This window comes from Bicyclus anynana, chromosome 2 (assembly GCF_947172395.1).
Source record: "Bicyclus anynana chromosome 2, ilBicAnyn1.1, whole genome shotgun sequence".
Classification (NCBI taxonomy): domain Eukaryota; kingdom Metazoa; phylum Arthropoda; class Insecta; order Lepidoptera; family Nymphalidae; genus Bicyclus; species Bicyclus anynana.
The window spans coordinates 15,998,597-16,239,105 of NC_069084.1; the positions used below are offsets into that span (position 1 = coordinate 15,998,597).

Sequence of the window (240,509 nt, forward strand, 5' to 3'; positions counted from 1 at the left end):
TACGTCATACGTGCTCTCCGAAGCACACCGCCAACTTACTAACTCCAGGCTGCTGTTAAGATTTTTCTTGTAAGAAAATTCCTATTTACGTATTTTTTCTTTGTTTTCCGTAGCCGAATTAGCTTGCTACGGTACCAATGAGGACCATGATTCAATACCACATGACTAACTCCACTAGACCAATGTAGTATTATTTGACAGTTACTAATAATATCTATATGGGGATGACTTATTCGATCAGATATTAAATTATTGAAACCATTCATACATTTTATCATTTTCTTGTGAGAACCTCTGCCTTCGATTCGGAGGGCGTAGGTTTAAATACGGTCCGGGGCATGCACCTCCAACTTTTCAGTTACGTGCATTTAAAAAAAACAAATATCACTTTGTTTTAACCGGTGAAGGAAAAACATCGTCAGGAAACCTGCATACCAGAGATTTTTTTTAATTCTCAGTGTGTATGAATTCTGCCAATCCGAAACGCGCCAGCGTGGTAGACTTACTCCTCTCATTCTGCGAGGAGACTCGTGCTCAATAATGAGCCGAATATGGGTTGGTAATGATGATATTCGTAATTTTTTAATAAATTCCAGAGATGCATCAAGTCATCAGATATCAGATCTATCCATAATATCTAATCTTATGTCCCTACATCGATAACGTAACGATGGCCAAGTAATAAATATTTGTAGCTCTGTACCTTTTTATACGTAATTGGTAGATAGTAGGTATTGCTATAATGAGTTTATTACATAAATATATATTTATTATGTCATTAAACACTTCCTCAATATATTTTTTTACTATTTAGGGTTCTCTTAACTAACAAGTAATTCTTATAGTTTCGCCATGCCCGTCTGTTCGCGGTTTAGTGCAGAGACTATTAGGTTACTATATAACATTTAAAATGTCGACAAAGTCGTAAAATAAAAACTTCAAAAATGATTTTTTTTGCTCTGCAAACACTATTTTTCGATTTTAGGGAACCATTTGTAAAATATTAACATTTTAATTGCAAATTTTTGTTAGAGTAAAAGTGTCTTGCCTTAAACATCTACAAACATATATAAATAACAACAGACGATACGAAGCGATGAAAGCGATATGGAACACTCAAAGCATAGTTTACTTAAAGTTTTCATATAAACAGAAGGATGGAAATCCAATTTTTAGCCCCAAAACTAAACTTAATTAAATAAGTAGGTAGGTACTACGAGTTGATTTCTAAAATAAAATAATTTTAATTTCTAAAAAATATCGATGTCCGCGATGTCCATAATTGGGCCTGTTACAATTTTATATACGTTTATAGATGTCACTGATATTATTTTCTGGAAACCATATGGGGCCTGTATGTGCTAGCGAAATTGGCACTGTGCGCGCACGGATTCACCTACGCTAGATTTTTACGCAACGCGTTATAGGCAGGTCAAAATCTAATCACCCAACTTTTTGTATCTATAATCTATATATAATGTATATCTACCTAACAAATATTTTATCTCTCAGGGTAACCAGCGGACTCGTGTTTATGATTTAACTAGGTATACCTTCGCCTTATCTGATAAACATGTTTACTGTTAATGGTTTTTATGACAACGAACGAAGGTTTTTAGGCCGCAGTTGGTTATGTACATTGTACATATAAAGTATATGATATTTTACTATAATATTTTCCTAAACATAGGGTTACCTGGAAGAGATCTAAAGCGATAAGGCAGCCTTTTTGTATCTTACTTCTTATTTATTTGTTTCCTTGTATTGTGGTATACAAATAAAGTGTACTAGTACCTGACTGGGTATGAAAAATAGATATTGGCTAATAGGGATGATAACAGTTTTTTAAATTGTGTATAAATTAGGAGTATGCTAATAGTAAAGCAATTTTGTAAAAGTAACAGGGTATCTGCGATCATTCCTTTCGGAGCTACAGGGATTTAAAGGGTCAGATTTGCGGCGTTGCCGCGGATCCCTGAAAAACGCCCCTTACAAAATGGTACGAATTAATGACGTCGTAGGTAAATAACGACCGCTAGATAGAAGGAAGGAAGAATAGAAGTTCATATATTAAAAAAATGTCACATTTAATTTAAGGAAGCTAAAACTGTATGAAGTTTCATCTAATTACAATAAAAGATTTTTAATGGATTTTGAAATATTATAATCTTATTTATTTTGCAAATATCCAGTGAATCTTTGCTTTTTATGTATAAATTAGTTGACATTGACCTTATTTACCCGAGTGTGTCATAAAAATCAATATATTCTAACCTAGTCATCATCCCCATTCTCAGTCCTCCCCAGATATGCAGACAAAATTTCATAAAAATCCTGCCATTTCGTTATAAGGTACCCATAAGTAAGGCTTCTTCCTAAAATGAGATCTGCTCAGTCCACAACAAAACTGCCCTAATTTCCGACACCGAGACAGCGTGGGAAGGCGCAGAGTTCAAGTCGCAGCCCTCAGCAGTAAACTCTCAAGAGCATGGGGTTAAGAGCGAGCGTTAATAGCAATTGTAAAGAGCAATTAGCCGCTAAGGTCAAGCGTCGTTAACTCTTTGTTAGCTGGACCGACGCCAAACGTTCCACGCTGTTAATCCACGACGTATAGTGGGAAATATTCAACCAGTTGAAAGCAGATGACCCAGCTGCTGAGTAATTCGCTAACTCGGTCACTTTTTTTATTCTTTACAAGTTAGTTAGTTACTATCTCACCTGATTCTCACCTCATTCTAACATAAAAGCGTGCTAACTTGTTAGGAGAAAGATGAAAATCCACACTCCTTTCGGTTTCTACACGATATCGTAACGGAACGCTAAAGCGCTTGGCGGGATGACTTTGTCGGTAGGGTGGTAACTAGCCGCGGCCGAAGCCTTCTACCAGCCAAATCTGGACCAATTATGTGCATACCACTGCGCCACGGAGGCCGTCAAAACTCGAACTTCACTTTTAACGAATAAGGCCTAGTTCGGACTACTTTAGTATTTTAGTCGAGTACGAACGATTTTTGTGCGGTAAATCCAAAAATTGTTCGTACTCAACTAAAATACTTACTACTTACTACCGAACTAGGCATGAGCTCCACCAGAGTCCAGAGGTCAGACTCTAGTAATTTAGTTCCTGGGTTGGGCTATGAAATATTCAGAATATTCTTAGCAGTATTCTCAGTATTTTAGGGTTTTTATTATTAATGCGAAGTCCGTCTATTAACTTTTCATTCCTAAACCGCTGAACCGATTCGGATGAAAAAATTTCATATAGAGAAATTGACTTTTGGAACAGAACATTGGATATTTTTTACCCCGAAGAAATCCGTAGTTTGCGCGTGATTTGTAAAAACAGACATTCACGTCAACGGAGTAATGTTTTTTTTATTCTTTACAAGTTAGCCCTTGTCTACAATCTTACCTGATGGTAAGTGATGGTGCAATCTAAGATGGAAGCGGGCTAACTTGTTAGGAGAAGGATGAAAATCCACACCCCTTTCAGTTTCTAGAGGACATCGTAACGGAACGCTAAAGCGTTTGGCGGTACGACATTGTCGGTAGGGTGGTAATTAGTCACGGCCACCCTCCCACCAGCCACGTGCGTCCGTGAAACGTGACTCAAGTAAATATGGATAACATTTTATACAATTTCTGACACATTACGATTATTATACGATACCAATCGATATCTAAGAGGGTCTGTGAATTAAATCACGATAACGTCGCTGATAAATGTATTGCAGCAATGCTGATAGCTCTCGAGGACTTGTGTACCAGTAAGTGGTAGATAGTCCTGTTTCGAGTATTATGTTATTTTAGTTTGAACAGTATAATCTTGCTATTTACCGGAAAACTTAACGTACCCGTGTAACGCTAGTTCGACGCAAACTTCCGGCATTGTACTGCAAGTTACGAGCCGTGATAGCCCAATTGATACGACCTCTGCCTCCGATTCCGGAGGGTGTGAGTTCGAATCCGGTCCGGGGCATGCACCTCCAACTTTTCAGTTGTGTGCATTTTAAAAAATTAAATATCACGTGCCTCAAACGGTGAAGGAAAACATCGTGAGGAAACCTGCACACCAGAGAATTTCTTAATTCTCTGCGTGTGTGAAGTCTGCCAATCCGCATTGGGCCAGCGTGGATTCACAAAACGGAGGTCCTGGGTTCGATCCCCGGCTGGGCAGATTGAGATTTTCTTAATTTGTTCAGGTCTGGCTGGTGCGAGGCTTCGGCCGTGGCTAGTTACCACCCTACCGGCAAAGACGTACCGCCAAGCGATTGAGCGTTCCGGTACGATGCCGTGTAGAAACCGAAAGGGGTGTGGATTTTCATCCTCCTCCTAACAAGTTAGCCCGCTTCCATCTTAGACTGCATCATCACTTACCATCAGGTCAGATTGTAGTCAAGGGCTAACTTGTAAAGAATAAAAAAAAACCCACTCATTCTGAGAGGAGACTCGAGCTCAGCAGTGAGCCATATATGGGTTGATAACGACGACTGCAAGTTAAGTGTCTAATACATATACACACAGCCAAAATGTGCATACCTATGTTTTCTGTGCCAAAAGTCTAAAACAATACATCATCATCATCATACTGAAGTTTGGCAGTCAATCTGTGAAAAACCTTCCTATTTAGATTCCGCACCACGAAACAAGTCCCGTAGACGTTATTTTTGCATAGACAAGTAATAAAAGAAATACACAGATTAAACAAAAATCTATATGGTCGTGGACAAAAAAGGTATCCACCTCAGCACGATGCCACAGCGAGCTGTGGCGCTGGTTTTCAGGTGAAACCTTCTGTGTTCACAGACGTGTCTACGACTATGGTTAGCTTAAAACAAATCTATTCCTAATGATAAAAATATTTATTCAACTAAAGTTGTAACATTTGTGTAAGCCGTTGTCAATTTTAGTTCAGGTGCTAGCCGCGGGACTTCTTTGTGGCGTAAAGTCTAGTCGCTTCTTTAAGCTAGTTAGTTAGCCTATACGATAGTTTGTCCCAGTCCACTTTCCATATAGCGTCCAACCATTGTCGTATTTGGTGTCCCAGTGATCTTTTGCCTAACATTTTCCTTTCCAATTATTTATAGGTTTTGGAACTGAAAATTGGACTCCCTCTCTGCATGTGGAAAACATGCATGGTGCAGAAACAATACATTTGTAATTAAATCACAAAAAACGGGTTTTTATGCAAAGAACGGCTTTTGAATTGAGTTATCCGTACCATGTGGGATCCGGATATCATACTACCCCTAGCGGAATTTTGTACCTTTAAGTAAAGGAAAAAAGGCTCATTAAGATGTACCTAAGTAGTTTTTAATTTATAAATAAAAATAAATAATTTATGACGAAATAATTATACGGAACCCTCGGTGGACGAGTCCGGATCGCACTTGTCCAGTTTTTTGTTATTTACACAAAATTATTAATATTTAATAGGCACGTCACTTTGGCTTGGTTTTTTATATTTTAAAAAAAGTAAAATAGGCGTTTATTGTTATTCGTTTCCCAGTGACAGTGCTTAAGTGCTTTTGTATCTACCTATAAGCCTACTTGATATTAATTAATTAATTAATATTTAATTAAGGTTTGTATTCAGCTGTTGCGTGGAATCCACTATGGACGAACGAGTCCGTCATATCATATTCCGCGCTTAATTTTCTTGTTTAATTCGATATACTTAATTAACGCTGCCTTATGAGCCTACTTAGCCTAGTTCCCAGACTAGGGATATGACATTTGGTTCGGAGGGCGGAGGTTCGAATCCGGTCCGGGGCATGCACCTCCAACTTTTCAGTTAACGGTCTTAAATAGTCAAGGAAAATCATCGTGAGGAAACTTGTTTACCTAAGAATTTTCTTAATTCTCATTTCTCTACGTGTTTAAAGTGTGCCAATCCGCATTGGACCAGCGTGGGTGGACTAACCCGTCTCATTTTGAGATTCGAATGCGGAATATGTGTTGTTAATGATAAGTTAATTAATTGTTTAATGAAATAGAGGAAAATATAAAACAATAAACAAGTATTTCCCTATCACCAGTTTGTTAGGTTTATCATATGCATATAAATTTATGGGGAAAATCCTTGTGAAACTCCCGAGTTTGTTTACTGCAGATACGTTAATGATGACTTGCATTCAGCCGGCCTATTCACTTACTTTGAGTAACTTTAGTTTACCATCTAGTTATTGTTAGTAATTCTCCAGTCACGTGTTCTCTACTTATATATTCCAACTGATATTTTGTGTTCTCTACCTACTTATTTATTCCAAGTGATATTTCGTGTTCTCTACTTATTTATTCCAAGAGATATTTCGTGTTCTCTACTTATTATTCCAACTGATATTTCGTGTTCTCTACATATTTATTCCAACTAATATGTCATGTTCTCTATTTATTTATTACAACTGATATTTCGTATTATCTACTTATTATTCCAACTAATATTTCGTGTTCTCTACTTATTTATTCCAACTGATCAAATATTAAATATTATTGACATTGCGGTTTTTGTTAACAATTGACTTAACGTAATACAAAAAATGCGGTTGTTATTGATTTGATGTTAATTATATAAGGTGGCAGATACAGTTAGTGAATAGCTAGATGTTCTGTTAGCAAGCAGGATATCCCCTAAGGGTGCCACACGGTCAATAATTTTGTCAACAAAAAGACAAAGTGTAGAGTAATTTGAGCTCGTCCAGCAGAATACCCTATTATATTGTCAATAATATTGGCAATATACCTACATACACTTTACACAAATACAATATGTGAAAGTAATGCGTGCATTTGTATAAATAATTTGCATGATGTAAAGTTTGAACGCTGCCTTCGAGCTGCCTTAATGTTGCCACAGTATAACAAGCAATCGTTGGGAAATAAATAAATGCAGGCATATGCTAGCGCATATTTATATAATGGTAAGTACCTACTTACTAAGCCTAGATATTTAAAAAAGGAATATGATCGATTTTTTTCATTTGTCCCAGGAAAAGTTTATTCTTCACGGTGAAACTTTTACCGTCGAGTTGGTTCTCCTGTTTAGAAGTAGTAGTGTATAAATGATGTTTTTTTACTTACAAATCGGATTTATGCATACTGAGTACCAAAACATTTTTATTATAAAATGAACAAGTTTATGTAACATCACAAAATTATAATATTTTTTTTTATTAAAAAAATACATTTGCCGATAAATTCGATTTTAATTTAACTTGACAAGTGTTGGTAATCATCCTGAGCGTAACAACAACAAAACAGTAATGTATTTTATTTGATTCAAAATGCTTAACGTAGCATGGTATTGATGTAGGTACATGTGCCTAATCTTGAGGTGAAAAATTATATTTTTATTTTCAAAGAAACTAGTAGTAAATTATCGAAATGAATAAACACAAAAAACCCAAGTCAAGTTTTTTATATCCGTAAAAACTTACGTACTTACTCGTAACATAGGTATTATGCCTTCACGTAGTATGATAATTATTATAATAGCAATATTTTAACCCACTGTTTATTTTTATGTTCTGATAGAGTAGAGGAATCTCATAAATTGATCCATTTAACAGTATTTCGGTTTTAACGTTCAATGTAGGTAACCTACTAAGTTAATCGCCTTTTAATAGACGACTCAATATTTTTTTAATTAATAGGAGTGAAGGTTAAAGTCATATGTATAGTCATGTGGTCAACGATTATTATTTATTGATAAGATATATTCAGCGCACTTAAAATGTACTTACCTTGGCAACATTTTCTTAATTACTCGTTAATACATAACGATTTACAAGTCCACCATAGAGCAAGAAAATATGGATATTAGTTGAAACTATTCTACAAAGTACCTACTGACCTTGAAATGGTAGTTTTTTCGCCTCTCGTAGGGTAGCGCTATCTTATTTGATTGTAAATCATTTCCGTCAATATCGACCTTAATATAATACTATTGGGTGAATGGTTTAGAAATGCATAGATACCTACCTACATCATTTCAGTGTAGTGTAGGTACTTGTAGGTACATATGTTTTCTGTGACTGTAGGTAGCGTAGGTAACTTCTACATTGATTGATAATAATTTATTAATTTATTTAAATATTGTGGTTATAGTCATAATAAAAGCACGAAGTTCGGTATGAAATCCTTTATTGATTTTTTGGTATTTTTTGAGACACTTTTCATTTTTTTTTAAATATACCCACTTGAATGTATATAAAACGAGAATTTCTTAGTGATCACAAAGGTTACGGTATAATTAACTGTAGTATAGAATACGTAAGTCAGAAATTAAATAACGATTGTCGACAGATTTTTTTTTACAAAAAGGATACAATTTATAATTATAATGTCATTTTTTAAGCATCTTAAATGATTTATTTCATAGCCAAAACGATTATTTTTAAACGTTAATTTTTAATTATGGTGCAACACTAATAAACTAAATAAATATAACTCTTTAGTGTTACATAAATAATTAAAATTAACGTACTCAATGTAACTACTATCAAATTATACAATATAATTGCAAAATATTGATGATATCACAAATCATATTAAGATATTGTAAAACGAATTATATTGTATTGGTCACTTAAAATTTTGCTTTTTAACCTACTTGTAACTTTGACAATCAATATAATTCTTTTTTAGTTTTCCTAGTATTTAAGTTAATTGGGTAAACCTGAACAGTTTTCTGAACAGTTTTCATTATAAAAAAAAACAATAATCCGAATTCTGTTGTCTCTCAAAGTCACTGAATTAAAAAGCATTATTTCTCCATTGAATTTATAATTATACTATTTTATGAATTTTGTAAGAACTATTGTCATATTCTCAAAATTTATAACATTTATTTCACCAAAATAAATTAAATACATTGTTTTTTATATGTATATACACGTATAACAGATATAATTCAGTACAAAATAATATTGCTAAAACCGTGATGCATCTTAAAAAATAAAATTCGCATCATTCTATGAAAATGATATATAAATAATAAGTGATATAAAGCCAGTACTGCGAGACGCATCAATATTCAATATCCTTATTTTATTGATTACATCATATTGTGGATAAAAGAATTTCAAAAAGACTTAAATAGAAACAATTGAAGTGTTATCACTCTGCGTATAGTATTTTAAACATATTACCGATAACTTATCGATATAGTCCTTTAATTTGAAACAGCTGTGTATCGCTTCTCAAAACACAGTGACATGATTATCTCTGATAACTCGAATCCCATTACAACAGTTTACAAATCATACAGATCGTTTACTACCAGTTCATTTGAAGATGATCGTCGATAACTAAAAGACTGATGTTGATAAAAATAATGAATAAACGAATTTTACTAGAACCTTTTTATAATTAAATAAAAACAATTTAAAATACTTTGTGATAATATATAATACTTACATACAGGGTGATTCGGACTTTAGTACCGATATTTTTTTTCGTGGTTCAGTATCATTAATAGAACATAAATCTACAAACAGTTCGATACATTTTATGTAATTTTTTTTTATCAATTTATGTCTCAGAAATAACAAAATAATGGACACATTACCAAACAAACTGCGCAAATGCTGGCGGCACTTTGTAAGACGCCGACAAAGAAATACCGGCCGTAGGCATATCGCTTCGGCTTCGACTGACGGGGGTGGCAGAGGTGAGGGGATCGAAAAAACCCCGAGGACGCCTACCGAATTGCCGATGGGCGACCAGTGACAGACAATCTGCCGTCGCTTGCGCATTTACTATGTCGGGATTTTCAAATCGCGACTATTACGAAATGGGGCGAGTGTAGTTGCTCAGCAATGAACGCCTTCGTGCAGCTTGCACAATGTACGAGTGAGTGTTCCTAGGCCACGAGCCCAAGGAATCCTGAACCCCGCAGTGCCTAATGTGAGGAACAAGTGTTTTAAATAAACTAAATGAAAATTTTATTAAAACGTGCTCGGTTGTGCCTTGAAAGGAATGGACTTCATTTCGAACAATTGTTAAAATACAGTGATTAAAATTTTCAAATTAACAAAAACAAACTTAGTAAGTAGATATCATTGATTAATGTAAATATGCTGATTACAATTTTTTAAATACGCCTTTAATGCAAAAGTTTGCGTAATAATAATCATCATTTGTATTTCATTATTTCAATCGAAAGTTCATAGTTTTTATTATTATTATTACGCATGCACTTCAGGCATTATTGATGGTCCTAAGCTCAATAAAGTATGAAAGGAATATCGGTACTCAGCTCAAAAGTGACGATCTTTAATTATTATAAAAATAATAGGTATCAAACAAAAATAAAATAAACGCACAAAGGTCAACGGCTCTCGGCGCTGGCGCTCGCTAACCTACCTACCAGCTGATTTTGTAGTTGCCTATTACCTAGTACAGCGATAGGGTGACCCTCAAATTCTGTTTAAACGTAAATAACTTTAGCTAACGATAACTTTGTTATTTTTGAGTTAAAAAAAAAAGAAAAAATACGTGTTCATTAAATTTTGTTTATGTACAAAATATAAAAATATCCGTACTAAAAAAAATTTCTTTCTGTATAATCGAATGTAATCGAATCGAATCGAATGGAATTCGAATCGGAATGGAACCCAGTCAGAGGTATGAGTTAAATTAAACAGGGAACAGATAATAAGATAACTGAGATCGCAGTCAAGATGCAAATTGTTGTTAAGTTATAAAAAAAAACTGAGTGGTCACTTCCGAACTGTAAGATACATAAACTGTCATGTGGAATTCTAATTATTCAGTATTAGCTGAAAAGTAAAATAATTGAGATAAGAATCGAATATTACAAATGTCTATCGAAAAACAATAGCATTGACAACGCCACAGTAAAGATATTACAACCAGTAGTTGGACTTCATACTAGAGGTCGAAACGCGAGCTATACGCACCTTGAACATGGGGTGATCGTAGGGTGAAGACAGTCGCGAATGTGCCGCGGTGACGAACGAACGCACGGTGTATTAACAGAGTAAAGTGTATTAATAGTATTTGATTTTTTTAATTATGACCAGTAGGAAATACTGTGCCGTTATTGGATGCATGAATTCAAAATTATCCCATCCAGAGATAACTTTTTTTAAGTTACCTGGAAACTCTGAAAGGTAAGACTAAAATAAATTTACTTATTAGTAGGTAGGTACATAATCTTGTATTTTTTAATATTTCCTTTTATCTCCAGAATAAAGGTAGGTATCTGGATTAGTAAATAAAATGAATAGAGTAAAGGAAAGTGATTGACACGATTGAAATAGGTAGTTATACGCGGTTCATGAATCACGATACAGTAGGTACGATAAGCTTGTGTTAAAACCTCGACTGCTTGTACAATGTTTTGTGTGACTGTGCTCGGATCATTTGTGTTTTGTTACCCGACTGCGGCGAAGCCCAATGGAGGAGTATGTGTTTGAATGTTATGACTTGTTGTTGTATGCGGGCGACGGGAGGAAAGGACTGCGCGGGTGTGAAGTCGTACGCGCTGGGCATCGTTACCCCCCTCCCGGACCGCGCCGACCTTCGGGAGTGTTACGAACAAATTTGCCAAGCACACATACTGATAAATGATATGTCATTAGACTCGCCTAGATAGGCCGAGTGTCACTGGGTAACTTAGTTCTTAAAAAATCAAAATGGCGGATTTTATGCGCTTTAATGTGCAAGCTCATAAAACTTTTGCTCAGCTTGGCATTGGTGACAAGAATTTTAACCGACTTCCAAAAAGGATCGTATCGTATTTACAGCGATATTTCCGTCATTTGTAAACCGTTTCTTTTTTGTTTGGATGAATATTCTTTCAGGTTAGTCCCATTTTTTTCATGTCAGGATCTGATAATGGCATCCTAGAGAAATCTAGGGGAACTATCGTATCGTAGGGACAATTAGTGCGTTTGTTCATTGTTTCATTATCTATTTTAAATCACTACAATTTCATGAAGGTATTTATCTTTTTTTTTTATTTGTTCACGTAGTGTGGAGGTAATACCTAGATGGCATCACCGAAATAAATATGTTTAAGAATACGACCAATCCTTCAAGATCATTGACGTAGTATCAGCCTTAATTAAATCAACCAATCAAAAAACACGCATTTTTATTTATCACTTCCCATTTTACTACAATTTACAAAGTATTTTATTTGTTTATATAAAAAAAGTTTATTTACAATCACAAAACTAAGTGGAAACACAAAGTTAGCAAATGTAATTAAATTGCTGGAGGCGGGCAGCCCTATGACATGTTTACGTACCGCGCGGCTGTAGGTATTTATTTCAAAAATACGGCCGAGTTATTATACTGCTTGTAATATCTTTACTGTGACAACGCAGTCTAGTTACGCAATTGCACTTTTGGTAGACAATCGTGTAACTTGATCGTACATATCCGTTTGACAGCAAATCCATCATTATCTTTGTCAGACAGTTTTCCTAAGAATTTGCCATTCATATGAATGCATTTTTCGCGCTTTCAAATAATATGTTATTGTTTTTCGTTATAATTGGCTAAATAATAATAATTATTATAAGTGCATCCTAAATCATATCATTTCATACATTCCGAAACAGAATTATTGCTACTGCACACAACGATCATTTTCATTTCTTTACTTAAGGTTATAGACTAAGAGTCAGTCTAACCAGACAATACCACATTTTAAGAACGCTAAAACCTCGTCAGCCTGTGTTCATACCATAGGAAAGTACGGTAGGTACTGGTAGGTACTGATAGTTTAGTTAACTTATATGAAATTGAATATAAACAATATTAATTTCGTATAATACATGGAATAAGGATCAGAAATATATCGATATTAATTAATGAAAGTTATGGATTTCATAGAAAACTCAATTGAAAATTCATGATTCTTTAAAATTTTTCCAAACGTCAAAAACGCCTATAACCATGTCTTCCTTTTTGTGACGTCACGATTTTACTTGATGACAGCAATTATTAGACGTCAAACTAATTATTGACTAATAATTTTGTCAATCACTAAATCGTTTGATTAGGGTTTAATATTTACGTGTCTTCCTGAAACACATAAAATATAGACCTGCATACACATATCTTGGCTCGTATTGTCAAAAAAAAAAATTTTTTTTTTTTATAATTCATGTTTCAAACAACATGATGAATTTTTTTCAATCTATTAGAACGTTATTGAACAATTTAAGACCCTTAAAAAAAGTGTCAACTACCCTATTATGTCGTCTGGACTCTTGGGCCCTTAACCGTAAAGCGTTTCTGCCTTCATAAAATGAGGCATTACTAGCTATGACTGGCTCTCATCCTATTAATTTGTTTATTCATAAATTATGTGATTTACACTTTGAATTTAGAATTTCCTTTTTTTATACCATAACGTCTTTATTTGATTTACACTTGATTTTTTCATGTTATGTTCATTGAAAAGCGGGTAGAAAAGAAGGAAGTAAGCACAGAAAAATTCAAAGCGGTTTCGTGCTGAACATACTCGTAGGCAGTATGCACTTCATATAAGCAAAAATGAACCGCCTAACCTGAGGATTCATTACAAGTTATTTTTTTTTTAAAAAGGAATTTTCTATTTTGAAAAATAGGAGTGATGAAAGTTTTTATGAATTGTATTATTTGTATATTAACAGTATGCTAATAATAGTAAAGTAATTTTGTAGAAGTAAGAGGGTATCTGCGATCATTACTTTCGGAGCTACTGGGATTTAATGAGCCAATGAATGTAAAGGAAGCTAAAAATGTATTGTGTGATTCTGAAATTTTATAATCTTATTTTTTATTTTACAAATATCCTTCTTCGTTCCAATCTTTGTTTTTGTATTTATTCGAATGTCTCAAAATCAATAAATTCAAACCTAGTCATCGTCCCCATTTGTACGTATAGTGCGTACCCTAGTTAAAGACCTTGTGCACGCTACTGCTTGGAATTACATTGAGAAAGCAATATGACTGCAGATCGTTTATCAGTTAGCCAGTATGGCACTTCCAAATATTGTCGAAAACAAAAAAAAACGCCCATGATAAAACACTTTAAAGATATGGATTAGAAACACGTGATGATGTCACACATTAAAATATTTTCTAATCTATTCAATGAAGAATTCTCCTTATCAGTGTGCGAGTATTTAAAAAAAAATGCATTTACAACAATGTTATTTATGCAAAAGGAAGTGTAAATCACATAAAATAATATAGATTATGCAAAATGATTAGCATTCAAACATAATAATAACAAATGGATTTTCAACAATTTTACAACAATATATCTAGCAATAAATTAAATATTGGCTATTTTACTTAAGGGGTTGTGCGTACAATATGTGTGGCGGGAACCTAACGTGGGCCCATAACCTAAAAATATGTCTGGTACGCTGGCAACTTTTCATCGCACATATTTCTTAAAACGACTATAATACGCCGTTTAATTTCACCTTTCGATAAAGCGAATTTCACTTTATTTTAACAGGCGTAACATTGAACGTTGAGGCTTTAAAATAATCAAATATACACTTTATATTACCGCTATACCAGACAATAGAAAGATTAGTAATCGATTCGTTAGGTGTTTTTTTTTAATTTTAAAACTAGACTAACGAAAATATTATAATTCTATAGATTTTAATGCCTAATCGTATTGTATAAACAATCCCTTAATTTATAATGTTTTTTAGTGGTACAATCTGGCAACACTTAATATCTGAAATGAGAAATATATACAGCCTTAAAAAAGTTATTTAATTACATTATGCTTCATGACTTTTTTATTTACTTAAAATAAACTAAAAAATAGTTATATATATACCGTTGTTGAGTGGGTCTCTTTACACGCTAATCATAATGTTTTTGTATCACTAAATGCATAATATAACACCGCTACATGTAATATACTTACTTTAGTTATATTATACGATTTTTATGCCAGCCTTTGTGTCAAATGTTGCTTTTTATTCAAAAAAATTGAGGGTAGTTACCCTAATTTTTGGATAAAACTTAAACAAGGACCACACCGACACAAACTTACGTCAATGTTGTAATCCACCAATCGGAAACAATTTCTCAAACTGACGAGTGTTGTGATTGGTCGAATACGTTAGACAAGATAGTTGGACGTCGGTGTGGCGTCCGTTTCATACAACTAACACGATAAGTTAACAATAAAAGTTGATACGCTATTTAACAGCTGTATAATGATTACAACACGACAAGCTGGACAAGAGTGCCACTTTCATTACATACTTTTATTGTTACACCCGTGTTAGTTGTATATTACATCCGATAGGAAGCTAAACGTTACGAGTTACAAAATGTTATATAACACTATAACATTCCAATTACTCATGTTACTTTGTATTCAAAATCCAAACATGGTTTGACTCGTATTTAATTTTATATAACAGTAATAATTTGTAACGTGTTATATAACGTTTCATAACATTCCATTTACTTTTTATAAAGCTTCCCTGATATGTTTACTATTTTTAGTTCTCATTACCCCATTAGTTGTTATATTAATTTAGTAGGCCGACATAATGAATACATACAAACAACGTTATGAATTAGATGATAAACCTGTGACGGTACAAGCCACAGAGAGACGAACATAAGCTAACTATCATTATAAAAATATCCTCATCTAATGTTTATACGGAAATTATCATATTATTTTTCGACTGTGCATTATGTGGAATGGATAAGGAAAAACGTTTGAAATCAAGTGGGCAGCCTTGTGATGGAGTCTACGGAACCAACAAGCTCAACACAGACTCCGCCACACTGATAGACTTCAGAAGCCAGCTGCCGTAACAGACTACCTCGAACTCATGAGTCACCTACACCAATTTAACACCTATACACTCCGTCACACATACATTTGCGCACCAAAGTCTATAGGATAGCTTGGAGGGGGCACCCATCATGACTCGCATCGTTTATAGTTTTGTCCGACTCATCATGGCTGTTACATGGTTTGAGCAGTGCGGTCATGAATGAGTATAGAATTTTATTTTCTGACACAAAAACTTTTAAAATAATTAATTCAAATTAACAATTGACATGTTTACTTAATTAATATAATGAAATGTTAATGTTTTTGTACATAATTGCAAATTATTTTTATTTTTTGCTTTTCAGCGTAAACTCTACTCCAATGGAATGATAAATAATGTTTGACTTCGTAACAATAACTATTAAAGTATTAAGTATTAACTATTAGATAAAAACCGAGACTGTCGGCTTTACGTGCTTTCCGAAGCACGTGGAAGTATATGGAACCAACAATTTTCCAATTCCGGGCTGCTATTGAAAATATTGTAGCAGGAATAACAGCTCAATAGTTTATAACTTGCCCCAGGGCTCATACCCCTCAGTAGCTCATGATTTTTAGCCGCATAACTATTTTACATTTTAGTTTTACACTGCACAATTTAACATTAATAAATGAGTATTTTTTAATATAATAACCTCCGTACAACAGCAGATAGAGGGCGCAGCTGTCGCTACCTTATAATTAATACTTTTTTTAATGTATTATTTGTCAATTTTTTCATTTTTTTTATGGCACCACAGCCACATGTATTCACAATCACACATTACTTGTGCATTAATTAAATTAATTGTTTATTTATGTGCTATGAAATACTTTTTGTACGTGAGCCTATAATATGTAAGACACAAATGACGAGACAACTACTACAGTTATTGGCTATTGCATGAAATAAATATTTATATAAATAAATAAAGCAATAAATAAAGCATTAAAAAAATCTATAATAGGATTCCAAAAATTAGTGACTTATTTATGATCGTCCGCAATTTTGAATGTAGTAAATTATCTAAAACCCATTTAAAGCGATTGAATTTACTTGAAATCCAGATGATCAGAAAATAATATCTAATCATTAGTCATTTTGTCACAACATCGCCGGCTATAAAGATAAGACAGATATAATATTAAATATCTTTATAGTATTAATTGTATTTATTAGGGTATTTAAATTGTAGTGTAAGTATTTTATTTTATTGCAACTTCCCGTCTCTCAAGCTGTTTTCGATTCGGTAATTACATAAAAGTTACATGGATGCTCCCTGGAAGAGTACCCTATTAGTGATAAGGTCGCCTTTCTCTTGTAGTTCATATAGTTTCCTTTTTTTAATAATAAATAAACATTGAACCTAAGAATAAGTGTAAATTGTTATTCAAAGCCATTAATATTTTATTATATGAAGGTACAAAATAAGAAGCTCTAAATTATGCCTCAAAATAAAACAAAGAATATTAGGGCTCGTTCCCACTTTGTCGTGAAAATTAATTTATCGTCTGCCGACCGACTGTTATCTCTAGTATAGTTCCTACTCGTATTGTAACGACAATTTGTCATAAGACGATTTTGCGTCTGGATTATTCATGACTAGCGGACGCCCGCGACTTCGTCCGCATAGAATTCAGTTTTTCACAAATCCCGCGGGAACCATGGATTTTTCCGGGATGAAAAGTAGCCTATGTGTTAAACCAGAGTGAAATCTATTTCGCTTCAGTAGCCGCAGCATAAAGTAGGAACAAACATACACACAAATCAACTTTTGCATTTATAATATAAAATATTAGTGTGATTATTTTTTTTCAATCAACCCTTTACATTCTAACAAAGCGTGAAAGTTGCGCTAGAAGTAGGTACAAATTACTACACTGGCTTATAGAGTATCAGATAAAATTAAAAAGTGCAAATCATTAAATTGATTTAGCTACTGTTGTCTTGATAGTGTCTACCTATCTACTATTATAGATAAAACGTCCGCCATCACGCCATATTTTAATCTTTTCCAAGTATAATAGAACTTTGCACTCCAGTCACGTAGAGCTGATGATAAACTTCAAATGTTGCTACTTATCTCATTTTTTACAGGTGAAAAATGATTAATTTATTGTATTTTTACCCGACTGCGTCAGAAGGAGGGTAATGTTTTTCGCGCGTATGTATGTATGTCCATTTTTACAAATATTTACGTTTGGCTAATAACTAAGAATACAAAATAATAAAATACATGCATAATAAAAATTAAATATATTTTAAAAAAACCGTTTAAATTATAGAAAAAAAAAACGGAAAAATAACAATAAAATCGGCAGTCCATCTAATCAAAATAGTGGATACAAATCTATTAAATTATGTATTTTATCATTTATAATAAGTAAATGGCAATCTATGTATAGACCAAATACTTATGTATGTGTAATATAATATTATAAAGCTGAAGAGTTTGTTTGGTTGTTTGGTGGAACTATGATCCGATTTGAAAAATTATTTCAGTGTTAGCCCATTTATCAAGGAAGGATATTATCACCATATTCCTATAGGAACGGGAACCACTTGGTCGAAACCGCGCGTCAGCTAGTATAAGATACATATATTTGTATGCAGATATGTCTTACATAAGGCTCAGTCCAAAAAGCATTTCAAAATTAGGTAAAATGAAGCAACATTACACCTTATGACCATAAACAAACCCACATATCGTATTGCCTTAACAGCGAAACTGTATAACATCACAACCAGCGCCAGACCAAGCGATGCTGTAAGCTCATTTCATTGAATTTTAGACTTCAAAGCCAAAAAAAACACTTAATAATTAAAAGCATATCATCATTTTTAAAGTAGCTTTTAAATACTAAATGGTTTATGGACCTTAGCTAGAAGTTGTGTTCTGCTGGGATGTCAAAATTTATTTAAAGGTGTCATAACTTCTATATACATCAAGTGTTTGTAATTTTCGATTCTCGTCAAATTTTCTATTGAAAAGAAACTTAATTATAAGATATGCATTAACCACATTCTTATAAATAAATGTATTACATATTCATTTTATTTAACGATTAAAACATTCAGTAGAGTTTAATTGTTTAACTTTCAAAATGAACATAAGTTCTCACTGAGTAAAGAACTGACTTTGTCTTTGGACTTTAACTTTCTTCATAAACCAATCTCAACATCTCGGCAGAACCAAACAAAATGGAGATTAAAATTTGCACGCACACTGGCACGATATACAAAATTGACTGAATAAAAATGAGGTACAGTTATATCTGTTAGTATAATATTTGACTATGATTTTGTAAAATATACATAAAAACTTAATACGAAATTGTAACCATAAAAATAAAATATAAAATATCTATTTCATTGATTCGATTATTGATTAAGGAACCAAAATAATAGGTAAAATACGAGTATAGTAATTGGGTAAATGACTCCCTTAATGTATCTATATTTCATTTAGTATGCAAATAAATAATATCATATTTTCAGGTTATTTTTATCCGAGTCTGAATAAGGGAGGAGCAAAAATAAAAAGTAGGTATGATCTTTTGCATTTATGCGCCCAGCACATAATATAGTAGGTATGTATCTATTTATGAGGCGTAGAATTAAGGTTAATATAAAGGATAAACCCAGTCTCCATACAATCTCGGGCCCAAATTATACAAATGATACAGAGCTGAAAATTGCCAATAAATTAGGACAATTAAGGAGAACTCATGAGGCCAAGTTTCAAAGAAATCTATATTTGTCTGATCAGTTAAATTACTTGTTACAGGTGGGCGATAATTCGTATCCCTTTGACATAAAATTCATCGCATTATCTGTGTCAACTGACAGGCGACAGTTTTAATAAAGATTTGACACTAACTTGTCATATGTATTTAATCAAATTAAGATATTTGACATTATCATCTCATTCATTGATTGATTTTGACATTGACAGCACACGTTTGCAAAGACAACTGACAATCAGTGAAATACGCATCAAAGAAGATATGTAAATCACTACGATTGGTGTGAAAATAATGAAATCAGATTATTTTCCCTTTTGGCGAATATTCTAATGTAATAATCTAGTAAAATATACAAGATTTTTAGTACATTTTTAATTTCTGTAACATTCTGAAACGTGGGCCCTATTTCAGACATCTCCTTTGCTTTGTTATTTCTTATGATTACCTTTACGCAGTGTATATAGATCATAGTCATGTACCCATTTCTAGTAAGTCGTGACATACTCGTAGTACGAAAACAAAAATTAAAAAGAAATTAAAATATTGCATTGAACTTAACTCATGAGTTAAGTCAGAATTGAACTACAATTTTTCTAGGTAAGTAAATAATCTTAGTTAAAAAAAATTAACCGCGTATATTTTATTTTGGTCTGATAGTGGTTTTCTATAAAACTCTCACACTTGAACGGGATCTTAAGATAATGATTTGTGAAAATTTGGTACACAATAAACAGTACTTTTTCCTTCATTTATGCATTTTAAATTCTAAAATAAACCAATTCATAGACCGATTAATTATACAATATTTCACCATACTAAACTTTATTAGTAAATACGTTAAACATTGCTATAGATAGAGGCAAAAATAAAAAATGAAAAAAAAAAAAAATTACAACATGATTCCATAGGTCAATGTGCATTAGTGTAGAGTGTAGGTACCCTTAATGTGACAAAATATATATAATTAACTAACTTCATAAACAAAGTCTTGTTAGTTACACCATTATAACTACTTATAAGAACTTTCATTGCATACCAATAGGGCCCAATAGTTGTGTAAAACATTTCACCGCGGCTAATAGGGTAGTTGACTCATAAACTTGTTATACATTAATTTAATATAATAATTTCGCATAGTACATGGAATAGGGGTCCGAAATATATCGATATTAATTAATAAAAGTTAATCATTTCTTATAAAACTAATTTTAAAACCATATATTTTTCAAACGTCAAAAACGCTGTCGTCCATTTTGTGACGTCACAATGTTACTTGATGTACTAAACGTCAATCGAATTGTTAACTAATATTTTTGTCAAACGCTCCGTTGGGATTTGTTATAGTGACGTCATGAAACGGTTAAATTTAGACCATCATGGCCGACAGACGTTTAGGCCCGTTTTGTCAAAAACATATTTAAAAACTAAAATTTTCATGTAGTCAAAATTTTCTCAAAGAAAATTTAGTTTTATTATAATAGTTTTAATAGGTTTTTTAATTTAGTTTTATTGTAATAAAATAAGTCAGCACTTTTTGTCACTAGTCGAGTGACAAAGACTTATTTTTTGCGCAAAGGATCAGCCTGACTGTCCTACGCGGAAATCCTGTGAAAAACCATTCTGATGGGCATGATTTGTATAGCTATTATGATAACTTAACCTTGTATTCATATAAAAAATATACGGTTTAATTGAAAATAACCTCCTCTTCTCTATTTAGAAGTCGGTTAAAAAAAATGTTAAAAAATACCTATAAAACAATAAGCTCGTCAGTTAAAGTGTCAGTGTGCTGCTATCTTAAGATCCCACTCAAATGTTCGAAGTGTAATTGTGACATTAATCTAACACACTCCATTCACACAAAACATCGCATTCTACACATTCCAAGCATCGAAGCCTATAACCCTAACCTACTTGCGCACGTCGTGAGCAAAGACAAATAAGTTGATTAAAAAGGGTTTAATTTTATTTAATTAAAAGTAATTATTATTATTAATTAATAAGTAAATCCACACCCATATATTCATTTGTAGCATTATTTTATAGCAGATAGATATTTTTATGAATCACATATTTCGTTTTATTACAAGCCCTAAGTTTTGAAAATAACTATTACCGATTTTGATTTTTTTTTCTGTATAAGCTGATTAAAAAAGTAAAAAGTATTTGCAAAGTTCAAGTAACAAATGAATGATATCAAATGTCAAAGAAGCCAATTCGTAGTAGTATTGCCAGTCCTAGTACACACATTTCAAATTACTATAATGCATACAAATGAATACATAGACCAGTTAAAACCCCACCACTTTTAATTAATAATGTGTAAAGGAGTCGAAAATTAACTAAAAATAACTAATTTGTCGACGTATTCGTGAATAAAATACAACAACGACGTGATATTCAAACACACACAGACAATAATTTCATATTAAGGATTGTGCTTTTGTAAAATTTATTGACACCTGTCAAATGAAGTTTTTATTACTACTGAGATTGATTTTTATCAATAATTTAAGTAAAATCGTATGTCCTACTTCTAAAGAAATGTGAACAAGGTGCACAGTTCCTACTATGAAAATATTAGCCTTTATATAGAATAATAATAATAATTGATTTGCGAAAACATCTTTGTCAAGTATAATTTATTTTTTTTAGATAAATTAAATAACTATATACTAATAAAAAGCCATCCATGGCAACATTGTGGTGCTATCGAGAAAAAAATATTTTTTGCACATTTTTTTTTTAGTAATTTTTATCACAATAACACACGCGCTAGCAAACGCTCAATTTAGAAAAAATACATTCGATTTATGACATTATATCGTACTCTCCAATCCAAAAATATTTACAACACCTTAGATCTACGTTTAATTTTTTTTTCCATGAAAAATTCAGATTTTTACAAGTTGTAAAACTTAAGAACACATTCGACTAATTCATTTTATTTATTATTTACCATTATTAAGGGAAACCTTGTCTATTAACTTACATACATACATGTTTAAAAAACAATATTATTTTTTTACTGTCCATTGCTGCTAAGGAATTAAATAAAACTTATTTAACACGCCTTGAGATCGGTCACTCACTTTTATTTTTTTTTTATAGTTTTTTTTTCACAGTTTTTATCACATTTTTTTTTAAATACTGTTACCTCTTAGGTTGCTTGTTTGCAGGATATGTTACACTTTGCCAGAGGGTTAGTGCGGGCCGTGCAGTGTTGCCACACTAGTGAAGTGGTTTTTGCGTTTACTGACAAACTGACTGCATTCAGGATGTGAACTTTTTACCTTTGCTTGGGGATACCTGGTGGGACAAGTTGAAATTACACTAATTAATAAAATATCGTACAATATCGAACTATATTTGGTTATTGTTGGAAATTAATATTTATTCTCTTCAAGGAGTGCAACCCGGAGTGTAATAGGGTAATAAATGCCGATCAATGCTCTCAATCTTTCCAAAATTGGTTTAGCTTTTTTGCCTTTACCAAGTTACGAGTATTTCGATATACCTTATTTAATTTTGAACAATTTACGATTTTGAAAAACCTCATGAATCCCCAAACAGTCATGAATTGAAAACGACTTTTTAGTCACAAATTCTTTTCCTGATTAACCCAATTCGCTAAATTAAGTAAATTAATCTCCATAACTACCCCCTACCCCCCTTCAAAGAACCAATTTAATACTTAATACACAATAAAAAAAGTCGGAGGTTATAATATGATCTGATATGCATAATTTTTTACACTATGTGCGCTGTATGACGTTGACATCTGTCAGTACTTAATATGTCTATGGCGTTACGTTTTGCCTTGTTAATTTGATTGCTTAATTTTTCTTTCAATTTAATTTTATTTGCAGACTAGAACATTCTGGTTGGGTTAAATTTAAGTTACTAAAGTTATTAATAATTTAATATATTACGAATGTGGTACAGCTGATATACTAAGTCATAAATTGTAATTCGCCGCAACTTTTAAGAGTGAAACGAAACGTCACTGAAACTGTCACCCGCACCATGCTACAGCGCACATGGTATAGTTTAAGTTGGAGTGTGACGTCACCTTGGTGTGTCACGCGATCGAGTTGACGGCGTAGTGCGGTCGCGCGCCCTCCGGCTGGTACAGAGTTATCGACGCTATGTAGTTGTTTGACATCACCTGCAATATTAGCATTCATTAATAAAATATACACTTGTATGAACGATTTAATATATGAATATGAAAATATCGTGGTTATTGACTAGACTCATCGTAAATAACTGAAAAAACAAAACAAATAAATACACTCGTGGAATATTTGTTATTCACAAGCATTCGCTGCATGCAGACGGCTCAGGATCGTGATGTTTGAAAGTCCCTAGAATGGGCCTGTGTTCTTTGACCTGAACTTGCTGTACCCGGTAATGCACACTTCATTGGCACTTCAACTTAATACGTCACCTCGAAGATCAAATTCAAATTTCATTTATTTTAATTAAGCTTAGTTTACAAGCACTTTTGAAAAGTCAAGTTATGTCATGATTGGTAATTAAAGTCGAAAACTTAAAAATAAAGTCACGAGGGTTCCAAACGTGCCTCGGTTCGAAAAGAGACCACAATAAACTTAGTAGTTCTCAGTCGATCATGACCTGGTAGCCGTAGCAGAAGGTGGAGGTAGCTGTTGATGGTAGAGGCACGGTTGAGTACAACAGGCTGCTGATACACGCAAAACGCTGTCGTAGTTGCTGTACCTGGTGATGCACACTTCATTGCCACTTAAACTTAACACGTCACCTCGAAGATCATGTCCTGGTAGCCGTAGCAGAAGGTGGAGCCGAAGGGGTTGGTGGTGTTGGTGGAGGAGGCGCGGTTGAGTACAACAGGCCGCTCGCACACGCGCAGCGCACGTGACACGCTCTCCCACTTGCTGTACGCGGTGATGCACACCGCGCCGCGGGACTCCACTAGTGCGTTTGATTCACACCTGGAAATGTCACGGTCAAAGAGAATGTTCTTTTAGTACTTTTAGGGATTTATGTATATAGGCTAACGCTTAACTGCAATCATGAAATGGTAAATGAAGAGCAGAAGTGGTTACTATGGTTACTAATGTAAACAGAGCTTAGAGCTTCTCTGAGAATTTGCCTACTACCGTCATCTAATTTTTGCATTACTGTAAGGTTTTTGTCAGTTATAGGCAAAAGGCTTACCACTTAAACTAAGATGGGACCGCTTATTCAGTCAACTATTACATGGTACAAAAAGACCATAATAATGCCATGAATATTCATAAGCAGTAGTACTCACTTGTCTGGTTGCACGTTGAGCTCGAACTCACATCTATGGTACATGTTGAAGTTGTAGTGTCCCGGGTAGTTGGTGTGTAGCACGAACTTCTTCACTTGATGCGTGCGCGCGTCGAATAGCACGTCCTAAAACGAATAGCACGTTGCATTTCTGTGTATCATTAGGTTTTGAAATGGTTGAGGGGTTTCACGAGGTTCTATGTTAGGTCCGTTTTTATTCCTGATTCACATAAATAATTAACGTTATAAAATTAACATAAATGTTGAACACGATACAGAGATGATATCCTTAATACAGTAAAGATACAGGAAACCTGCAATTCAAATGTATTTAAAGTTACTTATTCCGTATTAAACAAAATTGAATGAGATTGTTGTTTATCTATACTAATATTATAAAGAGGTAAAGTTTGTAAGTTTGTAAGTTTGTCACATTTTTTAAATGGGGTAATCTTCGGAACTACTGGTCCGATTTTAAAAATTCTTTCACCAGTAGAATGCTACATTATCGGGGAGTGCTATAGGCTATATATTATTGGTATTTATATTGGTATCATATATATTAGCCGAGTTATCACAGTTTTTGTCATACAGGTCGGACCGAAAATCCTCTTAGGCAGACTTATTCGCATGCGCTGCCTTAACCATTGTGTAAAATTGAAATTAATGTATGGAGGCTTTATGTATCTTTAAAAGTTCTACAAAAAAGTCCGCGACACCATGTACCTATCTTCTATACATTAGCAGATATAGTACCTTTTGTGTTTTAAAAATTATTAATTTTATATACTTAGGTTTGCGTCATTATTTATGCTACTTAACTTAAATCCTTATCAAAATAAATTATTTAATAATCACAAGGATGTTATGGAGATAAGATTTGCCCTTTATAGTATGTTAATTAGTTAAATAGTTTCGCAGATAATACAAAATTTCTAAAAGGCGGAATGCCGCTTATGTTTAAGCGCCAACCGCCAAATTAAGTTGAACCTTCCTCTATAGGTTTCTACGTATTTTATAGGGATCAGCATTTTTGGTTACTAAACTCTATGTAGGCGTTTTATCCATTTACCAATAGATGGCGTTGAGCAAAAACACCATATTTTTGTACTTCGCTAGGGGGATTTATGCCGACTACATGATGATCGAAATTGATTGTTCATACATTGGTGTTGGTGATGAAAAATTAACTTAGATTTTGGCAAGTCGATGTTAATTGTTAATGATTATGTTCTACTTCTAGGCACGTACCACGTAGGTAGTTAAAGTTAGCTAGGTACTGTTTGTCTGACTCTGTCTATTTACGTATTTGCTTTTTAGATTTAGAAATAGAGATTAGAGACATACTTTAAGTTTTAATTTTTAGTTTAGATACGTCGTACTTTCTTTGTTTAGGTTCAGGACCAGGTTCAGGTAATCAGGTTTAAACTTTAAATTCAAATAAATAATTTGTAATTTTATTTTATTCGTTTCGTTTCGACTTTCGACTTTCGTCATACGTATTTCGTGTAATTAGTTATTATTTCGTTTTATGGTATTATTTCGATTGTTGTGTATATAAATTAATTAAAACTTAGTAAGTGTAATTATAGTGTTTTGTGTTAACTTAATTTTGTAAAAGATATACATACGTAGTCTATACTAATATTATAAAGAGGTAAAGTTTGTAAGTTTGTAAGTTTGTCACATTTTTTAAATGGGGTAATCTTCGGAACTACTGGTCCGATTTTAAAAATTCTTTCACCAGTAGAATGCTACATTATCGGGGAGTGCTATAGGTTATATTTTATATTGGTATCATATATATTAGCCGAGTTATCACAGTTTTTGTCATACAGGTCGGACTGAAAATCCTCTTATACAGACTTATTCGCATGCGCTGCCTTAACTATTGTGTAAAATTGAAATTAATATATGGAGACTTTATGTATCTTTAAAAGTTCTACAAAAAAGTCCGCGACACCATATATCTATCTTCTATATATAAGCTGATATATAGAAGAAAAAAGGCCTTTTGTGTTGTAAAAATTATTAATTTTATATACTTAGGTTTACGTCATTATTTATACAACTAAACTTTAATCCTTATTAAAATAAATTATTTAATAATCACAAGGGTATTATGGAGATAAGATTTGCCATTTACAGTATGTTAATTACTTAAATAGTTTCGGAGATAATACAAAATTTCTAAAAGACGCAGAAATTCCACTATATGACGCCCGGCGCTTTCATTTACGTAGTTCCCGTTCCCGTGTGAATATGGGGATCAAACATAGCCTTGGACACTCGCAAATAACGTAGCTTTCTATTGGTAAAACAATTTTCCAAATCGGTCCAGTAGATCCAGAGATTACCTCCTACAACCACACGAACTTTACCTCTTTATATTATTAGCATAGAAGTCTCTATTTCTCTTGGTCATACCACCACTCTCGAAGGACTGGACCGATTTTGCTAAGGGTAGGAGTAAGATAGAGAAGTTACAGGGTAGGTTAGGGTACGGGTAGGGAAGCGTAGGGGTAGTGTAGGGGTAGGGTAGGTTTAGGGCCGGGTTTAGGGTAGTGGTAGGGTCGGGGTAGAGGTAGGGTAGTGGTAGGGTAGAGGTACGGGTAGGATAGGGAAGTGGCAGGGTAGGGGTAGGATAGGCGTGAGATAGGGGTACGGGTGGGATAGGGGTAGGAAAGGGATAGGGTACGGGGAGGGTACGGGTAGGATTGGGGTAGGGTATAGGTAAGGTAGGGGTAGGGTAGGGGTAGGGTCGGGGCAGTGGTAGGGTTGGGGTAGTGATAGGGTAGGGGTATGGTAGGGGTAGGGTAGGTTAGGTTAGGTTAGGGGGTAGTAGTAAAATTGACATCAAATTTTACGCAGACGAAGTCGCGGGCGTCCGCTAGTCCCATATATAGACATAGCTGACCACATGGCTGCTGGCTGCTGTGATCTTAGGCAATATATAAGTAAGTTCGTAACAGAGAAAGTAATACGCTTTCATTGCATCCGCCGCATTCTCTCAAAAAAGAGAACAACGTATGCATGGACTCTGTAAAGAAACAAGAAGGCGATTCAATATTCGGTGCTATGACGCGTGGTTATTTTTGTAGACCTTGAGATTGTCTGACAAGTTGATAGATAGTGTAGCGTGTTGTGATCACATCCAAACCAATGTAAAGAGGAAAGATTTGATTGTTTGTTTATTTGCATTGAATTTGCCACGAAATTACTGAATCGATTTGAAAAATTCTTTGACTGTTTGGAAGCTACACTATCACCGAGTGCTATAGGCTATATTTTATCCATTCATTCCTACGGCTACGGGCTGTACGCGGGTGAAACTCACCAGACCGAGAGTGAAGTAGTTGAAGAAGTAGTCGGAGGCGGGCGGCGGGCGGCGGCGCGCGGTGGGCCGGTGGATGCGCATCTTGTCGTCCGCCTTGTAGTACAGGCGCGCGGGCGCCGCCAGCGCGCGCGACACCGCCTGGCAGCTGTCGCCGAAGCGCACCACGCGCCGCCGCGACGACGCCGGCTCGCCCGAGCGGACACCTGAGGTAAGAGGTTATGTGCAGTGCCGGAGCCAGGAGGGCCTTGATTGATGCCTTAACACTTTAGCTGCGGCACTGAAATTTCTGTATTTTCCTCTGGTGCGGTACGAGGTTCTTTGAATTCATACTAAAACTTCATGTAGTGTGGTACGAGGTCCATCGACCTCGTAACTCTTGAACACGCTAGACGTACGAGGTCAATTGACCTCGTACCGCAGCGAACGTGTATAGCAATTTTCCCTTGCAACCGCTCCCCCCATCCTTAAGCGAACTATTAAGAACTAATAAAAAAAATGTGGCGCTAGCTACTAGTGGCGCAGGATAGAATTTTGATGAAGGTAAGCCGTCCCATCATCATCTTCATCATTATCAACCCATGTTCGGCTCACTGATGAGCTAGAGTCTCCTCTCAGAATGCGAGGGGTTACGTTACGGCGGCTACGGCGTCCCAAAGTAAAGGTAACCCATACCTCGTGATACAAACTCATTTAGTTTCTTATACATCCATACATAGATATTTATTACAATAATGAATATGTTTGTATGGATTTTTATAAGGTATCCCGGCGGGAATCCGCCTGTATGGACTGTCCGCCGCTGCTACCGTCGATGCGTGAAAGAGTAATAAACATTCATACCATGAAAATCATCAGTTTTCGCAAATCTCGAGAAACCATGGATTTTTCGGGATAAAAAGTAGCCTATGTGTTAATCCAGAGTAAAATCTATTTCCATTCCAAATTTCAGCCAAATCGTTTCAGTAGTAGCGGTGTTAAAGAGTAACAAGCATCCAAACATCCAAACGTCCATACAAACTGTCGCGTTTATAATATTAGTAGGATATTAAATTTGATTGATTTGATGAGAAAACTACCCCACTGTACAAATGCTCCCCGATACTGGTTTCGAGGCTGCAATAGTTACCTTCCGTGTAAATATGCAACCGCAGTCCGAGCGTGGCAGTGGGCGAGCGCAGCACGTCGCAGCGCCGCAGGTGCAGCTGGTGCTTGTAGCACGACAGCGGCAGGTCGGCCAGCGGCGCCGAGCATCTGCCGCCGCTTGCTGATCTTGTCAGCTGGAAACGTTCATTGACCTTGGGTTACGCCATCGTTCCCACATACTCCTTACCTGATCCTAAGCTATATACAAACCAGACGTCCCTAACCTATCTACAAATAAGGCACATAAGTAGCCACACTTGACATATTGCTTGTCGCGCGTGGACTTTTGGTGAAGACGCGGCCGCGGGTGCTACGGTGTAATACATTAATTGCGCATCTCTCCGTTCAAAGTTAACGCTTTATAAAACCACGATCCGTCCGATCTTGACCTTTTCCCACCGTCCCAAAGCGACCCTTAGGCCGCTTCAAACTTTACAAAATCGATTCCCGCGTCAAATCATAGGCGCACCGTAGTTTGTACGTAATACGACCTCCAGGTCCAGGTCTCTAACCTGGACCTACCAACATTAGCAAATTATATGAAACAGCCTTCGGGTCTTCTCAGGCGATGCTTCTCGCTCGCGTCCCGCGGCTAAAACCTGAACTAAAATAGACAGCGCCTTACTAAAATTACAATAAGACCGCCTTTCCAAATGACAGTGAGCGCCATTAAGACGTTAGCGCCGCGTCTACTGGACGGCGCGGAGTACAAGTATTCAATTCCATCGATAAATGTATAACATAAATAAATAATGAATATATATTCCTCACTTGGTGCTGTGAGCCGTAGTATATCGTCGTTCGGGAGACGACGGGCGAGCCGCCGTTCGGGAACTGGAGCGAGCCCAGGCCGTGCGCGTAGCCGGGCTGGAACAGTATATTACGGTTATAAACCATTGTAATTATGGGTTAAACAGCTTTAATGTAGAAAACTGCATCAAATACAGATTCCTTTATTTCATGTACTTTATAAGCACTTTTAAAACGTCAAGTTGGACAATTTGTAGAAACTCTACCACCGATTCTGAAGTTCCGCTGCGAAAATATCTCTTCAAAATATCATCATGATCAGCCTACATCTCATAGCCACAGGCTTCAGTTAAATATTGTCATCATTATCAGTCGATGAATGGTGATGGAGCGACTCTTAGCCTTAGTTAACTAAGACATCCTGAACGGATTTTTAAACACCACAGTATTGAGTCGCCTGCATTCGGCTCTTACACATACACTTTTCGTTGCGGGTTCGCCATTCCAGCAACCCAACTCCACGGCACGGACTCTTCGAATAATTTTCTCCGCTAATTACCACTACACATTTATAACTGATTGAGCATAAACAAGACTACAATAAAGGGCGATGCCTCATTAATTCTAACCTCAAATTTACTATCAACAGGAAAGTAGAAGGACAGCCCCCTGAAGTTGAGCGCGAACAGATGCCGCTGGCTGTCGTACAGGCCGGGGTGCGTCGCGCCGAAGCAGTGCTCCACCTGCTCGATCGACGGCGTGATCTCCGGGGAGTTGAAGCACATGCCACTGGAGACACGACACACAAATCTTTTAATGCACACACTCGCGATAATGTTCGTGACCGTATTTGGGAAGGCGAAACAAAGTGGTTCGTCTTCGTGACAACGGTTCGCGAAGGGGGAATCTAGTGCCTGTTTGTAAGCCCAAGGCTCTATGCCGAAGACTTTGGCCGCACAACTCGCGATTATGCGTATATTCGGATTTCAAATCATCGCGATGTTTGCGCCCAAAAAAGAAGAAAGAACGTTTAATCGTATTTTGACACCACACATTATATTGCCTTAGCACAATTTTAGACATACTGCCTCGATTACTTCAGCAATTCATGATCAAAACATGATATAGGCAAGGCTTGAAGAAAGAGCGCAATCCAAAGATTGCAAGATTGAAAGAGTTGCAGAGCAACTCTAGCGATTCGTGTCCAACTCCTTTGGTAGAATTTTTACTTCATAGCGCTTGTATCCAACGCCTGATTGTTCCCCATTACTACTAGATACAACCAAAGCAAAAACCTCAACATGAAATAGCTAAAGTACTTGTATAGTTTATGAGTTTGTAACGATGTTGGGGTAATCTCTAATATCTGTATTTACTGAACAGATTATTGTGAACGTTATAGGCACGGGAACGTAGGAGCTTTCTGCTTTTCCGATCGCGAAGAGATAGTAACACCTATCTCTTCGTGTTCTGGAAAGCCCCGAGCGAAAAATGCTCCTTTTGCGAAGAGGAAGACACTCTGAGGCACGCTATCTTTGAATGTGTCGCCAGCAGAGACTTGAGGCTACTCGCATAAGAAACGAGCAGTAATATAGATCATGAAATCAGGACGTGTGATCAGCCTGATCAGACGTCCTGTCTAGTGAGCAAGATTAGCAGAGATATGGGCAAATGCTAAGAGCGATTATATTGAGAATAAAAGAGAAAGGAAAACAGAAAAGAATATAATAAGTAGAGTTGGCATGAAGAAATGCGTCGCGGTTCAAAGTCAAGAGGAGGTCGTCTAGTATGTGCTAATCGGACACGCTATGCCCAAATCGTCATAAGTCCAGAAGGGATTCCTCCTCGCAAAAAAATGCACGGAAACGGGAACTACTCGTGTAAAACCGCTAGTAGTGTGCTAGTAGGACATACCAATAATGCTTTGTACCTTTACCTTTAGTTGAGAGTACATTGAACTGATTTAGAACAGCTTATTACAAAAGAAACTTGTCCCTGAGCACACGCCGCGCTCGGAGACAAACGTACAGAAAGGTCGGCAGGTCGACAGATACGGGATCGGAATATATAATTTTACACGCAATAAATCTTACCACTATGCCGAGCCGGGCGGGCGTGACTGATTTCTTAAATGTGCTGTGCTTGTTTTGTTAGTACATGGAAACCAAATTATAAATAGCAGACGCGCCTTAGTGTCCGCAAAATATATAGTAGGTATGACAAAAAAAATATAAAATGACATAATATACTCATAAATAACGTGGCTTTTTAAAAGAATTTCGAAAATCAGTTCAGTAGATCTAGATCTACAGTAGATCTAGAAAGTGATTACTCCTTACAACCTCTTTATAATATTAGTATATACAACGTGTCCCAAAATTCAACGATAAGCGGGCGCCAAAAGATTGACCTGCTCATGAGCACTTAAGGAAAAATAATAAAAAAAATATACCTAAATTTTTTTTTTAGTTACAAAATAAATTTTAAAATTCTTTGAAAATTTACACCTTGTATGATATTTTGAACTACCGCAGCTACAATTTCTTAAATATGCTTAAGATTTTTTTTGTATCGGAACCTAAGTAGTACTACTATTCACCACAACTCTTAAAAACACCACAATGCCCGCAGTTTTTACACAAAAAAAAATCAAAATATTTTTTTTCCCTCAAATTTTTAAAGATTTTTACTTTCAGTCTACTTTGACTCATGGTCTTGCAAAAAAAAGTATGAACACCGCTATGGCAAGTTATTTTCAAAGTTGACGCAACTAATCAAGATTTCAAAATAGTATAATACCCTAGGATAACTAGTCACAAAAAAAAATATGCGTACCATTTGTAAACAAGAACCAAATTTCTTAATTATTCTTGTTGTTAGTAATAAATTTTACTATGTTCCAAAAATGTGTTTGTTATTTTAATTACACAACATTAAAGTAAATGTTCGAATTGTTTTCCACCGGCATTAATACAGGCACGACATCGCCTTAAAAACGACCGTTTTATTTTTCGCGCATATCTTCTAGCATTGATATGTGCCGCAGCCTGAGTGATTTTTTGCCGAAGCTCGTCCAATGTCGTAATCGGTTTTGCGTAGATCCTGTCTTTGAGACAACCCCAATAAAAGAAATCCAGGGGGTTTAGGTCGGGTGATCGGGGTGGCCATAGGATAGGACCAAGTCGCCCGATCCAACGCCCCGGATACTCGTGGTCTAGGTATTGTCTCACAGGACGAGCGTAGTGAGCTGGGCAACCATCATTTTGATACCACATATTTTGAAGGTCGCTTAGGGGGACGTCTTCTAGTAATTCTTGCAAATCATTTTGTAAAAAGTTCAAATAACTGTCCCCATCTAAGTTTCCTTGTAATTCAAAAGGCCCAATCACTTTTCCATTTAAAATGCCCGTCCATAAGTTGACCTTAAATTGATATTGGGATTTGTCTTCTCTCATCAGGTGCGGATTCTCATTGCTCCAGCTGTGTAGGTTGTGAAGATTTAAATAGCCATCTTTCTTGCAGGTTGTTTCATCCGACCATAGTACTTTATCCAAGAACTGAGGATCTTCCCGATGCTTTTGAAGCATCACTCGGCAAAATGCGATCCGCAGTGGATAGTCCCGTGATAGTAACGTTTGTACACGTCTGTAATGATATGGGTGTAGCCGATGACGTTTTAGTATTCGATGTGCTGAACTTTTTGGGATTCCCGTAGCTGCTTCTATGGCACGCACTGAGGTAGTTGAATCAATGTTTATTTCATTGAGAACTTCTTCATCGCATTCCGATCTAGGTCTTCCAGCGTTTCTTCTAGCTGACGGCAAACGACCCTCCGAAAACGCTTGATGCACATTCATAAATACCCGATAATCTGGATATCTTTGAGCGTTTGGGTACCTTTCTCGATACAATCTGCTAGCAGCGTTAGCATTGCACCGACATTCTCCATAAATGAGATGCATGTTAGCGTATTCCATCGGCGTGTATGGTTGCGGCATGATAACGCTAAACAGTCCAAAATACACCAAAAGTCCAATTCACAAAACACAGGCACAGTCCAAAATAATGCCAGGTCAGTTCAGTTTGCAGATCACTTAAGTCCAGTCCAAAATGCAAAGCCAAAAGTCGTTAGTACGAGAGCCACGTCAATTGAATACGGAAAGTTGCGCAGTAAACAAAGGAGCAGAGCGTACTGACTTGCTGGGAACAGGATTTTCTTTACCTGCATCATTGTCATTCAACAAAGAACATCTGTCTATCCCTCTCTAACGTATACTTATCGCTATCTTTCTCTCTCTCTCTCTCTCTTATTTTTAAAAGTTATCGTTCGTTCCATTAAAATTCTAGGAAATTGCAACGTATGACTCACATCATTTTGTGCATAAAGTAAAAGTGATTTCTAGGAGCAAAAACATTTTAGAAATTTAGTTCTTGTTTACAAATGGTACGCATATTTTTTTTTTGCGACTAGTTATCCTAGGGTATTATACTATTTTGAAATCTTGATTAGTTGCGTCAACTTTGAAAATAACTTGCCATAGCGGTGTTCATACTTTTTTTTGCAAGACCATGAGTCAAAGTAGACTGAAAGTAAAAATCTTTAAAAATTTGAGGGAAAAAAAATATTTTGATATTTTTTTGTGTAAAAACTGCGGGCATTGTGGTGTTTTTAAGAGTTGTGGTGAATAGTAGTACTACTTAGGTTCCGATACAAAAAAAATCTTAAGCATATTTAAGAAATTGTAGCTGCGGTAGTTCAAAATATCATACAAGGTGTAAATTTTCAAAGAATTTTAAAATTTATTTTGTAACTAAAAAAAAAATTTAGGTATATTTTTTTTATTATTTTTCCTTAAGTGCTCATGAGCAGGTCAATCTTTTGGCGCCCGCTTATCGTTGAATTTTGGGACACGTTGTATAAGTATATACTTGTCTACTAGATATATACTCAGAGGCAAAATTGTCCGCCCACTTTAATATGACGCATGAATATTAAGGTGGGCCGAACTAAATATACAAAGCGAAAGGAGTAAGATGAAATTTTATTTAGTTTGGTAGGAGGCTTTATAGTTAGTAACATAATATATTATATACTCAGAGGCACGATTATCGGCCCACCTTAATATTCTAGCGTCATATTAAAGTGGGCGGATAATTTTGCCTCTGAGTATATATCTAGTAGATAGGTACAGATACAAGAATGCAGGTAGAGTTGTGGATGCATAGTTTTTAGAGAAGTTTCACTATTGAAAACATTACTTGCTATAAAAAATGTAAATTATCTTATTACTCACCTATACCTAAGCTTAACTAATTTCATATTGTATATCTCTATGATCTTGAGCCGCTGCGCGACCGGGTCGAATATTAACCGTATGCCGTCCTGCGGCATATTTATTACTAAGTCAACTGACAGGGGGTTCTGGAACAAACAATCACATTAAAATTTTAGAATTTAAACTATTGTGAGTGTTATTTCATCATCATCATTATCAACCCATGTTTGGCTCACTGCTGAGCTCGAATCTCCTCTCGGAATGAGAGGGGTTAGGCCAATAGTCCACCACGCTGGCCCAATGCGGATTGCCAGACTTCACACATGCAGAGAATTAAGAAAATTCTCTGGTATGCAGGTTTCCTCACGATGTTTTTCCTTCACCGTTTGAGACAAGTGAGTTTCTTAAAATGCACACAACTAAAAAGTTGGAGGTGCATGCCCGGACTGGATTTGAACCATACGCCCTCCGAATTGACTGCAGTGGTCATATCCACTATGCAATCACGTCTCTATGTAGAATATTTAATAAAATAAAATAAACAAATAAATATGTGTGTGGTTGTCTGTTTTTCCTGTCGCAACGAAAGAGAGAGTGATTATTTTCAACTAAGCCGCTATTGGTCGGTTTGTCTTCCATTCCAAATTTCAGCCAAATCGCTTCAGTAGTAGCGGCGTTAAAAAGTAACAAACATCCATACAAACTAATAATATTAGTTATAAGTAAATAAAAGTTTTTCAAAATTGAGCCGTGATAGCCCAGTGGATATGACCTCTGCCTCCGATTCCGGAGGGTGTGGGTTCGAATCCGGTCCGGGGCATGCACCTCCAACTTTTCAGTTGTGTGCATTTTAAGAAATTAAATATCACGTGTCTCAATCGGTGAAGGAAAACATCGTGAGGAAACCTGCATACCAGAGAATTATCTTAATTCTCTGCGTGTGTGAAGTCTGCCAATCCGCATTGGGCCAGCGTGGTGGACTATTGGCCTAACCCCTCTCATTCTGAGAGGAGACTCGAGCTCAGCAGTGAGCCGAATATGGGTTGATGACGTGAAATAAAAGTTTATAATATTAGTAGAATATTATTATTATTATTTGTATCTGAACGTTGTTGAGTCAACATCTCTTGAAAATGCACCGGTTTCGGGGTGAAAAGTGCGTAGAGGATTCCAAGGATACAGGTGACGTTGTCGCTTCTTTTCTTCGGGTTTTCGCGCTTATTATAAATCAATCAATTAGTCACTATATATCTCTTTTAGTTTGTTTGTAGGAGCAACTAAACATACAACAAATCATTCGGCTGTTTATCGTAATATAACCATCTGTTCTATAGTTGTCCTGTGTGACGCGATGATAAGCCAGTCGTTAAACAACAATAAAGTACAAGTGATTCATAAATCGTCAGCATAAAGAAACAACTTCACTTTTACTTTGTTGCAGGCACTGGCGTGCACAGGGTTTTCAACTAGGGTATGCACTATAGATACAAAATGGAAAATTACTATCGCAATACAGATTCGTAACGAGTTCTCAGGGTAGGCAGGGAATTTTTGCATCTATGGTGTGCACGCCACTGGGTGCAGGGGGTAGTGACCCTCCTTCTGTATCCAAGATCGTGGGTTCGAGTCCCACAACTGGAAAAATGATTGTGTGCTAAATGTGTTTATGGGGTGTAAATTTTCATCCTTTTCCTAACAAGTTATCCCGCTTCCATGTTAGATTGCATCATCACTTACCATCAGGTGAGATTATAGTCAAGGCTAACTTGTAAATAATATAAAAAAGTGTATGTCAGCTCCGTCGCACGAATGGAGTTTACTCTTTTAGATTGACTTTCTATAAATAGCTGTATGCTGCATACACTATGTACGTCTCAATACTTACGCCTGAAAAGTGAAAGGTGCGCAACCGCACGCCAACAACGTGCACGCTGTTGGCGGTGAAAGGTGCGCAGAATAGGTTGCGCACAAAAACGTTACGCTGTCGTTCGTTCATCGAATTTTACTGCCCATATTTTTTTCGTCGTTATTAACCCATCCAGCCGCTGTTGGCGGCTCGAGACCGATGTGCTCAGAAGTCCATGCAAGAGGCCTATGTCCAGCAGTGGACTATCTGCAGAGTCTATCGGCTTATAAGGTAAGGGTAAGGTATCAACCTATATTCGGCTAACTGCTGAGCTCGAGCCTCCTCTCATAATGAGGCCTAGGCCAATATAGTCCACCACGCTGGCCCAATGGGGATTGGCAGACTTCACACACGCAGAGAATTAAGAAAATTCTCTGGTAATAATTTTTATGGAGTAAACTCCATAAATGTTCCTTGTAAGTTGTATGCAAAGCGTTGCTCCATTAAACGTGCTGCCTCACTTCTTACCAGCAGGCGGACCATGTGATTGGCCTGGTAATAAATAAATAAATAAATAAATAATAATAAATATACTTAAACAATACACATCACTATCTAGCCCCAAAGTAAGCATACAGAGTAGCTTGTGTTATGGGTGCTAAGATAGTTGATATTATAATATTAATATACTATATTATACTATATTAATATACTATATATTATATATTATAATATTAATAATTATATACTACATATAAATACTTATATAATGTATAAATACACACAGACACTGGAAAACACCCATGCTCATCACACAAATATTTTCCAGTTGTGGGAATCGAACCCACGGCCGTGGATGCAGAAAGCAGGGTCACTACCCACTGCGCCACGCGGCCGTCAATATAATTAAAGAGTAATAATAATTAAAGAGTAAGAGAAATAGTACAAGAGCTGTCACCTGATCGCTGTAGAGGACTTGCACGCCCCGTATCGTGCCCACTTGACTCTGTATTATTGACACAGCCTGGGAGAAATGCATCCCTGGAAACAGATAAAAAAGAATCTTTTACAAAATTTTCGAAAAAAATATATGACTCGGTTACATTACGTAGGAACATTAATATCAGGTGCCTTTAAATATTTACGAAGCGCACGTAACTTTCTAGTACTTAGTTATTGTAACAGTAAACATTGACCCGCCTAAACCCGACAATTGACATTGAAGCAGCATTGTGGGTCAACTTATGCTACTCTCCTGTATAAGGAGGGGGATCTTGCTCTTTAATGGCATATATACAACATACTTCTCATTAAAAAATCGAAACAATCTGCAAATACTGTTTAGGCGGACTGTTTAATTTTTTTTTATGAGAAGTATATAATAAAAAGGCAAATAATGATGATGCTCATATAGTTATATACGAGTAAGTCGACATAGGTCGCGGTCAGGCTATCATCTGAAAATAAATTATTATTAATACGTTTTTTGTTTGCTCGTCGACTGCTATAGCTCTCACAAGAAAGCCACTCAGAGATGGAGCGAGTTATGCTCAGAACATCTCTGCTTTATAGAATCAGAAAAGAAGAGATCTGCAAAAGAAGCAAAGTCCAAAGAAACTGTCTTAACTCTAGCTAGCGAGGAAAAGAAGCTGCATACGTAAAGGCGGTGCATTACGTATGCATCCTCTTTCCTCGCTTTATTGATGTGCATGGAGAAGCTCATGCGGTTGTCAAAGGTTACGCCTAGCTACTTGGCAGTAACATTGCCAGGGGATGAGAGTTCCGTAAAGTGAGACTACTTTGGGCCCGGGTTTGTTTCGAGGTACCGATTTGCCAGTGAAAAGCACGGCTGCGTTTTTGTCTGGGTTGACTTCTATCCGCCAGAGGCGGAACCATTTGCCTATAATGTTAACTGCCTTCTGATTCTGGAGGCGGACTCTAATGGAACGCCGGTCTACGGCCGTTGTGTACAGTGCAGTGTCATCCGCGTACTGTGCGACGTGTACGTTCGGGTAGTCGGTGGGGATGTCGCTTGTGAAGAGCGAGTATAGAAGCGGGGAGAGCACGGAGCCCTGGGGGACTCCGACTAATCCGTCTGGGGGATGAGAGAGTGCCGTCTACCTACGGGTAGGTAACCGCACCTTTGGGTACCTACGGGTACCTAAAGGTGCGGTTGGACAGAAAGCTATGTAGCAAGCAGACCATTTTGATTTGCACGCCGAACCGGTTCAGTTTGACTATTAAGCCTTCGTGCCAGACCTGGTCAAACGCTTTAGCTACGTCAAAGAAAAGCGCCCCGGTGGCGATAGGTTTGTAGAATTTATTAAAGCCAGTTAGAAAACTGCTATGCATCCCAAGTCCCAATCAACTAGGTTCTGATGAAAATGTCTAGCCGCGTCACTGGGATTACACGACGAGCGAGCTATATAGGTTGTTATGTCTACGATAATTACATTTGTTTTGCTCGTAACGGCCGATAAGCGAAATGCTAATGACACTGGAGTTGTACACTCACGCTTTTCCGTTTACACTGTCTTTATTCATTTCCCGCTGGGAACCGAAGTGGGTTGACCTTTGTGTAGCTGATATAATATGCTAAACATATGACAATGTACAAGAGGTAACGATTACAAGCATGTGAGTTAGGTGTAGGTTTATTAAAGCCGCCGGGCACCTCCTGGCTAGCTAGAATTTAGCTAGATAGTATTCTGTCAAGGAAAGGTGGAGGGCACAAGAGCACGTGGCAGGTCACCAATGCGCTGGACTGATCAAGTAAAAACCGCTCTCCATGGATCGCTCCACGAATGTTCCAGGAGAGCCACACTGCGGGAGGAATGGCGACGGATAGTGAGGCTTGCCACCGCGCCCAAATGACGACCACGACCACTCTGTCAAGAGTGTAACGACGAAGAAGAAGTATTCTGTTAACCCCCGACGCAAAAAGAGGGGTGCTATAAGTTTGACGTGTCTGTCTGTCAGTTTGTCTGTGGCACCATAGCTCCCGAACGGATGAAGCGATTTTAATTTAGTTTTTTTTTATTTCATTATGAAATAAGGATAAACTTTCTATCTGCCAGAGGGAAATGGAAAGAAGTAAGAAACCTAACCATAAGGAAAAGAACACAACTGAAGGATATAATAAAAAGGATCCGATCCTTAAAGCGTTAATGGGCTGGGCATATCTGTAGATAGCAGAACGATAGATGGACCAAAAGGGTGACGGAATGGGTACCAAGGGGCGAAAAAAGAAAAAGAGGACGTCAGAAAAGTAAAATTGGTAAAATGACAATCTGGAAGTATACTATTCCAAACAAAAAAATAATTTTTAAAATTGGTTAAGAAATTACGAAGTTATGCGGTAACAAACATATAAAAAAAAACACGCGTCGTATGAGAACCTACTCCTTTTTTTGAAATCAAAAATACGATGAAAAACGATGTAGTGAATTATTATTTGAATGGTACACAAAGTTACATAATAAGCCTGCTGGACTAAGCTAGTTTAGAAAATATAAAATCCTAAACTGTTCCAGACTGGGAATTGCACCAAGGATCTCTATTAAAAACTACAGAATTACAAACCACGCTAGAGAGTCGTCTTAAATTGATATCAATAACAATTTGTGCTACATATTTGAAACATCGCTCATGAGTTATTGTTCATCGGAAATCAAAAACAATTCACATTCATTATCATTATATCGTCTGCCTTTGTTAACATGCCACGCTATTCGCTCTATAAAAAAACAATAAGCATTTATTAATTAGTTCATTATCTACTTCAATACATTTTAATTATTAATAATATCAATAGAGCAATTAGGAGTCCGCTAAACTGGGTCAACGTCGACGAATTCTGTTTGACTGGTAAATATTTCAATAGGGATGATGACAGTTTTTTAAATTGTATATAAATTAAAAGTATACTAATAGTAAAGCAATTTTGTAAAAGGAACAGGGTATCTGCGATCATTACTTTCGAAGCTACAGGGATTTAAAGAGTCAGATTTGCGGCGCTGCCGCGGATCCCTGAAAAACGCCCCATACAAAATGGCTTGAAATAATGACGTCATAGGCAATGTAGTGATCGTTAGATTTGTATGCGCGTTCAAACAAAATTACTAATATCTTTGTTATTTGTGCGTTTATGCTTATAGTTCATATATTAAAAAATGTCACATTTAATGTAAGGAAGCTAAAACTGTATGAATTTTCATCTAAATACGATAAAATATTTTTAATAGATTTTGAAATTTTATAATCTCATTTATTTTGCAAATATCCAGACAATCTTTGCTTTTTATGTATAAATTAGTTAACATTGACCCTATTTACCCGAATGTATCATAAAAATCAATATATTCAAACTTAGTCATCATCCCCATTCAGACAACTAAAATTATAAGGTCACTAGCGGACGCCCGCGATTTCGTCCGCATTAAATTTAGTTTATCACAAATCCCGCGGGAACTATTTTCCGGGATGAAAAGTAGCCTATGTGTTAATCTATCTTCGTTTTAAATTTCAGCCCAATCGGTCCAGTAGTTGCGGCGTTGAAGAGTAACAAACATCCATACAAACTTTCGCGTTTATAATATTAGTACGATAATGTGAATAGTAGTAGTGCTCTTTGTGACAGACGTCGTCCGTAGAAGAACTACCACAAAGCTTATTTTTAGTTTAAGTATAAGTAAAGTAAGTAATATGCGTTTTTAACAGACTTCTAAAAAAGAGGAGTTTCTACATTCGGCTGTATGTATGTTTTTTTTAAATGTTACGTTTGGTCCTTTCTTTTATATGTCTCTCAAACGTTCTGTAGGGTCCTGAAAAAGGACTGTTGTCGACGGTTGCAAGCACTTGGGATGTGGTGATTAAGGAAAACGCTTAAAATCTCACGGAATCAATTTGTCTCATATGCTGAAATGCTATAGCTTGGCAAATTCGTTCGTAACACTCCCGATGGTCCGCGCGAGCCGGGAGGGGCGTAGCGATGCCACCGCGCACACGACTTCACAACCGCGCAGTCCTTTCCCCCGTCGCCCGCATATCATGGGAGTGTCATCAACGAACTTGCCAAGCCAGCTAGAACCATTTTTCTTTAAATGTCATTTTAGCAACATACATCCGTAAAAATAATATAAGCCCCTATTAGGCAGTCGGGTAGAAAATTAGAAGACTTCTCCCAAAAACAACAAAAAAAACGACAATTCAAATCCAGCAAAAACTGCGTCGCCAATTGTTTCATAGAACGCATATTCAGTTAAAAACAATGTTCTGACGCGACGCGATACGTGAATTTCTACGTATTTGTACGAATACGCATTATTATGTTTACCTCTACGAATAAAATAAACGAAGGCCGACAAATATTATTGATAATGACGAAAACATTCTTTTCGACACGCCGATAAAAGGATCTACGCGAGCGTAGCAAAATAACAATTCGTAGAAAATATTATAAGATTAGTATTATGAATTATCAGACAGTTTCGCGGACTGTTGATAGTTGAAGACGAAATGCGGACTAGTTTTGTATCCTGACCGCTGTACTATTTTTTTAAAAGATTTTTATTATTTGCCAAGTATTTGCCATGACTTTTTTATATGTACAATATTCCTGTTCCCCTCCAGTTATTCGAAGATACTGTGTTAGGAGTGGGTACGACAATAGTCCTGCGAACCACCACCTCTTGGTGATGAGGACCCTTTACAACTGAGCTATTAAGGCTTGAAGATTACTAGGAATCTAATCTAAAAGAATTTATACTAATATTTTAAAGAGTTAAAGTTTGTGAGGTTACAGGAGGTTATCTCTGGATCATTATTTAAAGAAAATCTTAAAAAGTTTCTAATAGAAAAATGTTACTACTCCATAGAAGAGTACTTTGCTGATGCTTCAAAAAAATAGTATTAATTATATTTCTTTTAAACTTAATGTCATTAAATTTTAATTTAATTAATTAAACAATAAACATTTGTATACCTATTAATGGTGAAACATTGTCACCTAATACATAAGAACATCTTTGTATAACTAAATGTAATGTTTCTTGCAAATAAATGATTCTTATTCTTATTCTTATTCTTATCTAACCGATTTTAAAAATTCTTTTACCAGTAGAAAGCTACATTATTTGCGAGTATCATATGTTTAATCTCCATATTCCCACGGGATGAGGAACTACACGGGTAAAACCGCGGGGCGTTTGGCTAAAGTGTTTTTCAGATAGCATGGGTCGCCCGTATGACGTTCATAATACGTAATATGTATTATCGTAATTAATATCGTAAATCGCGGCAAACTTTCAAAAGTGAAACGAACTGTCACCCGCACCATCCTACATGAAACGAACTGTAGTCTACTGTTCTCTGAATTCCGTATTATTACAATTTTAATTTACTTTTCATGTTAATACTCGTATATGGGTATCTTAAATACTTTTGAGACGATTTTGTACCTACACTATAGAATATTACGAATATAAAGGCGAGGTTAAAGCCGAAAAGGAAAAAGTATCAAAATACTTGGACCGTGCTCACGAGATTACCGCCATGTGGAATGTTGAGGCTATTATTGTTCCGATAGTCGTTTCAGTCAATGGTCTTATAGCGAAAAGCTTCGACCAACACCCTAAGAAGCTTTCGCTTAACCACTGGATCAAGAGTCGGATACAAAAGGCAGTGATTCTTGAGACGGCGCGTATTGTGAGGAGATAAGATTCCTCACTCTGAAGCCCTGACCACCGTTTGCTTGGGCACTCAAATGTCCCGCAGTGTGGGAGTTGATTTTTTTTTATAAATTTTTAATAGTGTTTTGTTATAAAGGCGAAAGTTGTAAGCGTATGTTTGTTACTCCTTTGCGCTGCATCTACTAAAGCGATATGGCTGAAATTTGGAATGAAAATAGATTTTACTGTGCATTAACACATAGGCTACTTTTCAATCCACGGTTCCCGCGGGATTTTTGAAAAATTTGTGCGTCGCGTGCGTCCGCTAGTATCCCGTAAACCCCATCTCTTGTTTATGAGACAAGTGTCAGTCCAGCTGTGCCAGAGGTCGACGCACTCCGATGTTTATAGTAAACTTTATCAATATTAATCAAGTCATATGATAGCCAGCCTTTACCTTCACTACTTTAATATTACGTATTACGACTCGACATTTCGTCATATTTACGCAATAAAATATTTTTATCGCATAAAAGGTAAAGGCTAATTAAAAATTTGAAAAATAAATTATTTTTAATACTTTTGTATCAATGCGGTCCGCAATAAGGAAATTCTATAAAATTATAAAATAAAAGACTACTTGTTTATTCAATACTAGCGGACGCCCGCTGCTTCGTCCGCGTGGAATTCTGTTTTTCGCAAATCTCGTAACAAACATGGATTTTTCGGGATAAACCTATGTACCTCGGGGTAGCCTATGTATTAATCCCGGGTATTATCTATCTTCGTTTTTAAATTTCAACCAAATGGTGCAGTAGTTGGGACGTTAAAGAGTAACAAACATCCACACATACATCCATACAAACTTTCGCGTTTATAATATTAGATATTAGTAGGATTAATAGAATTGTAAAAGATAAATTAAAGAAATTTTTCTAATAAATATGTACCTAAATGTATTTCACATTTAAACTAAACTAAAAACGCCCCGCGGTTTCACCCGCGTAGACCTCGTTCCCGTGAGAATACGGAGATAAAATATAGTCTATGACACTCACAAATAACCTGGCTTTCTAGTGGTAAAAGAGTTTTCAAAATCATTTCAGTAGATCTAGAGATTACCCCTACAATACCACAAACTTCATAATATACTCAGAGACACAATTATCCGCCCACTTTAATACGATTCAAGTATATAAAAGTGGGCGGATAATTGTGCCTCTGAGTATATTAGTAGGTACCTAGTACCTATCGATATAGATTAAATTCTTCTTCTGAACTTATTCTTACAAAAAAAAAAACAGAAAGCCTTTAAATTATACACGAAATGAAAATCGAAAAATCAAGCAGACAAAAATTTTAAATGATTCAGTTTTGGATCATATGTCTAATTAAATATTCTACATATAAAAGGTAGAGTTAATTCCTGACTGGATCTAGTAAAAGTAACATTTTGAAGTAGCTCAACACTTTCTGTAGAGATTTGAGAGAACAAAGGGATTATAAATGCACATTTGGTATTTTTAGATTAGTATTTTAGTTGTGCTCAATATAAATGTGACTGCAAATAGTTGGAATTTTATAACTTACTTTTAGATTTAGATCATCAATAATTTTATTTAGTGATTTTACTTCCTATGAAAAAAGAAGGTTGTTATAAGTTTGACTGCTATGTATGTCTGTCTGTGACATTCTAGGGCCTAGAGTAGTATGAGCTACAGCCTAGAGTCTAGCCTGTAGCTCATAAGAGTGACCCAATTTGCATGCAGTTCTTTATTTGATAGTTAGTTTTATAGAGATGGTCCTCCAATATGTTTCATTATAATACCTGAGTGTGTTATCAAATGAAAGAGAATTATGTGTGCATTATAAAAATGTTGAAAATTGGAAAATGAAAATTGAAAGATGAACGCAACACAAGCACAAAAGGTGAGTGTTGAGATGTCATAAACTTTTTATACATACATCTGGTCAGAAGTAGCAATAGCTCAACGGTAACAGTGGTCTGACTCATCACTGAGGGGTGGTGGTTCGATCACCACCCCATTGGTATATTGTCATACCCACTAATATAATATACTAATACAGTCTTTCCCGACTAGTTGGAGGGGAACGGGAATATTGGTCATTGTATTCTTTTTAGAAAAAAAAGTCCCCGGCTCTTATCTGAGTTTTTCTCTTTACATAGCATCTGTGTGGTGATAGCATGGAATGTTTAGATATCAGTCTCCATCCTCCTTTCATATTCTTTGTAATTCTTGTAATACTGTTTTATCATGGTAATAAAAGTGATCACCACTACAGTCCTACATCATCATTAACAACCCATATTCAGCTCACTGTTGAGCATGAGTCTCCTCTCAGAATAAGAGGGGTTAGGCCTTAGTCCACCACGCTGGCCCAATGCAGATTGGAAGACTTCACACACTTAGACAATTAAAAAAATTCTCAAGTATGCAGGTTTCCTCACCATGTTTTCCTTCACCGTTTGAGACATGTGATATTTAATTTCTTAAAATGCACACATTGTTGGCGTTGGAAAAGTTGGAGGTGCATGCCCCGGGCTGGATTCAAACCTACCCCATCCAAATTGATGGCAGAGGTAATATCCACTGGATTATAATGTCTCTTACAAGTCTCTACAGTCCCACACAGGGATTTAACCCACAACTCAACACAACAACCACATAGTTCCCATTCTGGTAAGAAAATAGGGATAAAGTACAGCTTATAAAACTCACAAGTAATGTTGTTTTCTATTAGTAAAATATATTTCAAAATCAATTTAGTAAAAATATCCAGAGATTACCCCCTACAATACCACAAACTTTACCTCTTTATAATATTATAAATAAATAGTATAGACAATTTATCCTTTGATTGTGATTTCACTTGTTAGGTGACAATGTACTACTTGGAAAAAGTTCATTTGATGGCTGAAATTTGGCATAGACATAGACAATAGTCTGGAATTACACTTATGAAACTATTTATTTTAATTCTCCCAAAAGAACAGGATCTGAGGATAGAAAAGGGAAGCACAGCTAATGGCAATAAATAACAGATTTTATATTGAAATTAATATTGGAAATTAAATAATATTCACCAATCTAAGTAATCTCATTAAGAATAATGAAAATTATTGTTAATATTAAAAATCATCTAAATTTTACATTAAAGAATTTGCTATAAATGTTACTTGAGGTTTTTCAGAAGAGGATTACTATGTCAATGTGAAATGTGTTTTAGTGCATGTTAAAAGAGTGGCATAGTGTAGTACATCAGGCTTATCTATACTAATATTATAAAGAGGTAAAGTTTGTGTTGTTGTAGGGGCTAATCTCTGGATCTACTGATCTGACTGATCTATTTTACCACTAGAAAGCCACGTTATTTGTGAGTGTCATATATTTTATCCCTGTATTCTCACGGGACTTAGGAGTTACGCGGGTGAAACCGCGGGGCGTCCGCTAGTAGGCAATATACAAAAACAAGCTTGTTAGATACTGGAAATAATAACTGAATTTATGTAGAGAGACAACAGTAAACAGTCCTGCATCACAACAAACTCAGAAATCGGGTCATTAAGCCAACCAACAGTTAATAGAATATAAAACAATTGTAATAATAAAAACTATGAATAAACATCGCAAAGATTTCATGGTCAAGTGTAACGAAAAAAAAATAAACATTACCTCCACAGAAGTAACAAAGGAAGGCATACGATTGACATTTCGGGAAAAAAAATCAATGACGCCCGAATTCAGGGTGCAAATGCTGTAAAGAGTTTACAAATTGATAAAACATCTAAACCAAAGTTGCATAAGCAGCGTCCCATGGCAGTACAACGCAAATTCTTGACGTAATTTATAAACATAAGCAGAGGCTCACCTAGAACGAACTCCCAGGCCTCGCAGCCCAGGGAACGTTCAGGAACGATTTCTAAATCCAGCATTGTGCACAAAACACCTATCACACACTAAACTAACTAACTTTCACTCAATAAAATTGTTTTTTCAACACAAAATCCTCTTTTACGCTGCCTTTCTTTGTTTGCCAACTTTAGTTTTCAACCATTTTGTATTTGTCAGAAGAACTGTCATTACAAACAGCTGATTGTATTCCGCCAGGGCCGTATCGAAGTTGCGCTTTTAATAATTTAGTCACTTATCTGCGATATAATTATATTTTTAGTTTACCTATTGTTTAATCGTATTTTAAATGAAGGTTTTTATTTATTGATTTTAAGTAATCCTTGTTAACGTATATTTTTGAATTTGAAGTATTTGTATGACGTATGTTAGTGTTCCCTAAACTGCCTTAGATAAGTTGCTAAACGTAAATTACGAGGTGGCGTTACAAGCATCTCTCTGTATTACGTAGGTAGGTACGAGTATATAATCAAAAGTTTCCGAAAAATAAAATGTCTAATGAAACTCGCTCAGACTATTAGAATAGTATTAATAATATATTCATAATGAATACATTAATGGGGTTGGTAATTAATGAATACATTTACCTACATACGTAAGTTTCAGTACCAATTTCTATAAAATAAATAATCATTTTAATAGGATATTATAATTCACTCGCAAATACGGCCCTGCATTGTGTTATGACGCATGCGTCCAATCACGAAGGGAAAATCTGATGTTATTGTACTGTTTTCTAGAGGTCTCTTTCTAACACGTTATAAGTTTCCATATAAAACGTGCTCTATCTCACATAGTCTGACAGTTTGCAGCTATCTTTTTCTTTTATACACAGCCTTTCTATTATATTATCCTGCTCTAACATCAGTATTATAGACAACATGACGAAATACATACTTCATTGAAAACAATATCCATTGCTCGTTTTGAACCATTACGATAGTTGTATAGTCATTATTATTTGTAAATGTAAGTAAATGTTTTTAGGTATTTAGAATCTCTGCTTAGATACATTGTTAGCCGATATCACGTAGACAGCGCGTCTACTATTTTGAAACAAAGAATGCTTGATAATAAAAATGGGAAAATTATTTATTTTACTATCATCATGCTAGTTCGTTTTGATATGACTTGTGCACTCATAGCGCAGGATACATAGATAGTTTCCCGCCATCACGAATGTGTAACCTTGGAATGATCTCAACACCTACACTTTCGACGTATTGTGTAATTATTTCACCTATATTTATAACTACGCACGATTTGCGTGAAGCTTGTAAACACTTTTAATATGTGATTGCATGTCACTGATGTAATATTCGTTTGTAAACAATTTGGTGCGTAGGTGGATCTTTACGACTTATGTGGCCACCTTACTACGTTGCTTACTACAATGTGGGTATTATCTTGTTGGGCAGTGGGTTCTTAAGAGTATTTTCGGCTGTGCCTATTTATATTTTGATCGATATTGGTCAACTTTTAAAGTAAAAAAAGTAAAATTAACAGCAATGCCAAATAACAGGTGCAGTTTACAATGAGTACTTATTTTATACTGTTTGTGTTCTACGAGAAACAGCGGGTTTTTCAATGAATCAATATAGTCGCCATCTACCGGGCAATTTCGATTGCAACTTCAAATCATCTGGAGCCTTGAGCAGGGGCGTAGCTACCACTGTAACAGCCGAATCAACGATACGGACTACAAGAACCTCTTAATGTGTAAAAGCAAAAATGCTTCAAATGGTGCAAAATGGGGGTGCTTCATAAGTAAAAAAGCAATACTTCATGGTGAAAGAGTTTGGGTAGTTAGAGTAAATCAAAATTAAAGAATTTTTTCGAGATTTGATTTCGCTATTGGGCCCCACTAATAATTTTAAAATACAGGACCCCTCTAAGGCACGCTACGCCACTGACCTTGAGATTGGTTAGTTAAAAAATTTTAATAAAAAAAATTCAACCGACTTCCAACTCAAAAATTAACCTAAACTAAAAAGCAATAAATAACATCTTACCTATGTGCTATCTTCTGATCAGTTTGAAGGCGGTGCCAAGCCAGTGATGTTTTAATTTAAGCCGTTTAAATTACAAAGTTTCTGTGGTTCTTTCAGAGACGGCTTTATTTAAAACATTACACTGGATTGGCACCGCCTTCACACTGATCAGAAGGTAGCACATAGGTAAGATGTTATTTATTGCTTTTTAGTTTAGGTTAATTTTTGAGTTGGAAGTCGGTTGAATTTTTTTAATTAAAATTTTTATTTTTTAATTTTTAGTGTTAGCACACCTACTGAGTGTGAACAAAAATTAATAAGCAATTAGTTGAAATGTTTCTTATGATAAGTATCTAGTCCTACAATCCCAATTTTAAAAATACTACCTTAACTCATATACAAAATTTCACTCCCCCTTTATCCACTCGTAATATGAATATTCAGAAAAACGTGAAAGGTGACTGTCCTCCGTCTTCATCACCAGACCCCCTATGCAGTCACAATCCATATGGTTGGAAAGTTCTCATCCAATCAAGTCCAAACACAAGGTCAAGGAACCGTCGAGGAGTTCCCTTAACTATCCTTTGTCTTCATCACCAGACCCCTAATACAGTCACAACCAATCTAGGTGGAAAGTTCTCATCAATACAAATTTATCAAGTCGAAACACAAGGTAGCTACTGTGAACCGTTGAGGAGTTCTCTTAACTGTCTTTCGTCTTCATCATCAGACCCTTAATACAGTCACAACCCATCTAGGTGGAAAGTTCTCATCAATACAAATAAATCAAGCCCAAACAAAAGGTACCTGCTGTAAACCGTTGACGAGTTCCATCGTCTGTGTTTCGGCTCCATCATCAGACCAACTCCAGACCATCATAAAATTGTAGTGGTTTAAAATACCTTATGGAAACATTAACAAACGCACTAGCCGTCCCTACGATTTTCGAAAGTTTCCCTCGATTTCTCCAGGATGCCATCATCAGATCCTGACATGAAAAAAATGGGACCACCCTGGAATCAAACCCTTCGAGACAAAAAAAAAAATTTCAAAATCGGTCCACAAATGACGGAATTATCGCTGGACATACATAAAAAAAAAAAAAACATACATACAGCCGAACGTAGAACCTCCTCCTTTTTGGAAGTGGGTTAAAAAGAAAGAAAGGTGCAATCTTGAAACCTACCATGGATGAACACAAACGCTTTTTATCTTGTGAATTTCTTGAGTTGCAGGGTACGATAAATACGAAATAGTTTGTCTGAACAGTTCAAAAGAGAATATTTACTTGTATTTTTGGCCGGGTTTTTTAATGGAAGGCCAAACAATGTAAGTCAAACATCAAAAACATTACAATGTGGCACAAAATTTTTATTAACAACTCTCTTTACAAGTTTTACAAGATTAACTTAATAAATAAATAATACATAATATTTAAATACCCTTTTTCTTATCTACCCTAAAATTTTTTCTTGTGTTTCGATTTGCTTTTCTTGTGCTTCGATTTATGTTTCTTGCTTTTCTTTTTTTTGTCTTTCTTCGATTTAGTTTTAATTTCGACCCACGAGTCCGAACTGGACAGCGAATTATCATCGTCAGATTTGTTTTTCTTCGTAAAAATCGGTTTAAAATTATCTATTTCTATGATCGCTGCAGATTCTAATCGTTTTTTTAAGTTTTCTGGTATTTTTGGACCGTAAGTCTCCTCTTGTTCTACTTCTCCAGTCATTTCTTTTCCTCCATCATTTATACTATCTATAGTCTTTTCTTTTGTTTCTTCAGGTTTGGTTTGGATATTATTTTCCACAGTTTTATTATCACCGCTTTCATTTTCTGGTCTTCTCCAAGCGTTGATTTCATCAAAATCTATATTAGCAAATATACCTCTGGGTGGGGAGGTGTTACGTTCAATGTTTTTAGGCTTCACTATAAAATCATTATCATCTTTATCTTTAGCTGTCGTATCATCATCATTTATATCCTCATTTTCACTGTCACTAAGAAATATTGCTTTATAAAGATCTATTTTATCGAATTTTTCTATTGTTTCTGTAACTTCAGCACCTTGCTGCTTTGTCTGTAAATCTTTTTCAGATTCTTTTAGAAACAGATCTACTACTGTCATTCTTTTATTACCTTCTTGACTTGAATTCGTATTAGAAACAATAACTTGACTGGTCGTTGGTTTGTCTATACTAATATCAGAAACTTTATCTTTCTCTATATTTATAACTTCATTATGTTTTTCCTTGCTAGGAAGACTTGTATCTTTCTTATTTTCGAAATTCAATGATTTAGATCCACCGAATTTACTCTGTTCTTTAGTAAAACTCTCTTTGTCGTGTACAGAAGATTCCAAGTAAGAGAAAATGGAATACGAAACGTTTGGCTTGCCATCTTTTTTTGGTTCAACTCTGTAACAACAAAATACATATTTAAAACGTACAAAATACTTGAGAATAATTTAGTTCCTATAAATTTAGTTTTAAAAGGGTTTAAGACTATAATGGGTAAGTCTTATTAGTAAGCTGATTTGGTAAGAATATTATTAGCTATGTAAACAAGCATAAGACCCTGCTACCTTTAGTTAAAACTATAAGGTAACAGGGCTGGGAAATGCCACGAGCCCATGGCTCGAAGAGACCCCAGAACGCGACGATCACAGAAGTAATTGAACTTGAAAAAAATAGCATCAAAAAGTATTTTGTATCTTTGTGCATTTACGAATAGAATATTCACCTAGCTCCTCCAAGTTCGGGGACGTTGAATCGCTTACAAACGAGAGCTTCCGGCCGCCATGCTGATTCCTTCCTCGTTATAAGTCCATAGGCGCCTATCTTGGCCGCCTCTACCTGCTCCGGCGTGGCTAGACCGTAGTTGATGGAACTCTTGGCGACCGCGCAGAGGGGATTCAGCGCGTCGTCTGGTTCTGACGCGTGAGTAAATCTAGACAAAATACAACTTTCATTAATAAATCTACACATATATACAGTGATGAGATACATGAACCATTATATTAGAAAACCTTTTATACTAAAAAAACAAGCAACAAGAAATTATGATGATAACGATGACGATGGATGATGATGATGACGATGACGATGGTGATGACGACGACGACGACGACGACGACGATGATGATGATGCTGGTGATAGTGATGGTGATGGTGAAAAACAACTTTACCTATCTCCCATAGCTCCACTTAAAGGCCTATACAATATAGCCGCCTGCTCGAACTCTACCATCTCCCTGTTCCTCTCCCACTCGCTCAGTCTGTCTGCATCTCTCTCCCGCTCCAACATAACGCTGTCCTTGTCCCGCAAGTACATTTCGTATCTCGACTGCTTGAGCGGATCGCCTGCGAACGGCTTGAAGATGGGTGCCACTTGTTCCTTGCCGGAATCCTTCAATCAAAAATATTTTATTAAAAAACAATTGTTGTTTTTTTAATTTAAAAAAATTAACACATTCTACAGCACGCCTAACATGCAACAGACGACATATTTTGTGAAGAAAAATAGGCAAAGCAGATGGTCCATTTCAGGTCCACTCTTGTACCCCGTATCATTAAAATTTTAAAAATACAAGGAACTTATTAAAATTTATTAAAGTGAATAATTGTAACTAAATAAAAAAAATAAAATTAAATTAAAACCCAAGTTTTTAAATTATATCAAGATGGCGCCCATAGAGCAACTATGACATGACAATTGACGGCAAACGTCAAATCGATTACTGCATTGAAAACGTCGTCAATCCGCCATTATTACCCATAAAGAAAGAATTAAAGTAAATTCGTAGATTTGTATAATCAAAAATAGTTAAAAAAAATATTTTCTTTTATTTCCGCTAGGGTACAATGACTGGACCTGGGCTCCATACATTTTTGGACCATCTCCTTTCAATCAATAGCGGCGCACCTGCAAATTTCGCTCTCTTCCATTATTTGGGATGAAAGAGATTGGCAAGAACTACTTCGCCGATATTTTGTCTACAAATTTATCTACATTAGATAAGTCTTTGGTCGCATGTTAAGTCCATAAGCGTCTATTTTTCTCTGTCCACGCGAATATCAAAAGAAGAAGGAAAGAAAATCTTACCTTTATAGATATAAAGTCAGGTGTTGATTTAGCTTGTACAGTTTCTGTATTTGGCGAGATGAAGTTGATATTTTTTTGTAGGAATTTTGACATTTCCGTTTGTCTCGGCGTTTGCGAGGTTGTCTGTGGTGGATCGTGCGTGTCTATTGGTGTTTTGGGTACAGGGACTTCCCCTAATAAGGCACCCCGCGCTTCTGCGGTGAGCTCGTGCCGTCCTAGTCCTGTAAATAAATAAGTTATAGCTTGTTCGTTGATGACACTCCCATGATATGCGGGCGACGGGGGGAAAGGACTGCGCGGGTGTGAAGTCATGCAAGCGGGGCATCGCTACCCCCCTCCCGGCACGCGCGGACCATCGAGAGTGTTACGAACGAATTTGCCAAGCTATAGCTATATTATTAATTTCTCTCATTTATGTATTACTCGCACACGGTGATAATTTTATTTTTCATTTTTATTTATTTGGGACAAAACATTTACATATTAAAGGTTAGTTAATACTTAAATTGGCGTAAGGGGGTTAATAAATATGTAAACAACAACACTATCCACGAATTACACACATGAAGAATTAGGATAAGCGCGTTATCAAATGAGTCGTCAGGCAATAACATGGTAACCATTGTTGAAAGTTTGTATAGAAAGTCCTTCATTTTTAGAGTTGCAGTTTAATTTTTAATTACAGTTTAAAAATCTGTTAATAAATCATAAAAATTAAAGAAATAAAACGTGATTCTAGAATTATTAAAATTCAACCCCTAAAGTGGTGAAATAAGGGTTGAAAGTTTACATTGACTTCGACGCGGACTGCGTCGCGGGCGTCCGCTAGTTAGATATAAGACAATTACCCTATTCATGTTCGCTGAGCCAAGAACAGTTACTGGGCACTTTACCAACTTAAAAGTATATTAAGTAAGTAAGTAAAGAACAATCGATTTAAATGCGCAGAAGTCGATTAGTCGGTCTCTTTGGTGGGGCGAAGGGAAGGCGGGGAAATACAGAACGCGCGCGCGCCTGCTATTGGTCAATCAGTCCGCCTTGTCCATTGTCTTACAGTACATGCGCGAATTTTCCCCCACTACGCCGGTTTTTGTTCAAGATGTTTGCCGAGCGCCGTAGGTACTTACTCGTATAAAAACAAAACAAGTTAGCTCTCACCCTGGTCTCTGTGCAGAACAGCGGCCGTGGGTTCGAACCTGGACCGTCTGGTGCCGGCGGCGAGCGGCGTGTAGTCGCGCGGCAGCGCCGGCGGGGCGTACGCCGGCACCGACGGCATCGGCTGCGTGGCTTTCACGAAACCTTCTATCACCTTGTAAACAAACATATGTTTTTTTAGAATTTAAACTATCGTGAGTGTTAATTATATTAATTGATTATAAAACACGGCTAAAACTCACGTGATATTAGGTCGGAGTATGCCCGACTAGTTTCGAACCCATACGGGGCTCTGGTCATGAGCTGGTTCTTGCATCGCGGCACGATCCAAACTAGTCGGGCATACTCCGACCTAATATCACGTGAGTTTTAGCCGTGTTTCATAATCAACATATGTTTTATAACGTAAGCTTTCAACAGTGAAATTTTTCAAATCGTTTCAGTAGTTTCAGAGCCTATTCAATGTAAACAAACAAACTAACAATCAAATCTTTCCTCAACTCAAGTTTTGTTTTAAATTAATTGTATTATTTTGATAATTGTTGGAAGTCAGTTTTCAATTAAAGTTTTCATTGCTATTATTTGGCTTATATAATATGTCCTTTGCAGATATAAGAAAACCTTAAAAAAAATAATAGCAGTATCTTGGTCTGTCTGATCCTAGTCATGGTCATGTTTCATTGTTGTAAAACTACTCACATTGATTGCTTTGACATTTTTCTTTGACGTTTTCGCCTCAGCGGGATTTCCCAGAGCGAAATCGTAATGCGACATGTCTTGTGTGGCATAAATGTCCTCGTCATCCGCTTCGAAGGCACCCACGCCGAACGCTTGTCCGCGTATTGATACCTGACAAACATATTATTTATACCTGACAAACAAAATATACCAAAAGAATGTCGCAATTGCAAGTGGTAAGACAAAGTGAGGAAAACAAAATGACATATAGTCGACCAATAGCGATCTAGTAAAAATAGTTCTGGATTAAAAAGGCAAAGCACTATTACTAAATGAAAGTGAACTATTAAACGATTATAAAACACGGCTAAAACTCATTTCAATCATTTAATATGAATAACACTCACAATAGTTTAAATTCTAAAAAAGTATGTTACCGTTAACCAATAAACCCTAAAATGGCACAGAATAACCTTGAGTGACGTCCCGGACTTGTGACCGAAAGATATAGGGTTAAAGACATCTTTTAAAACTAGTTAACACTTTCCTTCTCCACTTAAGGAATTTCCTCGCCTATACCAAAATAATGCATAAAGGATTTGTAATAGAGTGAATCAGAACACAATGACAGCTTGTCAACTATTATTGTGTTCCAATTCTTGCGAATTTCTTCTCTTCTTCTTCTCTTCTTCCGAACTATTTTATAATAAATTTACCGTAACTGTCGGTTACGGTACCGTAACTGAATTATTATAAAATAGTTTAGCATTCGAATTACGCAGTTTATTTTCGAGCTTTTCCAAAATTACAGATCATTATTTTTTATAACTTAATTACAAAATGCTTGTGTACATTATTTCTTACCTTCTTGCCTTTTTCCTTCATAACTAAGTGGCTTCTTTCATCACCTCCCAAGTTGCCCAGCACCGAGTGTCGACTGAGTCCCTTATAGCCTAAACCGAAACGATCGCTCTTCTTCTGTAGTATATAAGGCTCATAATCGTCTGGCGCAAATAATGTTTCGTACTCAAATTCAGAATCCGAACTATCTGAAGACTGTGTTGGTTCCTAAAATAAAAGTAAAAATTATAAATTACAAATCTGTGAGTCAATGAGGTGGGAGGCTTCGGCCGTGGCTAGTTACCACCCTACCGACAAAGACGTACCGCCAAGTGATTTAGCGTTCCGGTATGTTACAAGTTAGTCCGCTTCCATCTTAGATTGCATCATCACTTACCATCAGGTGAGATTGTAGTCAACGGCTAATTTGTATAGAGTGAAAAAAAATTAATTGATTGATTTTCCATAGGTGATGCCAATTGGATTCTTCGGATTTCATGTATGACATCAAAAAAAAATTGTTAACTACATATTGAATTAATTTCACTTCAATTAATTTTACTTCAGAGCTACCTTGCGAAGGTAAGCCGCCCTAATAAAAGGAAATTCATACCCTATGATACAAGCTCTGGTATCTCATACATCAATACATATTCATTACATAATGAATATGTATGTATAGATTTTTAAAAGGTAAACCGGCTGGAATTGGCCTGTATGGACCCTTCGCCGCTGCTAAGTTTATATATTGGATTGCATATTGAAAATTCAAGGAACCTCTGTAAAGGTCCAACTCTAAAAAATAAAATACCTACTTGTCTCATCTCAGGTGGCATATAACATCCATACACCTTGTGCTGTTCTTTACTCTTCTTCTTCTCCCTGTGAGTGACTCTATCTCCCACTCCTTGGCCTTCCTTCCAGCCCATTCTCCTTAACATCTTCACTGCAGCAGTTTCATGCACGGCTCTGACCAATTGCTCTAGCACCGGTTCACCTGGATAAACCATCAAATTCAAATCCCTTCCCAGAAGGGGATAAATCTTCTGCTTGAATGATATTTACCGACTGTAGACACTCATCAATGGACTATATTTTTAACATAGATTGCCAGAATCCCAAACATGCGACTAAACAACGTATTTCGGGCAGAGCAATAGACAAAAGTCAACCAATTACGGCACTATCATAAATATCGCTATCTCTTTCATTGTGTTGGTATGAAAGAGGGACTGGGACTACTATGCCACTATTCATTGAATTTTCGTCTATTTCTCTTTGTCTATGGCCGCATGTTAGCGCTACAGGTTACTGAATACATATTTTTACTGATATTATTGTTATAATACTCAATACAATTGAAGTGTTTGTCTGAGAATACAAAATAACTGTGTTTTCTCAAGTGCCTTACAGTTATAAAACACAAACAATCTTGTTTAGAAAGAAACTCTGGAATGGCTGAACCAAATTTAACAGGACTTTTAATGTCAGATAGAAGAGGTTACTATATTATACAACTAGCTGACGCCGCGCGGTTTCACCCGCGTGGTACCCGTTTCCGTAGGAATATGGGGAAAATGTATAACCTATAGCCTTCCTCGATAAATGGGCTATTTAACACTGAAAGAATTTTCAAAATCAAATCGTACCAGTAGTTCCTGAGATTAGCGCGTTCAATCAAACAAACAAACAAACAAACTCTTCAGCTTTATAATATTAGTATAGATTTTCATGAGGATTAATCCACGATTTCCGTGAGGTTGTCAAATACTGAATTTCACAGGTGTCCACTATTTCTATTTTATAATATATATCCAAAGTCACTGATCAAAAACACAGCATTCGACTGGTGAAAGGCTATTTTTATGATATCAGTAGTTTTGGAGATTACATCCAACACACAAACACACTAATAAACGTTACATCTGTAATATTAGTATAGATAGAGGTACCTACCTGGTATAGGCCCATCATGAAACCGTGGTGCTCTTGGCCTCTTCCGCCCTGAAAACTCATGGTTAGTCTGCATGTGACGAGGTGCAATACCAAATTCTGAACGATCCTCCTCATCCATAAAGTCTTCAGGTTTTTGCTTCTGCTGAAGTTCAAAATATTCAAGGTTATTTTATTGTGTGCACAAATTAAAAATGTAGATAATAATCATTAAATTGTTTGTAATTAAACAGAAAATAGGCAAAGTTTGTGAGGTAGTGAGGTTGTAGGGCATATCTCTGGATGTACTGAACCAATTTTGAAAATTCTTTTACCAATTTAAAGCCACATTATTAGCAAGTGTAGGCTTTACTATACCCGTATACCCATAGGAACAGGAACTACAAGGATGATATATTGGGATATCTGCTTGTGTATATTTTCTTCAAAATAAAGTCCAATTTCAGTTACTGAAGGAACATATTGTTCCTTTTGAGTACATTTCCTATATTTTTGAATACAATTTTTTTTTGTCTGGGTTTATCTGCAATCAGTAAAAAACTATAAGCAGATGTGTTCTGCGATCTTCGCTTTTCTAGTGTATTCCCCAGTGAGAACATCCCCTCATTGTTTTTATAAATAATGTGCTTTCTTTTAAGCCTGCTCTGATATGACCTGTGATTCAGCTTTGAAACCAGAATTTGGTGACTCATAAGTCTTGTTTTATACTTTTGAGAGATGCTGTTTATATGTATAGAAACTGTAATCAAATTAAAAAAAAATGGTGATAAGCAAACTTAAAATTTATTATGCCTTAGTCTGAGATGAGGTCAAGATAAACTCTACCATATTAATATGATGTGCATCATCATCACTAGTATTAACATACTCACAGAAGCCTGCGCCTTCTCCAGCCGAGAACTTCTAAAACTACTAGGAGTCCATCCCTCCGGAGTGCCAACTGTGTTGCCAAATCCAGCTGAGAAGCCCCCAGTGAAGGCGCCATGGAACCTGCGCCGACCATGGTCATCCACAGCATACTGGTCGGCTGGCTGCTGGAACTTCCTCTTTGAGGGAACTTCATCTGTTAGTGCAAAGGAAAGTGTTAAGTAGTTATAGTGAAACTCAAATATAGTCAAAATCATACTAGTTAATACAGTACAGCAGAACCTTTCATTTTCACCGGCATAGTTTTCATTATCATAAGAATAAAAGGGTAAAATATAGCCTATAGCAGTCTGGGATAGTGTACCTAAATAATTATTCAAATTTGTTTAGTAGGTACAGAGCCTATTTAATGCAAACATTATTACTATAGATTACAATATTACTATAGAAAATAGTCTCACAAAGTCTGGTTTACTGATTTGTAATAAAAAACTCATTAGTAATTAATGAAATGTCAAGTATTTATTAAATAATAAATACTATACTACATAGGATTGTTTTTAATTAGTCTTATGTCTAGCTAGTAGTAGTATTATAATTTGCACCTTATCGTAGAAAAGACCTGACCTGGTGAGTTATAGTAAATGCCCAAAATAATAATTAAAATATGTATTTGATAACTTTTCAAATTTATAAAATTACATCTAATAGGGAGACAATTGTTAATTTATTTGCAGTGCAGGTATTAAGAGTGGATTCAATAAAATAAAAGTCTAACGTATACCGGTAAACTTCGATCATTGAAGAATCAGTTCATGAGTAGAAAATACTTGCCTTCTTCAAAAGGATCCAGTGGTGTGCCATATAGAATAAAATTTTCATCATCAGAATCTGAGTCGCTCATATTTTTTTAGCACTTGATTTGATCTTGTTAAAAATTATTTTTCAAATTTAATTTTTTTGTCATCCACCATCTCCATGCAATTTTTGTATTTGACAGTTGACACTGACAGATAGATTGACATGACAGTTGACATTTGATAGACAATAGCATTTAATTTGTAAGGCCCTGGATACCGGTCTTTATATGCCTCGATTTACTGCTATTTTTTTAGCTGAAGCGTCATTTGTCATTTTATTTAATTTACGTTTCGTCTTCTAACCCTTTTTAACTTAGTGTCAGAAATAAACAAATTAGTTTTAATTATTAACACATTAAAACAAGGATCTTAAGGTTTAACGTCATGGGTTTAAATGCATATTATCCCACACCTATAATAACTATGATAATGAGTATCGATTGCGGGAGATTGCGGGATATATAGAGCTCAGAAGAGTTAGAACTCCTACAACTACGTATATTGAATAATCTATATACATATATTAAATCTATGTAAAGTCTATGGTCTAATGCGAGCGAATTTTGAACTTGCTTACCATAAAAAAACAGATAACTGTCTAATATTAATATTATAAGGAGAGTTATTATTGAAATAAGACAAATATACGTTAAAAAATCTATTCACATGAAAATGATAGAAAAGTATAATCAAAATAAAGTAACATGATTGCAATAAAACTCATTAAAATTAATTTACAAACAAAATAATAAAATATCCATGTCACACAGATCAAAATATTATCACAGATAAAATAATTCAACAAGGCAGGGATTCAATAAAAAACACCGCTTATCATCTTACAGCACCAAATCTTACTATTTTATTATCTGACAGCATTTCTTCAATTACATGCTGTAGTTTGCTAACAGTACGAAATCGGTCTTCACCGTGCAAACATGTACTTAACAGTCTATCAAAGTGTGGCCGAGATGAATTAACTTCTTTAGGTATGGGATATAACAATGGATTCTCCTCTCCAGCTAAAATATAACATGCAGCCCAAAGGTTGTGGTCACTCAGGTGATGTCGACACATGTTTTCTATCGAGAATGTAAAACCGGATCCTAAGGCCTCTCTACTGTACCGTTCATACCAATCTGGCAGGTCTTTCTTTGGTGATATATGCTTATCGAGAACAATCAGGTCTTCTAAATCAACAAAAGTGATTTCATCCTTTTCATTGACAACAATGTTATCGAGTGACCAATCCATTAGATAGAAACGAAATCTGCAAAAGTCACAAGTAGAATAATATTCAAGTATACAATATTTTTTAACAATGTATTTTTGATTCAAATACCAGCATAAATTACTATTGTAAATGTTGTGTACTAATTTTGTTAATAACTAATAGGAAATAATTACATTTTCTATTAAAGTTTCTGTCAATTTAAATAAAAATAATTCAATTCAATTTTTGATTTTATGGCTTGCTAACTAAAGCGATAAGACCGCCTTTGCACATCTTACTTTTCTATTTTTTTTTTCTCTTCTCTTTTTTGTATCTTATTTGTGTGCAATAAAGAATTAAAATAAATAAATAAATAAATAATAAAAATAGCACAAAACTAGAAAATCTTAATAATAGGTATTAGGTACATACAAAAGTCATTAAGATATTTTTCATCACATTAACAGGATTTGTAAATTAAAATAATCTGAATGCAAAAAACAAAATCTATACTAATATTATAAAGCTGAAGAGATTGTTTGTTTGAGTGAACAAGCTAATCTCAGGAACTACTGGTCCAATTTGAAAAATTCTTTCAGTATTAGATAGCTTACTTATAGAGGAAGGCTATAGGCTATATATTATCCCCATATTCCTACGGGAACAGGAACCACGCTGGTGAAACCGCGCGGCGTCAGATAGTATATAATAATTCACAGTATTTTAGACCAAAGTTTTTAAAAATCAATTATACCTGTCATGTTTAAAGGTAAAATCCATTGCAGCATTTAAAATCTTCTGTGCATACTTTAATTTCCTGTGCCAAGCTACGTAAAGCAATGAAGATAGAGGTTCTCCCTCATGGCCAACCACTTCCAACCTGCCACATACACCTCCATATGGTGGAACTGGCCAACCCTTAGACTTTGGTATCACCTGAAAAATAAAACAATTTTTTTGTTAAAGATGAATTATTTAACAAAGCTATACTGTGCTGAATAATTAGTGTCAATGAGCAGAGAATGTTAAACGATTCATTATTATGTTGAATGTTAAACAATTCGTATTAACCTTAACCCTACGCCCACTGATCACAAGTCCGGAGCTCTATGCTGAGATCTTCTCTTTGCCACATAATGGACTCGGCCCCTGCATGGTGAATCCATGGAATGCTAAGATAATGTCTTTCTAGAATATTATATAATACAAAAGCGATAAATATTGAGAAGGATCAAGAATTAACATAAAGATTTACAGCCTTTACATAAACAAAATGCTAAAATTCTACTGGTAATTCTAAGGATACCTACATAATATTTATGTATTTATTTTTGGTTAACTCTAATGTTTGACTATTATACCAACTCTTAAACAGATCTGCCTAAATTTTAAAAAATATTAAACATAATTCAGTATGAAAAATGTGACACAATTTTACAAGTGACAAAGAAACTGATTGTTTTTAATGAATTTTTACATTCTTAGTTTTGAATGCTGAACAATAATAAATTAATATACATTAGCAAAATTTTATAACATACCTGTAAAATTATTGGTTCAGGATTAATACTCAGCATGGTCCAAACATTTATCATTTCAGATTTAAAGCCCTCTCGTTTGTTATTTAACAAGGGTTGAATGAAATCATACAAACTGTAAGCATATGGGCACATCACTAGCCCTTTCCTTGGCTCTGTGTCTGGCCATGTTAAATTATATTCAACAATTTTCAGAAGCTTTTCATCAACATTTGATATGTTTAGCAATTGTATGGCCTTACAATCTTGTTTTAAGCGCCACTTCTTGCATAGACTATCATCAAACTCTTTTAATTCCCAATCGTGAGCTAATTTTTTCAAGACTACCCTCCTGTTTGATTTAGTGTAACCATTATAGATGTTTTTTGCATTAAACATGTTCCATTGATTTGAATCTAATGTTATTTGATTGGAGTACAGCTCTGGACACACTGTCACGCCGTAGCAGGCCGGGCAACGGTTTAGATCTGTAAGCCTCATCACCTGAGGTCCATTGAAGCCTCCAAATAGAAAAACTGAAGCGTAAAATGAAACAGAAAATGCTATTAGCATAAGCAATACTCGTTTACAAAATCTACGCCGCAACAACATTCTGTTATAAAAGTCACTCATAACTCCAAAAAATTATAACTTTTTCATTATCTCTTGCCATACATACAAGTTCACGCTATAAATAGAACGAAAGTAATATTTTCAATTTCATTTTTGGTAAGATTTGCTTAAATATATATAGTGAAGATATTATATAAATAATGATAGAAATTGGATTAACATTTTATGAGAATAATCACAAAATTCACAATTACTCAGTCAAATATATATATATATGTCTAAGGTTTTAAATTTCTAATCAAATAGCGAAAATTTAAAATTTAAAATGATTGTATTTACAAATTAAAATAATAACAGACCATAGACTATAAAGAACATTGATTTTATGTCACTACTATAGAGTTTATAGAGTAATAGACTAAAGACAAGACAGATAATAAAGACTGCGAGCGAATGACAGTTTTTTTAGAACTGTTACGTCTTTGGGCTCTGCCTCTTTTGTGTGTGTTCTCTTCTCTAGGTAGATTGCACTTAGTTACCAAACCGTCCAAAAAACTTCTGCAGCTGTTCCACATGACCTGTCCACATGACCGCCTTATTAACTATAAATCTTAAAGGAGATCATTCACGCTCCATACATTATTGGGCTCTTTTTGAAAGTGCCGGCCAACAAAAAAAAATGGCACGACTCGCTAGAATTAGCTATTTGGAGCAATAGTTAATATGGCATAAAAGTTGTCAGGTGGCTCTGAACCAAGTTATACAGGTTCGACGATTCGTGATTTCCATACATTTTGTCAATTTTCAAAAGTGCCCGCTAAGAAAAAAAACTGATACGTATCGTTAGAACTGCCCATTTGGAACAATAGTTAGTATGGCACAAATGTTGTAAGATTGCTCTGAATCAAGTTATACAGGTTCAATGACTCGTCACGTCTATACATATTTTTTGAGTTTTGTAAGTGACCACCTACAATATAAATAATACGTATCGTTGTAACTAGCATTTGCAGCAATAGTTACTATGGCATAAACATTTTAGTATAGCTCTGTGTCCAGTTATGCAGTTTCGATGATTCGTCAAATCCATATGTTTTATTGATTTTCAAAGTGCCGTTTTACAAAAATATGCACTTATCACTGCACTTATCGTCAGAACTGCCCATTTGGAGTAATATTTAGTATGTCACGAATGCTGTAGGTTTGGTCTGAACCAAGTTATAAAGGTTCGATATCTCGTTACTAATGTTCCTTTTTATAAGTTTTGTAAGTGCCCACCGACAATATTCATGATACGTATCGTTTTAACTGGTCATTTGTGGCAATAGTTAGTATAACACGAATGTTGTAGGGTTGCTCTAAACCAAGTTATACAGGTTAAATGGCATGTCATCTCTATACATTTTATTAATTTTAAAAGCCAATAAAATTCTTACAGGTATCATTTTAACTGATCATTTAGACATACTTTGTCAGTTAGTATGGCAGACACGTTGTATAAATGCTCTGATCTAAGTTATACAGGTGTGACTATTTGTAATATCCATACATTTTCTTGATTTTTAAGTGCCAACCATTAAAATGGTACGTATCATTAGAACTGGCTGTAATAGGAACGGGCAGTAATAGTTAGTATAGTACAACAACCGTTGTAGGCCTGCTCTGAGCCATGTTATACAAGTTCAATGATTCTTAATTTCTATGCATTTTATCGATTTAAGCAATACAGTTAGTTGGTAGGTATGACAGAAACATTGTATGATTGCTCTGATCCAAGTTATTTGCGTTCGATGATTCGTCACTTATGATTTTGTTGATATCTGAATGTAATGGGGAACAATAAATAGGTAATAATGATGAATACTTAACTAATAATATGAAATAAATGTCATTATGGTGTAAGAGCTGTGTCATCATTATTTGTTATGTTCTTCCTTCTGGACCGTTTCTGCACTTGGCCATGTGATTCGCCGTTGTGCGTGTATTTGTTATGTTATTCAAGCTTGTAAACCGAAATTACCATTACTTGAAGAACTTAATAAAACGTTTTTATTTCTCTCAATGCACAATAACACAATTTTTAGTTACATTGCACCATAATGTTGAATTTGTGCAAATGCTTAGAATCATTATTTCTATATTTTATATTATTGCTTTTATGTTTTCCAACTTTTTTGGAAATCAATGAATGAAAGTTATATAACTTGTTTCAGTACTAGAATTTTTTTTAAGCGTGTGCAACGTGTTACTAACTATTGCTCCTAATGACTAGTTTTAACGTTAGGTACCATATTTTAGGTGAACGGTACTTTAAAAAATCAGTAAAATATATGGATGTGACAAATCATCTAAACAGTATAACTTGATTCGGATCTATACTACAACGTTTATGCCATAGTAACTATTACTGAAAATGGCTAGTTATAACGATAAATAGCATTTACTTTGTAACTTACAAAACTCCATCAAATACATTGAAGTGATGAGACATCGAACCTGTATAACTTGGTTCACAACAATCTTGCAACATTTGTGCCATACTAACTATTACTCAAAATGGGCAGTTTTAACCATGAGTACCATATTTTTGTTAAACGGTACTTTAAAAAATCAATAAAATAAATGGATTGGACGAATCATCGAAACTGTATAACTCGACACAAAGCTATACTACAATGTTTATGCCATAGTAACTATTGCTGCAAATGGCTAGTTATAACGATACGTATGATTTATTTTGTTTGCGGGCACTTACAAAACTCAGTAAAATGTATAGAAGTGACGAGTCATCGAACCTATATAACTTGGTTCAGTGCAGTCCTACAACATTTGAGCCGTAGTAACTATTGCTCCAAATGGACAGTTCTAACGATACGTACCAGTTTTTTTTCTTGGCGGGCACTTTTGAAAATTGACAAAATGTATGAAAATAACGAATCGTCGAACCTGTATAACTTGGTTCAGAGCCCTCCTACAACTTTCATGCCATATTAACTATTACTCCAAATGACTAGTTCTAACGATTCGTGCTATTTTTTTTCGTTGGCCGGCACTTTCAAAAAGGGCCCAAAATGAATGATCTCCTTTTACAAAGTCTAGAAATATTAAATTATTTTAATGGGAAATCGAAAAATGATTACATTATTACATGTTTTTATTTTTTGTGTCCAACCTGCCCTTTTTAGTTCCAGTCGAGCTTGCCTTCGCGTAACGTTTATCGGGTCCAGAAGGCGGGCCGATCTGGGGATCCTTACTTAGGATTCGAATAAAACATTGATGGCGTGCAATAATCTATATTGAATTAATAATAAACACAATCGTTTGCAATATTCTATATTTACCTACTCGTAATTCCTAATACTAATCTAGTCGCGTGCAGTCGTATGATACGACCCTCTCGCGGTGAAGGGGACTTCGAACGCACCGTGGACATCTGCCTCTAGATGCTAGATGGACTAACGAGGAGGATAGCCACCCGCCGTCTGTGCTGGCTCGCGTCCAGTGTCGAATGACGCCGTTCTGCTACTCAGTTCTTGTGGTCCGGGGGGAGACGCGATCAAGGCAGATGCCAGTCATGAAAATGTACTGAGTCCTTGGTTCAGCCATAGAGCCTTTGAAATTGAGCCCGAGTGACTCTGGAAGGAAAAGGGATTCTTTCAACACCTCCGCAGGGTTGAACCCGTTTGAGGGAAGCCCTGTGCAGGTGTGTGTAAGCTTAAAGCCACAGGTGGTAAGAAAAGGGAGGGAAAGATGTTCCGGGTTCTGTGAGCGTGATACTAACTATCACGGGTTGCAAGTGAGATGAGCGATGTTTCTTATGATGACCGATGTCAGGTCGCAGCCTTCCTGTACAGCCAGGAGGACGACTTGCAGCACCTCCAAGCACACCACATCCGTAAGTGGAACGTAGCCTCCTTCTGTCATATTAATAATCCGTAAAAAAAAGAATACTGTCAAGTGTCAGTGTCAAACTGTCAATGTCAAAGTTGTTGATTTCGTGATCAAATGGAATTTAGAATTTCGCAAAAAATCGCAAATATCGAAATATTTTTCGGTGGCTGATTCAAAATATTTACAAACTATGGTCGGCGTTTGTGTTTAAAGTGTAATCTAATCTTCTACAGCCCTTTACTATGTATTTTGAATGAACACTTAATATTTTTATGTTACTTGCATTTCTTTTGCCTTTGTTGTGGTCTTACGTGTGTACAAAATGGGCTTTATTTCGTATTTTTTCGATAACTACTCGGCGAGCTTATATGATATTATCGGTAAGTTATGTATTCATAATATTTAAGCACACTGAAATACTGTATAATTTAAAACAGTCTTACTAATGGCCTATAGTGTATACTATTTGTTATAGTTTAGTTTTGTCATGTTATGAAAGAAAAATAAGGAAAATCTGTATTATTATAGGTAAATATTACATCACCCAAGTTAATATAAACATATTGGTTTAAGATTTTTTAGCATATTTCATAGTAATAAGTTGTAATGTTAATTAAAAATATTTAAAACGAAACTAGGCATTTGGTCTTCCAGAAATCCAGTAAATAACCTATATTCATTATATCTTAACATAACTAATACATCTTCTGTATGTATTTGTCACCCAATTTCTCCTAAACGGCTTGTCCTTTTTGGATGAAGTTTTATGCATGTACTTGTTTCAATGGGTTCCTAGATTGCTTAAAACCAGTTAAACCTGGTAGATGGCGCTGCTATCTGTGTATCACCTATATATATGTACTTTAATTTGCTAATTCCAAGGTGGTGGTAACTTTGCCTGGTTAGCATTATAAACATACCTACAATATTCATTATTGTAGTACAAATAATTTATTCATGACCTTTCAGACAATGCAAATTAAACATGAGTAGCATATATGTATATGGGAACTAAAACTGAATTACATGAAATAAGAAAATTCTAACATGATTATATGATTATTATGTATCAAATATAATAATCCCGACAGACTTTGTCTGTCTGGAATCTTCATTTGATGGTATTCACAATACTGCAATGACAGTCCTAGAAATATTGTCCACAAATATGTTCCATACAAACTATGAGCAATTGTGTGCACAAGGTTTTTAAATATGGTACAAATGCACTAAAGGTACAAATTGCACAAAATGGAAAATTTCCCCTCCTTGTCTGGTACATAATGAATCCTGGGAGTATGCATTGCGTATATGCATCTATGAAGAAGTGCAACTGACTTTTTGACGTCCTCTGTGGCGCAGTGGTATGCGCGCGCGGTGGATTTACAAAACGGCGGTCCTGGGTTCGATTCCCGGCTGGGTCGATTGAGATTTTCTTAATTAGTCCAGGTCTGGCTGGTGGGAGGCTTCGGCCGTGGCTAGTTACCACCCTACTGACAAAGACGTACCGCAAAGCGATTTAGCGTTCCGGTACGATGTCGTGTAGAAACCAAAAAGGGGTGTGGATTCTCATCCTCCTAACAAGTTAGTCTGCTTCCATCTTAGACTGCATCATCACTTACCATCAGGTGAGATTGTAGTCAAGGGCTAACTTGTAAAGAATAAAAAAAAAACCTTCTTTATTCTGGGCCGTTTCCGCATTGGGCCATGTGACTGGCTGTTGTACGTGCCTAAACTATATAAAAAAATAAACTATGTATTAAATTTAAAGCCCTTAATGCATTGCTAGGCTACGATAAGTATGCCTTCGAGTGATGTTATAGCTTGGCAACTTCGTTCGTAACACTCCCGATGCGGGAGCGGGCCGGGGGGCGTGTAGCGATGAATGAAGTACCCAACGGCACCGGGAAACAAAGATTGCTTTTTATTGACTTTTATCATTTCTGAAGTGAAACTCTATAGGCAGTTTATTAATATAATTTTTTCCGGGCACAACCAGATCAAGTGGGATTGTGGATTACATTTTATATTTGCTTTCACACGTAAGGGGCCCCTGTAGTCTGGGGCCCCGTATCATTGATACGGCGGAAACAGGATTAGCTACGCCACGGGTTATTAGGTTTACGAGGTACTTTCCGACTGAGAGTGCTGATTCAGCAGCGCCCGCACAATCCATTGTGCTAGGTAGATGCGAAGGCAGAAGGGTGTCCACGCAAGTTGTGTCCCACATCAAAGGCCTACTCATCTTCCATGACATCATTGACATGGACTGGTGTCTTGCCACACGACGACGGATGATGTTATTGAGGCTAGCTAGCACTACAACTAAAAACAAATCGACTTCCGAAAATAGATTACCGAGGCCTTCAAAAATTAACAATCTATATCTACAGAAGTAAGGTATTTTTTATTTGTTTATAACGAATAGGCTCCAAATCTACTGGACCGATTAAAAAAATCATTTCACCAATGGAAAGCTACATTGTCAACGAGTAATATAGGCTATATTTTATCATACAGTGATAAAATATACCCTATTCCATCCATTCCATATTCCATGGGTTCCGAATACGCGAGTAAAACCACGGATGGTTTGCTAGGTTTAATATAAAATCCTACCTAATATTATAAACGCGAAAGTTTGTGTGGATATATGTTTGTTACTCTTTAACGCTGCAACTACTGAACCGATTTGGCTGAAATTTGGAACGGAAATAGATTTTACTCTGGATTAACATAAGCTACTTTTCATCCCGGAAAAAATCGTGGTTCCCGAGGGATTTGTAAATTCGGATGAAGTTTTAGGCGTCCGCTAATTACCTATAAGTTTTGAATTTTGGACTTCCTTTTTACGAAAGAGTTTCCTACGGAATTTTCCGTATTTTGTGTTTCTTAATTGCCCCTGTGTTAGATCATTAGATCACAACACAAGAAAACCATAATCGGTCAAGTCGTTTTTGAGTTCAAGTGAGACTTACCAGCAATATTCTTTACGTAAGTGTTAAAGAAGATTACGTCAATTAACAATTATTATTATTATTGCTTTATAGCATCACGTCAGACAACACCGAGTATAGTTTTTATAATGTGTTACCAAACACAGTATGATGTCGTATTGTTTCGTAGTGTCCGGTCAACTTCAAATTGAGTAGGATTTATTTGGAAGTTGCATTTATGGATTAATTTATGTCTTGGTGCACCAAAAAAATATTTTTGTGGTTGACAAATCAAAATCATTGAACAGTAGAGAAGGCGAAGAGGATTTTGAAATTTACTGCCTTGCATGTTGTTGAGTACCTCCACCAAGATGTAAGCCCTTGATATAGTTAAGACAACCTAAAAAAACCTAACTACAAAGTTACTCCACCAGCAACCATCATCATTAACAACCTATATTCGGCTCACTGTTGAGCATGAGTCTCCTCTCAGATTGGAAGACTTCACACACTTAGAGAATTAAGAATATTCTCAGGTATGTACTTTTCCACCACAGTTTGAGAGACGTGATATTTCCTAAAATACACACAACTGAAAAGTTGAAGGTGCTTGCCTCAAACCGGATTCGAACCTGCGACCTCCGAATCGAAGACAGGTCATATTCACTACGCTACCTCGGCTTGCTCAATAAGTACCTACTCGTGTACATACCATGTACACGCTGCGCGGTTTCACCCGCGTGGTTCCCGTTCTCGTAGGATACGGAGATAAAATATAGCCTATAGCCTTCCTCAATAAATGGGCTATGAATTACTGAAATGTTTTTTTTAAATCGGACCAGTTGTTCCTGAGATTAGCGCGTTCCAACAAATAAACAAATTCTTTATAATATTAGTATTGATTTCTCGCGACGCGCATGTAATGTCTGTTACGTTTTTCCTTGATAAAACCTACCTACCTAACCTACGAATACTGTTATTTTCTATAGGAACCCTGAAAACATGAATGCAAAATTTCACGATAATCGGTTGAGCAGTTTTGGCATGAGCGTAACAAACACACTAGCATTGAATAAAATTTTAATAAAAAAAATTCAACCGACTTCCAACTCAAAATTAACCTAAACTAAAAAGCAAGAAATAACTTCTTACCTATGTGCTACCTTCAGATCAGTTTGAAAGCGGTGCCAAGCCAGTGATGTTTTAATTCAAGCCGTTTAAATTACAAAATTTCTGTGGTTCAAACCTCCTCCTTTTTGGAAGTCGTTTAAAAATCACTGAAGATGACTTTGCTATACTGAATATGCTGTCTATTCTTCCACAATAATTACTATAATTACAAATATCATATCGATTTGTTCAGATACGATTATTCTTGTTACTAATGCTATTTAAATTTTTTATATACCCGTAAGTTATAACCAGTTATTGCTATTTTACTAAAAGTGACGATGCAGTTATAAGGCCGTTATTAATACTAATGACCTTAAACCATGTTTGCCTAAAGGAGATGGTCCATTTCAGGTCCAATCTTGTACCCCGTATCATTAAAATTTAAAAAATACAAGAATTTTAGTAAAATCTAAATAAGTGAATAAATCTAACTAAATAAAAAGAAATAAATAAAATTAAAACTCAAGTTTTTGAGTTAAAACAAGATGGCGCCCTCAAAGCAACTATGACATAACAATTGAGATTGACAGCAAACGTCAAATCGCCTACTGCGTTGAAAATATAATCAATCCACCAATAATAACCAATAGGTTGCATTTCTTGGGAGAAAATTTATAATATTTCGAAAGAATTAAAGTAAATTCGTAGATTTGTACAATCAAAAATAGTTAAAAAAAATATTATCTTTTATTTCCGCCAGGGTACAATGATTGATCCTGGGTTCCATACAATTTTGAACCATCTCTTTTTAAAGGAAATCGTAGAAAAAAAGGAAAAATATGGATATCTCGTGATCAAGGTATTCATATTTTCCCTTTAATATAGCTATTGTAATGTAAGTTATATGTATATTTTAAAAGAAAGTCGGGGCGGGTCAGGCACCTACCATGAAAGTTTACACCGTTGTTTTCGCGGACGAAGTCGCGGGCGTCCACTATAGCGTCATATAACACAGTTAGTTATGTTGAGGCTAGACCAGCCGTATGCAATACGTAGTTACCTAGAATTTTAAATGTAGACTTTGCCTGGTTACATTAAAAATGGAGGACGTTGTAATTTCTAGGAGCGTCCGAAGGCTATCATTATTGTCCCTTAGACGTAGGTTCCCAAAGTAGGAATATTTATTATTATGTTTCTGATAATAATGTACAGACGTCATAAGTATCCAAAGCTGCTTAGCAGGTTAGTAAGTAAGTTACCCATTAAAATAAAGAAAGAAAAGAATTACAGGGTTCATTCTTTTCTTTCTTTATTTTTATGGGTGCTAAGGACCTATCAATGCGTAAGTTCAAGCAACGTGTTAACATTTCTATATTTCTATGTGTTGATGTTTCTATTCTACGATTATTAATTCCAGGCAGTAAATTGAAGTGCAACTGTCACTGAAATATCATTTTAATAGATTTCTTACTGATACTTGGATGCCATTGGATCAGCTTCTTCCTCAGTGAAGTTTCACTGAGGAAGTAAATATAAAAAAAAATGTGATGATTTTAACTATTGTAAATTACCTACAATAATCTCACAGTTTTTAAAAGAGTGAATGTTGAATTTCTTGTCGGCTCTACTCAGCAGAATCTGCCATCTTGAATCTTGAAACATGACGTTTCAAAAGTTAAAACAACCGAACCTACCTACTTAAAATAACTGAATTCTGTTTTTTTTACTAGTAACATTAGGTAAAATCGCATTCGACGTATTAAACCTAGACCGATCCAGGATTAATTCGTCTTAATCAAAAGTTATATTCAAAGCCTTGTGCGATGCGCAATTTGTTATTTAGTTTTTTTTTTATTGAATCATTTTGCGTTTGACTACAATCACAAGCTATTATACGGTCGGTGGATTCAAGAAAATGTCCTGTTTATTCTCGGCTTTTGAAGGTTGCTATTTAGCTCATCATAAAACAATACGTTCTTTTTTCAAGTTTAATGATCTTTTGATGTGATTTATTATAGTTCGTCTGTACTTAATCTATACTTATATTATAAAGAGGTTTAGTGTGTATGTGAGTTTGTGTTTCTCTGCATGATCGAATCAGAAATGAGGAGATCCACAGAAGAACCAAAGTCACTGACATAGCTCAGCGAGTCGCTGTAGACTTCTTTTGTGATTGATTTTGAAAGCACAAAGAGCACAACATTTTAAATGGGAAGTCCTGGGTTCGATACCTATGTCAAAAAATTATGAAATGGGTTTTGTAATGTAATGGGAACCCAGGGCCTTATAATTTGAAGTCAAATAAGCTAATCACTGCACCAGCGAGACAGTCAGTAAAATTTATTAGACAAAAAGTTGATTTGTGGTCAAAACTTTGAGAATTACAGCGCATAGAGAGTTGATGAAGTACACCGTATAAGAAAATATATCTAAAAATATAATTACAGGTGGCTGAGCAAAAACTAGTCAATTGCTTCACCTGCCCTGCACTCGCAGACCGTGCTCGTCTGTCCGTTGGCATTTACGTTAATAATTAAAAAAAAAACTTTCGTGCAACGTTCAAAACAGCACTCATTCCTGTCAGGTTACGTTACTTCGATGGTTCTCATAACTCAGCAATTTCTAAACTTGGGATTATCATATTTTAAAAATCGAATTCGGTAACGAGAAACGAGAAGATAGAGCCGGATAGAATTTTAAAATTCGAATAAAAGCAGCTTCCATTTTTTTTATCTATCGACTCGGCCGTTGGAATTATCTGAACATAATAATTATAATTATATGCTGACCCTTGCCTAGTACAGCAATAATACTTTCGTTGACATTTTACCATCATTCTCGATCGCGACTTCGAGTGAATCATACGTATTGTATTATATATTTTTTTAATTTCATCGACGTTCGCCGATGCATAGGTAGACGCAATCGCTCGGCAGAATCGGTGAATTTTTAATCTGTGCCGGTCACCGGGTTATCGGTGCGTTTTTTTTTTCGTTTGGAAAATAAATAACTTTTTTTTTAATCATGGTGGAGAATCAGTGTAAGGCTAGGCCAGTGAAAGCTTATTACATAATGTGTGATTTGCTGAAAAAGTTAGATTCTGAAGCGACGAACGATGTCGTTAAGCTAGCGACGGCAGTTGCCGGCTTCTATATTGGCGTTTTTTATCGTAAGTATATTTATGTTTTTTTTTTTTTAATTTTAAAATGTGGTTCTTTGGAATAGTCTATAAACCGTTTGATATTATTAATACACGAGTATTTTAGGAAAGAAATGATCTATGGAAAATCGTTAGAATGGTAAAAAAATCACGAGTGGTAATTCAAAATCGATCGCGAACATTCTGAAAAAGAAGTATTGTTTTTTTTTAATAGGAATTTCTCAGATGAAAATTTCATTATTGCAAATTTAATAAAATAAAGGTATTATCATTTTGAGAATGAGCCAATTAAGCATTCTATGGATTCACCGTGCAGGTGACGGGTTTAAACCAAAGAAACGTAAAAATTAAAAAAGTTATGTTATAAACTGTTTTCATCATTGCAAGAATCTTGACTCCTAAAACTCTGCTTGTTCATTTTTAATAACTATACAATACATATTATAAAACAAACTCGTCCGCCGCATCTGTTTGTCTGTCTGCTCGTGATAAACTTGGAAACTAATTTTTATGCGGTATTCGCCAATAGAAAGAGGAAGTTTTAGGTATACAATTTGTCAAGGATCTGTGTAAATTGCTTATATTATGATGTTTTTATGAAAAAATTTATCTACCTAATAATTAGCTAATTGTTCTTTTCGACCAACACCTTAAGAAGCTTTCGCTTAACTGTTGGATCAAGAGTCGGATACAGAAGGCAGTGATTCTTGAGACGGCGCGTATTGTGAGGAGGTTCCTCACTCTGGAGCCCTGACCGCCTGTTGCTTGGACACTCAAATGTCCCGCAGCGGGAGGGTTGAATTTTTTTTTATAAATTTTTAATAGTGTTTTGTATTATATATTGTATTTGTAACATTGTTAAAAATTAAAAAAAAAGAACAAATAAATAAATGAGAGATAAAAAAGCTAACTGTTACAATTTACGAAAAAATAATGTTGGAAAAAGCTAAGCAACCTGGTAGCTTTTAATGAAAACGCTTGCTACGAAATGCATTTGGGATATTCCTCTGATATCTACAAAAAACCCACATAATATATCGCTAAAATTATCTTTTAATGATAGCTTAATAATGTAATTATTATAATTCTCAAAAAAAAAATCGTCACGTTAACAAAACTTTATACCGAATTTTTCGCGGACAAACTCGTGAGTATATTGAAAATTAGGATTCCAAAACAGTATGGCCGATTTAAGTGTTTTTTTGGTGTTACTGTTGTTGGTAACACCTACAGGGTGGTTTAAAAAAGAAAATTAAGATAAACTCAAAGAAACAGAGAAATCTAATTCAGCAAAACCTAAAATAATAAAAAGATTGAGTGAGTTATATTTTCAAACATTCTTCTTTAGTGTTGACCTATTTTCTAAAAAACAACCTTTATTTTTATAATTTTTATATATTTTTTTTTTTATACTAGAAGTAGCTCTACTTTTTATCTCATGGTATTAATTTTATTCCAATAACTTAAATTTAAAGAAAAAAAGTTCAAGTAATACATAATTTCCTGTAAAAATAAATTCAAATTAACCAAATTTGTTAAGCATAGTTTTATAAATTTTATTCAAACTAACTTGATTAAAATATAAAATTCGAAGTTGAACAATTTAAATATCTTCTTGAAGCTAGGCTAGTTGACTCTAGGGCGTAAAGAACTAGTTTTTCAAAATTTCATGAGCCTGAGCGGTTTTGATTAGGAAAGTTGCACACTGGTATCGTGTGGTATGTCGTAAGAAACCACAGCCGTCTTTCCCAGCCAACTAAACTCGATACTTCCTAAGAAAACTGTTTTCGAAATATCTAAGTTACCGCAACCCGCTGGTAAGTAACTTTGTAGCTTACCCCTAAATATCCCTCCTTTTGGTTGGTATGGTTTCGTAGTCAATAAAATACTCTTCTAGTTACGCGATGTCCGTCTGTTCGTTTATCCCGTCTTTAAATAGTTCTTTAAAAATACTAAAGTAATAAAATAATTTGTGGTTTATTAATACTGAATCAAGCTCAACGGTTATTTACGGATACGTGAAAAATCACAGAAATGATGAAATGAATAGGAAAATTATCACAGCTAAGTAGGCATTAAAGTTTTTGTAAACAAAAAAAGAGTTGAAAGTCGTTTACGAAAATTTTGTATTATATTAATAATAATCGAATCCGCAATCCGCAATAAATAATACAACAAAAATCTGATTTAAAATAACATAAAATTGAATATTTCAAAAAACAGCATGAAATTAATAGTTACACTCTTGATCAACTCATCAATATAGAGAATATTCCCTATTCAGTGCACTTTCATTTGAGACCCCACTCGAGTTATTCTTCCCCACTTTCACCCCCCCCCCCCCACAACTTTTAAACGGCTAAAGCGATTTTCATCAAACATACAAAACAAAAAACAAATTATTTATTAAACAATATATTTTAGCAGATATAGTACCTTTTGTACTTTATAAATTAATTAAATCATACACTAAGGTTTATGTCATTATTTACACAACTAAACTTAAATCCTTATCAAAATGAATTACTTAATAATTAAGAGGATATTATAGAGATAAGATTTGCCTTTTACAGGATGTTAATTAGTCATATAGTTTCGGAGATAATACAAAATTTATATAAGACGCAAAAAAGCCGCTAAAAGACCCTCCGCGGTTTCACCCACGTAATTCCTGTTCCCAAAAGAACACAGAGTATAAAAATTACCTATGACGAAGTCGCGGGCGTCCGCTAGTCTTTAATAAAATTCGTTCTAGATAATCATTTGATTCGTTATTTATGGGAGACCAATGGGACACCCTGTATGTGCACTGTGTGTTCTGCGCAAAACATTTAAATTAATCAATAATGTGCACTTGAGGTATCACCTTCACACCAAAATAAACATTTGCTCGTTCACAAAGAAATGCACCACAAAGGGAAATTTGCAAGAATTTGCATTGAATGTGTGAATTGATTTCGGTTTAGGTAGTTTTGGAGCGCAAGTAAATTGTGTCAGTAGAATGCACCGGTCAGCGTTACGCGCGGGCTCACGTAAATAATTTAACCACAGTATAACCAGTAGTTGGACTTCATACTAAAGGTCGAAACGCGAGCTATACCTACGCACCTCGTACGTGGGGTGATCGTGGGGTGAAGACCGTTGCGCCTGTGCCGCGGTGACGAACGCAGTGTATTGGATTTTTTAATTATGACGACTAGGAAAAAAGTTATTATTTTTATAAAGTTTGATTAATATTTTGTATTCTAAAGGCATAATTTAAAAAATATATATATAAATAAATGCTTAAATGATAAAATTGTGTAAATAGGTAAATGACGTAATCGGTAATTAATATTAAATAATTATTTATTAACTTGTGTCTACTGTGATTGAACGCTAGTGATACTGTGACGTAGTGACGTATGGAGTTTCTACTATCTTTAGAGAAACGAAGGCCAGTGGCGTGCAGTTCATAGATGCAAAAATGCACTGCCTACTCTAAGAACTCATTCCGAACCTATTTTGTTGGGGTAATTCGTTCGTTTTAGTACCTATTGTGCATAGCCTAGCTAAAAATCTAGTGCACGCTACTGACGAATTCTGCCATAATATGCACGATTAATAAGTTCTAATTTTATCACAGAAAGAAGATGTCCGAAATTGGGCCCACTACTTTTAAACAAATTTCGATACAGAAATGGAAAATCTCTCTACTATATAAAAATAAGTCGGGTTTTCCTTCCAGACGCTATAACTGCAGAACGCACAAACCGATTTCAACGGTTTTGCATTCGTTAGAAAGGTCTCGGGCTCCGTGAGGTTTATAGCAAAGAAAATTCAGGAAACATTTCAACGTAGGGTAGGGGTAGGGTAGGGTAGGGGTAGGGTAGAGATAGGGGAGGGGTAGGGTAGGGGTAGGGTAGAGGTAGTTGAAAGTTTACATCGAGTTAGTGTACTATAAATCTTTTAGTAGATTACTTAGCCGATATAATATTCGCCAGGAAAATAAGCAGATTTCACTATTTTCACCCAGATCCAGCTTTGCAAATGCATATCGTAGTGATTTATGTTCTTTTATACGTATTTCACTGATTTTCATTAGTTGTCTTTACAAACGTGTGCTGTCAATGTCAAAGTCAATTGACGAATGTGATTTTCATTGTCAAACATCATTATTGTCATTCGCTTTTCGTATTCTTTGTGTCTCTTTTTATTATGAAAAATGGCCTTATGAGGCCTTAATTGTTGTAATTTATGGCCAATTTTCAGCTGGAGAGGTTTTCTGTTTCAATTATCAGCAATTCAGGTAGTTATTTGAAGAACCAAAAGGCCTCAAATGCGACCCACGACATATCTCATGAGGGCATAAGAACCTAAAGGCCTAAAATGCGACCCACGACATATCTCATGAGGGTAAAATGAAAATCTCATTCGTTTTACCTAACCTATAGGATAGAGGATTACCCTCATTCTATAATTTTATTTGATTGTCTTAAAAGAAATTTCTAATACGAAAATTATTCTAGCTGAACTGCTATTGAGTTGCAAGTTAAAATTTTAATTTTTAAATTGTTTCACTAGTTTATTATTATTCAGTCGGGTCATAGGGGCATTGCCGCTATTAGTAGCTTACGCGTATTTTTTTTAAAGAATATTTGCCATGTCTTTTAAATATATGACAACGTTCCCATATCCCTACAAGTCGGAAAAGACTGTGTTAGGAGTGACGACAATAATCCAGCAACCGAACCATGAACTCTCAGTGACGAGTCCGACCCATTTGCCGTTGAGCTATTAAGGCGTTTTTGAGAAATCGAATTTTAAAAAATCATCATTGACAACTCATATTCGGCTCACTGAGCAGGAGTCTACTCTCAGAGTTAGAGCGATTACGCTAAAAGTCCACCACGCTGGTACGCGTGTTGGTAGACTCCACACACATAGAGAATTAAGAAATCCAAGGTATGACCTACCTAGGTTTCCTCACTATGTATTTCCTTCTCCGCTAACAAAGTTGGAGGTGTATGCTACGGACCGGATTCGAACCTACACCCTCCGAAATCGGAGGCAGGGCTATCGAATCGAAATGGGCTATCACGCTGACCCATTTGCCGTTGAGAAAATTATCCACATTGACAACTCGTATTCGCCTCACTCTTGAGTAGGAGTCTCGTCTCAAAGGGAGAGTGATTAGGCTAATAGGCTAAACCACGCTGGCCCAATGCGGATTGGTATACTAGTTGTCACGATGTTTTTCCTTCACCGTTTGAGACACATTAATTACGTCTTTTATTTCTTAAGAACGCACATAACTGGAAAGTCGGAGGTGCATGCCCCGGACCAGATTCGAACCTACGCCTTCTAGATCGAAGGCAGAGGTCAATTATCCACTAAAATTCAATAATATAATCATTGAATATTATTTTTCAATACACTTTCGCTCGCCCCTAACATCATCCCATCGGAGAACAATCAGAATTCGCGTGAACTTTGATAAGGCGCTCTCGAAACAAAACAATGGTACCTTGAACTTGGAGAGTTAATGCTCTCAATGTCACCGCTTATCGGTTACATATTATCATATATCAACAACAATGGCCATTGCCTACTGACATTGAGACCTACTCTATGTATAGAAGAGGTGTGACCATAGAAAACTTAACATATAGAGATGTCCCGTAAATAGCATGTCATACTTGTGATTAGTCACTAGAATTTTATTAAAAATTTTCAAGCCGACTTCCAACACAAAAATAACCTAAACTAAAAAGCAAATAATAAAATCGTATCTATGTGCTACCTTCTGATAAATTTGAAGGCGGTGCCAAGCCAATTAATTCAAGCTGTTTAAATTACAAAATTCCTGTGGTTCTTTCAGAAACGACTTTAATTAAAACACGACACTGGATTGGCACCGCCCATGGGACTACCCTGGAAGTATATCCTTCCAAACCTCTTTCCTTCTGTACCAGTCTTAAGCTGAATAAATGAGCTTTATTATTATTATTCAACAAAAAATAACTTTTAAAATCGGTCAGCAAATGACGGGAATATCGCTGATAATACATAAAAAATCATACATACACGTCGTACAGCCGACCGTAGAACCTCCTCCTTTTTGGTAGTCGGTTAGTTATACTAAAATAACAAAATATAATTATGTTAGTCGAAATTGAACTACCTTCAGTGATAGTGGGTCGTACCATGAGCTAAAAAATTACATATAGATTACATACATTTCCACAAGATATTACGTTGATTTTGCAGGGAGCCTCTGGATACTGGCAGACCAAGACCGTGTTGTTTAGAAGTCCATGCAGGAGGTCTATGTCCAGCAGTGGACGCCTATCGGCTGTTAATGATGAATTATTGTTTGAATAATTGCTTCATCAGTTAAAAAACGATCAATATAACTTAAAATCCGTAAAATTTCGGCTCAAATATATTTCGTTATTTTAGTAGGCCTTGATGTTAGCTTGTCTATTAAAGTACGTACTATTTACGGAACACCCTGTATGTGTAATGATTTCTAGGGTTCTATGTAACACAGTTTTTAAGTTTAGGTGTGATGTTCAGTGTTTCTTTTTCGCAGTTATAAAATAATAGATACTCCAAATAATGTCTTGGTTATGAAATTTGAATTAAATTATTTAATATCTTACTTAGATTGATTGGCTAAAAACAATCGCAACTGTTAATGTAGTTTTAAAAAATAAATATAGAAAAAACTACGGGGATTTAATTATGTTTTTTTTTTTAATTTTTTTCCAATAAAAAATTATGCTCCAGGTGAGGCTCGAACTCACAACCCCGGCATCGCTCACGGCCACTGCCTTATAAGTACCGTGCGCTAACCAATTGCGCCACTGGAGCTCGCGCTGTCCTTGGTGAAAATACTAGTTGCTACTTACCCATCACCGTGCGATGTATTACTATTACACGTATTATCAGTATCAAATTCGATTATTTCAAGACTTTATCTGTATATTGATACTGAAACGTAACGCGATGCGATAGTCCAGTGGATATGACCTCTGCCTCCAATTCCGGAAAGTGTGGATTCGATTCCGGTCCGGGGCAAGCACCTCCAATTTTTCAGTTGTGTGCATTTTAAGAAATTAAATACACGTGTCTCAAACGGTGAAGGAAAAATATCGTGAGGAACCAGACCTACCAGAGAATTTTCTTAATTCTCTGCGTGTATGAAGTCTGCTAATCCGCATTGGGCCAGCGTGGTGGACTTTTGGCCTAACCCCTTTCATTCTAAGAGGAGACTCGAGCTCAGCAGTGAGCCGAATATGGGTTGATAATGATGATGATGATTGATACTGCCGGCATAGAATACATAATAGTAGGTACAAGTAATTGTAACTTTTTGCTAAAACGCGTGTGTGTGTGACGTGAGGTAGATTCTACTGAGAAAGCTATTTACTTATTCATCATTTGCAGCCTCCGACCAATTTTTATATATTACGACCTATCTATTATACACTAGCGGACGCCCGCAACTTCGTCCGCCCTTAGACCTCTTTAATCCAGCCCTTACAGTAGTATCGCTGTAAAAACTTCTCCCGTTTTCCCAACATTTCCCTTCACAGTTCTGCTCCTATTGATATAGATTTATTATAAGTATAGATTAACATCCGATGGATGTCCACTTCTGGACATACGCCTCTTGCATGAACTTCCAAACACTTAAAAATTACCTGAATTTAAATAGTACTTGGTCTATCATAAATTTATGCCAATTCTGGGGTAAAAATGTTTAATGCAACTTGGCCCAACACCTTGCAACATTTTGGAAATTCAAGATTTTTGGGGATGAAAGACATATTATGGATAAGAACTTTTTCCTCGCGAATGCAGTCGCAATTTTTTTTTATTTCATGAGACAGATAATCAGTACTAATAGGTACTTGAGGTGAATCAGATTTTACGTCTTATCTCAGTTACTTATGCATGTAAGTCATGATGTTCTGGAGTTCGTAAACTTTGGCGGTGTCATGATAACCTCATGTGTGACAAATCGTTATAAATCATGTATTGCATGATATAGGGACGTGTTGGTTGGGGTAACTTGGCAATAACCCCACATTTCGCGTGTTGAGTAAAATCTCATGTCTTTTTACTGGACTGCAAGAAGGGTTATGTTTTTCGCGCGTATCTTGTATGTAAGTATGTATGTATGTTATTTTATTATCTCATATCTTTCAACAGCTAGACGGATTTACGTAATTAAGATGTCGTTAGATTTGTCTTAATAACCCAAGTGTTCTTAGATAGGTGAAATTAAAAAAAACAATACGACGACTGTGAGACGCTATAACCTCGAGGTGAAAAAAATTTTTTTTTTTAAATATCAAATTCAAGGGCTCATTAAAAGGATTTCAAAATGGTATATCATGGCCATATTAAAAAACGTACAATAGAAAAACGTTATTTATTAATCGGTATACAAAATACGCGAGGTAAGGCAGTCGGGTATTTTTTTTATTAACTCATCGACAAGACTTGACCACCACCTGCTGGTCTATTCACTATTTTGGTCTTTATTATCAACCTATTAAAATAAATAACAAATCAATTGACAAAATGTCATCTACACACTGTGACACAAAATACAAAAGTCATCCGGTGCTTACTGGTGGATATCATATAGTATGTATTGTATGTATGTATATGTTGTAGTTTCGTAAGGTTCGCAGGAAAGTGATTCTGGAAATATAAACAGAAGAAATAAAATTTTGAAAAGAAATATTCAACACATTTCAAAATCAAAAATCATTTATTTCAAGTAGGCTCAGTTTACAAGCACTTTTGAGTTTTGACACGTCAGTTGACTATTTGTTAAGATTCTACTACCGGTTCGAAAGGCAGGTATTCAAACATAACTCGTGTATTAAAAAACAAAATATAGCATAGTGTAATCACCGATGTGCTATCTATTGATCAGTTTGTAGTAGGCTCAAGTATTGAATGCAGATTTCGAGGTAGGTAGTAAGGTATTGTTATATTTATGTAATTGTTTGATAAACAGTGATAAGCCGATTCGGTCGGCTGCACCGGGTTAAATATATTAACCTTATTGTTGAAAAATATATTCCATCGTCTTTTGACCCTAATTTATATCTATTAATTAAAAATATTTGTATGTCTGTAATTTAAATAGTACTTCACAGTTGACCAGGTTTTCAAAATTTCGCTGTAATATTTCTCAAGGTTTGTTTCAAACAAATTAGAAATTTTCCAAAAGATTGATATATCATAGTCTCATAATAGGCTGTCTTTTTAATCGAAGGCAGAAATATCGTCTTCTTAATTAATGTCTGGCTAGTGGGAGGCTTCGGCCGTGGCCGTTATAACCGAAAGGGGTGTGGATTTTCATTCTAATACTCCTATCAAGTTAGTTACCATCAGGTGAGATGTAGCCAAAGGCTAGCCTGTAAAAAAAACAAGTTTAAGTATATTACGAAATTTCCACAGGAACGGTATTCACGCAGATGCAACCACGGGGCAAAGCTAGTTTAAAATAACTCATAATCATCGAAAGATCTAGAATTTACCGCTGACTTATTGATCTATTCAAGTGCAAGTTGTTTAATTTTTGATAACTTAATATATTTTTTATCTATAAACAAATGTCATGCTGCATTGCATAGTTAGTATCTTTCACTGAATCTGACTGTAAAATATGCCCTCCTCGGGGAAGTACCTACCGTGGTTTTATTTTCTGTTTGCTTGTTTGTTTTCATTTACCTCCCAACAGTGGAGCTACTATGGTTTCAATTGAATTTTCATTTTCATTACATCATGAAGAATTTCCGGTATAATGACAGGCAATGTGACACTTCTATCTCAGTTTGAAAAGCGCAGCAGGCTAATTCACTATCTTTGACGTATGAGCCGTGATAGCCCAGTGGATATGACTTCTGCCTCCAATTCCGGAGGGTGTGGGTTCGAATCCGGTCCGGGGCATGCAGCTCCAACTATTCAGTTGTGTGCATTTTAAGAAATTAAATATCACGTGTCTCAAACGGTGAAGGAAAATATGGGTTGATAATAATGATGATGATGACGTATGTTAGTAATATATTTATGTTATAATAGTATATATGAAAATTACCAACTTTAGATTATTGTTAGTAATTCTTAAGTCACGTGATTTCATATTCACTACTTATTTAATGCTAACTGATCAAAATTGAGATTCTATGTAAGAAATTTTATCCGTTGTCTACTGACTACAGAATAAAAAAATTCCACACATAAGAATATATAGAATAAACATTTTCCAGTGGACATTGTGATTTTCGTTAACAATAGGATTTACGGAATACGAAAAATGCGGTTGTTACTGATTTGATGTTAATTCTATTAGGTAGCTAACTTACGTCAATTAGTGAATTGAGCGGCTAGGCACGTATTCCCAGGTAACTGAATAAAAAATCAGCCAAGTGCTTGTCGGGCCACGCGCGGAGAAGGGTTCCGTAATAAGAATTTAATAAAGCTATCACCTTTAAAATACTACGGTTTTACAATCGTGTGGGTCATCTACCTGGCGTCAATTAAGTACCTATTATTAAGTATATGTAAGTACTTAATAATTATATAAAATTCTAATATAACCTGACGAACTGGGATACCTACTATAATACCAAATCTTACTACGTTACGAACCATGGTAATGAAGAGTTTTAATCTCTTATTTTTGAGCTTCTTATTTATAATTGTGTTGCCCATTAATTTAACTGTTTTGGAGATACCAAATCATATTTGTTCTGGCTCAACAATTTGTCTTTCCGGTGCATTGCCATTTACTAATCGGTCAAATGCTTACACTAATAACAGATCTATGGGCAAAAGTATTTTTTAATCAAATCTTTGGCCCAAACTAATGTTAATTTTATTCAATGTACAGACACTCGATTTCTACCTACTCTCTTGTTATAGTCGATGTCTACTCTCTTGTTACAGTACATATAGATTTATAGTGCAATACTAGCCTAGGTTACTGAATAACAACTTGCCGCCAGCACTTATCAATGTTATGATAAATTCGTACCTGACCAAGTCAACTCGGGTGCATGATCTAACCCGTCACCCGGCTGACGCGTGCATGCGCCGTGCGCGGGTCAACCGTCAGTGCCACAGACGGCGTGCAGACGATAAACGTCATGGTCTAGCGCCTGACGTTGCCTGACTTTCCTCATTTTCAACCGACGATAAAATGAGAGAAGGTTATCAATTAGACGTGTATATGAACACGCGTAACTTTTTACTGAGTGGTCCGATTTTTATTTTTTTGAATTTAAAAGCCGCTGCCAAGCCTGCGTGTTGGTGTTGTTACTGAAAAAAACACATGAAAGAAAAATTATGTCTAAAAAACAAAAATCTTAACTTTATTACTTGAATTAATAGGTCGCCGGTTTGCCACCTCCTTCAAAGTGATCAGTAGATAGAAAATATTATAATGTTACTTTCTTTAATTATAATGTTCCCTTTTTAGTTCTGGAATATCAAATTAAATCAAAAATTGAATTTCATTTATTTCAAGTAGGCTTAGTTTACAAGCACTTTTGAAACGTCAATATTGTCGATTCATACTCATATCATAGACTAGTAGACTATGGTGTGTGGACCACAGTGGCTTAAAGAGGTGGTAGGTAATAACGGTCCAAACTTTTAATCATTTGATTTATTACATTAGCAGGCCCTTGCGGTTTTATATTACTCGCTGATTATCTTGCTATCCATTGGTGAAAGAATTTTCTTAGCCTAGTAATTTCGGAGCCTATTCAATGCAAACAAACTACAGAGTTCCCGTTGCAGTGGGTATACAGGGATAAAATATAGGCATAAATGTTAACCTCTGATTACGTAGTTTTCTAAACAATTTTTAAAATTGGTTCAGAAGTTTCGTCGCGTATTCGCTATAAACGAACAACATATGAAATATGTTTGTTCTACTTAATAGTTGCCTGTCGTCTAACCTTTGTTAGGAATTTAGGTTTTAAGTTGTAATGCTTAGGTTTTTCAACTTTCATAATATAGCAAAGGTCTGACCATCTCAGGTTCGCTCTATCATGCCATCCGAAGTCCGAAGTAACGAACTACAATCAGCGGTATCAGTTTCCGACTAATTTATATTTTACCATACCAATATCCTGTTTGATAAATGGGATACGATAAACACAGATCCGGGAGTGATGTAAAAAAGAAATTGTGTTTCATAATTTTATATCATAACTGAAGAAGCTGGTCAAGCTTCGCTTTGACTTATGTGCACTTCTTTCCTACCATACCCCTAATTTAACCCTATCGTACCCTACCCTACCCCTATCATAACCCTACCATTCTCTTATTGTCTCATGACTTGGATAGTTAGACATAATATGCGACACTTTTTGTAAATAATGGTGTGTTTTGCAAAGTCGTCATTATTTTATTTTATTCTATCATACATAGTTTTTGCAGCGCTCGAGATGTAATCAATATTTTAGATATTTTTTTTACGCCTTAGGTTATACGTTATTGGAGTTTTATGAAGGATCCCTAATATTTTTTGAAAATGTATTTAAGCACTCGGGGATAGTGTAGCTTCCCAACAGTGAAAGAATTTCTCAAATCGGTTCAGTAATTTCGGAATATATTTAATGCAAACAATCAAATCTTTCCTTTTTAACCGACTTCCAAAAAGGAGGAGGTTCTACGTTCGGCTGTATGTATGTTTTTTTTTTTTTTTTTTTTTTTATGTATGTCCAGCGATAATTCCGTCAATTATGGACGATTTTGAAAATTCTTTTTTTGTTTTGTAGGGTTTACTTCGAGGGTGGTCCCATTTTTTTCATGTCAGGATCTGATGATGGCATCCTGGAGAAATTGAGGGGAACTTTCGAAAGTTGTAGAGACGGCTAGTACGTTTGTTAGTGTTTCCATAAGGTATTTTAAACCACTACAACTTTATGAAGGTTTGGAGTTGGTCTGATGATGGAGCCGAAACACAGACGATGGAACTCCTCAAGGATTTACAGCAGTCACCTTTTGTTTGGGCTTGATTAATTTGTATTGATGAGTACTTTCCACCTATATGGGTTGTGACTGTATTAAGGGTCTGGTGATGAAGACAAGGGACAGTGAAGAGAACTCCTCGACGGTTCACAGTAGCTACCTTGTGTTTGGACTTGATAAATTTGTATTGATGAGAACTTACCACCTAGATGGAATGTGACTGTACTAAGGGTCTGATGATGAAGACGAGGGACAGTGAAGAGAACTCCTCGACGGTTCACAGTAGCTACCGTGTGTTTGGACTTGATAAATTTGTATTGATGGGAACTTTCCACCTAGAAGGATTGTGACTGTATTAAGGGTCTGGTGATGAAGACGAGGGACAGTGAAGAGAACTCCTCGACGGTTCACAGTAGCTACCTTGTGTTTGGACTTGATAAATTTGTATTGATGAGAACTTTCCACCTAGATGGATTGCGACTGTATTAAGGGTCTGGTGATGCAGACGAAGCACAGTGAAGAGAACTCCTCGACGGCTCACAGTAGCTACCTTGTGTTTGGAGTTGATAATTTTGTATTGATAAGAACTTTCCACTTACATAGGTTGTGACTGTACACACGCAGTGGGTATGCTAACACTAAAAATAAAAAAATAAAAATTTTAATAAAAAAAATTCAACCGACTTCCAATTCAAAAAATAACTTTAACTAAAAAGCAAAAAATAACATCCTACCTATGTGCTACCTTCTGATCAGTTTGAAGGCGGTGCCAAGCCAGTGTCGTGTTTTAATTAAAGCTGTTTCTGGAACAACCACAGAAATTTTGTAGTTCAAACGTATTTAATTAAAACATCACTGGCTTGGCACCGCCTTCAAACTGATCAGAAGGTAGCACATAGGTAGGATGTTATTTTTTGCTTTTTAGTTAAAGTTATTTTTTTGAATTGGAAGTCGGTTGAATTTTTTTTATTAAAATTTTTTCTATTATTAGTTTAGTCAGACTAAGAGTTAATCATTATCAGCCGATTGATGTCCACTGCTGAATATAGACTTCTTTGAAAGACTTCCAAATAACACGGTTTTGAGTTGCCTGCATCCAGAGGCTTCTTACAACCCGCTCAACAACGTCGGTCCATCTAGTGGGGGGTCGACCAATACTACGCTTTCCGGTGTTTACCGTTCCAGTACTTTGGGAGTTCGTCGACTCTTACATCCATTGCTGCGTCCATTGCCAGATTTTTTTTTTTAAATAGTGACGTATTAAAATCTTAGCATTTGTTACAGTTGAATACGTGGACACGGAGTACAGCCTGTGGCTGACGTGGTTCCTGACGCCGGTGATGGTCACGTTCCTGCTGCCCGCCGTCATCATCGTGCTCATCTACGCCAGCAGCATCATATTCCATCTCTACAGGCTCTACAGGTACAGAGCTGGTACAGGAACACGTGGACACGGAGTACAGTCATTGCCAACTGCGCTAGAGTATAGTTGGACCCCCAAAGAAAGAAAGGGTCAAAGAAGTCTATAGTAGGACCCCCGCCCTATAGCCCGGGTGGACTATTGTAGCACCAACTGAACATAGATAAAGCGGTCGCACCCAACTAGGTGGTCGCACCCACTGCACAGTCTTTACTACTACTTGGAGTGGAAAAGAAATATTGGTCACTAACTTAAGCCGCGCGGTTTCAGCCGCGTGGTTCCCGTTCCCGTAGGAATACGGGGATAATATATAGCCTATAGCCTTCCTCGATAAATGGGCTATCTAACACTAAAAGAATTTTTCAAATCAGACCAGTAGTTCCTGAGATTAGCGCGTTCAAACAAACAAACAAAAAAACTCTTCAGCTTTAAATTAGAATAGATAATAGCCAGACATGTCTTATTTTAGGAAGGTTGATGTCAGCCTACGCTCATACCTAGTGTTGCCAGGTGTCCGGATAAAGCCGGACATAGTTAGGTTTTTCTATTCCGTGTCCGGTCAGAATAAACGGTGTCGGGCTTGTCCGGCTTTTGTTAGGCTTTAGCAAACGAGCGAACGACAAGTGTGTGGGAACTAAATTTACGGTAATAATCATGAATGCTTGAACATTTGCTTTGCTTGCTTTTACATGAAAAAAAATTGCCGTACCTATTAACAATGAAGTACACAAAATCCTCAATAATCTGGCTGGCCTTTTTACCCAAATGCTAGGCAAAACTGACTGGATTGTCCGGCTTTTAATTTCGGCGACCTGGCTACCCTACTTATATCTTAGGTAAATCTATACTAATATTATAAAGAGGAAAACTTTGTTTGTATGTTTGTTTGTTTGATTGTAATGAATAGGCTCAAAAACTACTGGACCGATTTTAAAAATTTTTTCACCATTCGAAAGCTAAATTATCCACAAATAACATAGGCTAAATTTCATTTTGGAAAAAAATAGGGTTCCGTAAGATATTTGTTTTTTTCGGACACAAGGTGTAAAAAATCAACCAGAAAAGTAGGGTAGGGGTAGGTAGGAGTAGGATAGTAGGGTAGGGGTAGGGGTAGGATAGGGGTAGTTGAAAGTTTACATCGAGATTCACGCGAACGAAGTCGCGGGCGTCGGCTAGTAATAAATATGTCTGACTATTGCAGGCAGTAGGCACTCGGTCTATAATATTTTATTAGTCTACAAAAAGCTTCCTTTCCCGGTTATACATTTCTTATGTGTAACACCAATATACCCAATTAAAACGAATATTTCTAGGATTAGCAAAAACAATTCTTTGATAATGATATAACATAATCATTATAGCGCTAATTAAAAATCTTATCAAAAGCGCCGAAGAAAACACGCTTCAGTGTCCTTAGATATTGTAGGCAACGTCCTATTAAAGTTGTTTGATGAGTATAGAGATTTAATGATGAAATTAAAGAATTATATTAATAAAAACCAGATAAGTGCGGAATCCGACTCGCCCACTGAGGGTTCCGTACAAATAATTCATTGTCGTAAATCTAAAACTATCAATACATATTAAAATAGCCGACGCCACCAGCGTAGTTTTTATTACCATAAGAATATGGGGATTAAATATAGCCACACACACCAATAACATGACTTTCAAGTGGTAAAGGAATTTTCAAAATCAATACAGTAAATCCAGAGATTACCCCTGCAATACCACAAACTTTGCCCCTTTAATATGTAACTGTATTGTATCAAGTGTTTATAGCTATTTAAACAGTATACTAAAACAATAACCAAACGTTTTTAAAATTTTTGTTTGTCTGTCTGTTTGTCTGGGCTAATCTCTCGGACGGCTGAACGGATTTTAACAGGAGATAGAGGAGGTTACTGAGCAATATAAATGCTACTTTTGTTAAAATGCATGGCTCTAGCGGGGTTTGTGAGAAACAGTCACGCAAAGACAAAGTGATCATACAAGTGTTCCGTTTATTGATGTGCGGAACCCTAAAACATCGTAATGAATCATGTTCTCACTGCATGAATAATCTTAATGACATTATTAAGAAATATAATTTACAGTCCAATTAAAATGTAAAAAAATGTATAAATTAATTAATTGATCCGGATCAGTCTGGAGCGGTGGGTTTGATAACTTTTTTCTGTAACCGAGTAGGTATAACATTTAGACATAACAAACAAGGTTTTTTTAGCATTCACTTAGTAGTTTATTAATAGGTTGTGATTATAGAATATTGAAAAAAATATATTTTCTACCTCAATGACAATGGCTATGTCGTAACCTTACGTACCAATACGGCAATAGGATATCCTTAGAGGCAACTTAACAGTACTTAAATTGGCAATATTTGTTATTACTGATTTGGGCACCCTAATGTGACGCGAGGTGTCTTATATTTTGTGTGCGTATATTTAAGAAATATGGAACTTTTAAACAAGTTGTTAGTATTCTGTGATATGTCGTTATTATAATGTTTTCTATTACTGTTGCTTATTAGATTTGTCTTTGATATATTATTGATAAAGTTATGTTTACGGAAAATTACAATTAGTTGTTTTGCAAATGTTATCAATGATATAAGTGCAGGGACATTTACCGTATCCGTATTGGTTTTCATTGAGCCGTGATAGCCCAGTGGCTATGACCTCTGTGTGAAGTGTGCCAATCCGCATTGGGCCAGCGTGGTGGATTTGGCCTAACCTCTCTCATTCTGAGAGGAGACTCGAGCTCAGCAGTTAGCCAAATATGAGTTGACAACGACGAGGTTATCTCATCCTGAGCGAGTCGGACGGGGGAACGTCCCTCGAAGCTTTCCTGAGTATCTAAGATTTGGGGAAGTTGCTCCCCCGGTGATATCTTCCAGCCCCTTTCTGAGGCATCTTGGTTTAGTCGAGTGTGCTTGTTCAGTGCCTCTGAGTGGACTGCGATTCCTTGTAATTATTGTTAGTGTTAAATTGATGAATTGTTTCAGGTTACGGATAGTAGATGGCGTGCACAGTGACTGGAGACACGCAGCGCGGCTCGCTGTGTGCGCGCTGTGGGACGCACACGGCTGGCTGTGGCACGGTAATGTAATGTTTATATTTCACCACTCTACATATAAAATGGCTAGATTATGAAATGCCTAAGGCAGGTGTCAGGTAGCATCGACACCGGCGCGAGAAATCTAGCTCTGCGCTGACCAACCCGCATGTCCGTGGTCAGCGCCGGCCCGAAGTAAATTTTAGAATGGAGCGAGATCCAATTATGGCGCCTCTCCTGTTTGTTCTTAACAAAGACCTCAACCATACTCTGGAGTGATCAATTGAAAATCAGACGACTGGGATTTTAGAAGTAAATGAATATCGATAACTTCTATAATCATATACTCCCGGACACCGGATGGCGAAGCGATGGCACCCGCGCACTCTACTCGCGTGCGCCTCGTTAATCACTTCGCTTAAAATTTAGACAATCGAAAAAAAGGATTTTCTTTTATTTTTCTTTGCCATTTAGGCGCCCTCTAGAATTTGGCGCCTGGAGCGACTGATCCGTTCGCCGTATGGACGGGCTGGCCCTGTCCATGGTCAGTACTGGGCAAAACTTTGTGATGGACCGTAAAAATATGTTTGGAAGTACCAATACCAGGCCTGTGACCTGCAGTGAACTTCCAACGGCTGATATGATGATGTTGATATATAAAATGACTGCTAGCCATCGCAGATATCTGCACTGATAAGTGTACAATATCCCTCGAACTCGTACTGATTAGTTTGATTCCTCATTCGCACGCAAATAGGCACTTTCTAGGCAGACGTTTGTGTTTCACCGTATCTTTGGTGTTCAGCAGACGAGCACGTATAAAAAATGTTCAATTTTATGTAGTTTGCCTACGTCTGCGGTGTCTTTGTTATCTCCCACAAAATACTGTCAAAATATGGTTGCCAGTATGACGGGCACAAGAGCTAATCCACTCTTGAGGGTGCGAGACAGCGTACCTATTCCAAGATGCGTCCCTAGTGTGGCCTGATGTTTGAAATGTTTCTATGTATAGCGGGTGGATTTCTTTGTTACAAGTGAGCCAAGTTTTGTTCCAGTAATTATTATGTACCATGAAAAGCGCAGGTGCAAATAGAAGCTTACCTATCTAACAAACATAAACAGCTGATTGTAACTGACAATTCCGACAAGCTAGTATTTCTCATTTTAACATTGTCGGGCAGGCTACGACATACGAGGCTTCGAGAACATACCGGACGGGCCGTTCCTGCTGATCTACTACCACGGCGCGCTGCCCATTGACATGTACTACTTCACGGCGCGCATGCTGCTCTTCAAGCGGCGGCTGATACACACGGTGGCGGACCGGTTCCTCTTCAAGATACCCGGTGAGTGGCACCACTGGGACGAAGGCTCCATAAATTATTTTGGGTTAGAGACCCCTTTTCTAAAATGCGCAGAAAAAAGAAGTTATTCTCGCTTAGAATAACGCACAGGCACTACAAGCGTTAGAAAGTTCTCTTCGAAAACTTCTCGTGCGTAGATAAATCGATGTAGCAGCTGCCGTAAAGATGCACACTAGTGGCATAACTGTTGGTTGGCAATGCTAAAAAAATGCCACGACTATGGCTCAAATATGGCCAGTTGTGAACCCAGAAGCAACCTAAAATTAAAATGTGACGATTTGTCTGGGGCTCATCCAAAGAATTCACTGCGGGGTTTGGATGGCATAGTTATGCCTGTATATCGCTTATTCGTAGCTATGGGATAAAATGAGAAAGCGTTAAGTAGACAAACTTACATGGATTTTTTTTTAAAAGAGCAACTGTTGAGGTTCTTGCCGGTTTCTTCTCAGCAGAACCTGCCTTCCGAACCGGTCGGTGATAAAATCTTTACAAATAGTCAACTGACGTATCAAAAGTGCTTGTAAACTGAGCCTACTTGAAATAAATGAATTTTGAATTTTGGAAGTCATGGCTTGTATGTCATTAAAATATAATATTACTGCAGGGTGGGCGGCGCTCCTGGAAGGGTTGTGCGTGATCCCGGGCACGGTGCAGACGTGCGCCGGGGTGCTCCGAGCGGGCAACCCGCTGGCCATCTCCCCCGGAGGCGTGTACGAGGCGCAGTTCGGAGACCACTACTACAGGCTCAACTGGAAGTCCAGGATTGGGTTCGCCAAAGTCGCTTTGGAAGCTAAAGTGGTGAGTCAACAGTCAGAAAGGAAATATTTCAGGATATATTTCAGAATGGGGATGATGACTAGGTTAGAATATATTGATTTTTATGATACATTCGGGTAAATAAGGTCATAGTCAACTAAGTAATATATAAAAAGCAAAGATTGTCTGGATATTTGCGAAATAAATAGGATTATAACATTTCAAAATCTATTAAAAATCTTTTATTGTAATTAGATGAAAATTCATACAGTTTTAGCTTCCTTACATTAAATGTGACACTTTTTAATATGTGAACTATAAACATAAACGCAGAAATAACAAAGATATTAGTAATTTTGTTTAAACGGCCATACAAATCTAACGATCACTACATTACCTACGTCATTAGTTCGTGCAATTTTGTTGTATGGGGCGTTTTTCAGGGATCCGCGGCAGCGCCGGAAATCTGACTTTTTAAATCCCTGTAGCTCCGAAAGTAATGATCGCAGATACCCTGTTCCTTTTACAAAACTATACTATTAGCATACTATTAATTTATATACAATTTAAAAAACTGTCATCATCCCTATTTATTTAGAAAACACGATTATATGGTATAATTGTTCTATTTTTTGTGTCCAACAGCCCATAGTGCCGATGTTCACGCAGAACGTTCGCGAAGCATTCCGCACGGTGGGCTGGTTGCGCGGCATATGTCTGCGCATCTACGCCGCCACGCGCGTGCCGCTCGCGCCCGTGTACGGGGGCTTCCCCGTCAAGCTCGTCACGCACCTGGGGCCCGCCATACCGTACGACCCCGCGCTGACGCCCGAGCTGTTGCAGAAGAAGGTAATACTGTACAATATGTCTGCGCATCTACGCCGCCACGCGCGTGCCGCTCGCGCCGGTGTACGGGGGCTTCCCCGTCAAGCTCGTCACGCACCTGGGGCCCGCCATACCGTACGACCCCGCGCTGACGCCCGAGCTGTTGCAGAAGAAGGTAAACACTGTACAATATGTCTGTTTGTGTCTCAATAATTCTAAAGGTGCGAAGAAAACTCTTTGAACTCTAAATATCATCATCAGTCGATGGACAACTACTGAACATAGGCCTCTTGTAAGGTTTCCAAACACAACATCCCTGAAGCAATATTCCAGCGGCTCCCTGCAACCCGCTTGATGTCTTTGGTCTACCTAGTGTGGGGGGGGGGGTTTAACCAACTCTGCATAACTTAATTACAATTCAGCTTGCCATACCTACTCATCATTAACATCCCATATTCGGCTCACTGCTGAGCATGAGTATCCTCTCAGAATGAAAGAGGTTAAGCCTTAATCCACCACGCTGGCCCAATGCGGATTGGCAAACTTCACACACGTAGGTAATTAAGAAAATTCTCAGATATGCAGGTTTCCTCACGATGTTTTTCCTTCACCGATTGAGACACATGATATTTAATTTCTTAAAATGCAGACAACTGAAAAGTTGGGAGGTGCATGCCCCGGACCGGATTCGAACCTTCACCCGAATCGACGGCAGAGGTCCTGTCTATTGGGCTGTCACGTTTCTTTGTTAGATTAATTTTCAACTTTATATAATTTTATACGAGTTATATCAATAATTTGATAGTAACAAACACTGTTTTAGGTCGCCATTGACAGTCAATTATTCTCACGTTTCTGAAAATTCAAACGGCAGTACCCACGCGGCATACTATACAAGTCATGTGCGTAGTGACCAACACACGATCAATTATAATCGTGCTACAGAAACGTGAGAATAATTGACCATTTGCCTAAAACAGCTCTTTTATGCTTACAGGTGGCGGATGCAATCGAAAACTTAGTAGAAGAACACCAAAGGGTACCCGGCAGTATACTCCTAGCTCTCATAGAGAGAATACACGAGATGCCCAAAAAATCTACCGCAAAATCCATAGCCCATACAAACGGCAGCTGCCAGAACGGCATCAAAAAGACTGACGATAGTTTAAGTGAAAAGTGCGAAAGTGACAAAGCGAAAGTGTCATAATGTAAAATCAAAATGACTTTTGTGATTTTATGAATTTATTGATATGTAATTTAAGGTACGTTCAAACACATCAAACACCGATCAACAAATATAACAACAAATCACTATAAATGTTGTAGTGTAAATTATATTAAATATTCGTTTGTCGCCAAAAATCTCGAATATGTACTGAATATATTTTTGTTATAGAATCAGATGTGGTACAAATTTGTTGCCAATATTAGAGGTAGCAATATTGACATAATAGTCTAACAGTAACAAATACAAACCAGAATTGGGGGCGTCACAACTGCTTTTTAGCAACATGTGCTTATAGCATAGGATCCGTGGAATATTTTTTACAATTGATTGCTATCGAGGTAATTTTTATTACCTGGTGACCCAGTTAGCTACCAGAATCAAGAATTTGTGAATAAAAAAGTTGAGCGTCTCATCAAGATGAAGCTACTCACGGAAAATTAACTTAACTTGAAAATCAATTGTAAAAATGTTCCCCAGATCCTGGACTATTAGTTTGGTAGTAGAAGAAATTAATTTCTTTTATATCCGCAACATGATGAAGTTTTTTTATTTTCATTCTGGTCAGTCTGTCTGTCTATACGCCATAAAAAGGACAAAAATCTTAGACGCTTAATTAAAATTGTTGTATGTATACCGAATAAATCTCGCTGCGTACATGTCCTTCATATTCATAAACATAGATTGACTTTTAAATCTCAATTTCCTTCAAAGTAAACTGGACCTTATCACTACTGTATAAGGTTCATTTTACTCTGAAAGAAAGAAAAACACATTTATATTAAAAATTGTGCGACACTTAATACCTTGAGGTTTAAACCCTAATCCATATTTATAAATAAGGCTGTGGCAGTTTTCATTTTTATTGTTTCAAGTGGGTTCCTTTAACCTAATTATATAAGTAAATTTAAGCGTCCCTCCGCTAACTGGACTATTGTCATACCCACCTATAACGTCTTTCCGACTAATTGGAGGGAAATGGGGTTGGTAATATCTAAAAAAAGGCAACTATTCTTTAAAAAAAAGACTACTCAATCGGTTTATAAACGCGGAAAATTTGCTAATACAAATAATTGAGCAGATAAAAAAATAATCTATCGATTTTGGATACATTAACAACATTAAGTTTATTGTCAATTTACCTGTAAAATACAATTGTATGTTATTTTTGTACAAATTAAGCATTTTTTTTTTTTAATAATTTTATTACAACTGGCATGTTTGTCGAATATTTATAATTTATCCATGCAGATAAATCACAATATCGATGAATTTTAATAATTTTATCGATGTACATTTTTAGGTTATGTATTTTTAAATTACATAGCTGGTTTAAAATACTTACTTAAGTTCTACAATAACTTAATGCATTTTTATCATATAATAACAATATTTTTATGTCAAAATCAGATTTACGATGCACAACTAGTTAGATACGCTTAAGGCATTTATGGCAGTGACTTGCATTAATAAATTCGACTTGATTAGGTATATATTAGGTAAATGAAATGGAAAATTTCCTGTCCAAGCTCATAATGAGACACAGGGTAAGCAGTGCATTGTGGCATCTATGGATTGTACGCATAGATGCGTTCTATGGATGCGCACGCAGAAAGAGAGAGTGAAAAACATGGTGGTGTATTAATAATTTAAATACATACACTTATGAGGAAGAAAGTCTGAAAGTGTTGCCAGCGACAGAAAAGTTGAGGAATAAAAGTCATCAGAAAAATGATAAAATTACAAGTGGATATACCCCTTCAATAAGATTTATTTTAATAAGATTAAGCCCAAAAAAGAGATGGTCGGAGTGTGTGAACTAGGTGCGTTAAAGCAGATGAAGGAATGAACTTAAGGGAATTAGGAAAAGGAAATGAGATGATGACATGTTTTACTTTGTGTCAAATACTAAAGCTTGCAATGGGGCCGGACTGATAGGTTCTGGGTTCGATCCCACTGCACTATTGTTGTTTAGTTTCTCTAACTAATTGGATGTTAATGGGAATATTGGTCATATTAAGAAAAATATGACCAATATTCTTAATTTAAAAAAAAAATCTTTTTACTGTCCTAAAGGACCTCAGACATGGCTTACTAGGTGTGCGTTACATAGCAATGTTAGATTATGGTAGTTTGATTCTGCTTAACCAACTTTAATGAACTTTATTATGTACTATGTAGATATCAATATTTTATTTTTTATATAAGTAGAAATTTATAAATTAATATAAAAATAAAACATTTTTGTATAAAGTATACTGTAGAAACGTGTTTGTAACAGTGTTTTTGGAAGTAGCTTTCGTCATAAAAATGTTTAATATCAGTGTATGCATTTATTTATTTAAGTATTTATTAGTGACTAGCGGACACCCGCGACTTCGTCCGCGTGACCCTACCACGCGACGGCGACGGAAGCTTAAAAAATGGAGTATCTTCTCCCATTTTCTCAACATTTCCCTTCACTGCTCTGCTGCTATTAGTCATAGCGTGATGAAAAGTATACTATAACCTGCCCATGAGTATAAAGAATAATTGTACCAAGTTTCGTTAAAATCCGTCGATTAGTTTTTGTTTCTATAAAGAACATAGAGACAGACAGACAGACAAAAATTTTACTGATTGCATTTTTGGCATCAGTATCGACCACTAATCACCCCCTGATAGTTATTTTGAAAATATATTTCATGTACAGAATTGACCTCTCTACAGATTTATTATAAGTATAGATTAAACGAATCTGTGGGTGAAGCTCTGTCATAGTTATGTGAGTCGCTTCATTGGAAGATTTAATTTCACAAAGTAGTCCCTTTAAACGGAGCTAAAAGTACAATAATAAAAATATAATATGTGTGCTTGTATATTTTTTAGGTCTTTCCAGTGTGTGAATACCTACTGAATAAAATTGATAGCGTCATATAATTCTCCAGGATTCCAACTACTAGTGAAATTAGTTTTAGTTTGTATTTAAAAGGTTTTAATTTATTTAAAATTAATCTACTGTCTACTTATCTACATCGTATACGTCTTTGACGAGTTGCAATTAAGTAATTCTAAGGAATTTTTCAAATGGATTATTGTTAAAAATAAAAAATAAATGTCTTACTCTGTTACAAAATAATGTTGCCATCAGTTAAAAGTGGAAATCTCGATGGAATTTGTTTGAATTTCGATACAAGTAGTAAAATACTATTCAAGTTTCGGATATCGAAATAACACTGCCATGTTGAGAAAGAGAATATTTAATTTTGCGAATTAGAATTTTGCTTAAATATTTCTGGCGCCTGCTGGAGCATTTCCTTAACAATGATAGATACATACGAGTATAATTCGCTATAAATCATGTATCATTTAATAATATTTAATATTAATCGTTTATTTTTAGTTAATTATAAGACGTACTTTTAAGACGCTGTGATCTATTTAAAAGATATTAAGTTATGTCCACTAACTTTCGTTAACATCATGACATGGAAATATATGATGATGTCAATGTCCACAAGTTTCTAATTAGGTCTTACCCATTCTGCAAACAGCCAAAATGTATTGCCATATTTTAATACATAGATATATACCGAATTACCTAAGTATATAATTTTAATTGCATTAAATGTTTCATGATAATATATGCCACATATCTTCTCGTGTATATTTTTGGAACATAGATATAGTGAGTTTCGCTTTAGGTGCTAGATTGATGATATTGTAGTTTTATATACTTGATATACTTAAATTAACAGATAATATATTGTAATATTATGAATTAAATTTTAAGGAAATATATAAATATATTTTTAAATTATTCTTTGGTTTCATTTTAATATCCTAAATTTCTTACATGCTAAGCATAGTTTTTAGAAATCGCATGAAAATATCTCATTACAAACAAACAGCAATCACACATATCTGTTTATCCACATTTATAAAATAGCAGAGTGCCTAGTTGCATTCAAATCCGTTCAGCCGTTTTTACATGATTGGGTAACAAGCATACAAACAAACTGTAATTTACGCCACGATAATTACAAATTATTTCGAACTGGCCCTATGAGACGTAAATACCTCGTTGACTTCACTACGGAACTATGGTCAAAATAACCTCCAAATGTTTGAGCATTTTGTATTTTAACATTTTATTGGTTTATGAGTATCAATTACATTATTAATTAATAATCTTAAAATGTAGTCTCGACTACAACAAATTATTTAGGTCCGATTCATGTGATAACGCGCTTACGTACGTATATGTGACTATATACTCTTTGGTTTATGCTCAAAAGGGCAAGAATCCAGAGCAACTGAGGTATAGTGCTACATACTCTCTCTACAGCCACAAACTTTTCTGTACCCGAGGCCAAAACCGGAACCATCTTCACGGGGCGGTCGCCATTTTGCAAGACATAATTATTCGTCCTCGACACCCTCACCGGGCCAGATAAGTTTGTGGTACTTGTAAAGGTTAAATAAAACACTTGTTTATGGTATTTTTGTATATTTTTTTATATAAAATCATAATTTGATACGTCGTCGAACTGTTGCGACGACGTCGGGCGCACCGACCCGCTGGTTGGCCTGTACTGTGGTTGCTGCAAACATAAAATAATAATTATTAAAACATAATAATAATAATAGGTACCTACCACACAAGTTTCATATACGTTGGAGTTACAATATTATTATGTAAAATATTTTTTAAATTTTAAATAATTCAATTTTACGTTAATGAAATGACTGTGAGCGACAGACTCATGCAGAATAACTCTAAGGTATGTTACCGTGCTCTTATATTAAGTAAATTGTAACTATTAGCTCTTTGACAAAAAAAAAAGATAGGTTCAGCTATAGGTAAGTCTATGGGAGATGACAAGCAAGTGATCACTTCGTTATATACAGGATCAAGTGTCCAAATATGCATGAAATATGAGAAATTGCTAAATAATAAGTAAACCATTAGATTAAACACAAGTTTTAATTAGTTTGCGATTGCGATTTCAGAATCAGGGTACAATTTTGAGAATAGATTTTTTTTAATTTAGCCTCCAGGATACAGGCAAAGATCGTTGACCATACAGCCTGTTCAAATAAGTTATATTTATTATTTTTAGGTAAGTATAGTCACGTATAATATGCAGTATGCACAGTATTTGTTCACAATGCACTAGTAAAACTATTAAATAAATTTTATTCTCATAATTGAAACCTGTATCGAATACTGAAACGCTAAATTGACAGTAATACAATAATTCCTCAATTTTTATTAAAAATTTTGTTGACAAATACGAGTATGCATTCAAATAGGCTTTTTTTTTTAAAATAATAAACAACAATTATCATATATTTTTTAAATAGCAAATGGTTCGTTCATACAAGCACTACTAAACTAAACATTACATTTCAAAAGTGCTTGTTTGCAAGCCTCCTTGAAATAACAGAATTGAAATACTTGAATTTACATATCAAATTGTTGTCAGATATACTTATATTTAGCGTTTCAGTATAAAATTAGATGGTATTAGTGGAAGGAAGCATTACTTAGCGTGTCAATATCCGCTCACATGTGCGGCCGCCCGCCGCGCGCCGCCTGCTGTTGCTAGAACACGCCGTCAGTGTGAACACACCCCTAGCGCATACGTCACACCTCAACCTACACTTACTTCGCTTTACTATACTTCGGTTACTGTTCATATTTTATAGTATTGACGACCTTTTCAAGTAAACTATTTTTGTTTTATTTTTAATTTTTTTTGAACAGAATTAAATAAAACTTTAAATAAATTTGTTATATTTTTTTAATATTATATTATATTGTTGTTAATAAAATGGTATATATAGATATTTTTACTTTTGGAAGATGGTTTCAATTTGGTTCAAGTGGTATAGTATACAGACAGATACGTTTGTGGATACAGGAACAATGAAATTATTATCTGCCTATATAATTATATAGTAGTTGTGCTAGGCAACTGTTTTTGGATTTTCCATGATACACCTGCCCTATATCACTCTAAATAATTTTGTATGTGTTTCTTCTAGATCGCCGAAAATGGGAGATATTATCAATTAAAAAAAATAACAAAATGAAAATATTTATTTTGACATTTTGGTAAATGTTTTGTATTTATTGTGTATGTAAGTATTTCGTCTTTATTGTGACTTTAAGATAGTTATACCTAATATTCTTTATTCGTTAATTTAAACCAAAGTTTCGAGATAATTTAAACCAAAGATTTATATTTGGAATTCCATGATGCTCCACAAACATACATTTTATTATGTATTAGTATAAAAACCTTTACCTATAGATGATTTTAAGAACTAATGCTACCGAAGCAAGTAAGCTTTTACAGTTTGTATTAGTGAAGGCAGTGAGTGAGTGAAGTGTTTCACATTACGTGTTATGTGAGTTTGTATGCGCTAAGAGCATGATGATATAATGCCGGAAACAGTCTTGTATCGCGTCACGCGACGTCACGTCACGATACACGTGTCGAGATAAGTATACAAGAATTTACAGAATATACAACACCTAACTCAATGAATATATTGTTCAATAGAAGCAGAAGCGACTTTACGGAAGTTCAGAATAAAGAATAAATTATTATTTAACAATATATTTAATGGAGAATTTAAATTTCTTTGACCATACGATATTTTCGTAAATGTCGCTTTTTGGTTACTATGGATTGAAAAATATATACAGTCTAATTGAGAAACCTCCTCCTTTTTTTGAAGTCGGTTAAAAAGAGAGAGATATACAGGACAGGGTCGGGAGTATTTCCCATAACTCTAGGGTTATATTCTTTAAGGAAAAAGTTCTAAAATGAATATATTCGAAGCAAAAATATTCCTTTTGTAAAATGTCCCTTAACTCACATCCTTATATTATGCCCTAGCCAGACTTATTCATTGATAAATATCATGAAGTAGCTTACTAGTGAAGTGCGGAGTGCCAGTTGCAATGTCTCTTCAGATATCGACAGTCTTACGATTATGTATTTTAAAATACAAGGGTAGATAAAGGCGTGTGTTACATGAATAGTCGGAATCATTTGAATTACTTAGTATGAAAACATAAAAAGTTTTTTTTTAGTTAAAAAAAAAAGTTATGCATTCGGCTTCTATAAGTGGACTTGTCAACACCTTGATGTTATGGGTAATACTCCCGAGCACCCTGTATATCTTGGCATCTAAGGGCTGCTAATAATGTCATACTCGACATGTCTCTCGTGTCGTGACGTAGGTGCAGTTACAAGGGAGTCAGGCTCTAAAGCTGGAGTGAGAAAGCACTTTGATTAAATAGGTGCTAAAGAATAGCATTAAGATGAACACTCACAGAACATTTACAAAATTCCATCTGTGAATATTCGCTCAAGAGTACAGAGCATGCTCTAGATATTATTATTGAGTCTATTTTTAAAACTAATCTATGAAATCTTTAAGTTAAAAATAACTGAAAATTCACTATTGGAAGAACATGCTGTGTTTGATTATTAAGTAATTTTAATAGCAATCAAATAGTAAGGAATAGTGCCATATAGTATACACACAAGTAACAAGCAACGCGTGTCAAACAAACACACAAAATATATATATCTTTATTAATAAATCACATTACAGATTTAATATATTTTATTTTATGTAAATTAATGATTTTAAAAAATCTTTCAGCTTCCGTGGCCTGTTTTTGAAGTTTGAATTAAAATTTGCGTTTTTGCCCGCACGCGAGCGGCGTGTTACAAGTGTGTATATGGTCACAATTTATTAATAATGCATCATCTTGTTATGATGGATACGTTAGGCCGGTCGCACAATGATAATAAGACGCGAAAGAAACAATTTGTATTCGTCCACAATTTAAATATATAAAAGCATATTTGCTAACAATATACTAATATTCTGTATACATGTTGTTGATACAGTAAATACAATGTACAAGCGAATTGGAAGCAAACCTTGAAGTATATTTAATTAATTTAAAGTATGTATTTGTCACCGTTAAATTAAAAATTAAGAAACGCACTGGCCACCCCTCCGAAATTCTTTTTTTTTTCTTTGATTTCTTCATTTTTACTATTTTTATTATGCCCACTGTAATATTATTGTAACTCTATGGTATATACATCCTGATTGACAATTTAACGGTTTAACTTCGATAGATACCGAAAAATGACACGTTAAATTGTAATCAGTATGTTCAGTTCACAATATATCAACAGATTACAATATCACGAGTGAGATTCTAAACCAACGTATTTTACAATTTAACGGTAACATATATAAATAGCGCGAGCGACTTTTATGTCGCAGCACTTAACTGCCGCGATTAGTCAGTGTGTGACCAGCCTTAATATTATAATCAGTATTAAGTGTTATTAAAGAAGCCATGAAAATGGTGAATCTAGATGAAAATGATTACCAGTGTCTCGTTTTATTTACATTTTTTATATACAATAATTAGGGAAATAATAGAAATTAATCTAACAATTTCTCGACATTATAGACAAAAATGTCGGAAAAATGTGGGAAACGAGTAAAGTCGGGGAGTGTTGACATGTCGAAAATAAACTTGTAACCAGGGTGTAGTAACTACTCCTGTACTAGTGGACGCCTGCGACTCCGTCCGCGTGAAGTTCTGTTTCTTACAAATATCCTGGGAATCAAGGATTTTATCGGCATAAAAAGTAGTCTATTTTCTGCTGTAAGGTCCAATTTGTCTTTATACCAAATTTTATCGAAATCAGTTCAGTAGTTTAACCATAAAAAGGTACAGTCGGATGCAATTTTTATGACGTCTGAACGTGTGACCCTTCGCACAGTATAAAAAATTAAAAAAACAATAAACCCGCATTTCATTCATTATTTCAAACCCAATGCATAATGAACTATAAAAAAAAATGAATATAAAATGCCAACTATATATTATGCGGTGATAATGCGATTTTTTCCATTGCTCCAGTATATCTGGTACGCCTTTTGACAATTTGTCTTATAACAGTTGTATATAGGTGATATGATGTATATATTTTTGTAATGGTCATTTCTCGACCTTTCATTTGATACCCATATTTTAGAGTATTAAAAACCAACCTCAATTTTTTTATAAGAAAATTTATATAGCCCATGTCACTACTACAATTCTTATGATTTGACACTTCATATGTCAAACAAAATCCAGCCGTTTAGGCTGTTGAGCGTGCCAAAGAAATGGACATACATACACACAAAAATTTAATGATTTTTACCCGTCTGCGTCAGAAGGGTAAAAATCAATCACAGCGCGAGAGGTGAAGCCCTGCCACCACGCCCCTGTGTAACGGAGGACATTTAAAATCTTGTATTAATGTGCGCCTCTTATCGCACGATGTTCGGAATGGGAACGTCAAAAAGATTACATCCGACTATACCAGTCAGACAGACAGACAGACTTACTTTCGCATTAATAATATTAGGTATGGATGTGTGTGTGTGTGGGGGTACCTGCTGCAGCAAGTGTCGCAGGCCGGGGTTGGTGGGCATGAGCGGGCGCATGAGCCGCGGGCCGGCGCCGCGCAGCTGCTGCAACTGCTGCTGCAGCTGGTGCTTGCGCTGTTGCTCCTGCAGACAGCACACAGTTCTTAAACATCATCATCATTAACAACCTCAGACCAATTACAGAAGGACCTGTATCACACTCATCATCATCATCATCATCATATCAGCCGATGGACGTCCACTGCAGGACATAGGCCTTTTGTAAGGACTTCCAAACATCACGATACTGAGCCACCTGCATCCAGCGAATCCCTGCGACTCGCTTGATGTCGTCAGTCCATCTGGTGGGGGGTCGGCCAACACTGCGCTTACTAGTGCGGGGTCGCCATTCCAGTACTTTGGGACCCCAACGTCCATCGGCTCTTCGGACTATGTGCCCCGCCCATTGCCACTTCAGCTTCGCAACTCGTTGAGCTATGTCGGTGACTTTGGTTCTTCTGCGGATCTCCTCATTTCTGATTCGATCACGCAGAGATACTCCTAACATAGCTCGTTCCATTGCCCGCTGTGTGACTCTGAGCCTTCTTATGAGGCCCATAGTTAGCGACCAAGTCTCGGAACCATAGGTCATCACTGGCAACACTCATAGTCACGAACAAAATTGTCTATCATTTTCTGAGGAAAACGAGCTTACATTTTGTAGATATCTTATACTAAATTAGAAGTATTTGCCTGTTTTTTTACACTATTCAATTACACAGAAAGGTATTTTTACGGAGCTCTTTAACCGACGAACACGATTACAACTATTTAACATCGATTATATAGAGACAGTTTTTATAATCGCATTAGATCGTTGATCATATACTTTGACAGAAAAGTAACGTCTAGCGAGGCAGGTCCTATACAATAATTAGTCTGAGTTAAAAACAAATATTCGGCTTCTTTTACGAGCACAGAGGAAATTGTATGTCCCAATTTTATATGGAGCCTGGGCTTTTATTCCGAGGTCAAGTAAGCAGAACAAATTATTTTTATCTTAAAAGATCATAAAATATAGGGCTTCAAAGCTAAAATAAAAAAGTTTTTTGAACCCGCATTTTTTTTTAATTAATTATATAAAATGTAATTTTTACATTAGCTGACCACATTAATTAAGAATTTTTATCATGGCAAGATGCTCATAACTTGACAGATTGTCAACGATAATCGCGTTTGACTTGTGTTCTTTTTAACTTGTGTCATATTGACATTTGACAATATTACATAACATTGACAGCTTACACCAAATGAATTAATTTTTTTATTGTCTGTTTTGAACACTTTTACTGTATTGTCTATGTTTAATTTCTTTGTTTCTGAGTGAAACAAAAAAATATCTATCTAAAAAATACTATCTGCTTACAAGTTATAAATAATAATGGCCCATTTTGGGAATCAGAATGAGAGGGTTTAAGCTAATAGTCCACCACGCTGACCCAATGTGGATCAGCAGACTTACAACATGTAGAAAATTATCAGATATGCAGGTTTTTCTCACGATGTTTGCCTTAATAATAAAAAGTCCTGTTTATCAAGACACAAAGCTGCCTCCTGCAGTCACACAAACTCGCAGCGACTCACCTCGAGCTGCTTATAGTGCTGCTCCTGCTGCTGCGCGGCGTGCAGGTGAGACATGATGTCCATCTGCGACTTGAACTGCGCCTCCTGCAGTCACACAAACTTGTAATTAAACCGTATAATATCCACTGAACTCAGATAAAGTGAGGCAAGATATAGTTTAGCTCTGTCAGTAGCTTGACTCTTTCGAACTATACAGGGCAGTATTTCTTTTTCTTAACATAAAGATTCCAATTGAAAATTGAAGAAAGAATTGAGGACCTCGTCTTTTTTTGAAGTTGGGAAAAATAACAAACAAAGCGCCATCTATGAGCCTCAGGCATAACTGCTTCGCAGTCTGCGCGAGGCCGCTCGGATTGATACATATGACAACCCTTAAGGCCAAAAGGCTTCAACCCCGAAATAAGAATGCCTCGAGGCCCCATGCCCGTTTTACGGGAGGAGATGACCAACATAACATCATCAATGAAGTGTATAAAAAGGGATTGTTTCAAAATTCTCTAAGAACGCCATCTACTGATGGTTTTAAATAACAAATACTGTGTCACATGCCTGTAGGTGGCAGCACAAATCGCCCGATTACAAATCGTAACTCCTCCTCCTCCTTCAAAAACATTTTACTTTTAATGAAATACCTGCTGGTGCGCCGCCTCCAAGGTCTGCTGTAGATGCTGTATCTTCTCAAGGTTCTGCTGCCTGGCCGCTTCCAATCCATCCAGCGGCACACCACGGGGACCTTTCCCCCCAACTTGCCCCACTTGGCCGACCTGGTTGACTTGACCGACTTGGTTCACTTGCCCCACTTGGCCTACTTGGTTGACTTGGCCACCCATACCTCCGCTCATCATCATACCCTGTGAAGTAAGCATTTTATTTGTTTTATAAGAGACTCAGTTTCCATAATATAAAGTCGGACCCAAAAATTATTCAAACGATACAAAGCTGAAAATAGGCCAATAATAAGAGATCTGGTGAGGCAAATTTTCATAAAAATCTTATGTTGGCCAAATCAGCTAAATTATTTGTCAAAGGAGGAAACTTGATTGGATCCGTTTGATATCGAATTCATAGCATTATCTGTGTCAAACTGACAGTTTTTCTATGGGTTTGACACATTTTGTCAAATCTCTAGGAAAACTGTCAGTTTATAATTTCACTTAGTAGGATAAGGAGATTAGACTCTCCGCATATTAGTACTCTCCTTCGCATACGTGACTAGATTCGCCAGATCCCTGCGCAATAATAAAACATAATTGTCTATGTTATGTCTATGTTTATGATGTATCCTTTTTGGTATATATTAGACAGAGAACGGTCGGAGAGGTGTGGAGCAACTTTTTGACATCGACAATATAGTAACTTTTAAAACATTCTGTGAATTTTGACATATAAAAAAAGGAAATTCGCGTCTTGCTGAATATCCTTAACTTAAACACTAAATATCAAATCGCCTTGTCTTGTTTCTTTACGGAGTAAACACATAAGTTGACTCTTTGAACTCTGAACTGTCTTTTGTCTCTGTCTACCACGTAAAACTATATTAATACTAACCTGTGGATGTTGCTGCTGCTGTTGCTGATTGGACATGTTGGGGACGGAGAGCGCGCCGCCCAGTCCTTGCCCGAGCCCTAGCCCAGAAGGCATACCGCCCGCACCCATTCCGCTACCTACAACACAATTGAATACCACAGAGTAAAGTATTTTCGGAGGTTTGGAGGTTGCGTTATGGAGATATTTCTTGGAATTTCCACTCTTAAGGTCCGCCGCACAATAATATTGTTAATAATCTAGAGTAAGGTCTCTTGAGTAATATCTTCTAAGAATACGACTTAAGAAGCACGGATTGCCGTAGTACAATTTGCGCCATAGATGGTAATGGTAAGGCAACTTTATAACCTTGCTTTATTGACAATATTATTCCATATACGAGGAATCTTAGGGAAATCATTCAATAGTATTGTGTTTCGGATTCTCGAAATTTCTCGAATCTTGACTGCAGTAAACTATCATTTTCAGTCAACGGACGTCCACTACCGGACACAGGCTTCTTGTAAGGCATTCCGAACAACACTTTGAGTGAATCGCCGAGTGATTGAGATGCCGCAAGTATCAGCTGCCGCATGTGTCATACATCCACCTAGTTAACCAACATTATTCTATCTAGGTTATCTATATATAGTTGTTATACCTATATATTCTTAGCATTCCATGAATTCGCTGTTCTGGTGCCGGGTTCATCGCGTGGCAGAGAAAAACTCCGAGCAAGGTTAAGGAATTCCTAGACAATCGATTAACACTTCCTTTCTTCGCTCGTATTGTTGTCCATGCGAAGATCCTACTAGAGCAGCTTTGGATACCCGTATGCCAAAGATTACCTGTCATGGAGGCGTTAGGCATGTTAGGAGGTATCCCGGGCGCGGCGCCACCGGGAGTGAGCAGTTTGCTCTGCTTTTGTTGCTGGATCACCTGTCAACCCAGTAATTAATTAAATGGAAACAACCGTTACTTTATAAATTCATTCATTTTGCTATAAATGTGACCGACGGTTCTAAATGGCAACACTATGAAGGATCGCCAAAAAACAGTCCGCCTACGTTTTACTCTGAAACCGGAACTTTTTCAGTAGGGTTAAGAAGCGTCAACGACATATCACGAGAGAGATACACTGTCGACTAATTGCGTCGGAATCGATAATATGGCTGTCTCTTTTGTCCTAACGCAACAAACAAAATCGATATGTTCAATTCCATCTTCGATTCTGATTATTATTATTGATACATCAAAACAAAAAATCCTCGCAAGATTTAGAGAAATACATTAAAACATTTAATAATTAGCACCTCAACTGCAGCTAGATCATCCAGAAATTAACCATACATATACCCTGGATCAGAACATACAAACTGACAAAATAATCAATAGATAATTTTACCTTTCGTAATCTGTCGACGAATGTGGCCTGGTTGTTGGGTATGAAGCCGAGATAGGCCTTCTTGTCCGACGTGTACAGTAGGATCAGTACTTTGATGTCGCACTGTGGAGGCGAAGACATCGGAGAGAAATGCACGCACCCAGCCTGCAAAAAGAAGCTCGGTCAAATATGACCTTAAAGCGATCATTGTTAAATACTAATTTAAAATATAGTCCAATATTGCGGGATAAAATTACGACCCAATTTGGTTAGGTAGGGAGAACAACACGAGCGGAGAAGGAAAGTGTTGATCGATCGTCAAGGAATTCCTTAACCCTACATCCAGTAGTCAAAAGTCCTGGACTTTGCTTGGACCTTTCTACCACGTGATGGACCCGGCACCTGCACGGTGAATCCAACGAATGCTTAAATATTTGTCTCATATATTTTTTTGAAGCGGGTTAATTAAATATTTGCTAAATTTCCTGTTATCTGTATGTAACAAAAAAATTCGTAGACTAAGAAAGGAATAGAGACACTGATCCGTCGCATTTTCTCAAAAAGTCTATAAACAGGCTGTAGTGTTCTCTCGGGCCCGGGGCGGGACGCGACTTCTGCTCGTGGTTTCTTCCGCCTAACGTGAACACTTTCAGGGTCTTGGGTCGACGTTTTTTACCCAAGGTAGTAATTTCAAAACACCTTCGCAGGGTTAAGTCTGTGGAAAGTCGAGCGAGGGTGTTCGTGGATTGAACCACAATGGCTAAAGTGGGAAAGGGTTTGGTACCCGGTGTCTAGTGCTATTAGGACAATGTTGGTTAATGGGTTGTTGCATTATTTATTATTAAAAAAACAAAAAGAGTCCAAGTGTGTGTACTCACAAATCCGCTGACCATGACCTTGGTGAGCGCGTCGAGCGCCTCGTTCTGCTGCAGGTGGAACAGCACGGACTTGCTGTCCTTGAGGTACTGCCCGCCGATGTTGCTGATGAGCTGCTTGGGCATGAGCTGCATCAGCAGCTTGGTGGGCCACGTGTCCACCTTCAGCTCCGGCTCCACATCCTTCGAGTTTGCTGACACCTACACCAACATAATGCATAATAGGGTACCTACTTCAAACAAAACTAATATAAACAATATAAAATTTGAATAGTACATGGAATAAGGGTTTTAATATAATTATTAACAACCCATAATATTCGACTCAATGTTGAGCATGAGCCTCCTCTCAGAATTTAATTTCGTAAAATGCACATTAAGTCAGCCATTGACGTTCAATTATTCTCACGTTTCTGCAGCGCATCATGCCCGCAGCGACCAATACACGATCAGTTATAGTCGCGGGTGCTGCAGAAACATGAGAATAATTGAATGTCAATGGCGTGCATAACGAAAAAGTTAGACGAGTATGTTGGACCGGATTCAAACCTACGCCCTCATAATCGAAGGCAAAGGTCACGTTCAAGGCTCTGAAATATACGAACTTTAAATGAAAAAAATGAAAAAATGAAAAAAAAAATGAAAAAAATCTTTATTCGTCAACTAAGTCTTACAAACAAGTAGCAAGGGCCCCTGTACTAGGTGGAAAACCCGTATTACTGGGTGCCCCGCTCATTCACCACACAGAACAACCGTAGTTAACAAATAACAGAATTATAAATTATAATATATTTAGTGTGTGTGTATGTGCGTGTGTGTGTGTTTGTGTGTGTGTGTGTGTGTGTGTGTGTGTGTGTGTGTGTGTGTGTGTGTGTGTGTGTGTGTGTGTGTGTGAGTGTATGTGCGTGTGTGTATTATCAGTTTGTGTTTTATTTAAAATAATTGCGTCCGTATTTAAGAAAAGTTATCTTTAAGTAAAAGTTCAGTTTGTTCATAGTCTAGGGCCAGCAAGGTATCAGTTACCACCCGTTTCAATTTATTATGAGTCAAAGCATTAATTTTGTGACTTTTATTAAATTTGTTGTAGAGAAATGAAGATTGGTAACCATATTGCTTTCTTATAAATTTAGTTCTGCTTCGTGTATATTGGCAAACTTTAATAAAAATAATGGAAGATTACTTTAGAAACTAAAGTTGAAAATTGGTTGTTGAAGTTTATTTAATTTATTAAGTAAAATTTTATGTTACCTGACACGGCAGATGTTTGGTGACCTTCTGCTGGTCGCCCGGCGTCTTGCCCTTCTCCATCCACTCGAGCACGCCGCTCCAGATGTACGTGCGCTGCATGGCGGGCACGACGCCCACGGGCACCGGCGCGCCCGCGCCCACGCCCACGCCCACGCCGCCCGGGGGCGCGCCCACGACCGCGCTCGACGGACCCGGCTGCATTTGCATACGCTGCAAGTTTGCCTGCACAAATAAAACGTAATTATTTGTACTTTTTTTCCTGATGGTATGTGATCATGCAATCTACGATGGAAGCGGGCTAACTTGTTAGGAGGATGAAACTCCACACACACCCCTTTCGGTTTTACACAATATCGTACCGGTACCGAGACTCGCTGTCCGTCCGTCAGTCTGTCACCAGGGTGTATCTCATAAAACGTAACAGTTAGACACAGATAATGTATTTCAGAAAATAAAATAAATAAAATAAAAATAATCTTAGGGCTACCATACTACTGTTATGATTTTTATGCTGTTTTTTATTGATAATGGTACCGAACACTTCGTGCGCTTGCACTTGCAACTCGAGTGGATTATTTAGTTTAGTTTGAAAACAAGTCGCCGCGCGGGCTGAGTGTGTCGCGCTACCTGCGTGGGCGGCGGCGGGTAGGACGACTGCGCCAGCTGCGTGAGCAGCGCGGAGTTGGCGTAGGCGGGCGTGCGCGGCGCGCGGGCTGAGTGTGTCGCGCTACCTGCGTGGGCGGCGGCGGGTAGGACGACTGCGCCAGCTGCGTGAGCAGCGCGGAGTTGGCGTAGGCGGGCGTGCGCGGCGCGCGGGCTGAGTGTGTCGCGCTACCTGCGTGGGCGGCGGCGGGTAGGACTGCTGCGCCAGCTGCGTGAGCAGCGCGGAGTTGGCGTAGGCGGGCGTGCGCGGGCTGTGTGTGTCGCGCTACCTGCGTGGGCGGCGGCGGGTAGGACGACTGCGCCAGCTGCGTGAGCAGCGCGGAGTTGGCGTAGGCGGGCGTGCGCGGCGCGCGGGCTGAGTGTGTCGCGCTACCTGCGTGGGCGGCGGCGGGTAGGACTGCTGCGCCAGCTGCGTGAGCAGCGCGGAGTTGGCGTAGGCGGGCGTGCGCGGGCTGTGTGTGTCGCGCTACCTGCGTGGGCGGCGGCGGGTAGGACGACTGCGCCAGCTGCGTGAGCAGCGCGGAGTTGGCGTAGGCGGGCGTGCGCGGCGCGCGGGCTGAGTGTGTCGCGCTACCTGCGTGGGCGGCGGCGGGTAGGACGGCTGCGCCAGCTGCGTGAGCAGCGCGGAGTTGGCGTAGGCGGGCGCGCGCGGCGCGCGGGCTGAGTGTGTTGCGCTACCTGCGTGGACGGCGGCGGGTAGGACGGCTGCGCCAGCTGCGTGAGCAGCGCGGAGTTGGCGTAGGCGGGCGTGCGCGGGCTGTGTGTGTCGCGCTACCTGCGTGGGCGGCGGCGGGTAGGACGGCTGCGCCAGCTGCGTGAGCAGCGCGGAGTTGGCGTAGGCGGGCGTGCGCGGCGCGCGGGCTGAGTGTGTCGCGCTACCTGCGTGGGCGGCGGCGGGTAGGACGGCTACGCCAGCTGCGTGAGCAGCGCGGAGTTGGCGTAGGCGGGCGTGCGCGGCGCGCGGGCTGAGTGTGTCGCGCTACCTGCGTGGGCGGCGGCGGGTAGGACGGCTGCGCCAGCTGCGTGAGCAGCGCGGAGTTGGCGTAGGCGGGCGTGCGCGGCGCGCGGGCTGAGTGTGTCGCGCTACCTGCGTGGGCGGCGGCGGGTAGGACGGCTACGCCAGCTGCGTGAGCAGCGCGGAGTTGGCGTAGGCGGGCGCGCGGGCTGAGTGTGTCGCGCTACCTGCGTGGGCGGCGGCGGGTAGGACGGCTGCGCCAGCTGCGTGAGCAGCGCGGAGTTGGCGTAGGCGGGCGCGCGCGGCGGCGCGAGCCAGTTGCCGCGCGGGCCGACGGCGGCGCGCGGGCTGAACTGCACGGGCGGCACGCGCGCCTGCGGCACCGCGCTGCGCACCGGCGGCTGGCTGCGACACAGAGCTACAGTTAGGGTGGCCACACATGGCCAGATCAACATACATGGACCGCATTTGCAGTCAGAGTCAACATCTTGAAGTATTGATAACTAGACAAATATATTAGCATTTTATAACCATCGCATAGCAGAGAGAAAAACTCCGAGCAGGTTCCCGAACTTGTGACTGATAAGTGCAGGGCTAAAAATGTCCTTGACAGTTAACTAACACACCCTTTCTCCGCTCGTGTTGTTCTCTCTGCTTAGCCAAATTTGGTATGATCCTACCAGTAGGATTAATAGTGGAATGCAATGATATTAAATACTGTAAATGTATTACTAGCGCATGAAAAATAAGGCGCTCAAAAGAGGAAATTTATAGTCAACTCAATGTTAGTTGTGGTCAGCAATGAACGTTATTTGAACAAATAATACTTAAATATCGTCTACGAATCGAGTGTTCAGGAAGTGTAAAAACTATATATACATAAAAATATACTGGAATTAAAGATACAATGGGGATGATGACTAGGTTTGAATATATTGATTTTTATGATACATTCGGGTAAATAGGGTCAATGTTAACTAATTTATACATAAAAAGCAAATATTGTCTGGATATTTGCAAAATAATAATAATACAATTTAAAAAAGTGTCATCATTCCTATTGTGCATGTGTGCGCACAGTGTAGTAGCCTATTATTCGGATCACTTTTGCGGTGATTTTGTAGGGACGTAACCGATCTGTAGTATAAAATTATCATTCAATTCACTAGATCCTTGGATAGATAAAGTATTAAAAACATACCCGTAGACATCTGTCTGTATGTCAGGCACGGGAGGCGGCGCTGGACTCGGCGGTCGCTCTTTCAGGTTGTAACCTCGCAGTAGAACCAAATGACGGGGGTCCTGATTGACAATAGTAACATGAAAGTAGTCATAAAGACTGCTGAAGGAAGGAATTGGTCATTAGTGCCAATGTCGATCTGAAAACCTTAAAATTACAATCCGATCAAAATCGTTTTCTGAAAACAGAAGATTTAAGAACCTCAGGAATTCCACATTTTCTTTTTCATTTAACATAAAATAAGAATTTGACATAACTTACTTTCAGACAAACCACTTATCAGAAGGTGGCCGTTACGATTGTTTTTTCTTTTTAATAAAAACATCTGCGTCTATAGGAGTGTGCTTCTAGGCAGTCAATAATCCAATAATTCATTTTCTGTAGTGTGGGGAAAAATGATCAATGAAACGCCACAAACCTTGGCATAATTCCTCTGTTGTGCCGCGTGCAGCTCACCACCGGCATGTTCGTACAGCGCCAGCAGCGCGGGCAGCTTCTTAGCCGCCGCCACCGACAGCTGCGCGCCCCGCTCGCCCACCAGCCTCGCAGCTTGCTCCACAGTGGACGGCGCACCTACGGAGAGTATGCGTCCACGGGGTTTTTGACTACTGTAAGTAGATTCCTTCTCCAGGAATCAGGGTAGCAAGTGCAGTTTTGCAATTATGAAGTGCACACCTCTGCCTATGGACATAAAGAGGACATAGTCCAATTGTAAGACATCATAGGCCTTCTTCTCCTTGGTGAAGAAGAAGGCATATGTGATCTTTGAGTTTGTCTTCAATTAGACTGTTTCCAATATATTGGGATTGTTACTTAATAATTTACCCTTCCAATGGTTGCTGCCAGGCAGCAGTTTCTTAGATGTGATGTTGTACCTCTAGGTAATAATTTCTAATGTAAGGTAATGTTTTACCTCCTTTTGGTGATAGGTGGTCATCAGATGAACCAACTTATATTAAGGTTTCTGCACCTTTATTCATGTTCTACACATACTGAATAGATTTAATGAAGAATGTTTTAATATAACTTTAGTTTTATTAAATAAATGAACAAAATCAGGTCTAGACAAAAATTAAATGGGGTAAATGAAATTTACGATTGTATAAAATTAATTGCAAGCCCCAATAAAATGACAAACTCTTGGTGATTTAAAGAAACAGGTATGAGGCATTGATTTTTAATGGTAAAAATATAATTTTATACAGCAAACCTGGTGGCACCAATCCCCCAGCGTATGCAGAGTAGGGCGGAGAACAGCACAGCAGTATCACATGCAGCGGGATGTCTGATCTGCCCAACTCCTCCAAACATGCTAGAGCTGCTGTCAGCGCCTCAGTTACACAGGCTCTATTTTCTGCATGACCACCTATATACCTAGAGATAATATTGCAATCTATACTATACTAATAAAAATCTATGTGAATGGATATACCGCCATTTGTCGGTCGCTAGAACCTCGTCAGTCCATCTACAGGGTGCACCATGACCAGGTGAGGTTGGCAGTTGGGTAGACTGACTGGTACTAGCCTCCCCCTTACACCCCATGATAATGATGATGAAATCCAGAGAGATATTACCCTTTGCGACCTCACAAATTTTATTTTTGAATGTCATTTGCTATAATTTATCCCCACATTCCCACTTGATTTTTTGACATATTTCATGGGATATCATGAAGAGTCATGCCACCATTGCCTTGTCATTTAGCTTTATGACCCTTCATAAGAGACCCTTAAAATTTGATCTTTAACAGTATTTTTAAGGGATTGCCACAATGTTATGTGACTGGTGACATTATCTATACTAATATTATTAAGAGATAAATTTTGTGGTATTATAGGAGGTAATCTCTGGATCTACTGAACCAATTTTGTAAATTATTTTACCACTGGAAAGCCACATTATTTGTGAATGTAATAGTGTATATATCATCCCCATATTTTCACAGAAATAGGAACAACATAGGCTGTTGGCTAGTTACTCTTATTATGCTGATGAAAGTATTGTAAATTTAAACTTTTTAGTTACATTAATATAGGTACATACTACTGGTAATTGGTATTTTTGTTTTTTAAATACATACTGTATTTTGTCAACTGTCTCAACAACTGCCTGTGGGCATGTGAAGGGTCCAAAGGTAGAGACAGGCAGGCCGGGGTGGCAGTCTGCCGCCTGGTATGCAACTATGCCATACACTGAGCCACTGCCAACTCCTTCCTCTAGTGCACCACCATGGAAATATCTGTAATATAAAGATATTTTTCACTAACAAATCATAAATCTTCATCTAAAGTAGTTTATTGTTCATCTAGAAGAGATAAAAGAAATACTTGGTAGCAATAAGTAATGGAGCATACATTTAATAAGTGGCAATGAACATAGAGCCGTGATAGCTAAGTGGATATGATCTCTGCCTCAGATTCCGGAGGGTGTGGGTTTGAATCCGGTCCGGGGCATGCACCTCAAACTTTTAAGTTGTGTGCATTTACAGAAATAAAATATCATGTGTCTCAAGCGGTGAAGGTAAAACATCGTGAGAAAACTTGCATACCAATGAATTTTCTAGATTCTTTGCATATATGAAGTCTGCCAATCAGCATTGAGCCAGCGTGGTGGACTATTGGCCTAACCCATCTCATTTTGAGAGACAGCAGTGATCCGAATATGGTTTAATAATGATAATGATGAATGAACATAGGTGCTGGAACGGCGATCCCGCATCTGAGCAACACTTTTCAGGGTATGCTAGACATTCCACATTTCAAAGTATGTTTTATACTTATGTGCTGCATTTTCATATACTTTAGACTGAAATAAATACAAGGTGCTTGGCTTTAGGAATAAGCATGGTTAGTGTTTCCCTGGAAGAGTCTGTCAAAGCTGGACTACAACTAAAATCACAGATATGAAAAAAAGGAAGGAATAAGGTGAAAAGAAGGAACTGAAGGAAGACAAAAATTGAGGAACATCTCATTTTGTCTTCTGAATCTCTAAGAAGAATATAAAGGGGAACTTCGTGTAGAATATAATACATTTTATTACTTACTCGAGTGTAGGTACGATATAATTTGTTTTCAGTTCATTTATGTAGGCGCTATTGGCAGATGTAGCTTCAATGACAAAAATCACTTCTGCTTGTGTAGGTGAGTCCGGCGCGTTCACCACCATTGTTATAACTTATTATCTAACATTAAGTTAAAACATATTTTACAAAATGTAAATAAACATTATTAATTTTTATTTCACAAACATACACCTCTTGACTCTTGTTCTATTTCTTTCACAGTCATTTGTCAATGTCAATTTGACATTCAAGAAATACGAAATATATGGTTCGAAAACTCGCGGAAAATCCTCTTGAAATAAATTAGACAAAAACAATAATAATATAACTACCTATATTCCTGAAAATATACATACTATATAATTTAGTTATCACCGAATAAACGACACTATTGTTCATTCAGGAAACATTTATATTACGCTTTACAAATAATAATTAGTCCGCGACCTTTAAGATTTCAGAACTGAAACATAAGTGTTACAGAATGTCACACTCAAAGTGTCAGTGTCACGCCTGTCACTGTCACTACTCACTAGCCAAATAAAAATAAAATTGAAAATTATCTTCTCATTCTCAATCCTATCATTTTCCTTATCTCTAAAAGTATTATTTTTCTTACATTCATAGATTGTATTTTGATTTCAAAATAAAGTGCTTCGTGTGTCAACCATATCACGTTTAAAAATATCTCGCCAAGAAGACATTTATAATGGAATTTCCGATTCGGTCTTTGCGCATAATAAACCGGCTTTTACGAAAACCTTTTGGATTTTCAGCATATAGATGCGTTTCTAATACAGCTGTTAAAGAAGAGGCTACTTCAGAGCTCTTAACTTCATTTAATCAAGACATAAAATCTGGTGAGTATCAAATTATTTATAAACTGACAAAATTTCAAAAAAATCAATTCATGACTGTTGCCACCATCTTATAAAAATAAATCGTTTAACAGGTGGTGCAGTGCCAGTATTCCGAAGAGCATTGTTGTTTCCTTCAAGAGTAGCCCTGCAAGATGACTTTGGTACATACACTTACGCTGCCCTGTATGAAGCAGCTACTGCACTCAGTAAAGACATTGCAGCTCAACTTTGTAAGTTCAGCATTATAACCCATATTCAGCTCGCTGCTGAGCACGAGTCTCCTCTCAGAATGAGAGGGGTTAGGCCAATAGTTCACTACGCTGACCTAATGCAGATTGGTAGACCTTACAAAGGTAGAAAATGAATGCCACTTCATAACTAATTTATTTAAAAGTATGTATTTTTTTTATAACTTCTTATTCAAAAGATATTAACTGTATCTAATTGTTATTGTCATTAATTTAGGAACAAGTTAATTATAATTATCATTAGGTGTAAACAAGTAATTCATACCCTCATTTTTAATTTATTTGTTGATAAACATGGCTTTAGTATAGGCAAAATATAAGGATATGGATGTTTTATGTGTCTTACGTAAGATATTCTATAATATCATCACATTTATATTTTGAATGCAATTGTTTGGATGGATGTGTGTTACTAAATTATCCCAGAACAGCTGAATTGATCTGGATGAAGTATTGCACAATATTATAGTTTTCAATAGCACATACCATACTTCCTATGCCAATATTCTTAGTGGGACAGGATCTATGAGAATAAAACCATGCATGAGGATAAAACAGCAAGAATAAATTACAATATAATAGTAATATTAATGTATTTGTTTATATAAATATGTGCATAAATGATATATGAATAAATAAATGAATGCTAATAGTAACATTTTCTATAAGAGATAACTTTTTATTTTTACTCTCCTACAGTTATTTATGGTATTCTACTTTTTTAAATTCTCATTCAACTATCTCAACCTTTATGTTCAAAACACATAATGACTTATACAAAGCTGCTCTAGTAGGAACTTACTGAATTGGGCTAGGCAGGGAGAACAACATGAGCAGAGAAGGGGAGTGTTAATAGATCGTCAAGGAATTCTCTAACCCTACATCCATTGGTCACAAGTCAGTCCTGAGCTTTTCTCTACCACAATATGAACCAGGCTTCCGCACAGTGAATCCATAGTTGCTATTTTATTATTTTCAGCTGGTGAAACTGAATACACTATTTCTTATATGTGTAGCAATGACGCATCACACATTGTTGTGCAGTGGGCTATATGGATGACAGGAAATATAGGTGAGTCAGCACAATATCATATTTCAATGACACAAGAAGACAAGAGAGATATATCAACATCATCATCATCAACCCATATTGTTGACAAAATCTTTTGTGTTGCACATGCTAGGCACACACACAGATCAATTCCAGTGTATAATTAATTTGGGTTCTATAAGCTAAGGGGTGAAGCATCAATAAATTTACAACATTGAAAAAAATATTCTGTTTTTCAGCGGTGCCGTTAACACCCCTCCACCCAGCTGAGATGTTAAAGTACTACATTACAGACAGTGGTAGCAAACTGATTATTTGCTTACAAGACTATGAGAAAATACTCCGACCTGTGTCCGAAGAACTAGCCAAACCATTACTAGTTGTATACAGGCCTAAAGATGGGACAGATGATCAGGGCAAAGGTGGCCAGGGAATAGATGGCCAGGGGATAGATAGCCAGAGCAATGATGACGAATTAAAAGAGATACTGCGTAGAATGAAACTTGGGAAAGATGATCAAATGAAGGATTTTTCAATAAGTGATGTTGGTCCATCCAATATATGGTATGGCGGTACAGAGGCTATGCTGATTTATACTAGTGGTAAGTATGGGCTCCAATTGGGTGTCAGTGTATAATAGTGAAAAATGTTTTTTTTTCATAAATGGAGAGAATTGTTTATGAGGAAGATTTTATAGTATTACTAACCCCCGTGACTTCGTTTGCGTGAGTTATTACAGTATTTCACAAATCCCGCGGGAATCATGGATTTTTCCGAGATGAAAAGCAGCCTGTGTTAATCCAGAGTAAAATCAATTTCCTTTTCTAATTTCAGCCAAATCGGTTTAGTAGTTGTTTAAAATTAATCTAAATATTAGGGGTTAAAGTATGAAATTGGCGATTTGTACTGAAAATCTAAATTGTTTATTTTTTAATTTTTAACAAATTTATTTAATCAAAATAGTTGCTATTATTATCTATACATTGCTGCCATCTAATGGGAAGGTCATTAATGCCTTTGCGATAGAACTCCGACGATCTAGACTGCACAAACTGTGTGAAAGCATTTTGTACTGCCTCCTGGGAAGAAAACTTCTTGTCACTTTAAACTCTGTTATTAATGTTATTAGATGTTTTATATTTGTGAGATGTATGTACAGAATATCAGATGTGCCCTTTTCGAAATTGCATATTCACTTGTTTTCTAGGTACAACAAGCAAACCCAAGGGCGTAGTGTGGACCCACAGGATGCTCTCCACGCAGATATCTTCCCTGCACGCCGCGTGGCAGTACTGCGCGCAGGATGTTGTGCTCCACACCCTGCCTCTGCACCACATACACGGCCAGCTGAACTCTCTCAATGCCTCTCTAGCTGCTGGAGCTAGGTATGTCATCTTTCATCTGCATGCTCTCCAAATGTTGTCTTCCCTGCACGCCGCATGGCAGTATTGTATAAGCCTGCGATATACGTGTGCGTAGGATAAAAGCAAGTATTACAGACTGTTTGACAGAATACAAATAATCTAGTCTTACGTATTGCAGACTGTGTGTATTACATGACGTGCCCAAAAAATAGCGTCCACCTGTTTTAAAGGTTTTACCGTCCATAGTCGTGTATTGATAGCCGTTAAAATAAAGCCCATAAAAGTTTTTAAGTTTCCGAACGTACATACAAAACAGATGCCTTATAAGATCCGCGTGTATTTATTCATTTGACAGAATACGAATACTCCCGTTCTAAGCATCGCATCCCGTTGTGTGCCTAGGCGGACTTAATGACTATGATAAAACTCAGACTAATACATAAGGACCAGTATCGCACACAAATTCACCAACAAAATTGTAACTTTTTAAGCATAACAAGCTTAGATTAGGTTCTGAAATTTTATAATCATATTTATTTTGCAAACATCCAGTCTATCTTTATTTTTTACATATAGTGGGTTGAGGCGACATGAACTTTATTGACTAATGAACAAAATGGCTATTCGTTACGACACATACAATACACTACTAATAACTATGTGTGAGTGCGCAAAACTACAATATTAATTAGTTAAAATTGACCTTATTTACCCGAATATCTCATAAAAATCAATATATTCAAACCTATATTATCCCCATTAGTCTGAGTGATTAAAGTGTTGTGTCAGGATACGCATGCTGCCGTCATTCGTGTCGCATAGCGTGTGGGCGCGCCTGCTCGGCACGGGCGAGCGCGAGGACGCGCGCGTGTCGGTGTGGCACGGCGTGCCCGCCATGTACGCGCGTCTGGCCGCCGACTACGACAAGATGTTCGCGGACAAGAAGACGCGCGACTACGTGCGCGCGACGCTCTCCGCCAGGATGCGCCTCATGTGCGCCGGCTCCGCTGCCTTGCCGGAGTCGCTGTTCAAGAAGTGGGAGGAGGTAAGGTTCGGTGAAAGACTTGATTTGAAGGACAAAATGTGTCAAATTAATCCCAAGGTCATGGCTGTCAGTTATGAATTTGATTTCAAATGGATCAGATCGAGTTGCGCAATCGTACCTTCATCATCATCATCATATCAGCCGATGGACGTCCACTGCAGGACATAGGCCTTTTGTAGGGACTTTCAAACATCACGATACTGAGTCTGCATCCAGCGAATCCTTGCGACTCGCTTGATGTCGTCAGTCCACCTGGTGGGGGGTCGACCAACACTGCGCTATCTAATCGTACCTTAAACAAGTAATTTTGCTGATTTAGCCAACATGGATTTTTCTGAAAATTGGCCTCCTGAGATCTCTGTTCTAATTTATGGGCAATTTTCAGAGTTTGCAGGGAAAGTGGGTTTCTCCTTTCATCTTTATACGTAAAGCGGTTTTCGGAATTTCCTGATTAGTGCGGTTTTTTAAGAAGATTCGGGTTTGCCTTAGTTTATGTAAATCGTCAACATAGCAAAAATTACAATCAATAAGTTAGTTCACCTTGGATCGATTGGTGATCACTTTAGCTTAGCATTGAGGTTAATCCATGAACTTCGGAAATATTATCATCAACATCTTAAGGTACTGATTTTAAATTACCTTGTTTTCCCCAGATCTCAGGTATGAGGCTGTTGGAACGTTACGGCATGTCGGAATGCGGCATGGCGCTCAGCAACCCTTACCGCCCCGTGGAAGGACGAACCCTGGGCTGTGTGGGGTTGCCTCTGCCAGGGGTTTCGGCCAGGCTCGCGGCTGCTACTGACAATGGCTTAGATCCCTTAGTCACGGTTGAATCTCCCGATCCTGACACTCAGGTAATTGCTTGGTTTAGCTATTAAACAGCCTTTCATATGATTTTTGTCAATAGACAAAGTTATTCACGGGGAAGGATTACGTAATATAATCAATACATATAAATAAAATTATAAGTGAATGTCTGTGATTTCAAAATAACTGTTTTATTAAGTGCTTATAGTTATTTACACAAATCGAAAGTTTGAAAAAATAAATATGTATGTATTTCTGGTGCTAATCTGCTAGATCAATTTTAACAGGATTTTCACTGGAAAATAGAGGAGGTTGTTACGCAATATATGAATTACTTTTTATCTCAGAAAAATCCATGATTCCCGCGGGATTTGTGAAAACCCGAATTTCACGCGGTCTAGGTCGCGGACGTCCGCTAGTTTTTAATACTTTTGTGTGAACTGGTTGAAATATCTGTAATTGATAACTAATTTGTATATCTATAACAGCCCAAAATATCAATACCTAAATGCTTATTGTCTAGTTCCATAAAACATACTAATATATTTTACCATGTATAAAATGAAAAAAAAAACCTCTAGAAAGATTTTTGGAAAGTGAAGATCTATATGTTGATATAAAATACTTATAAAGTAATTACAAATTTTTTGAGATAAATTAAACAACAGTACAATACTTATTAAAGCTAATTCGATAATTTCTTTACAGATATCCGTAGACAGACTCGGTTTAACTTCAAACAAGGAATCCTATGAGGGTACTTGGAAGACATCTGTAGCAGAACACAAGTTGAGCAAAGATGGCGTCTTCGAAGGAGAGTTGTTACTCAAAGGTCCGGCAGTCTTCTCTAGGTAAGTTTAAAGTGTCCTATTCATTAATTGATCAGAACCAGACGTTTTTTTGTAGAAGTTTAGTTTAAACAGTGAATAATAATTAATCAATATACATTTTCCAATATTTTGCGAGGAACTAATGAATCCACTAAATTTAGTATGTTATATATGCAAATTTGAAAAATACAACCCGGCATTTTGTTTAATTTGAAGCGTTATGACACAAGTTATTCATCTGAATGTCAAAAAGCAACTCTTGAAAGGTTGGCCGTAAAATCAGCATTGGTAACAATTTTCGTGGGAAAAATGTCTATACTGTATTTACGTCGTTGGGTCTGGGTATCATTGTCTTAGATATATCGCCAAAAATAGACCATTCCAAAAAAAAATCAAACCCAAAAAAATTAAACCTCCATGCTCAAAACTGCACAGTTGCCCATCATAGTTACCCATGGGTCCTGGGTGGTTGGCATGATATAACAAACTTTCAGCTTGTATAAAATGAAGAAAATAGCCAGTGCTTAAACTATCGAAAAATTAATAAGTAATTTTCATATTTAGATACTGGAACAGAGCCCCACAATTAGAGTCCCCAGATTTCACTGACGACGAATGGTTCCGCACAGGCGACACCGCATCGTTCTCCGATAACAAATTCAAAATCCTCGGTAGAACTTCCATAGATATCATCAAAACTGGCGGCTACAAAGTCAGCGCTTTACAAGTCGAGTCCGCGATATTGGAACACCCCAGCGTTGCTGACGCAGCGGTTTTAGGCATAGATGACGATAATTACGGTGAAATCATAGCAACTGTTGTGGTTCTCAAAGAGAAAGCTAGTTTGACCTTGAAGGAACTGAAAGACGATGCGGGGAAAAGGTTAGCGCCTTACCAGTTGCCGAAAACCATGCTAATAGTTGACCAAATGCCCAGAAATGCGATGGGCAAGTTGGATAAAAAGGTGATCAAACAACAGTTTGGCGACAAACTAGTTATGAAGAAAAAGTAAATGATTGAAATGAAGGTTAGTGACTGAAAATGCGTTTAAACTATTTTTCTGACATGTTTCAATTATAATTTAAAACTTATTTTTAAGTAGAAAGTTATTGTATTTATAGCATCCTATAATACTATATTGGCGAGATGTTTTGTCTGAGTGATTATAAGCGGACTACATAAATAAGTCCTCTAGAGTCTGGCAAGTTCGTTGAACACTCCCATGATATGCGGGCGACAGGGGGAAACACTGTGCGGATGTGAAATCGTGCGTGCGGGTAAGTGACGTGTATCAGTCGTGGATTTTCTATTCATCGCTACACTCCTCCCGGCCGCGCGCATCATCGGGAGCGTTACGAACGAAGTTGCCAAGCTATAGCGCGTGACGCAGCGTAGTACCGGAACATTACCGTAACATTACCGGAGCACGCGGCATTAGAGTCCGCTCTAAGATTGCATTTCTGACAGGTCCTGATCGAATGGGACAAACATATTCAATTACAATTGCCTCGTTATTTTGTCTCATCACTACTAAGACATACAGTTGGCATAACCTTTGAAACAGCGCAGTTCGATAACCTTGTACGCCAGTTTGAAGTTGCATCGTCCATTCGATCATGACCCGTCAGAAACGCAGTCTCCGAGCGACCGTACTTTAGTCATTAATTCATAAACAGATTCCCGCACCGCTTTGTCATCCTCACCCCTATACCGCGCCAGTGAGGATTCATTTATGCGTTTTGGCTGCATACACATGTTACATGTACCTACTTAAAGAAATTTAAAAGAATGTAATTGTGTTTCAACCAGTTGCGTAGCATGCCTTGGAGGGGCCATGTATCAAAATTAGTTGGGGGGCCCAAATGAAGGGCAAAATTTACACAAAAGAAGCAAAAATGCTCGCTTAAAATAATATGACTGTGACTTAACCTATGTAGGATGTTTCCAACTTATGTGCGCACCAGGGAAAAAAAAAGAGATTGTAGATTACCTACCTACATTTTACTAATTTTTGCTTTCACACGTAAGGGCCCCCTGTAGCCGTAGCTACGCCCCTGGTTTCAACACATGGCTTAATCCAATAAAAAAGCTTCGAGATTTCGTCACGCAAATATTCAAAAGTTGTTTTTTTGGTTGGCGGTATTTTAATTTAATCGTCTTCCAAGACAATTCAAACTATAAAAATTAAAAGTATGAAATAATATTGATTCTAGGTTATATTCTTAAATGCGCATTTATTTCCGAGTAAGGTAAAGAGAATGAAGATTGATTTATCTATAACGTGATATAAGGACTGACTTTGTTATTATCCGACCGCGTCAGGGGAAGGGTTTCTTTTACATGTTTCGTTATTTCTGTTGAAATGCTCCGTTTATCATGAAACTTTTATTAATTTAATAAAGTTTTATTAATTTTATTTAAATTATTTCCATTTTTTTGTGTTTTATAATAATTGTGTATTTTTGTTCCTATAGTTTTGTAGATATTAAAGGAAAACTTTGTTATATTAAACTTTTGCTTTGTTATACAATACAAAAATTGTTATAAATAATAATTATTATGAATGTACCGAATGGACTGACTTAATTATAAAGTGTTAGATGTTTGTTGATTTGTTAAATAAAAATGTATATTTTATAATTTGAAACATCTTTTATTTCATAATTAATACTATGATTAAAAATACAAACTTATCATCGTAATAAAAGTGGCCTAAGTAATTTCTTATTCTTTACCTTATCATTAAATCTTTATAATAATTATATGAAATATTAAAGACTAGCTGACGCCGCGCGGTTTCACCCGCGTGGTTCACGTTCCCGTAGGAATACGGAGATAATATAGAGTCTATAGCCTTCCTCGATAAATGGGCTATCTAACACTGAAAGGATTTTTCAAATCGGCTCAGTAGTTCCTGAGATTAACTCGTTGAAACAAACAAACAAACAAACTCTTCAGCTTTATAATATTAGTAAGATTAGTATAGATATGTATAAGTATTCATTCTTGTTGCAATTTGAGGGTAGGTCGGTTGGAAGAAGTTAAATGGAAAATATGCTCAGACAGAAACGATAATTTTCCAATTATTTGAAAATGTATTAAATATCCTTGTAAGTCAAAAGATATACAGTTTTAACATCTGAAAACACTGAATTAATTTTCGCCATTATATTTTAAGCTGTTTACTTGCAATAAATCGTACTATTTATTTGCAATAAATCGTAGTGTTTCTGTGGACTGTGACTGTGATTCCGTTTAAGAACTTCTAAACCACACTACCACAGATATTTACCATGGTTATGCAAAAGTTTCGATAGGTTTTTTTTTCTAATAGCAACCAATGTCATAACGCTCAATAAAAATTTATAGACTGGGCAAATTGGATTAATGTTAGTTTTTGCTCGTAATGTATCTAAGACGAAAAATAAAACCCAGTAGGTGAAGGTTTTCAGTAGGAGAAGTGTCTACATTGGTTTTATTTATCAACGTCCATTAATATTATTACACTTACAATTATTTACATTTCCGCTACACTTTATGGTTGGCAGTTTCTATAAAACTTCTTGCAGCGGCCGTTGCGTTCAATAAACATGGCGGCGAAAACTCAGCGGACGAAATGGCGTCCGACCAACTTATGTAAGTTGCCACAAAAGTGGCCACAATGCCCATGACCATTACTATCACTGCCAGTAAAACATCGTACCATTTTACTGTATAATCTGCTACATCTACATTATTAACAATGTTATTGATATATTCTTGTTGAGTGACAAAAGTTTTGTATTTAGTCTGTGTTCTCGGTAAAATGAGCGGGAACTTTGACAGGCCGCCATTGTTGCCTCTTCTGTTGATATTGTTCTCGGTCAAGTGTTTCTTTCTCCTCTCTATTAGTATATCCAACTCTTTCATATTAGACCGTTTGTAGCAGAGTTTTAAGAAGAATAAAGGTGGGAATATGAACATCAGGGGGCCGGTTAGAGTTGAACCTACTAGTCCCATTACCAAATCAAATCTTGGTACTGATTCTCCGAGAAATACCGCTAATGCGACGATGCCAGACCGAAGTAGGCAACGTTGGAAGCAGAACTCTGAAAGGACATTTTTAATTTAAAGCACGCTAAACAAAATAAAATGTAATTTAAATGTATGTTAATCACTTAACTTGAAAGTGAAACAGAATGTCAAACATTTTAATAGATGCAGGTATTATTAGTATTTTACCTCTAGGAATTTTCAGCAAGTCCTCAATATGCTGAAAGAGTGCGGAATTGCCAACGGCACTGGAGAGACAAAGTTGCAATGTCACTAAAAGTGCCACGATATAAAGCGCTATTGATGGAGGCATCCCTGGAAAGAAGAAATTCGTGATGCTTCTAAATTGAATCTAACCCACAAGATACTTCTTCATGAGGTATCCCTCACGGATACTTTCTCGTCAAGATTATATCGGACTTCTATCAAGGAAAAAGCAACTCATAGCGTGATGGAATCACGGGAACTCTTCACGCAATTGCGATCCCATCCAAATCCAAAAGTACCCTCAATCAACTACCTGCTTTACATTTTCAAAGTAAATATTTGGGCATATTCGTTGGTCATGTACTCGTATATAGGTAGGTTATAGGAGCTCCAAAAGATTTCCAAATTGAATTACATATTACTTTGCTATTTTTCGCAAAAACTAGAGAATTTTCTGCAGCAAGGAACACACAAGGATTGCAAACTAAAGTATTTTTATAATACCATAAGCTTATGTATATTGTATAATATCTTGTGATTCGCTGGATCTCTCAAATATGTGTACCACCTAATGGGAAATCATTAAATCAACCAGTAGTTATGGTTTATCATAACCTACCTTGCAATATATTGTTTTCTATATTGTTCCCATATCTATCGGCGGCCAGTAGTGACGTCACCATAAACATGAATCCCGTAATACCGAAGGCTCCCAGTACCGCGGAGTTGATCTTGCGACTGTCTTTCATGTCCACTTGCAATGTTAGCAGCATGGGGTGGATGTCGAACTGGAATCAAATGGTTAACAATTTGTATATTAAAAGAATAATAAGCAATATCATTAAAAATCTCTTAAAGCTGATGTCAACTAGCTAGTATAAAAAATATTAAAAAATTAAGTCAAGCAAAACATTTAGGTAAAAATGTAAATTTGTAAAAATCAAAAATGGATATACTCCCAATGTACCCAATAGGGAGTATATTCATTTTTGTTGAATGGAAAAATATCCCTTTAGTAGTCTGTGCACCCCAGTTAATGTCAGTATTTTTCGGTCAAGTTGGGTCAAGTATTTTCTGCCCTTGTGACAAAGAAAAAAACTTTTTCTTTAAGAAGAATAGAGGGGGGAATAAACGAAGACGCTTAGCATATTGTAATCACAAAGTTTTTACCTGGAAAGCAATGATCCCATAGGCAACAAGAAAGTCCCTGGGGTTGGGAACATATTTAAGGACATCTCCAGATGCCGGGGCGGAGGTGTTGTCAAGGCAGATACAGGTCCAAGTAGCTATCGCCACTGTGGTCACTATGCACACTGATGTTAGAGCTATGGGCCTGAAAACAACTAGAAAAGTCATGAACAATACCTTAAAAGTAACGATTTGAAGTTACCTAATTAAAACAATTTCAAAATCCAAAATTTTAAGTAGGCTCAGTTTACAAATGCACTATAAAGTACTTTTGATACGTCAGTTGACTATTTGTAAAGATTCTACCACCGGTTCGGAAGTCAAGTTCTGCTGAGAAGAACCGGCAAGAAACTCAACAGTTGCTCTTTTAAAAAAAAACTCGAAAAAGTAACTCTAGCAAGTTAGTTCAAGTCCTTCAAGGCACCTTCCTACTCTAGGCCCAGTTAGACCTTTTGTAGCCACTTCCAAACACCAGTCACCAAGGTTGCCTGTTCCTGCTACTTGTTTGGTTCTTCTACTAATACCTATTGGCTATTTTAATAATTCGATATTTCGAATCTACATTACTTGTCATTGCTGTAATACCAAGTTTTTTAAAAGGCCTGAATGGTCATCAAAAAGCATCAAATTTGGTAATTGCTTCTTAAAACTCCTTAGACGTTTACTTTTTTGACAGACATAGGTCATAGCCATAGCCAGTTTTGCAATCACATGTCTTATACCATGTATGTCTGTTAACTTACTTCATATCCTTTGGCGAGCCGAGCCACATGACAGGACATAGCAGCAATCCTATGACCATCATCCACACACAGTATGTCACCCCCACCTCTCCGCCGGTGATCTTCCACCAGAACATCTGCATGCTTTGGGAAGCTGTAAATTACATACTTTTCATAAGTTTCAAGGTAAAATAACTTTGAATTTAATAGGTTCATCATGGGTTGACTTCGTATGAGAAATTTTCTGACAGTCCGGAGCTGTTACATCAACGGTTATTATCGACGGATGAAATATTATCCCATTGGATCAATGAAATGGGTTGAAGCTCCAAATCTTTCTCTTAACTCATTAAATATAGGCTGATGATCACTAAAGATTTATTTTAGGAAATATGTGACTAAAATAAACAATTGAGCCATTTTTTAGCAAATAAATGCGGCAACACTTCTTTATATCCGAAGGAGATATTCACTTAATGATTTTGTAATTAAATATTGAGATGCTATAGGAATAAGTCTTACCAAATATAAAATTAGGAACTCCTGCGCCGAAAACAGTGGCGTCAATGAGGAACGTCACCAGTCTGCGGGCTTGAGTGCCGAACGCTAACTCTGCTACTGCCGCGTAGGGAAACCTGCAGTGTAGATTCAAATAAGAACTAGACCTAGACTTGTACTTAGTAGGTAGGTACCTAAATGATGTGAGAAATTTTAATTGCTCTTACGATTCAAAAGATTTAATTCAACTACATACGTATTGGGCGCAACTATTCAGTTTTAGAAAACTTTAGCTAATGAGGTTATTTTGTTCACGCATTACCAAATTGCGTACGAAGAGATATAATAAAATTTGTGGTTTCGTCACGTAATAATACTCCTGGGACAAATCTCCAATACCTATATGACACGTCTAAGAATTATTAGAGGGGAGCTGTTAATTTTCTTTATCAATATTACCTATGGGAAAACTTGATGCCTTGTAGCCAGATTATAATACAAATGTTCTTGATCCATTTCCATACCTACTCTTTTCTCTAATATGCGGCGATATCTCGTGCGCCAGAAGCCAGCTCCGTCCAAGAAGCACTGCTGTGTACAGCTGCAGCGCGAATACTGATATGACGAGCGGCACTCCGTAGATACCTGCCAAAAAACACCTTTACATCACCATCCTCATTATCATTCTCAACAATACCATTATCAGCATTATAGATGTCCAGTGACCTGTACATCCGGAAAATGGAAGCCTTGTAATGACTTTCAAACACCACGGTCTTCTGCTTACATCCAGCGGCACAAACATCGCTTATGCCTTGTTCTGATTACTTTAGTATTTTAGTCGAGTATAACAATTTTTAGATTTATCGCCCAAAAATTGTTCATACTCGATTAGAATACTAGAGGAGTCAGAACTAGGCCATATAAAATACTCGTAGGTATAATGCGTTTTCCTGCTTAGGGCAATCATATTCCTCAAACCAGAACACTGCATTGATGATCATCATCATTCGTATATTCGGCTCACTGTTAGGGTTAGTCCTAGGCTAATAGTCCCAATGCTGATTGGCAGACTTTATACATGCAAAGTATTCAGAATACTCTCAAGCAAGCAGATTTCCTCATAATGTTTCCTTGACACGTGATATTTCATTTGTTAAAATGGGCATGCTCCGGACTGTAATCTACACCCTCCGAAGCAAATGCAGAGGTCATATCACTCATATCCACTGACCTATCACGGCTCTCGCATTGACGCTTAACTTAAAAAAAAGCATGCCGATTGTTTACTAAAGAAAAAAAGCTCCCTACTTCTAACTTAAAACTTGCAGAATCTCAAATCGGTCCGGAAATTCACTCTCTCGAGTGTCTCAACTTTCTCGAGTTAAATCTCACCACAGGATATGATGGTCTTCGGCAGCGCAACCACAGGGAACACTCCGAACAGGTCCACGATGCAGAGCATAGTGAAGAGCACGCTCAAACCGCCCGTGGTCTCGCCCGCCGTGTACCGGTCGTGGTAGATCATCACCGTGGTCGGCTTGCGTAGAGCGGCCGACCCTTGCACCGTGTCCGTGCGTGGGATCTTCATCTTTACCTAGAGGATTATTTTATGAAGTGATAATCTATACTTCTATACTTAATATATAAAGCTGAAGCTTTGTTTGTTTGGTTGAACGCGCTAGTCTCGGGAACTACTGGTCCGATTTGAAAAATTCTTTCAGTTATAGATTATAGTTATAGATTATAGGTATAGGGAAGGTTTAATAGGTGAGAAAAACTATAATAATTGCGGGGAAAATCATAAAAACAACCCTTTTCTATTTCCCGTACACACGTTTAAGAGTCAAGGGGTAGGGGTAGGGAAAAAGTGCACTTAAATCAAAGCAAAGCTTGACCGGGTCCGCTAGTATCTTATAAATTGATGAACATCGGCTGCACGCACGAAAAAGCCTCATTGTCACGTTCCGCCTGATCCGAGCATGTCAGCGAGAGTGCCGAACAAGCAATACAAGGCATCAGGGCCGGCCCGTCCATACGGCGAACGGAGCAGTCGCTCCTGTCTCCAAATCCTAGAGAGCGCCTAAATGATAATCCTTCTCAACCGTAGACGGTACTGCGCCTGATATTCAATTGGTCATCTCAAAGTATGGTCGAGATCTTCGCGTTCCATTCTAACTTTACACTCATAATTTGGTATAGGTATCTATTTATACATATTATTAGGAACAAACAGGAGAGGCGCCATAATTGGATCTCGCTCCATTTTAAAATTTACTTCGGCCCGGCGCTGCAAGGCATAATCGGACTAAACGTTACTTTTAACGCAATGTGACGCATCTGTCTCTCATCCACTCCATCGGCCGATGCGTCCAAGTAGAAGAGAAACTGTGAACTGTTTTGTCAACTGTAGCGCTGATGGAAACCATTTCGTGGTTAAAAGTAATTAAATGTAGCAAATTACATCCAAATCGGTTCAGTGGTTAAGCCGTGAAATAGTAACAGACAGACTTTTTTTTATAATGTTAGTATGGATGGATAGAGCAAATGTCCCACCTGATAACGTGGAAAAAGCTTTGCCTTTACTTTATTAACACCTCGCAGTTCGTAACAGCTAGGTTCAATGCTCTACCCTACGTCCGTAAATTGGAGGCATAGCATAGATCATAGAATAGACCCAATTAGTGTATAGGTGTTAAATATAGCCTTTTTCGACTTATATGGTGATTGATTCGTTGGTAATAAAGGACAATGGTCATTTTATATTTATATTTAGTTTTGATATTTCGATATCCGATTTGGTTCTTCTCTATTCTCATCGTCCTTTATACAGTGTACTAAACAAAGATTATCTGAATGTGTATTGTATTGTGTACTACTAAATTAAATGCTTATTGCTCATAAATCATAAACAAATTTACTTTCGATTATGATTTAAAAGTATCGAATAGTATTTATTTTAGTAATATTTTCAAATTATTCTGAGGGAGACGGCGCGTACGCAGTCCCCACTATCAAAAATTACGCGTCCGAGTTATCCACATTAGGGATAATCGCAGAAGTCAACCCAGCCGCAGTGCAATGGAAGGGCCTCGCTCTGGGGGAACCGCCTTCATGATCACGGTGTCCCCTACGCCAGGTAAGTATGCTTTGATTAAGTTTACGTAGGTACTTATACTTTGCTAAATAACAACACGCTACTGCGATTTAAAATACCGATGGCGCCATCTAGTTTACAGTTTCAAAACTTGAACGAATTGGGTTGGGTTCGTTAAACAACCCCATTGATGTAGCGTAGGTTAAATAAACATTAATAATACCTATGTAGATTTTAAAAAAATGCCTAATGTACAATTTCATAAATTTTACATACATAGATATTTATTTACTTATATTTAGCTGTAGGTGTAAGTACCTACATTAAACCTATCTCTTGTAGAAGTTATCGGATTTGCTATAAAAATTGTAGTTATTAAATTCTTTTATTACTTATAGGTAATAATTTTAATCTGAATCAATTAAAATATGTAGGACCCTAACCGTATTACAAAGCTTATAAAATGCAGTCTTCAAAAAAAAGGCTATAAGTTCGGTACCTTTCGAAAGCAGACAAACTGCAGCTATTTATAAAATACCGGTTATGTACACAGAATTTGGAAACTTCGGCTTGGATGCATAATAGTAGGTATAGGTACTGCTACAAGGAGTTTTATTCATCCTCACCCTACTTTTAATAATCCAGCCTATATTTTTTTAATTCCGGTCTCTTCCGGTATACGCTTCGACCATTAATAACAGGACCTGCCTCGCTAACCTTTACCCCTCTGGCAAAGATCAAAAATCAATGATCTAACGCGTTTATAAAAACTGTTGCGAATTGCTATAGAATAGATGTTTTATTGTTGTAATCGTTTTCGTCGTGGAAAGAACTCCCAAAATGCCGGTTTCAGTAGTTGAATGGCATAAAAGCGGCCAAAAACTTGTAGTTCAGTAAAAGATGGAGTAACGTTTCATTTGTAAGTATTAGTCTAAATAGTCAAAGGGTATAGGAAATAATTTACGAGATCATGACTCACTGCGCTTCACCAAAGCTGATTAACCAAGTTAAATATTGTACCTATACTATTCTAAATCGATGCGAAAGTTCAAAGCCGACATCATAACGTGCCATTACGGTTACCATCTCGAAGAGCAATCGCCAAGTTTTACGTACAGGTAGGTACACCAGTCTAGTAGTAACTTTAGTAGTCTTAGACAAATTAGATATTTGGTCTGAGATTGTAGTGAAAAAAAAAACATACATGCAGCTGAACGTAGAATCTCCTTCTTTTTGGAAGTCGGTTAATAAAGTAGTAAAACTAGCTACCATAGCTTAACGGTAAAGGAATTAAAAAGGGATTCCTATAGGATTTTAATTTTTAATAACTGGTCGCAAAAAAAATCAAGTCAATGGTTAGTGAGTAGGTATTATTTAAATAAATATATGTATGAGTATACTATAAATAATTTATGAATAGATATTTATGTAAACTGATTTAAATTTTTATAGTCCTGGACGTGTTATTTGGCACGTGTTATTTCTGATTCTATTAGTATTTTTAGATAGATAATAAAACTCGATTTGCTTGTAGCGCGTGCCTTCGAAGAAATATTTTACGACCGTGGGAAGGTGGTAGATACCCAATTCCACGGATATGGACTGGTACGGCAAGACGATTAATAATTATATTAAATACCTAGTACCTAGGTACCTAAATATAAAATCAGTGAAAATACACTAGCTGACGCGGCGCTGTTTCATCCGCGAGGTTCTCGTTCCGTAGGAATACTGGGATAATATATATCCTATAGCCTTTCTCGATAAATGGGCTATCTAACACTGAATTAATTTTTCAAATCGGACCAGTAATTCCTGAGATTAGCGCGTTCAAACAAACAAATAATAAACAAACAAACAAACAAACTCTTCAGCTTTAATATTAGTATAGATATGGCCGAACATAGAACCTTTGAAGCAGTATAGTGTGTAGTTACCATTTTCAAGCGAAGAAAATTAGCCGAGTTTATTATTATTAATATGGATACGCTATAAATTTTCACCCGGGGTTTGAATAAGTGCAGATCCAGAGAGGAGCCGACGTCTATAAGAACGGAGGAAACAAAACTTTCCTTTTTCTAAAGGTCTTATATGACAACGTATTTCATATATGACAACATATTTTTAAAGCTGTTTCATAAGTTATCTAGACTTCATGTAAGAGGAACTGTGGATTGGTTTGAGTTAAGGTTTTTATGTGAACTCATTTATGATGCTACCAGGAGCGGCTTCAGGGTAGGGCGCGGTTGGGCGACCGCCCAGGGGCACCAGGTACCAGGGGCGCAAGATAGATATAACGGCGCGCCGCACTAAATAGACCGAGGGCATCCAGCGAGTTGCAGGGGTCCGAGTGAATTCTAGCAACATATAAGCTCCTATTTATCACGAAGAAATCCATAGTTCCCGCAGGATTTGTGAAAAATTTAAATTAAAGTTGCGGGCGTCTGCTAGTAATCATACATTTTTGTGCGTATAGGTTTCAATGGGAGAGGGGCTCCGTCAAAAACTCGCCCAAGGGCGCTGGTAGTGCTAAAGCCGGCACTGGATGCTACCATGTTCGTGGTTGGAATCCATGTACGAATGACGTAAGAACTCCGGGACCCGTTTTTACCGGAAAGCATCAATGAAAGCTTATAAAAATTTGGTATAATGTAACTTGAACCTTTGCTTTATGCATTTTGTACTATCTGCATGGTTCTAGTACCTATATATCTATTTAATATGTTCGTCTGGTGATTATTGAGTTCTGGATTCGATCTTAGGTGGGTTGAAGTGAAAAAGCTTATTGGATTCATTCTTTCTCGCTTAAGAAATTGGCTATTTTCAGAGCAGGATTGTGGGTGTAAGCGTCCCTTTAATGACCTGTTATCAGATTATAGAAGTGTCCTTCAGCTCAGCTGAGCTGAGACTGGCACTATGAATCAGACTGATGATATTGAGTACAAGAAGGTACAAGGATATAAACTTTTGAAAAATGATGAATCTTACCTTTAATTTCTTACAGTTTGTTCCTTATATTAGGTAGGTAGTAGGTACATAATCCAATTTACTAAAATTAGTAGCTGCACTATTCAAATTAAAACAATATTATGTCCGATTGTCCACAAAAACACAACACCAATAAAAATGCATTCTTTAGAGCTTATAGCATAAATATCACAATTAAAAAAATATAACAGTCTATACTCCGATATTTAAAATTCGAACTCAATGTTCGATATTTAAACGTAACACGCAGCGGTATTTTGCGACAGAATTAAAGCCCTAATGAACCGACTAGCGCACTGGACAGTCCCGCACAACGTGCTTATGTAAACAAAAAAAAAATACTTATTTCGCAAGCCCCCAAAATCAGGTTTCGTAATCATTTTGCACTCGTGTAATCGCCAATTTATAGCTATGTATCTACTGGTGTTTTAATGGCCAAAACTTGTTTGCTTGAGCACCCAATTTTGAAATCATCTATTGAATATATTTATGGACATACGACGGTAAATAACCAAAATTCCAATTCAAAATCAAAAAGGCAAGGATACAAGACGGAATTTAAATAGAGTCTCGATAATTCAACACATAAATTCGAATAGATTTTTAGCGCTTGAAACTTATTCATTAGCAGTCTATTCTAACAGTTCTATACAGTTCCTGGCCTCGCTCCATATAGGATAGTTTTGACGGCCTCCGTGGCGCAGTGGTATGCGCGGTGGATTACAAGACGGAGGTCCTGAGTGCGATCACCGGCTGGGCCGATTGAGGTTTTCTTAATTGGTCCAGGTCTGGCTGGTCGGCCGTGGCTCGTTACCACCCTACCGCTATGCGATTTAGCGTTCCGGTACGATGCCGCGTAGAAACCGATAGGAGTGGGGTTTTATCCTCCTCCTGCCAAGTTAGACCGCTTCCATCATAGAGCCCTCGTGATCAGAAGCCACATAGGCTAACTACTGGACCTGGACCCAGAAGGCTGGCAGTATTGCTACGTTGTCTGGTACAACTGATTCTCTGACCTAAATCTAGGCCAGCTTTCTGGTTAAGGGAGGTGTCGATTATTATAAACAGAGCTAGTAAACGGATTTCAACCGTAAATGGCTCAATTATTATTATTTTACTACCAGACCAATGTGAAGAATCAGCTGTGGCTAGTAGCCCGTATCATTATTAAGGCAGATACAACGCTACGCCATTGAGAATCAGGTTTACTATATTGACTAAAGAATAACTAGAATTGAGTAGGTAGTTCTAGGTAGGAGGTATAATCTGTTTTTAATATTTTAGACAAGTTTGGCACACGCGAATTTTAGAAACTTGTTTCGAGACGGAAGCTTTGTTAATGGACTCAAGGATATTTTAAAATGTTTTAATTTAATATAGGTACTTATCTATACTTATAATAAATCTGTAGAGAGGTCAATTCTGTACATGAAATATATTTCCAAAATAACTATCAGGGGGTGATTAGTGATCGATACTAATGCCAAAAATGCAATCAGTAAAATTTTTGTCTGTTTGTTGTTGAAACAAAAACTACTGGACGGATTTTAACGAAACTTGGTACAATTATTCTACATACTCCTGGGCAGGTTATAGTATACTTTCCATTACGTTACGATCAATAGGAGCAGAGCAGTGAAGAGAAATGTTGAGAAAACGGGAGAAGTTACTCAATTTTTTAAGCTTCCGTCGCGTGTACAGCCTTAATGGTTAAAGCTACATAGAAATCATGTATGACGGAAATGTTTTGCTTAAAATTATCTTTAAAAACATAACAGCATATATAAGTCTATCTTTTATGGTTGACTCACAATAACACGTGTAACTCCCGATAGCTTAGCAGTTCGTAGCTTTCTAATTATATTTGTTTACTCTTATGTTTATAACACTCATCACTCATCCCTAATAAGAAAGTTAACATTATTACCTATTCAATAAAAAAAGAATCATAAAAATCGGTAAAGAAACACCAAAGTTATACATGAAATACGCTAAGCCATCGCGCGTGAATACTAATAATAATTCATGCTTTAAGGACTTTAAGGATTATTTTTGTGTAATGGTTGCCGCGCTCGACGCGACTCGCGGTGGGAGGAATAAATAAAGAAGTGCAGCCTTAATGAGTAGGGTAGGGGTAGGGTAGGGGTAGGGCAGGGGTAGGGTAGGGTAGGGGTAGGGTAGGGGTAGGGTAGTGGTAGGGTAGGGGTAGGGTTGGGATAGGGTAGGGTAGGGGAAGGGTAGAGGTAGGTTAGGGTAGGGTAGGATAAGGGTAGTTGAAAGTTTACAACGACTTTCACGCGGACGAAGTCGCGGGCGTCCGCTAGTTTATAATATTTCAATTTAGAGTTGAAGGTTGTCGGTCTGTCCTGGATCCCGCTTAAGAGTGATAAATAGATTTACGAAAATTATTGATTCTGGTAGCTAGCTGAGTTACCAGGAAATGAAAAATTCGGAGCTTCGGACTGAGATAAATCAATACTACGCAATTTGTTGTGGCATTGTGGCTTTTAAGTTGTATAACTATTATAACAGTATCAACAGTAAAAAAATTCTGATACCCTCCTCCCAAATTGTATCAATAAAGTTAAATATAAATTGTTTAATAGGTCAATTTAACGATGCTGTCCTCAAGTGTACGTACGTGGTAGATACTTAGCTTACCTTGTAATTCAATATCTCGGCTTACGCGGCCCGGCGCCGACTGTTTCTGTTTCAGGTCAAAATGTAGCCATGGTATACTTCGGTACATATGTATTAGGTAATATTGTATACCGGCGTATGATTATTATAGTTTTTCAGATAAGTTCCTTCATTGAGTTGATAGGCTAGGCTCACAAGGGCTGTATAATTAAGGCTACCTCATAGATTTACGAGTCGGTACAAGTACGGCCTCCTATATGTAATATGAAAAATTGTGAAGTAAATCTCTTTGCTTGTTAGTTTCAAAATAACATTTATAAAGAAAGAAGAAAAATAAAAATCAATGAAGAAAACTTTCGTCCACAACTACCTCAGTTACCCAACATACAGTGTATACAACATACTATAACAACAATATTTCTGTAGTTTTGGCGCTCGAAATTCAAATTATTTTTATTTGGCGCTCTATTTAGTCTGTGGTAACTAGTAGCGCCATCTATGTCGAATGGAATGTAAAATTTCATTTTGCGTTCCGTTACTCAAAAACTGTAATATTTATTATAATTTTAATTATTTTGGTATAATAAAATAAATAACATAAAACTTATTGTAGTTATCATTAAATCATGAAATTGCTTCTTTGTAGATTTTTAATAAATGTCAAAAAACCCCTGTTCACGTTGACAGCGCATCACAGCGCATGTACCATTTCGGCGATCGAAAATTCAGGGAAAATCCAAATATCACATGGGAATCATGGGATGAACTGTGCAAGTAATCGTTATCTCCCTCGCTCTACAAGTTTACCATACAGCTAAAGAAGTCGTCTTTTCTCCCTCACTCTAACTGATCACAAATGTCAGAAAATACTCAAAGTGAGCTCGTAATCGTTCCCAAATCGTTCCTTTTGTGACATTTTTGCGAAACGTCCACCGCGTTTCTTAGTGGAATTTATTCTAAAAAATCACATTAGGGCATGGTCGATAAAGTTTTCCAGTCAAAAACCCGTGATATAAAAACTCTCACCGTGGTTAAGTTTTTTCGTGCCAAGTGCAACTAAACTATCAAGATTCCGCCCATAATTCAAAGCCTACCCAGTGGGTGGCTTAATTTGGTAAGTAATTCAATATAACTGCTAAATTTCTAACGATTTTATTGCACGCTATATGCACATTAACCGCATCTCATTTACTTTTGATTTCTTGTCCAAAAACTTGTTCAGGCGGCTGCAGCCCCATATTGTCAAAAGGCTGCCAATTTTGTAGTACCACCTTACTAATCGTCTTAGAACGCCAGCTATGAAAAGACGAGTTCTGAGGCATAGTCTAAGACTACGTAGATGATATGACTAACAATTGCATATGGAATATATAGAAATTGCCACACATTTCCTTATACTGGCGTTTACGTCATCTTTTTATCATCTGATGTAGCGTTTTTGTTGTAACAAGTGTAGGAAATAAATTGATAAACAATGTCACCACTAGGTGTCCTTGACCAAAAATCCTATGTGCTTATGTAAATATTTATGTATATCTATTATTTATTCTTTACTATTGAGACGGGGGGGGGGGGATATTATAATATCTTTACTTTTGATGAACTTTAGATATATATAATGAACATACTAAAAGTTGAATAATTAACTTGCTCCAAAAGTTCTTATGATTCCTTCAAGGGTTTTATTTCTGGTTTAGTGTACAACAATGTTATAATATATTATATTAGAATCGTGATAGATATAGAGGGGCATGCACCTCCAACTTTTCAGTTGTGTGCATTTTCAGAAATTAGATATCACATGTTTCAAACGGTAAAGGAAAAACTACATGAGGAAACCTGCATACCAAAGAATTTTCTTGATTCTCTGTGTATGTGAAGTCTGCCAATCCACATTGGGCCAACATGGTGGACTATTGGTTTTACCCCTCTCATTCTAAGAGGAGACTCGAGCTCAGCAGTGAGCTGAATGTAGGTTGATAATGATGATGACGATGATTACAAGAACAGAACTGTTCCTGTGGCAATATTGGGATGTTTAGGTAAAAATGTAGTGTAAAACTACACCCTTTCAATTTCTGATATACTTTTGTCCCCATATTGCCACAGGAACATCCTCCTATTCCTGTAGCAATATTGGGATAAAAGTAGTCATCATCCTATTTTTGACTAATATATCTCTGCCAAATTTCATTGGCCCAGTTTTTGAGTTTTTGTGTAACTAACTAAAATTTGGATAGTTTATTTACCATGTAGGTTTTGTTTAATTGAGATATACAGACAAAGTATTTCAAATATTGTGTACTAGCGGAATCCTGAAACTTCTTTCTCATAAAATTATGTGTTTTACAAATCCCATGAGAACCATGAATTTTTTGAAGATATAAAGTAGCCTATGTTCTGCACCAAGGTCCTATTTATCTCTATCTATTTTCATCCAAATTGGTTTAATGATTCGGTTATGAAAAGGTAACAGAAAGACAAACTTACTTTTGCATTTTTAATAATAGTATGGGTTCACGCACCAAAGTCAGGCTTCAAAGATATCAGGTGCCCAAAGAAGATAGTAAAGTTGTGATAACATTGCTTGCATTGTAGATAAAAAAGAACTTTTCATTCAGTGCTGTGAATATAATCTGTTGTGAATGAAATTTAAATTAAATAAATATTAGCAAAGAAACTGGTATGAACCACTGAACATTGGATTTAATTAGTATGATACATTAAATGAATGAATGATGGTACAATGAATTTGGCACAAGTTAATATTACTTAATCCTATTATCTATTCTGATGTACAGTAGAATCTCACTAATCTGACACTTCAATAGACAGATATGTTGAATACTCTGGCATCCTCTATAATTCTTTGACACAAGTAAAAGTTGCACAAAAACAGAATATTTAAGGATTTTGATTATTTGAAACTATCTAATTATTTGATAGCTATCATCATTATCAACCCATATTCAGCTGACTGCAGAGCAGAGTCTCCTCTCCGAATGACAGGGATTAGGCCAATACTCCACCACACTGGCCTAATGCGGATTAGCAGACTTCACACACACAGAGAATTAAGAAAATTCTCAGGAATGCAGGTTTCCTTGTGATGTCTTTCCTTCACCATTTGAGTGATAAATATCACCACATGTGATATTTAATTTCTTAAAATGCACACAACTGAAAAGTTGGAGTTGCATGCCCTGGACCAAACTCACACCCTCAGGAATCGGAGGCAGAGGTCATATTCAGTGGGCTGTCTAGGCTCTCTATGCTATGAAAAAATGCTGTATTCTCTTTACTAGCCAAATGGTTCATGTGGAAATATGGGGATAAAATATATAGCAGACACACACAAATGGCTTTCTATTTGAGAATTTTCAAATAGAAAGAAACAAGAACTTTCAGAATTGTATTTGTAACCTTTTTAGAATCTAAACTATTGTGAGCTTATATCACATGAGTTTTAGCCGTGTTTCATAATCAATTAAGATTAACCTTTTTAGATTTTTTTTATATAGTTTAGTAATTCATCTTATCAAACACTCCCTGTTTTTAATAGAGCCTGAATAGTGCACACACAAACACTAGAAAAATTAATATTACAATTAATAAATTACTATTGATAGAGAAATTGGTGAATTTGAAATTGGTTAAATCCTATATCTGAGCACAATGTGTATATGGACGTGCATTGCTAAAAGTGTACCGTTTTTATGTTATTTATGTCATAAAATACATGAAAACTACTTTTATATGTATTTAATTGTATCAACTTGTGTTAAATTGCAAACTTTGGTCCTACTTCAAATAAATTTATGTATGATTTTTAGTATTATTATATATTTTATGGTTATGGAATACCTATCAAGAAATGAAATAGCGTGTTTTTTATAGTATCGCTTTTATATAAATAAGTATTCCCTAATATTTTTGCATGAAATCTCCTAGTTGTGGTTATCAAACACGCTCTTTCGTTTCATTATAGGTCTGAAGATAACTAAAAATGGAAGGGAAACGTGACTCATTTTTTCTACCCAACAAGAAACATAAGCAAGATCATAAAAACAAAGATTTCAAAAAACAAGAGAGACAAAACAAGTTTGACAAACAACGAAATGGAGTCCAAAATGCTGAGGGGGGAAAAGAAATGAAAGAAAAGAAGCCATTTGACAAGAAAACATACAGACTAAAGAAATACAGCAAGAAATATAAATTGGAGCAATGGGAAGAACAACGGAAGAAAAAATTGATTCATGAATATCAGAAAAATATTAAAACTGAATCAGTGTCAGGCACTTACAAGCCTAAATCTTTTGATGAAGACATAACTGATTCTATTGATGAAGTTGGCAGATTCGTTAAGCATCCTGATTTGTTAGAAAAAGAGCTCAAAGAAAAGCCTCAAAAGTCTAAAGATCCATTCCTAAAAGCTAAGGAACAGTACAATAAAGTGAAACAAGAAAAATTTGCAAAGCAAGAAGCTATGAAAAAGGCTAAAGAGGAAAGGAACCAAAAGTTGCAAGAGTATAAAAAGAAAAAACATGAGAAATTCAAAAAATTAAGTAAAAAGACAAAGAAAGGCCAGCCTGTGATGACAGGGAGATTGGAGTTGTTGTTGGAAAAGATACAATCTTCAAAATAATAATTTGAATAGAACAAAGTAAAATTATTATCTGTTCATTAATTTTAATTGAAATATCAATACTACAATGTAATAAAAGCAGAAGTGTTAAATAAAATGACCAAAATTCATGAGACTTCATTAACTAAATGCAAAAATAAACTATTTTTAAATATTTCGCCTGTTTATTTGTCTGAGGAATTCAGAGTTACAGATCAAGCAGAATTTACAGGAAGATTAAAGTGAGACTGGCGCAAACAGTGGGTTGTTTTATTAAGATTGGATTTAGGGAGAAAATTATTAAAAAAATAAATTGCTACAATGCACGCTTGAGGGACTAATGAATTCATACAATTAATTTTATGCAAATTATTTTACTAAATATTAACCTTGAATGAATAGGTGGTAAGAGCATATCAGTAAGGTTCATTAAAGTTGAGAAAACAATACTTTTTTTTTTTGAGTTGTTACATTGTATTACTTTGATAAAAAGTAGAGTTAAGATTGAAATTGCCTTGACTATCAGTTTTTATAGGTCTTTGAGATCAGAAATGTTTACTTCATTAGGATGAAATTAAAATGTGACTGCTTAGCTCATTTATTTTTTCCATTTGTCGATGATTTGTCATTTTTTCTTTTGTGTGTTTTGTGTATCTGATTTTAGACACTTTTAATAAATTGTAAGTATACTAGAGTATGATTTTATTTATTTATTACTCTCGTCTCTATTTTGAATGTTTTGAGCGCGATTGGACTGGTATGGGGTGTCGGGATATCAGAGCTATGTGTGGGCAGCGGCGGTTATATGAGTACAAGCCAATTCCCGTCGTGTTACCTTTTAAAAAACCATACACACATATTCATTGTTGTTAAAAATATATATAATATCTTTGTATGTACGAGTATGACAAATCAGAGCTTGTATCACGCGATATGAATTTCCTTTTCTTTGGGACGGCATAACTTCGTCAAAATTTCATCCTTCTCCACTGTTGGGCAGATAGGACAACATTGCGGCCAGTGGCGTGGAAAAACTTTTCACTAGGGTATGCACTACCTATACACAAATGTTGCAAAATGGAAAATACATACGTTCTTCAATACAGGTTCATATTAGAGTAGTTGACTCATATTAAATTTAATTTAAACAACATTAATTTTCGTATAGTAGGTACATGTAATAAGGGTCCGAAATATATCGATATTAATTAATCAAAGTAAAGGATTTCTTATAAAACTTAATTTAAAATTCTTGTATTTTAAAAAAAATCACAAACGTAAATGCTGTCGTCCATTTTGTGACGTCACAATGTTACTTGATGTAATGTCATTTTGTAATACGATCCGTTTGGTAAAAGATTAGGTATTTTACGCGACGTCATGAAACAGTTGAAACCATCATGGTCGACAGCGTTTTGGCTCGTGTTGTTGTATTTAAAAATTAAAATTTTCGTGTAATCACGTCACAAAAAAATATGATTTTTTTCAATCTATTAGAACGATAATAATCAATTAAAAAAGTAAAACCAATTATGCCCCTGGGTAGGCAGTGTATTCATGCATGTAGATTATAGATGCATGAATACACTGCCTACCCTACGACGCTACTGATCGCGGCAGTGCGAGGAGCATGCAGTATTTGAGATCTATTCACGTGCCTGCTGATTTCGTTATCTGTACATTTATCTCGATTAGAGATATTACTAGACTTATTGTCTCCTCCAGCTTACCATATCAGCCGTGTATTGTTTTACGACCGGAAAGATCAACTGTGCACACATTGGCATTTGTTCGTGGTTTTTTTTTAAATATATTACGTATTATCACATTGTTCCATTTACGATGTTTGTGATGAAGAATTCTTAGAAATATACTGTTGGGAAAATACGTGTTGTACTGTATAAATAAGATATGGTATGAAATTGACATTTTTGTGGTACGTAAAATTGTCATGTCGCATTAATTTGTTTTATTTTACTAATCAATACTGAAATGGCAATGGCAATAGCTTAAACTCTAAAAATACAAAGCCTCAATAGCTCAGTGGTATAGGGATAGGGGTCGAACTAATCACCGAGGGGCGGTAATTCAATCCCCGCTCGCAGGACTATTCTCGTATCCACTCCTAACACTGTCTTTTCATTTCAGACTAATTTACCCCATTAGCAATTGACTTATATCAAATTTAATATAAATAATATTAACTTCGTATAATATGGAATAAGGGTCCGAAATATATCGATATCAATTAATAAAAGTTAAGGATTTCATAGAAAACTTAATTTAAAAAATATGTATTTATTAATTTTTTCCAAACGTCAAAAACGCTGTCGTCCATTAAGTGACGTCACGATTTTACTTGATGTCACTAAAGGAATAAACGTCAAACTAATTATTAACTAGTAATTTTGTCAAACACTCCGTTTGATTAAGATTTAGTGTTAACGTGACGTCATGAAACAGTTAAAATATAGACCATCATGGATCACATTGTCAAAAAAATATTTAAAAATTAAAATTTTTATGTATTCACGTCTCGAAAAAATATGATGATTTCTTTTTCACTCTAGTAGAACGATAATGAACAATTTAAGACCATTTATCCAACCAAGTGTCAACTGATTAAAGAGGGGAACGGGAATATTGGTCATATTTGAAAGATATAGCAAACGTTCTTTAAAAAAACATATTCATAGATCGCGGAAAACCTTACGAGAGGCCCATGTCCAGTAGTGGACGTCCATTGGCTGAAAATGATGACTTCAGACGTTCCTCGTAAGAGAGGAGATATGAGACCCACGCCGTGCTGGTCCAATGCGGGTCGGTGGGTTAGGGCGATAAATGATTAGATTGTAAGAATCATCAAGTTGATAATTTCCGGGACTACTAACTTCTCAACTCTCGCAGAATTCCGTGGAACAAAGAAGACTTCAGTCTACCCGCACGAAACGTTTTGCGTTAACGTTTCTAATAAGAACTGCTTAGATAAGGAATGCCCTCCCGGCATCTTTTTCCTGACACGTTCAACTTGAGCAAGCTCGTTATATCTTAGAACTCATCATTGCTTTCCATCAAGCGTGATTGTAGTCAAGCGCAAGCGTATACAACAGAGAAACTAAATACTTCATAACCTGAATCACGCCTCGAACTCGGGCCTCGTCATCCAAAGGCACATTGGCTTAACCTTCATAATCAGGCGGTGTCATCCCCACAACGGAGCTTGGCGGTCAGTATGCGAAAAGCCTTTCCGTTCAATTGTGGGTAGTCGAGTCTGATTCATTCTCTTATGTCGTCCAACCATTGTCCCCTTTAACGACCGGGTGCTCTCTTGCCTATTATCTTCCCTTTCAAGATTAATCTCGGAAAAGAAAATTGAGCTCCTCGGTGTTTGAGTTTCTGCATCTGTGTTTGCATTTCTGTGTTTTATTAACATCTGCATAACATTAAGCACTTGAGAAAACAGTTATTTTAAAATCACCATCATCGTCATCATCCTCGTCAACCAGTAGGTACCAACGGTGGAGGATTCACGCGAAGAAATATAACCCTATAGCAAGAATAAAATAGAAAATTTGTATGAGGCGTTGCCGTATCGTGTTCCAACTCGACATGCAATCAGATAATACCGACATTACTTTACCTTGAACTCTCTTGATATAATATTATCTGTATTTGCTCGAGGACTTCGCGAGTTCTTTTATTAAAGAGTTATAAACCTTATAAGTTAAATATGAACGTGCAAATCCCACTAATGTTATAAAAAATTGTTTATAACAACAATTTATTAATTGACCAGAAATCGGAAAAAAATATTTTTGGCTTCGGTATCGATTGTATAATGCCCTCCAATAAAAATTTTCAAAATATCTTCAATATTCATAATTTGACCTGTTACAGTTTTATTATAAGTATAGACTAGATGACTTTGCTAATGTTGTTCTGCCCTAATAATTTTAATTGCGGTAATTTTCGATCCCAGAGGAATCCCGATATTGGTTCGGCCGGTCAATTAGCCTGGACAAACCATACGGGCAAAAATGTAAAAAGACGATTGTGTTTTAGTCATCATCATCACCATATCAGGCGATGAACGTCAACTGCAGGACAGGTATTTTGTAGGGACTTCCAAACATCACGATCCTGAGCCGCCTGCATCCAGCGAATCCCTGCGACTCGCTTGATGTCGTCTACTAGAACCAGTATCTAAGATAATCCAGGGTAAAAGTCCCCTTTTTGAGCAAACATTAATGTTGACACATCATATCGCTTCTTGGAATAATCGTCTATTTACTCGTACTTAATATCTGATATCTTAGCGCGTGCCATCCTATTGTATGTCTAACTCATTAGGAGGTTGTTGTGTATTGTTGGAATATTACTATAGTATGCGCGTTATCATCTGAGTCGTCCGGTCATAAAAGTCAAAAAAGATAGGAATGTGCAGCGCGCCTACCTGCGCACCCTAATTATCGATAAACGGCTACCTGCGCACGTGCTAATGATGAGTCAATAATGATTTGGACGATTCTGATTGGTCGGTTTCTAATGTAATTGCATTGCGTATTTTTTTTGCTATAAATGTGTTTACTGCAATTAAATAAATACATTCATGTGTTACTCGTTGCGCACTATGGATACTTTATTTTCTAACGTTGATCTGAAGAAATTACATGGCGATATTAGCCCTCAAGCTCGAACACTGATTCACAACGTATTCCTGTTTCTCAATGAATTGAAAAGTGATCCGAATAAAGTGGCTTCTCTAAATTTCAACAAACCACGTGAAATGGCCGCATTTGTTTGTGGTGTGAGCAGAGCGACAGTGGACCGAATCAAGACGGAAGTATCAAAATCACCTCCACCGAGCCATAGAAAATGTCACACGAGAAGACTGGGCCAAATGTGTTAGGCATGCCGAAGAACTTCAAAACAAAGATTTACAAAAAGCTCTAATTAGAGATCACGCGCCGCTTATAATAAATTTGGCAGAAGACGAAGATTCTGATGATGAAGACTCAGATGAAGATTAATTTTATTTAGTTAATAATTATATAATATGAAATATGTATTATATTAAATCAAATATTGTTAATTTTTTTAATTTTGTGAACAAGATACGATAATAAACTTTACTTATCGATAATATGTCTTTCATTGTTACACCCTTCACTATAGTATGCGCATTATCATCTGAGTCGTCCGGTCATAAAAGTCAAAAAAGATAGGAATGTGCAGCGCGCCTACCTGCGCACCCTAATTATCGATAAACGGCTACCTGCGCACGTGCTAATGATGAGTCAATAATGATTTGGACGATTCTGATTGGTCGGTTTCTAATGTAATTGCATTGCGTATTTTTTTTGCTATAAATGTGTTTACTGCAATTAAATAAATACATTCATGTGTTACTCGTTGCGCACTATGGATACTAATATATAATAAATTTGGCAGAAGACGAAGATTCTGATGATGAAGACTCAGATGAAGATTAATTTTATTTAGTTAATAATTATATAATATGAAATATGTATTATATTAAATCAAATATTGTTAATTTTTTTAATTTTGTGAACAAGATACGATAATAAACTTTACTTATCGATAATATGTCTTTCATTGTTACACCCTTCACTAGACGGCTCCATAAGACCCATAAGTGCAAGCGAGATAGATATAGAGAAATGATTTATGGCCCTAAGACTCAGTTGTTAATGCTATTAGTATAGACGGCTCCATAAGACCCATAAGTGCAAGCGAGATAGATATAGAGAAATGATTTATGGCCCTAAGACTCAGTTGTTAACGCGCGTACTATAGATCTGCTCTCGGCTTCGATCTGGTACTTATTAGGGTTTGTGATAGCTCATTCGGGGAAGTACTACCACCGATTTTTTTATTTAGATTTGGCATTGGTTTGTAGTTTGTTTGTCTTTGTAACCTCATATCAAAGCAAGAACTTGTTCCTAGCGAAGATTGTTACAGTATGCGCCAAACTTAAAGTCCGCAACACGCCGAACTATTATAACAGCGCTGTGATATGTTTTCGTATACTGCGCAGACATACGCCTCGTCTTCAGAGCGGACACGTAGATTGGAGCATTATTCCTTATTGTGTATCTATATGAACATATACAGATAAAATTCGACATATAAAATGCATTACCCGAACCTGTGAAAACCTTATTATAATTTGTTTAGGTTTTGATTTTTTAATATAATAAACGGAATGTTAACTATGCGGTTCGATCTCGTACTGGCGAATTGATCGTGACCGTCTAATAGTGTGAATTAAGCCTAACACTTCCGTGTAAAGTGAGCTACGCAGTCATACCCAAGTGAGGTAGAGTTTCGTGCGAGACTCGTCAATGATACTATAACATCGATTCGAAATCAGATTTTAAATTGATGACAAGACAAGCCTACTTCTATTTGTTTCAATCAAACTGCATCACTTTTCTGTAGAATGAAGGTCTTATAGAAGTGAAAGCCCTATACAGGAGAGTTATGTGACGACATCGATTGTTTTGTTGTTCGTAACTTGTAGCGTCTAATAAATTATGTGTCAATCCTCTGAGCCACCTAACTAAGCCTAGGTTTGTAGGTCCATTTTTTTGTTATACTATTAGTACTTGTTAGCAGATAATGCTCAACATGGGGATGCCTCTAAGTGACCACGATAACTTAGCGGTTAGCGATCGAGTCTCAAGCATGCTATCATACCGATGAAAAAAACTATTGTTCCCATCACTAGTGTAAACGTACCGCGCTTCGCGACGTCATCCGAAGCAGTTTGCGGCGGCCCAGACGAGTACCACATTACCGCAGGTTACATCAGTTTGTGTAAATAGTGGCATCCCGCGAAATCTCTGCTGATAACTCTCGGCATAAAAACCACGCCGATCCTCTATCATCTCCAGTTCGCCTCTAGTACGTGGACGAGTGACAGTTGGCTTTCGGACGCCATATTTCTTCCATTTTCGAATCGGCAACGCTGATTCGTTTCCGCTGTTCGTCCCACGTCTTGCTATTGGTTAGCAACAACCGTAGGGTTGTTGCTTAGGAGTTCCTAAAAGCTTTGAGAATTACGCTATTAAAGGTAAGTTTATTAATTTTTTTTTTCTAATATTTAAATCCGAGCTTTTTCTGTGGATACGTAAGCGCAATTGATGCTCAATTAATGTACATTATTGTCCGCCAACGCGCACGGGAATAGAGTGGTGGGTCAACTATCAGATTCCTTTACCTACCCTTTATAGGATAGAGCCCTATAATGTGACATAAAGTTTAGGATGCTGCTGATGGTGATCGGTATAAGTAGGTATATTTTTTTTAACCGACTTCCAAAAAGGAGGAGGTTCTACGTTCGGCTGTATGTGTTTTTTTTTTTTTTTTTTTTTTATGTATGTCCAGCGATAATTCCGTCATTTGTGGACCGATTTTGAAAATTCTTTTTTTGTTTTAAAGGGTTTGATTCCAGGGTGGTCCCATTTTTTTCATGTCAGGATCTGATGATGGCATCCTGGAGAAATCGAGGGGAACTTTCGAAAATCGTAGAGACGGTTAGTGCGTTTGTTAGTGTTTCCATAAGGTATTTTAAACCACTACAATTTTATGAAGGTCTGGAGTTGGTCTGATGATGGAGCCGATACACAAACGATGGAACTCGTCAACGATTTACAGCAGGTACCTTTTGTTTGGGCTTAATTTATTTGTATTGATGAGAACTTTCCACCTAGATGGGTTGTGACTGTATTAGGGGTCTGGTGATGAAGACGAAGGATAGTTAAGGGAACTTCTCGACGGTTCACAGTAGCTACCTTGTGTTTTGAATTGATAAATTTGTATTGATGAGAACTTTCCACCTAGATGGGTTGTGACTGTATTAGGGGTCTGGTGATGAAGACGAAGGATAGTTAAGGGAACTTCTCGACGGTTCACAGTAGCTACCTTGTGTTTTGAATTGATAAATTTGTATTGATGAGAACTTTCCACCTAGATGGGTTGTGACTGTATTAGAGGTCTGGTGATGAAGACAAAGGATAGTTAAGGGAACTCCTCGACGGTTCACAGTAGCTACCTTGTGTTTTGACTTGATAATTTTGTATTGATGAGAACTTTCCACCTGGATAGGTTGTGACTGTATTAGAGGTCTGGTGATGAAGATGAAGGAGAGTTAAGGGAACTCCTCAACGGTTTACAGTAGCTACCTTGTGTTTGGACTTGATAAATTTTATATTGATGAGAACTTTCCACCCATATGGATAGTGACTGCATAGGGGGTCTGGTGATGAAGACGGAGGACAGTCAGACAGTCAGTAGGTTTGTTCACACTCAGTAGGTGTGCTAACACTAAAAATTAAAAAATAAAAATTTTAATAAAAAAAATTCAACCGACTTCCAATTCAAAAATTAACCTAAACTAAAAAGCAAAAAATAACATCTTACCTATGTGCTACCTTCTGATCAGTTTGAAGGCGGTGCCAAGCCAGTGATGTTTTAATTCATGCCGTTTAAATTACACAATTTCTGTGGTTCTTTTAGAAACGGCTTTAATTAAAACATGTCACTCGATTGGCACCGCCTTCAAACTGATCAGAAGGTAGCACATAGGTAAGATGTTATTTTTTGCTTTTTAGTTTAGGTTAATTTTTGAATTGGAAGTCGGTTGAATTTTTTTTATTAAAATTTTTTTTGAAATGGAAGTCCGTTAAAAAACAAAAAACAGCGTTACTTTGTAGTTAATTTCACAATTATAAACCTAATATCGGGCGTATTCTGTTTTTAATAAATCCCACGAAAAACTTGGATTTTTCCGGGATTCAAAGCAGTAGATTTTCCGGTATTGGTTGTAGCGTGATGTTATATGACCTTTATAGCCACTGTCCAACACAATAATAAAATAACCAACACAAAAATTTCAACCAGTAATTCCTGAGATTAGCGCATTCAACCATACAAACAAACTCTTCAGCATTATAATATTAGTATTGATTGTATGAGATGTGATAGCCCAGTGGATAAGACTTCCTTCAGAGAGCTGAGCTGAGTGGCTCTGCTTTCAGAGAGCGTAGGTTTGAATCCGGTCCAGGGCATGCATGCACCTTAAAATTTTCAGTTATGTGCATTTTAAGAAATTAAATGCCAGTGGTGTGGACTAAGGCCTAACCCCCTCTTGTTCTGAGAGGAGGTTCGTGCTCAACAGTGAGCCGAATATGGCTTGTTAATGATGATGATTGATCGTAACTGAAGTGAAATTATTCCATGGCGTGGTGCGTGGTACGTAGATACGAGTAGGTACAATTTTAGTAGCGTACGTACCACTTAATCACTAGCAAACAAAACGTATCACCGACCTTGTCCGTGAGTTTACTACAACGCAGCAATGGCTCTTAAATAGTTCAATTTTTGGTGACCTTTCTCGCGTAGTTGGAACTTGGAAGTGCCTTCCTTTATAACGGAGAGTTTCGGGTTTGATTCCTAGCTAAGCTTAAAATTTCAATATAGAATAGTGAAAAACAGTAGATTGTTATACAAGGGGCTAAAAAGACCCATTATATACGAGGTATTTTTAGGGCCTGAGACGTAAGGCGAGGGCCGCCTAGATAGAAACCGAGTTTATAATGGGTTTAGCCCCACGTGTTACACTATGCTTTTCACTACGATTGCGAGAAAATAAAATGGTTTAGTACAATATTCAATGATTTATTTTAATTGAAAATTAAATGTACAAAGTAGTGAAAATTAAATTAGAAAAACGTGATCAAATTTCGTATTTGGACAAATACGGAAAATGTTGTTCTTTCAGCGACATCGTGCATAGGACAAATAAGTTATCGTTTTTAAGATAAAAATAAGTTGTTTTGGTTACTACCCGCGCTAAACTACTGTCGTAAAAAAATCCAAATACGGATTTTAGATATAGAGAGTTAAAAAAATTACCCGAAGATGAGATTTTGTTGCCATTGTTAAAAAAATGGCATTTAAATTCCATAATTATGTATAGCTACGAGTTATGAAACTCGATGTAAACTTTCAACTACCACTACCCTACCTCTACCCCTTTGATTGTTTATTTTTTTTCTCTCATAAGAACCTTCTATTATAGGACTCAAAAGTGATTACTAATGTAAGAAAACTAATGTTGAACAAAGGTTAACATTCACAACACTTGTCAGGACAACTTAATTAACAAATCAAACTAAGACCCTAGAATGGCAGAGAATGAGTTTGAGTGGAGTCACGTACTTGTGAACGATGTGTGTAGGGTTAAAGGATCCTTTGACTGTATACAAACACTCTCCTTTTCCACTCAAGTCACTCTCCCCGCCTATCCCAAGTAACGCATAAAGAATTACACAACAAGAAATGTGGACGGCTCGAACACCACGAGCACACTGAAGCCAACACGAGATCGAGCGACGTCTCCAACTTTAGTGTTGGAAATAGTAGTCTGTGACGGATATGACGTCGCTCGTCGTCGTCGTCGATCGGCGATAACACATGAAACACGTGGACGAAGTCGCGGGCGTCCGCTAGTATTTATATATATATGTATACATAATACTTAATTTTTTAAACTAACTGAGTGGTTTTATCCGCGTACTTCCTATTCCATAATACATGTTTTTAGCATTTTCTATTATAATAGGTAATTTCTAAAATATTAGAAGACAATTGTAGTGAATTGGTAAATAAAATGGCGTGCACATATCATTGTGTCGAAATAACAAGCTCTGATTACGGCGTCAATAATTCAGGGCACATTTGCAGCGCTTTCAGGGCCGACCGGGTGACCTTCCGCGAATGTCAGGGGTCGGCGGGATACTTGCACGAAGTGTTGCCAGCTTTTGAAAAGAGTATAAATAACAATATGTGGCTATTCTTTTCAATTATAACATAGTGAGGTTTTCTTCCTTCTAAGAAATTTTCAGTGAATATCTCAGCCCGAAGTTGGGTAGGGTAGTTGACTCATGTCAAATTTATAATAAGGGTTCGAAACATATCGTTATTCACTAATAAAAGTTCATAAGAAACTTTTTTATAATTTTTTTCCAAACGTCAAAAACTTTATCGTCCATTTTGTTACGTCACATCGTTATTTGATGTAGTAAAGGAATAAACGTCAAACCAATAATTTTGACCAACACTAAACCGTTTGGTTAAGGTTTAGTGTTTATGTGACGTCAGAAACGATAAAATATAGACCATCATGGCCGACAGCGCTTTTTTGACTCGTATTGTCGAAAAAAAATTAAAATTAAAATTTTTATGTATTCATGTGTCAAAAAAATATAATACATTCTTTTTCAATCTATCAGAACGATAGTGAACAATTTAAGACCATTTAAAAAAAGTGTAAACTTAGGCTAGTTGATGGTATTACACCAAGAAAGTCTCTTAGAAATGTGGAAGGTATAGCAACCATAGAGTTTGTGTCAAGCATAAAAGATACGCTACATTTGCATAAAGTAATAAGTGATTTACTATAAGCAAATATTTTTGAGTTACCAATGCTATTGGAAACTACTTATTGGAATTAATTTTCCTCGTTACGTATTCGAACGCCAAATTGTACGTTCTGTTACATCCCTAAATTCTATATTCATAGTGCAGAGCTGTGACACAGATATAAATGTTCTGTCAGCAATATATATGCTTTATAAACCGTAGCTCTGCCTCTAAACATTCAGTCGTTCTGGTCATGGGGGTGAAACTTCCGCACAGTTCGCTTACGTAAAATATTTTGTATGAAGTGCTGCCCTCCAGCGCTCACGGTACAAAAACTTAAGCGAAGTTTTCTCAGGCACAATATAGATGGCACGCATGAAGCACATTATTTGATTAAAATCACTCCTGTTCAGACTATGAAAGTTTAAAAAAATATAGTTTCAAATATGACAGTTTAGCTGTCTTTGATTTTTTTCTGTTGTTGCTATAGTGATGTTTATGTTATGTCAATAAAAAGTCAGCACACAATCGGGATCAGAGTTTAATTTAAAACATGGTGACAGTGGTGAACGAAAAATATTAAAATAAGATGTAATCGGTACAAATAAGTGTTTATAATGGGTATTACTTGTGGATTTGGTGTGCATAGTGAATAATTAACCATGGAACATGCTCGACCACCATCGGAATTATGCTCAGAAGGCGGCCCGGTGTGTTGCGAAACGGCGTGGCGAAAATGTCGCCAGCAATTTTACGAATTCTTAAAGGTGACCAGTGTTTAGACCTTATCAGTGGTTATTTATAATCATAAACGTCAATATTCATAGTTGGTGCACTAATGTTATCAGGCTGCTGAAGTGCATAGATATTTTCATAATCACAAAAGAAAAAATAAATCGTTGAATAATAAGTATCATCTTTTCTTTCTTTGATTAAAAATCCTTGAATATTTGAAGGATTATTGCAATTTGTTTTCCTTATTTCTATATATTTATAAAATTTGGCTATTTTAAATATTTGGGTACATTAGTATTATATAGTGAAATAGGTGATTTTGTAAATATTATGTTTATGTTAAATTTTTTTCATTAATAATTCCTATATAAGAATTAAGGAAAACAAACAGCAATAGTCATACAACTAAAATATAGATTGTACTCGTAGAGAGAACGCCATCTATGGGTAGCTAATAAATCTAATTAGAATGCGCCATCTAGTGATCACGGTACATAACTTTTTTAAACCGAAATGAGAGTTGCGTATCTATCTCAATATATAATGTATCATCTATGGTTCTGGTGATTAGCCGAATTGCTGTCCAGCTACGGACCTGGTTTATGCCCGCCGGTCTGGACTAAGTAACAAGGCTAAGCCCCTGGTAATACTAGCCGCCTATAGACCCTTTGCAGGTCCTCGCGAGTCGCGAAACATAGTGATCCGAAGTAATAGAGCTTGTTGTCGAACTATAGTTAAATTATAAATAATAAAGTTCAGTTTTAGTTAATAAAGTGTTTTTTTTTATAAACACCGATAAGCCGAAACTAACATTTGGTGTCAGAAGAAAGCGGGATTTATTCCTGTTGGACGCCTACTCCTGACGACGTCCAGAAACTATAGTTCTCCGAGCCAAGCTGCCTGCCCTGCTGCCGTTCCTGATCTCTCTGACAGACGGATAGTCAGACTCCCAGCTACTCCGACAATAAGACCACATCGTGCCATACCCTGTCGTTCCCGAGGGTTCACTGCCCAGCCGAGAGGTGCTGCCACGCGGTCCAGACTCCTGAAACATCACCTACATCGCGACGAGGCGTGCGGGATTGCACGCGCGACCCAGATCGACTCACCCGGCGTTGCAACACACTGCGCCGCTGCTCCGATTAATTCGCCGACTCATCAATGACACCGATTCTTGTACTACTGTGAGTAATTTTTTCGAGTCATTGACTTTATTACACTGGTTTATTTTCTGTTATTGCGTAAAATATTAAGTTATTATGGCAAAACGGGAAGAAACACCCGCTCCACTCCAAATTTCCCCCGCAGAATCCCTTAGAATGAATTTTAGCGATTTAACCCGATTCATAAAACCTTTCGACGGTGATCGAAACAAACTAACATCATTCATAAGAAACTCTGAAAACGCCCTTCGCTTAGTAAATCCGACAAATGCAAACATCCTCTTCCAGTATATTCTTTCACAATTAGAAGGGAAAGCCGAAATAGCCTGCTCATTGAAGGTGTTTGATGATTGGTTTGAGCTAAAACAATTTTTAAAATCCAATTTTGGTGAAACTAAACACCGAAGCCACCTACTTTTAGACCTCCAAAACTGCAAGATGAAACCAAATGAAACCATCTTAGAATACAGTTTGCGTCTCGAAACATTCTTAACCAGATTACAAACTGATATTTCCCATTCTACTAAGGATCCTGGCGAAATAAAAGGGAGACTTGCCGACACGGAAGATCTCGCCTTGCACACCTTTTTGTTAGGTTTACCAAGCCATATTTCTAATATTCTTAGGTGTAGGGACCCTTGTAACCTCGCGGAAGCTATTAACCTAGCGATTCAAGAGGAAAAATTTTACAATCTCGCCCAGTCATCAAAGAGACCCATAGAACATAGGCCGAACCGATCGAACAATTTTAATCAATCTGTGCATAAAGCCGCTTTTCCGTCAACTCCTCATTCTTCTAGTTTAAACCAAACCAAACCATTTCCTTATAAATCTAACTCATACCATGCGCAAGATAAACAGATAACTCATTATTCACAAACACCACCTCCTAAAGAAATAATTTGCAGATATTGCAGAAATTTAGGCCACGATATAAGCCAATGCCGAAAACGGCAATACAACCATGCCAAGCGCCAAATTCCTCAAAATCAGAATAATAAAGTATATAATCTTTACGAAAATAGTCCCCAGAATAACTCACATAACATACCTGAGGACAATTTTTTTAAACTAATTAGGGTTCCATGTTTGCGTCGCTCAGGACCCCAGGTACAAAATGACGCTAAGAATAATATTAATTCCTATTTTCATCATACAGTCAATTATGAAAAAAATAATACATTTATTACACGCGCCAACGAACAGGGTAACCAGCCCCAAACCCATGACCGTGAAAATCCTACTAAATCCACTGATTCTACTATTTCTACTAAATCCACTGATTCTACTATTTCTACTGAATTCACTGATTCTACTAATTCCACAGCATCTACTAGTTCTAATGTACTCACTGACTCCGCCGTATCCACTGATTCCACTGTATCTACTAATTTCACTGTATCTAACAAACCCACGATATCCAAAACGTCCATCGAATCTACTCAGCCTATTGAACCTACTAAATCCTCTAAACTCACTCATAAAAATACTAAGAAAAATAATATTTATACCAAAACCCGTAAAACTTCTACGAAAAATATAATAGCAAAATCTAGCTCCGAAACAATTTATAAAATTCAATATAATGATAAAGTTCATTTACCACATATTTATGTTCATTCAAAATACTCAAGTAAACCGTTAATACTTTTAATAGATTCAAGATCAAGCATATCCTTAATCAAAAGGACTTCGCTATCAAAACAACCTGAACTCATATCCGAAAAAATTCAATTTAAAGGCATAGATGAAACAGCCCAATACTCAGAAAGTTTTGGCCATTTTCAACTAGATATTAGATTAGAAAAGTTACTAACAATTTATAGTAAATTCCACCTTGTATCTGAATCCCTTGGATTTAATTTCGATGGCATAATAGGTAACGATTTCTTGAAAAATAATAATTGCATTATACAATATGGCAAAAACGCTCTACATATTGGTCAACACCAAATCAAAATCTTTTTTACAAAACCTCAATATTTAATACCTGCCCGATGTGAAATGATGATAGAATGCAATGTCATCAATCCAGAAATAAAAACTGGCTACATTGAAAAATCGCAAATTCAAAAAGGAGTATACTTGTCCAGTTGCTTGACTACAGTAAAGCCTAATAATCATGTAAACGTTTCTATATTAAATACGACAAATACAGAAGTCAAAATTCAAACCTTTTGCGTCGAACTTCATCCCTGCGATACATTCCAGGAAATAGAGACTAACTTTATTAACAATGTTAATGTAAATTCACTCTCAAAATTTTCAGATCGTAATAAAGAAGTTAGAAGTCAAATCAGGTCATCTCACTTAAACTCAGAAGAGTCAAAAGCACTCCTAAACCTTTGTCAAGAGTATTCCGACCTATTTTATCTTAATGGCGATATCCTTTCTCATACTAACACTCTACGTCACGAAATTAAAACTACTTCTTCTCAGCCCATTCATGTCAAAAGCTACAGGTATCCAGAATGCCATAAAGAGGAAGTTAACAAACAGATTCAAAAAATGCTAGATCAGAAAATTATAAAGCCTTCTAATTCTCCATGGTCTTTTCCAATATGGATCGTTCCTAAGAAACTCGATGCTTCTGGCCAAAAGAAATGGCGTATTGTCGTTGACTATAGGAAATTAAATGACATCACTGTAGGCGATGCTTACCCTATCCCTAATATCACCGAAATACTGGATCAATTAGGACACAGTAAATATTTTTCCACATTAGACCTAGCCTCTGGATTCCATCAGATTCCCATGAATGAAGAAGATTCTCCAAAAACTGCATTTTCAGCGAATAACAATCACTACGAATATACCCGAATGCCTTTTGGACTAAAAAACGCCCCTGCCACATTTCAACGTCTCATGAATACTGTACTTTCTGGCCTCCAAGGAATACATTGTTTCATTTATCTAGACGATGTTATAATTTATTCTCACGATCTTCAAAGCCATATCAGTAAACTCAAATTAGTTTTTAATGCCCTTAGGCAACATAATCTCAAACTACAGCCAGATAAATGCGAATTCCTTAGAAAGGAAGTAGCTTACCTTGGTCATATCATTTCAGACAAAGGAGTTTCTCCTAATCCCGATAAAGTTAAAGCTGTAGCTTCATACCCTACTCCCAGAACACCTAAAAATATAAAAAGCTTCTTAGGTCTCGCAGGTTATTATCGTAAATTTATTAACAACTTCTCTAAAATTACTAAACCCTTAACCAGTCTCTTACGAAAAGATGTTGAATTCATTTGGTCACAACAACAGGAAGACGCATTCAATACTCTTAAAACCATGCTTACTAATGCACCAATCCTTCAATATCCTGATTTTTCGAAAACCTTTATCTTGACTACAGACTCATCAAATTACGCTTTGGGTGCCGTACTTTCCCAGGGTGAAATAGGTAGTGACCTTCCTATCGCATTCGCATCTAGGACTCTTAATAAAGCCGAAGGTAATTATAGTACTACAGAAAAGGAATTACTAGGAATACTATTTGGTACTAAAACTTTTAGACCTTATCTTTATGGTAGGAAAATAAAAATCGTAACTGATCATCGACCACTAATATGGCTTATGAACTGTAAGGATCCTAGTAGTAAACTAGTAAGATGGCGTCTAAAACTAGAAGATTATGATTATGAAATTATTTACAAACCAGGCAAAATCAATAATAATGCCGATGCCTTATCTCGACCTCCTATACATACCATTGATGATATTGACCCAACAGACAACTTGACTTATGAATCCTTTATCAAATCACGTTCCAGTCCTATGCTACATGATACACAAATTACAGAAACAAATCAAAGCCTACTCGAAACAGCATGTACTTATATCGCCTATCCTACCTCTATCGATTTAGATACTTCCAACCCATATTGTGATAACATACTTAGCACATTAGAAAACAGAAATGAATTTGAAATGTCCGAAAGAGAATTGAATAGTCTAACAGTGTCTTCTACTAACAACAAAACCTACTTCCATCTATTCACTAAAACTCACTACTATGACTCAGCCACCTACAGAGATATATTCAAGGTTCTAAAAGAATTACGTAATCATTTAATAATATTTTATCCACAAGTTACAGAAATTTCTATCTCTGATTTTGATAATCCTTATGATAAACTCAGGTTTTTACTAATTTACGAAATCATAGCATTTATTTTTCACAACACTAAAATTAAAATAAATATATATCATAATAAAATTAAGTATCCTACTCCTAACGAAATTCCCATAATATTGAAAGATAATCATGATACTCCAATCGGAGGACATATTGGCTCAAACCGTATGTACAACAAACTTAAAGATGTGTATTATTGGAAAGGCATGAAAAAGGACATAGAAGTCTACGTTAAAAATTGTTCTCAGTGCCAGAAAAACAAAGCATTAAGAGCAATTAATAAAGCTCCTATGGAAATTACTTCTACTTCTCAGGAACCTCTTCAAAGACTATTTACAGACGTAGTGGGTCCTCTGCCTGAATCTGGACCCCAAGGATTCAAATATATTGTAACATTCCAAGACGATTTAACAAAATATTCAATGGCCTATCCTATAGTACAAGCCACGGCTGAACAAACTTCGGAATGCTTAGTTAAATTTATCTCTCATTTCGGTATTCCTCGAACAATTCTCTCCGATCAAGGAGTTCACTTTATAGCTGACATATACAAACAAGTGGCATCTCTTTTTAAGATTAAACATTTATTTTCGACCATTTATCATCCCCAAACTAACGGCTCCCTAGAGAGAAGCCATTGCACGCTTAAAGAATATTTAAAATCGTTTGTTAACAAGGAACAAGACAATTGGCATAAATATCTTCCCACTGCTCTTATTTCCTATAATAGTACGACACATACCACTACAAACTTTAGTCCTCATGAACTTCTATTTGGTTGTAAGCCCTATTTACCTAGCTCTATCTACGACATAAGTCCCACAGCCACTTATCCTGATTACATCAAAAATCTAAAACATAAATTGAATACCACTAGAAATTTAGCTAGCGAAAATATACTTAGAAGTAAAGAAAGATCAAAACGTTATTATGATCAACATGCTAAAGAAAAAACCTATAATGTTGGAGATATGGTCTACATAAGAGAACATCACAGATTACGTAAAGCTCTCTCCCCAGTCTGGAAAGGTCCTTTTAAAATCATAGAAACCCATGATAATAATAACGTCACCATTCAAATTAATAGACGTAAGATCCGTTACCACTTCGATCAAATTAAACTAGCCCACGATAATTCTCTTCCAGGGTCATCGCGCCAGGCACCATCGCCACAACCGAGTTAATAACGCCAATAGTCGATAGCCCAGGTCTATATTTCGATAATCTAGGAATCTTAAAATACTACAATAACTTCTGGAATATTATTACATTTACTGACTTATCTTACATAAAACCTCATGTAGAAAACATTAAAAATGTTATATATACCGTAAAAGAAACTTGCCATAGTTATAAATCTGCTAAAATACAGTCCGATTGCTCTAACACACTTAGTCCTTTAGAAATAATTCTAAAAAATGTTGAAAATAATTATCAATCTCTATCTCATCTTACGCAGGAAAAAGGTCGTTCTAAAAGGTCTTCATGGTTCGGTTTTGGTGGACCCATACTTAAACAACTATTTGGATCCCTAGATGAAGACGATGCTCAAATATTTACTAATGCTATAAATGCAATTCAAGATGACCAGAGACATCTTGCATCTTTAATGAAAGAAAATATTCATGTTATCTCTTCTACTATTAGTACATTTAACAATACTATTCAGAAACTAAATGAAAATGAGCAAATACTTAATAGTAACATAGAAAAATTAGATAAAATCCTAGATAACGTTTTGCAAACTACAAATAAATTAGAAGCGTCATCACATCTCACAATGACCTTTAGTGCTTTAGAAAGCTCATTAATGACTTTAAATTTTAACCTCAAGGATATCATTGACGCAATCCTATTCGGTAAACAAAACATTGTCCATCCCTCTATACTATCTCCTATGCAACTTTATAATGAATTAAACTCTAATAAAAATAAAGTTCCCCAAAATTTTCCCTTACCCTTGAATTTAGAAAATATGCACATACTTTTAGATATATCCCAAATTTCTAGTTTCATCACTGACTCTAAAATAGTATTTGTTGTTAAAATTCCTCTTGTTCTCTTACAAGAATATAATTTGTACCATGTCTATGCCCTTCCGACTGCCCATGATATCAATAACCCACATTCCTTTGCTATGATCAACCCTACTGCTAAATTTTTGGCAATAACAGACGATAAATTACTGTATTCAATGACAGACTCGATCAGTGATTGCAAAACTCTAACAAATAACTATCGCCTGTGCAAATTAGGCAATGTGCATTCTAGTGTCGCAAATCCTACGTGTGAAGTGCAAATCCTAAGTGCTTACATAAATAAAATACCGGACACATGTGATTATAAAAACGTAGTTAGTGATATTGACGTTTGGCAAACGATTAGTAATAATAAATGGATATATGTTCAATCCAACATAGCTAAGCTCTCGGTTAAATGTAACAATAGTATTAACGACTATGATATAATTGGAACAGGAATTCTCAAGCTTCCAAAAGGATGCACAGCTTTTCATAAACTCTTGCAATTCTCTCCTTCAGTAGAATACGAAACTGCATTGTATATGCCTACTCCTAACTTTAACATTATAAATGACGATTGCTGTTCCAGAAAGAAAATAAATTCTACGCTTCCATATCTAACACCAATTAAATTATCTCATATAAACTTAGATTCTTTGCATTACGTTACACATAGATTAAATCAAGTTAACGATGAAATTGAAAAGATTGAAAACAAACCCTACCATATTAAATATGGAAGTTATTTCAGTGTTTGTACAACTCTCGTATCTTTAATCGTATTATGCTATATTTCTTTCAAAATGTATAAAAAATGTTGTAATCGAAGAAAGCGTAATAATAGTTTAGATTCTAGTTCTGGTTGCTGTATTCAGATTTTTAATAGCTGTTATACTAAACCTAATCAAAATATACAAGCTATTAATACTAGTTCCGATTATGAAACACATAATAGAGCATTCGAATCCAATAGTAGCTCAGAGAACTCTCCTACTTTCCTAAGGAGAAATTTACATTGAAATGTTATGTTTAGTACTTTTCCATAATTACTATTATACTAATACTGTTACTAAATTATTAAATGCCATTTCATGTTTGGTTTATACTATTACATAAGTCTACTATATACTATTTGCTATTTTAATACACTGGTTCTTTTGTAATAATAAGAAAATGTTATTTTGTAAGTTTTTTATTTTCTATTTCTTTGTGATTGTATTATCTTAAATATTATTACCTATGTAGGAAAAGAAAAAATATGATTATGTTATTCCTAATTTTCATTTCTATTTCTTCTATTGTAATACTTGGATCACTATTGTAATATTCTACTCACATCTTACTTACTATGATGCTTCGTCTTAAAGAGGGGAGGTGTTACATCCCTAAATTCTATATTCATAGTGCAGAGCTGTGACACAGATATAAATGTTCTGTCAGCAATATATATGCTTTATAAACCGTAGCTCTGCCTCTAAACATTCAGTCGTTCTGGTGATTAGCCGAATTGCTGTCCAGCTACGGACCTGGTTTATGCCCGCCGGTCTGGACTAAGTAACAAGGCTAAGCCCCTGGTAATACTAGCCGCCTATAGACCCTTTGCAGGTCCTCGCGAGTCGCGAAACATAGTGATCCGAAGTAATAGAGCTTGTTGTCGAACTATAGTTAAATTATAAATAATAAAGTTCAGTTTTAGTTAATAAAGTGTTTTTTTTTATAAACACCGATAAGCCGAAACTAACAGTTCCCAACAATCGTGAGCGTAAACCGAAGAGCGTCAATAAGTAACACAGTGGTCTAGCTACTCGTAGCATTATTCTCTTTGAACTACTGATTTGACAAACGAGAATAATTTGCATTTACAATAATGTGATAAGTGGATGCCAATAGGATGGAAACACAACAACTACAATAGCTGTAGGAAACTGGAGTATTATACACGACCATTTACAAAAGTTACTGTTGCTGTAAACATTATATCTAGATCTAAAAGAAGTTTAATTACTGTTAGACTTATCTATGAATTACAACTATCTATTAATTTTATAATTAAAAGTAATACTTTTTAGTAGAATTTGAAATGTAATACCTAAACTTGTTATAATAGTCATAAATATTCGGCTCGAAGGACCAATTATTTATTATTTTTATATATATTATTTTATATTATTTTTATATATGGAAGCTAGGCAGCACTTTTTTGATGGCAAAAACGTACTATCAGGAAAATTATAGTTAAGCAAATATTTGTATACCTACATAATTATTTTGTTTTGGAAGTTAAAAAAATTGATTTTCTACGAGTATGTCACATATTAGTATCAGTTAGAGCAAAATTTTGTATGTACGTGTCATTTTGAATCAGCATGGTCCAACTATGTTGTTTTTTCTCGTAAACTGTAAAACTAGCTATTAGAGTTCCAAACCGGTCATTGTCTCTCAGAGCCCATAAAAACGTCAACCAGTAAGCCTAACATGCGGCCCACGATATTATATCCTGAAGGCAAATCGACCAATTGCACCGAACCGGAAATAGCTCTCTCTTTCGTTTCATTAGGACGAAAAAGATAGCGATATTTCCGGTTCATCCTCAATTGATCGAGTCAATTGATATTCACGAGATAAGTTGCGCTGGCACGCATTTTACGCCTTCACGTTTTTTGCAATGATCGCATGTCCTGTATGTCATGTTTTTCGCAGGGAGCACCGGGTGAGTCCGGCGCAGCTGGCAGTGCCGGGCGCCACGTACGCGCTCGCCCGACCCCCGCGCCCCGCCCGCGCCCCGCGCCGCGCTGCTGGCGCCGCGCGCTCAACGTCGACCCGCCCTGGCTGCGGCGCGCACCCGCCCGCTGACACACCTCCCATCCGATCACGTGAGTGCATGCTCTCTATACAAATGTTAGAGACTCAGCGCAGAGCCGTGTTCTCGACCACAACCCCATCGGTACAGGGCTGTGTGCTTTGACGTCAGAGGAGAGCGAGAAAGGTGCGGGCGGTAACACGCGCAATAAAGAATGAAAAAGGAATCTGGTACTATATGCAATCCGCATAACTGAGTCCTCTACCCCACTGATCACGGCTAGGGTGTATGATAACTGAGGACTGCCAGCCCGCTTTCTACTTTTCTCTACACGCTGTCGTCATAGTCCCAACCCTGTATCAAGTCTTTAACCGCGTACAGGGCTGGGAGGGGGACAGTACAGTTATGTCGTTAGACTATAGTAAATGTAGCTAGTTGTTAGTTATTGAAATGTATAGCAATTTAAGGTAATAAACAAAATTTACAAAATTATTTTGCCATGCTGTTCGAGATTTGTTGTAACCCCAAATTTTTTAATATGTAAAAAATACCGTAATTTTTGTCATCCAATGCAACTGTTCTGGCAGCTGACACTTGTGGACTAGCGCTATCGGGCCTCCGCCACCGGGCCCCGAGACCACCTGACACCGCCCCCCTCCGCACCGCCGCACGCCCCCCCTCGCGCAGCATAGCCGATTGACTCGGCCTCGGCGTCCGCCGAGGCTACGGGTTCGTCGGAGGACTACGAGCCAGCCGCCTGACTAGCGCCCAGCCCAGCCGAGCAGGGTGAGTTCTCTCCTACACAAATCTTAATGAAATTGACTTATCAACACATAGGTGACACCTCAGAAACTCAAGGAACCAAAAAAAGATGAATATTAAAATAAATTGAGAAATCATATTTGGGACATTATCATCACTTTGTTTTGACCTTTTGAAAAACACGGAGTCTTTAGCAAAGGGTTGAAGGGTTGAGAGAGAAAAGACTGTAGACATGATTTGTGATACTTTAGAAATATAAAAACATAGACAGTTGAAACTTGCTATCTCCAAAAACCACCACAGGCTAAAACGCATAGTTGTCTATAGGATAGGATTGTCTATAGGTCTATAGGTCGTACCTTTATGGTAGGAGCACAAACTTTTAGCTTTTTATCAAAAACCCAATATTTCGGAATCGACAAAAATAAGCATTGCTGTAGAATTTTCCTGGACGCTCCACCACCAAGCATTGAGGATCATTCTCACAGAACCTTAATGACATTTTATTAAAGTGAACTTGGTTTAATCAGGTCTGAATCTCAAGTCAAGTGAACGGGAAATCCGTCAAGATCCCCGTCGCGATGAGGGTCGTGGAGGAGGAGCCGCGCGTGGTGGTGATGGAGGGCAGCTGGAGTGCTGAGCGCGTGATCCGCGACATCGTGGAAGATGGCGTCCAAGAGGACCCCTTCTACGTAATGGACCTGGGGGAGGTGGTGGCGCGCTACCGCCACTGGAAGGAGCTGATGCCGCGCGTTGAGCCGTTCTATGGTGAGTGCCCTTGGTTACTAGAACACTAGCGGAGCCGTTCTTACTTACTTCTTCCACCCCTACACGTAGCAACTTCACTACAACTAAAAAGCTATGGGCGACAAAATTTTGCCATTTTTAATAAGGATATTTCGCGTACACTACAAAGTACAAGTACAATACAAAAACATTACAGTTGTGCATTTCGCCAAATGCAATGCATCTTCGTAGCGTACTAGCTGTACCACGAGGGCGAGGATTCAATAATCCAGTTTGGTTATAAGGATATTACTTTGATTACCTTTTCTTTTAGTAAATAGTAAATAAATTCCCTTTAATTCAATACCCGAATCCACAAAATATAACTTGAGTCGCCATCTTTAGGGAATTCGCCATATTTGATTTAAAATGACGTCACTGATACTGAAAAGTGATGGGTATCTATCTCACCATGGTATGTCGGAAGATTCACTGTGTGACGCGTGTGATGTTGTTGTCCCCAGCGGTGAAGTGTAACGACGACAAGCTGCTGGTGAGCACGCTGGCGGCGCTGGGCGCGGGCTTCGACTGCGCCTCCAAGGCCGAGATACAGCTGGTCACGGGCCTGGGCGTGCGCCCCGAGTGAGTGCTGTGTTGTTGTTGACAATGCTATTTAATGAGGGTGCATTATCATCGTAGTTTGAGCGAGTGTAAATGTTCTGCCAAAGTAGAGTTGAGGGTTAAATTTAGATAGGAGGATGGAACAGCTCACAGATGGGAAATTGCGAAACTTGATTGATCCGTTTGACAGTTCTGAATCTGAATCTTACGTGAAATAAATGTCAAGTCATTTGGAACACTGTCAGTTTGACAACTTTAATGGAATATATTTGTTGTCAAACCGATCCAATCAAGTTATGCAATTACTACACTAGATTTAACTTGTCAGCCTTCACCCAACAATCTTCTTCATGCCTTCTCCATATACTTGACACTGGTGAGTTTAACTGTGCCCAGTCGGCACAAATGAAACTCCGATCTCGCCTTAATGGGACAGTGACAGCAACAGGATATGTGTAATAGACCTGGTGCACGCGTGAGCTTCATCCTTATTTTTTTAAATAGGAATATTTGCCTTATCTTTTAAATATAACCAATATTCCTATTCCCCTCGGACTAGTCGGGAAATACTGTATTAGGAGTGGATACGACAATAGTCCAACGGGGCGGAGATTGAACCACCACCCTTCGGCGATGAGTCCGACCGCTAATACCGTTGGGCTATTGACGCTCTAACCTCGTCCTTTGTATTGTTTTAAGGAAAACTGCCTTTTGTATTGTTACCTATATTCAACCTACACAGAAGCTTGTTAATTGGTTAATAATGACGCATTTCTCCTCCACAGTCGTATAATCTTTGCCAACCCCGCCAAACCCGCGTCACATATCCGCTACGCGAGCGCAGCCGGCGTCATCACGATGACCTTCGACTCTGAGACCGAGCTGCTGAAGACCAAGCAGTACATGCCGCACGCACAGTGAGTCATCATCATCAAAATCATCCATATCAGCCAATAGACGTCCACAGCTGAGCAAAGTCCTCAGAGCCATCTGCTAGCGTTTTCCTGCAACACGTTTTATGTTATCAGTCCATCTGGTGAGGGGTTGCCATTCTAGTAACTTGTGACCCTAATGCCCATCGGCTCTTCAAACTATGTGCCCTCTCCACTGCCACTTGCGACATGGCTTTGCGACTTGTTAAGCTATCTTGGTAAGTTGGTTTCTCCTACAAATCTCATTTCTGATTTGATCACTGAGGGGTACTCCAAGCATATTTCGCTCCATCGTCCGCTATGTGATTCTGAGCTATAAAGCCCATATTAAGGGACCAAGTCCCAGATCTATATATCACTGGCAACACACCACCGTTTGAAGCCTTTCGTCTTGGTTTTTTAGTGAGTTTCGAATAAAAAAAATATCGGGGAATTCAGTACAATCAAACAGCGTCACAAATCCGTTGGTCCAGCTGACCTTCGACGTTGTAACTTAAGACCTACCTTAGTTCGCAATGAAATACATGTCAAGGCTTTTACACATGACGCCCTTTATCTGGTTAATATCGAATTCATTTACCTTCCCGATAGAATAATTTTTTTATCTAGTTATAATCCTAATAGCAATTGGTCCCCCTTTCCTTTTGAATGCTGTTTCTAGTGGGTATCTATAGACTACAATATCGATCTTTATTGTGTATATGTTTAAACGTAATATTAAGGGTCCACTTTCCTACCTTCCACCCTCTGATAAGTGTTGGATAGTCTGATCTTAAGTTTCGTCACTTAATTACTTCATGTCAAACGACAAAGACAACATTATTTACATGTTGTCTTTGTCGTTTCAGGCTCTATCTATATAGAGAGCTATCAAACTCTTTGGTATCAGAAGATTATTAACACGTTCGCTGCAACACTGATTTCTTTGTACTTTGCTCTGGTGAGGTACGAGGTTTTTTGAGTTCGTACTAAAACTTTCTGTGGAGTGGAACGAGGTTTATCGACCTCGTAACGCTGGAAGACGCTAGAATTCTTTTTTTTGCTGCTATTATACTAGGTCAATAGACCTCGTTCCGCAGCGGGTTAAACCAGCCCTTATTGTTGCTTTGTGTATACAGGCTGGTGATCCGCATCCGCTGCGACGCGACATCCGCGCAGTGCCCGCTCGGGATCAAGTTCGGCTGCGACCCTGTGGCCGAGGCGCCGCGCCTGCTCAAACTTGCTGCCGTCATGGGCCTCAATGTAAGTGCGTCGCGACATCCGCGTAGCCAGCTTTAACTTAAATACACTTGTTTTTTTTATTCTTTACAAGTTAGCCCTTGACTGCAATCTCACCTGCTGGTAAGTGATGATGCAGTCTAAGATGGAAGCGGGCTAATTTGTTAGGAAGTAAATAAAAATCCACACCTCCTTTCGGTTTCTACACGACATCGTACCGGAACGCTAAATCGCTTGGCGGTACGTCTTTGCCGGTAGGGTGGTACTAGCCATGGCCGAAGCCTCCCACCAGCCAGACCTGGACTAATTAAGAAAATCTTAATCTGCCCAGCCGGGGATCGAACTCAGGACTCAGGGGTGTGTATTTTCATCCTCCTCCTAACAAGTTAGCCCGCTTCCATCTTAGACTGCATCATCACTTACCATCAAGTGAGATTGTAGTCAAGGGCTAACTTGTAAAGAATGAAAAAAAAAATTAACGCTTACATTGAAAACCTATGAAGTAGAATATGATATCTTTAGTAAATGTATGTTTGTTGTGCCCGGCAGGTGGTGGGCGTGTCGTTCCACGTGGGCTCGGGCGCGCAGGAGACGGGCGTGTACGCGCGCGCCATACAGTTCGCGCGCGCGCTGTTCGAGGCGGGCGACGCCGCGGGGCACACCATGTACCTGCTGGACGTGGGCGGCGGCTTCCCGGGGAACAGCGGCACCTGCATCCGAGAGGTGAGCCAGAACAGAAAGGTAGTTGGCGAAAGTGGGAGTCACACTCTGAAGTATCGTACACCCATACATTTGTTTTAGATAAAACTTTTAATTTATAAGATGCTTGTAAAAAAAATATTTAGATTTTACAGAACGGGAATCTAAAGAAAATAAGTGTATTTTATTAAAAAATATTCTACTTGTTGCATACGACCGAAATGTAACTACACCGCAGTTGTATGTCAGCGGCGGAGTTTTTCAGATTAATGTATTGATAGGGTATCTACTAATTTTAAGGTATATTTTTTTCTTTCTGCTTTTCAAGACTGCTTACCATTTTAGCTTTTTTCTCAGTTTAATCACGATAAACAACTATTAATAGGTTTCCACGTACTACGTACGCTAGTTCTATCTGCTGGTCCCAAAATACATGCAACCTCGCCATTCTCCTTTGGAATCGTTAGTATAATGGGCCTCTTAGGGTACGGACTTATTGAAGTAAAACGTCTTTACGCACGCTTGACTTTTAAAATAAACTAATAAATTAGTCACGAAAAGTGTAATCGAAATGACATACTGTTAAGTTTCAAAAGCGCCATCTGTAGTAACACTGCTAAACTACGACACAACACAAGTAAGCCCAGCGCCAAATCCGTTAAGTCTTTTAACGGCATAATTGTGAAGTAAAGCAAGTCTGACACGAGAGATGGCGCTACTAACCGCTACTAATTTTTACTCTCTCTGTCATGTATTATTTTATTTTTAAATAACTAAAGAACATTCGTTTTTTTTTACGATTAAGGACACTTTTAGTTCGTACATACTAAGCTAGTACTGGTAGGAACCAATCTACTGTTACACAATGATTCTCTTTTACAAATGAAAACTAAAAAATCATTAGATTTTCGAGATTTATTTTTTTGAGATTAGTGAACCCCGAACCCTCCCCTTCCGTTCGAGATGCACCCTTGGGTTATTTTATTGATTATTTTTGTTGTGAATTGGCATTACTTAAATGCTAGAGTGTATATTCTGATTTTGAGCTGCTACTCTGACCTAAGTTTATCTAGGTTTCTGTAAACTATGTATAACAACTAGGATCATAACGAAGTGTCCGTCGGCAGGTGTCGCAAGTGATCAACAGCGCGCTGGAGCTGCACTTCCCGTCGCGCTCCGTGCGTGTCATCGCCGAGCCGGGCCGGTACTTCGCCGCCGCCGCCTACACGCTCGCCGCCATGGTGCACGCCACCAGGAAGGTAACTACCCTCACCGACATACTAAATCATCAAAAAAAAAAGAAAATTAATAATCCTAGCCTATCCTTAGCTAATAATAATAGCCCCTATTCGCACACGAGTTTTCTTAGCGGACGTTAAAAAGGCGTTCAAATACAACAAATGCATTCCCAAGTATAAGTTAACACGACAACGTTTTTAAAATATGAAGCTTTTTTTCGAGCAGTGCTGCATTTTCAATTTTGGCTGTTGGAAATAGACCTTCATTTAACTTGATACTATATTTGAACGTTTTTTTAACGGACGTTAAACGTTCTCGTGCTAATGAGGGCTAACGGCCAACATGCATTAGAATGTAAACATCAACATTATTCCAAGTAAACTAGATATTAAGTATGGCCGTCAGAATCCGCTTAGTCAATCCAAAGTGAATTCATTATATGGGTAGCACATCATATGGACGTAGTCCGTACAAAGTGGATTTACTAATTAGGTGGCACTATGAATCTTTGCGCCATAAAAATAAATGGAAAGAAAATGATGTTAAGGTTGTAACATTGCAAAGATTAGTGGCTTATGACCGGCCGCCATTTTGAAATTTTACAAAAATGTCGCAGTCTGAGACTTATACATTAAAGCTAAGATGATCAAAAAACAATAGGTCTGTCATCTTTACTGCTGCGACCTTCAGAAGAAATAGCAACAATGTGTATCATATGTTTTGCTAAAATAATATAGCAGACGTTAATTATAAGGAACATTCTTGTATACATATAGCTTGTACATATCAACATATTAAATATTCTAACAGCCTTAGTTGCAAGTTTTATTTGCTCCACTGTATGCCTAAACATACCCTGACATAATACACAAAAGCATTGGAATATTGATTATGACGTAACGTGATCATGTCGTGGTAGAGGAAACACCTCGAGCAGGTCCCAGGACTTGTGACCTTGGGTGTAGGTTTAAGGGATCCTTTAGAATGTATTCACACGACTTCCCGCGCGCCTTTGTAATGAACAATTAAATTAAAATATGTATTTGTTCGTCAGCTGCCAGCCAAGGAAGGCGAGAGCGAGGAGGAGGCGCACACCATGTACTTCATCAACGACGGCGTGTACGGCTCCTTCAACTGCGTGCTGTACGACCACCAGCAGGTGCACGCTGTGCCGCTCGAGGTAACACACTCTTATCTCTCTTGCCTTTCTTCTCATTAAGGTCTTAGCCGTGCTGTGGTAACTGTCGCCTGACAAAAAAGGTCAGAGTCCTTGGATTGGATAGAATGCCGAAGTATGTAGGCCTAAAAGGCCAATTGGAAATATGGGCTGCAAATCGCTTACACCAGGTTAAATCCGCTTGTGGGAAGGTATCTCTCTCTAGCCCTTCCTCTAATGACATTAATATCTCGAGACGAGAAAGACATGTTGACCAATAGCGATAATTGATAATGTTGAAGATATTGTAGCGTGTCCATAGTAATATTTAGTTTGTAGGTTATCCATAAGTTGGTAACGTTGTTGTAAGTCCCATGCACATGTCGACTGCCCAATATTTGTATTCATCTTCCTCTTATAAGATCCCTTTGGTTAGGCTTCTCTATACTCTATACTCTATACGCCGTATTTTCTGTTCGAATACAAAAAAACTTGAGATGTGTAAAGGGATACCCGGATGAAACGAAGTTCGCTATAGTTCGCTATCATCACTATCGCTATACATATCGTTATCGCTATTGCTATAGCTATCGATATCGCATTCCATCCCATTAAATCTTCGAACGTTCTTCAAAAGGAACTTCGTTCCAAGGGTCTGGAGGCTTGTTGAGGACCCTAGAGCTCACTAGCTGCCTTCAGGTAACGGCTTACAACTATAGCAAAAACATTACCCTCCTTTCTACGCAGTTGGGTAAAAAGTGTCGTTACAACTTTTTGGTCTTAATTTTTTACATCTACCCCCTTTCGCAACGTGCGATAAGGAACTTAATTCCAAAACATCGTTTACTTGTTAAGCAATCGTCGGAGCGGGCGCAGCAGTGCTCGGTGTGGGGCCCGTCGTGCGACGGGCTGGACTGCGTGCTGCCCGCGTACGCGCTGCCGCCGCAGCGCACCGGCAGCTGGCTCGTGTTCCGCGACATGGGCGCCTACACGCTGCCCGTCGCCTCGCCCTTCAACGGCTTCCCCACGCCCAAGGTCCGGGCCGTGGTGGACAAACATCTGTGGTGAGTTGCGTTCATCATCATCATCATCATTATGTCAGACGATGATGCTGTCAAAAATAATAAAACACCATCTATAAGCCAAAGTTGTATAGTTAAAGTTAAAGTGTATATTTCAAAGTTCTGTTCCATCACTGTTACACTATGAAGATAGCAGGACTCATCGATTACAATTTTCGTAACGCATTCTCGAACTTGCTCCGCAAGTCAAGCGTGCGTATACAGGAACAAAAATGTGGAGGCAGTGACTTCAAATATCCATTGCCTCTCCGAAGATTCTTTACATACCTATATTGGAGAAGAAATATTCCATTTTGTATTAATAGCTTTAGATTAAAATCTTTGCACGCATGTATAACCCATATATCGCCTATCGCAAAGAGAACAATGTTTTCAGTTTGGCGCTTTTCTTTACTAGATACTGTCTAGATGACTAGTGTCGCCTACAGATGAGATCGCTGTCAAGATTTAACTTGGCATTAAATTTAAAAAACAACTTTAAAGTTATATTATCTTCTCTCCAGGTCAATGCTAAAGGAGCTCTGGCCCCTCACCGAGGCGAACTTCGTGTTCGGGCGCGTCACGTCCCCGCAGACCCCGCCGCCGTCCCCGCTGGACTCTGACCCGCCGTCCCCCGCGTCCCCGCCGTCCCCGCCCCCGCTGACCCCGCCCGCGCACCACGCCGTGTTCGTGGAGTGCGCGCTCAAGTGACGCACGCACCGTACTTACGAGCTGTACGCCGGTTCTGCAGCCGACGAGGGGCGCTGTCGTTAGACACTTATGACAATGGCACACATTTCGTTTGATTTTTTTTTCTTTAAATATTAACATTTGATTGCACAATTATTTTACAAAAACAGTTTATTATATACACAATTATTCGATGTGTTGGTTTTTAGGTGATTTGAAAATAATTACATGCAGTTTTATATGGTTTTTTTTATATAATGTTAAATCGCAAAACTTCAATTATGCATATTGTAATAAATAGTTTGAAAATAATTATTACTTGCTATAATGAATTCTATTTTAAATAAATTAATTTTCATCAATGTATTTGTAGAGTGAAATATAAAAAATAATGTCCACTTGCTGTTGTGGTTTGACTTTTAAAACATTTTATTGGAATAAAATTAATAGTGTTTCGCTATTTTGTATTGTTACTTAGTATTTCTAAAAATGTATTAAGCCAATGTATTGTAATTAAATTATTTAAAAAAAATATATTACGCACTTTTACAATATTTAGCACTTTAGTTGTTTGTTATTGTAGAATGTTAGAAAAACTTATTACTGTAATAATAAAATAATTATGTATATGTCGAAATTTAAACTAATATAAATGAGGTGTTTCAAAAATCAAAATTATTTAAAATTTACAGTTACACTAAAAATTATCAAGAAACATGTTTAAATATTTTTTTAAATGAAATATTATGTAATGTAATGGTTTCATTGGCCCGTAAACATTTTGTATTAAAAGAGGAATTTCAAAGTTTTAATAGCCTCAATAGCTTGGCATTAAGTCAAATCAAGTAGGTCTTGGATTAAATCCCAAGAATAAATTAGTTTTTTCCGAATTTATATAACTATAATATGTATAGATGTAGCAAGTTTTGAAAGACTCGTAGCATTCTGATTTTTTTTTCTCAAATTATTGTGTCTAATGACGTAACACTTATGCCCCTAGAAAAAAAAAGTTACATTTTATGCAAATCTTAGCTATCAAATTTTTGAACGTGAAATCATTTAACCATGCCTCATGTGATTTTTTTTGATATTCTACTGCGTTTTTCAATACAATTGCAAGTAAAATCCACCCGAAAAACTACTACTGTGACTAAGCTGTAATTATTACAGTTTTTCAAAGACTTGTTTTCTGAATGGTGACAAAAGACCTATTTTATGGGCAAATGTATTGAAAACAAAGAAGGCTGTATGTCCTATTTTATAAACAGTGGGACAACAGTCTGATTGCTTTATTGCTTACTAACCATTTGTCGTAATTTGGAAATTTAAAATGTACTTATTATATTAACCCCAAGATTGTTTTTTTGCATTTTTTTTTATATTTTTAGGACATTCCTAATACATTAAGTGAGGTGAAATTGTAAATGGTTACGGTTATATTCAATGTGTTGTCTTGAGAGTAGTACTGCTTTTAAATATACTTTGCTGAGATGTATTTAAATGTCTTTCATTTGAATTAAACCTATTAGGCTTAGAAAAATAACAATAGGCTACTTAATTATTGAATATTCAATAATAACCATAAATGAAAAAATATCTATGTAAAACTTTTACCTCCGAAACAACAAATGAGCAAGTGACGTTATTCATAAATGCTATGTTTCACTCAGGGCTTTTTGCTACAGTAAATGGTATTTTTAATGTAGATACAAAGGGGTCACTATGGCTAGACTGGAACCAAAATACATAAGATTCGTTTTAAGGAAAAAATCCTGGTAATACGAGTAATACGAGTAGCAACTAACAAGCCATTTTTAAATGACTTACATAAAAGGAGCTTCAATACTTCACCCTGATGTAGGTTAAAGGTCCACATGGTCGAAGCAGACCACTGATTTAAGATTTAATTTAATTTAACTTATGATATTATATGAATGGACTACCTTAGCAATAAATTATAAAATGTATTATTTTTTATAAAAATACAATTCAACAGACTTCAATAACAATATTGTATACACCAAACTAAAAAGATTCCGACGAACCTTTTTATTAATTGATAACCTTCGCATTTTTTGAAGTCGGTTAAAAAGCGAAAAATAACATTATAATTGCCGATAAGTTTGAAAGCGGTGCTAACCCAATACAATTATCAACCTGTGACAGTGAAATGCTTAGCAGCACTGTCTTCATTCAAAAACGACTATACGAGTCTACGGGCCGGCGCACATTGGCGGAGCGCAGCGCAGAGCATGCCCGTGAAGTTTGTTAATCGCGTGACACATTACTACCAGAGAATGCGCGAGTATCCACACGGAATCATGGCGGCTCTCGGCTGTCACCAGTGAGTCGGTGTCGTCGGTCGCTGGCGAGCTCAAAGATTACAGTGACGAGCTCGGCGACCATAAGACGACGCGCACGATATAGTGCGCGTGCTCGGACAGTCGCGTTCCTGCGCGCTTCCTTTCGCATGTACTCATAGTCGCTTCGCTCTTCAGGAATTATTTTTGTGTTGATTGATTTTAGATATTATTTCAAGAAAGCCTGAAGACAAAAAATCTTCGAACAGTGCGTGTTTCCAGTGATGATCTATGGTTCCGACCCTTGGTCGCTAACTATGGGCCGCATAAGATGGCTGTCACACAGCGGGCGATGGGACGAGCTATGTTAGCAGTATTTCTGCGTGATCGAAACAGAAATGAGGAGATCCGCTGAAGAACCAAATCAGTCTAATTAAGCCAAGGGCTATAATTATTGTATAGAATTGTTTATGCTAGGGTACAAAATAAAACTAAGGCAAAAGAATTATGAAATATTTATTCACAAAACAATCAACCATTCTCTATTATAATAGAGACTGCGACCATAAATCAAATTCATAATCATACAACCATTCAATACAGGAAAATAATAATGAGTTTAATACATTCTAAAAGCAAAGGGTTATGCTGTGAGATTTTGGTCAATTACCAAAATTATATTGAAAATTATACCACAAGACTGCCATATTTCTTATTTTACTCTTAACTTTTCATAATACCAAACCATGAATTTAAGAATTCTCGCATGGTCTCAAGGAAGGAGATATGACAAGGCTAAGCATTTGACATCAACATGACAGTTTCTTAGATAAAGTGACAGTTACATTGTTGTCAAAAATAATTACGTCATAACCCCACGACTATCCGCTTGTATTTTTGATACATTACAAATAGCCAATACTTGCAGGATTTACAAAAAATATACATTATAAACTACGCATTTCTCTCTTCAAGTACAAAAATAATACAATTTCATCCAGTGTTAAGTCCATTTTTTTAATTACAATCAAACTATTTTTCCAATCAATCAACACAACTATACTAAATAAACGTAACAATTTGTTAAGGAGTGAAACGCTCAGCGTTAGAAATTACCTAATTATTTGTTAGGCTGATCACAAACTGACTACTGTCACTCGAATGTAAACAAATTATACGTCAAAAACGCTGTCGTCCATTTTGTGACGTCACAAAGTTTCTTTATGTAACTACTAAACGTCAAACTAATTATTAAGTATTATTTTTTTCAAACGCTCCGTTTGGTGAAGGATTCGTGACGTGATTGAAACAGCTGAAATATCATGGCCGATGCGTTTTGGCTTGTATTGTCAAATAAATATTTAAAAATTAAAATTTTCATGTAATGATCACTTAAAAAAATATGATTTTAATTTCAATCCAGAAGACCTTATAAAAAAGTGTCAACTAGCCTTTTTTAATCATTATTTTGGTTACAGTATATAAACATGTTCTGTTGAAACGCTTGCTTTTATATTACAAGTACTTGAGATTTTATTAATTCAAATATCTAGCTGTGATGTTTGATTAAACGAGAAAAAAGAATTAAGAAAGAAATCGTAAGTTGCTGCGGAACGACTAGTATTTGTGAAATAATGAAGTTCGTGAAACTCTAGATAAAATTATTTAGAGTTGGTCGACATAATGTAAGACCAGTCGTCTAATATTATTCGTTTTCAGGTAACTTCAATAAAAATCAAAATCAAAAAAAACTTTTGATACAATGTGATACATTATGTGAGGAAAGTAGCGGACATATACATCATAAAGTATTGTATGCTGACTCCAACAACAGTAGACAGTGTGTAAGCAGCCTTAGGATTGCTATCACATTTTTTTTCATTTTTACAGTTACACCTATGTTCTCTTATCATTAATGTTACTCAGTCCTTCCATACGTTAATATTTACATACATTGAGAAATACATACAATTACAAATAAAGAAAACATAAGTAAGATATTAACAGCTAATGTGACATTTAATCACTATACATTTGAAACGCCTAGGCCCCTAGCCATGTAATATCGATTCTCTTTCGCTTCGAAATATTTCAAAAATTTAAAAATATCTGGGAATGTCAGATCAGACAGGTAATTTCCATATATTTTTGAAGTAAAACTTCTTTAATCGCTTAACTTGAAAAGTGCGTTACAAAAAGTGTAATTGGGTGATGCCTTCTGTCATCTAGAAGCATCACTATGCCATTTAGTGTTAGTTATTTTAAACTATTAATAGATGGCGTTCATAAAGAACTTGAAAACGAATACCTTTTTGTACGTATGGAGAACTTTTTGCTATGCAGTTACGCCTGAGGCTCATAGATGGCACTTTGCTTTTTAATTTTGAAAGAAGTTTCACTTTCATCGTGTGGTCTACCAAACTTGTTTTTTTTTCAAAACGTTTACAACGTTTTTTGAAACTGATTCTAGAAAGAGAATCAATATGTAACTTGGCAAGAGGCCCTGGTATTTTAAATATAATAAGTCATATTTTTAAACTTCACAAGGGTTTGAATTTTTATAAAGGTTAACATGCCCGTTCTGAATCCCTTTTCCACTTTAACTCGTAAGTGATATCTCGGACTTGAGTCAAGCCTACTGTATAGATATTGATATTTTTGAATTTTGTTTACATAAGAATCAAAAGTTTGATGCAAAAAAAGGTCTGTATATAAATCATTTTTATTTGACACCTCAACACACACTTGCTTGTTATTAAAATTAAAGTGGTTTCCCATAGGCCATTGTTTTTAGGGTTTTGTTCGTACGTACATAAGTAGACACCTTATTTCAGTTCCAAATAGTTGGGACCTGCTTAGCCACTTAACTATTTCTATAGAAATCTGCGGTATTTTTTTAAACAGGACACGACAATCCAGCACAGGAAGTTCATATCCTAATACGAACATTGAAGATAAAAAAAATCTCCTTGAATGACGTCTCTTTTGTGGTAGTGTCGTTTTAAATTCATTTTCTTTATTTTCTATGTGTGTGAAGTCTGCCAATCCGCATTGGGCCAGTGTGGTGGACTATTGGCCTAAGCCCTCTCATTCTGAGAGGAGACTCGTGCTAAGCACTGAGCTGAATATGGGTTGTTAATGATGTAGAGGTATCAAATAAAAGTGTGTCACCCACAGTGCACGTGTCACGGTCTATCGCGTGTATGGGCAGTGTTCAGCAAAGCTGCACGCTGTAGGCGGCCAGGTAGTTGTGCAGCGCGTTCCGGTGCGGCTCGTCCAGCGCGGCCACGCGCGGCGGCAGCACGCCGGGGTGCGCGCGCGACATGCTCGCCAGGCTCTCCACCAGGTAGCGCTTCGGGTCCTCCACACCTGGACAGGCGACAATGGATTTTTTTATATATATACAATAGGGATGATGACAGTTTTTTAAATTGTATATAAATTAAAAGTATACTAATAGCAAAGCAATTTTGTAAAAGTAACAGGATATCTGCGATCATTACTTTCGGAGCTACAGGGAATTAAAGGGTCAGATTTGCGGCGCTGCCGCGGACCCCAGAAAAACGCTCCATACAAAATGACACGATTTAGTGACGTCGTTGGCGCGGTGAAGTTTGTATGGGCGTTCAAACAAAATTACTAATATCTTTGTTATTTGTGCGTTTATGTTTATAGTTCATTTATTGAAAAATGTCACATTTAATGTAAGGAAGCTAAAACTGTGTGAATTTTCATCTAATTACGATAAAAAAAATTCAATAGATTTTCAAATTTTATAATCTCATTTATTTTGCAAATATCCAGACAATCTTTGCTTTTTATGTATAAATTAGTTAACATTGACCATATTTACCCGAATGTATCATAAAAATCAATATATTCAAACCTAGTCATCATCCCCATTCAAAATCATTTATTTCAAGTAATCTCAGTTTAAAAGCACTTTTAAAACGACAGTTGAGTGGTGACTTTTTGTAAAGACTCTACCACCGGTTCCGAAGGCAGGTTTTAGGTGGATTATGTACTGGAGAATGAGACGCCTCCATCTCGTGCAGCTAACACTCACCGGCGAGCGGGTCGCTGGCGCTGCCCCTGGCGCACGCGAGCTGCGCGTACTGCGGCTGGTAGCCGGGCGTGTCGTCCACCTCGATGAAGTGGTCCTCCGGCAGCGTGCTCTCGTCCGCCGGCAGCTCGAACAGCGCGATCAGCGCCTGCGGACAGACGGACACAGTGGTCATCAGCTTATTGAGAGGGACAAGGTAAACTAACAGATCCAAAATATTTAACACCAGTATATTCTGGCTTTACACTAAGACCTTGTCCAGAAAGGGCGAATTCGCCGCGATTCTCTCGCGTGTATTTCGCGCGACCGTTGCGTCCACAAGGCGCGTACCAACGTGCGACCATTTGGGGAGGAATTCAGTACGAAACATGGAGTTGAACGTGCACTTGCTTAAGAGTTCGCGCGTTAACTGGACGCAACAAGGCGTCCCTAGTATTAGTACTAGCGTGATTCGCGCGAGTCGAGAGTCTGGCGTAGTGCACGCGATTTACGTGCGTATTTTGAATTCGCGCGATGCTTGTGGACGCGATATATTGATGTCTAGTACTTCGACAACGCGCGTATGAATTCGCGCGATATGATTCGCGACGAATTCGCCCCTTCTGGACAAGGTCTAAGGCGTATGCGTTCTATTTTCTTTCTGCGAAACCGGTCGGCGGGCACACAGATATAAAGTTTGTCACCCCTGCTTTACCCACAGAAAGGTCAATGCACTTTATTGCCAGCGCAGTGTGACGTCACCTGCAGCACGGGCGTCCACAGGCGGGCCAGCGCGCCGTCGCGGAAGTGCGCGCTGTGGCACAGCAGCCTGACGCAGCCGACGGCGGCCGCCTTGCGCTCCAGCGCGCCCGACACCTTCTGCACGTCCGGCACCAGCACGCGCTCCACGTACATCGCGAACATGCTGCGACACATTACATCATCATCAACCATTTTATACCATTATATTTTTATCATAAACCCATATACGGCTCACTGTTGACCACGAGTCTTCTCTCTTTATGAGGGGGGTTAGGCCAATAGTAACCACGCTGGCCCAATGCGGATTGACAGACTTCACACATGCAGAGAATTAAGAAAATTCTCCTCACGATGTTTTTCCTTCACCGTTTGAGATACGTGATATTTAATTTCTTAAAATACACATAACTGAAAAGTTGGAGGAGCAAGCCCTGGACCGGATTTGAACCTACAGCCTCTGAATCAAAGGTAGAGAGAGACGAATATCTTAGCATTCCATGGATTCACCGTGTGGGTCCATCGCGTGGTAGAGAGAAGAACTCCGTGCAGAGTCCTGAACTTGTGACTACAGGATGTAGGGTTAAGGGATTCCTTGACGATCGATCAACACTCCCCGTTCTCTGCTCGTTATATCCACTGAGCTTTCACGTATTAGATATTATTAATGTCTTATTTAATGCACATAATGTTTTATTTCTTAAAATGCACTGTTTGAAATTCAAATGAAAACTTGGAGGTTCATGCCCCGGACCGGATTTGAACGTACGCCTTCTGAATCAAAAGTAGAGATTCATCCACTGGACTCTCACATATCCTCTCACATATTATTGAGGTTTTCTGAATTGCTCCAGGTCTGGCTGGTGTGAGGCTTCGGCCGTGGCTAATACCACACTACGGGCAAAGATGTGCCGCCAAGCGATTTAGCGTTCCGATACGATGTTGTGTAGAAACCGAAAGGGGTGTGGATTTTCATCCTACCCCTAACTTAGCCCGCTTCCATCTTAGATTGCAACATCAGGTAAGATTGTAGTCAAAGGCTAACTTGTAAAGAATAAAAAAAAGTATGTGACAGCTCCGAGGCACGAATGGACTTTACTCTTTCAGATCGACTGTCTAAATAGGTGTATGTTGCCCCGCAGCATACACTATGTACGTTTCAATACTTACGTGTGAAAAGTGATAGGTGCGCAACCGAAGAGCAGCAGGCCGCGGCGTGCGCGCCCGCCAACAGCGCACGGCGAAAGGTGCGCAGAATAGGTTGCGCACAAAAACGTAACGCTGTCATTCATCGCATTTTACTGGCCTTTTTTTTCATACCGGGGCCATATGAAAAATCGATTCTTATGGAGTAAACTCCAAAAATAAATACTAAATTTCAAGTGAGATTATAAGGGTTCCGTTTTTGTACTACGTACGTTCGAAACCCTAAAAAGTGAGGAATGCACTCACTTGGCTTGCACAGAGTCGACGATGTCGACGAGCGCGTCGGCGCCGTAGTGCGCCGCGAAGAAGCCGAGGAAGGCGATGAGGCCGCGGATGTACTTCGTGGTCTTGGACGACGACAGCCGCTGGAACAGCAGCGTTATTATCTGCTTCGTGTACGGCTGCATCACCGACCTGCAAATTATCCATATAAATATTATTGTATAATCATTATTAGCGTATCCACATTAATATTTAGTTCGTAGATTATCTATAAGTTTACAACGTACCAAATTGTAAGTCGACATGTGGCGCGCACATGTCGATACTAACATGTCAAGAGCACATCACTAACCCAATATATTTAGTAATATTAAACCAGTTGAACAGTAAACGGTGATCGATAAACACGCTTTTCTTTGCCACCTTTTCTAACCACACGCGGCAAAGAAGTACAAAATTTCAATATACGTTTTTATTTTTCTGAAGTGCCGTAGGCTCCTTAATCTTACTGGGCGATTTAGGCGTACGCAGAAGCATCGCCTAATGGGGCCCGAAGGCAGAAGTAGAAAAGATAGGCGGAAACGCACACTACGGGATATTTGTCTACCTACATCTGACTTACAAACATCTATCTCTTGTGTCATCGCGAAAAAGAGCGATATTTTCGATTTCTTCGTTATTAGTTTACACAGTGACAGAATATGTCAAAATGACTAACGGAAAGAATTTTCCATTTTGTTCAATTTGTACATGCAGGGAACCGCTGAAACCTGGCGCCTCAAAACTTTGATGTTTGAAAGTCTTAACAATAGGCTTATTATGACGTGAGGGTAGCAGCGACAGTAATTGTACCATGGTTTGGTAGAGGAAACACCTCGAGCAGGTCCCAGGACTTGTGACATTGGGTGTATTTCTCTATTATGCCTGCTTTTGCATATGCATCTCTTTAGAATGCATTAACACTCACTCCCCCGCCTGACATGATCTCCATGCCCACACTAAACAATTTATGATCAATAATTACAACATAAATAATAACAACACATTATTTATTACTAGCGGACCCGGTCTAGCTTCGCTTTGACTTATGTGCACTTCTTCCCTATCCCTACTCTACACTACTCTACCCCTACCCTACTCTACCCATATCCTACCCCTACCCCTTGACTATTTCAATACCAATATAAGATAAATCCGTTCAGCCGTTCTCGAGTTTCAGCGAGACTAACGAACAGCAATGATTTTTAATTAAAAAGATTACAATACAAAACATTAATAATTACAACACAAAACATTATTGCACTAACGCGACTAGCAGCGCGACGGTGTTCACGCTGTATAACAAAGAACTGAACTCAAGTCATCAAATACCCTCTTATTTATACCATTACTGTTACAACAACTACAAATATCTCTTTTTTATAATAATTTAAATAATTAATGTTAATACCACTCGTACTCAAGCAATTCGTAACACTATTTCCAGTAGTGGACGTCCATTGGCTGATAGTTGTAATGAAATTAAGTAACAATGTATAATGTTGTAAAATACTTACTCGCCAAATTTAAACAATATGGTCTGGATGAGATAAAATCCTTCGTGATCGTTTGTCTTCGAAGCAATCAATTTCTGGAACACTCCGAGCATTGCATTCTGGAAACATACATTTGAGATAATAATTATATTTTAATTGTACTTCATTCCAGCGAAAAAAAAATACGCTATATTTTTTTATTTATAGTCAGCTTAATTCGCTAGATTACCGTCGGCGTCGATTCGTTATCAACAACTCAATTTTCGTGACATACTCATTGTTGGGGTTACCAGTAATCAACATCTTTCATGACATACCCACTGTGCTCACTATTGTTACCATGTATCAAAATTTCCACTCCCTTTTCATGCCATGAACATTGTGCTAGCTAGGGTTAGCAGATCTCTATCTCCACTCCTTCATGACATACTCAGTGCACTCTCTGGGGTTACCAGTTTAATTATTACTCTTTTAATGACCTGTGAAGTCAGCTTTACTCACCAGTTTCCCGTCGGCGAGCACTCGGTCGGAACGCGTGGCCACGAACGCGCATAGCAAGCGCACGAGCGGGCGCACGTTGGCCGTGCGCTCCCACAGCGGCGGGGCCACGAGACACGGCAGCAGCGCGGCGTACGCCTCCGCGCTCGCGTCCCCCGCGCCGCCCGCCCCGCCGCCGCGCATCTCCAGCAATAGTGACAGCATTTGGAACACGTATGGCATGAACTCTGCAAAATTCATCAAAAATCATTAAAAAAAATAAGAGTAACTAAGTACTGCCTAAAAAAATAAAGAGTTTAGCTATAGCCAGAGCAACAAAGAGATCAGTAAAGGAATCAAAGTTGCTGACATAATTCCATGAGTTGGCATGCACGAGGTTTTGCATTTAGGCACCCATGAAGTGCACGCTGCTGCTAAGGGCAGGGCAAATATTTCAAAGCAGATCGACTTTGAGGTTCCAAGTTTTTGGAATAGCGACCCCGCACCGGAAAGCGGTCGACTCCCTCATATGACTGACAATTTCATGCTAGTAACATTCGCCGTGACAGACGTCAAAGGAAGCGTGAAACGTGGTTATTGCAAGTCCCTAAAAAAATCCCATAATCTGATGCTGATATTCTTATAAATATCAAGACTGCATGACATAATGCTGAACATGGTTACCAGAAATGATTTACCATGACTTACCTTGTACATCATTTTGCAAAATTTCCTGGAATATCGGAAACAGGGCATCTTCGAACGCTGTTATGGCATTTGGGTTTGATTTCACTACTAATCTGTAAACAAAAGTGTATTTTAGTAAAAAATTGTATTGGACCTTGGGGATTCCCATGGCAATAAAGGCCTAGGTTGTTTAAAGGTTATTCCTCCCCTATGGAGAACTTTGGAGCTAAGTGTCCAATGTTGGTTGGCAGGTTTAGAGCAATAATTTTGACTTGTAATGATGAATGATTGTAATGAGAATTTTGACTTCTATTTATGAAATTAAAATGTTAAATCATTGAGCCTGATCATCAATATCGGAATTATCCGTTATTGTGTGTGGTGTCAAAATGGCACACTTGCATGCATCTACAGGTACTCATTTAACAAATTTTATATTATGGTTCAATATTTCTGCCAAAAAATTACAAACAACATTATCAATAAATCAAAAAATCCCATGAATATGAAACAAAAATGTATTGATAAAACCGCCTTTTGCAATGGGGATGATGACTAGGTTTGAATATATTGATTTTTATGATACATTCGGGTAAATAAGGTCAATGTTAACTAATTTATACATAAAAAGCAAAGATTGTCTGGATATTTGCAAAATAAATAAAATTATAAAATTTCAAAATCTAATAATTTTTTTTATCGTAATTATATGAAAATTCATACAGTTTAGCTTCCTTACATTAAATGTGACATTTTTATATAAATGAACTATAAACATAAACGGACAAATAACAAAGATATTAGTAATTTTGTTTGAACGCCCATACAAACCTAACGATCAGCGAGCCAAAGACGTCACTAAATCTTACCATTTTGTATGGAGCATTTTTCAGGGATCCGCGGCAGCGCCTCAAATCTGACACTTTAAATCCCTGTAGCTCCGAAAGTAATGATCGCAGATACCGTGTTCCTTTTACAAAATTGCTTTGCTATTAGTATACTCTTAATTTATATACAATTTAAAAAACTGTCATCATCCCTATTGTCTGATAATTACCAGTAAAATAATGAGATGAGTACAAATACACAGAAGAAACTCACTGTACAGCGAGCGACAGGCTCTCGAACAGGTAGTGGTTGAAGTGCGGCTTGCACGGGTTCTTGGCCACCACGGCCAGCATGCCGGCCAGCTTGGGCAGCGCCTCGCCGACGTACGGCAGCGCCGCCTCGCGCAGCACCGCCAGCGTGCGCAGCACGGCTGAGGAAACCGCGAGCTTAGTGTCACCATTCATGACATTTTCATTATTTATCGCCAATGATGCCATGTTTTTATTCAATATTTCATAGCAATATTTACACTTATAATAAAATAATAATATGACATACTCAATGTGCTTGAACTTCACTCACCTTTCATCACATACTCAGTGTGCTCGCTACAGATACCAGTCTTCAGTATCTTCACTCATTCTTCATGACATACTCAATGTACTCCAACTCCACTCACCCTTCATGACCAACTGTGCTCGCTATGATTACCAGTTGTTCTTCATGACATACTCAATGTACTCCAACTCCACTCACCCTTCATGATCAACTGTGCTCACTATGGTTACCAGTTGTCAACATCTCCACTCACCCTTCATGACATACTTGTTTCTCCATTAATCCTTCATGACATACTCACTGTGCTCCATCTCCACTCACCCTTCATGACCAACTCTGCTTACTATGATTACCAGTTGTCAACATCACCACTCACCTTTCATGACATACTTATTTCTCCATTAATCCTACATGACATACTCACTGTGCTCCATCTCCACTCACCCTTCATGATCAACTGTGCTCGCTAGGGTTACCAATTATCAACATTTCCACTTCCCTTTCATGATATACTCACTGTGTTCCATCTCCACTCACCCTTCATGATATACTCACTGTGTTCTATCTCCGACGAAAAGGTCATCGAGCTGGAAGAAGTTATGAGCAAGTTGCACTGGGATGTCATAGGATTGTCTGAAGTCCGTAGAGAGGGGGAGGGCTCGATAATCCTTGAATCCGGCAACATGCTCTACTACCGGGAGGGCGACCAACAGTCCCAGGGTGGTGTCGGATTTATCGTTCACAAGTCCCTCGTGAACAATGTTGTAAAAGTCGAGAGTGTGTCGAGCAGGGTAGCGTTCCTGGTCCTCCGAATTACCAAACGGTATTCGTTGAAGGTTATACAGGTTTACGCACCGACCTCGACACATCCCGACGAGGAGGTAGAGGTATTGTATGAGGATATTTCTAAAGCCATACATGCCTCAAGCTCTTATTACAATGTTGTGATGGGGGATTTTAATGCAAAGCTGGGCGAACGTAGCGGTTCAGAGTTGAAAGTGGGACGATTTGGGTATGGGCAACGAAACGATAGGGGCCAAATGTTGGCTGACTTAATGGAGAAGGAGGGCCTCTTTATGATGAACTCCTTCTTCAAGAAGCCACCACACAGGAAATGGACCTGGATGAGCCCCGATGGTTCCACGAAAAATGAGATTGACTTCATCTTGTCTACCAGACGGCAAATATTCAACGATGTTTCTGTGATCCATAGGGTGAAAACCGGTAGCGATCACCGAATGGTTAGAGGCACGTTGAATATCAACGTTCAGCTGGAACGGTATCGACTGGTGAAGTCTACGCTCCGACCTACTCATGCCCATATCCAAAACTCCGAGTCTTTTCAACTAGAACTGCAGAACCGCTTTGATTGCCTAACAAATTGCGAAACTGTGGACGATTTGAACAACAGGTTCGTGGAAACTGTCCATTCCGTTGGGTCTAAGTTCTATAAGACCCACCGTACTAAAAGAACCAAAAAGTTCTCAGACCATACACTTAGACTCATGGAAGAGAGGCAAGAAATGAGATTACAGTCTTCAGCAGATGCGTCAAAATACCGACAAATCAGTAGACAGATCTCTAAGTCGCAAACCAGCGACTTGCGAAACTTCAATACCGAGCGTATTAAAAATGCGATTGAAAACAATCGAGGCTCCAAAGTTTTCGCCAGAGATCTGTCTATTGGACAGAGGCAGCTGACGCGTTTGAAGACCGAACAAGGTAATCTGATTTCTTCAAAGCCCGAGTTATTAAGTGAGGTCGAGAAGTTCTATGGACAGCTATACACGACTACTCAGCAGCCTGTTGACAATTTGGCTAAAGACCCCAGAGCCAAGTTGACCCGACACTATACCGAAGATATCCCGGACGTCAGCCTATACGAGATTAGTGTGGCTCTCAAACACCTGAAGAACAATAAGGCGCCAGGTGAGGACGGAATCACAGCAGAACTCCTGAAAGCGGGTGGATACTTAAAGTCCTTCAGCGATTGTTCAATTCCGTCATTCACGAGGGCACGACGCCTGAGACGTGGCATAGGAGCGTGGTGGTTCTGTTCTTCAAAAAAGGTGACAACACCTTGCTGAAGAATTACAGACCCATTTCGCTGCTAAGCCATGTTTACAAATTGTTCTCGAGAGTCATTACGAATCGTCTCGCTAATAGGTTTGACGACTTCCAGCCTCCCGAACAAGCCGATTTCCGAAAAGGCTTTAGTACCATAGACCACATCCATACGCTGCGGCAGGTTATACAGAAGACCCACGAGTATAACCAGCCACTATGCTTAGCGTTTGTGGACTATGAGAAAGCCTTTGATTCGGTGGAAACCTGGGCTGTGCTAAGGTCATTGCAGAGATGCCGAATTGATTACAGGTATATCCAAGCGTTGAAGTGCTTGTACGAAAACGCCACTATGTCAGTCCGTATTCAGGATCAGACTACGAGGCCAATCCAGTTGCAGCGAGGAGTGCGTCAGGGAGATGTGATCTCTCCGAAGCTATTTACCGCTGCATTGGAAGACGTCTTTAAGCTTCTGGACTGGGGCGGACTTGGCATCAACATCAATGGCGAGTACATCACTCAACTGCGGTTCGCGGATGATGTAGTCATCATGGCACAGACTCTGGATGACCTTAGTACCATGCTCAATGACCTCAGCAGCGTTTCTCAACAGGTGGGCCTAAAAATGAACATGGCCAAAACAAAAATAATGTGTAATGCTCATGTATCGCTCTACCCAGTTATAGTTGAGAACGCTGCACTCGAAATTGTAGACGAATACGTATACCTAGGACATATGATCCAGTTAGGTAGATCCAATTTCGAGAAAGAGGTGAACCGTCGAATCCAACTCAGCTGGGCTGCATTCGGGAAACTTCGCGACATCTTTTCGCCCGAAATTCCTCAGTGCCTGAAGACAAAAGTCTTCGAACAGTGCGTGTTGCCAGTGATGACCTATGGTTCCGAGACTTGGTCGTTAACTATGGGCCCCATAAGAAGGCTCAGAGTCACACAGCGGGCGATGGAACGAGCTATGTTAGGAGTATCTCTGCGTGATCGAATCAGAAATGAGGAGATACGCAGAAGAACCAAAGTCACCGACATAGCTCAACGAGTTGCGAAACTGAAGTGGCAATGGGCGGGGCACATAGTTCGAAGAGCCGATGGACGTTGGGGTCCCAAAGTCCTAGAATGGCGACCCCGCACTAGTAAGCGCAGTGTTGGCCGACCCCCTACCAGGTGGACTGACAACATCAAGCGAGTCGCAGGGATTCGCTGGATGCAGGTGGCTCAGTATCGTGATGTTCGGAAGTCCTTACAAAAGGCCTATGTCCTGCAGTGGACGTCCATCGGCTGATATGATGATGATGATGATGTTCTATCTCCACTCACCCTTCATGACATACTCGTTGTGCTCGCTGGGGTTGTCCTGCGCGCCCAACGTCGCAAACAGCGCTGCCAACAACGCGGGCGCATGCGGCTCGAGCTCCGCGCGAGTCACCATCCCGCCCGCTATTAACTTCTCGACCGCGCACGCTCCATACGTGCATACCACACCACGACCGGTGATGTGCTGGATCTAAAATGTATTAACATGGACATTACAAATTAAAGTGATTTTCAGATAGCATGGGTAAGGTGACAGTTTCCTTATCCGAATTAAGATCAGATACTGATACATATACACATACATAGATAATTAAATAAAGAATACAAAGAAAAAATCTTTTTATTCCATTTATGTCATTTATATCCATACATATTATTAGCAGTTTCTACCCTTCTGTGAAGGTGTTGAGGTGCCTGGTAAAAACAATGTACATATACACGAGTAATTCTTACATAAAACATTATATATTGTTTGAATATAATTAAACAGGAAAGCTTACCAATAGCGGGAAAGCAGTGACGATGATCTCTTTGGGCAGCAGTGAGCGGAACGTCATGATGTATTTGATGGCATCAGCCTTTAACACAGGCAGTTCGGTCACTGGAAATATTAACAGCATGTGTATTATTAATGTATTAATGTTTTTATATTATATGTTATAATTCACTTTGAGGGAAAATACAGAACTAATTTTGATTTAGAAACACAAATCAAATACCTGTATAAAGTATTGGACGGGCTTGTAAACATATTATAAACTTGACACTAGGTAATAAATATGACAGATTAGCTATTTGTAATTTGTAGTCGCTCCTCATATCTGACTACTAGAGTGCCCCGCCCACATGTCCAAACTTAAATCTTAGTCTTTCACTAACTATTACGTCTTTAGGTCACTTGTTTCAGTGGAATTCATGTACTTTTCACGGGAAAACACAGGGGACCATTCACCCGCTGAGTGTCAAATTCTCAAACACATAGAGTTTAAATTCGCCACTCAGCGGGTAAACTATCTTCTAACGCGCGCTTTATGTTTTGACAGCAGCCGTGGCGCAGTGGTATGCGCGGTGGATTTACACCGAATTACGGATGTCCTGGGTTCGATACCTGACTGGGTCGATTGAAGTTTTCTTAATTGGTCCAGGTCTGGTTGGTGGGAGGCTTCGGCAGTGGCTAGTTACTACCCTACCGGCAAGACGTACGGCCAAGCCAAACCAATATAGCGTTCTAGTACGATGTCGTGTAGAAACCGAAAAGGGTGTGGTTTTTAATCCTATTCCTTCCAAGCCCATCAAAGATTGCATCATCACTTACTTCGCCTTATAAAAAAAAATGTTCTGTGGTCTCACCGTTGGGCCTCTGCAGCTCAGGCAGCACGTGGTTAGCAGCGAAGGAGGCGAGGTCGACCAGCGGCGAGGCGCGCGTGACGCCCGCCGCCTGCGTGCCGCCGCGCGACGCCAGGGACGTCACCAGGAACAGCGCCGTGTCCTTGCCCACCCATTCGCTGCCGCCGCTCGTAGAGTAGTTGTTCAGCATCATCTGGGGGACAGACATTTACCATACTTTATAGGACCAAGTAAGTTGAACCACAATGACAGTTGTACGCGCAAGTACAATGGGGATGAAGACTAGGTTGATTTTTATGATACATTCGGGTAAATAAGGTCAATGTTAACTAATTTATACATAAAAAGCAAAGATTGTCTGGATATTTGCAAAATAAATAAGATAAATTTCAAAATCTATTAATTTTTTTTTTATCGTAATTAGATGAAACTTCATACAGTTTTAGCTTCCTTACATTAAATGTGACATTTTTTAATAAATGAACTATAAACATAAACGCACAAATAACAAAGATATTAGTAATTTTGTTTGAACGCCCATACAAACCTAACGATCAGTGATCAGATACCGTGCGGTCCCGGTGTAAGAATAGGACCGCTCCATATCCTCCCGTGGATGTCGTAAAAGGCGACAAAGGGAAAATGTCGCTAGTGGGTGGCGGTTCGAAAAAATCCACAACTCTAAGGATTCCCAAGGAGGGTTGACGTCAGGCAGGCGGCCGGTCACAAAAATTACTAGCCAAAACATTTAAAAAATATGTCAATACAAGGAAACGGATTTTGTGAGAAGGTTAGGGCGTACCCCCTAGGCGACGCGCAGGTGCAGCACCCGGCGCCTGTGGGAAATGGACAAGGGTTGTTGCATCACGGACGGGTGCGACGTAAGAAGCAAGTCCGGGAAGTAAGAATCAGGATGGTAAGCTGGAATGTAGGAACTATGACTGGGAAAGGAAGAGAGCTAGCGGATGTTTTAGAAAGGAGACGTGTGAACATTGCTTGTTTGCAAGAAACGAGATGGAAGAATACAAAAGCTAGAGAAATCGGGATGGGTTTTAAATTTTTTTACTGCGGGAGTGATGGCAAAAGGAATGGGGTTGGTGTAGTGTTAGATAATGAGTTGAAAAAATGTGTGACAGATGTAAATAGAGTTAATGATCGAATTATAGTAGTCAAACTAATTATAGAAAATGTAATGTCCAATATAGTAAGTGTATATGCGCCTCAAACAGGTTGTGATGATGCGACGAAAGAGAAGTTTTGGAATGATTTTGACGGAGTTATGATTGCTATCCCCAATAATGAAAAGGTCTATATAGGGGGAGATTTTAATGGTCATGTAGGAAGACTCAATGAAAGTTATGAGAGAGTACATGGAGGTCGGGGCTTTGGAAACCGTAATCGGGAGGGAGAAAACCTGCTGCAGGGAGCCACGGCTTTTGATCTAGCAGTAGTCAATACATTCTTTGAAAAACAGGATCAACATTTGATAACATATAAAAGTGGGAATCATAATACACAAATTGACTATTTTCTTATAAGAAGAGACCATATTAATGAAATTAAAAACTGTAAAGTCATACCGGGGGAACCTTTAGTATCACAACACCGACTTTTACTAATGGAAATCAAAATTAAAATCCATAAGACTATGCCTAAACCTAAGATCCTGCCCAAAATAAAATGGTACATGTTAGAGAAAGAGGAATGTGTGAAAGAGTTTCGAACAAGAGTGGTAGACAAAATGATCGACATGGATGACCTTAACAATAAATCGGTGAATGAATGCTGGAATGAAATAGCTTTGTGCATGAGGAGTGAGGCAAAGAATGTTTTTGGAGAGACTAAAGGTAAAAGTATGATAGCTAAAGACACATGGTGGTGGAGTAAGGATATACAAAATATACTGAAAGAAAAGAAGGATGCATTTAAGGATTGGAAAAATGTGAGTGATTATGACGGCAATTCAAAAGAGATTAAAAAGAATGTTTACGTGGAGAAGAAAATGAAAGCGAAAAAAGCGGTTGCTATTGCAAGGGGAAAAGTAAACAGTAAATTGTATGAGTCCCTAGATTATCCCCAAGGGCAAAAAGACTTATTTCGCCTAGCAAAAGCGAGAGAAAAGAATGCAAGGGATATAGTACATGTGAAATGCATAAAAGATGATGCCGGAAAGGTTTTGACAAATGACGAAGAAATAAAAGGTCGGTGGAAGGAATACTTTAAAAAGTTGATGAACGAAGAGAATGACTGGAATCGCGGATTAGAGAATGTATCAATGAATGTGGCAGTGGTAAAAGAGGTGAGTATAGATGAAGTAAAAATGGCAGTGCAGAGTATGAAAAATGGTAAAGCGGTAGGGCCTGACAGTATACCAGTCGAAGCATGGAAGTGTCTGAAAGTGGATGGATGGAAATGGCTGACTTTATTTTTCAATAAGTTGTTGCACGAGGAGTCAATCCCGGAAGAGTGGTCCAGCAGTTCGTTGGTGCCCATATTTAAAAATAAGGGTGATGTCCAGAATTGCAACAACTATCGAGGAATAAAGCTCATGTCACATACTATGAAGATTTGGGAGAAAGTGATAGATAAGAGAATAAGAGAGGAGAGTGAGGTTAGTCTAAATCAGTTTGGGTTTATGCCAGGACGGGGTACAACTGATGCAATTTTCGCTTTGCGTCAACTGTGTGAGAAATACAGGAATGCACAAAAGAATCTCCACATGGTGTTTGTTGACTTAGAGAAAGCGTATGACAGAGTACCCCGTGAGGTTGTATGGTGGGCTATGAACGTGAAGAAAATACCTGGGAAGTATGTTAGAATAGTGAAAGAAATGTATAGAGATGCATGTACGAGCATACGGTCAGAAGCTGGTGTTACTGACAAGTTTCAAGTGGAGGTGGGCTTACACCAAGGATCGGCTTTAAGTCCCTATTTGTTTCTCCTAGTAATGGATGCTCTGACATCAGACATACAGGAAGAAGCACCTTGGTGTATGCTGTTCGCCGATGATATTGTACTTGTCGGAGAAAACGCATCAGAGGTACAGAGCAGACTGGGAAAATGGCAGGAGAAATTGGAAAGTGTTGGTCTACGAATCAGTCAAACGAAAACTGAATATTTATTCTTGTACTTTGGCGGTACATCTCAATCTTCCAAAATTGCCTTAAATGGTGTAACCCTACCAGCTTGCTCCGATTTTCGGTACCTCGGATCGCTTTTTCAAAACGATGGCAATGTGGACCGAGACGTGAAAAGTAGAATGAATGCGGGATGGATGAAATGGCGACAGGTCTCAGGTGTACTATGTGACCCGCGAATGCCTCTTAGACTTAAGGGTAAAATATACAAAACGGTTGTAAGACCTGTCGTGCTGTATGGATCAGAATGTTGGGCGGTGAAAGGGACGGATAGTAAACGAATGCATGTGAACGAAATGCGTATGTTGAGATGGATGTGTGGTGTGACAAGAATAGATAAAATAAGGAATGAGTATATAAGAGGAAGTCTGAAGGTGGCGCCAGTGACAGAAAAATTGAGGAGTAGAAGGTTAGCTTGGTATGGACATGTAATGCGTAGAGAGGAAAGTCATATTACTAGAAAAATGTTGAATGTGCAAGTGGAAGGTCATAAGAGGAGAGGAAGGCCAAAGAAGAGATGGTTGGATTGTGTGAAAGAGGACATGTGTGTAAAAGGAGTGGATGATGAGTTGACAAGTAATAGAGACAAATGGAAAAGATTGACATATTTATCCGACCCCACTTAAGTGGGATAAGGGTAAGGAGATGATGATGATGACAAACCTAACGATCAGCGAGCCAACGACGTCACTAAATCGTGCCATTTTGTATGGAGCGTTTTTCAGAGATCCGCGGCAGCGCCGCAAATCTGACCCTATAAATCCCTGTAGCTCCGAAAGTAATGATCGCAGACACCCTGTTACTTTTACAAAATTGCTTTGCTATTAGTATACTCTTAATTTATATACAATTTAAAAAACTGTCATCATCCCTATTAAAAACGAGTGTATGGAGCGTCCTTCGTAGTGCCTGTTACTTGTGGTCTTCTTCTTTACACCCGAAACTTATCTTTACACACGAAATGTTTACACCGCGTGTGCACGTCCGAGCCTCCGTGTAACAGCACGTACCTCGACGTACTGGCCGAAGATGCTCATCATCTTGTCCTCGTAGTGCAGCGCCAGCGTGCGCACGAGGTCGCAGGCGGCGCGCCGGCGCGTGTCCACGTCCGAGCCCTCGATGTCCCGTCGGACGTACTCCTCGGGGTTGTCTTCGAACAGTTCCATGTCGGACTCTGAAAAACATTTACATATTTGTATATAAAAATGCAAAAGTATGACGTGACAGTGATTGTCCTATTATTTTGGTATTTTGGTAGAGGAAACACCTCGAGCAGGTCCCAGAAATTGTGACCTTAGGTGTAGGATCCCTTTAGAATGTATTAATACTCCCTTCCCTCCCGCCCGCTGCCCGACAAATTCTCCTTGCTCACACTAATCAATTTATGATCAATAATTACCAAAAACATTATCAATAATTACAACACATCATTACTGCACAAAATCACTAACGCTACTAGCAGCGTGACGGTGTTCACGCTGCCTAACAAAGAACTGTACTCAAGTCATCTAATACCCTCTTAATAAATAATGAATGTTAATATAATCTGTACTCGAGGAACTCGTAACAAAAAGTACTTGGCTTTGGTAGGTATAGTTAGTAGACATCCGCTAACAACGGATTTTGCGACAGGCCGGATTAAAGAGATCTAAGGGCGGACGAAGTCACGGGCATTCGGTAGTATATATTCTAATAACAATCTTGTAGATCCAGCGTTTAAGAATATCAGCTGAGAGCTTGGATTTGAATTCCAAGCTGATCTAGGACAATTTAAAGAACTTTGTAATAGCAGTCTGCTATTGTAAAGTAAAAAAAACAGTACTGAAACATCATTTAAGAAAATGTTCTCACCTCTGATTTTCATATTGGGTATAACAACTTTTTCGCAAATACTGCTCAGCGTAGCCGGGTCTTCAAACAAGCTCTTATAGTTATTTTTCTCAGCAACTTTTGACAGGAAGTTCAAAGCATTTGAAGCCAACTGCAACGGGCAACACAAAATTATTTTGAAAATTTTGAAACCTGTCACTAAGTTGTGTGCTTGCAAGTAAGTATATATTCATCAGGTATGGCAACATTCATATTCTTTCTCTTTTTGTATATCTATACTAATATTATAAAGAGGTAAAGTTTGTAAGTTTGTAAGTTTGTCACATTTTTTAAATGGGGTAATCTTCGGAACTACTGGTCCGATTTTAAAAATTCTTTCACCAGTAGAATGCTACATTATCGGGGAGTGCTATAGGCTATATTTTATATTGGTATCATATATATTAGCCGAGTTATCACAGTTTTTGTCATACAGGTCGGACTGAAAATCCTCTTAAACAGACTTATTCGCATGCGCTGCCTTAACTATTGTGTAAAATTGAAATTAATGTATGGAGACTTTATGTATCTTCAAAAGTTCTACAAAAAAGTCCGCGACACCATATATCTATCTTCTATATATTAGCATATAGTACCTTTTGTGTTTTAAAAATTATTAATTTTATATACTTAGGTTTACGTCATTATTTATACAACTTAACTTTAATCCTTATTAAAATAAATTATTTAATAATCACAAGGTTATTATGGAGATAAGATTTGCCCTTTACAGAATGAAAATTTTTAAATAGTTTCGGAGATAATACAAAATTTCTAAAAGACGCAGAAATTCCGCTATATGACGCCCGGCGCTTTCATTTACGTAGTTCCCGTTCCCGTGTGAATATTGGGATCAAACATAGCCTATGACACTTGCAAATAACGTAGCTTTCTATTGGTAAAACAATTTTCCAAATCGGTCCAGTAGATCCAGAGATTACCTCCTACAACCACACGAACTTTACCTCTTTATATTATTAGCATAGAAGTCTCTATTTCTCTTGGTCATACCACCACTCTCGATGGACTGAATCGATTTTGCTAAGGGTAGGAGTAAGATAGAGAAGTTACAGGGTAGGGTAGGGGTAGGGTAGGTTTAGGGCCGGGTTTAGGGTAGTGGTAGGGTAGGGGTAGAGGTAGGGTAGTGGTAGGGTAGAGGTACGGGTAGGATAGGGTACGGGGAGGGTAGGGGTAGGATGGGGGTAGGGTAGGGTAGGAGTAGGTTTGGGGTAGGGTAGGGTGGGGGTAGGGGTAGGGTAGGGTAGGGTAGGGGTAGGGTAGATGTAGGGGTTGGGTAGGGTTGGGGTAGTGGTAGGGTAGGGGTAGGGTTGGGGTAGTGGTAGGGTAGGGGTAGGGTAGGGTAGGGGTAGACGAAAGCGGACGAAGTCGCGGGCGTCCGCTAGTATTCCTATAAACTGGCTGGTTTGGAAGGCTTTGGTTGTGGCGTTACCACCCTACCGGCAAAGATATACTGCCAAGCGATTTAGAGTTCTAGTACGATGTTGTTTAGAAACCAAAAGGGGTGTGGATTTACATCCTGCTCCTAACAAGTTAGCACGCTTCCATGTTAGATTGCATCTTCACTCATCATCAGGTGAGATTGTAGTCAAGGGCTAACTTGTAAAGAATAAAAAACAAAATAGGCCAGGAGAAGAGCTTCGAGTGAGTGATGGATTTGAATGTTGTTTCATATTCGAGCATAAGAGCCTCAATAGTTTAACGGTAAAAGAGTCATCACCGATAGGTTGCGGTTCGAACCCTCTGTTGGCCTGTGTTGTAAACACTCCTAACACAGTTTTTTCCAATTAGTTTGAGAGGAACTGGAATATTATTTAAAAGATAAATAGCAGATATTGTTCAGTATGTTTTGATACAAGCGAGGAGTCACTCACCGAGTCGTACTTGGGCATGGCGCCGGTGCCGAGCAACACGTGCCAGGCGGCGGACACGAAGGCGGGCGCGTGCGGCGCGAACTCCTCCTCGTACTTGAGCGCGTACAGCGCGGCGCACTCGCACACCTCTGTGCGCAGCTGCTCCAGCACTCCCGGCTTGTCATCCGAATCCTGGATAGATTTGAACTTTTAATGAAGACATTCTTTTTTTAAAAGATCTTTTAAGAGATCTTTTTTAAGATAGAGAGAGAGAGAGATAAGAGATCGCGTCGGTACGATATGGATAAAATTCGAAGCGCAAACGTGACGCCGAATTATGACTTTCACGTGAGTGAAAAGCACGGAGCGATTGACGCGCGACGCAAATTTTATGACGTGAGCGCCAAAACCATTTTTACCTTTTAGTTATGTTGTTTAATTTACTTGCAATTAGCAAGTAAATTAAACAACATAACGAAAAACAAAATGGCCATGTTCAAGATATATACCTAATTTTCTATACAAAACCAAAAATTTAAGAAAATAAGTTTGCTTTTCCTGAGATTGAAGGCAAAATGTGAGCAAAACATGTATTTTTCAAAAAAATAAACTATCGAGAAAAGTTTTACAAATTGTGTATTTTGTATAGTCATAACGACTTTGAAATATTATTTACCCAAATATCAGGCTTCTAACTTTTCCAGAATCTGAGATCCAGAACCATTTGTAACCACCAAATTATTACATATTGCACACTCTTAAGATGTGTTTTTAACATTCGCGTTACATAAGTAACAGAATTATCCAAAGAGATCTTAATGTAGCGGACGCCCGCGACTTTGTCCGCGTGAAAGTCGATGTAAACTTCCAACTACCCTTATCCTATCCCTGCCCTACCCATTAAGGCTGCACACACCACAGAAGCTTAAAAATGGAGTAACTTCTCTCGTTTTCCCAACATTTCCCTTCACTGCTCTGCTCCTATTGATGAAAAGTATACTATAACCTGCCCAGGAGTATAAAAAACAATTGTACTAAGTTTCGTTAAAATCTGTAGAGTAGTTTTTGTTTCTATAACGAACATTTTACAACAACAGACAAAAATTTTACTGGTTGCATTTTTGGCATCAGTATCAATCACTAATCACCCCCCTGATAGTTATTTTGGAAATATATTTCATGTACAGAATTGACCTCTCTATAGATTTATTATAAGTATAGATAGATATAGATAATAAATAACTATAAACTTACATCTGTCTCCAAGGAGGGAACTTTGACTTGTAGCAAATTGAGTAGGTTGGGCATCCATATTGGCATGTTGTCCTCAAAGAACTCGGGCAAGTCCTGACAGTTCAGGGAGTAGAACACCTTGCAAATGAGCACCAGGGAGCCGTATATGACCTTCAGAGCTTGAGGGTTGTTCGCATGTGTGTTTGTTAGTTCTATTGTAGCCTGAAAATGTTATTTGTTTTCTATTTAATTTAGATGTAATCAGTGTTACTGTGGTGGTATTTTTTTTTTATTTTTTACCAATTAGCCCTTGATTACAATCTCACCTGATGGATGATGTAATCTAAGATGGTAGCGACTAACTTGGTAGGAGTAAGAAGACAATCCACACCCCTTTCGGTTTCTACACGACATCATACTGGAATGCTAAATTGCTTAGCTTTTTTGGTAGGGTGGTAACTAGCCACAGCCGAAGCCTCCCACCAGCCAGATGTGGACCAATTAAAAAAACCTCATACGGCCCAGCCAGGGATTGAACTTAGGACCTCTGTCTTGTAAATCCTACGCGCATACCACTGCGCCAGGGAGACGTCATAAAGATTGCGATCAAATAACTGAAAAAAACTACCACTTTGGTAAAAAATTGTACTGTACTATACAGAAAATCATCTGACTTTGTCTGGTTTATGGCTCACTTTGGGGGGGAGAGGACTGGGTGACTTACCACAAAAAGGTCAGTGAGTGGTTTAGCAATGTTCTCAAGGACATGCTTGATCTCCTCCCACAGCTTTTGCGATTTGAACTCATAGCGGTACCTCTTGAACAGTGAATGTGCAGTTCGTAGCACGCCGTTTATTACGTGGAAATCACCTGGAAATATAGATATACCTAAGTATTAGCTGGGACCTCAGACCAATTACCTTTGAATCCCAAGCTGCATACAATGGCTCCTTATTGCCCTCTTGGTGTCATTGGTCCACCTAGTTGGGCTCTGATAACATTGTGTGTATCTTCTTCTTCTTCTTTCTTGTCTATGGCACTTTGTACTGCGATTGTGTGTATCAACTTTTTAGTCTGGTCTAATATAGCATTCGTAATTTAATGAGCTATCCAAAAGAATTTCTTAATTCAAATATTTTCCCAAGATTAGCTTGATCCTTTCTAAGTGCTGCTATCTACCATCCTGAAGCATCGTGTTAAGCCTCAGGTCTGAGACGAAATATCTCAGCGTTCTATGGATTCACCATGCGGGTGCCGGATCCATCGTGTGGTAGAGTGAAAAACTCAGAGCAGAGTCCTGGACTTGTGACCAATGGGTGTAAGGCTAAGGACATCCTTGACAGCTTACTAACACTCCCCTTTTCCGCTTGTGGTGTTCTCCCTGCCTAGGCAGTAACATTCTGCTGGAGAAGCTTTAGATACCATTTCTAATATAGAACTTGCTGCAGTTCTAGTGAGGCCAAGAACTTTAACCAAGTTATGGAGAGTTTTTGCAAGTAATCCTCTCACACCCACTTCTACAGTATACAAACTAACCACATGGCCATTTTTAGTTAGTTAAAAAAATGTCCATGTGGTTAGTTTGTATGCTGTAGAAGGCTGAGAAGATTTCTATCTAAAAAGATTACAAATATTTAACTTTACCTGTTCCAAACTTCTCCACCATTTCACTGATGAGGCCCGGCCACTTCTCAGGGAAGTCTGACTTGCCAATGATGGACACAGCATCGCTGAGCTGCCTCTGGACGGACTCTGGTGACTTCAGCATCAGCGACACAATCAGTGACTTAATGGTAACACGATCTGAGGCATGGATGCGATCTACTCCATCTTCTTCCTATACAAACAGTAAAATCTGTGGTGTACACAGGGCTGCACAGAGCATGCATGAATGGCAGTGGCCCGAACAAGATTCTTAAGTAGGGTATGCACTATTATATGCTCAGACTAAATACATAAGGACTAGTATCGCACCCAAATTCACGAACAAAATTTTCTGCCATTTTCTAAGGAAAACGAGCTTAGATTTCATACATATCTTATACTAAACTAGCAGTTTTTGTTCGTTTTTTACACCATATAACTACACAAGGAGGTATTTTTACGGAGGTTTTTAACAATTCTATAGAGACAGTGTTTATAATCGCATAAGATCGTTGATCATACACTTTTGACAGAAAAATAATGTCTTGCGAGGCAGGTCTTTATCTAATTAGTCTGAGATTATATGTAAAGATATCTATGTATATAAAAGAAAGTTGTGTTTGTTACACTATTTAAAAATCAAGAACTTCCACTTTGCCAGTATCTCTAACTTATCTCCTTCTCTCCTGGCAATGTGACTGAAGTACTGGAGGATTCTCAGAAGACAGGTGGTGTTTGTTGTTTCAGCAATGATGCATTGGTCCTATGAGCTGTACACGGACTACTGAGAATCCTCGCCAACACCACATCTCAAAGGCATCTATGCAATGCCGATCAGCTGATTTGAGTCCACATCTCAGTTGCATACATAAATATTAGTAAACAGTTTTTTAATAAATATGAATTACAAAAATGCTATTATAAATTTTTATTGATTGTTAAAAATAGTCTTTTTCTTAATACATAAGTGCATAAGGTCACATCACAAAATCTCAAAAACCACTTGAGGTACAAATATGAAATTTGGCAGTGAGGTAAGTTATCATTAGTAGGGGGGGTATTTTAAGTTTCCAAGTGTGAGTAGATCCCACCTCAAAGCTTCACTTATGAGGTTAAGTCACAGCAGGCTCAAAGTTTTGTGCATATTATAGAAACCTTTTAAAAACATTGTGAATGCTTACCACTGGCCAGTTTCTCTTGATATAATTTTTAAATGTGATGGAGGCAGCGACCCTGATGGTGGGATCTGCAGACTCTTTGTCCATAAGGTGCAACAGAAGGATTCCATAGTTCTGGTTCACTTCAACACCTTCCAAAAACTTTTCAGCTAAAACATTTATAGATTAATTAATACATTAGAAAGTTACACATTTCCACCATGGACTCACAGATCTAGAATGTTCTACCAACTTTAGTTTTCCACACCATCTTCAATATGTGTATCTTGAAGTCAAGTCAAATAGGCATCTTCTAAGCATACCATTTGCTGCATCATTGCTTAAAGTCAGGAGTGTTTGCAGCTAAGCACTTACTAATTAATAAAAAGAAGTCACAGTGACAAAAGATTTTTCTGAACTTACTTTTTTTCTGAACTTAATTTTACTGTGCCTCTAGCAAGTGGTGACAAAATTAATTGTTATTAAATTAAAGTTTCAACAGAAGTAAACAACATTTTTTGTAGGATTCGAATTCTGGACCTCATGATCTATATGCAAACACCAAGTTTGAAAAATAAAAACATTGAACTTAACGACTTTTAGGTTAATATGTATGTTTGCAATTACATTTTCTTCACCTAACGTAATACGGATTTGTAGTAAATAAATTACTTAGAGTGCAAATTAATCCTACAAGAATAATAACGTCAGAAGGTCTATCAATCAAATAAATAATAAAAATTGTACTCACCCGGTCTTCTAACGTTTGGGTCAGGATTAAGCGTCTGCTGCAAATAGTTAGCTAAGGTAGCCAAATTATCATCAGTTACTTCCATATTATATGATTACTTTAAGTGCTGTTAGCGGGCGTTTGTCTCTGTATTATTTATTACAAATAGTAAAATTCAATTTTTTGTCGTTCTTCGACATTCGACGAAATACCGGAACCACCACAGACGACAAATGAAGAACCACAGAAACAGAGCCAAAGAGTAGAGCACTCTTTGGAGTAGAGTAAGTATATGGCACAGAGCATATTCAATGTACTCTATGACTTACCCTATATTCAATGTACTCTATGATTATACATTATATATAGTGATCTGTGATACATTATACTATATGTTTCCAACTTTCCAATCCAATTCCATTCAAAGATTACAGTGTATTATTGGAAATAGATAGGCTACTCTAATTTTTTTCGGAACGCCTGTGATAGCGCCATCTAGTAACTAGCCACGGTATTTTTAGTATAGTATCCATCACGCCAGTGTGCCTTCGGCCAAAAGATTCGTCAATTTAACGGATTCTCCATCCTTTACGCACACATTGTGGTGTTTATGGAAAATGCCTTTTCCATCCCTTTTTAATTATCCGATCATTTTCGGAACCGAAGCCAGTCTATGCTCTGTTGTGATTGGCTGAACCTTTTTATTAAAGTTTTATTTTTGCCTTGTAAAAAAACATGGCTGCAATTATAGTGAAATGTTCCTTGAGTGAAACTGTGAAACCAGTGGAACTACAGGAAACTACAAATCAATTTATCAAGGATTTTATTTCTATTTATTTATTTTCTGTATATTATTGTATAGTATTGTTAATAAAGAGTCATAGTTTGATTTGTGCTCGGTTAATTTCAGTGTTCGATAGTAAAAGTGCAAAAGTGTTTTTGTTTTTCGTTCAAAATGAAGCGCTGTTGCGTGCCTAAGTGTAAAACAGCTATTAATTTACGTGCTGTACCATATACTGATGTTACTAGATGGAAGGTATGGTTGATCAATTGCCTGTTTTTGCGTAAATATTCCTGTTTACCTTGCTATGTTATTAATCATAGGTTAAGGTTAACTAAGTCTGCGATACTTACTTTGAATTTGGAAATTAGTGATTTAAACCAAAACGCTGTTCTAGCACCTACAAATTCCAAGTTCCTAGAGGTATCTTTCATCGGGCCTAATAAATACGAATAAACGATAGTTGACCATGTAACTACTACTTCACAAACAAACAAATAGCCTGAAATGCAGACTAACGCATTAAATGTCAATATTAACGAACAATCAATTATATTTCTACAAATAGTGTCTGTCTAGGCTCACAATCCCAGTCCGAATATTTACAGAGTTCAATTTTACCTGATCCCCTGCCTTCTGCTTCACAGAATCCCTTTGTGCATGTTAGGCCTCATTTTAGACACAAGCCTCATAGAAAGTCTGACATAATTCCTAGAGTTCGATCAGCTAAGTTTGAAACTCCTAGGAAGCAAAAGTTACGTCAGAATATTAGAACATTAAAACAAATGTTGCGCAATGAGACTTACAAATGCTAACAATTATAGTCAAAACTTTGTGCTAGTAAGGACAATATTTTATTTCAAATTATCCTTTGTTAACTCAGTTTGGGAAATTATTAGTGGATTCACAGTTAAGATTATCTGATTCTAAAGTCAAATCTCCTAGATACACTATTGATGAGAAAATCTTTGCACTTACATTATTTAAGTTGACCCTTAATTTTTACAAATTCTTACAGAAATATTTAATATTCCTATCCAAATCAACTACAAACTCTCTATTAACTAAAATACCTGTGAGACCAGGTATTAATGAATTTATTTTCCAGCATTTGGCTGATTGTGCTAAGAACACACAGACTATGGGTTTGCAGTGTATATTGTTGTTTGATGAAATGGCTGTCAACAAAAATTTATTTTTTAATATTCATTCTGGGGTTATTGAGGGTTTTGAAGACCTAGGAACATAGGTGGTGAACGAGCAAATAATGTTGCAGATAAAGTTTTAGTTTTTATGTTACGTGGCTTATTTCCATCTTGGAAAATACCTTTAGCTTATTATTTTCTCTGTGATGGAATAAAGACTTTAAATTTAAAAAGAATTCTTAGAGAAATAATTGAGGCAATATTTAAATCTGGATTTATTTTAAGAGCTACGATCTGTGACTAAGGTTCTGCAAATGTAGCTGCAATAAATTCATTAATAACTGATACACACAGAGAATGCCTTCATAATAGTATTGAAGACGCTGAAAATATATTTTATTATATGATTAATAACAACAAGGTATATCATATTCATGATGTTCCTCATTTGTTAAAATGCTTCCGTAATAATTTTCAGAAGAAGGACTTGATCATTGGAAATCAGCATGCTCAATGGGCTTTCATTGAACGGGCTTATGCTACTGATGGTGCAGGAGGACGTGCCAGAACCATAGATTTAATGATAAACATATAAACCCAAGTTCCTACGATAAGATGAAGGTAATTATGCATTACATTATATTAGGAAATGCTTTCTGAGGGAAGGGAGTTTAACAACTTCAGCTTCCCTACTCCAGACTGAGAATTAATATGAACTGTAGATTATAACTCCATACCATTTTTCGGGGTTTATGGGGGTGACAAGCGCAATATAAGAGTTACAAATGAAGTGTAACTCTCTAGCCTCTGCACCTCAACTCCATTCTCACTTTCATGCGGTGGACCCCGTTACTTCAAGCAACTTTGTGGAAGACTAGGAGAAATCCCAGTGGGAAACGGAGTTGACAAACAGACGAGAGTACAGGAGGGATTACTGGCGCAAATATTTTGGTCCAATAATCTGGTGATCTTAAAGCGAGGGAAGAATCACGTAAGGCTTTATTAATTAACAAGAACAAGCCATATCATCACAATATATACGGATGTCAAATATTTAAATAAGGCTACACTAGAAGATTCGCTCTGATAATCCTTTTGACTAATTTTGTCATTTGTGGGGTGGGAATATTATGAGTGGTATATAATAGTATAATTTTTGTAACTAATATGTCTGAGAAATCTATAAATATAAAAGAAAGTCAGGTTTGTTACAACACTTATACCTCAAGAACAGCTGGACCGATTAGGCTAAAAATTGGTGGAGAGGAGCTTAGATCTAGGAGAAGAACATAGGATACTTATGGTAGAGGTAGAGTTGAGTAGAGTATGTGTTGGGTGGGAGTATGGTAGGGTAGCTGTTACTCTTTAACGCCTCAACTACTGAACCGATTTGGCCAGTGTGGTCCAGTGGTTAGTCTATGTGTTCACAAGGTCCTGGGTTCAAATCCTGGGTATAGCTAAATGAGATACTGAGTTTTTCCTTCTTTTAAGAAATTTTTAGTTATAATTATCAGCCGTGAGTTGGAAAGTTGGTGGCATTACACCCCATTAGTTCTAGTTCACAAACGCCATTTAGATTGAAACTTTTTCTCCTTCTCCTAGAACTATGATTGAGGTGTCATTTTTTCGGAAACACATTTGAAAAGCTTTTGAAAAAATTAAAGGGCTGCTTGCAAAAATTGCAAAAGTTATAAACAATTAACTAAAATATAAGGGGTTTGTTTTTTTAATATCAAAAACTATTTAAGATATTTCCAATTTGCCAAAAGATTCAAAAAGAAGAGGAAAATTGCTAACAAAAACTATAACCTTTAGAAGTCTGGCTTAATATTTATTGAACTAAATAACCTCTGGATCTACTGATTGACTTCCAAATTCTTTTACCATGTTATTTGTGAGTTTCATAGGCATATTTTTATCCTCCTATTCTCACCAAAACGGGAACTACGCGGGTGAAACCGGGGGGCGTCAGCTAGTTATGTATATAAATTCTGTAGGATTTTAAATAATTTTAACAGTTGTAAACTATTTCCAGGAGAAATACTTTATACTTATATACATAATACTAATTTACTTAATTTTACCTTACAGGTCAATTATTATGCTTCGGACGTCTTCAGTTACAGAGGTACACTGTACACTGCCTTTTACTTGGGAAAATGAAGTCATACGAAGATCTTAGTTATAGTGCTCCACAATTATGTTAACATAACTCTCTTACATACTTATAACATAAGCCTCTCTGGTTCAGTGGTTACCCTATGTGGTCACGAGGTCCGGGGTTATATAAGATACTGAGCTTTTCATCTAAGAAATTTTGACTTATAATTCTCAGTCCTTAGTTGGGAATTTAGTGGTGTTACACCCTGTGCCTCAGAGTGCATGTTAACCTGTCCCGGACAAGGCCACGTCCCGTAAATAATGGATAAAACGCAAATGGTAGATACGCCACCTAATTCTACAATTCTACGTTTTATACTAATTTACTACCCTCTATAAGTGTACAAGTTTTTAAAATAATGGTTTTTTCGATTCAAAATTAGATTTCATCATTTTTTACCGGACAATGTGTTTTAAATCGGGTCCTAATGAAAGAAAAATAATTATTACACAAAAAATAGTCAAATTAGTTATAGATAATAAGGTGGTGTATCTATCATATTAGTCTGATCTATATGTGCTCTTTATCTCCTATAAAAATGGTTGAGGTGTCATTCGATTCGGAATTGAATATACATAGTTTTTGAAAAATTTGAAGGCCCGCTCACTAAAATTGCAAAAGTTATAAATAATTCACTAAAAATGAAAAAGGGGTTCAAGCATTTTTATAGGAGACAGAACTTTTTTTACTAAAGAGCAGTGACCACATTCCATCCAGTTTAAATGCGTTATATCCATTAATTACGCGACATCTGTCATATATTTTGTGAAGTAGTCATATAATTTTGTAACTGTACAATTTGGTATTTTACTGCATGGAAATGTTTACATTTTTATTAAAGAAATAAATAAAAGATTTTGCCTTTTTTTTATCATACAAAAGAAAAAGTCTAGTAACAATTATAAATAATCGAGATAAACGAAACCGGCATATCAGAAGACCGGTAACATTTTGCGGTTATATGGGATAACCACAAATAGTACGGCATAACCTACTTTTACAAATTAATTTAACTACGGAATAAACCTACGACCCCTTCCAACCATTTTCCAATTACTACAAGCATTTCCGTTTCCGCCGTGTAGGCACATTCTACATATACATAGAATAGAAAGAGAGGGCAAAGGGATTTTTAATGAAGATTTGCCTTGTATGAGAGAGATAAAGGATAAATTTACGAATGAAATTTGTGGTTATATGATTTTAAAATTATGAATGAAATTCAAATTTCTCAAATGTGCTAAGCAGTTTCTATGAAGTAAGCTGTCTGTATCTTTTTAGCCGTTTGTGGTATCCATTATTGTTATAAAAATAATAATGCATATTTTTGTAAAGGAGAGAGATTTTTGATTTTGTAATAGTTGAAGAAACCAATAGAAAAAAACAAAAAAAAAAAGACAAAAAGTTTTCCATTGATACCCCCGTGCTCGAACTCAGGATTATTAGATCGTACCTTTGTTATACACCACTAGGCCATATGACTATGTGGAACGTCGTTGAAATTAATGTACACTTACTGTCTTTTTTCCTATTACGCGTCATAATTAAAAGGAAAAATAATTCTTTATTTTTTTCGCTTTTTTTCCGTGCTTATACGGTTACAATTTCTAAAAACATTTTATTACATACACACCTTAAGTCATTGAATTGACTATCCTGGAATCTTAAATCTAGAATGTAGATGGCGCTGCTTCATTAAGATTTCACGTACTTCTAAGTTCCCATGGCATGATTCCACCATTCTCCAATTTTCAGAACGAATGGTAGTAGCCATAGAGTAGTATAATACATTGGGAAGTAGCCCACAAAGGTAGCCCATATATAAAAAGTACTCTGTGGTAGTGAATAATGATTAAATGATTATTTAGGTGTTCGAGCCTTCAGCTTGATCCACTTACGAGATTACCCTCCAAATTTTGCCCGTTTGCAGTGTTCCTACCCTACATTTCATTGGGTAAATGAGGTTTTGACATAACATCACGCCGTCATCCGCCGGCATGTCACTTGACAGTTGTCAATGTCAATCAGTACGTCTTCAAATTTTGTTAAGTGAGCAGTGTTAAATGTGAATATTAATAAATAGTGATAGTGCACAGTGAAATTTGTTGGAGAATATTTTTGTCAACGGTCTAGTTAGATGAGAGATTATTCTCAATTCTAAGCGAATACTCGCTCTCCGGACGGTAGACTCGCTGGATAGACCTAGTTACCAAATGAAGACAGTAACGAAAAAATCGTAGCCATCTTGTACGACCGATGTGTATTGTTCGCTGTCGAGTGTCCACGTGACTCCCGACAAGCTTTTTCATCTTAGCGAATGCCCGCTCTTCGGACGGCAGACTTGCTATGTAGATCTATACTGAATGAGAGTTTTTCTCTTTTTCATCTTAGCGAATGCCCGCTCTTCGGACGGCAGACTCGCTGTATAGTCCTACTGAATGATGAGCAGATGACGTCCCACCTGGGACGTCGGCTGAGACGTCGGCTGCTCAGACTACGGCTGAGACGTCGGCCGAGATGTCGGCTGCGCAGACGTCAGCTGCTCAGACGTCGGCTGAGACGTCGGCCGAGATGTCGGCTGCGCAGACGTCAGCTGAGACGTCGGCTGCTCAGACGTCGGCTGAGACGTCAGCCGAGATGTCGGCTGAGACGTCGGCTGCTCAGACGTCGGCTGATCAGACGTCGGCTGCTCAGACGTCGGCTGTACAGACGTCGGCTGAGACGTCGGGTGTACAGACGTCGGCTGAGACGTCGGCTGTACAGACGTCGGCTGAGACGTCGGCTGTGCAGACGTCGGCCGCACAGACTGAGGCTGAGGTGTCGTTTAATGGGACTTCATCTGAGATGTCGGCTGACGTGTCGTTTGAGATGTCGGCTGATTCGCTGATTGAGACGTTGTCTAAAATATCGGCTGACGCGTCGTCTGGGATGTTGACCAACGCGTCACCTGGAATGTCGGCTGCACGGCTGATTCGCTAACTGAGACGTCATCTGAGTTGACCGTCGATGCTTTGGCTGAGACGGCCGGCGTTTACGATGCCTATTTGTCAGCTATTTGCTATTTGCTTGTCCTTTAAGTGACCTCTGACAGCTGCCTTGTCGGCTGCGCGCCTGAAGTCTAAGGCGCGTATTTGGGTACTCTTCAATTACCAGGGTCCCTGAACGTCAGTAATCAGCTTAATGACGATCTTTATAGATCATGGAATACATAACTCAAGTTGATTGGGAGTCTTTAAGAAAGTTATAAATGCTTGATGAATTTGTATTATCAATATTGAAGCTCCTTGGTAACACATCAAACCTGGATGTGTTCGAAGAAAAGATTTCAGTGGAATATGAAAATTACGCGTTTACTGCGTTTCACTATACCTACTCTCCATCTACCGCATGTTTATAGTGTCTAAAGCTCACATGGGCTTAGGGAACGCAAAAGCATACTTATCATTTGAAGCTAACATAATTATTTAACTACTGCTGTGAGTCCTGATTTATTTCCTACTTTCAACAATGAAACAAATCTTTCTGATCGATGCATACGATAATAGGTTCTTTAAAACGGATGTTCTTTGTCCTTACTCCCCTTCCTCTATTTTGAGAGGCTTTGTATATATTAAGAGATCCAGTTGATGGCCTTCCTTATGGACGAAGTTGCCTCATCTTGACTGTATCGGAAGAAAAATTTACTTTGCACAGAAAGTTTATTGGAGCAACGTAATAAAATCTTAGAACCAAGCATCATACAATGTTATTAGAGTATATAAATACTGAATGTTGTTGGATTGCTCCCGTTCAGTTAGAAGATTATCTTAGCAAGACAAGCAAGACCAGGAAACTAATCTTTTTATTTTGATAAATACTTTATCTTAAAGCAAAATGGGACATGCAGTAAAAATTCCTAGCCAAGCAAGGATATCATTCTCAGAAGCTTCGCGAATATTCGAATATACAACAACAGTCCAGTCTTCACTTGACTGAAGATAATACTAAATAGTGCATTAGCAAAGATGACCCCGCGTTCACAGACAATCACTTCATAATGCAGTGACAGTGACAGTAAATGTTGCACTTCAGATACTCGTGATACATGACTGCACTTTAGATACAAAAAGGGTGGCAATCATACAATGCCTGAGACCTATATATAAAGCCTCAAATAAGAGATTCCACAATCTTTTGAAATGTATTTCACTGTACAACACCCATTTAGCCACCGAAAGTCAACTGGCTTTATCATATTAAAATGCAAGATGTAATAAATAAATATTTTCCGGTATGGGTTAGTCATTATTGGCTAGATACTTGGCTCACACATAAAGGCTCGGGTTCGATTCCCGGTACCAGACCCAATTAAAACAGGTCACTCCATAGAAGCTATGGCTCGAGAAAATGTCCACGAACTAAATATGAGAAGGATAAATAAATAAATTATATTTGAAGTCAGAAAAGATCTTAGTGCTCAAAATATTCATGCACTTAATTAAGTGTGCCTGGATCTAAAATTACACTTTGTTTGCATTTCTTCTCTAAGTTTGTCAATCTGTCATATGATAGATTTAAAATTAATCTATGGAAATTTTTTCATATAATACATATATTGTGGGGAAATTAAGAGAGTTAGGAACGAATAAATATTTCCTTCTCCTTCAAGGGGAAAATATGGCCGTATTAATTAATTACTCTTGCCCACAAAAGCTTATTTGATTTGCCGATACAATCATTCCGTCGCTTTATATATCTTGAACGTACAGGCAAAGGTATCACAAGTCACATCTTTCCCTGCCTCATAGACGGTTTCTGTTCTTAAACTTTTGAAAAATGTCTACTTTGTAGAATGATAACTCTATATAGATTTGTTAATGGATATATATTTAGCTAAGTAATTCAGATTTCATCCTACTTATACTTAGTTACTTTACTTATAGATGATATTCTTTTTAACAACGATTCAAGCATACTGCCTCTATTCATCATATAGGTGGTAGATACAGCTACCCAATATTGGGTGGTATCTATATAAACTATCGAAAATTCAATCTCATGTCAACACAAATAGGAAAATCGCCTGTATGTCGCCAAAGACAGTACAAAAGAACAGTCAAGAAATGCTACTTACTCATAAAGAAATTTCGCTGGTGGGCATGGTGGCTTGCAACTGTTATAGCAGTGTATAATATTTATAAATTATGCATGCTCCTCGCCTCATTCAGTATACATTATACAATATATCTGCATACGTATTAGAGAAGACCATCTACTTGAAATTTTATAACATCAGATGCAGTAGGATTCAGTAGAGAACTATAAGAAACTTAATATTCATAAACAGTTTCTAAAATGAACGGCAACATGTTTGACACAAGCTTAAAGAGATATTATGGATTGTATTGGATTTTCTATGAGAGAGCGAGTGAGAAAGGACCTTAGATAGAAAAAACTGTATGCAATATTTCAAGAAGATAACAAATATATAAATCTATACCTCTTTGCATTAAGCAGTAAATTCTAGATTTAGCTAACCAACTTCAAATATACCTAAGCCAGGTACTTTTCTGGGATTATAGACGGGTCTATACCGATTATTAGAATTGCAAGATTAAATTCTAAAGTTACGAAGCTCTTCAGACAACATTCAAGGTGATGGAAAAACCAGAAGTAGACTTGTTTACCAGTACAAGGGCAGTGATCTAACCAATCTAAAATATGATTGCTTTTCTAGTATTGCCCATTCGTCGACGTCTTCAGCAAAGACTTAAACTAAAGGCTGTGGTGGCTCTAGCTTATTTCCATCTTCAACGCTAGTACCTATAATTCGAGACATCTTAATCACTGCTTGATCACTGCTTAATCACTGCTTATCTTCTGGTAGCTCCAGATAGGAGAGAAAGTTTATAATATTCCTCTTCTCCAGGTCTCCATTGTACCAGAGAACCAAGAGCCAACCATTTACAATTAACAATCTAACATTTCTTTCGCGAGTACCAACAGGTCACATTCAGTAACTAAATATTGTATGTGCTTGCTGTACTACTAAGGTCCTTGGCAACAGAGGACAGAATATTTTAGAAACAGCTTGGCGTAAATTCCCAATTAATACGTGTAATCAAGCCTGGATATGTTGGAATGGGTTAACAGTTAGATCCTACTTCGGTAGGACTTCATTTTTGCAAATACTTAATAAATAAATCAGAACTCGTACTCAGAACTATTGATCTTTAGAAATCCTTAGTCAAATAGGTTTATAAACCCAAAAATTATCGAGTAGATAATTACCTAGGTACTTGATCAACCTAAAGTTAGACTAGCATTGAAACCAATTTTAAAACCAAAACCTCTAACATGGTTGGTCACCTATGAGTCTATTTATATACTCAACTGATAGCTTATTTTAAGTAGCATGTCATGACTCCTTGTTTTTATCTTGAGTGGAGAGTTCATGTTTTGAATATACACAGTACGGTTCTGACAAAATACAGATCAAACATTGGTTTGGTTAACTTTATGTAGTCAGAGGGCTATATCTATTAGTACAAACTGATATTACAAATTTGTTATATTTGGGTAAAGAAATTATTGGACATGTCAATGAATCTGGTTTGTTTATTATGTCTAGCAGAAGACAAAGATTAAAGTAGCTGCTCGCAGTCATTTCGGTATAACTGCGAAGCTTATTGAAATTAGCACGTTTTCAGCTTTCTCAGATAATTTTAAAAGCATCTGTAAATACAGATTTAATAAAATACAATAGAAATTTAAAGTGGGTAGTCAATATATCTACGCTGTCTTAAAGAAGTTCCTCAGATGTTTTGAGGTTTACTTTACTACTTTACAGCATTAAGTGCAGCATATTTACACCAATTTAAATGAATATATGGGTTGTATAGGTTTTGTTTTTACCATTAAATAAAATATCAATTAATAAAAATATGTGTGTTACTTTTGGGTGAAATCTACATTAATAACTGTGATTAATTAAATGACAATAATTTTAATATCAATTAAATTTGATATCTAGTTAATTACTTCAGAGATGAGAAAAATATTTTGTCTCTATGATAATCACTGATAATATACTGATAATTTAAACGTCGTTGATCATTAATTTACATGTATAATGATTATCATTTCTTTTACTATCATAAAAAATGGTCATCACAGTACGCCTTGCCATCGCCGGCAGAATATAAACACATCTCGTAAGTGGATCAAGCTGAAGGCTCGAACACCTAAATATAACCGTTTTCCCCCCAAAGGGCAGAAAACGATTATTTAGGTTTCAGCCAAAGCTTGATCCACTAAAATTTCATGCCTTGCCGGCTTACGAGAGTACTGATTGACATTGACAACTGTCAAGTGACATGCCGGCGGATGACGGCGTGATGTTATGTCAAAACCTCATTTACCCAATGAAATGTAGGGTAGGAACACTGCAAACGGGCAAAATTTGGAGGGTAATCTCGTAAGTGGATCAAGCTTTGGCTGACGCTGAAACCTAAATAATCGTTTTCTGCCCTTTGGGGGGAAAACGGTTATATTTATTATTTATTCATTGCAATCTATATTCAATGTACTCTATGATTGCAATTTTCTTCTCCAATGATCTCTATTCTATTTATACGATTTATGAGTTAATTCTATTTCTTGAAAATTTTCAATTTTGTATTGCTATTACCCTTTCGTGAGTTGCACCGGTGAAAACAGAAAAACGAGCTTAGGTGAATGGTAAGACCATCATTTTACATTAATAACCAAGAGATATTTTCTCTAATTTTTCAATACCGTAAACCGTCAACGAACTTCATTATGTATTTCGAAACTGTAAATTTAAAAAAGTGTCCTGGCACTGAATACTATACACTCAGAATACAGAAAAACATGATTTTCTGTATTCTGAGACTATACATAACATTATTACCTGCTTAGCTACATCGTAATTTATTTATGCCGTTTATAGGGACACAATTTTAGATCTATTTACTCCAAAAATATTCATTTTAATACACATATTCATTGAATATTTTTCCCTATAATTAATTTTAGTAAAAGAATATAGCTTTTAGCACACTTTGAGTTGTTGTTGCACTTCTGATCCCTGTTTCTGTTGCTAAAACTACAAAAAAGCTGCCTCTGTGCTGTTTGTGGAGCTGATTTTATTGATAGCTGCAAACCACAATTCAAAAAAATGAAAATATTGCCATTGCCCGCACTTTATATTTTTGAGCTGTGCATATTTGTGAAAAATAATATTACTCTATTTCGTAAGAAAAAAGTGGTAAAAGAAATAACATTGAGATAACACAAATTCTGTACACCTGTACAGAAACTATCTCTTTTTAAAAGAAATGTATACTGCATGGCTGTAAAAACATATAATCACCTGTAAGAAAAAACAAAAGGAATGCCATTACAGAGTTTCAAAAAACATATTTTTAATGCCCTCAGCCAAAATAGTATTTAAGAATTAAATGACTTTTTTAAATTAAAATCAATTTGACTAATTTATTATATTTTCACAATTTGACATAAACTTTATTTAAATATTTTATTATTTTCATTACTTTAGAATTATTTCATTATTGGTATAGTTGTGGTAATTTTCCTGTATGTCACTTTATTTTCAATCAAATCAACATATAAGATATATTAATAATTTAAAAATTTATATTGTATTACTGGATTTAAAAATTTGCATGCCTAATTTGTGGCAAAACATGTTTGGACCATTAATAATTGTGAATTGTATTCAATGTATCTGTTATAACCCATGTTTTAGCAAATAAATTATTATTATCGCCACTAATATGTCTAATGTTTCATAAATAAAACACTATGAGTTCATGAGACAGTAGCCTAAAAATGTGTCTGTCACTAAAGATTATACATCACAAAATCCCTCTTCAAACTTTGCTTTTGTTGTTGCAGTTGCACCACAGTTATTTCCTGATAATATTTTTTAGTCATTGGCTGAAATAGCATTAGTATATTTATTGGTATGAATTTGTTATTTGGTTCACTCACAGCATATGGAGGATGTGTATGCATTGCGACAGTCGTGCTCTCTCCCTTGATAAGGAAGCTTCATCTTCAGCGAGTAACATTTTATCCCTCTGTTCCCACTCTGCTGTGTTTCTGTTGAACTATGTGGATAAAACCGCAGGGTGTCTACATGTATTTTTATAATTACATTACAAAACGTTTTTTGTTACAGATAATTTAACCTGTACAAAATTGAACTCAATGGATCTAGATAGCATCTTGTGTGATTGGGATGAGCAAGTGATTCAAGAGAAAAGCCATGGTAAAAGTTATTTGAAAAAGTCGCATCTCGAAAATGATGAGTTAAAATCATCAAGAGATAAAAAGCTTAGTCGTATTGAAAGACATAAATCAGAATTAGCAAATTTTGAATGTGATTGGGAAAAGTTCCCAGAAGTGAAGAGAGGCTGGGGTCGTAGAAAAAAATTTAAAGATCAATGTCCTAATGATTTTCAGTTGTTTGCAGTCAAAATGGCTATTGTAGACCATAAATACCCAGAAGTTTTAATAGAACAAGAAGTTGTATGGCCTCTTCATGATTTCATATTTAGTACACTTATTGCAGCTTCTAAACCATATGCTAAAATTGGTGTCAGCAATGTTATAGACGGTGCTCTCCGTGTCAACTGTTTTGGAACCAAAGCTGTTGATTGGCTTAAAGGATTGGAGGGAATTGCTGTTGAGGGAATTACATTAAAGATTTTAGAAGCAAATGAACTTTCAAAATTTTCCACCAAAATTGGTTTGGGATGTTCTTCTGATGTTAGTTATAATGAACCAAAAGCAACACAGGGACAACAATCCGAAAGTAAAAATATTCACAATTCACTGCTTACGAAAAATACGCATTATTTTAAAAAGCGGTTATACAAAATGGCTATAGTTAGTGACAGACATGCAGATGTTCCAATACTCGAGAGTGTTGTACCATCTATTCAAGCTACTATTAACAGACTGTTGAATACTAGCAATGTCGATAAGCCTTTAATTAGAATAACTCAAGTATTGAATGGTGCCATACATGTGGATTGTGAGGGCAAATCTTCTTTAGATTGCCTTACTAAATTAGAAGGAATGTCTGTGGAAGATATTAAATTAAAAGTGCTTAAAGCAGAGAACCTTGTGGAACCCATCAAAATGATTTGGACTACAAAAAAGCATTTGACTGATACTGCCAAGATGTTGGGGTATCTGCAAAGATGGAATAAAGAATTAAAGACAGGCAATTGGAGAATAGTGTACACTTATATCTCAGGATTTTATTTACGAAGGTTAGTTCTAATGGATTTAGTGTCGGCAAACATTATTAAAAAGGCTAATTACAAATTATTTGCTGGTGTTGAGTTTACTCAATTTATACTCTGTGAAAATAAAGGTTCAATGAGTGAATTTGAAGTGGACAAGCATGATTGTACATCAAGATTGTCTTTTGAGACACCTGGTGCTGGCAGAGTAGGAATCTGCAATGTAGAATCTATGACAGAGACCCAGATGAATTTGGTGTATGCTACATTAATAAAAACCATGCAACACCAGGCAGCAACTGCTGCCAGAGGCAGTGGCCCTCAGTTTGGAGATCTTTCCTTTAAACATGGCTGGATACTTGTGACCTTTGCAAATCAGCGCAGCAAAGAATGGCTTGCCAAAGAAGTCTTGAGTTGCAGGCCGTGGCCTGAGGCACAGCTCTCGCTAGTACAGGAGAGTGAACTTCCAGAGCTAAAACATGCCACAACTCGTGATCCAAAATTAGAAATAAGCTCAACCTCTGTAGCAATTGGTAGTATAAAGATTGAATAAAAATCACTTTGAACACCTTTAGATTTCTTCAAAAACCTAATAAGAAGGAAACTTTTGTTGGAAGATCCTGCAATTAATATCCTCAATTCAAGCTTTCAAGGCTTGTAGGGAAGTTTTAAGAATTAGAAACATGCTTGTAAAAACAGCTCATGAAAACAAAACAAAAGGAGCAAGATATTAAGAAGATGGTAGAAAAATCCATCAGGTCAGTGATAAAACCTTGGGGACATCATAACAGCCAGCTTATATGATTTGCAGTTTGTTATGGGTTTAAAAAGAAGAGTGAGTTGGTTGAGTTTATTACGAAACCAGCTTGTCTCGGTTTCGATTAGAAATCATATGTAGGAATGTTTGTGCAAAGTCCAAAAAAGTGAAAACTGTTTTGGGTCTGTCTAGATCCAGCTTATATGATTTGCAGTTTGTTATGGGTTTAAATAGAAGAGTGAGTTGGTTGAGTTTATTACGAAACCAGCTTGTCTCAGTTTCGATTAGAAATCAAATGTAGGAATGTTTGTGCAAAGTCCAAAAAAGTGAAAACTATTTTGGGTCTCTCTAGATCCAGCTTATATGATTTGCAGTTTGATAAGGGCTTTAATAGAAGAGTGACTTGGTTGAGTTCATTATGAAACCAGCTTGTCTCAGTTTCGATCAGAAATCAAATGTAGGAATGTTTGTGCAAAGTCCAAAAAAGTGAAAACTATTTTGGGTCTGTCTAGATCCAGCTTATATGATTTGCAGTTTGTTATGGGTTTAAAAAGAAGAGTGAGTTGGTTGAGTTTATTACGAAACCAGCTTGTCTCGGTTTCGATTAGAAATCATATGTAGGAATGTTTGTGCAAAGTCCAAAAAAGTGAAAACTGTTTTGGGTCTGTCTAGATCCAGCTTATATGATTTGCAGTTTGTTATGGGTTTAAATAGAAGAGTGAGTTGGTTGAGTTTATTACGAAACCAGCTTGTCTCAGTTTCGATTAGAAATCAAATGTAGGAATGTTTGTGCAAAGTCCAAAAAAGTGAAAACTGTTTTGGGTCTGTCTAGATCCAGCTTATATGGTTTGCAATTTGTTATGGGTCATTGTCGCTTTTGTGCAACTTCACGATAAGCACTGTTTTTCAGTTTAAGTACATAATAACTTCCTTCACGATGGTATGGATACATAATGAATTGTCTTTGTGGAGTAAACATTGCCCATTTGAGACAGATACATCATAACCTCGCACCAGGAACACATTTGCGCTTTTCATTGTAACTGCCACCTGGAACTTCCACACATTCCAGTTTTTCTGGCCCTCCAGTCTGATGACATTTGAAGTCAACGCGCGTTAAGGTTTATCCCCACGATGCTTAATGTCGTACTATAAACCTTCACACGCCGCTTGGCAAAACGTATTATTGTCCCGCTGACTACGGCACGTTATTCCTTGCCGTGCCGTACACACTATGTTGACACTGGGACGTTTGCATGTATAAATTAAAAGACTATAAAATGGAATATATAATTTAAACTGAGTACATCGAATAATTAAGAATGTGCATCGGTAAGTGGTATGCATTCGAGTTCCGAGTGTATGGGCCACGCGCAAAATTCCATTCCATTAAATAGAATTATAAGCTGGGACTATAACCTGTTAGGACTTGCATTTAATTAATACTAGGTATGAGGAATTGTGGAACTGTATATAATTCTTTGTATTGTATTTTATATTGTTTCTGTGGCGACATATATATATGTATACATACTATAGTATGTATAGTATATATAAATACATTTGCAAGTCTCAATTCTTCAGCCTGAGACTGAAGAATTGAGACTTGCAAATTTATTTATGATAGCTCGTACTACATGTCGGAGGTTGATTGAATAAATGCTGATTTAGGCTAGGAAATAGCTTTTTGTCGAATAAATAGCTCTTTATCGAAAAACATTTTTAAAGCATTGATTTGAAACTTGATAGCATTGGATCGAATCTCAAATTATTTAGAAGAAACATAAATCTATTTCTTGACATCGTCATACGGAAGATTTCTACACCTGTCCCATCCCATAAATCGTTTGTGTTTTGTCGCCCTGAACGAAATAATCCACTTTCGCTTTCGATATAACGCTTTCAATTCGGTCATTGTAGTTTCGCCGGTTGTAGAGTCCTGTATCTTCCTATTTGCGGGTAAATAAAGTATGCAAATAAAGCGTTTTCTTATTACGCGTAACTTCTTTAATTCTTAGCATTCTAAAGGAGTTTTCTTATTTTTGAAAGGTCTTTTTACACCCATTGGTTCAGTTACTATATTTTCACAAGTTGTCATTGTAGCCTGTCGTATAGATTCTTTAGCCCAGCGTGTACCATCTTTACCTATGTAATATGCAGTATTTGGACGACAAAGTTGGTTGAGGGTAGGTTATGTGTCTGATAAAAGGGCAGGTGAATGATTTTCTTCTTCTAAAGTAGGTGATAATATATAGAAGTTCCTATTTTCTGATGTAGAGGCTCTAGTGAGGATGCATGCAGATTTCTTGTGCTAATTCTTCGTCGTTTTTCTGGTACTCTACTCTACAACATTATCTTTGAAAATTTGTCGCAAAGCGACGTTCATGTCATGTTCCACATCGACCTCACCTCTAATTTTATGACGCCTTTCACGATACTCCTCCGCCATACATGAAGTAAATAAATATTGCGTCCATTCTGATCTTTTCAACGGCCCTAGTAGCAGCATCTCGTTTAGGTCTATTACATTCGGACTGACTAGTAGGTATGCTTTCTATAATAGACTATTCTAGTAGCTGAGTAGACTGTTGAGAATATCCCTCATTTTTTTAGAATGATTTTATCTGTACCTTCAGAGAAGTTACACTCTACTTCTTGGACTTAGATGGTTCCCGCTATATCCTCAATGGGCTTCCATTTATATACCATTACTTAATGTTAGAGAATCTGACGGTTTCAATATGTGTTCAATTTCACTATCTACGCAGGTGAGGGCAGAGGAAGACAGCTTCAATTTCCTTTACTATTGTGTCAAATTCGTTATCTTTTAGAAAGTGTTTCTGTAATGAACGCTTCAATGTTTCACAATTTCCACCAAACTTTCATAGAATCCACCGAACCATGGTGTGAGAGCTGATATAAATCTCCATTGTATTTTGTACTCTAAACAATAGGATTGTGTTAAAATTTCTGGGATTAATTTAAATTGTACAGCATTGTCAGATGTAAATAAATGTTGGTATACCTCTGAAAGCTATCATTTATCTTAAAGCTCTAAGGCCTTCTTCTGCTGTAAGATGTTGCACTACTTTCAAATGGATAGCTCGTATTGCTAGACACGTGAAAAGAGAAATCCATATTCCATATAACTCTTACTGCTATTAACTACAACTGGTCCAAGATAATCTAAACCAGTGAAAGTGAATGGTGAACTGTAATTAACCCTTTCAGATGGCAAAGCTGGTGTCGGTGGTAACTTATAAGGTCCTCCCGCCTTATTTAAAACATATAAGGGATTTCCTTTATATTTTCTGAACTTAACGTTTGCCTTGTCGAATCCAATAAGTCTCTTATTATACTTATTAATGTATGGTTAGCAGTTAGCACCCACATAGAGATTCTTATTATGTGTCTTTGTATTTGTTAAATCAGAATCTTATGGTAGTAGTATAGGATATCTTTTGTCAAAATACCAATTTGTATTTCTTCATCCTTCCTTTGCATCTTAGTATCTCATCAATATCAAGAAATAAACCCAATTTCCGGCTTAAATTAGTTTCTTTCCCATGAATCTCATTTTTTAACAATTTTTTTTTATTTCTTTTAAACTATTTTTTTATTTTCATTTACTTCTTCTTCATTCTCCTTACATCTCATAGGAATCGCCTCTGTTGTTCCAAAATCTTCTTCTTCACATACGGAAGATCCTCTCCGAGCGAAAGTGAAGTGACAGTTGGTGTCAATTGAGGCCATACTTGTGGCACCTGTGTTAAATTTCTGGACCTTCTAACCATTTCCTTTTGTTCTCTAATATGTCAATTGTTTTGTAGCTACATCTGCTGGATTTAATTCTGATGGTATATGTTTTATAATTAATTCCTTGTTAGGTACTTTGATTTCTTGAATTCTTCTTGATACAAACGGTCTTAAAAGTTTAGACGATTTGTACCATTCGATATCAATTTGACTGTCAGTCCAAAATACCCGTTTTGTTATTTTTATAGGAAGATCCTTAAAAATGAATTTAACAAGACATAGACAATTTATAGATACATAATAGATATATAATTTTAGACATAATAGCGATACAAATTATTATGTCTTTCTTTTTGCATTGTGCCCGCGAACGTATTTTCATTAATAGTCTATATAGACTCCTTGGTGCAACGATAGCATCGCCTATGAACATCTCAGGGGCATTTCTAAGAACTTTATATTTCGTGCGATGTAGACTTCACTATCTCGTTGTAAAAAAGCTGTCACACGAGATTTTCAATTCCCATTCCAATTTAAATTGGTGCAGTGGAAGGAATAATTGGTGCTTTAAGGTTAAAGTAGTATTTCAAAATAAGGTTGAATATTCAAAATCTTCTCTGTTTGTGTTGACCCATCTAGATGTAAAGTTCTTATCAATATAAATTAATAAGCCCAATCACAAGACAGCTACTGTAAACTTAACGGAACTCCCTTAGCTGACCTTCGTCTCCATACCAGACCGCTAATGACAGTCCCAATACATCTAGTTGTAAAGTTCTCATCAATACAAATTAATCAAGCCAAATCACAAGTCAGCTGCTGTAAATCGTTGACGAGTTCCATTATGTGTCCTTTGTCTCCATCACCAGACCGCTAATGACAGTCACAACACATCTAGATGTAAAGTTCTCATCAATGCTGTTTCGCGTGATTCGTCAGTCGCGTGTACTGTGTACATGCGGTTTACTGCTGCATTAGCGGCGGTCATTTTACTGTTGTATTCGTCAACTTGTTAAACAGTGGGATAAATGCAAACCACGGCACCATCCGCAAAATCTCCTATTAATGGGATCCTGCTCCTTTCACATAACATAAATTAAATTGTCATAAGTTGATTTCTGCCGAGCATCACGTTGGTTGCATGAAACACCAATTCCCTTTCACAGGTGGTAGCTGCATTATGTCACCATAAAGTTCAATTGCAGTCTTAGGTGTATCATACGAAGGTTTTCATAAGAGACCATAGAGATTTCGTCGATGATTAGCCAATGAATGTCACGCCACTTCTCTCTTCTCTCTTGTTCCAATTTATGTCCAGTCATGCGTGTGTAAAAGAGCCGTGACAGCCCAGTGGATATGACCTCTGCCTCCGATTTCGGAGGGTGTGGGTTCGAATCCAGTCCGGGGTATGCACCTCCAACTTTTCAGTTGTGTGCATTGTAAGAAATTAAATATCACGTGTCTCAATCGGTGAAGGAAAACATCGTGAGGAAACCTGCATTTCAGAGAATTTCTTAATTCTCTGCGTGTGTGAAGTCTGCCAATCCGCATTGGGCCAGCGTGGTGGACTATTGGCCTAACCCCTCTCATTCAGAGGAGACTCGAGCTCAGCAGTGAGCCGTATATGGGTTGATAACGACGACGATGCGTGTGTATGGCTGTATGCTTTCAATTGGCAAATAAAAAATGGCGTGGAGGGTTTTACCAAAAATTTGACGAGCGGCAACTCCAGTCAATGATGCTACTTCCACAAAAATTGGTTTTAGTAATGAGTCTACAGTTGGAACATAACAACGCTCGAGTAATTTCAGATTATTGTATTCGTCAACCTGTTTGACGGTCGGGAATATTCGGATCACAACACCATGCTTAAATTCTTCATCTAAAGCCACTCTTCTCCTCTGACAGAGCAGTTCCATCTGACTTGTGGTCAAATTGTCTGCGCGTAAATTGTTCAACAGGTCAACTGTATCATTTCGTTGTGTCATGTTAATCGTTAATTCGGGTTCCCAAACTTATAAGTATCACCTCCTTACTGCTTAAAATTACCATGCCTGCACCTCTCCTCGGCCCAGGGCCCAGCAAGTAGTAGCAAATGGGCTCGCCAAACAATTGTAAAATAAAATAATAAGGGTAATAAAGTAAAAAAAAAAAAAATATGTTTATTATAAAAATATTGCTTTTACATACTTAAAAGAATCAATGAAGGACGGATGAGTTTGTATGTTTTTAACAAGATTTCCAATTCTGGATTCAATAGAAGAAAGTGCACAACGTAGATCACTAGCAATATCTAGTGTGCTTCTATACTTTGTATTTATTGCTACACCTGCTGAAAACGCTTTTTCGCACAAGTAAGTGCTTGAAAAATGTAAAAACAATTTTAGTGCTTGCTCTGCTGTGCTGGGATAAACTTTGAGATATTTAACCCAAAATTGTGCCTTATCCATCTTCTCAAAATCGTATTTTCAGAATCATTTTTGATTTCCAAACCTTCCTCTTGTAATGCATCTGGCAGCATTTCTATGTCAACATGAAACAGATCGGTCGCTATTCGATAAATAATATTATCGAACGAATCGGGAAAGTAGCGCTTGAATTCGTCCGTGAGCTGCTGCAAATGGTTTGATATTTTATTCTTGGTATCAATTTCTCATACCAACATCTCCTTATAGCACGCTTCTACTATGATCGCAAATAGTTTAGGAAAGCAGGAATAGTTGGACGTGAATGGCGGAGAAGCGTTATGCCCAGCTGCATAACCTGAAAATATTTGTACATTTATTTCTAGAAGTATATGCATATACATAATATTATATAAATAAAAAATATACCTTTGATCTGCGCCTGTTGTTTGTGTAAGTTCAATAGTCTAACCAACTCCTTTTTTTAACATTTCACTGTCAGTTTCTTGCATTTGCATTCCATTGCGTTGTAACCACTCTATAATTTCAGCTTTTTTGTTATTGCTGCTGGGGGGTTTGTTAATTTGAACTGAGTGTTATGAAGCATTGTCCATTTAAATATAGTGAGGAGGCTCATTAAAATTTTCTAATTTTCTAATAGTTTTATAAACTATGTCTTAAACTTTTCACAATTCATTTCCTCGTGGTACTCACTGACTTAAAAGCCCACAGGCAATTCGACGCAATACCTGTAGCTGTGCCAGCGTGGCAAATGATTAAGCGCTGGCCCTTCAGGTGTTTTGTGCTGGATTTGGCTGTGTCATCCGTCCAAGCCTTACCTACAGTATGATTAGCGTTCTGCCACGTCTCATCAAGGTATACTACCTTCACCCAATTATCAATTTGTTTGATTTTGCGAAGATAAACGCATCGTAGTAAAGCTATGTCAGTACGCTCCATTAATATTTTTCTCTTGTCACATTTTTTATAGCAGAATCCTTATTTTTTCAAAACAATTCTAAGGGAAGCCTTTGAAGAGTTTTGCAGCTTTTAATGAAGATAATAACTTCTGGCAGGTCGGTAGTTCACCTCGTAGGTAGTAACCATAAATATGATTGCGTTTAGAAGCCTTAGTTTAGTTTTTGACGGCCTCCGTGGCGCAGTGGTATGCGCGGTGGATTTACAAAACGGAGGTCCTGGGTTCGATCCCCGGCTGGGCAGATTGAGATTTTCTTAATTTGTCCAGGTCTGGCTGGTGGGAGGCTTCGGCCGTGGCTAGTTACCACCCTACCGGCAAAAGACGTACCGCCAAGCGATTTAGCGTTCCGGTACGATGCCGTGTAGAAACCGAAAGGGGTGTGGATTTTCATCCTCCTCCTAACATCACTTACCATTAGGTGAGATTGTAGTCAAGGGCTAACTTGTAAAAGAATAAAAAAAAAAAAGCTATATCTAAATCAAAATCATCAGTTTCTGTTATATGACATAACCTTTTCTTTTTCTTCTTCGGTGTTAATAGCTTATTGTCCTCCATGGACGACTCCCCAAACTTTTCCTTTGTTATTCGAGAAACAGTAACCTTTCCGATTCCTAGAGCATCGGCTACACGATCGCGAACATTGTCAAGCTGTAACAAGGGTCCGCCATTTTGTTGTTCACGAACAAAATAGTCTCGCAAACGAACTACAAACTCGAACTTCACTGTTGAGAACAGTTTTCCGCTGTCTTCTCGGCATTTTGCAAAACAAACAGGTAACAGAAAATCAACAAATAACACAAAATAACAGCGAAAACAGAAACAAAACTCAGCTAACAAAGAACGACGTGGCGCATACAAGGCGTTAGAGCACTCGTATGACGATGCGATGCGGTGTGACTAGAAGACAAAACAGACTGACAAGACATGACATGACTGAATTAAAAAAATACAGTAGATCTGTGGCCTCGTTTTAAATATTTTTACCATTTAATTTTGTTTTCGAATTTCGACACCATCTGATCTGAACAATCGATTCCTGTTGTCAATATCTACTTCAGCAGGCTTTAACCGGGACTCTCCAAATCTATTTCTAACTTCTATGATGGACGGATGTATCTTGGTGGTAAACATCAGGCCTATCTTTACATTTTTGGAAACGTATATTTTGTTTCTGCGAGCCCATACATGATCGCCTTTTTTAAGTTTTTTGGTGGTTGCATATAGCGATCTATGTGATATGATCTTTGCGATTTGTACGCAACTTTCCAGTGCTATGAAAATATGATTAATACATAGAGGAAAAACATTTTTTCCTATAAAATTAGACATAGTTTTAACAATAATTTGTTTAAATTGTACCTCATTTATGGTGATTTCGGACTATGTTTTCGGTTATAAGACAAATTTCATACAATGCTTTAGAAGCGTATATTAGACCTCTCTTGTCACGAAGGCCAACTAATTTATGTATATCAAGTTTATTATATCATTTGACATCATGTTGTCAATGCATATAGCATATTTAATTTTTCTTTGTACAATTTTCACTACACAACCAGATGCAATAACCGATCATTATATTGATATATTATGACGGTTCTGTATCGTTTAACAAGGCTGTTAAACACGTGGCTCCAATTTCTGCCACTGCACTAAACCCCGCATCTTCATCAAAGTTCCACGATAACGCGGTAGAATTGATAGATTTCAATGCAGATGTGCATGTTAAAATATCGATATTTTCCATGGGAATATGGTTTCCCGCTTCACTAACTTTTATTTCCAAATGGCATAAAAGTTTTCTGTAAATCCCTTTCAGTTTACAAGCCCTTTCAGTTAGGTTACATTTGTATCCACCATGCATTCGGATTGAACCGAAAAATATTTCTAAGTGGTCTCGGCTCACGCGATAGGTACTACTAAAGTTTTATATATGTGTTGAGTACTCTCTTTTCTCCTGGATTTTTAATTTGTCTAAATTAAAAATCCTGATGGGCTGAATATGGTCTTAATATAAATGGCCGCCGCCTAAATCATTTGAGATTTGCAGACGATCTCATCTTGCTGGAAGAGGACCCATATAAAATACAAATAATGGTACAGTCTTTAGCCAGTAAAAGTAAAGAAGTAGGCCTTTTAATGAATACTGCAAAAACAAAACTAATGACTAACTCAAAAGAGGTTGATATAGTTCTGGATGGAAATAAGCTCGAGTATGTACAAGAGTATGTGTATTTGGGTCAGACAATTGCTCCTATAGACCAAATGTCAAAAGAAGTAAACAAGAGAATCGCTAGTGGGTGGAGAAAATACTGGTCACTAAAGGAAATAATGAAAAGCAAAGAAATAAATATGTCCATTAAGAGGAGAACCTTCAATACGTCTATACTCCCATGTATAACATACGGAAGCGAAACTTGGTCCCTGACACAAAAACATAGAGAAAAGATAGCTAAGTGTCAGAGGGCAATGGAAAGAAGTATGTTGGGTATAAGACTAACGGACAGGATCACCTCAAGTGAGATAAAACATAGGAAAAAGGATTACAAGAAAATACTCCAAATCTACCTCTTTACTTGGTGCGTTATTGACATTTGTGTAGTACACAAACTGTCCTCATGAGGGCGTTTGTGTCGTTATGGTTTTGGCGCGCATCTGGACGGCACTGGGAGAAACAACGTTTCACTGTTCAGTTGCGCGCGACCCCCCGCATGAGTAGTTGTCTTCTAGAGCTACAACGTTACTAAGGTAATTGTGACAATTATTTTTTTATGTTTTTGGAGCAATAACGACACTTGTGTAGTTAGGTAGTGAAGTAATGCCGTTGTTTCCCCAATATTTGTATTTCATGGTGTAAAGTTTAATGTTAGATTAACACTTGTGACGATAATGCTCCAGTATAGTAGGATTATTGTTTTTGATAATTTTTTTTATGATAATTATTCCGACACGATAAATAGATAGATAATAATATGATTATGACATCTTTTCTCTTTTTATCCCGAATTTTATAAAGTTCTTTAGTTGATGTTAATTGTAAACTGGTATCGGCAGGCCCACTAATTTGAAGACTATTTTATTTTATTGTTTTTTTTTTAATTTTAAAGTGAAAAGTTTGTTTCGTTTGAAATTGTATTATAATTAGTTCCTATTTGTATTATTAATATGGTGGTTTGGCGCACTAAAAGGACAGCCGTCACTGCTTTTAAGCAACCTTATAAGTAAATAATTTACGAGATTTAAAAATCTTAATTTTGATAAATCAGTCAATAATTTATTATCATTATTTTGTATTTTCTTTTTTCAGAATGAACCAACGCAGCAAACACCTAAAAATTGAACAACAAAGGACGGAAATCTTTTGAGTCTTTAGAGAGATGTTGGAGAGTTTAGAGAGGCAACGGGGTTTTTTTAAACACCTGTACAAGACCAATAAAATGTGCTTACCGCCGCATAAAAACTGACAAAAGCCACGGCAGAAAAGCAAACTGCATTTTACTTGCTAAATGAGAATAAAGTAATCCGCGTCTGTAAAACTTTTCTCATTAACACTTTGGGTATCACACAACGGATTATACGGACTGTTATCGACCGCAAAGCAGAATGATGGTTTCATTCCACCTGATCAGTGAGGAAAACACGGAAAACAATGTACTTTAGGACCTGAGGTTACACAAGCAGTAAAGGAGCAAATCGAATCAATTCCAAGGATTGAGTGTCACTATCTCCGGACTAGTACTAGCAGACAATTTATTGATGGGGGTTTGACAGTGGCAGAATTACATAAAAATTATTCAGAAAGTCAGAAAGAACAGAACAAGCCTATTGTGAACTACGCCGCTTACACTTACTACGAACTACGACACAAACAAAGGAAACTTACGCAGGCGCTAGGCAACACCCCAGTGTCGCACTCACCATTGTTCCTATACTACAGCCTTTCTTGATGAGTACTGTTTACCAACCAAGAAATTAGAAATGAAGGTAGAAACCGCATGTCATTTTATAACTTATTTATTTTAAACTATGTATGGTTTGTTTATAAAATGTTATATATAATATATTAACTATATCTAATTGTTCTAAGCTTATTGATCATGTTTATTTTCATTTATTAAGTAATAAGACCAAGTTAATTATAATAATTATTAGGTGTTATAATAATTATTAAGTGTAATTTGACGGCCTCCGTGGCGCTGTGGTATGCGCGGTGGATTTACAAAACGGAGGTCCTGGGTTCGATCCCCGGCTGGGCAGATTGAGATTTTCTTAATTTGTCCAGGTCTGGCTGGTGGGAGGCTTCGGCCGTGGCTAGTTACCACCCTACCGGCAAAGACGTACCGCCAAGCGATTTAGCGTTCAAATCAAAATCTTAGACTGCATCATCACTTACCATCAGGTGAGATTGTAGTCAAGGGCTAACTTGTAAAGAAAAAAAAAAAGGTGTGAAAAGACTAGTGGTTTATGCCCTCGTTTTTAATTTGTTTGTTGGTAAACAGTATTCATCAAGAAAGGCTGTAGTATAGATCGGACTTATTACAGAGGCGATGACTTTTCAGGAGCACAACAAAGCTGTACTATTTTTATGCCATTTATTTAATCAAGCAATAAAAGCTGCAAATGAAAGACTCCACGCACTACCCAGCATTACTGTAGGATACATTTGGAAGAGATTCACAAAAAAAAATTGTACATTTTGCTTTCATACATATTTTGAGAAAGAAAGTGGTTCATTTATTAAACACAAGCAAATGACAGGCTACATAAATAACTATTGCTAAATGGTGATAAAACTAGAAAAAGGAAAACCTGGCTGAGTTTGTTGTGGGCTCCAAGTTGCCGTTAGGAACCCTCGTAACTTTAATTTTAAGTTTTTGTCTAATAATTATTATCACCATTATCATAAGTTAATTATTATTACCTGACGTTTCGAAAGAGCTTGTAAACTAAGCAGTGGCGTAGCTACCACCGTATCAGCTCTATCAATGATACGGGCCCCCGGACTACAGGGGCCCCATACGTGTGAAAGCAAATATTAGTAAAATATAATCTACAATATTACTTAATCTGATAAGCTATATGTTTCCCGGGGAAAAAAAAATACTTTGTGGTGAAAGAGTTACAGTAGAGTAAATCAAAAACTACAGAGATTTTTCTCGATTTGCTGCTCGTCTATTGGGGTCCCCAAAGAGGGCCTCTCTAAGGCATGCTACGCAAGGAACATATTTACTTAGGTGAATATTAAGCCACTGAAACTAAGCCTATTTGAAATAATTGAATATTTATTTGATTTGATAAACTATTGACTTTTTATGGACCGACTTGGACTTGGACTATGGAATTCAATAATAATATTAAGAATACATAAACGACAAACATTAAAGACATTCACATTCTATGATTCCACTATCGACAGACAAGAAATAGAAAACTACAATTTCACATTTTTGTGTAATTCACGTTTTTATTCTTGAATTTCTTGATTTCTTCTATACTTGAAATTTTCTTAGATGTCAATTTTAAACAACAATAATGGCTGACTATGAACCAAAGACAATCAGTAGGGTTGAGAAGTTAACCGCGGGCATCGTAACGATATCAAGTAGGTATCGTTATATCTGAAATAACTAAACTAAAATATCCGTTACTATACGTCATCTTAAAAAACGAATACGTTCCATATTCGTTTCGTTTTCCAACTTTTCAGTTGAGTGCATTTTAGGAAATTAAATATCATTTTAAGAAGATATACACCAAGGAGAAGAAGTGAATCATGAAATACATGAAAATGTTGGATATAATAATAATAATAATAATAATAATAATAATAATATAGCCTTTATTTCCAAGTACATAAATTACAAAAATTTTACAGTTTACATTTTTAAAAATTACAAAAGATACAAAAGTTACAAAAGTTAAAAAACATTAACATTTCATTTCATTTTGTTGGATATAGTAGCGACATTATTTCCGCATACGAATATTTTTGAAATAAAGTCAGTGGCAATTTATAATGGAAATTTTTAAATTTTTAAATTGTTGAAGAAAACAATTGAGAAAAACAAAAAAGCGACAAAAATATTTTTCTATTGAATTAAAGATTATTATTTCTTTCTTTTTTTACCTTGGTTATACACCACTAGTCCAAATGACTATGTAGAACATAATTGGAATTAATGTACACTTACTGTCTGTCTCTAATTATAATTCGTAACATTTTTCTAGCTCTAGAACCTACTAAATTTATTACCGCATAATGTCATCTATTCAAAAACCTTTGTACTAAAGTTTCATCTTGTACATCACTATCTCTCAAACTTCTTTATATAATATCCTAATAACTCTGACTATCACGATTTACGTATACCAGAAAAATAAAAATCTCACCATGTTGCGAAACAAAAGTAATAAATTTTTTTCCATTAGTATTTCAAATCTTTTATTTATTTTTCTGATCCAGCAATCATAATATTCAAGTCGTATTTGTGTATTGTTTTCTTTATTCTTAATTTAAAAATTTTGCAAGTGGTTGAAGAATCGGTTTATCGGTTTTTTAATAATTTTTGATCGTGCTATATAATTACAAACATTCGGGAGCACTCTCGCCGCGATCGGTTAAGCTCGGTTTAGGATCAGTTAACTGCGAGCAAAAAGTGCCACATTGTCGCTTCCATGCTCACAGTGAGGTCGTGTCAATGTTTGTTCCATATCATCATTACTTATTTGTTTCGTTTGCAATTGTTAGTCTTGTTATTTATTTGTTGTTTGGTTGTTATATTATTGCTGATTGCTGAGTAGTGTATGACTAACAATAATATAACTAACCGAAAATTCCGACTTTCAGATGGGTGGATTTTAGGTTGAATTTCATATGGATTGATTTATTTATTAGGTATATTAAAAATATAAAAAAGAAAAAATATTATGAAAAAATACAACCGACATCAAAATGTTAACGTACCCACGAAACTAAAAAGGGAAAGATAACATTATTATATTTTCTACTTATTGATCATTTTGAAGTCGCTGCCAAGCCCGTCTGATGTTGACTTAAGTCGTTACTGAAAAAAACACATGACAGACAAAAATAATGTCTGAGAAACAAAAATCTTTACGATAGGGTACACCTTGAATTAATAGATTGAATACACTGGCTTGGCAGAAAATATATTATTTTTCCCTTTTTTAATTTCGTGGGTACGTTAATATTTTGAAGTCGGTTGTATATATATTTTTTAATTATTATTTGTTTTTTCTCAATTAGGTCCTTCAACTATTTTAAAATCAAAAATCTCCATTTAAAATTGCCACTGACTTTATGAAAAAATATTCGTATGCGGAAATAATGTCGCTGCTATGTCCAACGTTTTCATGTATCGCACCTTCGGTGCAACAAAGTCACAACAGCTCATTTTTTAATTTTACAGGAGAAGACTTTTAATATTTTTTTTGCATTTATTTCCGTATTTCTGGATAGCTATTTATAGTAGGTTTAAAATTTTTATAAAATTAATTGTTTATTTTGTTTGCTATAGTTTTACGTAAAAATCTTATATTAAATTACCAAAAAAATCCTAATAAAAGACATAATAAAAAAATGTGTCCTGAATTGTGACTTTGTTGCACCAGGAATTATTTAGTTTTATGACTTAAGCTTATTATTTAGGATAAGGTTTTAAATGAAATAAAGTGTCGTAATCAAACATAATCGTACCTATATATTCTTCTTGAAAAATCAACTATTAATAAAAAGGTAACTCAAAACAATTAAATTCTTATAACTACAACATTATTTGGCATCATATTCATACTTTGAGTTGTAATCAAATTCTAGGAAAGGCAAACTTAGATAATACTCAGTCTTTAGAGCTTAGGAACTTACTAACAGTCTTTTAATAAGTCTTATAAATGGTTTAATAATAATCTTTAAACTTAAGTATAAACAAAAAAAACTTAGAAAAATCAAATATAAAAACAAATAATTGGAAATAATGTTCATCAAAAAGGCCCATCATAATTGACTTTACTTTTTGTTGTCATTTTAGCAGACAGCAAACGATAATGAAACATAAGTAGTAAAATATAACGGTCTTCTTATTATTATTATTTTTTGTTATTTATTTATTATTTTTTTGTTTTTAATTATTATTTATAATAAAAAATATACATAATATCAAAAAAAATGTAAGTATCCAGTAAAAAACGCACTTTTGCAAAGTTTAATACTTTTTCTTATTTTAGTTTTTATTTTAATTATATTTAAGCTTTTGTAAATAATAATTAATCAAATAAACTGTTAAACGTGTTTTCATAATATTTTGGAACTATATTAGCAGCTATTAGTTGTCGAATATCTTGCTTTTTATTGTTCGCAATAGGCAACTTAGAGCTATAAGCCGTACTCAAATTAATATCTGCGATATTTTTTTTGCCTGCACGACTAATTTTAATTTTAGCTTTGTTCCAATGTTCAGTTTTATACGTGGTTTTGTACAAATAGGTATCAGAATCTTTAATGAATTTCACGACTTTAACATCCGAAATTCTGATTGTTTCGCCATCAACATTCTTGCCGGTGTTCAAGTTAATATCGTTAGAAAGTAACTTTAAATCGTAGAAACTATTGAAACTCATTTCATTAACAGTGAAACTGTTACCGGTCTTTTTGGCATTACGGATTAGAGTCACATATTGATCTGGCGTGTAAATTGGTCCAGATTTTTTTGCTCGACGAATACTTTTCTCTATTACCGAGTGAACGCTATCTGCTTCATTTTGCGTGTGTCCCCGAATTAAGAACTTGTGTGTTATCGATCTAATTGGCAAGGTTGAAACGGCATAATAATACAAACTAAGAATGAATTTGTTTTTTTGTTGGCCACAACAGTTATCTGAGAAAAAAGTTACGTCTGAATTTGGTTTAGTCGAAGAACATTCTTTTAAAAAATTGTACAAACAAGAACCTATTTCATTGGCTCCTCGTTTACCCAGACCCTCATGCCAAAAGAAACAATATGTTTTCTCATCCTTAATATCTGATACTGTGAAGTTATAACAATTAAGTTTACTTTTATAAAAAAATGCCGACGATTGACCTATAGGACAAGGCAATACGGCTTGAAGATCGAATATAGCCACAATGCTATTGCTATCAGGCTTTTTACACTCGTCTACATCTTGTTTTTTTTCTATTCTACTAAGACTCTTTTCCTCTTGATGTAGATTATAGCTGGACCTCAACGGTTCTTTATCTACAGCATTCTTAAAGGCCTCACATACGTCACATTGGTCTTTACGAGGAATAAAAAAGCTGATATTAAATTGGGTATTGAAAATCCGATGGTATGCGTCGTAATTTGCAGGTTCCTTGTTGTCAGAAATACGTTTTTGACTATAGTTACGGTGTAGTTCAGCTACAGTCAAACCTCCATCTATATACTCTCTTGATGAATTGGCTCTGATGTAGTGGCTTTCCATCCTAGGGATCGAATTAATATGGTCACGTACAGATTGAATTATTTCAGCATCCAGCTTTGACTGTTTTCCGTGCTTACCGCGTTTATCTGTTGGAATTACACTTATGCTTGCAAATTTATTTTCAGTTACAGTACGTAGTGGTTTATTACTTATAGCCAATGTATTCAATAGAAACGTTTTACAAACCCTTATTTCACTACCTTTATTTACAAGAAAGTAGGATGTGTTTGGTTTTCTACATTTTCTATTCATGTCTCCACCTTTTCGAATCTTGATAGTACGGAATTCAGGTTCAACTTGCTTTACACAAGAAGCAAGGAAGTCACGCTGTCGTTGAAAAGAATTAAGACCCCAGTATGTATTAAATATTACATTCCTATCGTCTGTGGAAAACTTATTTGAACAAGAAAATCGGCAGGTACTCGTACAAGGTGGACGAATACTTTTTTCTGGCATGGCTTTACCTCTAGATGACGTATATGCTTGACCAGTGTTTTTTAAATACTTTCTCTGGTTTTTTTGCCATTGACTTGGGTTTTTGGTCCTTTTTTTAGACTTTGTTACAATACTTGCTTGTTCAGTATTTGGTTGAATATTTTCAGAGGCTGCATTATGATGTACAATTGACAAATTAGAAACACGTTTGGAACGAGATGTAGATTTGGAGTGCTTGGAACGATTGCCAAAGCTAGATGAACTTGAGCTGGATGATCCGCTACTTGAGCTGGAGGAGTCGGTGTTAGAGCTAGAGGAATCACTGCTAGAGCTGGATTGTCTACGGATTGGCTGGAAAACTTTCTTTTGTCGCTTTTTTTGCGGTGGTTCATATTCAGATCCATCACTCACGGAAAAATCTTCATTATTATCTGGGTTAATTTCAATGGCATTTGAGATGGTGTCTTGCCTTAGCATATTTTTTGTTGAAGTGTTTTCTGGCATTATATCTATGATAACAACATTGGAAGAAACTATTTCTCCATCATCTGAAAGGTTAAGTCTTTCGCTATCTGTAGTAATGACTACATTATCAATATCTTTCGTTGTAACATTCTCTATTACAGTATTTGGTAAAATTGCATCAGCGTTTACTTCTGGTATTAAAACTGTGTCCACGTCATTAGTACATATTGTGCTCCTGTCATTAAGTTTAGTAACTGACAGTTCATTTTTTGTATCACAAGTACTGGAGATATTATTGATTAAAAAACGAGAAGATTCTAAATTGGAATTATGATCATTGTCCTGGTCTTCCGGATGAAAGTTCGCTAACCAGGTTTCAACTAATGTATTGTTTTCCCTTAAATTATTGTCTTGAACCACCATAGAAATAATTTTTTTACTTCGGGAACCCATTGCTCTCTGAAATAAAAAAAATATTTACAATGTTTTTTTTTATAATGCAGAGGCGCGCGCCTGAAGTGAGAAACAACACAGTAGAAAGGATAGTATGAAAGGTTAATTAAATAGATTAACTGAACAGCCTCTCTATTAAAGAAATTACAAATTATACCAACTTCCAATTAAGTTTCTCGTTCCAGGGTGTGTCAAAGTGGCTTTATTCATGCATGTAAGATACCGTAGATAAAATACAGTAGTGCTATTCTCTAAAGACACATTGCCGCGGCAAAGCCGAAACTATTTTTTTTAAAATCAACTGTTTTGGTCCTCGGCCTCGAGACAGTTTGTCTTTATTGGATTTTCGACTTTATCTTTTGAAGAATAAGGTTGAAAATCCATTGAGGACAAGCTAGTTTCGGCGACGAGCTCGTCGTACAGTCTGTCAGAGAATAGCATTACTGATCATCGTTATCTTCATCAAAGTAGCATTTAAATAAAAACAATGTGCACCTAGATGTAAGATATACATTTAGGTGCAACTTTGATCAAAAAACAATTAATAAGTAAATGATTACGGAGTAACAAAGTCTCAATTTTGTTTTTAAACTTAACAGCTAGTACTTAAGATACAAAAAATGGAATTAAAAAGTCACAAGTCTTTTTATTACCACGTTCTAAATACTAATATTGGACCTTTACAACATTTTTATAGTTTAAGACTTTGTAGATCCAATAGAATAGTTGAAAAAATAATATTAATGGACCTAAAAAAACACTTTTTAGTTAGTGACTTTCTAGTTCCAATTTGTGTAGTTAAATATAATAATGTTGGCTCAACAAAAACGCTTTTATAACTAATGCCTTTGTAGCTCCAGAATTTTTGTAATTTGTAAAAAATAATTGAGGTCTTAAGAATGGATATGTTTTTGTTGTTCCAATAAGTGAGAATAAAAATGGTCATAACTACCTTTGTGTGGCTGTAGCTCCAACGTACGTCAGACACTCGCGGGCGCGGGGGCACTACTGTCCAATGAAACGTCGGCCCAAAACGAATGGTCAAACCGCCAATAACCACAAAGGCACCTGCGCCATCTAGTAGAATTTTGAGACACTTTCGCGGATGTTTTTGTTGCCCCACGTATAGGCATGGTTCAGAGACGATTTGGCATACTTAGCTCGATTTTGCAGTTTTGGCTATTTTTGACTTTGTTGCACCGAAGGTGCGGTATGTAGATTTACTTCTTCTTCATGGAGTATAATATATTCTTTGGTGCTGTGTTAATAAAGATACACATTTATTTTATTTATAAGCCACAAAGGACACAAATATTAAAATTAAAAAATATGTACATAATTATCGACAAGTTATAATTTCATGTATCTTTCCCGTCTCTTCAATTCATAGACAATCTAGCATTACGAAATGTCAAATTCGCAACATTTTCGTTAATCTGTAGAAATAAAACTTGTTGTGATTTCGTTTTTAGTGAAATAAATGTGATATAATAGTTAATTACAAGCAGTTTTTATGTAATTCGCGGTGTGCGCGTTAAATGAAGTGATGTGTATATAAATGATTTAGTTTAAACGGACGGTTTGTGAGAAATATGTGAATGTCGTGACGACGGATCTTTGTTTACCTTTTTTGCCATGTAAGGAAAAAAATACTATATAAATATTTGGCGAACAAATATCGAAATTATTATAAATATAATAATAATATAATATATTTAGTTTTATTAAAAAAAAAATAATATAATATATTTAGTTTTATTAAAAAAAATATAATATAATATATTTAGTTTTATTTTTTTTAATAATACGCTTTACGACTATGGATTCTAGTCCTTTTGAGAGAGAACCCCTTTGACACCTATGAGAACCCTTTTAAAACAGTAGTACCAATACTGCATCCACAGAATAATAGATCATCAATCTGTGGCCTGTGCTATACACGGGCTGTTGATAAAATATCGATTTAACGAAATATTTTTATTTTAAAATATCGATATTTTTTTCGATATATCCGAATTATCAAAGTCCCATATTGATAAATTTAAAAATATCGATATATCGAAAATCCGATATTATAAAAAATATCAACAGCCCTTTGTTAAATATCTTTTTAGCCGTTTGTGATCACGACGACAAGGTAAACCATAGGAATATATTATGGTATATTCCTTGTATATTCAATGGTGTACCTCGTCCCAACAACAGACAATTTGGTTGGTGAATTTTAGTGCATAGAGGAATTAGATATGGAGATGCATCGCACCCAAGTTCTACAACAAAATTTTGTAAGGTAAAATTGTCATTTAGCAAAAATATTTTCACCTTTAAATATATTCTGTGCTCTTATACTACACACAACTTTAATATTTTGATTTACAAATTGTTCACAATACATGATGATGATTCACGTGTAATTTTTACACAAAATAACAATCACATCGCACAAAATATTCGATTG

At 36.9% G+C, this 240,509-nt stretch overlaps 12 protein-coding genes, 1 long non-coding RNA gene and 2 other non-coding genes across 20 annotated transcripts; 7 read left to right on the plus strand and 8 right to left on the minus strand.

Annotated features, from left to right (window-relative positions):
• Positions 1-8,125: 8,125 nt before the first annotated feature.
• LOC112055500 (PHAF1 protein CG7083) lies at positions 8,126-47,996 on the minus strand. Its single transcript, XM_024095644.2, has 11 exons — positions 47,780-47,996; positions 38,179-38,261; positions 35,393-35,520; positions 30,728-30,887; positions 30,120-30,215; positions 29,332-29,482; positions 28,206-28,408; positions 24,870-24,994; positions 24,357-24,546; positions 23,646-23,741; positions 8,126-22,882 (listed from the first exon to the last, which is right to left on the minus strand). Exons 1-10 carry the CDS (start codon positions 47,841-47,843, stop codon positions 23,655-23,657), a joined length of 1,287 nt encoding a protein of 428 aa, XP_023951412.1. The 5' UTR covers positions 47,844-47,996; the 3' UTR covers positions 8,126-22,882; positions 23,646-23,654.
• A 3,170-nt stretch (positions 47,997-51,166) lies between these two features.
• LOC112055499 (G patch domain-containing protein 1 homolog) lies at positions 51,167-60,403 on the minus strand. Of its 2 annotated transcripts, none has more exons than XM_024095641.2 (11): positions 60,240-60,403; positions 59,411-59,601; positions 58,542-58,680; positions 57,401-57,582; positions 56,610-56,813; positions 55,767-55,916; positions 55,071-55,221; positions 53,913-54,133; positions 52,996-53,216; positions 52,551-52,757; positions 51,167-52,225 (listed from the first exon to the last, which is right to left on the minus strand). In XM_024095641.2, the coding sequence occupies exons 1-11, from the start codon at positions 60,307-60,309 to the stop codon at positions 51,271-51,273; spliced, it is 2,691 nt and encodes an 896-aa protein (XP_023951409.2). In that variant the 5' UTR covers positions 60,310-60,403; the 3' UTR covers positions 51,167-51,270. The 2 variants fall into 2 exon arrangements, with proteins under 2 accessions (XP_023951409.2, XP_023951405.2); XM_024095637.2 differs by having other exon boundaries at positions 58,542-58,683.
• A 507-nt stretch (positions 60,404-60,910) lies between these two features.
• On the minus strand, positions 60,911-63,863 carry LOC112055501 (divergent protein kinase domain 2A). The gene is made up of 3 exons (XM_024095645.2): positions 63,020-63,863; positions 62,233-62,414; positions 60,911-61,535 (listed from the first exon to the last, which is right to left on the minus strand). The coding sequence occupies exons 1-3, from the start codon at positions 63,626-63,628 to the stop codon at positions 61,100-61,102; spliced, it is 1,227 nt and encodes a 408-aa protein (XP_023951413.1). The 5' UTR covers positions 63,629-63,863; the 3' UTR covers positions 60,911-61,099.
• A 3,674-nt stretch (positions 63,864-67,537) lies between these two features.
• On the plus strand, positions 67,538-100,104 carry LOC112055476 (transmembrane protein 68). Of its 3 annotated transcripts, none has more exons than XM_052885776.1 (7): positions 67,538-67,839; positions 88,943-89,081; positions 92,086-92,180; positions 93,317-93,481; positions 94,104-94,297; positions 94,901-95,255; positions 96,078-100,104. In XM_052885776.1, the coding sequence occupies exons 1-7, from the start codon at positions 67,782-67,784 to the stop codon at positions 96,236-96,238; spliced, it is 1,167 nt and encodes a 388-aa protein (XP_052741736.1). In that variant the 5' UTR covers positions 67,538-67,781; the 3' UTR covers positions 96,239-100,104. The 3 variants fall into 3 exon arrangements, with proteins under 3 accessions (XP_052741736.1, XP_052741737.1, XP_052741732.1); XM_052885777.1 differs by lacking the exon at positions 67,538-67,839 and adding an exon at positions 74,023-74,677 and having other exon boundaries at positions 94,901-95,104; XM_052885772.1 differs by lacking the exon at positions 67,538-67,839 and adding an exon at positions 74,028-74,677.
• On the minus strand, positions 81,432-81,523 carry Trnai-uau (transfer RNA isoleucine (anticodon UAU)). Its single transcript is given in 2 exon segments — positions 81,432-81,467; positions 81,486-81,523. It is a non-coding gene; the product is annotated as a tRNA-Ile (tRNA).
• Positions 100,105-100,774: 670 nt separating the features above from the next.
• On the minus strand, positions 100,775-118,572 carry LOC112055471 (mediator of RNA polymerase II transcription subunit 25). 2 transcript variants are annotated; one of them, XM_052885783.1, is made up of 16 exons: positions 118,332-118,572; positions 117,369-117,527; positions 116,496-116,659; positions 115,704-115,858; positions 115,247-115,347; positions 114,273-114,450; positions 112,428-112,649; positions 111,183-111,380; positions 110,326-110,469; positions 109,769-109,859; positions 108,945-109,060; positions 108,029-108,247; positions 107,397-107,480; positions 105,780-105,896; positions 101,835-101,892; positions 100,775-100,888 (listed from the first exon to the last, which is right to left on the minus strand). In XM_052885783.1, the coding sequence occupies exons 1-15, from the start codon at positions 118,451-118,453 to the stop codon at positions 101,854-101,856; spliced, it is 2,109 nt and encodes a 702-aa protein (XP_052741743.1). In that variant the 5' UTR covers positions 118,454-118,572; the 3' UTR covers positions 100,775-100,888; positions 101,835-101,853. The 2 variants fall into 2 exon arrangements, with proteins under 2 accessions (XP_052741743.1, XP_052741741.1); XM_052885781.1 differs by lacking the exon at positions 101,835-101,892.
• Positions 118,573-118,865: 293 nt separating this feature from the next.
• LOC112055475 (malonate--CoA ligase ACSF3, mitochondrial) lies at positions 118,866-127,201 on the plus strand. Its single transcript, XM_024095605.2, has 9 exons — positions 118,866-119,209; positions 119,302-119,439; positions 120,437-120,529; positions 120,748-121,110; positions 121,716-121,893; positions 122,662-122,917; positions 123,571-123,771; positions 124,433-124,575; positions 125,119-127,201. The coding sequence occupies exons 1-9, from the start codon at positions 119,059-119,061 to the stop codon at positions 125,564-125,566; spliced, it is 1,971 nt and encodes a 656-aa protein (XP_023951373.2). The 5' UTR covers positions 118,866-119,058; the 3' UTR covers positions 125,567-127,201.
• Positions 127,187-140,077, minus strand: LOC112055477 (probable sodium-coupled neutral amino acid transporter 6). Of its 2 annotated transcripts, none has more exons than XM_052886682.1 (9): positions 139,948-140,077; positions 132,597-132,798; positions 131,726-131,846; positions 131,226-131,338; positions 130,725-130,857; positions 129,964-130,126; positions 129,413-129,581; positions 128,776-128,901; positions 127,187-128,642 (listed from the first exon to the last, which is right to left on the minus strand). In XM_052886682.1, the coding sequence occupies exons 2-9, from the start codon at positions 132,790-132,792 to the stop codon at positions 128,083-128,085; spliced, it is 1,581 nt and encodes a 526-aa protein (XP_052742642.1). In that variant the 5' UTR covers positions 132,793-132,798; positions 139,948-140,077; the 3' UTR covers positions 127,187-128,082. The 2 variants fall into 2 exon arrangements, with proteins under 2 accessions (XP_052742642.1, XP_023951377.1); XM_024095609.2 differs by lacking the exon at positions 139,948-140,077 and adding an exon at positions 137,287-137,611.
• On the minus strand, positions 134,187-134,348 carry LOC112055479 (U1 spliceosomal RNA). The gene has a single exon (XR_002887504.2). It is a non-coding gene; the product is annotated as a U1 spliceosomal RNA (small nuclear RNA).
• Positions 140,078-140,775: 698 nt separating the features above from the next.
• On the plus strand, positions 140,776-177,457 carry LOC112054602 (ornithine decarboxylase 2-like). Its single transcript, XM_052887231.1, has 12 exons — positions 140,776-141,040; positions 166,759-166,931; positions 167,446-167,644; positions 168,151-168,388; positions 168,871-168,988; positions 169,753-169,884; positions 171,018-171,141; positions 171,667-171,840; positions 172,944-173,075; positions 174,110-174,235; positions 175,067-175,275; positions 175,797-177,457. Exons 4-12 carry the CDS (start codon positions 168,202-168,204, stop codon positions 175,981-175,983), a joined length of 1,389 nt encoding a protein of 462 aa, XP_052743191.1. The 5' UTR covers positions 140,776-141,040; positions 166,759-166,931; positions 167,446-167,644; positions 168,151-168,201; the 3' UTR covers positions 175,984-177,457.
• LOC112055472 (thyroid transcription factor 1-associated protein 26 homolog) lies at positions 143,933-144,571 on the plus strand. The gene has a single exon (XM_052885495.1). The coding sequence runs from the start codon at positions 143,933-143,935 to the stop codon at positions 144,569-144,571; it is 639 nt and encodes a 212-aa protein (XP_052741455.1).
• LOC128199047 (uncharacterized) lies at positions 155,138-166,043 on the plus strand. Its single transcript, XM_052887230.1, has 2 exons — positions 155,138-157,917; positions 163,184-166,043. The coding sequence occupies exons 1-2, from the start codon at positions 157,895-157,897 to the stop codon at positions 165,075-165,077; spliced, it is 1,917 nt and encodes a 638-aa protein (XP_052743190.1). The 5' UTR covers positions 155,138-157,894; the 3' UTR covers positions 165,078-166,043.
• A 1,304-nt stretch (positions 177,458-178,761) lies between the features above and the next one.
• On the minus strand, positions 178,762-205,180 carry LOC112054601 (exportin-2). The gene is made up of 19 exons (XM_052887229.1): positions 204,979-205,180; positions 204,252-204,397; positions 203,071-203,263; positions 202,151-202,296; positions 201,448-201,648; positions 200,215-200,385; positions 198,305-198,434; positions 197,464-197,627; positions 193,320-193,509; positions 192,470-192,570; positions 191,973-192,159; positions 188,292-188,448; positions 187,212-187,303; positions 186,528-186,751; positions 186,048-186,145; positions 184,516-184,683; positions 183,067-183,229; positions 182,329-182,473; positions 178,762-181,631 (listed from the first exon to the last, which is right to left on the minus strand). Exons 1-19 carry the CDS (start codon positions 205,061-205,063, stop codon positions 181,477-181,479), a joined length of 2,916 nt encoding a protein of 971 aa, XP_052743189.1. The 5' UTR covers positions 205,064-205,180; the 3' UTR covers positions 178,762-181,476.
• Positions 205,181-205,816: 636 nt separating this feature from the next.
• LOC112054603 (uncharacterized) lies at positions 205,817-209,899 on the plus strand. Its single transcript, XR_002887453.2, has 4 exons — positions 205,817-205,993; positions 207,362-207,504; positions 208,975-209,530; positions 209,592-209,899. It is a non-coding gene; the product is annotated as an uncharacterized LOC112054603 (long non-coding RNA).
• A 6,674-nt stretch (positions 209,900-216,573) lies between these two features.
• LOC112054608 (uncharacterized) lies at positions 216,574-231,943 on the plus strand. Its single transcript, XM_024094453.2, has 3 exons — positions 216,574-216,763; positions 218,250-229,966; positions 230,526-231,943. Exon 2 carries the CDS (start codon positions 218,279-218,281, stop codon positions 219,872-219,874), a length of 1,596 nt encoding a protein of 531 aa, XP_023950221.2. The 5' UTR covers positions 216,574-216,763; positions 218,250-218,278; the 3' UTR covers positions 219,875-229,966; positions 230,526-231,943.
• Positions 231,944-240,509: the final 8,566 nt, after the last annotated feature.

Bases quoted from the DNA above. Each gene is read 5' to 3' on its own strand.
- LOC112055500 (XM_024095644.2), bottom strand. From the start codon at position 47,843: ATGCTGGATTTAGAAATCGTTCCTGAACGTTCCCTGGGCTGCGAGGCC. The intron at 38,262-47,779 runs GTGAGCCTCTGC...ATCTGTTTCCAG, and splicing joins GGCCTGGGAGTTCGTTCTAG to GGATGCATTTCTCCCAGGCT. The intron at 35,521-38,178 runs GTGACAGCTCTT...TGTTTGTTCCAG, and splicing joins AAGTCCTCTACAGCGATCAG to AACCCCCTGTCAGTTGACTT.
- LOC112055499 (XM_024095637.2), bottom strand. From the start codon at position 60,309: ATGAGCGACTCAGATTCTGATGATGAAAATTTTATTCTATATGGCACA. The intron at 57,583-58,541 runs GTAGGTACCTCT...TGGTTTATCCAG, and splicing joins TCATGATGGGCCTATACCAG to GTGAACCGGTGCTAGAGCAA. The intron at 54,134-55,070 runs GTGAGAGCTAAC...ATTTATTTACAG, and splicing joins TGTTCTGCACAGAGACCAGG to GACTAGGACGGCACGAGCTC.
- LOC112055501 (XM_024095645.2), bottom strand. From the start codon at position 63,628: ATGAGTGACTTTTATAACAGAATGTTGTTGCGGCGTAGATTTTGTAAA. The intron at 62,415-63,019 runs GTATGTTATAAA...TTTATTTTTCAG, and splicing joins CTGAACCAATAATTTTACAG to GTGATACCAAAGTCTAAGGG. The intron at 61,536-62,232 runs GTATAATTGATT...TGACTTTTGCAG, and splicing joins TTTACCTTTAAACATGACAG to ATTTCGTTTCTATCTAATGG.
- LOC112055476 (XM_052885772.1), top strand. From the start codon at position 74,533: ATGGTGGAGAATCAGTGTAAGGCTAGGCCAGTGAAAGCTTATTACATA. The intron at 74,678-88,942 runs GTAAGTATATTT...CATTTGTTACAG, and splicing joins CTATATTGGCGTTTTTTATC to TTGAATACGTGGACACGGAG. The intron at 89,082-92,085 runs GTACAGAGCTGG...GAATTGTTTCAG, and splicing joins CATCTCTACAGGCTCTACAG to GTTACGGATAGTAGATGGCG.
- LOC112055471 (XM_052885781.1), bottom strand. From the start codon at position 118,453: ATGGTGGTGAACGCGCCGGACTCACCTACACAAGCAGAAGTGATTTTT. The intron at 111,381-112,427 runs GTAACATAAAAT...ATGTTGGTGTAG, and splicing joins CCAAACATCTGCCGTGTCAG to GTGTCAGCAAACTCGAAGGA. The intron at 100,889-105,779 runs GTACCCCCACAC...TTATGTTTGCAG, and splicing joins TGCGACACTTGCTGCAGCAG to CAACCACAGTACAGGCCAAC.
- LOC112055475 (XM_024095605.2), top strand. From the start codon at position 119,059: ATGGAATTTCCGATTCGGTCTTTGCGCATAATAAACCGGCTTTTACGA. The intron at 120,530-120,747 runs GTGAGTCAGCAC...TCTGTTTTTCAG, and splicing joins ATGGATGACAGGAAATATAG to CGGTGCCGTTAACACCCCTC. The intron at 121,111-121,715 runs GTAAGTATGGGC...CTTGTTTTCTAG, and splicing joins TATGCTGATTTATACTAGTG to GTACAACAAGCAAACCCAAG.
- LOC112055477 (XM_052886682.1), bottom strand. From the start codon at position 132,792: ATGAAGATCCCACGCACGGACACGGTGCAAGGGTCGGCCGCTCTACGC. The intron at 131,847-132,596 runs GTGAGATTTAAC...GTTTTTTGGCAG, and splicing joins GAAGACCATCATATCCTGTG to GTATCTACGGAGTGCCGCTC. The intron at 130,858-131,225 runs GTAAGACTTATT...TGTAATTTACAG, and splicing joins AGTTCCTAATTTTATATTTG to CTTCCCAAAGCATGCAGATG.
- LOC112055472 (XM_052885495.1), top strand. From the start codon at position 143,933: ATGGAAGGGAAACGTGACTCATTTTTTCTACCCAACAAGAAACATAAG.
- LOC128199047 (XM_052887230.1), top strand. From the start codon at position 157,895: ATGACACCGATTCTTGTACTACT. The intron at 157,918-163,183 runs GTGAGTAATTTT...ATTCTCTTCCAG, and splicing joins ACACCGATTCTTGTACTACT to GGTCATCGCGCCAGGCACCA.
- LOC112054602 (XM_052887231.1), top strand. From the start codon at position 168,202: ATGAGGGTCGTGGAGGAGGAGCCGCGCGTGGTGGTGATGGAGGGCAGC. The intron at 171,841-172,943 runs GTGAGCCAGAAC...GTCCGTCGGCAG, and splicing joins GCGGCACCTGCATCCGAGAG to GTGTCGCAAGTGATCAACAG. The intron at 173,076-174,109 runs GTAACTACCCTC...TTTGTTCGTCAG, and splicing joins TGGTGCACGCCACCAGGAAG to CTGCCAGCCAAGGAAGGCGA.
- LOC112054601 (XM_052887229.1), bottom strand. From the start codon at position 205,063: ATGGAAGTAACTGATGATAATTTGGCTACCTTAGCTAACTATTTGCAG. The intron at 203,264-204,251 runs GTAAGCATTCAC...CTGTTTGTATAG, and splicing joins TCAAGAGAAACTGGCCAGTG to GAAGAAGATGGAGTAGATCG. The intron at 186,752-187,211 runs GTAAGTCATGGT...TGAATTTTGCAG, and splicing joins TTTGCAAAATGATGTACAAG to AGTTCATGCCATACGTGTTC.
- LOC112054608 (XM_024094453.2), top strand. From the start codon at position 218,279: ATGGATCTAGATAGCATCTTGTGTGATTGGGATGAGCAAGTGATTCAA.